The 242,890-nt window shown below is 37.8% G+C and overlaps 1 protein-coding gene across 1 annotated transcript; it reads left to right on the forward strand.

The window, feature by feature from the left end:
• Positions 1-1,197: 1,197 nt before the first annotated feature.
• LOC126373586 (transcription factor hamlet-like) lies at positions 1,198-137,584 on the forward strand. Its single transcript, XM_050019769.1, has 3 exons — positions 1,198-1,547; positions 47,606-47,678; positions 134,923-137,584. Exon 3 carries the CDS (start codon positions 134,943-134,945, stop codon positions 135,717-135,719), a length of 777 nt encoding a protein of 258 aa, XP_049875726.1. The 5' UTR covers positions 1,198-1,547; positions 47,606-47,678; positions 134,923-134,942; the 3' UTR covers positions 135,720-137,584.
• The last annotated feature ends 105,306 nt before the right edge of the window (positions 137,585-242,890 follow it).

The following is a 242,890-nucleotide window of genomic DNA, read 5'->3' on the forward strand; positions in this document are numbered from 1 at the left end:
ATTATATAAATACATGTGAATGAATTTAAGATACAAATTTAACACGGCCATGATGGTAACATTATTTCTTACATAAAACATACACATTCAAAAACAAATATAAAAGTTAGCTACCACAAGTAAGAATCACTCGCCGAAAGCACGAAATTACAATAATATAGACTAAAGCGTTTTTTTCACCTATACCATAAACCATAAATATCAAACAACCAAAAAAGAAATAACCATAAATTGCATTATCTTGTATATATACTTAACGTAAGCTCACGACTATATCGTAATTAGGCTAGTCAGAGATACATCCATCACAAGATGAACTAAGTACCCACGCCTCACCGAGCTTACTGTTAGACCAACGTGATAGGTGGTGAGCCGTGTCGCCGTCTGTAATAGAGGAACTGTTTTAGTAAAAACTGCACTTCACTTATAAATAATACTTAAGTACCTATTTAAAATGTTTAGGTTAATACACAAATTTCTAATGCCATGTCTCTATGAAATATTCATGAGTATATACAAAAGACATCAACGAGTTACTGATACAAATTGTCAAAAAATAATTGTGACTTAATTAACTACTTATTACTTCAAATTTATGTCCTTGTTACAGTATAATTTATTTTAATATAAGAACATCTTTTAAAATAGACTTTACTAAGTTTTTATTTACTTATTAGTTCAAAATTAACTCGAAATTAAACATTATAATATTATGATAATTATCAAAGTTCCTTTTCCTTGATTATTAAGTAGGAATGTTATCATTAATCAATGATCATTGACATAATTTTCTTTACTTGACTTTTAAAATCATACAAAAGAACAATAAAAGTCCTTTAAATAACACCTATCGTTCAAGACAATCTCGGGTCATACTACGAAACAGGCGAACAGTATGAATCGCCAGTCAAAAGTTACGATCACTCGATCTCATTCACGTAAAAATGGCGGGAAAGCCTCATGAGCACAACTTCGACAAGCGCTTGCGCACGGGGCGGCGTCGCACTCGCGACTGCGCTATCAAGCCACGCGCGGTACCGTTAGACAGAGAGAGAGAAGCGAGCGACATGCGAATGCCGCGCGGAAGAGCGAGACAGATAGAGAGGCCATCCGGAAGCCCCGCTGAAACTGGACCGTTTTCTTTTCTTGTTATTATTGAGAGCTCTCAAGTTCTGTTGTTGTCGCGCGCCACTCGCGCTGATAACGCGATGCCAGGTCGGCCTGCGCACGCGCTCCTCTCCGCACAGCTTTAAGCTCGCGCGCACTTAAAAAAACACCCTCATGGAATGGATAGTACCGAAAACTATTAAAAAGCAAAGTGTAGTGCTCCTGACTTATATAATAAATTAAATTAAAATATTTTTGACTTGACAATAAATTGTGTGTTTAAGTGTAAGAAAAGTGAAAATACACTGTGTAATTATATAGAGCAGTTGCGTTAAGTTGCAAGGATTTTTTTTTTATTTGGACTCTGTTTTGTTGGTGCTAAAATTGGAGCTGAAATATCGATCGGAAGATCGGCTGAAGTTTTTCTTCTGTCAATCAAGGTAGGTGACATTTTATATAATTTTTGGTTATTTTCTGACGATTTTTATAAGAGAAGTCTGTGAAGTAAAAATACTTTGAATATTTTTTAACAATGAATAGTTTCTCCTTTATAGTAGGAACCTATTATATTTTACTGATATATAATTTTATTACACCGAATTGAATTACTCTGATTCTTTTATTTAGCAATCTTAATCAATGCAAAATAAAAATAGACATCTAAGTAACCTAAATAAATAACCTACTTTCATTACAAAAACTTTATGTCCAAATAATTTAAATTATATTTATTAAATCAATACGATATAGGTACATTAACCACGTATTTATTTTAATACTTCCAATAATAAGATTTGCTATCTAAATTGTTTATATGTTTAAAATTACGAAAATTTAAATGAATAAAATATACTTTCATTTATTGGTACTAACAAGTCCAAAAAATAATAAATGAAAAATATAAGAATTACATCCAATTGACATTATTGAATTCAATTTTAGAATTTCAAATTATAAATTACTTATAGTAAAATAATCTTTATTTTTTGTTAATCATGCAATAGAACTTTTTTGATATAAAAGCGAACTTTTAAATACTTAAAAAAATAAGAAATAGAATTCATATTCTGTTCTATTTACGAAATTTAAAGATACGAATATCACCGTCAGACTCAGTCCATAAAAGTTTTCTCACCCTTACGCACAATTGGTAACGTCAAATCGAAAGTGAACGGCTTAATGGTGTAGTTTCACCAATATTTTCACTGTTTGCGACAGTAAATTAAATAAAAAAAATGAAATAAACCACATTATTCGACCTAGTAAACCAGAAATGTTACGCTGCGCAAGCGTCGCCTTCACGTGCCGACGGCAAACGTTTTTTGCTCTTTTTGTACCATCTAGATAGAGGCTCGAACTTCGCTATAATATTTGTCAAATATAAAAGAAACTCGCGAGTACCTATGAACTAAGTTATATTGTAAATAAAATGTAGTACAGAAAGCTTTGTGCCGTTTTCTGAGTCTTTGATGTTGATTTGAATTTTAATTAGCGAAAAAGTGATACTAAATCCTTTAAAAATATATGATCATAAGAAGAAAAAACAATTAGAAATTACAATTATATAAAAAAAAGAAACAACTAAATCAACTTCCATTATAACACAATTATGTCAAACGGAATTACATTGATACAAAACGATTTAATAAAAAAGTGATAAGACAAGTGAAAACAAAAAGTATAGCTTCAATCACACATATAAATCTTGACGTCGCAATGGCGCCTAAAATCTGCCAACTTTCTTCTCAATTTTGCGCTTAAGGACGTCAAAGTACAACATATTACAAGGAAAAGATATCAGAAACCGGCCTGTGTTCCCGCTGTCAGTTCATACTGAGCGACTGCCCATAAAAACTGTTTCACACATGTATCACCTCCCTAAAAGACATACACATGCTACCGCAAAAATAAAAGATATAAAAACAACCAAAAATAAAAGAGAAATAAAAATTAAGGCAGCCGCATTCGCGAAATTGAGCTTATCTCAACTTATATCGCGGAATAAAGGATGAAATAAAAATAAGTGTTTATTCAGGTATGCAAAACTTGAAGATTTCGCTGAATGTTTACTTACTTTTTAGTTTAAGTTATGCTAAGTAGGCGAAATTGTTTTAAGTCACTTCTTTCACATACAATAAAGACTTTTTTAACTGTTTAACAGAACATTCTTCAACTGGCATAAATTCAAAAAAAGGTGTTGCTACGGCAGGTGTAGTATTATTATGCAAAGATATCACATAAAAAAGAAGACAAAAGATTTACACATATCTGAACAGATCACATAAGTAATAATTATTACCAAATACGTAAGTTAAAAAAGGTTTACTTTATGTGCAATATATTATAATTCTTGTATTATTTGTTTTAAACTTCTTATCCGAAGAGAAGAAAGTGAACCGCTAAACTTGTCCAAAGCGCTCTTATCAGCCATCTGGCTCCTAAACTCGTTACATTGTCAATTTATTCTACATTACTTTTTTTATTCCCATACAGTTATTTAACCGAACGCACAGTGCAGTTCGTTCGAAAGTCAATCACTTTCTTGTTATTCAATCTTTCACACTGACCACAGATTGCATTCTTCGAGATAAAAACTCAATTGCTGTGTCATCTCTGTTGTGAAAAAAGGAAACAAAAAATAATTAGACATTTCGCTTTCACTGGTATTACGATAAGTGCGTAGGGGCGGGGTAGACCGAGAGGCTGTGATAAAAACGTCAACTAATTTTTAAGTGGAGTAGGTAGCGATTCGATACATTGTGTTAAGGTTCTATACACATTTCTGTGTAACATCAGAGTAACTTACAATACGATACATGTCTGAACCCAGATGAAATTGATTGATTAAATTAAATACCTTATTTTAATGAAAAAAGGTATTTTTTTCTATCTTGTGTATTAGATTTTCGTTTTGTGTTCGTCTCTACTTATAACGGCCGCGCCTAACAAACGATAAAATCATCTTAAAACTGATAAAATTTTTATGGGCCCCTAGCGGTCTCGAGAGAACTTAAGACTCGAATTTGCTAAACTTCAATTCACTTGTTTTAGGGAATGTCTTAGAGACTACTTATTTTACTTTAAATTATACCTGTCATTTTCTTATCCTCCGAAAAGGAAAGGGACGGATGATTGCTCTTAATTTTAGGAAGAATGAGCGGAAAATTCAATGAATATCCCGGGTGAATCAAAAAGGTATCTAATAATAATAATAATAAAAAAGTTTATCTCGCTGGTATGCAAATCGTTTGACGTGTGCTGTCAACATAATTCTGTCGGATATTGGCAATGTAAAATTTTTAAACGGTTGTTTTAGATTTGTGCTTAAAATTGACGTGTGTTCCATAAATTTTATGCTTGTCGATTATCAGTCCCTTTCCACACAGAATTTAAAATATAATTTAAAATTGATATAATTTAAAAATTGACAGATATAACTTGAAATAAAATTAGATGGTGTTTACAGGAATTAGCACCAATAATGTATTAAAAAAATAAAGGTACCTACTTTGTTACAATTACCAGCACTCGGCCTACAATAGTCAGGTAACGGCTGTGTCTTGTCTAGTATATATACGTCAGGTGCCAAGCGACAACGATCCGGTTCTTATCTGCCTATATCTTTTATACATTTTGTTAGAGGACCAACTGACGTTTTGGGTTCAACAGACGTGCAACTTCCGCTCAACTAGATTAATGAATAGTTAAAAGCGAGTGCTAACTATCTCGCATTCTTCGGTAATATAGGGTGCGGTAAAATAAGCGGAGACAGATGAAATTGCCACGGTTCAAAGGGTTTAAATTATATCGTTAGGACGGTGAAGTTGTCGATAAGAATGCCATATTAGACAGTTAATTTCATTATAAAACACAATTAGCTTGCTTTTGGCAATTTATAAGATCTTCATTTCTTTAGTTATTGTCTACGAATAAAGTAAATGTTTTTCAATTTATTAGGAAACAAAATATTCGGACAAGGATATTTAATTATACATCGCTTAACGCGTATGTCTTTGTTTTTCATAGCTACAGTTATTTTAATTGGTGCTCAGGCTATGTACCACCAAAAAGTGATAATTAAGGAAGTAGCTCCATGCTTTACTATACTGATGTTTCGGTGCTGTCGCGTGACTGTTGTTGCCCTTACTAAACTTATAATTGTGCTGTCACACATTAAAGGCCCTATCGCACTAAGACACCACGGTGGCGCCACCAGCGAGATTTTTTTCAGGATTCCGTTGCCAGCACAAAATTGGTTACGGAACCAGGTATATAACCTATATATATATATATATATAGCCGACAACCGCGTCCTCAGTCTCTCCTCTCGTGCTCTCGAATGTGGTTGGCAAAGCCAAACTTTGTTTTGATCACCCAGTCACATTGGAGGCGGAATAGCTGTCCAACCGAGTTAAAAGTGTAGCTATAGATGGGCTTGAGACGATCCTTGCGTGTTTGGCGTTTTTCGTCGACCTCTTTCAGACGATTTTGCTTGAAGCTACCCCTGTTTTGATACAGTGACGCCACTCAGGTCGCCAGGCAGTAAGATCCTTCCAGCGTTCAGTGGAACTAGCGAGTGGAAAATGTAAACGCAGGGACAGTATCTGTGGTACAAGGACGTCTTGAAACGTATCCTGACCGCATACATTTCGTTGTTGGCACAACCGTGGTAGCCTACCAAGGTGTCCTGAGATAAGGTCCTTAAGCGTACAAATCTACATAATGTAGAGATGTAAAAATAATCTAACTCACGAGACATTCGACATGCGTAATTGGCGTGATTGTGTCACGAAATTAGTGAGGGTAGGTGTGACAATGGTGTGACAGCGGTTACAAAACGAACCCACTTGCACAGCTGCATTTGCATATAATCGCCTCTCATAGCTCATTAGCAAGGCGCACGCATCAACGGTTAATGCCCTTCCTGGTGATTCTGTCACAAGTTTGATGGGGTGGTGTTGTGGGTGATAGTTCACAGAGTGTATCGCTGATATGTAGTCACTAGAATGTTCGGTCCGGCCAGGATTTCAGTCCTCGCTAGAGAAAGAATTTGGACATGGTCTGGTGCTAGTATTGTTTCTGGAACCGAAGATTAATCTTCGCCATAACAGATATAATGTTTCAGAACCAATAACTGTGGAGAAAGATAAAAGTACTTTTCAAATATGACACAGTCAGCGTGTTAAAAGCGTTAAGACGTCATACTCATTTAAGTCAAGAAAATGTATAAGAATAGCAGTAAGTTTTGACATTGGACAGGTATAGAACACATAATTACATATGTGAAGCGTCGCAACTACCATTATATATGGTTGACCTCAGCCATCGACTGCACATTATGATAATAGGTCTGAATCTGAAAATTATGCGACGTGTCTATATCGCCGTCTGTGCATTTTTTACAATCTGAATTTCATCTCGGGTGATGTACTTGAATGCAGACTGTTTCAAATTTCCTTGAATTTTGATCAGCGATCTCTGTCTATGTCTTAGAATGCTCTTTGAAACTATTTTAGTGTCTAAACCCGCTGGGAATCATGCGAAAATCGCCCGTTTCTGTTCAGTTTAGGAGCGGAAATCGTAAAACGGCCTTTATGCTGTAGTTTCGCAAATTCACCCCTTAAAAAGTCGAATTTATTTATCGTCTGCATCGTGAATACCGTGATTCATGAGTCTGCTGCACTAGACGAATAAAATTTTCTATCACATCGACAAAGATATTTCCAAATTGACGGTCCATTTTTTCTCCGAATTGCAACTGCTATGACTTCATCGATAGAATTTTAATACTTTATCCGGTCTTTGATATATTACAGATTCTTATTCAGGATTCTAAAATTCAGTCACTAAGTACCAACATACGTATCGTATCGTCATATCGGGGCATCTGTTACCGGGTGAAGATAGGATTATTCGTGACGTGATCCTCTTGAGACTTGATCAGCTACATTAGGTATTACATCATCATCATCAATTTAAGAGCCATGCTCTTGTCGGTGCAGCATTTTCCATGCTACTTTTTTGGGGAAATATAGGGCAGTGATTTCCCTCTTGCCTTCCGCCCCGCAGTACTCTGTCTGACGCAAATGGGATGGCGCCCAGAGTAGTCAAAGCCATACTAGGATTCCTGTCCTCCGCCTCTGAATAGTACTGACAGTTACTGCTGCCCTCTGTCAGGTTCCAGTCCCTGTGACTTGCCCCTTCCGTCCTGCATTGCCGTATCGATGGCTCCCATCTTCGCCACTGCAACCGTTGAGGTCTTCACCCGTATCCCATACATTCATAAATAGGCTCCTGATGATGATTCTTATCGAAGCAGCAGAAAACTGACAGCCACTTTTGTCATTAGTTTTTACACGTAGAAAATATCAATGACCATTAGTGTAGCTTTTAAGTTTATAAGTCTCCCTGACGTCTAAAAGACAATCCACATTTTAATTTAATTTAATCAGTTCAAGTGCTTCAAAGAATGCAATGCAATCATTTTATGTGTTCAATAAAGATTTATATATTTTAATTAAAACCGTCATGAGATTAAAGTAGCAGTTGAGAACTCTTTTATATCTTCCTAGACCTCAACAATAAAACTACCTACTGTAAAATGTAAATAAGAGGACAAGAAAAAGCTACTTATTACTTAGATTATAATTCTGTTGCAATAATTAACACAAGCACTGTTGTACTAATATAATAATATAAAACAATATTAGGTATTTGCCTTTCTCTATCTTTAAGCGGACATCCGTTACAATTAGAGATAGTCTGGGATGTCATCGCCTTAAGGCCTATAGAGATTAATGCCTGTACACAGTTAAGGCGAAGCGGTATCGTAAATACAGGCTTAACGAGCCTGGCTGCTGAACTAAAAGTGAAATCTAATAAGTGTATAGAATCGCCCACGTAAAGCTGACCGCACGATGTTGGTGAAACTTTGAAAATTTTACACTCTTCTTTTTATCTATTAAACAAAAATAAATAGTTTTCTCTGTCTTAGACACTCTTTCAGTAACTGAAGGAACTTGTAAAGTTTGCTTCATATTAGTATTTTGATGGCATCCATTTTGAAATTAAAGGTTTCAAAATGTCCAAGAGTTGAAGATAAACTAAATCATATTTTCTTACAACTGCTCATCTAACGTTCATAGTCGAAATATTTTCCTAATGTGTTTATAAAAATTCATTCTTAACATATTGAGACATTATCCTTAACCATTGCGTGCAGTATCCATAGCAACAAGAAAACTTTTTACCACAGTCACGAAACAAATACCGATAAAATCGTACAATCCAATAATCATCTCGACTTTACCTACAGACCTAATTACGCACCCATATTGTTCTCTCACGTCTGCGTACAAAAAGATCACTTTCAGTATCTGTGGCATACGTCTTCTAGTTGCGTAAGCGACGCAAGTTTACTGCGATGGCAATCACTTGCCTGGGAAGCCAATTGTTCTTAAGAATTCACACACATGAATGCTAACATTAGCTCTACATTAGTAGGCCTTATGATCACTCAATTCGACACACTGGGTAATCGAGTTGTGGAAAATTGAGGCAAAAAGTGCTCTGAGACACTCCCACAGTGCAATGCGAGGTGTCACTTTGATTTGTCGCAGCAAAAATGTGGACAAGACCATTGGAATGTCTTGGAGGGTTCGGAAAGCTAAGGGAATGATACGACATATCCAATCTCAGGTAACATGATAAAATATAAAAAATAGAAAAAGCTATATACATTCGTATTACCATTCCTTTAAAACGCTTATTATCATAGGCTGACCACAGAAAAACTTCGCTCGTAAATTGAAAAGTAAAAATCGTCTTATACAACAATCTTTATCAGTTAAAAATGAGAGCATTCCGATGATGGAACAAAAGAGTTGATTAGTCCATCACTTACGATTTCATCGAACGCAGAAATTGGACCGTTCGATAGGCATTGTCGTGATCTTTAACAATAAAGCTCCCATTGGCGTAAGAAACGAGAAATGATTACGTCATCTATGGATCTAATTGGTGTAACAGATTATTATAAAGGCGATCGTTTACGGGCAATTTTGAAATAAACTGCGTTACATTTCGATTTATTACACAGCTGGTTTCAGGCACGCATTCAGGGGTCTGAAGGCAATAAAGTACATGCTTTTTTTTACAGATATTAAATTAATATATATATAATACTTTTGTATTTTATATTACTTATTTACAATCACAAAAACGATTGAAATACTTATTTCTATCTTTTCGTGTAGATTTTATGTAAGGTCAATTACCGACCTCACCAAAACACTTGTGTCGGCCATAATTTTAAAGCCATAACAACCACATACTTTACTTTAATAAGTAGTAGCCAAGAGAAACGGCTTAGCATCCCTATCCGAAGCACGGAATTACTGTTTGGTTAATCATTTACTTAATCATTATAGCCTTTGAAAGTATTTACTTAAATTGAAAAATAAAGTTGGTAAGTAAATTGCAATGTACAATAGGCTTTTTGATACCGGCTGGCTTTGCCTAGTATTATGATTCTGTGCTGTTACATAGACTTATTCCTGAAAGACGATTTATTTTCTTCTCGGCTTTTATTTCTTGCATACCTACTTTTAAATATAAGACTAATAAATTGATTTTCTATGATTGATTTAAGCACTTGTACATTTATTTATTATTATTTATATTTATTAACAAAGAGGTATTAATGTTTACAGACATAAAAGGAAACTCCCGTAGAGAAAAAAGGATCTTAGAATATTTATATCTTTTAATTTTTTGAGAGTGATTCCCTTATCACAAAATAAGTAGGAAAGTGATTTTTCCAACGTAACCGAAATCACTCTGAATGCGTGTCTGTATCCGGTAATTCTGCTAATCATCGATGTACTCAAGCGCAAAAATGAGAACGAATTTTTGACCGAACTCTTTACATTGTAGTACGAGTTTTTAGAATAATTTCTTAGTAAAAGAATTTGATGAAATTCTCAGATTGTACCAAGTAACTTATTACTTACTTGAAGATTATAGATTTTTGTTAAAGTTATATTCACTGCTTCTAATTCTGTCAATGATTGTTTTTTTGCTGCTGTAACCAATTCTATTTTGAAAATCGAAAGGCGCAGTTTTTGGTCATCGCAGTGGGATATCGACCGACAACTTTTTGTGCGACAAATGCAATAAGTTTCTTAGCATTATCCATCCTCTTTCTATACTTTTTTAACAACAACATAACATCACGCCTATATCCTCGAAAGGGTAGGCATATATAGTTTATACACTCACTTTTGAGTACCGGACATGTATTCTGGAAACTGCGTGACATTAATTATACAGGGTGTTAGTGACATCGTAACGAAAACTTTGAGGAATGATTCAGGCCATGATTCTGAATTGATGTCAAGTGGAATTTTCCGTCGCAAAAGTATGGGACGGAAAATTATTAAAAAAAAAACATAAAAAACTTCATAAATTTTCCGACAGGAAGTTCCACTTAATATCAACCCAGAATCATGGTCTGAATCATCCCGCCCAGTATTCGTTACGGTGTCACTAACACCCGTACCTACTTGTATGGCTACCTGTATGTACTGGTAAGGGGCGTAAGTGACATCGTAACGAATACTGAGGGGGCTGATTTAGTTCAATATTTTGAGTTAATATCAAGTGGAATTTTCGATAGCAAAAGTATAGAATTAAAAATAATTAAAAAAAACCATGAATTTTGCGACGGAAAATTCCACTTGATATTAACTCAGAATCATGGTCTCAATCATCCCCCTCATTATTCGTTACGATGTCACTAACACCCTGTATATGATTAAAAACATGAGTTCTAACTCATAAAGTCGAATTCAGCAGGGATTTGAACCCGTAGTAGGTACTGCGAGGTGAGTCACCCACTCGTTCACGGATTCAGGATGACGCCAACAGAATATTTACCTGAGTAGCTAAAAAGTATACCTACGCATCTGTATAATATACTCTATTCTATTGTCTCTACATTGTCCCATTGCCTGGCTATTGCGTTCCTTTATCTCTCCACTTTTTGAAATTCTCACTGCACTTATCTACATATTCTTAATGGAGTAGGTTGAACAAAAGTCGTTAAAACAACAACATACAGCGATATAATTATATGATATTTGTATCTCGAGATAAATCACTACATAGTATAAAACAAAGTCGCTTTTTCTGTCCCTATATCCCTATGTAAGTACGCTTAAATCTTTAAAACTACGCAACGGATTTTAATGCGGTTTTTTTAATGGATAAAATGATTCAACAGGAAGGTTTATAAGTATGATAACATCCATTAAATAGTGGAGAAATACTGTTATTTTTGAAGTTTTTAATGTGATGTCGTAAATATTTTTTTTATTTTTTCCTCAGCATTGCACCCGAGCGTAGCTGGGGCGGGTCGCTTGTAATATATAATATACCTCTATGAGGAAGAAATAAATGTATTTATGTATATAAAATTATTACTACAACAGAAATCTCGTATGGCTCCAAATCTTGCCATTGGTCACACGCAAATAAACAAGTCCCTTAGTTACATAGTTCAGCCAACCACTGATTTACATTTATAAAATCTAAGGCTACGCCCATTAGGTACACATTATTAAACCAACACTATTAATATTCAACATCGAGATAATTCTTCGCCAGTTAACATTCATTTATGCATAGTATACTTGATTATATGGAACATCCAGTATGCGCGAGAATCTGCGCAGATGACCAAAATTTACATACAACCTTCGAATCGGGAGCAACACGAGACGCGTAGTAATAGCGCTGTACGTCAGTGTCAGGATTATGCACCTAATTGGGGTAGTCAGAAGTACTTCTACCGCAAGATTAACTAAGTACCCGCACCTCACCGAGATTTCTGTTAGACCGACGTGATAGGTGGTGAGCAGTATCGCCGTCTATATTCAAATTCAATTCAAATTCAAAAAATATCTTTATTCAATAGGTACCATAGTTACACTTCGAATCGTCAATTTTTCAAAATGGTCGAGCCAACTGTGTTAGTGAAACTAACATAACTAACTAACTTAGCTAACAGTTGCAGCAAAGGATAAAAAATAATACAACGTATAAAACGGTAACTCTCCGCTCCGCACCGTAATAATAAATAAATTAATAATTATTATTATATTAATAATTAATAAATTAATAACTTATTGGTGCAAATCCGCTACCGGGGTTCCAGCCGAGAAGCAAGCCAGTGACTACATTGACTAATAATAGTGACCTAAGTCTGCTTCTAGTAAAACCGTAGCCATCTAAACGACTAGGAAGATTCCACCTTCTGTCACAGACAAAAAACAACAGCTAATGCACGGTGTAGTTTATCTAAACACATTACAATTAAGTAACAGAAGGAGTATCTATCTAATTAGCCACAGCCTTACCCGCTGAGGCTATTTGTTCAAAGGGACCTTTATAAAACGTAGTTTTAAGTTTTATTTTTCTTTAAACTGAGCTCCTAAGGAAACGAGAATGATCGATAATACACTTTATTGCACGTACATTTAGAAGACATTTACAGGGAAAACTTATTCTAAGATGGGTATAGGCACTATCGCTTAGATTACATGTAGACGAAACTAAACTGCGCTCGCAGTTGTTTCTTCCAAAAAAAATTCATTCCAAAGCCTGTTAGTGCTACTCAAATACAAAGATAACGCACAAACAAAACAACTATATCGCACTAGTAGAATCGAATAGTACGGCTGTCCTGTGGAATGCGCTATCAAAACCATAACAATGGCCGCGCAAAAAATATCCCACGGCACATAATAATGAATAGCTAACGACGAAAACTAGGTGAATCTTTGTGCAATCGCCTGGTGTCTTTTAAAAGAAATATGATCATTTTCAATTTCATAACGGTTCCCACACATGATTGTATGAATGGACGGCCAAGTCAGGGATAGAACTGACAAATTAGTGTAATCTAAAACAGATTTTGCGCCGACGCGTGCCGGTTGCGTGTGCGCAGGAAATTATACGGTTAATATTACTTTAATGAAAGCATTGAGGAGATATGATGGACGCGAAAGTGACGAAAAATTATTGTGCAAATTTTTTAGTTTTATTTGTCAACCACCCAAAGTAAATTAAGATTTAATTAGTTAACTTCCTTATGAAAACGACTAGGTACAATATATTTTGATATTGTAGATTAAAGTTAGATAAGTTAGTTAATGATTAATAAAATTAGATACAACATAAATTAATGGATTAATTAATGCTACAAGTCCGGACACCAAAACATATGAAATAAGTGGCCATTTTTATACAACTTAATTACTTCATATTTTGCATCAAAGTCATTCCCAATCTAAGCATTAATTATAACCTAAAAATAGTCCACAATTAAACGCTTAAACGCTAAAAACAATGGACCATAAAATATTCCAGTCAAAAATAATCATACCGAAATACCTACTGTATCCAAAACAATAGAAGGACCTTCGTGAAAAACGCACGCTACACGTTCAATTCAAATTGACCGAATGTCAAACTTAGATTGAGAGTATAATAGTGTTACCCAATGTGCATCTTGACATTTCTTTTTGTTCGTCATTCTCGCGTCTGTTGTTCGTGTGAACGGTTCCCATAAGATGGTATCGTGTTGCTTACCCGGCCGGCTAAACAGAGATAACAGGCCGATTAGTGCATCCGACAGGGTTACTAAGTGATGCTATTTGTAATAGATCGATCTCTAAACCAAAGATGTAAGAATACTAATGTACTTAAAAATAAACTGCCTTTATACGTCCCACTGCTGGGCACAGGCCTCCCCTCAATCAACCGGAGGGGGTATGGAGCATACTCCACCACGCTGCTCCACTGCGGGTTGGTGGAGGTGTTTTTACGGCTAATAGCCGGGACCAACGGCTTAACGTGCCCTCCGAAGCACGGAATCATCTTACTTTTTCAGACAATCAGGTGGTTCAAGCCTGAAAAGTCCTTACCAAACAAAGGACAGTCTCACAAAGTGATTTCGACAATGTCCCCATCGGGAATCGAACCCGGACCTCCAGTCTACTAGACCACGGTGTTGCACTGATGTACTTACGAAATATTATTATCAAGATAAACCGCGACCTTTGTGAAAGGGTTTTTTATATGGTAAAAAATAAGTTATGAATTAATTAACATTATAAAGCTTATAGGGATTAAATGACTATAGGTATAATAGATTTGTTCCGTGTTATGACAGTCGTGTACACTTACACAAAAAGTTTAATCTACAGTTTTGACATACTACAGAAGCCACTGTGGACTTGTGGTTCACCGGCTTGCTTCTCAACCCGGGAGCGCCGGTTCGAACCGCGGTGCTAGTAATAAGTTATTCATCATCATCATCATCAGCCCATTAACATCCCCACTGCTGGAGCACGGGCCTTCCCTATGGATGGATAGGGAGATCGGACCTTCAACAATCACGCGGGCCCAGTGCGGATTGATGGTTATTAACGACTGCTAATGCAGCCGGGACCAACGGCTTAACGTGCCTTCCGAAGCACGGAGGAACTCGAGATGAAAACTTTTTTTGTGGTCACCCATCCTATGACCTTTGCGAAAGTTATTAATTTATCTTAAGTGCAGTTTTCACTAACACAGTTGGCTTGACAATTATAGACGGTGATACGGCTCACCAACTATCACTGTGGTCTAACAGAAAGCTCGGTGAATTGTGGGTACTTAGTTCATCTTACGATGGATGTACTTCTGACTACCCCAATTGAGATATAGTCGTGAGCTTATGCTTATGTTATTTGCCAATATATATCCCTTCTTAGCGCCGTGACCAGTCGCCATTGAGCAAAATAATACTTATCGTTGATATTCGTAAAAGATGCGCCATAAATCTTTTACATGTTTTATGATGAGCGTATAAACTTGCGAAATCGTTTCGGGCTATTTCACATGACTAGAGTCCGATTAACGATGGTCTGTTTCCGTCTTTAGATGTGCCGTGATACTCGCGTCCTCGGGAGTTCCTGTCTGCGATTTATTAACCCGATACAGGATGCCAACTACGCATCAAATCCAATCAAGGATTAAGAAGACAAGTGACATTTAAACCACTTTGTTCGTTATTGCCATTTTTATTACCCGCGGCGCTTACCAAACTCTAATTACACTGTCATTAATTTGGGAATCATCCGATTAACAATTACAAAGCAGCGTTGTAGCGTGTTCATTTGAATTGTAAAATGTTTATTATATTGGGCAACTACGCCCATCGCCTTATTATTTCTAATGAGAAACGCATGCGCAGGCAGGAATCGAAGTAGATTTATGAGTGGTTACGAAAAGCAATCAGGGGAGGCGTGACCAATAGTAATTATTTCTTAACACCATCTTCCAACCGTCGCTACCGAACAGTCTCCATTAGACACTTCCTTTGCTCTAATGGTTTTGATTGAGATGGTTAACTGCTCAAGGGTTAATAGATCGTTCGAATTAACGGACCGCCGTAATAGTCGGCTCGGACTTTAATCTAGGCTTTTATGACGCTGAATGTTAATGAAATAGGAAATCCGGCGAGATGGCATGTCTCCGCGAATAACACGGCTTATTATGGTCATTAGACTACTCCGTAATTTGGTCGGTTGTGTCTTAGAAATCACAGAGCAAATCATTACTGGCACCATGAAGATCGCTTTAATAATTATTATGCACATCTTCTTTATTAAAAAGAAAAAAAAGGGTATGAGTATGTTGCCAGTGCGAGGTACTAGGTACTAACCTTTAAATAAATATTGTATAAATTAATTCCAAATAGTACATAAACTTTATATTTGATGAAAGTACTTTAAAGGAAATATGCTATATAACCCTTATTCATAAATGTCAATTTTAGAAGAAAACACATCTACCCAATTGGTTTTCGTAATCCAGCTAACAGCTCCTATAAATCCAAAACTATTTCTCTAACATAATGTTAATAAACCTCATTCACTTTAGTACCTGCGAAGCGTCTTAATAGGCCCCAATAGGCCTATAAGAGATTTATTATTGCCCATGAATGAGCCAAGCCGTTGATGTTTATTGTAAAGGTCGATAAATCAAATCAACTAGCAACACTGAATGCACCTGTGTCATAGGAAAAAATATTCAGTAGGTGCACTCCATATAAAAATCGTCTTTGTAGCGTAGACGCGTAGACACACGAACATTATTATCCGACAGTTATTCAAATCAAATCAAATCAAATATACTTTATTGCACAGAACTAAATTTCAACAATCAGATATAACAAATGAATACAATACAATTTGGGCGGCCTTATTGCTCTAGAGCAATTTCTTCCAGGCAACCACCAAAAGGAAACAAACATTTACAAACAACTTGGATGCGGGACGGGTCACTTTTTCTTTACCTCTAAGCAAAGATGATCAAAATCAATGTGCTAATAATGTTAAACAATATTTACATCTAGCTTTTTAAAAGACCTTAAGTAAATAAAAGACTTAAAAAAATATTTACATCAAATCTCCCTCTCTTTTAGGAGTGGGTGTGTATACTATACACTTCAGCCTACCCCTATGGGGATACAGGCGGAATATTATGTTGTAACAAATCTGTAAAAAACTTTTTTTTTTCACCATGACAGAGCAACCATTTTACGACTTGACATTTAATGGTTTCTGAATCCTTGAAGATTAGATGTGATTAAAAAAAAACTATCTAATGTTTTTTGGTTTGAGATTGGCTAGCTGGGCATGTGTTGAAAAATATATTATAATTTTCATATGAATTTTTTTAATAAAATATACATCCCGGTATTTCCGCTCTCGTTTTTCTCCGAAGACACTTCTGATTTTGTTTTGTCACCATAAAATAATAGTTCGACGCACAAGGATTTCTTTAACAAGCGCCATTTGGGTGCTGGAGTATCCTCTGTTATCATTTAGCTATGACCGTATGTTGTAACGATACACGGTAACACGCCATTGAATTGAATACCCAACTTTTTCTTCAGACATCTGTTTGATGTATTCAACAGGTTGTTATGAGTCCTTATTGCTGGTTGGTAGTTAGGTCATCTTATATGTGGTTGATTGAGGCTTTGAAAATCAACCTTTGAGGTAGATAAGTAGTTATGATTGATGTGATGGTCTATTTGAACTGCACACAATAATTTATAGTTGCTGTATTTGGTTTATAGTTCGACGTGCCTAATTATCACCTTGATATGATGAACTACTAAAAAGGGTAGGATGGGCTGTTTATATGGAATAAAATATGACGCTAACAAATTACCAGACCATCACTTATTCAAGTAGTTCATAATATTAGCACACACTAGTACACAATATCATATTTAAACTAATTTGGAACTTATCATAGAATATTTGCATCACTCTACATTGCTTTTGCAATTCAACATCTCCCCAGCGTTATACCGTTTTTCACGAGGTCCGCTTTCCTTACCTGATGAGTGACAGGTTCGATTTCTTACAGAAGCGACTGCCTTTCTGACCTTCCAACCCGCCAAGGAAAGACCAGCCCAATACAGATTAGGTCATCTACCTCCGAAACGAATTTCTCGAAAATGTGGATTTCCTCACAATATTTTCTTTCACCATTGACCACGTGATAATCATTTATGATCCAAACAAGAATTCGAAAATCATTGGTTTAGGCCCTACCTGGGATTAAAACTTGTAACCCCACAATGAGAGTGAAGCGTTCTTCCAACTGGACTTGCAAAGCTCTTAGTACTTATAAAAATCATCCTTCAAATTCAACTTTGCGAAATTAACAAAAGTTAATGTTACTCGGGCAGCCTGTCAGTCAAAACAGAAATAACATTTAGATGACATCGAAAGATGGCGCCTGATTTAATTTATACCTCAGTCGGTTCCGTTGCACCTTTGGAAAGTGTTCTGACTTTATCAGAAACAAAAAAAAACATTGATTGCTTCCTGCGTTAGAAAGTGTTATTAAAATAGCGATCGACCGACAAGGGATGTGAGCTATTCGGTTCCAGAGCTACGTAATTGAATTTGCAAATCAAATTGTTCTTTTATCACGATAAAGGTATGTTTTCATATATAAGCTGCTGGAAGCCGTTGTTAAAATAGCAAAAACGGATAGCGAAATCTATAGGTACGCTTTTGATTTAGGTTTATAAAGCTCAGTTCCATCTATCGCTCAGTGCTCTCAACTATGCGCAACGCTGACAAAACGTAGCTACCAACTAAAACATTTGACTATTTATGATTATCAATGAGATCTATGTTCAACTAAAGACATACGTACATGACATGATACATGTTTGACATTCAACTTTTACCGCCCGCTATCATCATCGCGGAGTCATTCAACAATCAACCTTTCAAACTAGTCATCGTCTCAGAGATTGGGAGCATCAGACGTTCAACCTCCGTTGACACGCAGATCCTGTCATTGACACGTCAAAGGCAGTCCACTGTCAACTGTCAAACTGACAGCGGCATTGACAGCCCCGGACCCGCGTGATGAGGAGATCAGAAAGATTAGCAGACTTAAGTTTTGTAAGCTGTTACCCTTGGGTGCTTCTAAGCTTGAATTTAAAACGACAAAGCGGGGTCTTAGTGCATTCAATAGAGTATTAAAATATAAATAAACAAATGACGATCAGCATTCGAATGGCATTGTTTCAGGTCTGTATTCGTTACAAATGGAAACATAAAATACCTCTTCGTTATTTAAAAATTATAAGCTTCTGAATCGTGTTTTGAATTTCGAATTTTCAAATCGGATAGGGTCTTATTATGCAATTTTTTCCCATCGTTTCTATTGTGCCCAACACTAACATAATTACACTGAAATCCAATCCGAACGACAACCTGATTCAGATTCCCATTCGCGTCGTCTACGAGTTATTTGGGGCAAATTAAAAGACAATATAAATCCATCTAGTGTGTCGTTTCAAAATCAAAATTGCTCGTCATTAGCAAGGCTAAAATGTCATAGAACAGAACAATGCAGGGTAGAAACTGTCACAGGCAGTCGAAGGCTGCACGTGATTACATTTCCATCGATATTACTACGAAAATACTAGTGCAATAACAAATATAATACGTTCAGTAAATGTTTCGCTAATATTGGAATGTGGTAAACCTGTGCGTGCAACAATCACGACCTATTTTGAAAACCTACGCGGATTTATTGTTCAGTTCAGTACAATAACAGACGTAAAATGATAGATATTCGTGACGTCACAATGGATCTACCTACTTTTTAACAAATAAGATGATTTATTTATTATATTACTTACATTTGTTTTTTCGTAAATTCAAATTAATTTTTGAATATTTATATTCAATAATTCGAATTTCGAATATTTTTTGAATATTTATATTCAATAATTCGAATTTCGAATATTTTTTGAATACTTATATTCAATAATTCGAATTTCGAATATTTTTTGAATACATAATTTATATTCAATAATTCGAAATTCGAATTAGTTCATTTTTATGCACGGGAGCTTTTCGAGTACATAATATATTATTAATTTTTACATTATACACTATAATTTTTACATTATAATTCACCTACTTACAACTTTTGACACATACAAAAATGTCGATAGTGCTAATGTTATGATTTAGATAACTTTTAATTTGATTTCATCATAATAATTTATTTAGTTCAAGAAGCAATCACTCTGTCACTTACTTCATTGACAATCTATTTTTAAAATAATATGATAAAAATCTTGACTTTTCGTCACTCGTTTGTAATATCTGAATGAAATCTATTGAAAGACGTTATTCTAACCTGTTGAAAGAACTTTGTAATTTATAAAAAAAAAATACGGACAATGGACAGTGGGTAACCGTCGAAAACTTAATTCAATCGCTCTTCGGTCGTGTTTTGTTTGGAAGCAATCCTAATAGAGCTAGACACCAGTTACAAAACGATGAGTGTTCGCTTTCGAAGGGTCATAACTTTGGCTGGTTCATTTGATGTTTAGAAGAAATACAAGCGCAGACAGATGACAAATCAGTAATTATGACATACTTTTTTTAACGTGAGTGCTGAAGAATCTGACCCGATATAAATATTAAGGCAACCAGCTTAAAATATCCAAGTTATCCAAAAATAAATGACAATCTTACTACGTAGGTACCTACTGAATCGTTGTCAATTCAAAGACTACTATAAACGAGTCATTACATATAGGTCGGGTTGTCGGTATAATGTCAGAAATCAAATACCAAATGATTCAGTTTTTTTTTTTATCATAACTTTATGCCGCAAATGGCTTTAACTACTTAGCCGGACAAATGAGGAGCACTGAGGGCTCTCATCCGGTGATTAAAAATGTGCCACTTATATCGTCGATAAGCATAATAGAAGTTACTATTAGTTTAAAAAGACACCTTAAAGAACAAACTGAAGCGCCGCGTGCGACTTTCGCCCAGCCAATCAGCGTCTAGGCAGCACGCGTCTGCGCAGCGCAGGTCAGAGGTCGGCTCGCCTCGGGGAGCGACTCGGGAGCATGTTCGTCTATTGTTAACGGACCTGATGAAATCGGCCTTCTTATAAAATACACTTTAATACAGCAGTTTGTTTGTGGAATGTCGTGCTTCTGACGCCCGGTTTTGTCTTTTAGGTTAATATAAAAAACTTAAATTCAGGTTTTTTTCAGTAACATGAAATTTTCATTGTTCTCTTTAAAATCTATGGAGTAGTTTTCACTCACAGCCATCGAAGTTGTTTTGAATAAAAGAAAATAAATTAAAATATAGAACAAAACACATAACATAATAATATAGTACATAAAACAGCCTACACGTCCCACTGCTGGGCAAAGGGGCTTCCCCTCAATCAACCGGAGGGGGTATGGAGCATGCTGCTCCACTGCGGGTTGGTGGAGGTGTTTGGGCTAGTAGCCCGAGACCAACGGCTTAGCGTGGCTTACGAAGCACGGAATCATCTTACTTTTTCGGACAATCAGGTGATTCAAGCCTGCAATGTCCTTACCAAACAATGGACATTCTCACAAAGTGATTTCGACAATGTCCCCATCGGGAATCGAACCCGGATCTCCAGATCGTGAGCCTCTCGCTTTAACCACTAGACCACGGAGGCTGTTAAACACACATTATATTAGAAATGTCATTTTAACATCCAAATTCCATTGGTAACTATTGTGCCTGGAAATCTCGGGCGCAAGAGGTTTAATCGACCTTACAGCCTTTCAAAACCCGACAACACTCAACACCTACTTAACACTTAATTTAATAATTCAATAATTTCATTTAAATATGACAGTTTTGCAACCTCAAAGTCATTATTGCTATCGTATCGTCGATAAATCCTGTACAGAACATGATACTGCCGAGTCATTTCTAAAATACCAAAGTGTTATAACGCGACACATTCGAGACGGCCGCTAAAGGCGTATCTATTGCTTTTGGCGAGTGTCTTTGACACATACCAGCGTTATCTTAGTCTGCAAGGCTTTAATTCAATCAGACAAGTTCCGGAGATAGCTTATATCTAGCCTGTGTCAATAAGGGATTGGCCATGTATTAGGTTGCGTAGGAGTGGCCAGAGAATGGAGATAATGCCTCTATGGTACATGGGAAGTAGTTATTTATGACATGTTTGACATTCGAGATTTGGATTACATTGAAATAAAAAATGAATAATACATAACACAGCGTCGCGGTTGTATCCCCTAAGGGGTAGGCAGCGGAGTAATATATACACCTACTCTTCGCCAGCTATGTTTAAGTCCCATCATTGAATAAGAAGTAATACTAAGTTTTTCATCTCAAGCTCCTCCTCCGTTGGTCCCGGCTGCATTAGCAGTCGTTAATAACCATCAATCATCATCAAATTAAGGCCCGATCTCCCTATCCATCCATACGGAAGGCCCGTACCCCAGCAGTGGGGACGTTAATGGGCCGATGATGTGACTACGTGCCCGTGTATCAGGGGCGAGCTTATTGCGCTATTAACGAGACAAAAATACTGGAAACCTCGTGATATCAATAATCATAGAGTCGAATCTAATAAAAAAAAACTAAATATTAAAACGTCGTGCATAAAAAGATGTTTAGCTAGCAATATTTGTCAAAAAAATGTACATTACATTTTTAATTTAATTTATCTTTTTTCATTTCAGGTACTTTATCAACTGGTGATTATTTTACATACCAACGCAACGAAAGGATAAAGGAAAGTGGAACACCTGTTTGGGTTTTATAATTATTTATTTTTTTGTGTGAGAAATCAAGACCTGCGTTTTAAACTGCCAATTTCGAACGAACTAAGCAACTGACCTAAAGCCGTAGTTCACAACAGACCCGCAATCAACAGAGATAGCTTATACCACCCGTGTCACTGGAGGGGCGCAACGACCAATAAATCGGCGCAGGCGCACCGTGAAAGATGAAGTGCCGCTTAACATACAATGAGTTTGCGCTGTCGCAACGGAGCTTAGGCTTAGGACAGTGCGAGAGAGTGTGTTCACGCATGGTTTAGTACTTGAGCGAGTAAGTGTCACGATCTGATGAAAAAATAATTCAGACACGCTTTGTACAATATTGGTAAAAGTTGGGAAACTTGCAAAAAAACACAAAATTTAAAGTCTAGTTTATACTGCTGTAAGAGAAAAACTTCTAGAAACCAACTCTATAATTATAACCAAGACATGTTTTTTAACAAACCAATAATTAAAATTAACACAGTTTTCTCAACCCGTTACTTTACTCTATGTTTACATCTTAACCAACATCTAATTAGCAACTAATAAATAATTTGTCCTTAAAAATCAAGTTAATTCCCCTTCAAAGCTCACGAGTGGTGTCTATCCAAAAAAGGTTGTCATAAAGTAGCAAAAATTTAATATCAATCTTGAGTACGCCATTTACATCGTTTGAACGAGGCATAAAGTTAGACGGTAACGAGTCTGGGTGTGGCCTCTGAACCAAATAACGCTGCCAATAATTGTAGGTGCAGTTAGGTGCAATATAATGGGCCCAAGATGTATACAAGTAGAGTCATTGAGGATAATTGAAGAATATTACTCGTAATTATTAAGTTCAGATCATCTGGACACGATAAAATCCATAGTATTATGACAAGATCTCTTTATGTAAGTCCACCTACGTAGCGTATCCAGTTTTATACGGCTAGTGTGTGTAGTGGCTATTTGTTTATGTAATATAATAGATAAGTTTAATGTGTACTGGTCAGTTTGTTTAGGCAATTGAAAACGTTTGTGCTGGTAATAAATTTAAATTACAGTTTGTTTTTTTTTAAATGATAGACATCTAGACTGGGCAAAAAAGAATGTGTTACGTAACATGGTAGGCAATAGCTACTATTATTTCGGTAATACGCGTGTCAAAGAAAAAGACGTCATTGATCGAATATATACTTTTGCTAGAGATTAGCTACAATGGTGCAGGGGCCTGTAAATTACAACAAAATTTGGTGTTCATTACTTAGTTAATATGAAAAAGCAAAATATTTGTGATCACACACTCCGAAATGTACATCAAATTGTCTTTGCAATTTACAATTGTAAGTTTTATGAAACAGACCCCAGTTCACACCATCTAATTTTATTTTTTCTTATCCACCGAAAAGGAAAGGGACAGGTAATCGACAGGCATAAAACATATTGAACAAACATATTATAATAAATTATAATAACCGTCGAAGCTCTTTCAAGCCTCAAAAATTAAAAAATAAACATCGTCTCACCAAACCATCATCACCTTGAAAGTTGAAATAAAGAAGACAACGACCAACTTAGTTACAATAATGGTTCTATTGTTGCCTGTACACCACCTCATCTGATCGAGCGATAACGGACGCATGCGAAAAACGAAAAATATTATACCTTTGAATTGATTACTTGTTTGTTGCGCAAGTGTTTTTGTCCTCAGTTTTTCGTAATTTTGGAGCAGGTGCATAATTTGATGGCATTGTGTTTATTTAGGACTCAAACGAACTTACATGTTAAGTGATGTTTGATTCCAATTATGCGAGGATGTCAACCTAAGACGATTACATATTATTATATACTTGCAGCAGTACATGAGCATGTGCTATCTTCAGCACACATTTAGAGTTTATACTCTGAGTTTAGACTAGGCTTATGCTTAGAAATAAAACTATGATCTTCTATCTCACTCCCGCCTCGCCTAGCGGCCCATATGCGATCCCGATCATTACATGATTGTGTGTCATCAAGTTCACATATAAAGTTCATATCGGTCGAGCCCTACACGCTACTAACAGAAAACTCGGTGAGGTGTGATTACTTAGTTCATTTTGCGATGGATGTACCTCTGACTACCCCAATTGGGATATAGTCGTGAGCTTATATTATGTTGTCTATTTGTATTTCGTATGACGATGATCGATTGTAGTCCCAAAATAATCAGGTGTGTAGTATGAAGGAAGTCGATTGGCACAATTGTTGTACTCTTTCTCGATTTCAAAGTCTAACTTAATCTAATCTAGCCTACAAGATCCCATTGTTGGGCAAAGGCCTCCCCTTCCTCTTTCCATTTTTCGCGGTCCTGTGCGGACTCCAGCCAGTTCCTCCGGCAAGCGTCCAAGTTGTGACGCCATCTCTTTCGAGGTCTACCACGACGCCTGATTTCAAAGTATATTACGTAAATCGATGGGTAACCATTTATCTTTTTCAACGTCAGAATAATACAGTCATACCTCAACACAGATTTAATGTAAAACACATTGTGAGAGGTAAGGGAGAACCACAAACGTCAAAGCAAAGATGTTCGTTTGAATTAATTATTGCATAAGCGTGGCTGCTGCATTCATAATATGTCTCGTGTTTGATGGGCGGTGATTTGTCACAGCAGATGTAAGCATAGAGACATAGATGGCTGTAGGCGCATAGTTTTGAGTGAGCTTCTTTCTTGTTTCAAAGGTCATGAGTTTGCTCCTCGATCTGCTTATAAGTAGCTAACTTTATATGTCACTGTACATCAGAGTAAAAGCAATAGTCGTAGAAATCTACTAAAACATTTTCAATGTGTTTTTAAGGTTGTATCGTTATACAGGCTGTTAGTGACATCGTAACGAATACTGAGGGGGATGACTCAGACAGTTCTGAGTAGATAGCAAGTGAAAATTTTAGTGTTCTTTAAAATTATTTTCCGTTCCATACTTTTGCGACGGAAAGTTCCACTGGATATCAACTCAGAATCATGGCCTGAATCATCCCTCAAAATATTATGAAAATCGACTGAAAAGTAGTCAGCTTACAAAGCATCAAATTATATTTAATCTGTCCTAGAACCTTTAGCAAAGTATTTTCGTAATATTTATATCTTTGTCGTTCATAGTAGGTAGTACGTATCTTCTTCTTTGCGAGTCGTTGGCGATCGATACTAAATTTTTGCTAACCAATATTTGGCCACGCTTACGGCATTGTCAGTGGCTTCGTGAAGGTCTTTAATAGTGCAGGTGTTAGGGCACTTAGGACAGCACAAAAGGTGAGCCATAGTTTGTGGTGATACTCCACACTCGCAACATTGTACGTATTCTGCGCATGTCTTTAAAATAGTAACATAAATATCATTGGCACACGCATATTAAATTGATGAGTAAACTTGCGGCAGGAATGCGGTATCGCAATAGACATTTGGTTATGTAAAACAATACGTAAAAACCACATAGAGACATTAAATTTGTGGCGAACGTCGAGTGATTCTCTAGATGTATTACTATAACATATGACGACCTCCGTGGTCCAGTTGTTAAGCGTTAGGCTCACAATCCGAAGGTCCCGGGTTCGAATCCTGGTCTTACTACAAAATATACTTTGTGATCCCTAGTTTGGTTAGGACATTACAGGCTGATCACCTGATTATCCGAAAGTAAGATGATCTGTGCTCCGGAAGGCAGCCGTTGGTCCCGGTTACTTATATGAGCCATATCAGGGGCCTTTTGCGGCTAATAACCCTGATACCAAGGTTTATGAGGTTGATAATCCACCTCACAACCCACACGATAGAAGAAGAGAAGAAGACTATAACATAAAGTGTAAGTATCAAGAAATTTTGCTCTAATTTCAGTGAGTACTTTGAACTTATGTTTCTTTTTCCAAATACAAAAGTAATGGAATGTTTTCCTCGAGGGGCATAATTGCATGTCTACCTCCACACAATAAAAAGAAACGACAACAGGATGCAAAGATAAACCGCGGAATAATATACCGGATGATGATATGTGATCAAAATCAACAAAAACTGCGATGTTCAATTTATGTCCCGTTACGAAGAAGATGAGTTGTTATAAACGAATCAATTTGCCTTTATTGCTCTCATAACTTTCAAAATTATATCTCTATCAGCCACACGGATACGAAGAACAAAATACGAGATCAGAATTATAATTTGAATACCGAGTAGCCAAAATAATGGGTATGCTTCGGCGATGGCATCCGATAGGTAAGTGGTTTTCGTAACGCCCCCGAGCGCCGCGATACCATCGCGGTATGCGCGTGCACACCGCACATCCCAGCTTTTTCAACACGAGAACAAACACTCGCAGCTGAACATCTGGCCGATCAACCGAGATTACCAACCAGTTTTATGCATCTCCTATACATCATTTTTTACTAACGACATAGATGAATTGCGCAAATGAATCTTTCGGGATATATCGTCCTAATGGATCGATACAATCGACGTCGATCTATATCGATTGCATCGAGAGGACTGCCATTAACCTCAATCCCTAAAGGACATAATTGACCTTCAAACGACAAGTGATACAATCAACATTTTTGACGTACGCATAATACATCGATTGGATCGATTGCGCCGAATTGACAAGTACATTTGAAAGCGAGGTTGTCTTTGATATTAATTGTATTTTTACTGCTACGTTTACGAGTATTATAGTATTATATAATTATGAAAAAAGGCGTAATTATCGAGATCAGTTAGGCTTGGAGTGAGTCATTGCAAAAACTGCGTCGTAGGACAATTTAATTTCAGTCATATTCAATGGCGATCAATCGTTATCTTGTGATCGGCTTGTCGAAAGCAAGGTTGCAGGGAGCGGTCAAGGGATTCGCCGCCTTCACCTCGGAGCCTTGATGAGTCAGCCATCGGCTTTGTTCCGATAGCGATCCTAACGACACGGGTTGCAACATCCACTAATTATAACTTTATATTGCTTAACGTGTCACGTGGACAGGAGCGATCGGATTCGCTTTCGGATAACTGTCTTATCTGATCATAGGTACAACTGTGTTGTAACTGCTACACGCGCATCGAGCTGATGAAGAATTCTCCGCTTATGTAGCCTTGTGTGTGATATTTGTATTATTTGTTTTATTTTAGTAAGCTCCTGCAACTCTGTAAGTACATTTTTGAATGAAGTACAGCTTAAATTTTTTGTAGTTGCAATTCAGTCTTCAAAAACTTTCATATCTGTCTTTGGTTAGAGGAAACATTTGCAAGAAGACATCTGCTGCTTATATATTCAGCGCTAAATATAAAGCTTCTACGTTTCTACCTAACTCAGTAAGTCATAAAGACAGAATTTTCCGGCCTCAATAGTTAAGCAATGGGGCTTGGATTAGAAAAGAACATTCAGTCGCCTCGCGGCCAGTAAACATCTGTGTCTGGGCACGCTTCAAATTTTCTCTCTTCCCTTCGTTCTTTCTCCCTGTCTTCTCGGCCAGCTCCGACACATTTTAAACTGAGCTTCTGGTGATCTTACTTACCTGTCTACCCCGAAAAGGCAGAATGATATATTATTATTACATTGTCTTATCTGATCGTAACTAAATAGCTATGTTGTAATATTGCTGCGCACGCATCTCGTTGATCGAAAATTCTTTACTATCGGCCTTGCTTGATGTATTTCTATTATTTGTTCTACATTACAGAACACCTGATAAGTAACTAAGTTTAATTATCTAACTAGTGTATCGCTATATTTCTTCATTGCATTATAATTAATAATTTAAAATAAAATATCAAGCAACATTATTGACGGGGATACGGCTTAGCACCTATCACGTTAGTTTAAAGGTGGGTACTGACCGGTGTTACGAGGCGTATTGTACCATTCGCAGCGAGCATGATATGTTACGTCATGTGTTTGAAATCAGTGTTGATGCTCGCTACGAGCGCCTTATTACCCTGTACTGACAGCACGAACGCTCGCTGTGTACACATAACATTACGCCTCGTAAAACCAGTCAGTACCCACCTTAACAGAAAACTCTCAAAAGCATTGTGGTGCTGCATCCGAACCAATCTCTCAAGGTCTCAAGTGAGGAGTGCCGCCTCCGGCCGACACTTCTTTTTCCCGAGATCATCCCCTGTATGATGAGCTGGAGTAGCTTGTACTTGTTATTTCTGATGACGTGGCCGAAATGCGAAAATTTTACTGATTATCGAGTTCCACATTTGCATTCAAACTTCACAATAAAAACTCTTTAGCACAAACACACAAGAAAAATAAAAATCACAAAAAAGACAAAAGAAGTACAATATTTCTTATTTCTTTCAGGAAAACTTACACATACACTCTAGAACTTCATATACACACATTCAACTATTACCTAGATAATTTGCATCTTGACCTTAAGCTACCTAACGAACATGAACCATAGTCGAACATTTGAATATGTATTTAAATTAACAAGTTGGGTTGTCCATTTGTTAGGCAGATAGCAAGATGGCGTACGAACAATGGCGTTGTTTGAGAGGCAATGATTTGTTTGAAGTAGTGTTGACGGACCGGTCATAAATCTTCTTACCAAGCACGTGGTCTCTAGTAAGTATATTATGATTACAATACACAACCGTACATTAATTTTGTGCTATTGTAAATTTTATGCTGTATTGTTTATTGAAAGAGATTCTTGTTGATTTTTCGTGTTTAGCTGCTTTCGAACTGTTTTATTTTTGCAGATTTTAATGCCTTCGTTTCATTCGTAACCGTTTTTTAACATTAAACAAACAACACACACACATACATACATGTAAGTATATAATAGGTATTTTTATTTTTTATACACAGATGTATATTTGAGATGCATGAAAATATTAAGACACACGTCTCTGTATTTATAATGTTCGTACAACATATTTTATAGAGTTCCAAATTCAACTAATTAGATTTGATTCGGAATTGAATTCAAAATTCAATCAAGTAATTTTTTTTTTAATTTTCGCTCTCCATTTTCCCACAGATGAAAAATTTTCTCGTAATATTTCCGTTGAAACTATGTCGGTATTAGACCAAACACTGTATAAGGTAGTTAGAGAAAAGTGGTCAAGAGTTACTATAGTTTTTGTAGTAATAATAAATATCATACGTGGATGACCATAACTGGAGGGCGTTAGATGGCTTTCTTGCTTCAGTAATTGTGAGGTTATACCGCATATAGACTTATAAGTGAAACCTGGAGATAATACATCATATCTGTCAGTTTTACTACGATTTACCATGATCGCTTTATTGCCACTGATCTGTATACACGGGAACATGAACTTATATAATTCGTCGGGCCAAAAATAGTCCTATATTGTACGTGCTAATATTACATGAACATTCCGTTCATTATTAAGTTCTAACTCCATTAGTGTTATTACAAAACGAAGACTAAAAGGCAAACTAGCTTTAAAATACATATATTCCGTGTCACAAAAGACGTCCTGCGGCCGCCGCGTTACTGTCGCAGATTCTGCATAGAATTATTCTCCATGAATTCCGTCGACTTCTTTCGTGGCGCGGATTATTATTTTAAACCTTCTTCTTCTTAGAGTCTTCATTTTGTAAAAAGGCAATATAATGCCAAAATATAGGTCAGTAAAATGGTTTTAGAAAAGTTCGCTTTAACCGCGAGTGAGCCACAGATGAATCTTAATTCATCTATGTTAGCGATTATAATTCCATACAAAACTTAGATAAGGAAGGATTTTTCTACTTTCAGTATTTAAAGCATCATAATCTTCATAATTATAATTGTGCGGTAGCTTAGTGTAGAAAAGTATGATAGCCAAAAAAAACGCATTTAAAATAAGCAAATCGAAAGTAAACAATTAGAAATGTGTTAATGGCGTCAAAGATACTTTACTTCCCAACATTAGTAGTACCCATCAATTAAACCCATTTATTATTCAATCAACTGTTTCGCTAATCTGTTTTCATCTAAACACATTTTTCCGCTTCCTATATTATCTTCCTAAAGATGTTATCTGATATTAATAGCCGGTACAAGTGTAGAGATAAATAATAAAAAAGACGGAGTTTTTTACAAGAAGCCATTTGTGTAAGGCGATATACGAAGCACGGGTGGTCTTAGTCAAGGCTTTTAGATTAACGAACGGTCATTATGCATGTAAGACAGTTCCGGCGTTCTACTTGAAGCCTTAGAAATAAAGGCAAGCTGTTTTTTGAGGAATAAACGGAGAATGAAGACTGGCAGTCTCATGTGAAAACATATAAGATGACATCCGCTATTCCAGCTAAGACCAAAACTTTCATATTATTCCCATTGTTTTAAATGACGGACTTTTTTTATTTCCCCAAATAAATATACATGGCGCTGTTCAGATTTAACGTGAAAATTACGTAATTTCTCATTGCTCGGAGTACCTACATAATTAATCAAAAATATAATGTAATGGCAGAGGAATATATAAAAATAATTGTTGCGTGATTTTGCATCAAATACGTTTAGAATTATGTTGCTAGCTATAATAATAATAATAATATCGTTTATTTCAGATCTAAAAATCCATACATTAAACAATTAAAATAGTATAAAAATCAAATACAAATTCAAATAAAACAATTTAAAATATTAGCTATATTGCTTTTCTTTATTTTGATCAAAATAATAATGGGTGGAAGATGTCTTAAGTCGGCGTAATAACTAGAGTCATGAACTCATCATTTATACCCAAAAACAAAAAGAAAAGATGCATACTAATATGTCTATTATCCATGAAATTCGAAGGTTAAACGAAGGCAAATCTTTACAGCACCCTCTATATTTCTTCTGGGGAACGTAGCCTGGAAAGTCCTTCATTACGTATAATTGTTTTAATTTTCGAAGGAATAAAATAATTTACTTACTTGATTTATTTTAAGTAGTTACCACGTGGCCGGATAACTTACCTGAAAACAAAAAAAATTGCATTAATAATCTTGATGATAGAATGTCTTGAATTTATTCATTTGTTTTGTAAAAAAACTTTTTTAAAAACCGAACTGCTTCAGCATTTGCCACGATCACGAAACAATGACAACTTTAAGAGCTTAAAATTAATGTGCATAATTGCATATTTATATAAAGGCAAACAATAAACTCTTCACTTCTGCATTCCAAGGAAGCACTTGTAGAATCAGACCATATCACCGTATAGCAGATAACTAAAGCCATTGTGGTTACCCTGACAGTTAGAAGAGAGGTATGTTGTTACCGTTATCATTCTGCTAGGGTTATATTCAATTAGGTCGCATTACATTCATGTAGAAGGGAAATGCAGAACCTTCTAACGGAGCCCGGATGGTATAAATATTATTCTTTCCTGATCCGAGATCTGTCTTCGATTGTAAATTATGCCTTCCTTTTACTGTCAGTGATAGGTGGAAGGCTGTTGCAGACCGTTTGGAAGAACATTATACCGTCTCCCTCCTATGCAGGATTGGCTGGAAGAGATCTCTTTTATTAAGCCCACCTATTGTAACGGTTTCATTATGTTATCAATAAAGAATACATAAACCATGTCTTCAATCAGTAATATAAGGTGGGTAGAACAGATGAGATGACAAATTGCAGCCCACAGTTGGTATTGGCGTCTTAAGACAAATTATGATATTATTTTTAAATAAGTATTTATAATTAAAATTCTTACCGCGTTCAAAATAGGGATATGAGACTCCCGATATTTCGACACTGTTGCAAGTATCATATCCCTATTTTGAACGCGGTAAGAACCCGTTATTATGCGTTTTAATTATGATAATAACCGCGTAAACTTAAAATGATGTAAGTATTTATAGTCAAAGTATAACCAAAGAAGCACATATCAATAAAAAACACATTTATCTACTACAATCGGTATTGTTCACGTAGATAAATAAACCATACATTAAAACATATTATTAATAATTAAATTTGAAGAAACTACGACATCTAAACTGTTGCTAATCGTTCCAGTACGTTATTTCATCAATTCAAAAGCGTGAAAAATTGTATTCGGAAGCTACAAAATGTCAAATTAAATTCAAATTCAAAGGATGAATAAATAACTAACTAATGTTGTCTAATGAATGCTCTTCGTTTACATTCCCACATTGATGTCAAAGATTATCGCGTGAAGGTCATTACACTACGAAATTAATTCCCAGAGAGCATTAAGATGCTCTGATCTTCGAGATGAGACACGTTATTTGACAAATATATATTTTCCGTCGACAAACTGAGCTTTCAAACATCGCCAAGACCAATCGGATTGGAATTGTCGGCAAATATAAAGTTGTTTCAATACTACGTCTGCTAAGTTAAGTGTGCGGCTTGAAAACTGGATTCTCAATGGGTTTTTAAGGAGTGTGCTTGGTTTATAAGTGTAAATATAAGGTGGTAATGAAAGGTATCTGGACGGATCGAATCAGCTGTCAGTTCGCACGGGGATTTGGATCGTAGTACGAATGTCGCCGTCTTGTCTTCACACGGCACGTTTCAATGTTCTATTCTGTATTTGAATTTGAAATTAATTAGAACACGTAAATTTAATTCAAGAACAAGATTTCGTTTTTCGTATTTATTTAAAAGTCAATCAATAGGTTCAATAATTATTTAGAGAGTTGTATCTCTGTTGGCCTTCAAAAAGCAATAATTGCACATTCATTCTTGGAAAAGTCCTCCATAATAATAAAATATTCATTTGTAAAAGTTTAAACATATAATGAAGAAGACGCCAGTCATGCTCTTTTCTTGGAAACACTTTAAAAACCATAAAGAGTTTATTAATTAATTTATCACAACAACATATTACATAAAATACAGAGATAAAGTTTTAAAAATATTTCATTCACATAATTACTGTGACCTTAACAGATCTTCACTTAATCGGCCCTTAAGCCCACTCGGACAAGAGGATACACCTACAAAAATTGCTCTCTTACATCCTTAAGCCTCTCCTTATAGAACAATGTAGTTCTCAAAAGTACCAAGTTTAAGTATTCCCTTACCTAGAAGGCAAAATTTTATAGTTTTAAAAGTTCTTTATAGTACAAAAGCCACCCACGTAGTTTGAATTTCGAATGCATTTCAAGAAAACAAAATGGCTGGCAAATAACTTTTATTCTTTTAGAGACAATTTCTTTTTACTTTTTTACAATGAATGAGGGCACGTAAGCATTTTTCGGTGTAGGCGGAGTATTTTAATTAAAAGAAGCATCTGAGATGGAAGAAATTGTTATGAATTCCTGCTTCCATGTTTGAACACGATGTTATTTCATATTGTGATACCATTTCTGAGTGCGAGCTGCCAAATTACGCTCAAAAAGGGAACAAATATATATACTTAAAGATCTTTTAAATAAATCGATATGGAGCTGACAAATAGTGTTTTAGTTTATCTAAGTACTTATAATGAAACTAAAATGAAAAGCAATTTCGTAACACACCAATAATAACGCACATTTATACCACTTCTGTTTGGTAGTATAATTCACAAACGTAGGTGCAAAATAAACACAAACATATCTCGTAACTTTACTACTCCGAGTAGGATGACAATACACATTTTATCGATGCAATAGTAACGTCGATATCTTGGTATCGATCGCCTGAATGAATTGACAGCTTATTGCGTTGTATTGCTCAATAAAATCTCGTTCAATCTCGTAAACACACCTCGCACTCAAATATTCAACGTCAAAATAAGATAAACTTTAAAAAACTTATATACATAAGTACACGTACATAAGATCACACCTATTTTATTTTTTAGTTATAATAATGAGAGAGTTATTTTTTGTGAATAAAAAAATTTTGCACTAATTTATTCTTTTTTGCAGGTTTACTTTATGTAGCAATTCACTAATCGGTCGGACAAAAATTACTTGATCCTAATGCTTAAGCTAATCAAATAAGGTAAGAAATGTCTGAAAATGGCATTCTATGCACTGCAGACAGCGATGTGATACGAAAAGGGATATGACAAGAAAAAATAAATATATAAACATAAACAATTAACGCGAACAATTTTGATGAGGCATCAGATAACTTTACATTACTTTTTGGTCGCGTTACTTTTCACACGTAATTGGTCAAAATGGCCGAATGCAACGAAACCTTATTCGGCGCGGCACATCAAAGCGTTTGTATAGTCTGTGGGCAGGTTTTACCTTACAACAGATTAGAGTGGACATCGCTGGAAAAGATTATTTTAATGGTCAGATTGATGAATACCATGTGTGAAGATGTAAGGGTAATGGGCACGAGTGAGGCTTTCTCTCCATCTGCATGATTCATTATTATGTCAACAGATGTATAATGTAAAAAATACTTTTAAAATATTAAAAAAAAACCACGGTTCCATCATTTTTCGATAGTTGAAAAAACTCAACTAAAATATTCGCTTCCAATTACATTTTTAACAGTCTACCTAACACAGGATAACACAAAAAATATCGAAACGTTAGACTACATTAGAACACAAAAAACCAGAATATCCACCACCGGCCACGATTCACTGCACACATTTATGTTCTATTTATAATTATTGCATATTTTGGCGGCAATGTCATTGTTAAGCGGCTGTAATTACATATTCGATCGCGATCTCCACTGTCCATCACTTCTATGCAAGGTCTTGGGAGCGTCCATTGTCTTAGCCTTTCATACACCGGCAGATCAGAAAAGTATACATCAATGCAACATGTAGATGGCAATCGTACATTCAACATACCGACTTTCATACACTTTAAATTAAAACTTGTTTTATTCATCACATTATCTGTTTATTTAAACTAGAATGTGTAATTCTATTAGGTACTTTATATGTGTATGTAATTTATTAAAAGAGAAAGTGAAATAACTTGAGCTATTGCATATAAATAAAGATGAGTTTTTCTATAAATCTGTCGTTACAGTTTTAGTTATGGATGAATGTTATCAGGAAGCTAAATGCAGATTAAAATCATATAACAAAGTAGTCTTGTATTATGAAGTACAACATTTTTCTTCATTTCATAGCTTATATTGCTTTAAGAAAAGTATTTGAGCTAAATGTGTTACCTTATTCAGTTAATTGTTTAAAATATAATGAAATAAAAAATAAAAATGGCTTTAAAACTTTACTGCATTTGTTTAATTAACAAATTTAAGCTAAGATTCAAAATGGTGTGCCAACTAGAGAATCTTAAATTTAAGAATCATTCAAAGATTCTCAATCCAATCCTATGAAATGCCAAGTATAAAAATAGATCATAACTTAACATTGTCTGGCAGTGTACCGCCAGTTTCATCACAACTTGCGCCACTAATATCTCATTCACGCATGCGTCACTCCACAATCTTCAATATCAGTTTTCGATCACGGTTGATCTCTATGACCCTTGATTTGAGCTACTGTAAGCACGATTTAAAAACTACTGCATTTAAAACTAGCTTTAAGTTGTACAACTTAAAGTATATTTTTATTCGTAGCAAAATAAACGGCGGCTCTTTTGAATAATCTTGTGTTAACATTCATATATTAGCATGTTAGGTAGTTACGGAATGATTGAGGTTTTATGATTAACAAATTAAATGCTATGTGTTAATGTCTTTATTATATAAAATATTTAAGTTATTAGAGTCTTTTACATACTTTGAAACGTTAAATTTATTATTCTGTTTGAAATTAAGTATTACTATATTGTAAACTTAACAGAAATGAGGAGATCCGCAGGAGAACTAAAGTCACCGACATAGCTCGGAGAATTGCAAAGCTGAAGTGGCAGTGGGCAGGACACATAGCGAGGAGAACCGATGGCCGCTGGAGCGGAAGGGTTCTGGAGTGGCGACCACGTGTCGGACGACGCTCAGTGGGTAGGCCCGCTACAAGGTGGACCGACGATCTGGTGAAGGTCGCGGGAAGCCGCTGGATGCGGGCAGCGCAGGACCGATCGTCGTGGAGATCCTTGGGGGACGCCTATGCCCAGCAGTGGGCGTCGTACGGCTGATGATGAATGAAACTTAATTTACATAGTATTAGCATTTCTTGTAGTAGGTATCTATTATATTACGTTATAAAAATGTTTTTCTATAAAAATATAATTACTCTAATTCAATAGTTTATAGCATTCCATTGCATTCCAAGTTGTACAATACAATGGGGTTACATAGACACAAAGGGGGTTAAAATGACCTGAATGAATTGCTTCGATGTGGCCATTTTAACCCCCAAGAACTAAAATATAGACTCTGAACATAGAAGTGAACATGAGAAGTGTGTATTAAAACTTGTAATTTAAAAATTGGGTATGTAAGGTATTTTTGATGGTATTTTTTTTTATTATATGCCATAATACTTTTAAACCTGTAGTGATTACTCCTAAACACCCTCTCTTCGAATCGGACTATCATCAACAAAATTTTTTTGCTCACTTATTCATATTGAGATTCGAATTTCGCAATAATATTCGCGGGTGCCATTAAAGTAATGAATGAACGTGGAGCAACATCCTCTGAGGAAGTGGACCGGTCGCTGACTAATGGCGGATGAGATGGACATGTATCACCTTGAGATTGAGAATACTAGTCGCTTGATGCAGCGTGATTTTGCCACATTGTTTCGAAACTCAATCTCAAAATCGTTCATTCCAAACTCAAAATGAAATAAAATACCAACTACATCTACTCAGAACAATGAGGGATCTTCCAGGCTACGTTCACCAAAAACAATATAGATGGCGCTGTTCAGTTTAAACGTGATAATAACCTATTTTCTCATTACTCGGGTACATACATAAACAGCCTATATACGTCCCACTGCTGGGCACAGGCCTCCTCTCAATCAACCGGAGGGGGTATGGAGCATACTCCACCACGCTGCTCCAATGCGGGTTGGTGGAGGTGTTTTTACGGCTAATAGCCGAGACCAACGGCTTAACGTGCACTCCGAAGCACGGAATCATCTTACTTTTTCGGACAATCAGGTGATTCAAGCCTGAAAAGTCCTTACCAAACAAAGAACAGTCTCACAAAGTGATTTCGACAGTGTCCCCATCGGGAATCGAACCCGGACCTCCAGATCGTGAGCCTAACGCTCTAACCACTAGACCACGGAGGCTGTTACTCGGGTACATAATTATTCCAAAACACAATGTAATGGAAAAAGCATATGTAAAAATAATTGTTACTTAATATTTGGATCATATTATGTATAGAATTATGTCGCTACCTATATCGCTTTTCTTTATTTTGATCAGAATAATAATGGGTGGAAGATGTAATTGTGCCTGGGTGTAATAAAAAGGTTCCTTATAATGACGTAAGTGCTCACTAAACCGGGATTTTACAAAATTCAGCCCCTTAGGGGGTCTTCTTCTTCTTATCGTGTGGGTTGTGAGGTAGAATACCAACCCCATCAACCCCTAAGGGGATAAAACGGGGTGGCAAAGTTTGTATGAAACTTCTACAGTTTTAATACTAAAGTTTTATGCGGGCAAAGTAGCAGGTAACAGTGCTTTATAAAAGCGCTTGATTTACTAACTTGCTTTAGTCAAGCAGATGTTCTGCCACATTTCACCGCTTGCCTCCATTAAAACTTCCGAAACGTTGTCGCGTCGTAAAGTGCAAGGACGACTTTAATGCATTCGCGCACTTAGTGTGGCCAGATGTAAATAAGCTTAAACTGCAATATTTATAGCTACTACCGTTGCGAGTTTCAGTTAGCTGTTATTTACTGTGTTACACTGATGAGTATTTGAAGTTAATGTCGTCCCTTTATAGTCAAAACTAAGTAAGCGACTTTTTGCAAAATCACATTTTGCATGTGTTTTTCTTCAAGAAAACCCCGATTTGTATGTATTAATTTCATTTCGAGTTGAGACCAAAAAAGTAAAAGTGTCTATTGTGAGGTTTAGTTTACAAAAATAACACCTGAATGTCATTTTTCAAAAAGGCTCTGACGTGATTTACTATAAGGTGACAATACGCCCTCTTGATGGAATTGTCTGCAAATTTCTTTAACAAAAAATGTTTTAAATTGTATTACCTAGTTCAACCAAGTTTATGGGTAATACTTGATAGTGGTTGCCTGGTTTTGCTTTAGAATTTATACTGTTGCTAAATGTTTTAAAATATTGGTTTGTTTTGAATGTGCGCAATAAAGTATATTTGATTTGGTTTGATTTATAAAAGTAAACATTACCTATAGATGCATGACACTTGAGGGTTAATAAATTAATGTAAACTGTAAATAAATTAATTATACAAAATTAATTATTTTTAATTTTTGCGTCGCTCTCGTTGATGTCTTTTGTATGGAATTAGTGGTTCATATTACATAAAGCATAGGTAAAGAAGTATAAATGTCAGATTTGGTTTTTCAATTGTCCTTACTTTTTTTTTATTATATTGCAAAATTTATATACATGTTTACACGTCACGTGACACGCTTGAGAAAATTATTTGCGGGTAAAACTTCACAATACATTTAGCAAGTTGTTTCACTCTACGGTTGCCTGGAAGAAATTAATATTTAGCAATAAGGCCGCCGATTGTGCTTTCCTTGTCAATTTGTAATTGTTTTTAATGCTGTGTTTATATGTGCAATAAACTCCGTGGTCTAGTGGTTAGAGCGTTACGCTCAGGTCTGGAGGTCCGGGTTCGATTCCCGATGGGGACATTGTCGAAATGACCATGTGAGACCAAGAACTTTTCAGGCTTGAATCATCTGATTGTTTGAAAATGTGAGATGATTACACGGCACGGCACTTTTATGCCGTTAGTCCCAGCTATTAGCCGTAAAAACAGCTCCACCAACGCGCAGTGGAGCAGCGTGGTGGAGTATGCTGCATACACCCTCCGGTTGATTGAGGGAAGGCCTGTGCTCAGCAGTGGGACGTGTAGAGGCTATTTATGTATATGTGCAATAAAGCGTTTTTCCGTCGCCACCCCTACAATATCGGCACGTATTAAATCATACACATTATGATATCGTGAATTCCACGTGGGTGCTTTATCATATATAAATGTGTAATAAGATCGGATTATTCATGCGCATAGTAAGGAGGTACAATCGTGAGGGCAAGATGCAACGTCCTTAATGTTTACTTACAGATTAAGATATTGATTATGAATTCGCGATCCGATATAGTTCCTACTTTCTTTTCGCATTCTAATGGAATATAAATCTAAACATGCGAGTTATTGATAAAGTGTCTTTCGAAGCGGACCACTATTAAACAAGTCACTATAAAGAAGTTCCTGTCTATGATAAACAGCGATTAGCCTAATTATTATTTACGTATAATATACGTATAAGGTGACGGATATTGTAAGTAAAATTAAATCGTATGGTAAGGCGTTTTAAAAAACCATGAAATTAAATAAATGTATTCGCTCTAGAGTGGTACAAAAGATCTAAAATAATATATTGTGTTCAACAAAAGTCAACTATATAGCGCGTGCATATTATTTGCACGACAGCTCCAACACCATCCTGCGCACGCTGGCGGACCGGTGGGACTCACGGTTTCTGGCCCGATGGATACGAAAGTTTATTTCGGACTTATTTTTTATAAGTCCCAAATAAACTTTTATTATTTTTATTATTATATTAAATAATTTATAATTAAAGGAACATGCTTTAATAAATCTATCTTAAAATCAACAACAATAGATTAATAGACAATTGCGCATATCGTCATTGCTACACTAATACCAGAACACTATAGTTATATATTCATCTTTACTAAATGGTTTATAAGAACATCAAATAAAATAATCATATTATTATTCAAAATAATGTAACACCTTTTACCAATCCGACTGATTGAGGGAGGCATGTACTCTGCTATGGGAGGTATGTCTGTTTATATTTTATTTTTAATAAGTACCTATAATCAAAACTGAACGCTCGATGAAGTGTGGATACATAGTTCATCTTGCTATGGATGTACCTCTGACTACCCCAATTGGGATATAGTCGCGAATTTATGTCTGTATATTCAAAACTCTTCCAGCGCGGTTTTCCCAGAAATACAAAATGTAGAGTGACATTGTAACATTGTTCATTTAAACGTATTTTATCTTGGACCTTGGCAATTTATTATGCAGTTACCATAAGGAATTCCACAGTTCCTTAGAGGAAAACTGTTTCGCTTGGAAAATTTCCTTATTGTATGTCTTTTTTTTTAAATAGTGTAAGTACTTAATTTTTTAAATCACTGTGTTCTTGCGTATCACTAGCTTCTTGACCGGGGAACGCTGAATCGAAAAAGTTCCCAGAACCACGCTTTATCAGAAAAAAATATCGCCACATTGGATGTTAACGTCTCGATAGTAAAGGTTGGAAGAAGTGCGCCGAAATGAGACCTGAACAGAGCCACAATGGCGCCATGATATTAAAGTCGGGACTTCAACACATGACGATGACTGGCTGGAAAAACTGAAGCAAAAAAAAAGTCTTCGTCGTGCTTTACCACCTCCTGAGGAGTCGCGTATTGTGTGCGAACGATGTGGCAAGAAATACCGCGCTGCTTTAGGGCTTTGTAGCCATCGGCGACGCTGCGGGAACCCGTAGACTCACAAGTGCTGCAAGAATCATCTACGATAGACGCCGTGGCCAATGATGACCCTAGACTATAATAGGACAGAGAGGTCACTAAGTTAAGTGATCTAAGCCCAGTGACCTTTTATGACATTACACTATTCGAAACATAAACAAAACACTTTCAGTTCTCAGATTGTTGACGTCATCGCTTCCTTATAAAAAGCCTTACGGAAATACTCCTCAACTGCTCTGACTAACATAGCTTCCATGAAATTGTTGAAGTGTACAATTTAAAGGACAACATAGTACGTGCCAGGGGAATGACTTTTTTACTAAATCTGTAAAATTCCTCGATGCGTCAGAGTGGTTTTATTGTGATTCATCTTCGTTTATGATAGAGTAATTAATCTATAAATAGTAGAAGTCTTGCGGTTACGGGAAATACGTCTTTATTTATATTCAGATAGTAGTAAATACCTTTAAAAATCTGGACATGGACTCTTATAAGTATAACGCTTTGGTTGTGTAATGTACTGATATTTGATTGATGAGAAGAGGCCCATGCGCAACAGGATAATGTTTTAGAAAATGTATGTTATGTCATGTACTTAATTATAGAATTATTAGTATATTTTTTAGTCCACAAACCGAATCATCATCGCCCCCCCCCCCCCCCCAACGTTATCCTGTCACAGGGTCCGCCTAACCTGAAGATTTGACAGGTCCGGTTTTTTACAGAAGCGACTGCCTGTCTGACCTTCCCGCGGGAAAAACCCAATACAGGTTAGGTCACATATGTCCGAAAACGCATTTCTTGGAAATGAATGCATAAGTTCATGCACACCTCATTGTTTGTGAAAAATTTCGGCCTTATAGGTGACGTCTTCATTAAAAATCTACGTAAAATTTTCACAAGTCATTATCGATTTTGCACGGTAGGTACATTATTTTAAGAAGTTTATGACAACGAAATTTCCAACATCCGTTCGTTGAGTGACACACGGGTTCCCACGATCCACTCCAATAAAATCGTATTTGGATTAACTCATTATATCCAAAAATATTCCGTCCAAAAAACTAAATATTATGAAAGTTCAAGCAAGAAAGATAGCCGTAACTGACTTAAGGCATACCAATTCTTTACTTAATGCAATTTACTTAAATCTTTTACGAAATCAATATTTTATTACACAATTTTAAGCTAATAGAAGTTTCCTTTATTGTGTGTCAGGATAGTAGTAAGTGGAATTCCGATATCTGCCTACCCCAATAGGAAATAGGCGTATTCTTATGTATGTATGTACTCACTTATTCCATTTTTATTTCCATGATGAAATTTATAATCAAATACTTTAATTACAGTTACTTACTTTAATTCAAGTTTCGCATTTTAATGAAGTCAATCGGAAACAGTTATTTAAAAAGTTTACCCATGCCTTCTTTAATATCAAACCATCCTTCACATATTAATTTTGAACTCAAAAACCTCAATAAAACAAAGCAAGTCCTGCCATTAAAAAGTTCCTCGTAAATATCTCGACATCATTACATAACAAAGATCACTTTCCAAAAAAGTAAGGAGCTGGCCAAATTGGCATCATTTGGTCCCTTCACTTTTGGCCATCATTCTGTACCAGTACCTGTTTCGCCAATATAATATTATCTTTTATTCGTTAAATTTGTTGCAATAAAAATATATAGCTTTATTTAGCTTACTACTGGAATTTCACTTCAGTATTTTATTTAGTTTGAATTTCAAGACGATTCTTATTTCTTTGCAAAAACTTCTTTAAATATTTTGAGTTAGCACTGTGAAATACTGCAATTATTTAATCAAACGACTAGTTATCAGCTCTAACAATTACAAAAAAAGGACGTAACATACATAATAGAAGCTCACGACTATAATCATCAGATCATATAGTCCAACTAATAAATAGATACCCACACCTCACCGAACTTTCTGTGTTTAAAAGAATATCCGCATAAAACCATGTATTCCATCGACCTCCGTGGTCCAGTGGTTGAGCGTTTGGGCTCACGATCCAGAGGACCCGGTTTCGAATCCCGGTAGGGACATATCACAAATATCACTTTGTGATCCCTAGTTTGGTTAGGGCCTTACAGGCTGATCACCTGATTGTCCAAAAAGTAAGATGATCCGTGCTTCGGAAGGCACGTTAAGCCGTTGGTCCCGGTTACTACTTACTGATGTAAGTAATATAAGTAGTAGTAATAAGTAGTCGTTACATGAGCCATGTCAGGGGCCTTTGGCGGCTCAATAATAACCCTGACACCAGGGTTAATGAGGTTGGTAATTCACCTCACTACCCACACCATAGAAGAAGACCATGTATTGTTTACTTAGTTCAAAAACGTATACCTGTACCAAAATAAGTCTTTTTAGCAGCATAAAAGTATCGTCCAGCCATTTACAGAACTCTTTAACTAATAAAAACTACAATGAACGCAATTTCGAACAAAACAAACTATGACGGAATCTTCGCCGAGGCGGCTGTATCGGTCTAATTATTGTTATTTCAACTCAACCACTGTAAGTACGGTGTAATTTGGGCCTGCATCATTTATAATCTGAATGTAACCGCTGTGTTTTCTTTAAACAAGCTCTTTGGTAGCCTGTTGTGTGATTTTGTTACGTCTGACGTCTTAACAGCTTGGCATTACGTCAAGTGAGTTTTTGAGTTGTTAATTAGAAGACCCAGTTTTTGAGGCCTTTTAAGTATTTGGTTCGTTTATCGGTTGAATAGATACTAACTCAAGTGTATTCAGACGTTTTAGATACTTGTAGTTCACTTAAATACAGTTACAATTATGCGGTAATGATTAACATTTAATTGTACGGAACGTCTCTCTCTTCGCAACGAAGTTACTTTTAATATGATGTTTTACCAACATGAAATAGTCACAGTTAAATACTAGATAGAGCCAATAACATATAAGATTTTTTGTACTTTTTTATAACTTCCATGTAAGCAGTTACTATGTAAATCTAACCCACAATGGTACTCATTAAGAATTCTACGCAGAAACTAATTTGTAACATGAGAACAGACAATCGTTGCAACAGATTGACAAACTTACTCCAATTCTATAGCTACTGTATCATCTTTTATTAAACCTTCGGCCTTACCCGTCTCATATGTTTTGAATCGTGACATAATTGTGTGATTCTTCACACAACTTCACACAATTACTCGTAATTGCCCAAATAGTTAGCTCACGTGTTAGTTAACCCATTGTATTAGTTATTGAATAAGTTTGCCTCACACAGACCTTAACCTAAATACCCGCTAAGACTGTCATATCAATCTTCAGTGACGAATAATGAGGCTCCCATCGTTTTGTGAATCGGAATCATCGGCTATTGTATTTGATATGTAACTTTTGATACACACTGCTTATGCGAGCGTCTAACTCTCGAAGCGTAAATCAACCCAAACCAGCTTAGGTCACACACCTCCGATACGCATTTCTCGAGAATGTGGGTTTCGTCACGATGTTTCCCTTCAGAAGTGGTAAACCACTTCTTCTTCTGTCGTGTGGGTTGTGAGGTGGATTACCAACCCCATCAACCCCAGTGTCAGGGTTACTATTGAGTCGCTAAAGGCCCCGACATGGCTCATGTGACGACTACTAACTTACACCAGTAGTAACCGGGACCAACGGCTTAACGTGCCTTCTGAAGCACGGATCATCTTACTTTCGGACAATCAGGTGATCAGCCTGTAATGTCCTAATCAAACTAGGGATCACAAAATGATTTGTTATGTCCCCACCGGTATTTGAACCCGGGACCTCCGGATCGTGAGCTCAACGCTCAAACCATTGGACCACGGAGGTTTTTTCCTTCACCAATAATCATTTAAGTATCATCCAAACATGAATTCAAAAAAATATTAAGTAGTTAAGTTCCGTGCTAGATTCGCACCTGTGAGGTCATAGTAAGAGTCGCGATATTTTTCTACACCAGTATATTTTTTCTAAGACACGTGCCATACAGACCTAGCGCAGCGCACGCGTCGACCGTATGACTCAAATCACCTTTAGTTTTTCAATAGACCATCTCTAATGGCCTCAGCAGATTGTTTATGGCTTTGTTTCGGTAACACTTCATATGAATGAGTGCGCGTGCGATGCGATATGAAAATATCCATCTTGTTAAGCAATGGATCGCCATTATGAAACTCAGTCGGCAGATGTGGAGTTGCTTTAGTTGTATATGTGTGGATTGTAGATAAAGAAGGTTGGATGTTTAGAAGGCTCAATATAAAATAATATAACAAATACTTTATTGCACAAACAGGAAAAAACAAAATACACAACAATAGAGAAATAGAAATAAAAAAAATAAAGAACAATAAAACAAAAAATAAAAGAAATAATGAATAGAGCTCAAGCTCAGTTTAATAATGAAGTATTCTTAAGTAGACCATCAATTGTTGACAAATAAGTAGTTAGGCCTTTATAATAGTTATTATTATCTGCTATGTTAACGATGTATAGTAACTTTTGAACGGTTATGAAATTCAGAATTTGAGCTATAAAATATTGATTCCTTATTCACTTTAAGGTAAAGATTACTTCCGATTTTACTTTCGTAAAGTGTACACGCATTATACTTGCCACAAAACGCACATCAGATGCTATAAATACATAATATTCTGAATATTTATGTTGTTTTACTCAATATACAGTGTAACATTAGCACACGCCAATAACGCGGCGCGTGCGCTGCAACCGATGCGGCTAATCGATTTCGAGCCATAAAGAAATTATTTTCCGCCTCCGAGCCATATAACCCGCTTTATACATGCAAATAATTTATACTAGAAACTTTCACTTATAAGTAAATTGTTTGCAGTAAAATTGTAAATAGGTAATTAATGTGTAAATGTTTTAAACGCATACCATAAAGTCAGCTTTAAATCCAATGTTTTAGAGAAGAATTTTACTTATTTTATTTTTTAATAGTAATATTAGTTGGTGGCAGGGCTGGCAGAGAGGAGCAGGATGTACAATGACCAGATTGGAGATGTTCTTAGAAAAGTTTCAGTACGATCTACTCTGAATCGGCGTGCGTGAATGAAACGATTGATGAATGTGGAGGAAGCAAGAGAAGTGTGTCAGGATCGAAGGAAATGGAATTCCATAGTCTCTGCTTACTCGGTAAATAGACGTGAATTAAAATATGCATTATGTATATAATAGTAAAAATAATGTAAATTAATTGCCAAGAAATATGCTGAGGCATGTAATTACTTATAGATATTATTCAAATCATATGGCCTTCAAGAAGCGTTAACAAATCAAATACATAGTTGATAATTACGTAGATAGATCTCATCATCATCAGCCCATTAACGTCCCCACTGCTGGGGCACGGGCCTTCCCTATGGATGGATAGGGAGATCCGGCCTTAAACCATCACGCGGGCCCAGTGCGGATTGATGGTTATTAACGACTGCTAATGCAGCCGGGACCAACGGCTTAACGTGCCTTCCGAAGCACGGAGGAGCTCGAGATGTAAACTTTTTTTTTGTGGTCACCCATCCTATGACCGGCCTTTGCGAAAGTTGCTTAACTTCTACAATCGCGGACCGAGCGCGTTTACCGCTGCGCCACCGAGCTCCTCGTAGATAGATCTACTTACATGAAATCTATTTGAAACTTTAGTAACCATATCCATAAAAGTATAAATCTCTAGAAAGACCTAAGAAATCAATTTCTACTAAGATAAGGAAACACAGTTGCGCAGATGAATAGTGGATCTAAATCACGGCTTAATTACAATACACTGTCGGACCCAACCACAGGGCCGAACATTTGGCAACGGATCAAAGATCACGCAATTAATTGTCCATTGTCGTTCTATAGAAACAAATACCCGGGACCCTGTCACGATGCCACAAATTTACCGCTGATTTTGCAATTATTATCGTGAAATAAATACTGTTTCGACGGAGAAAACTTTGGGGAGCGCAGCAGTTGCGACACTTGGCCAATGAAATTTTACATCGCGCAATGCCAGCTTATTATTCGTTAACAACCGTTATTACTTATTTCGTCAATCACTGTGATTATGAGGCCAAACAAGCTTCATTTGCCATCAAAGCAGCCATGATTATTGTTGTCATATTATGTCAGAGCAGTTGCCGGACGTAGAGCGATCGCCGTACTTATATTCGTAACGGTACATTTATATCATCCTCAATAGCATATGGAGTTATTGCAATTTGTTCTAACTGTTTTATGGCTGTCTCGAGTAACTGCCTCTTTAGGTCTCACTGCAGACCGCCGCAGGAAGGAGGCTGTGTTACTGGGAAAATTATAGCTGAATTAATATGTCTTCAGGAGCTTAACGATTGCCAATATTATCCCTGAATCGTGGAGGTAGCTAAAAGTTGAATAATGCTCAGCAGCGTACTGTACTTTTCACATTTCTTCGTTAAAAAAAAATAACATAAAAATGAAAAATGTTTATTTCAGTAACTGACACAGTAATCTAGGCTAGGGCTAAGACCTACCTAGTAGGTATGCAAGATACCAGTGTCAGGTGGCCTTGCACTTCTATGTCTATTAACAATATAAAGTGCGTGTGTGTACATTGTATATATGTGTGTGTGTGTGTGTGTGTGTGTGTCGTCTTATATGTTTTCAAATAAAACATAAATTTTGACATCTAAAAGCCTTCAGTATTGTTTTCTTTTTCGTTTCAGTGTTAACTCACCGCCGCCAAGCTGTCTACCGCAAATGAGATCATTTCCAACTATCACGTCCAAGCGTTAATAGGTAAGTCAGATTACAGATCGTAAAAAACACAATACTTATTATGAATACATTTACAAGATTCATACTTTCAATCACTACAGGGGCTTTACCAAGTTGCAACGATTTTGGTGATCCTTGGGGGTTAAAATGGCCACATCGAAGCAATTCATCTACGAAAGCGCTCTAATTTGCGCATATAAAAGTAAGTGCGCAATACAAACAAATTTCAAATAGCAATATTGCATTCTTAGATGAATTGAATATTGCTTTCTAAGATGAATTGAATTGTTTGCATTGTGCACTTACTTTTATACGAATTGCTTCGATGTGGCCATTTTTATCACTATCACTGTCGATTGTCATAATCGTTTGCAACTTGGCTAACCCTTCTTTGTCTACATACTAGAAACAAAACATAAACAAAACTCCGACCATCCGATAATCTGACTCGCCGCCCTATTCCATTACAAAATTAATATAACAGAGTACATAAAACGGAGCTAATAGGAATCCGGTATAAAGGGTCGGGTTCTGATGGTCTTTATAATGTTGTGGGGTTATTAAAATAAGCGTGGTGGTCGGGGCACACGCGCGACCCTGGTGCGATTAGTTGCTACCAGCACAGCCCGTGTAATACCTCGTAACATGGCATCCGTGTATATATACAGGGTGTTAGTGCCAACGAAACGAAAACCCTTAAAGTTTTCGTTTTACACAAGTTTGTACAGGTAGCCATACTTTTGTGTAAGGGTGTTAGTGACATCGTAACAAATACTGAGGGAGATGATTCAACCACGGTTCTGAGTCGATATCAAGTGGAATATTCCGTCGCAAATGTATGGACCGGAAAATAATTTAAAATATCACTAATCATAATCATAATCATTTATTTGGGAAATATGTGTAACATAACAATGATCTTACAATTTATATTTTGAGTTTCAACATGTCCAGCCTGATCGGCATACAAATATTTAACACAAAAATGTCTATTTAGATGCTTATAAAAAATATTAATAATAATAAAATACATTAAAATAAATCGGAAACACATTTATAAAATATTAATATTAAACAAAGCAACGTCAACAAAGTAGTAATAATTCAATAACAATAATGTCAAATATTAGAATAACAATAGTAAAAAAATATTCAATTCCCAATTCAGTATCTGTCATTTAAATATGAATTAATGCTATAATAACATTTATTTACCAAATGTTCATACAATTTCCGTTTGAAAAGTATTATATTATCAATTTTATGTATACTTAAAGGCAGATGATTATAAATCTTAGCACACATATTTAATATACTTTTACTGAATAGAGCACTTTTGCTAAGATGTGAAATATGGATTTTACCTTCACTAAAGTATTCATTCATTTTCCGACAGGAACACAGGTCTGAATCATTCCCCTCAGTATTATTTATATTGTCACTAACACCCTGTGCATAAATTCTGGATATGACGGAAAACTTGAATTCCGTTGCTATTTTAATTATTATCTTGGTCCATGGTCATTATTATCTTATTTGAATCCATGTTTGTTTTATAAATGATTATCACGTTTACATCGGTGAAGAAAAACATTGTGAAGAAACCCACATTTCCGAGACCTGTATTGAACTGGTTTTCCGTTCGCGGGTTGGAGGGTCAGACAGGCAGTTGCTTCTGAAAAAACTCGGACCTGTCAAATCTTCATTTTAGGTTAGCTGACCTCGTGAGAAACGGAAAACGCTAAGGAGATGATGACGCAGTTTTTTAAAAGGCTAATACAGATAGGAAAGAATTATAGAGATAGAAGAGCTTTCTACTGGACTGAGAACGAATAAAAAACACTTTTTTAGAACACGTTTTGCTTTTTTGTTTGTCTTCCCGGTAATGTCATAATTGTTTAAATTCTCATCTAAATATTGACCCAGTTAGTAAACCTTATGCCTAGTAATGTAATGTATAAGTACATTTTATTGCACGAAGTATGACCGCTAGGGAAATTTGCACGGAATGTCCCTCGTAGCAGATTCCAGTGAAAATTGAAGCAATTTCACAAATTACATTCACTTTACTCGCGACGTCATGTGATCTTGAATTAAATCATAGACCATTTACGTACTTCAACTCTTCGTGACTAATCTCTATCAAGGTAGGCAGAGGTTCATGAACTTGCAGACACATTTGGTATTAAAGTCATTATCAATAGCCTACGCTGTCCACAACTGGGACATATGCCTCTCCTATGGCACGCCACTGAGGGCAGTCTTCGGATTTTCTCCTCCAGCCGCTGCCAGCTACCTTACGGATGTCGTTATTCTATCAGCATCCTGCACTACCTTTCCCTTTTGTGCTTCGGAAGGCACGTTAAGCCGTTGGTCTCGGTTACTACTTACTGATGCAAGTTAGTAGTCGTCACATGAGCCATGTTAGGAGCCTTTGGCGGCTCAATAGTAACCCTGACGCCAGGGTTGATGGGATTGGTAATCCACCTCACAACCCACACGTTACAAGAAGAACTACCTTTCCCAAGACGCGGTCTCTACTCGAGAACCCTTCCCCACTGGCTGTCGATTTTTTAGCATATGTGACAAACCAATTAGTAACGGATCACCTCATTTCAGATACGGTTCTTCAGAGAGACCTCACAATCCACACTGTGAGCATTAGTCTCGACGGATTTGTTCCTTTCGTTTCCTATTAAGCAGAAGTTTTTGTTTTATAAAATGAAGTTATTTATAAATATGCAATCTCCAACTCAGTACGCAAATTATCACAACAGAAACATTAATAAGTAATAACAAAGTGGCAGAAAGACGAGTTTTAAAGTGGCGTAGATTTAATACTTCTCATCTCCTGAGGTCAGACAATAATTTTGACACACGCTACTTAATGAAACTTAGTCACGCGATCATAGACATTTATAAGACTGAATTACATTTTTTTATTTTAATAGTAAGAAAGAAAATTAAAAAACAAAATTTAGTGCTTTTCTTTTCTTCATTCATTATCCTCTTTATTTATTTTTTTTAAATAATAATATAGTTGTGTTAAGTTTTATTTTTGTAGTTAACATCTAGTTAGGTATGTAAATAGCCATTTGAAATTGAATCCATAATTACATCCACTTTAATTACGAAATTGTGAACATGAATCATGAAGTTACACTAACTGTCGCGGCAATTGAAATAACGACAATCATTTGAATAAAAATAATTAGCTCTGTTTACTCTACGAACTTTAATAGTTACCATATTACTTTTCAAAATCATATCTAATTTAGTCCTTTTTGACTACAATCCAAAACAATTCTTTTTTTTTAATTAAAACTTTTTGCCTATCCAGTGTACACCATCTCGTTGTGCAAGTGTGCGGTGGTTACGTTACAGCTGATCTGCCGTCCATAATGACACCCCACAGACTGTCATTAGTGCTTAGAAAATAACCAGTAACTGCGTACTTTGGTCTACAAATCTTATTTTATTGTCCGCACGTTTGACAGTACTTGGACAACCGTGAAGACTTTTAGTTGACCAGTTTCAGAAAGAATTCAAATTGAAATATGTTTTATTGCGCCAAAATAAAAGTTTTTTTTTACAAAAGAGAGTCAACCAGACACACGGCAAAGAATGTAGGCGCTGTTGATTTGCTATTGATATTTTAAAGGTGTTTAAATGTATACTGGAGCAAATGCTCAAAACGCTTTCCGCCCCGAACCAATTCGTATTGGGCGGCGAGCTATTCCTCTTCGCGTCTCTCCGTCTGCGTCTTACTTTTTTATCGTTTAGTCTTAAATAGAATTATCGATCGATTCAATATATTTTGTCCAAATCGATAAGTTTGTTTTTTCTCATAACACGCGTGTCACGTGATTTTGTTCATACTTTGACAGAACGACATGACTTATTTGGGTTGACATATTGGCACCAATCGACAAAACGACATAATTATATCGATAAAATGACCGTGACAAAATGTTATCACGAGTAAGGGGGAGCGCGTGCGAACTCTCTGTCTCCCTCGCACTTACGTGTATGGAGTTTCCGGGGTGTGGCACAGGCGTAACTATCTACAATCTTTTACAAACGATATAATACTTACATAGATTGAGTCTTGAGGACCATTCATCAATATTCCGTACCGTATATCAAATCAGTCAATCTGTCTTAACAACGAATTAACTATCAATTTCCATAAACGCTTCAAAATGAACTATTTAAATGACCAATCATGATCGATCATAATTTTCATAATTCGTTGTAAGGGCAAACCGGATTGGTTTATTGAAAACTGTTGAAGGTTTCGTGTTTAGCAAAATCTATCATTATAAACGACAGCCATAAATAATTTGATTTACACAACAAATTACTTGATTCGATTCAACGGTATGCGGTGAATTTATGATTAATTAATAAGTACGAACTAAACTATGAGCAGAAAAAATAATTTAGATAACTACTAGTTTGAAACAAATGCCTCTCGATGTTCACGCATTGACAGATCATGTGTTGATTTTATTAAAAAAAAAATTATCTATCAACAAAGCCAGTATGCAATTACAACTACAAGTACTTCCACCCACACAATTTGTCAAAACAGAACCCTACAATAATTTCTAATAACATAATTTGTATTATCCCAAACAAGTTGCGCAGGTAATTATTTCAATAGAAACAAAAGAAGCTCGCCCGGGGCCTGTGGCTAATAGAATATAAATTACAGAGAGTTTGAACGTTGTATTTTATTAGCATCGATGGAGAAACCGCAGATTTCACTGTTGTTCTATACAGCGATAAGAATGTTATCTATTTTATCTAAAGACTCTGCTTAGAGCGAAGCAGGGAATTGTTTTAGTGAGAAAGTGGCTGAAGGTTCTGTTTGCTATCCTGGATATGTATTTGCAATTATCGATAGTGGATAACTATATATCTCTACCTAAATTAGTATAATAACGTTTACGTTTAAGTTCTTTAGAACTTGAATAGCCTATGCCTGATTCAACCAGTAAGTACATATTATTATATTTTAAATAAAAACGGATATGTTAAGTGACAATATCAATCCGTTTTGACTGATCGTATATTCTATAAAATAGAATACAATAGAATATAGAGCAAATACGAGTAGCTCCAAACAGGGTGAATAAAAAATCAGTTATGTAAAAGTATAATACTCGTTTCGCCAAAGTTACATACACATCAATGTCGGCATGCAAACTAATATAATTAATAGTAACATAAAGTATTGTAAAATATTCTTAGCCAATTGTACAATTTTAGTTGTTGAATTTTCCGTCCTATCAAGTTGGTCTAACAGAAAGCTCGGTGGGTACTTGTTCATCTTACGATGGATATAACCTACCCCAACTGGGATGTAATCGTAAGATTATGTTATGTTGTGTTATTTTCCCTCTGCCTACCCATTTGGGGACACAGTAAGTACATCAGTAAGTAGTAACCGAGACCAGCGGCTTAACGTGCCTTGCAAAGCACGGATCGTCTTACTTTCCGAAAATCAGGTGATCAGCCTGTAATGTCCTAACCAAACTAGGGATCACAAAGTGATTTTTGTGATATGTTCGAAACCAAGACCTCCGGCACGTGAGCCCAACGCTCAACCACTGGGCCACGAAGGCCAGAATCTCATCACTAAATCACTAATCTCTACTGTCACTCCAAGGCACGAGCTTCGTCCACACAAAGGCAGACTAATCTACAATTTCCAATGGAACCTGCGAAGGTAATTTAGTAACAAAGTGAGAAGGCATGTGTATCACTATTCATCTGAGGTAGAAGTTATCAAACAACGCCGCAAATCTAGCCTACTTTCTGCGCCGGCGCCGATACCCGCGAAAGCAACGGATTCGCACCATTTGCGGTCATCCACAATTGAATATTTCGCGGTTTTCGTCTGCTACTCTTGTAACTCACTCTGCAAACGTATCTTCATAAAATACTTGTACTTTCTGTATTTAGTAATATTTTTTTCTATTTAACTTATTTACGAAAAATGTAATTATGTCGTCATTTTGTCACGTTTTTCTATGACGCCACAGGTTGCTTTTTCATACGAATTCCACAGTAATTTCCTGTTTTGACTTTTATTAAAAAGTAACTGATTTGACTAGTTGGAAACTACCATCTTCTGCTTATTCTGATACTCTTAGTAAGATTCTAATACCGCTTCACACAAGCCCCCTATGTCGCAAATAAGTGAGAATGAGACGAGTATCAATGATAGTGCTTCTTATCTATGATAGTATCACCGCATCAACCCACACTTACCACATACCGTATAAAATTGAGATACCGTATAAATTAGAGATATCTGAACACAGGACTGGATTCAATTTGATATAAGATATCGAGAACTGATGAGACTTTAGTAGATAGGCAATACAGTTTTGTGACTTTTTTCATCGTGAGGAAACCCACATTCCCGAGAAATGCATTTTCGAAGGTATGTGACCAAACTTGTATTGGGCTGGTCAACAGGCAATCGATTCTGTAAAAACAGGACCTGTCAAATCTCCAGGTTAGGTAAGCGGACCCTGTGAAAAACGGGATAATGCTAGGGAGATGATGATGACTTTTGTCAAGCATACTCAAATATCATCACAGCAAACTCATGTCATGCATGCATTTAAGAGCCTACTCTTGTCGGTGTAGCATTCTCTATTCTTGTCTATCAAAGGCCAATTCTTTCACTTTCTTATAAGACACGACGTTCGCCTTCTCTTTAATCTCATAGGAGGAAGCTACAAAGAAAGAGAGGAAGGGGAAGACCAAGAAAAGCGCACATGGAATGATTACCTAAATAATAAAAAGACCGAGTTTTAAATATTTAAAACTCGGTCTTTTATTATTTAGATAACAAGTTATCTATACACACATTTTAAAGATACAGTTTCTTGTATTTCTTCTCAGCCAAACATACTGTAAAATTACGTAGATTAAGAAAATACATGATGTTCTAGATGAAATCTTTGTCTGTCGGTTTTAACGACTAGTACAGCTAGACTTTTAGATAAACACATTCAATACTGATACAAGTAACTATAATCTATATTCAAAGTACCCTGGTTACCATATCTTGTTACAGTTTAAATATGAAACAGTGGACTAACTAACCAGTAAGTATAATCATGCAACTGACGGCGAATAATTGCCAATTTTGTTAGAAACAACCTAATCAAGTAATACTAATCTCCTGTTTATTCAAAGCTTTATTACTGGATCTTAACACGTTGTAAAAATGTTGTAAATTCATAAAATAAGATGCACAACGGCTGTTTGAGCACTTATGAGCTATCAATCTTAGCCGTTGCAAAATTTATTACGTTCTAATAAACATCAGTTGTATCAAAGTTAAGTATTGAATGTCTAAACAATTAATATTACTATAATTAAATATTCTAAGGGGCAACAAATGACTAGTACCTAGTAGACACAACAAATGTAGGTATAAATAAATATTTCTACGTTGTTTATTTATTACTTATCACGTTGAAGCTCATTGTGACATGGGTGCTTAGTTTAACTTGCGATGGATGTACCTCTGACTACCCTAATTCGGATATCAGAAATCAAAATCATTTATTCAACGTATAAACAAACTTGTCGAACTTGAATAAAATTGTTGAAGGTCAATTTAACATTTTTGAATCTACGTCATTTCGCAAGGTGTTATGGCTGAGGAGAAGAAATGACAAGAAACTGCAACAGCAACACATCTTTTAAATCAATGTAGGCATACATCTCAAGTTATATAATAACTAGAGGAACACATTTAATACCAGGATTTCTTATCATTTAAGTAATCATTAATCTTATACTTAATAAGCTTTTTTACATAAAGTAAGCATCATATTGAGCTTTATATTGTTTTCTGATAATTTCCAAATATTATTTGGTATTTTATTGTAAAATATTATAACCCTCAAAAAGCTGATTTTGATTTACTTAATCTATAATTTTGAATAGCAATTTTATTTTTATTTATTGTATAGTATGTACGCCTTTCACAGTTTCCCAGAAGGAAAGATTCATTTTTATAAATATATTTATGAAAATATTTTGTTTTATGACTTGCGACAGTCAGTACATAGTCGTGAGCTTATATTATGTTGCTTTAGTTACGATTATGAACCTTCTAATAAAGTCAGATCCACTTCATAAAGCCGTTAATCCACATACTTCGCAGAGGCTTTGAAAATCCCATCAAAATGTTACATCTATAATAATTACAGAGTACTACACAAAGTTAACCACTTATAAGCCAACGAATTACGACGTAAGCAATCCTGATTGGTCATCCTAATACCTTTGAATATGTAAATAGCTACTGCTATGCAATAGAATTTGCGTACAAATGTACTTTTATGGAGAGTCTAAGGTACTTGTACCACTGCGCGCAAATGGCGAGAAACAGTAAGCAAACATGTATATTTAATAATCAGCCGGAAGAGGTATGGAGCATACTCCACCATGCTGCTCCGGTGATTGGTTGACATACACATACAAAGACAATTATTATACACATTTAGATTCTCACCTAGACTAAGGGTGGTATTAATATACTAATCTCAGCTTCGAGACTGCCCTCAAGATCATGTCAATGTGACAGTTCTTATAAAAAAACATGGTCTTGACGGCAGTCTCAGCTGAGATAAGTTTATTAATACCACCCTAAGAACATTGTGCAATTCCAACAATGTTACATGCATACATACGAGCCAAATTGATAACCTCCTTCTATTTTTAAGTCGGTTAAAAATAAAAAGTTCTTTAAAATATAGGCAAGCATAGGAATTTTTAAATTCCACTCAAAAATATTAAAAGAACACGTACGTGCGAGCGAGATGCAGTGCGCGCGTTCTGCGCCATACTCCTTAACGGGTTACGGCCATTAAGACAGGGGGGGTGAGGTCAGCGCCCGATACGAATTGGTGCGGGCGGGGAGTTACCGTTCTTTACGTAGTATTATTTTGTTATTCTATGGCAATACTACAATTTTCTCAACGCTCTAAGGCTGCGTTTCCATTGACGCGGAGCTGGGCGGAGAGGAGCGGAGATGTGCAGGAATCGACCAATCACCGCGAGGGAGAGAGTGACAGAACGTCTTCGTTTTTCGCTCTCTCGAACGCTGTGATTGGTCAAATCCGCACGTCTCCGCTTTTTTCCGCTCATCTCCGCGTCAGTGGAAACCCGGCCTGACGCTAGCAGTTACACACACCTCAAATAGAGATATCATGTGGATTGAACGGGGTACGATATCCACCGATACGCGATTACACCATTCCAATAGTCATAGACCAGATGGAAACGAGCCTGTAGTTAGGCCCCTGATGAGTACCTATTCTATTTTACTGTTAACTAGACTACTCTAGAACCGAGTCGTTTTCTTATAAAGCCTATTCTGTGCTTATAGAGCGATTTGCAAGGGTACTGGTGAACGCACAAGTATTCTTGCGGAGAACTACTATGTCTTTAGACGGCACGTAATTGGGTAGTTTCCTAGGTAAAAGGTAAATAATGATGTAATTCTGGTTACTAAATAAAGACAGATCTAAAGGTGACAAAATATTTTTTTTTCTATTTCATTTATTTATTAATTTTAATAAAGAAAAATGTAATAATGCGCCATTTTGTCACGTATTCTATGATTCCCCAGGTTACTTTTAAATACAAATTCCATAGTAATTTCGTGTTTTGACGTTTAATAAAAAGTGACTGATTTTTGACTAGTGTGAAACTAGTTTTTGACTATTGTGAATATTTGTTTTAGTGAATGTATTAATAAGCACATGTTGAAGTGTCTTTAAACTGATAAGTACATAAAGTGAAAATTACTCCGATATTTCTATCAAACTAATGTAAAAATAATCTCGATTTATATTTTTTTAAGTAAATAAAACGAATAATTTAGATTTTGAGATTAAAGGGTTTTTTTATTAATATTCTTAATGCTGTTACTCTAAATCACATCAATAAAAGCTCACTGAAAGACATACAGGTTTTATGATGGCGTAAATCAAAACATAAAATGGAGAATATTTCGAAGAGACACTAAATAATATTTCCTCGAACCGACTAGATGATATTAAAGCAAGTACTTTTCCGAGAGAAAATATGTGGAGCGGATGCGTTTTCCATTACAGGGCGGAAGTGTGACTGCAATTCTAGTTCACCTTACAAGAATTATAATCTAGAACTGCCGATATATATTATGTGATTTATTAACCTTTTTGCATATCGTAGCTTTAAAGAGAAAACCACATAAGCGCTTTAATGAAAAGTCACATTTACTTATGTGTGATTTTCGTCAACAAAACTCCGATTCTTCCGAGTCTTTCACGGCAAAACGGAGGAATTGATATTAAAACTAAATAGATTTTTCGATTCCGATTCGAAACTTCGATTTCTTCCAATTAATTTCAATCCGGGTAAAAATTTAAACCACATTTTTCTGCTTTTTGCTTAGGCTTACACTCACAAAAAAAAATTATTGAAAAAAATATATATTTTAAGATTTTTTTTTATTCCAACAATACATTTTGCTTTTTATGATAATATGTATTTTAAGTAATATTAGTACTCAATAGTCTAGATAGATGGCTTGATGACGATATATAGATCGAAAGAATTTCGCATGAACAGGAGGACCCGGTGGTGTAATGGTTAACACGCTTGTCCCTGCTTGCCAAGAGCTGCGTGTTTTTTTTTTCTTTTTTATAAAAGAAACTAGTCAAGAACTTTACTTATAATTTCGATTGATAACAACAAAATTGCTATTTACGTAACTATCACATTGAAACAAATCGTACAGTTATTTTAAAAGGGCTTTTATTAAAACTCGTTTCTGATGCATTATGGCAACCAGTCGAAAATCGTCATTATTACTTTTAAAGTTGGACTATTTGCGACCAGTCACGAAGCTAGCATCTTCACGATTCACTCACGCGTAAAGAGGCTTAAAAAGCGAAAAAAGTGGCTTATAAAACGGAAAGTGGCTTATCGATTTGTTTAATAGGCACAATTTATTGCAATCACTCGCTACTTTCACCACCACTTACTGAAATGTCTATATTCGATTATCCTACCGTTTAGTGGGAGCTTACAGTATAGTGTCTAAAATTTGGCACTTCAATGTAGAGAAATTTTAAAGTAATTCAAGAAATAAAAAAAGCAAATGGAATTCCACAGTCTCTGCTTACTCCAATGGGAAATAAGCGTGAGTTTATATATATATATGTAATTCGAGAGATAAATATGACACGAATGCTAAAAATTTCACCAACTTAGATGTCTTCCTCTGCATACTCTAATTTCAAGTCTATGCAAGCTCCTAGATCATTACTAAACATAAAAGGAAACTCGAAGTGTCACTGAGGCAAACACAGTCATTCTGTTAAATAAGTGTTCTACATGAATATATTTCTTTATGGAAGATGTTGCGAGACGCCGTTACAATGTTACATGGAAATTGTATTACTAGTTTGCACATAAGCTTACGTTTGTGATCTGACTGTGATAGACTTCGTTCAACTCTTTAGAAACAACTTTAACCATTCTCGCTATTTGCTTTTTGTATGACACACAAACATCGCACCGCCGCTTGGTGGCCCCGCCACAAAACCCGCGTCATGTGCGAATCGCCTTAAACTTGTATGATGACTCTGTATAGTTGGTTCATAATAAAACGTAGCATAAGGGCTCACAACTCAAAATTTACTACTTCTTACCAAGCAAATGCTACTGGAAGTAGCAAGTAGCATCTGTAACTAACTGTATTAGAATTATAAAGTGTTGTATTAAGACATATTGTTTGTTGTTAACTGCATCAGTACTTTAATAAGTTGTTACGTCATCATCCCCTATGTATAATGCTGACTACACCCCAACGCTGCACACGGCACTAATATATGACGCCATTGATGGCCTAGATTGTTTCGCAATAGAAACTGGAAACTGCTGAAGCAGCGGCGCATCGGAAGCGCGTGTGACCTCGAAGACGAGCCCTGGGAACCACTTTGACACACGCATCGGTCGGGTCGAGTTGTGGATTAGTATTAAGTTAATTAAGTAAAACAGTGTATTTTTTCTATCTTGAAGAAATTCCAATAAATTAATTTGTAGAAATTTCGGTTTTTTTTACATCCTTCGACTGTCGCTTTCGTAATTGGCGCAGTCGGTAGGATACTCGCGGGCTGGTTCGTGAACTACGCATTCTTCCGGACATCGAAGACACATCGCTACATCCGCGGACCACCTGGAGGCTTTCAAGTCCAGTTCGAGTATCCTGAACCTACGGGAGCTGCACAGCCAGGAGGAGTATCCAGAAATTGATACTGCAGAGAAACCGAGATGTATATGTGAGTTACTGAATATATTTCTTATTCGTGTTGCTCTGTTAGTTCCTAGTTCCTTTCCAAAATTTTTCGTAACGTAAAATCAACGCCGAGCGACTCTGCAATCAGGCAGGCTCGCAGGCAACGTAACGTAGATTTAGGTAGAATTATAGATAGCCCTGATTTAGGTAATATTTTAGAGGATATTTTTGAAACGAAAGTAAATATGTCTCACGACCCTGATGTAATTTATAAGGCACTTCGCCCTGTCCCCGAATTTGACGGGAACCCTAACGTTCTCGTTAGATTTATAAAATTATGTGACGCACTGGTAGTAAGTTGCATGTCAACTGCTCAGGGCAGTGAATTAGGAAACTTATGTCTAATTAACGGCATCTTGAATAAGATAACTGGACCTGCTGCGACGATTATAAATTCAAATGGTGTACCAGACAACTGGCAAGGTATCCGTGATGCTTTAATCAACAACTTTGCTGACCAAAGGGACGAGACAGCTCTTTACAATGATCTGTCACTCGCTATGCAAGGCTCTAAATCTCCTCAAGAATTCTATAACCATTGCCAGACTTTATATAGCACCATAATGACATATGTGACATTGAATGAAACCTTATCCACCACTATCGAGGCTAAACGTCAGCTTTACAAGAAGCTTACGTTACAGGCTTTTGTGCGAGGACTAAAAGACCCTCTAGGGTCTAGGATCAGGTGCATGAGACCTCCTACTATTGAGAAGGCCTTGGAATTCGTACAAGAGGAACTAAACGCCCTCTATCTCCAACAGCGTAACGATTCGCTACCTAAAGCTCAATTACAGGGTAAACCAACCCCTACCTTTTTACCACCGGTACCTGTACCAGTACATAAACCATTTAATATGCCACCGCAGCCATTCAAATTTTACTCTCCCCCTCAGCAGCATATGAGATTCAACCCACAGCCTCAGAATCCCTTACCTGGACCTTCACGCACGCAGCAAATGTTCCGTGCGTTGCCACCCAACTATAACCCACGCAGTAACGTATTCCGTTTACCGCAAAGGAATCCAGTTCCCACGCCTATGAGTGGTGTCCAACATTTTACACCAAGAAACCTACCTTTGACAGGACATGACTGGAGGAGACACGGGAATCCACCCCCAACAAACTACTTCAAGACTCGTGAAGTAAATGTTAATGAGTGTGCGACCGACTATGATAACTACTACTACTATCCAGATTACTATAGTGACATGACTTACCAGCCGACTTATGACAATGACTATTATAATAGCTATCAAAATTACACTCAGTATGACGATAACTATAACTTACCGTGTCTGTACGAAGAGACATCCCCAGCTGACGTTACTGTACTTACCGATGAGAAAGACGAAACAACCACCCCCTCTGTAGGTGAAAATTTTCAGGAAACCCCGAATACAAAAAGACTAAAATAGAGGTTAATTTGCAAACACAGCGTCAATTACCCTTTATACAGATTTCAAATCCACCTTTGAAACTGTTAATTGACACCGGGGCTAATCAATCATTCATAAGCCCGGAAGCTGTAAAAAAATACTATCCCCACTTGCCACTTAACCATGACCCCTTTGAAGTGACTAATGTGCATGCGACATCTAGAAATAATTACTCAATAACTATACCTTGCTTTCCAGAGTTAAACGACAAAAATGAAATTAAACTGTTCATATATCATTTTCATAATTTTTTCGACGGTCTAATCGGGCTTGACCTATTAACGGATTGGGAAGCTAAGATCGATTTAAAATCACTATCCTTAGCAACTAAACATGCCGTAAATCCAATCAATGTACATAATTCGCGCAATACAAATTTGTATGAAAACATTATACCGGCACAAAGTACAAAATTAATAAAAATACCTATCCATACCTCGGATGGCGATGCATACATTCCGAGACAGATCATATGTAGTTGTATTATTCATGAATGCTTGACAACAGTAAGTAACAATCGTGGAATATTAGAAGTCGAGAATCCGACACCTAATGACGTTATCTTTTCCCTAGACAGGCCCGCACAGGCAGAGTTATACAATATCGAGTGCACGCGTACTGACCGCGCCCATAATGATCGCGCGAAACGTGTATTAGAACGATTACGTACGGATCATATGAACGCAGAGGCAAAAGCGAACCTGGAATCTTTATGTTCGCAGTATGCAGACGTGTTTTATCTGGAAGGTGAACCCCTTACATTCACTAACCAAATTAAGCACAGTATAAAAACCACCGATGAAGTTCCTATCTATACAAAAACTTATAGATATCCGTATGTACACAGGCAAGAAGTTAGGGAACAAATAGACAAAATGTTGGAACAGGGTATCATTAGACCTTCCCGCTCCGCGTGGAGCTCACCAATCTGGATTGTGCCGAAGAAAGCTGACGCCTCTGGTAAAACTAAATGGCGACTCGTTATAGACTTCCGTAAGTTAAACGAGAAAACCCTGGATGACAAGTATCCCATACCCAACATAACAGACGTGTTGGACAAGCTGGGACGATGTCAATATTTCACCACCTTGGACTTAGCCAGTGGGTTTTATCAGGTTGAGATGGAAACATCAGATGGATCCATCCCAAAAACAGCTTTCAATGTCGAAAACGGACATTACGAATTTTTACGCATGCCAATGGGACTCAAAAATAGTCCATCAACGTTTCAACGTGTCATGGACAATGTTCTCAAAGAATTGCAAAATACTGTATGTCTCGTTTACCTCGACGATATTATAGTCTTCAGCGCTTCACTACAGGAGCACATGGTAAATCTGGGTAAAGTCTTTCAAAAACTTCGTGAATCTAATTTTAAGATTCAGATGGACAAGTCTGAATTTCTTAAATTAGAAACACCATATCTCGGGCATATTATCAGTGGAGAAGGCATCAAGCCTAACCCAGATAAAATAGCCGCCATACAAAAATACCCTATTCCGAAGACAACCAAAGAAATTAAAAGTTTTCTAGGGTTGTTAGGATATTATCGCCGTTTTATTCCGGACTTGTCTAAAATCACCAAACCTATGACATCTATGCTCAAAAAGGGTGTAAAAATAAAACTTACCCCTGAATACGTTCAGAGTTTTGAGCACTGCAAAACACTGTTAACTAACGATCCGATTTTACAATACCCGGATTTCTCTAAGGAGTTTATCCTGACCACTGACGCATCGAACATCGCGTTAGGAGCTGTTTTATCACAAGGTACGATAGGCGCGGACAAACCAGTAGCCTACGCGTCGAGAACTTTGAACGATAGTGAAATAAATTATTCCACTATCGAAAAAGAACTCTTAGCTATCGTTTGGGCTACTAAATACTTCAGGCCGTACCTATTTGGCCGAAAGTTTAAAATAGTAACGGATCATAAACCGTTACAATGGCTCGTTAATATTAAAGAACCCAATTCACGGTTAACGAGATGGCGTCTAAAACTGTCGGAATACGACTACACCGTGGTGTATAAGAAAGGGAAACATAATGTAAATGCAGATGCTTTATCCCGCGTCGAATTACACAACGAAGAGACTAGTTCCATGGACGTGAACCCTTCTGAGAGGCCGCCCTCTCCATCTGGCTCTCGAACACTCACTGCCCATACGTCTCAGGAGAACCCAATCCTCGAGGTTCCTATTAGTGAAGATCCTTTAAATAAATTTCAACGACAACTAGTGTTGTCAGTAGTCGATGACGTCAAGCGTCGCCCAGCCGTTTCAAAACCTTTTGAAACACATACGCGTACCGTGGTCCAAATTTCACATACAGATTTAGAAAATGACGTTGTTAACGCCATTAAGGAATACATCAACCCAAAAGTAAAAACTGGCCTATTGATAACACCTCCCCTAGCAATGTACTCTATAATTCCCATTATCCAAAATAAATTCCGTAGTTCCGCCATGAATTTAGTGTTGAGTAAATCAGAATTAGAAAATGTAAAGGAGTACTTTAGGCAGCAGGAAATAATTAGGAATTACCACGACGGCAAGACGAACCACCGCGGAATAAACGAAACTTATTTGGCATTATCAAAACGTTATTACTGGCCTAAAATGAAGGACCAAATTTCAAAATTTATTAACGATTGTACGGTGTGTGGTCAAGGTAAGTATGATCGCAACCCCATCAAGCAAAGGTTTAATATCGTTCCTCCAGCCACCAAGCCATTTGAAATTGTACATGTGGACCTTCTCACTATCGAAAGTGAGAAATATCTAACTATCGTAGATGTGTTTTCCAAATACGGCCAAGCGTACCATCTACGTGATGGCACAGCCCTAAGTGTAATACAAGGGTTACTCCACTATGGTACTCACCATGGGTTACCTCTCAATATTGTTAGTGATAACGGCCCTGAATTCACGAATCAGATGTTCATCGAATTTTTAAAAGTACATAACATAGATCACCATAAAACACTTCCCCACTGTCCAAATGATAACGGAATCGTCGAACGCTTTCACTCCACCCTACTGGAACATCTAAGGTTGTTACGTCTAAAACAGAAAAATGAACCCGTCGTAAACTTAATGCCTTACGCAGTTATAGCATACAATGGATCTATACATAGTTTTACTAAATGTAGACCTTGTGACCTTATACGCGGCCATCTCGATCCTCGAGATCCCGTAAGCATAAATTTAACAAATCATTTACTTCAACAGTATATAGAATCGCACAGAAATCAGATGAAAGAGGTTTATAACATAATAAATGAGTCTTCTCTTCATGATCGTACAAATCTTATAGAGAACAGGAATAAGGACCGTGAGGACGAGGAGCAGTACCACCCTGATCAGCAAGTCTTCATTAAGAACCCGGTAGCAAGTCGCCAAAAACTAGCGCCTCGTTACACACAGGATAAAGTCTTGGCCGACTTACCAATTCATATTTACACCTCCAAAAAAAGAGGTCCTGTTGCTAAGTCGCGCCTAAAACGCGCCCCTAAATCTAGTAAATTGTTACAGGTTTCTGGTGATGATAGCTGTCCAGTGGGTTCGAGCGACAAAGGACATAAGACTTGAAAATCTAGATGACGGACCGGGACTCTTACCTTTTAAACTAGGACCGACAAGACTTATTTCCCATTACCACACATTTGTGCAATATGTACAAATCAACGACATTAAAGACAAAATTGACATGATAAAACTACAAATACGCGACTTTGAGACTAAACTACCGAATGACACGTATACCCTTTACGAACTACAGATAAATTATCTCTCAGAAAAACTGGATAATGTTATAGAACATTTGAGAAGTCTAGAACCCAACCGCGTTAAAAGAGGATTAATCGATGGCTTAGGCTCAGTTATAAAAAGCATTACAGGTAACCTTGATTATTCCGATGCCGTAAGATATAATGAATTAATTAAAGTTTTACAAGCAAATGAAAACAAAATCATAACTGAACTCGATAATCATGTTAGTTTGTCTAAGGAATGGATGTCGCAACATTATGAGGTAATGTCGCAACTAGCAGAGAATCAAAAACAAATTAATTCTACACTTGAGCTTTTACTAAATTCCGAATCATATAGAGAAAGCAGCTTAATTAAATATGCTAAGTTTTATCAATTACTTACTATAATTAGCGCAAACACTGAACATTTAGTTAAGGAATTATCTAGGATAGAAAACATGTTAGCATTTATACAAGCATCTAGTACTCATCATTCTATGTTAAGTACAGTTGTCTTAAAAAATATGATTAATAAGCTTAGGTTATTATACGGACGAGATAGGATATTAAACTTAGAGATTAGAAATTATTATAATATAATAAAACCAGGGTCGTATTACGTAGGAAATCAATTAGTTATACTTTTCAAAATTCCTATATTAGATATAAATACTTACAATCTATATAAATTAGCGTTAGCACCCAATAGAAATCATCAAGTCATCATACCTCCCTACCCTTACATAGCAACCGAAGGGAAATTATTCATGTACATAGAGGCTGAATGCCCGAAGGTTGAGGAGTTATACCTCTGTACAGAAAATCTCAATCATCAAATCAGAAAGCACGATGACTGTGTCCATACTTTAATCACCAACCAGTCTATTAGCAGCTTTTGCGAACCGACCACTATCGAGCTGAAGAGAGAAGCCATGGAACAGCTGGATGACAGAAGCTACATCGTGTCCTTCCCAAACCTCACAAGAACCCAACTTACCTGTGACGGCGACGACTACGATCAACTTCAAGGGAGCTACTTAGTGACGATGCCGCTACACTGTATTCTACGTACTGAAGAATTCACCATTGTTAATGAAAACGATCAAATTGCTGGCCAACCGCTGAAGCTCAAGAAAATATCCTTCACTGAAAGCCAAAAATCTACTACATCTCCACGGTTCCAGATGAACTCTATAAACCTGAAAGCTCTACATGACATTCAAAAGAAAATTACTTTACAAGCACCCATCGAAGTAGATAGTGTGGTACCACACTCACTGTATCACACAACCATCCCATTTTATGCACTTGTATTAGGTGCACTTGCACTGAGTATCATCATTTTAATACTAAAACGCCAGAAGAAATTCAACAAAATTAAAAATCATTCTACCTCTACAAAAAGCGAAACGAAATATGAAGACATAGGAGAACCAGGCAAGAGGAATCATCCCGCAATATTTTCTATAAAAACATAGAAAATAGTTGCTGTTCTTCGGGAGGGAGATGTTACGTCATCATCCCCTATGTATAATGCTGACTACACCCCAACGCTGCACACGGCACTAATATATGACGCCATTGATGGCCTAGATTGTTTCGCAATAGAAACTGGAAACTGCTGAAGCAGCGGCGCATCGGAAGCGCGTGTGACCTCGAAGACGAGCCCTGGGAACCACTTTGACACACGCATCGGTCGGGTCGAGTTGTGGATTAGTATTAAGTTAATTAAGTAAAACAGTGTATTTTTTCTATCTTGAAGAAATTCCAATAAATTAATTTGTAGAAATTTCGGTTTTTTTTACATCCTTCGACTGTCGCTTTCGTAATTAAGTAGTAAATACACTGTAACGCTATTATGATTACTGTATTTATTAAAAAAGCAAGTTAACAAATTACCTTCCTAGTCACAAAGTACGGATTAAACTTACAATAAGTAAGTGGAACCTACTTCGTTTCACAAATAAAATAGTTGCACGATGCAATAACAGCAGTTCAACAATGTAGTTCGAAGCTTGTAGTTTTCTTTTATATTGCAGTAGATTACCGAGCTGTCACGAGAGAGAAGCGAGACGAATATTTATCTATTAGAGGTAATGGTATCGCGTGGTCTGCGCTCGCGCCGGTATAACGGGCGGCGGGCGCACGCGCCGAGAGAGCATCAATTACCCGCTCGTGATCGCTCCCGCACTACAACCAATATAAATAAAAGTGGCCACACGCTACCAACCACCACCAACCGGTGCAATTTCACAGTGGCGCAATTGTAAAATGCTAGATCGAAAAGGTCTCGGGTTCAAACTCCTTATCTTTACGTCAGAAACACTCCACATAGAAGTTTAGCGTTGCAGCTCTGATGGATACTCGCTATTATGAGCACGTGCCTCATGAACTGTTAAATTGCTTCGAAACTTACGCTCTTAAGCGTGAACGGCTCGCTCGTTAGCCAATTAGCAGCAGGTAAAAAAGTGGGAATGGACTGAAAAGTGTAAGCTATGCGATGACCAAGTGATGACTAGGACGACACGAGTGTCGTACGACACGGTTCGGGCGACGCGTATCTAAAACCATTGAAGCGAAGCGTGTCGCCGAGGGTCTTCCATTTTTCGTGGCGCGTCTGTCCTATTTTCGCTTTCTTAACAATGGTCTCGGTCACGCACAGTATTGATAAAAGGAGCAATTGATTCGCTTTCGCTTCCTCAGTGTCGCAGTCGCGGTGACGACACGTTCGGCCCTTGCGGTCTGACGGCGGCGGCGCGGGCGCAGGCACTGTGAAATCAACCTTAAAACTCTTTGTTTTGGAACCTAATGAACCCACCAACAATTGAAAGTTTCATTGGTGAAAACTTGCGCAATTTTATGATACCAATTGCATCACCGCATACAACTCTCTTTATTGTCTTGCCATTATAATATTATGTTTTATTATTAATACCTTAATAAATAATAATTAATTTCATTTATTTTATCGGTGGCGACATAAAAAAATTAACACAGAGAAAAATTACGGGGGACCATTGCAAAAACACCTTTTGAAATATTTATTGCAAATATTGTGCCGGTACTCTTTATCGGTGTGATTAAACGTCGGCGAAATGTCAAACAGTTTGTTAATGTGTTTGCTTCAGTCGTAAATAGCGGTAAAATTAAAGTAGCGTTGTGCTACCGTAAAATTCCGTTTCAGGTAAAAAAGTCGGGCCGATGTTATCTCGCTGAACGAAGTTGCGTAAATCTCTCTTCGGTAAATTCAATTCAATTGAACTTGTAACTTAAACTTCACCTTTAAAACACAAAGGAGAAGTGTAATCAACAATGAAGCTCATCTATCTCACCTTCGATGGGTTATTAGTTTGTAGGTGCGGCTTGCGGCAACAATCGGTCAGCGTAGCCGTGGGGCTGTCTTGCATTATCGTGGCTCCACTCGGAACAAACAAATTCAATTAGGATTAAGAAATTAAACTTCTGCTCAAAGAAGCCGACAAACACTTCCTGGAACTACACTCCATTGCGGTCGTTGACGTTCGCACAGAATCATCAGCAACCGTTTTAATACATCCCCACTTATTTAATCGTAATAAATAATAAATTATTTTTTCAAACGTTTTGATAGTAAATACTGCAATAAATTACAAGTATAACGTTTCACGACGCTTACAAATTGGTTTTATTTTATAATGTGGCAAAGATGCGAGCGAACTACTTATGTCGCCTTAGGCAGTGACTTCGTAAATTACATTTTTGACTACCTATTTGCTCTGTTTAGAAATTAAGCAAAACAGACACGTAAGAAGTACAGTTTTTATGGCGTGTGATGAAAAAATATACGGCAATTTTAGTGTAGATTTCAGTGGTTTTGTACGTGGTAAACGTGCGAAGTGTGATGACCACGATGTGTAAACATTCTGGGAAAGATGTGGGAATAATGGTGTATAGAACTACTTGTAACCTCTGACATGGATAGTGGAAATGGTCATTTTGTGTCGTAGTAAGATAATTAAGGCGGCACTTCTCGTAAAATAGTGCCGTGTCGGACGAGATGCACTCAATTGTGACTCACTTCACACCATTAAAACTGTAGTTTTAACTTTATACTCGTCGACACGTCTGTGGTGTGTCTGATGGGCTTTATGACTCATCTATAGTACGCATAATGTATACACGTACATTTGAAATATACCTAAAATGCTAGAGAATTTCTAATTCACGCAATAATAACGAGTGTAAAACTCAAAACATCATCAGTTTTAAAGTTATGCATGCAAACTAATAAAGCATTGTTCATTGTCATTTCCTTGTCTGCTGTCAATCGATATTGTAAAATATAATATTTAAATTCTAATAAACTCGTGTTTCTATCGCCCTCATAGTCCACACCTCTTAATCGCCAATATTTTGTTATACTTAATTCTAAACTCAACAAACATTTAATTTCCAAACACTTCTCGCGTTCCCACGTACCTTCTCAAAAAACCTGCAATAGCCTTAGCGTAAAACTCTGTCAGATGACCATCCCATAAGACTTGTTCGAGTAACCATTAACATTTATCGGCATGGAACACGCCATGACGTAAATAGCAAGCATCATCTAAACAAGGGTGGTCTGTCTACTTTCCTGCAGTCGAGTTTCCACCAAGTGGTCACATCACTTACCGGAAACTGTCGTTTTCGATCTAAGCACGCTTGGCTACGAGATAGGCTATGGGAGAAAGCGTTTGTGATTTGTTGCTTGATAAGAATTCATGGAATCTAGTGCGGGTATTAAATACCACAGTTGATTTAGAAATCTTATAATCGAAGAGTTTAATAAAGAGTGATGTTGGCAAAATGCGTTGCGTATGCGTGAATAGTCGTCTACCACGATTGAGTGACCGTCATAAACTGATCGTAACTTTTAAGTATCTACTTTTATAAACTAGAGGATTAATGGCCTCCGTGGTCCAGTGGTTGAGCGTTGTGCTCACGATCCGGAGGTCCCGGGTTCGAAACCCGAAGGGGACAAATTACAAAAATCACTTTGTGATCCCTAATTTGGTTAGGACATTACAGGCTGATCACCTGATTGTCCAAAAGTAAGATGGTCCGTGCTTCGGAAAGCACGTTAAGCCGTTGGTCCCGGTTAAAAAAAGAAGAAATTATTATACATGTGATTATAAAAATATACCGGCACTATGTGAGTTCCTTAACCTCTATTTCATCTCCGCAAGAACCGGAGCGATGATTCCTTATCAAATTACAGGTGTTGGTCAGTGAAAATTTTCCCACATTTTCTCGTGGGGCATGGCCACAGATGATATAAATCAGGGTAAATTGTTGGTCTATGCCACCGCTGCGGGCCGTAATGGCGGGTTATTTGTAAGTTTTCACTGGAGCGACATGCACCACCGGACAGTATGACGTCTCCGATGGCTGACCAGCCACTCGGAGTCATTATCACTTTCAATTGCTGTTAGATTTTGAACTGGATGTTTTTTTTATTACGTTGTGTTCCAAAATTAAATTACTTCTCAAATCGTAATCTCCAATTACAAACACAGTTGGCTATCGAATATTACAGACGGCGATATGGCTCACCGCTTGTCACTTTGGTCTAATGAAGCTCAGTGAAACGCGGCTACTTAGTTCATCTTATAGTGGCTGTAATCACATCTGATTACCCCGAATGGAAATATAGCCGTGTGTGAGCATTATTATTGCCTTGGCCTGGAAGACATTGCTGTCTTTTGTACGTTTGTTTAATTTATATTTCTGTGTTACATGTTCCTTTTGTGCGATATAAAAATATATATCGTATTATAATTTATAGAGGGTGAGCTAATGTGAGCCGACTACTATTTATTATGTATTAATTGTAATGTGTACGTAACCTAAATATTTCACATTTCTTTTTCTAACTAAGGAAATGCCCCAGAAGTGACTAAAAGATAAAGCAAGTTGACGAAAACTAAGCAACATTAAAACAGTAACATAGCAATAAATGTCAGCTATAAGTAACTAAAATGTCAGTGTCAGTTCTAAAATTGTTTTTACTGTTACGCAAATAAATATACATATACAGGGTGTTAGTGACATCGTAAGGAAAACTTTAAGGGATGATACAGACAATGATTCTGATTCGGAAAATTCCACTAGATATTACCTCAAAATCATGGTCACGTCACAATCATCCCCCTCAGTGCTCGTTACGATGTCACGAGTGGGAAAATTCAGTTTTGAAGACATTTATTTCCTAAAAGTGGAGCATGCCTCTGATGTAACATATCCCCACAGTTGTCTGTGTAGCATTCTCTATTCTGACCTGTCAAGGGGAGATAGAAGGAAAGAGAAGAAGGGGAAGACCAAGAAGAGCTTTCATGGAACAAATTAAAGGGAAGGCGAACGTCTTATAAGGAAGTCAATGTATAGTATAGGAACCTAGCTTAAATGTAACCACTGAAACACCACAAACCATGGCAAAGCATGTCCTATTTTTCTATAATTTATTATATAAAGCCCATATCTCACTACAACATTACGTCACCCATAAAATATATGCAGTTAACGCCTTGTGTCTTGCGTGAGGTAGTGTTTATACAACTGCATACATTTTGTTGCGCTACCATGGTGTCCTAGCGAGATAGAGTAATAAGCCAATAAAGAGCCATTAGAGTGAGATTCATACCGTTTTCCCTTTCATCTTGACGACTCACTTATTAAGTATAAAGCTCCAAGCAAGTGCTCCAAATCGAATCAAAATTTCATAATTCTCAACAGGTGATCAAACATCACTTGATTCTTGATTAAAAACTGTGTGACTATAGCTAGCGGCGTGAATGACTCTGTAATTAAAAGTGATATAGATCTATTATGGAACTTTCGGTTGCGAGTTCGGTTCCCTGCTGGGTACTGTTCGTGCGTGTCGTGGAATCGAAATTGTATCGCAATAGGTATTGAATATGTCTCGCGTTTCGCAACTCGATTCAAGACTTCATCCGTTTTTGCAATTGTGGACGTGCTTCTTCCTATCACGCCCGATTGGTAATTGCATTGTTTTTTGAAAGGGAATTGTTTATGGTTTTATCAAGTAAAACTGTGGTACCAGCGTCTTTTGTAATTCAACTCTGTGCATACCAATGTATGACATAAACTAACTAAAACTCATACTTGTTTATACTCTGAAATGAAAAAGAGATCCACCGTGATGATTTTTCATCTATGAAAGGTAATTGCAGCTTATCATTGATGATGTAAGTATCTATATCTAAAAAATGCTTAGTTTCCATAACTTTCCGCGCATATAAAAATATTAAATTACTACTGCGAGTATACCGTGTAAACAGACCACACCCATTTCAATCATGTTCGCCGTAGCCAGCGGAGCGGAACGGCTGAACCTATTATAAGAGGGCACGACCGCCGCCGGCCGCGGGCGGCGAGCGACTGAGCCGGTGACGCGCGTCCCGTGCGCACACGCAACCTTGCGGCAGGGGTGCTGAAACTAGGAAAAAAAATAGAGCCACGCGGTGTAACGAAAGCGAAAGTCTAGTAAGTAGGTCGGTCGGGACGTGTATCCAAGAACAAAACGACACAATAACAACACTGTGAAAAAAGTTGTTTATGATTTTTCGTTTCTAAGATTTAGTAATTTTAGTAAAGTACGTGCACGTAAGTCATTTCTTTACGGTGATGTTACGTCACTTTAACTATAAAATCTTACAACGATAATTATTCAATTGAAATTTGAAAAAGGAACATGCTCGGTTCTCTTAACAAAAAAATATGGCTTCAGCTGGCATCCTTGATATTTCCTACATACCCAAGAAACTAAACAAACCATCTACTGACTATAGGTTTTCCGAACACGCATCGCCGTAGGCCACAGAACCACAGAGTTATATTTGCACAAAGACGCCGCAACGCCCAGAGCCATCTCGTGTCATTCCACAGATTAACATTAGTCTTACAATGACAACCCGGGAATTTGAGACGGTTACAGCAAGTGAATTCGAAATGAAATGTTGTAAGTACGTGATTTTTGTACGTGAATGCGAAATTTGCCTCAAGTATTCCTGGACAAAGCAGTTGTCATCTTATCATTCATTTAAGAGCCACGTTTTTATCAATGCAGCATTCTCCATTCTTGTTTATAAAAGGCCAATTCTTTGACTTCTTTATATAACACGACGTTCGCCTTCTCTTCAATTTGTTCCATGTAAGCTCTACTAAGTCTTCTCCTTCTTCTCTTCCCTCCTATCTTGGCCCAATTGCAACAAGTCTTTCTCAACTTGACAATGTAGGTAATATCAAAGACTGAAATATGCTCCATCGGTGTACAGTCCATATTAGTTATAAGTAGCAATCTAATATTTATAATAAAAATCCCTTCATTTCTCACCTAGCAGCAAGACGTTTACCTACATCGAAAAACCGGTTGGAATTGCATCAAAATACCATAGATAACAATCTGAGATATAATCTGAATTGGACAATCTATGGCACCTAGTTTTCAATTACGCCGCCAAGCACTTGTTAACGAATATTTTATTCGAAAGTGTTTATGGTTATCTACTTAGAAACTAAAAGTTATATGCTTCCATTCCAAACCTATTACCAGAAGTAACAGCTAAAATAAGCCTTTGTATAGTTAAGCATAGTTTTATGTTGATGAGGTATATTCATCATCATCAACAGCTTTGCAGTTGAGGTATATTGGAAGTACAAATAAAAATTATTTGTTAAACTTTGCAGAAGTAAAAGAGGCTTACTAAGAATACAAATAAATTGACAGCCTTATCACTTAGAGCGTTTTCTTCCAGGCAACCATAGGGTGAGAAAAAGAAGAAGCAATATAAAAGATTTCTAAGCGCAAGCTAAGCTTCAAAATAACTAAGCCTATGCTAAGTTCTGAGGAACTAAGCCCAATGAGCCAGAATTTGGTCTCACTTGCTTCTCGGCTTCTCTGTTAAACTGCATTTCCATCTAACGAAGCCATCGCTACTTACGTACAAGTATTTTATTCAATCGCATTAATGTTTACATAAGTCGGTATTGAAACTAATCGTAATAAGGTATCGTTTCGATTCAACAGAGAGACATTTATCAAGATGATCTCTTATGTTGAATATGTAATGGAGCCATGCGGATTGAATTGACATCGAATTAGACGTGTTAGGTATTTGATACTGTACTTAAACGCAGCTAAAGGTTATTTTATTTGCCAGTAATTTTCTAGAGAATTGCTATTGAGCAGTAGTAAGCTTCACGTAAAATATAGGTAGATTGTTGGTTACAAACACGACTTGTAGTCATAGACACACTCAGTTTTGTATCAGCCTTCGTTAGTTCCAGTGTGGTTTTAAAAATGTACCGTTTTCTTCTTACTATATTCTGCTGCCAATTTTCTATTGTTAGATTCAAAATGCGTATTACGATTGTAAGAAAAAAATAATGTATCATAAGCTCACGACAGTACCCCAATTGGGGTAGTCAAAAGTATCCATCGAAAGATGACCTCAAAACGTGATAGGTGGAGATAAAGCGAAAAAAATATCGGTTCATATAGGTACTTTACATCGCTAAGTCGTTTCGGATGTCATAAATTTGCTCTTTCATTATACCTAATTACCCCATCACACCCACGCAAGCGCCCCTTGAATCCATCCTGAAACTTCGCATTATAAAGTCTAGTTTGCATGCACAACCCATTAGAGCCCTAACGTCCTCTACTCGTAACTTGCAATGCAAAATGCGGTGCGCAAATGCTGCGCGTGGGCAGAACGTCCACATTTCTATGATGAATCGGTCGCCGGCGCCGTCGAGTTACGAAAATTCGCCTCAATTTGCATACGGATACAATGCTTGTGACATATAATGCGAACTATCGACGGGCAAACTATTGTATTTGTGGTACTAACTTTATTTATGACGGTGCCAATGGTCGAAAGTGTTATGTAAATAAGTATGCAGTGTAATAAAGTTCGCAATAGTACAATGTACTTAGGAGGTCATAAAGTTCAGCCATGAAGGTGGGTGCACGTAAATTTTGAGTAGAATACTGGCTTGAGGGTTATTCAGGACTATATAATACTGCTGCTTTAAAACAATGACTAATAAGAGAATTCATTGCCTTGTTTCGCTTGAAGTTATTTGAACTAGTAGCATTCGTGTTGCAATTTTTAATGTTAGATTTTACTGTTCAGTCGGTACGTTGGTACTAAAGAATAATTGAAGTTTGATTCTTAAAAATGATATCTTCTATTAACTATAACTTCGTTGATGAGGTTGGTCATCCACCTCACAACCCACGCGATAAGGAGAAAATGCATAAAAAAAAATCGTTTATTACCTCCACAACATAATAGTAATAAGTTACATTTTGACTTATTTAACATATGTTTGTGGAGGCTGGAGCGTAACATGTGCATACATGCACATGAGCCATGTCAGGAGCCTTTGGCGTCTCAATAATAACCCTGACACTGAAGTTGCTGAGTTCGGTAAACGACCTAGCCATCCACACGATAGAAGAAGAAGATTCTTGCTATTATAATTTTTAAATAAACTCCGTAGCAATATCATAACGTCTAACCTTAAGTATTCGTGTTGTGTTCAAAGAGTCATTATACAAAATTAATACCACATTTTTCCTCGTCAGCTATGTTTAAGTCCCATGTAATGGGGGGGAGGCTATTGGCATTAAGCGGACACAAATCCAGCCATCCACGTGTTATCAATTATTTACGATCCATACACGAATTCATTCAAACGCATAAAGTCGAATTGAATTACAGCAGTCACAATTCTTTACAAGTAATCCAATAGTGAACTTCTAGCTAGTGTGCACGCTGTCTGCCCTACTACGACCATCTTCTCAACCTCTCAATTCTACATATTGCCCATATATACTCACTCACTGACAGTAATTTAATACTATCATCACTCATTCTCTATCATACATTATCCTATCAAGTCAAGCCCCAATCACGACCCCATTTGGCCCAGACAAAGATAGCCAAAGACAAAGGACGGTCAGATCTAACCTCCTTGCAAAACATCAGCATTAGAATGTCACGCGGTAACGAACGCGCATGATTGATGTGGCGCATGCGCGTAGGCGGTGCGCGAGCGCTGAAAACGCGCACCAAATTATAACCTGTGGTTTTTGTTGCGGTGATTAAGATGGGTCTTGGTGTGTTTTAGCAATTATTTTTGAGCATCTAGTGTAATTAAATGTGAAGAATATAATATTTGACAAAAGAATATTTTCTACAATCTGTAGGTAAGTAAGTTTTCTTCTCCTATTTTATTTAAGAATGCACCTCTACGTAAATTATAACATCATGATAGCTACCAATTTATAACCTTGGTAAAAAACATCAATTCATCAATACAAATAATTGTAAAAAAACATACTTTCTTTAGGTAAACAAGTAATGCCAACATTGCCGTAATAAACAAGAAAACGCGATCACAAACAACCAGTAACCTTTAAATCACTATCCTTCAAGTTAAAACAAGTAACATTTAATAAAATAAGCTGCACAGTGGTCTGTGTGTAAATAGTGTTTCAAATTTAATAGCGCATCGTCGCACGCGCACCGCACGCGCCACTAATGATCCACTGGGTGATTCTGATACCTAGTAAATACTTTGTACCATGAGTAGTAACGAGCCAATAGTGACCATATTGTTGTAAACTTGTAGTCAATAAATTAACGTGTTAATGTTGTAAAACTGTTGTTACTTAGTAAGCGCCTGTATTACTTAGTTTTATTATGCTTTTTAATAATATATTTTTTTTCTATCACAAATATTTGTACTACCTGGGGGTTAAAAAGGCCATATCGAAGCAATTTATCAAAAAAACAATATTGCTATTTGACATTTGTTTGCATTGCGCACTTACTATATGCGCAAATGTCAAATTGCAATATTGATTTTTTAGTTGAATCGTCTCCTCGCCTAAAGTGTTTTTTTTTTAATAATGAAGTAGTAGTAGTAATTTAGTAGTATCATAAAAGTAATTGTTATGCTTTGTTTGCAACTCGTTACCTAATCGTACTTTATTTTATAGTGATAATTGGACAATATATATACCTATAATGGCTTTACGACGCAATCTCTAGTTTTATAAACCTATTTTCATTATAATGAATATTGTAGAGACTATTATGGTAAAATAACAATAATATATATTTTTTGAAATTTCAAAAATCATTTGAAACAAGTAAATTGCATTCTAATTAACAGTTTTAAAATTGACTTACAGTAATTAATTCTATACGCTTAACTATTTAATTGTATTTCGTTGCAAAATTTAAAAGTGATTGCAGAATAACGCTTCTCTTGTGTCTAATGACTTTTCAATGTTGCACGGTCATCCATCCATCAGTTGGTTTTTATTAACTACTAGCTTTTGCCGGTGGCTTCGCTCGCGTTAAATTCAAAGTAACACGGTTCAACTTTCCTAATGTGCCAATTTTCAACTTCCTACCTACAAAAGTCCCATATAAAATTTCACCCCCTCTTTGACGGGTTTACAAAAAAAAATAATGCACGATATTTTTGTCAATCACAATTAATCTCTAGCTTTCTACCTTAAAAATTGCGGAATGCTTCATACACACTTCCACCCCCCATCTTAGGGTAGTGGGGGGTTACGAAAAGATAGAAAGTAGTCTATATCACTCTCCATCTTTTCAACTATCTCCACTTGAAAAATCACGTCATTTCGTCGCTCCGTATTGCCGTGAAAGACAGACAAACAAACAGTCAGATACATGATACTTTCCCATTTATAATATTAGTATGGATTCATAGTATTCAAAGGTGAGTTCGTGATTTAAGAACAACATAGTGAGAAATAGACGTTTAATATGCTCTGATGATTTTGATACTTATAACTTCGAATGTTATTGATGTCGGACGAAATCAAAGTACGCTTTTTTAATACTATTTATATAAGAAACATTATATAAAGTTAAAATATTTGGTGGCGTAATAGCGATCAGAGTTTACTCAGGATTTTGATAAGTTGCTTTTTAGAATTCAGTATCAAACTATTACAAACCTTAATCGATTGCGTCTGCATAAAAAGATTCCTAGAGGCGCTGTAAAATAAACCGTGCATTAAACATCCGGTGCGTCAGGGTGTTATATATACTAGTATCAACGAGGCGTCTACTGAATTCAATTCAGAAAAGCCTTTCTACTATTGTTAACGTACTGAACGTAACGTACTCTGTATAATAATGACTTAATACCATCGCCATACCGTTCAAATTAAGTTTAAGTACCTACTTCATTTTATTTCTTTTTTCAAAATCAAATTTTACAACACCGAACTGTCATTTTACATTTCAACAAACAATCTAGAACCAACATCATAATTCCATATTCAAAACAAAACTGATGACTTCGACACACCGAATAGAAAGGTCATTAACATCAAAAACCAAATAGAGGAGAAGCCATAATGAAAAATAATTCAAAGCTAATATATGCTTTTTGTTATTAAAATTTCATTACGAAAACAAATGTCTAACATAATGAGGTATTTGGTATCATAAATCACAAGCTGCCTAATATACGCTCGCTCGGGGGTATGAAATGAATCCATACCGTTGTAACTTCTTTATTTCACTGACTTAAATTATCTGCTAATGATTTCGATGATCATTCATTATAGCACACTTTTGCCATATTGACTGTCGATGACGAAAGTGGTTTTAGACTTTATTGATGATCTGTGATTTTGTTGAGTAACATAATAACGTTGATACTTGAAGTTTTACGAGTAGAGGTTTTAGTGTTGTAGTAGACATTTGTCAATGCAAACGATTGATAACATTAAGCAACCTATCCCTTTGTGAATTATCGCTTTTGACACGCTTTTATTCATTCCCACTCAAAAGGTGATTTATTCCATTCTAATACTAAATACTAATACCACTTGGTATTAGTTTATTTCCGAATTTATATTCCATTCCGAATGAGTACCACATTTTAAAACCAATACCAAAACAAGTTTGAAGGAATTAGGTACAGTCAGGTTCAGTAAAATTAAAATGCTTTGACTTGTGATTTCAAGTAATGTTTAATCAATATTAGGGTTTGATATACACCTACATATACTTACATCATATATTTTCTTCTTCTAATTCGACATATTTAGAGATTAAGAGATATCAGATAATTAACTGTTACCATTCCAAGTCCTACAAAATTATAATATTACCTACTTACAAACAATTAAATTGTAGTAGGTACTTATTAACTGTGATGATTCATTTTAACTATTTGTATGTAAAGTCACTCTAAATATCATGGAGCGAAGTTTATTTGAAAGTTTTAAGACTTTTAGTAATACCTATCAATTACGATATTATCTTAGAAAATAAAATATAACTTTGTGAAGCTGAGTGTACAAACACTAACGTTTTGGTATTCGTTAGTAAAAGATTTTTTATTGTAAAAAACGTGGTACTCGTTGGGAATGGAGAATAAATTCGGAAATAAACTAATACCAAGTGGTATTAGTTTTTGGTATTAGAAAGGAATAAATCCAAAAGGTTACCTAATGCTATAGACAGATGTTCTGTTAACAGAACTACTGGGTCTTTTTTGTCTTAGTGCTTGGTGCTTTTGAATTGGTGCTGATTCCAGTACACACCATCTAATTTTATTTTAAGCTATACCTGTCATTTTCTTCGCCACTGAAAAAGAAACGGACGGGTAATCGACAGGAATAAAATTTATGGAACACACGTCAATTTTAGGCACAAATTTATAAACCCCTCCCAAAATTGTATATTGGCCAATAACCCGATAAAATTAAGAAGACAGCACACGTCACGGGTTGCATATGAGAGAGTTGCCTATTTTATTCGCCCGGGTTATTCAAAATTAACAGTTGTCAATCATCTGTCGATCTGAAAATTTTCGGCAGATAAGAAAATGTCAGGTATAACTTAAAATAAAATTAGGATGTGTCTGCAGGAATCAAGGCCATTATATCTTTAAATGTAGTCATAAATTACTAGCACATCGACTAAAAGCGGAAAACTAAACAAAATTCCTCGGCATCTTACGCTGCGTCAGAATTTTCAGTCTTATCAATATAAATAAATAAATCTTTACAAGGAACCTTAGCCAAGTTGCAAAGGATTATGCCAGTTACATAATTGACATGTCATCTTAAGTTGATGGTTTTTATATGTTAATTTTAAAAAAATGACGTCATGAGAAGAATTCAACGCGTTGATAATTAAAACTTCTGTCAGCGCGTACGTTGCGGAAGAATTATGTTCTATCTGCTTTTCACAAGTGATTTCTTTATTCTCAGCTTTTTTATCGTCTGACTATACAATAACTTATCTACCCCAAAAACCTAAACATGCGGGATTAATTACAAATAAAAACCTAAAACACTGCTATTTATTGGGTATCATAGACAAGAACGCGGGTAAGCCCAGCCTTTCCGGCTAATAGGACAAAGTTTACGGTAAATACTCAGTCCATTTATCTTCCCTCATTACCAATACTATTACCGTTGATTACCATTGCATACGGCCCATCAATTAAGGTCAATAAATCCGAAAACGATTGCGCTCCATCAGGGTCCGACGTTCGCTATTTTATTAGGGTGCATATGTCACTGACTAGGACGTTATCTGGGTAATAACTGTACGTATTAATCAGGACTCGACGTGTCCTGTCTCGTCCTGTGGTCTTATGTTTGTATGTATATACTTCGACGTAATAAGAAAATGTAAAATATGTACCCGTGCCCAGTGCTCAGGGTCGTGAGTCAAACTTCTTCCATTTTATTTTCTCTTTATTTAATAAATTATTTAAATAAATATTATATTAATATAATAAAATATCATAATAATTACTATTATTTATACAATTATTATTGTTATATTAGTATGTATAATTGTAAATGTTTAGGAAAAAGTAAACTAATAAAATTAACTAGTTAAATCATATTTAGAAAATGATTTCGAATAGTTTAGTTACTTACTATATTTTTTATCGTAGAGACATTATGATTAATAACTATCAAAACAAAAGAAATTTGTAATGCATATACAATTTGTTAGCTTCATTGATTACTCATTAGAATCATTTTATAACAACAAGCTCACATCATCTATCTACACTACCTACTACGTAATTGTTCATACTCGTACATTCGTGGAAAACAAAAGTCAATCTATATCAACATGACACACATAAGTACATGCGCGTACGCAATGCCCCAGAGACCAACAAAACTCCGGCGCAGACCACCAAGCCGCACGGGGCAGAGGCATCAGTTTCAGACACACCGCAAGTGAGTTCCGTAATTCATGTGGCTAAGTATGACGCAAGTTTGGGCTTAAAATAGGTGTGAAGAAGTATAGTGGGTTTGAAGTTAAAATAACATCTCAAGACTATATATATGTACTTCTACACCGATTTAAATATTCAAATCGGTATAATTTATCGCAAGATAAACTTAAGTGTTAGTGAAAACTGCACTTAAATTAATACCTGACTCAATGGTGCAAGTGTGGTACCGGGGTTTGAGCAGGTACCTACTCCCCTTTTGAGAAGTGAGTGTGTCAGAAGTCAAACATACGCAATCAAATAAGAAGTTTTAAGTTACGGCCAGACCAAAAATACTCTAAAATGGCAATTATTATGAAGATGATTTTAAAACCAATAGGATTCCAATCGGAATCAGGCGTGATCTCACGTGTAATTAGTAACGGATTTATCACAGTGACTCTACCCGCGGTTGGTACTTTAGACACCTTAAGCTATCATCATCATCAGCCCATTAACGTCCCCGCTGCTTGGGCACGGGCCTTCCCTATGGATGGATAGGGAGATCTGGCCTTAAACCATCACGCGGGCCCAGAGCGGATTGATGGTTATTAACGACTGCTAATGCAGCCGGGACCAACGGCTTAACGTGCCTTCCGAAGCACGGAGGAGCTCGAGATGAAAACTTTTTTTTTGTGGTCACCCATCCTATGACCGGCCTTTGCGAAAGTTGCTTAACTTCAACAATCGCAGACCGAGCGCGTTAACAGCTGCGCCACCGAGCTCCTCAACCTTAAGCTATAGCGTATACAAAACAATCAAGCCAACATTTCCAACAATCATAAGCTTCGCTTTCAATACATAGTCTATTACCCTACTTGGACCTTATTTATGTAAATACCCCCAATATTTCTTAACGGCGACCTTTATCGAAAGAACGCCCACAAAGCCAGGAAGATTTAGAGCGGGCGTGAATACGATCTGAGTCGTTTCTATGCGAATCTGTCGTCGAATAAGTGTTTGGTTACAAAAGACACAGACTGGCCGTGTCGGTTAGATTTTACGACCCTCATTGAAGAATTACGAGCGATGAATGGCAGTGAGTATTGATAGCGAAACGGCGTGGAATTTATTAATAAAGTTACGTTAAAGGGATTTAATACAATGCTTAGTATTTTAGCACAGTGCTCAATGTTGGCAAAGGTTTTTGTCTTTAGGACGAATAGAGTTCAAGACAACTTTAGGTGTAAGTATGTACCAGACCTAAGGTGTTGTTTATATCACCGACTTAAAATGAGGCTACACTGTGCGTTGAGGGTCTATTGAATCGTGTATTACTAAATAAAGACAGATCTAAAACTAATGAAAAACATTAATTTTAACTATTTAACTTGTTTATGAATTTTAATCAAGAAAACGTAACAATAAGTCCGACATTTTATTACGTTTTTCTATGACGTCATGATGTGGTTTTTCATACAAATTCCATAGTCATTTCGTGTTTTAACGTTGAGTAAAAGAGAGATTTGACTAGTTGGCGACTAGCCTATTGCTACTCTTGAGTGGTGACGCTCCGACGTCGACATATAAATCAAAACATGCCACACGATGCTTTACAACTTCCTGGCGTCCAGTACGGTCACGAGCATTAATATGTATACAATTTGGCACCATGTCACATTAACTTTTTTGACAAATTGAACTGTAAGTCTCACTAAATGTCAAATATGTTAGTGCGATAGAGTCCTAAAGTGGGTACATTATATTGCTCATGACTGTACTTTGAAATCGTAGCGTTGCAACGACGCAACGAATTGGTAGTGATGTATAGCCTCTCTTTATGTTGCAAATGTTCCCATTTCATAAAGATTTATATGTAATCACCCTTATATATTTTAAAATGAGATAAAACAACAGAAAAGCTCTTAAACTTAAGTAAACCGATACGAAAATCCGTTAAACATGTTTAATTTCAAGACGACATATAAAAGTGAAACTGCCAAAATACCTTAACCCAAAATTAAGAGTGAATTAAAGATACATTCGTAAACAGCCCTTTCACTTCGTATCTTCCTCTCCTTGGCATTTAGTACGAAAACCTTTTCAGTTCAGTCATCATAAGTGCATTTATCAATCGATTACGATGTCTACGTATACGGTTTTGTCTTCAAACCAAATGTGAAATAATTGCAGCTTTTAATTCAAGAGTCGAGGCAGGAAATAACCAGTAAACACTCGTAATATTAAGTGTACGTAATTATGTTTTATCTTAGCATACATTGCCTTTATGCTTGGAAGTGTAACCACTCCCCGGACACTTCATACAAAACACCTCGTTTTATACAGACAATACACATTGACATTATCGTACACTGTGTGTGTGGCGTTCGTAAATAGAATAGGTTTGAATAACCAGTACAATTATTTCTTTACTTTTATGTTAATAATAAAAAAACAGTACTAAACTGAGACCACATTACTGACACTACACATTGACGTTATCGTACACGCGTATCTGTGTGGGTGACGTGTGACGCCATACGATTGAAGACTAAAGTAAGACCGAGAGGGGTGAGGTAAACCCAGCTCAGCCGCTGGTGGGGAGCGGAGAGTTACCGTTGCATACTTTGTATTATTCCTTATTCCATGGCGTAAGTACGAAGTTAAATGTAGGCGAAGAAGGGAATTTTCGATAAAAAAAAACAGAAACATAACTGGTAGAGACGTTTTATGCAAGGTCTATAGAAAATCTATAATCAAATAAGAACTCTCAAAAAGATAAAAATATATTTAAAAAAGTATAATTTTTGTGCGCGCCTTTCTTTGGCGCAACCTTTTTTAATGTGACGTATTAAATATAGGGTTAAAGAGCCGGAAGAGCCAGCCTATTCTGTTTTTGAATTAAAATAATAAAAAACTTCTTTAGAAGGCACATTATGTATACATAAAAATAAACATGAAATATATTTTTCAAACACAAAGCACGCTCTTGAAAAACCCGCTATAACGAACACCATTGGAAACCTATGTTCAGCATTCGAATTCTGAATTTGTTTCTTTTCATTAATTCGTCCACGGTTGTCCTGTCAGGCTGTGAGTAATTGCAGAAGTCAGTAATGTCCAGTCTCTGAGGTGCGTAGGCGCCGATGGCTCGCGTGATGAGCTACAACTCAATTTGTTTCATTTTACTTCGCAGGGTTGACAGCAAAACTGTCGTAAGTTAAGTTTTCTTAACCATTTATAAAAAAGTGCTGATTCAGGCAGACCCAACTTATTTAATGCCGATATTTCAAAAAAATAGGTCTATCTCTATCTTGCACTTATTGTAAGAAAAGGATGGCACTAGATTTAGAGGTTTCAATTTAAAATTAATAATACCTAAATACTTGCAAGATAAATTGAATTGCGACAGTCAAATGCTCGTCTTAATTGTTAAATCAATTTTATGATCCATATAGAACTAATTTTCCATAGTTATTTAACAACTAAAAATACTTAACATTATTATGTAATAGTCAGAAATCCTTATAAATCGATTGTGAAATAGTCATCAAATCCTTAGTGCTACTTTAATTGAATTCGCCACAGTCATCAAAACGATTTACAGTCCTATAATCGATTCAGAATGGCTTTGCACATTTGAAAACAATAAGGCGGTTCTAAAACTGAAGGTAAGTGAGAGTGTGTCTAATATATTGCCTACTTGCTACTAAATTATACGACGTTCGAATATTTTCGTTGAAATAGCTCCAAAAATTGAAGAAAATTCATAAAATAGTATAAAGAAGGCTATGTAATTACCAAGTGGACAACACATATAAACGCAATTCTCCAGATATAAAGGAGCTATATACATCCCTGAAGAGATAATGAAAAGGCAGTCATTAATAAAAACCGTAATTTAGAGTAATGGCAGCCCTATAGAAGGATGCGCGATCAATATTCCGAAGATGCGGCGCGCCAAACTTTTTACCAACAATATTTCAACTAGACGTGGAATTTCTCGATGGTTGATTTATGTTCGTATTGAATGCGATGTCTTCATTGAGTAGCTGCAGGCAGGTCGTGAGTGGGAGTGTCCGAGATGACCCGAAACCAACCGAAAATAATTCAAAGGAGTCCCGATGAAGTAATAAATCAAATTTCTTTGTATGTACACGGGTTAATACGGTCATTGTGCATCGCTCCGACGCATTCATCATTCGCGCACGCCTGAGAATTTCGCGCATCAATATTCTGATGCCCAAAATTGAGTAATAACGTACTCAATGAGACTTTTTTGGTGTTTCGATTGCAATTCAGCGTTCTTCCATTATAAGAGCGTCATCGAAAACCAATAAGGGACTTGGCATAAAAAACTGGTCACTTCATTGATGCAAGAAAAGTTTTTTTATGACTAAACTTACTTATTTCCTGAATTGATTTCCCTTATTTCCTCCGCTTCTTCTTTCTTGGAAACAGTTGATTGAATTTGAGTACGACATAAACATTTGCCATAAGCGTCTGATAGCGCTATTGCCAGCTACAAGTTTATAGTATCATAGAATTGAGTAGAATTCCCTCATTAGCACGCGATAGCCCAAGCCCGTTTGTTTGGGCTCGCTTCACTGTAAACTTAGGCAAGTATTCAGACCACAACCTATCGAATTTCAACTAATGCCCATTGGGAAGAGAAATGTACTAGGCGTGGGCTATTTATTGCAATTGCTTTAATGTCGGTACAATACAAAGTCGACTGAGATGTCAATGTAGTTGTACTATCAATATTGGTATTGGTAAACCGGAGCGTATTGACAAGCAAGGGAATGTAACGATAAAGATCGCGGAAGATTAGCTGATTAATTTTATAATAGGTTATATTATAGAGTCCACAACGTCCACGAAGGCCCGCAACCGCAGCGCTAGTGTCGCAGATTCTGCATAGATTTATTATGACTTGACAATTAGTTCTATTAAAATCTGTAGACTTCTTGTGATTCGGACTTTTTTTTTAATTAAAGAGGGTTTGTTCTTGACCCCATTCTTCCACGAGATAAAGAAGGGGTCGACGGTGGAGCGAGCTTACCCAGAAGATGCCAATTCACCCGTGACTTAAAGGACTATAGTTTAAACCTAGTATTATTTATTATCTCTAGTCTTCGTTCGTAATTTAACTAGTTTAAAAGAGAACTTATCTGAACATGAGACTTATCTTAAAAACTTATCTTAATTAGTTTATAACATTAGAAACTTTATTAAGACGTTACAAGTAAAGTGCGAATATAGTTGTTATTTAATTAGCAATAAAACGCTAAGTTCTGTCAACTCAACGGGTGTAAAATCAACACATAACTAAACGATAATGAAGCTTTATAAGAATGTTCTTATTCACTTTATAATGTCATACTTTAAAAGTATAGCAATGATGCTGAAATGTAGCTACAAACTAAAAAATCCTACTTTTATTATAATTGAAACAAATGATACCGGATTTTTACCGTGTTAAAATCCCGTGATCACGGCACTTGCAACAGTGTTGAAACATCGGGAGTCTCATATCCCTGATTTTAACACGGTAAGAACCCGGTAATGTGCTTTAATTATGATACCGCGTAAACCTAAAACAATGTATATGTTTGTTATTTTTTTGTTTATTTATCATTATATTATCTTACATGTATCGAACTTTTGTTTCTATTCCTCGTAAACGATGAACACGAAAAACATTTTTCAAACTTTTTTTTTAATATTAATTTATTTGGACATTGCTTTGCACTTAATATACCTATCTAAAGTCACCCTTCAACTAATCATCTTCCCCCGACGAGCAAAGTGAGCGTTTTCACTAGAATCGCTACAAGTATTTTCTGTCCCGTATTAATTCAGAAAACAATGGCGGACAACTAGGAAGCGAGGGCAAGCTATCAAGTTATCGATAGGCGAGTGGACAGAGGGCAGTGTCGCATGCACCGTTGTGCCCCGCTTGCATACTTTCACCGGCGGTACCCGATGCATCGATAGCGCGTTTGCACCGCACTAGTAGTGCATAGTCTACACAAGTAACATAATTAAAACAAATAATAACGGGTTCTTACCGCGTTTAAAGCACCCTCCCTATCCCTGGTTTAAACGCGTAGGGAGTCTTATATCCCTGATTTAAACGCGGTAAGAACCCGTTATTATGTGTTTTAATTATGATAATAACCGCGTAAACATAAAACAATGTATACACAAGTAACAGTTACTGGCCAGTTGACAAAAAACTTGCTCACTTTTGACACTTGAAATAAATGGATATAGGTCTCAGATTGTTTGTTTAGACTAAACGTCCACTGTCCTACTGTTGATAATACTTATTCATTCAAACGAATGTGCTGTCTTGTAGGTGATTTAACTTGGTGGATTGTTAAGCGTAATTGACAGCAGCGATAGTAGAAGATCAACTTAAAAAAGGTTATATTAATTGTATAAAAACTACTATAGCTACTATAGGAGTAGCCTAAAAGACTCTTTGCGAGAAATCCTTGTTACTGGGTTTCTTGCGCTCTTTTTTTCCTACTAATTGATAGAAAATAGAAAATTTCAACATTGCTGCTTGTCTTCCCGGACATGTCGTAAAAATCGACAAAGGGATTGTGTCCTCTAACATGATGGACTAATGTTATGGGCAATAGGCTGATCCCTTATCACCATAAGGTTCATCATATCCAGCTTACGACATCGTATTAACAGTGGCTGCAAGTCGTCTTTGATTACTTGTGGCTCTGCCCACCCCATTAGGGTTTACGGGCGTGAGTTTATGTATGTATAAAATTTCAAATAAATCTACACTGTCAATAAGTGTTCTCTACAAATCCTGCAATAGCAACAAATTGTGTTTTCTTTTTAATTAGTCTTGTATGTGAAGTCGTATCCTATGTAAACGAGCCATTAGTTGCGAGTTGCGAGTAGCTGTCCTCCACCCACGCGTTAGTAATCTTTGGTGATTAGGCGGTTACGGCGCTTTGCGTGGACAAGCCGGCTTTTCTAAGTTTGTTTATGTGCTTCGTTGCACTAGACTAGGGGTTTTATGTTTAGTTTTATACTAGCTATAAACAGTAAAACTACTAAATCTACTCGAGTAAATTGATTTAAAACGGAACTTTTCAAAATCGAACAAGTGCTAATTTGAAAGACTTTAAAAGTTATTTTGTTAGAATTCTAACTTAATAAGATAGCAATTAAATTTAATGTTACGTACATATTATTTTTGTTCTTATGTTTCGATATTATTCCGATGGATTTGATCATGTGACAAAATAAAACTTACAACGATTCAACTTATTTAATATTTTCTACTAAACATCATAATGCCACAAGTTGATAGTGTAAACGCGCCATCAAAGCGTTTTCCGTTCGAGCGAACAATTGTTACACATTCTTACACAAAGCTCCACTGCAGGAAGTAGGTACTGTACACTCCTTATAGAAACTCTTTACTATTTACATATATATCTTGTTACTTAGCGGTATAGGTACATTATCTTTGCTTTAGATATGCCATCTTTCTGTATTTTTGTACTCTACTGAGAGTAAAGGAAAAGTATAGCTTATCATCCCGATCATGTCGTAAAAAAATACTTTGGAATTATGTTGGTTAAACCAATATATATTTCCGAATTAAGGTATAAATAACCCTATATAAATAATATCTGGTACAAAATTTAAGACATCAAGCCTGAGAGTGCCCAGATGGGAGGGAACGAGTCGCCTGAGAAGATTATACATAATATATCGACCCTAGTGGGCCGATAGCAATAAATGCTGGGTTGGTATCGAGGTCCTGAAGTCCAGTTAGTGTCTTTACCAACTGATTGATTACTTCTCTTTGTCTGTTATCTAAATGATCTCCAACACATTTCTCAAAACTCATTACTGTACAAACATTAAAACAATAATTATGACTTTCACTTTTGTTATTGTCCATCAAAGCGTTTACAACTTTACATTACTTTAAGGCATAAATAAATCAACTCGAGGGTTTCACCAATAAAAAAGCGATAACTTTATCCAAGGAGATTTTGAGGTAAAGTCAAATATATATCTGTTCTGCGTTTGCGCAATGCTCTGCAAGTGAAGAGAGCATTTCAACACGACACTAAAGTTCCAAAATAATTCCTCAGACTGCCTGTAAACTGGGTGCTTTACGGACCATTCGCTTTTTAGGGTCCCGTCTCTGAAATCGGTTAAGAGAAAACCCTTTAATCTAAAATCGTAAAGGGCATTAATTATGATGCTAAATAACAAAGGTAACGAAACTAGCGGTAACAACATACATACATACATGAAATATTAGGAAGTAAGTACTATAGTCGCACTTGACAGCTGAAACAATACCTATTGAAATACATACATACAATTCTATAGACTCTGCTTACCCCGGTGGGAAATAGGCGTGAGTTTATGTATGAGTTTATGAAATAAAAAAATCAAAACTGTTTAAAAAGACGTTTATTGGCCACTGTCTTTTCAGTTTGAGCATTGTGTTAATATTTTACAAGAAAAATCGTTTACAATGATCCCAATTATTAAGAATTACCTTAACTGTATCAACTCACACGATTTTATAATTTTACTGACATAACAAAAAACCATCATTTTATATAGGAGTCCACAGAATAAAGAGCAAATAGGTACGGAACCTAGGACCTACGACCCGACTGACACTTACTACCTTTCCAAGCCACTCTCCTTCACCAGCGGTCTCGAAACTTTACGATGCTATTAAAGCGCAAGCGACTTCTGCAATGTCACGAGCATTCTGCGCATGCGCCAATTTTCTGATTAAGTAACGCTCACTCGTATTAATGACGCCCAATTAACATCAAAAAGTGAAGAATTTTTGTATAGTTTTAGTGATTAAATATTTATGTAAAATTATAAAACCGTGTTGTTGAGGAGTTTGCTTCTTCTCCTCAGCCATTAAAGTTTTCTATTGTAAGAATATAATTTTAACTTTCAATAAGTATTCTTTGACGCATCAGTTTAGGCTGGAGCTTGATTGATTTATCCCCCCCCCCCCCCGGGCACATTAGTCAATTTAAACGGTCAGCCATATTAATGAGTAAGAAAGCGCGCGCGACAGTCTGTTTCGCTCGCACACACTGTGAAATGGGGTAAAGATAAATAACGAGATTTCTGTATGAAGTGTCCGGCCTGTGACGTGGTTGTTTCGAAGTTTGTTTTTTTAATAAATATTATGGATATGACAAGAAATTTCAAGTAGGATGGATTATTAAAACGCAAAATTGACCTTTTACTGATACTAGTAAAGCAAATAAGGGCAAAATTCTTCTAAATTCTTTACGACTCACAAAATTCGGTCTTCATCAGCTCGTAACCGTAACTCGATCGATAATTATCGAAAATCGAATAAAAAAATGTCCATAATTTAATTATAAACATTGCTTAACTTTCTTAACGTAATTGCCCCGACCTTTCGTACTGGGGCCCATTAACATTGACTATCGTTATTATGTTTATTTTCGAGTGATACTTTTAAAATTGACGTCAAAATGAACCCCAAATTTTTACATTAAAACTTGCAATGTTAATACCGATTTTGAACTGTAAATTAGGTTATTAAGGTGAAATTTCAATGTTTGGAATTTTGGTATGTCAATTGGCAGATGGTTTGCCAATATGTTGTTGTGTAAATAATCAAAATGGAGCTATTTCGCGGATTGCCAGGACGCCCTGTGAGCAAACGATTATGAAAAACGACAATGACTGGGATTTGACAGTGCATCAGGTATTGAAAGAGACATCCTTTTTAATAGTAAATAAGTGTCCTAAATCTAGCATGTAATATGAGAAATATACGTAAGTATATAAAGCTGTACTTACAAGTACAGCTAAATGAAAAATGTATTTCGGAGGTAGGTTATCTAACATTTAATTGGGTTAGGTTAGGTTAGGTTTCGCTTCCCCCCCAATGGGTTCTCGTCTTGTCGTGGCGGGGGGGCTCAGTAGCTGTGGAGGTGATTGGAAACGCCGCTTACTCCATATCACTTCCACAGTGAAGCTAAGAAGAACCCACCGCGAGGTGCGTAGCACAGGCTATGCGCCGCGCGACCCGTAACCCTTGGTGCTTTGTGGTGGGGCGCCAAAGGGCCGGGGGCCGCCTCCACACTGAGTGGAGGGGGCCGCGAGGAGACAACCTCTGTAAAAAACCGCCAGGAGGGGGCGTTATCGCCTGTGCGCGGCGGTCGTTTGTATTGCACAGCGGCCGTCGGGCCACCCGCAACCCTCGGTGTTCCGAGGAGTGGGGGCCGCTTCCACACATGTGGGGGGGGGGGCCGCGAGGAGTAAACCTCTTTAAAAATCCACCAGGAGGGGCGTTATCGCCCGTGCGCGGCGGTCGTTCGTATTGCACGGCGGCCGTCGGGCCACCCGCAACCCTCGGTGTTCCGAGGCGTGGGGGCCGCTCCCACATAAGTGGGGGGGGCCGCGAGGAGACAACCTCTTCAAAAATCCACCTGGGAGGAGGCGCGGGGCGCCGTCGGCAACGGGTTCGGCGGCCATGAATACATGCCCGTCGGACAGGCTTCGGTCACCGTCGCCAAACTTGTTATCCTGGTTAGGTGTCGTGGACATGTCTCGCGGCCTACCAGGACCAAGGGGCTTGCCTTGGTCGGCCGGCCCAAGAGGAGACAACCTCAATAAAAAACCCCCAAAGTCCCGGCGTTGAGGTGCCTTTGGGCCTTCGCGCGGCGTCGGGGCGCCGGAAGGTGGCGGAGGGGGTATTCTCCGCCAGCTAGCGACCAACCCTGGGGCACCTCCCGCACCCCAGTGGTATCAGGGTTATCCGGGTACAGGGGGCACTGCCCGGATGGACCACCCTTCCCCCATACTCGTGGGATTAAAAATGGAAGATTTTACAAATAAAGCCGATTTTTCGGAGCTGTCGGAGGAGAGGAAAGATGAAGGAAAGGGAGAAAAGAAGCGTGCTCAGGCACAGAAGTTTACTGGCCGTGAAGCGGACACCAAGTCCGCGGGGCTTACTGGGGCGCGACCGGGTTCCACCACCCCGGGAGCGTCGCAACGCCCTGGCCTTGGCGCTTGCGCCACTCGTCCCTGTGAAGGGACCGAAGAGGAGGGAGGCGACTCCGGGAAATCGACCCCAAGCGGCGGGGATCGGTTACCCGGAATCGAGAAGGAGCCGAGGCTGAGCGTCACCACGACGCCCGCTAGCCGGGAGGAGGAGTCAATGGACTCGGACTCCTCCTGCGTTAGCTTGGTGATGGTCACGTCGGGTAGCTCCGACCTTGGGAGGTTATTCCGAAAAAGGAACCGGCCAGATCCCGAGGTCGAAGAAGAGGATGCAGCTGGGTTACCCCTGAAAGGGGCGGCCCACAAGTCCAAGAGGGGGAGGGGTCGCCCGCCCACAACTGGTAAGTATGTCGGCCTGGCCGCAGCCAGGGCGGCATACAACCAAGAAATGGCGGAAAGTCTCCGGCTCATGGCTGAGGCGGAAGTCGCCAGCGCGGCACGGGGCGTGAGGGAGGCTAGGGCCTCCCTGCAGCCCAGCCCCACAATGGAGACCTTGTCCGAAGAGGAGGCGGAACAGACGAGTGCCGCTCTGGATGGCGTCGTCAAGGCCTCGTTGGATACCATCCTGATGGTAGCCACCAAGTCCTCCCACCTGAAGGGAACGTACGTCCGGGCTCTCAAAGATGCAGTTAAGGGCATCCAAAAGGCGGTGTCCCAAATGAGAGCTCGGACTGCGTCGGAGGAGGTCTTGCGGTTGGAGGCTGCCAACGCGCAACTGGCGAGGGAGGTCGCTGATCTGCGCCGCGACTTACAGGAGTTGCGACAGCGACCGGCCCAGTCCCAGGAGCCAAGCCTCCGTCAGTTGCTGGAGGAGACGGCCCGTGCCAGTGCCGAGATGTTTGGCAATATGCTAAACGCCAGGCTGGCCGGCATTGAGGACCGCCTCCTACCAGAGCCTCGTCGACGGCCCCCGCTTGCAGCGGATGGTAGAGCTACCAGGGCAAACCCTGCTCATATAGAGCCGTCAGAGGCCCCGGTTGCCTCTACCAGCAGTGGTAGCGCCTCCATGGCTAGGCCAAGCTCAACCCAGGCTAAAAACATTGCCAAGGTTAGCAGTGAGTGCCGGGCTTCTTCTAATCCGCCTGCGGGGAAGAAGGGGAAAAAGAAAAGCCTGGCCGCCATGGAGGCTGCGAAGATGCGGAGTCAGCCTGCTCCAGCGCCGGAAGAAGTGCCGTGGACAGCTGTAGTTGGCCGAAAGGCCAAGGCTAAGGCAACCAAGGCTGCAAAGGAGGCACAAAAGGCCCGACCCGCGGCACCGGGTCAGAGGAAGACCAACCTCCGGGTACCCAGCACTGCGGCGGTCACACTGACCCTGGTGCCCGGGGTAGAGGATAGGGGGGTGACGTACGCGTCGATCCTCTCCGATGCCAAGCAGCGCGTGTGCCTTGCGGACCTCGGCATTAGTGGCATGAGATTCCGCAGGGCAGCGACGGGTGCGCGCCTGCTGGAGATCGGAGGGGAGAATGCGGCGGCAAAGGCGGACTCATTGGCCCAAAAGCTGCGTGAGGTCTTCAGTCCCGACGCAGTAAGGGTCATTCGTCCGGTGAAGTGCGCGGAAATCCGCGTCACTGGGCTGGACGACTCGGCTGACGCTATCGAGGTGATGGACGCGGTGGCCAAGGAAGGAGCGTGCTCGGCCGACGAAATCAAATGCGGCAAAATTGTCGTTGGCCCAAGAGGAGACGGGTCGTTATGGGTCAGGTGCCCGGTAGCCGCTGCCAAAAAGGTAGCGGCCTCTGGCCAAATACAAGTCGGCTGGACGACGGCCAGAGTTAGGCTGTTGGTCTCCAGACCGGCGCGTTGCTTCCGTTGTCTGGAACCGGGGCACCTGGGAGCCAAGTGCTCTTGCGAGGTTGACCGCAGCAAGCTTTGCTTCCGCTGCGGTCAATCGGACCACAAGGCGCAGAGCTGTAGCGCTGAGCCCCATTGCCCCGTCTGTGCGGCGGCGGGTAAACCGGCGGCCCACTCTATCGGCGGTGGCGGATGTATTTCCGCTACCAAAAAGCCGACGGCCCCGAAGACGGGAAAGAGCGCGCCGTTGACAAAATCGCAACGGCGACGCAAGGCCAGGAAGGCCAAGAAGGAGCGGATGGATACCAATCCATAAATGTCATCCATCCGTTTCCTGCAGGCCAACATCAACCACTCCGCCAGGGCACAGGACCTGTTGGCCCAAACCATGGCGGAGTGGTTGATAAACATAGCGATTGTGTCCGAGCCATATGTGGTCCCAACCCGAACGGACTGGATCGGTGACCACAATAGCTCAGTGGCTATCTCCGCCCCTGCTGTTAGTGGCTCCCCTCCCTTTGACAAGGTAGCGAAGGGTAGGGGAAGCGTGCTGGCCGTTGTTGGTGGAGTCGCCGTCGTGGGGGTCTACTTTCCGCCGAGTTGGCATCTCGCCGATTTCGAGAGGGCCCTCACGGAGGTGAGCGCGCTAATCGCGCAGGTCTCCTCCCTCCCCGTGATCGTCGCGGGGGATTTCAATGCCAAATCCATGGCTTGGGGATCGCCCGCGACGGACGCGAGGGGAGAGGAGCTGGAGGACTGGGCGGCGACCTTGGGTCTGGTGGTCCTCAATAGGGGCTCCGAGGACACCTGCATTCGCCAACAGGGGGGGTCAATCGTGGACCTCACATTCGCGACCCCCTCCATGGCCCAAAGAGTCCAGAGGTGGAGCGTGAAGGTAGGCGTGGAGACATTGTCGGATCACCGATATATCCGGTTCGATGTCTCTGCGTCTGCTGCCACTACAGCGCACATTGTCCGCTCCTCTATGGAGGATGGCCCCCGATGGGTGCTTGGGCGGCTCGATCGCGAGCTAGCTGAGGAGGCGGCCATTGTGGAGAGCTGGGTGGTGGACACCAGCCCTCCTGATGATGTCGACGCGGGAGCGGGGCTGCTCGGCGCATCTCTGATGAACGTCTGTGATGCGTCGATGCCCAGAGCCAGACCGCTCCCCCCACGCCGGCAGGTATATTGGTGGCGAGACGAGTTGCGCCAACTGCGCAAGACCTGCGTCGTTGCACGCCGCAGCTACGCTCGGTGCCGGAGGCGTCGTACCCGCAATGTGGCATTGGAGGGCGCCTTATACTCAGAGTATAGGACCGCCTGCAGTGCCCTCCAGATTGCCATATCGAGAGCCAAGCAGGGGTCCTGGGAGGAGTGGCTTGCCACCCTAGACCGGGACCCCTGGGGCAGACCTTACCGGGCAGTGAGGCGGAAGCTCCGGCCCTGGGCTCCGCCACTCACCACGACTCTCGATCCCCAGTTGGTCGAGAGCGTGGTACAATCACTGTTCCCAAGTCGGGCGTGGTCTGCCCGGCCTGTGGCCGCCATGATAGAGGAGGATATTCGGCCAGTGTCCGAGGCGGAGCTGCGATACGCCGCGGCTAAACTCCGGCTCAAGAAGACCGCTCCGGGGCTGGACGGTGTGCCAGGGCGCGTACTTGCCCTGGCACTGTCGGAGCTGGGGAGCCAATTCCAGGCCCTGTTTACCGAGTGCCTGGTGCAGGGCCGCTTCCCCAGCTCCTGGAAGGAGGGGAAACTCGTCCTTCTTAGGAAGGACGGCCGTCCCGCGGACCAGCCGTCGGCCTACCGACCGATTGTGTTGCTCGGCGAGACGAGCAAGCTCTTTGAGCGTGTGCTCGTTCATCGTCTCGCCGGACACATAGTCCTGAATGACGCCCAGTTCGGGTTCCGCGTCGGCCGGTCGACGGTGGACGCCATCAACCGTGTCAGGGAGCAGGCGGAGGATGCGGTGGCCCGGGGTGACGTGTTGTTGGCGGTGTCGTTGGACATATCCAACGCTTTCAACACGCTACCCTGGGAGGCGGTCATGGCGGCGCTAAGCCATTTTGAGGTCCCCCATCACCTGCAAAGGCTAGTGCGAGATTATTTTGATGGGAGAGCCGTGGTGTACCCGACGCGGAACGGCTGGGCACGCCGAGTAATGTCGTGCGGTGTTCCACAGGGTTCGGTCCTGGGACCGTTCCTGTGGAACATCGGGTACGACTGGGTGCTGCGCGGGGCCACGTTGCGAGGGATCGGCGTTACCTGTTACGCCGACGATACCCTCGTGTCGGCCCGTGGCAGTACCCATCGGGAGGCCGGCATCCTCGCCACGGTGGGAGTGGCACAGGTGGTGCACCGCATCCGACATCTGGGGCTCGAGGTGGCCCTACAGAAATCGGAGGCCTTGGCCTTTCATGGGCCACGGAACGCGCCACCACCGAACGCCCACATTGTGGTTAGCGGAACCTCTATCGCCATCGGGTCGACGATGAAGTACCTGGGACTCGTCCTCGATGGCAGATGGAGCTTCCAAGAGCACTTCCGGCGCTTGGCCCCAAAATTGGTGGCTGCAGCCGGAGCGCTTGGGGGAATGCTCCCTAACCTGGGAGGACCAGGGGAATCATGCCGCCGCCTGTACGTCGGAGTCATCCGCTCCATGGCGCTCTACGGTGCGCCCATATGGGCGGAGTCTCTGAGTGCCCGAAACCGGATCCTACTGCGGCGTCCGCAGCGGGTCATGGCACTCAGGGTGGCCCGGGCGTACCGGACAGTGTCCTACACGGCGGCTTGCCTAATAGCGGGCAGTCCGCCGTGGGAGCTCGAGGCTCGAGTTCTCGCGGCGGTCTACAGGCGGCGCGCTGAAGCCAGTGCCAACGGCGATCTCCCACACCCTCGGGAGGTGGCACAGTGGAGGGAGGACGCCCGCACTATCCTCTTCCAGCAATGGGAGGAAGTGCTGGAGACCCCGGATGCTAGCCGGGAGTTGGTGGCGGCGATCCGGCCGGTCCTCCGGGACTGGACCGAGTGCCCCGGTGCTCCCACCTACCACCTCACGCAGGTCCTCACCGGGCACGGGTGCTTTGGTGAGTACCTGTTTAGGGTGGTCGGGAGGGAGCCAACCGCCGAATGTCATCATTGTGTGGGCGGAGTAGTGGACACGGCACGACACACGCGCGAGGAGTGCCCCGCTTGGGCGATCCCTCGCGCTGCCGTGTCCGCAGTAATAGGGGCGGACCTCTCGCTGCCGGCCATGGTTAGGGCCATGAGCGGCAGCGAGCAGGCCTGGAGAGCGGTCGCCACCTTCGCGAACATAGTCATGTCCGCGAAGGAAGCGGCGGAGAGGGAGCGGGAAGACTCTGTCGACTCGCTCCCGATTCGCCGCAGGCGACCGGGAAGGCGGCGACGGGCGTACTTGGTCGCAATCGATCGAGCGCCGCCTTGACGGGGACCTGTGGACGGTAGTCGGGGGACCGCTGTCCACAACATAGGTCCCGTGCTGTAGGGCTCCCCAAGTGTTCCGGGCAGCCCTCGGCGGAGGGGGAGGCGCTTGACGCGCTCCCATGGGCGCTGGGCCCCAAAGGGCATCCGCCGGCGGGGACGCGGTTGTGTGCAAATGCGTTCCCGTATCCCCGCCACACGGCGGCAAGGAGGAACACCGTTGGGTTTTAGTGGGTATACCGGGTGGCGACACCCGGAGAGTCCCACATAACCACGTTGCCCCCCCGGGCGGCGTGGTATGCGTAACGCATTTCCCAACGTTAAAAAAAAAAAAAAAAAAAAAAAAAAAAAAAAAAAGGTTAGGTTTCGCTTCGGGGTTGGAAGGTCAGACAGGCTTCTGTAAAAAAACCGGACCTGTCAAATCTTCAAGTTAGATAAACGGACTCGGGCTAAAACAGCAACTCTACGGTGATAAAATGAAATTGAGTGATGTGATAATAATTATAGGTTACACAAGTTTATTTATTTTTTCCCTCTTCAATATGGTTAACACTTTAAAGTGTTTAATAAAATATTATTTATTAACCTTCCAAGGTTGTTACTATAAAACACTCGTCTTGCACCCCGATTGTGTCTGTAGTAATGTCCACAATCACTCAATGTAAGATGTTCGTATGATACCGTGAAATCTCTCACCATATTACTCATTCCCTCGTCCACTTCGCATTAAGAACGAAAATAATTGAATATAATATTAAATTACTTTTAAAAATTGCCAATTGCACTCTTGGTTTTAAATTAAAACCAGTTAAGGGACAAGTAGGATATTTTAATTCTTTCATTTCAACTGAGTCTGCTGAGAATCTTTTTATGAATGATACTTTAAATTACTTACATTGAACAGTGATTATTAGTACAGGCTAGTTCAATATATATATATCAAACAATCGAGTACCAGATAACTAACGCCGAATAAATCAAAGTTACGCTTGCATTTTTAAATTTGAATTGAGAGGTGGAATTCAGTCGAGTCAACAGTCCAATCTGCAGCTTAATATCGAAAATAAATTTTAAAAATAATTACAGTCGACCTCGTAAATTACTGCACCAACGAGCAAGCTGCTCTTGTCAATTATTAATAATATTATGTCAATCATACTCGTAAGCGTTTACAATTTTATTCGTTGATTTTTATAATTGTTTCTTAGAACTAAATACAACATCCGGCGTCTGCCTCTGGGCTTAATAATCATTAGAGGAGATGATAACACTCAAATGAAGAAACTAAACTACACCTTTTTAGTGTTTTACGACTATTTACAATCGAGTTTATCGAGGTCTTCCTAATGGCAATAAAATCAGTTCGACAGACTCGTGTCGCGGAAGAATAATAAATTAAGTTTATCTTCTCAACATTTTCCTACGAAACTACTCAATCCGATTTTATTATTTGTCTTTGATTGACATATAAATATGTCCTAGTAGTTATTGGGCTAATTATGTTCTTTTTTTAATTGAGCTAAAGACATCTCTACTTAGTTTTATGACCGAAAACAGGAATGAGTAGCGTGGGAAAAGAAGACGAATGACGATCGTAAAAAAGCACTAAATACTTATTACATTCCTACAATTTTAATGGAAGTATTGACAACTTATTTTCAAATGCACAGGATCAATTTTAACCCATCAAAAGTTCCGCTGTTCTTTCAACATTGTCACCCGACCGCGCTGGAAGGAGAGTTATTTATTCATATCTTAAACAAAATATAACATTTATCCCAATTGGAGTATTCAGAGGCATATCAATCTCTAAATGAATTAAATATGCATACCTCACGGACCTTTCTGTCAGACCCACGAGATAGGTGGTGAGCCGTATCGCCGTCTATAATGGTCGATCCAACTGTGTATCATATTAAATTATCTACTCACATACACTTAAACAGCTCATAACATAACCGACCGGTCTGTCAAAACGAACTTAATAAAAATTGTCTAGTGGCTTGTGTTTATGTATCGGCTATTAAGATAGGAATGTAGCTACCGGCTCCTAATAGAAAAGTAATGAGGATACTTAAATTTTAAGTAGAATCTCATTAGACACTAATCTATATCGAAGAGAGCAAAATAAAGATGATTGGTGCGGCTAATGCGATGTATGTAGGTAATTTGTAATAAGGCTTTTTGTATATACTCATGTAGGTACCACCCATAGAATAAAGAATAATACTACGTGTAGAGCGGTAACTTTCCGCCCCGCTCCGCGTTCATATGGGACGCCGACCGCACCCCCTCTGAGTCTTACTTTAGTCTTAAATAATAAAATTTAAATGGTCAGCCGCTATCGAGTAAGCGAGAGAGCGCGCGAACTGTATCTCGCTCGCATTTGCGCAGGCGGCAAATATAATCATTTTTTTCATAGAGGGTACAGGTGTGACAATGCGTATGTTCCTCCATTGTCTGTTCGATTTCAAGAACGAAATCCATACGCAAGTAATTTTACTTTTGTAATCATTAACACTTTAGTTGTTTAACATTAAAACAAAAAGCCGCCGCCCGCGCAATTAATACATACCGAAAGCCTCAGTGTCACCGATATGACACCAACTTATTAAACCAACAAACATAAATTACTCTTTATTGGATTATTTATAATCTTTATTGTACCGCATTAAGGATCAGGTTTTTATTGCGAAACACAACCTTCTTTTTCTTGTTATAATATTTAAGTTTGCAATATTTAAATCCTTAAATAATATAATAAAATTATGATTAATAAAACTTTTATACTTATATATTTATCGTCATCATCTCCCTAGCATTATCCCGTTTTTCAAAGGGTCCTCTTACCTAACCTGAAGATTTGACAGGTCCGGTCAGTTATCTTCATATATTTATAAAAGTTAATATAAAAACTCTTCTTTCTTACATAGGTACTATTGTGATATATAGTTTCCATCCAAATTGCATATGTGATGCGATAAGTACACCGTATTTATCAAGCATTAAGTATCAATTTTGCTTCAAAATGTTTCCGTAACTTTACAAGACGTTATGATATTAATAAGAACGTATTATATTTTTACTGTTAGCTATTAGATTTATTGGTACTCTTAATATAATTAGGAAAATTATATTCGAGCAACAAAATGATTTATTGGCGCAATATTTTCATTACACTTATTATTTTAAGTAGCATTATAAATGATTATTGATAATTTTCTTCGCTACTTCATAATCGTTTTAAATTCATTTATCAATAAATTTGAAGCCGAGTGACTGATATTGTATTATTGAACACATTAACGTAATTATGTTCAAAGATATTGACTCTTTAACTTATCAATATTTTCTCTCGAGTATACTTAATTCTCATCCAATGATCGATCGACCGTTTTTATCATTATTTTGCGAGGCAAAACTTTGAGGTTTAAGAACATATTTTAATTCCGAACATGCTTTTAAATTTAATAAGTGATATTTTTTTACATAAAATAATCATCAATAGCCTATATATGCCCGACTGCTGGGCACAGGCCTTCCCTCTATAAACCGGAGGAGGCTGAAGCATACTCCCCCACGCATTTTTAATTTATTTTGTAGATACCTACTTTTTCAAAATCACAGTCTTAAAAATACCTTCACTGATACTAAAAGGAATATTCTGATTATTATGACTCTACTCTGAATTTACTCTCAGCAAGAAACCTCCAATTCCAGTTACATTAGAGAAAGATACTTCGGCATGTGAAATTACAGCTTAAGGGTAAGCTCACGACAAAAACTTAACCCCGAGTTCAACGCTGGCTCGTGAGTAACACGTCCAAGTGGTCGCAATAAAAATAACTCGTGCACGCACACTGTATTTCATTAGGCACGTAACTTCTTGTACCCAATGGTCACACTCATTAGCCCAGGCCGCGACGACGCGACGCAAACGTGTTGCGCAAATGTGTACCACAGTTTATTGGCTGCATGAAATATTATTAGTTTTCAATCGCGTCCGCTTGTCCAGCTGTCCGCTCGCTTGTCGCCGGATGCGTGTCTAACTATATTGATGGGACCAGTCCACTCCAACGCTATGCGAATTTCACTCCAACCCGTTTAATTGACCACCACATAACGCCCTTTTAAATCGCAGCTTTCTTAATCAATCTGATATGTCATTATAAAAGAGCAAAGAAAGTGCAATAAAGTTTACGCCGCCAATTAAATTAGAGCAAAAATTCGCCGTAATGAGGCAATCAATGTACGGGTATCTCGTCCGAGTTTCTTTTGTAACCTTTCCGGTAACAATGAGGACGTTTTAGCTCAAATTAAAGTTTCGTTAAAATACCGTTTCTTGAATATTCACGCGCGGCGATGAAGTTAATGGTACACATAAATTTGACGGAAGCCTGTTTTTGTAGCGGTGAGCGCGTCGCCTTAACGAGACGATTGGATCAAAGACAATGGGTGGCCGACGCTTAATTGATATGATACCATAAACCTTCCGTTTTCCGATAAACATGGACTTATTATAACTCTTACTATACCCAAACATATTCAATCATATCGCAGATATACTTACCGAATATGAGATAGCAACAGAGTTCGTTTTGATATGTCATTAATCGCTAACCCAAACCACCGATAGACTAACGAATATAATTGGTACATTTTTGTACTTATAAATATTACATTTATAACAATAATCGAGTTATGTCACGACTTTTAGGTCTGCCTACACCAAAAAAGTTTACAATCGTGAGTAAAATGTAATTATGTATTTATAGGAAGCTTCCGCATAGAAACACGTAGACATGAAATAAAACCTCTAATTACGCAAAAACGTAAATGAAGTCAATAAAATTTCCTCGTGATTACTCACCCAATACGTTTTCAGGTTTTTTTTTATATTATCTTTATTCAAGGACTGTCATTTTTTATGATTTTTAAGAGTCAACGTGTGTACCTTGTAATGATGTTTTAATGACGATAGCAGTTTGTATTGCCAGCACAACTTCTTGGTACTTACCTACATGAGAATAATGTCGAGCATAGTTAATGAACTATCAGGTTTTTTCCATAATTGTTCTCGATCAAGTTAATACAGTTTAAACGACGTCCCAGTAGCTGCTACCGTATGATTTTGTGAACAAATTAACATTTTTAAACAGAATTAAAGAGGTTTTTAATATCACTTTAATAATTCCTTATTAAATGGAAAATCAAAAAGTTGTTACTTTATAAAATGTCGATAAAACTTGGCCAATCAAATTGAACAACAAACGGCGTTCGATGTAAACGCTCGGCATATAAAATCAATAACCATAATCCAATAATGGGCACGCACATAATCCTAATGATATTTTAACAGGCACCATGGCCACCATAAAATGATATGTTAAACACGGTAATCTATAATGCATTAGCGCCGATATAAACATCTATCGCGCGCCCGGGCCGCGCCGCGTCGCCGTCGCCAAACCAATTATGTTGTTATCCACACTCCACGGTTTATATCTTATAAAAGACTAGTTAGAATACTTCCTTCAATAAATAAAACCCAATCTAATAACAGAGGAACTATCCCATTTTAAATACACACTACACTTCCCGTCTCTATATAACATTTCTTCGGGAAATTGTTACGTTTTCGTTTTAAGGGACAGACGCTAGACGGACAGGCTAGGAAAGTCACTTATGCTTTCATCACTTTTTTATCTATAGATATTTAAAAAATCCTATAATACTTTAGGGCATTTAGAAACTAATCTACTTAAGTTACTACTTAATAAGTAGTTGTACCTAATTAATGTTTGTTTTGAGTGCAATGAAGTATATTTTATTGTTTGTCGAATATTTTAGAAGTTACTGCATTGCTACATACCGTGGCTTACTTTTAACTGACGTATGTGTAATATTTGATAAACTGTTTTGTTTCTTATTGAAAATTGCAAAAGGTGAAAATCAGTTTCGCCAAAAAGTCAGGTAGTGACATCAACGTCGATATCTGGGTCTGAGCGCGAAAGCTTTCAGCTTGCACTATACGTAGAATATATGTAAGCTTCTCGTAATATGTAAATACAAACAATCTAGGTGAATAATTTATCGAGACACGGGTGCTGATTCCGGTACACACCATCTAAATTTATTTATACCTGTCATTTTCTTATCCACCGAAAAGGAAAGGGACGGGTAATCGACAGGCATAAAATTTATGAAACACACGTCAATTGTAGGCAAAAATTTAAAAATATATATTTTATAATAAGCCAATAACCCGACAGAATTATTCTTTCATTCTAAAATTAACAGTTAACAATCATTCGTCCCTTTCTTTTTTGGCGAATAATAAAATGACGGGCATAACTTAAAATAAAATTAGGAGTTGTCTGCAGGAATCGGGGCCACTAGGTGTAGGCCCATACAGGTAACTTAATTTATTGTGATCTTCCTAATCTTCTTCTTATCGTGTAGGTTGTGAGGTGGAATACCAGCCTCATCAACCCTGGTGTCAGGGTTACTATTGAGCCGCCAAAGGCCCCTGACATGGCTCATGTAACGACTACTTACTTACATCAGTAAGTAGTAACCGGGACCAACGGCTTAACGTGCCTTCCGAAGCACGGATCATCTTACTTACGGACAATCAGGTGATCAGCCTGTAATTTCTTAATCAAACTAGGGATCAGAAAGTGATTTTTGTGATATGTCCCTACCGGGATTCGAACCCGGGGCCTCCGGATCGTGAGTCCAACGCTCAACCACTGGACCACAGAGGCCGTTATTATATGGTATTATACGCTTTATTTATGCTGCTAGAACTAACTAAAGACTAAAATAACAACAACAGATAATTAACACATTAATAAGTAATTTTAAGTGTACAACATAAGGGGAACCAATTATAGATTCTTGCCGTACATATACCCTACAATAGCCATGTAGAGATAGTGATGCCAACCAGCTTTCATAACCAAGTTATAATAAGCCGTATGTACAAGTAAGGTAATAATATTATAAGCGTGTAAGTGTATATAAGTAGGCTGATCATCCATTGCGATACACGCTACGCACGGTAACTTCATAGTAAACATAAACATCACTTCGAGAGTTCCGCAAAGTAATAGCGTCACATCTGAAATCGTAGAATTACATCTTCGTTGCAAAATGTCACATGAATGTTGTTTAGCTAATGTCCTTTTTAGATACTTATAACGTACAAATTAATATTTCTTACTCCTACTTTTGTCTAAAATAAACGATTTTCTTATCTTTTTTACATTTTCATACAAAACAAATCTCAGTCAAAGTCGGCCTTAGGATCGCTTTCTACATTTTCTTACAAAGCAAAAATGAGTAAGTATCTGAATAGAGCACGTGTATTACTCAGTAGCTCCCTTGTGTAGAAAATGAAGGCATTACCCATTGAGATACCGCGGCCATGCTAAAGAGTGGCGTGAACATCCTTAGCGTAGTTCGGACATGATCAAAGCTTGGCTTTATTTGAAAATTATCCACTTCGATCATCGTTATCGATTGGCCCGAACATACATGGGACAGACTTCCTCGTATATGATGTATCAATGTAGGATACGGTACGTTGCCACGGTAAGTCCGTGTTGCATGGTGGGTGAGCGGCCTTATAGTGAGTGAAACCACGACACGCGTCGCGATGGTCCCTAACCAGAGCGAGTGTCCAGCCATATCTAAATTCCGCACGACGCGACGGAGAAATCATACGGGTTGCCAACATTTCATATTGGGATACATTATTATAAGTCTCTTCTATCGTGTGGGTTGTGAGGTGGAGTTGGAGACACAGACAGACTTCTTCTATCGAGTGTTGACCATGGTGTCAGGGTTATTATTGAGCCGCCGAAGTCCCCTGACATGGCTCATGTAACGACTACATACTTAAATCAGTAAGTAGTAACCGGGACCAACGAAGCATGGATCATCTTTCTTTCGGGCGATCAGCCTGTAATGTCCTAACCAAACTAGGGACTACAAAGTGATTTTCGTGATGTGCCCCAACCGGGATTTGAACATGGGACCTCCGGATCGTTAGCCCAACGGTCAAACCACTGGATCACGGAGGCCGTTTATTATTATAAGTGATTTTTTAAAATGCTCGTGAAGGCGTTGTTCACGATATTCATTTATCTAAATTCTTCCGCAATTGTATTCCCAAAAGGTACAAAATTACAAAACATTTTTTTTATCTGTGATCAATTGTGTGTGTGTGTCAATTTCAGTAACATTAATATACATTTATTTTTTTTGCAGGTAATATCGCAACTCCAAATACACTGTCTCTTCGTTATATTACTACACAGCAATGTCGAATAGGTAAGACATACAGATAGGATATATCAATCCATTTTATCTCAAAATTAGGCAATATCTTCTAAGTGAGAAAACGCATCAAAGGTACAAAAAATTACTTTTAACTTTATTTGTTCTTACTCTAAAGTAAGTAATTTTAATTTCTCTATAAATATTTGTTTAAGGTGTCTATTTTAAATTGTTTGACAAACCATATTTAATTTATATTATTTTATTTATAACCGCTCCAAATGTCTGCGCTCCCCTGCCCGGTTTCTCCGCAAGAACCAGTCCACGGTCGGTGCATCGATCCTCGCTAATCGTAATTAACGATACCCCGTGAAATCAAATTATATCGAGTTATACTGAGTTATGTCGAGTTATATAGAATTATGTCGACAAATCGTTTCGCAACTATCGGTCAAATCGAATGTGTATTTTATTGACGCTTCGCTCCGGGCGATTTGATACGGGATAGATTGAAAAATATGACCAGTTGAATATCTTAGTATATAGGTATGTGGAATGCTTGTTAGCTCCTGCCGCGAGACGTTCAAAGAAGAATATTTCTGTTATACAGTAGTATTCGCAACAAATCTATACAGATATTGCATGCTACCCGATACGCCAAAGTATCAAACTATTTGCAAAAACAATTTAAGTAAGTACTTAATGATACTGGATGCAGATGTTCCTCCCGGGGCAAAATATTGCCAATTTAAAAATCCTCACAAAGTATTAAAACCTTCACAAAAATCACCCGTTACAATTTCGTCTTCTTTAAAATAATGTCTGCGGTGTAAGTAAAAATTAACGTAATTACAAGTAACGCACGCTGGTAGGTCTCGAATTTGTCATACGAGGAGAGAAAGTTGAAATAATTATTCCAAGACCACAAGCGTCTGCAAATTGGAGTAGAAGCAAGCACTGAAATGAGATCGGACCATTTAAGATGACCCGCCACGCATCCCAACACTTCTTTATAATGACATAACAATTTCATGTACCCCATCTCTTCCCCGAGCTCTTTTTAGACTGGTCTTCAAGTAATGATACCCTGCGTGTGGTCTGAGGTTCTGAGTAAATTATCAAACTCAATATTTGGGATACAATTTATAATACAGCCCGTAAGAACAAATTTGCATACAAACGTTCTAATTTCCAATCAAAACGCCAATTAAGAAACAAACACTATAATCGTTCGCCAATTAAAATGGAATTTGGAATAGCGTTTATTTTTTTAGTACTTTCTAGATTTATTTTATTTTAACAAATTAATCCGAACTTCCTGACAGCGTGTGTACAGACGGATATGCGAAGATAAAATGTACTACATAGCCACTAAAATGATAGATCATTAAATCAGTAGGTACTCTAGAACCAGTAGGTACTTTAGCCTTATTTTCTCACTGCACAGTTTTATCCTTCCACTCTTCATGATTTTCAGCGAAATGCCACCAATCTATCCGGTGTCTGTCTTAATATACCTCAATATATCATAATATGCCTTTATGTCTTTTATATATTCGTAGAATTATTTATGTAATCTATACTTAAGAGTAGGTATAATAATATATATTCCACGTTTGAAATAAGTCCTTAAACACACTAAGTAACTACGCTAATTAAATAAGCTAACCTCGATAACAGCAGTAAAGTTTAGTTTAGTATGTGAATCCTATGATTCTATCTATATAGACTTCCACATTTATCCAGTTAAACTCTAAACCCCATTTGAAACACATTTACAATAAGTAGGTAAGGTAAAAAAACCAAGTACAGACTACGCAAGAACGATTTAGGCGTAACAAGTCTAAAAATATCAGATCAAAGATGATCAATACGAAGGGATACGATGTATATACACACTTATTCTCACGTCACCTCGATCAGATCACGACCTCATACATATTCCGTCGCATTCCATCGAACACATCTCGCTAATAATGTCCATAATGTTATATATTCACAAAAAATGTTCCTATTAGCCACTGCGATAAACGGTAAAGAATGTCCAATGCGTTACTACAGAATTTATTAAGGTATTCTAGGTCTATCGTAATACTACGATTGGAGATTGTGACTAAATAAAGAGCAGTACGACCGTTAATGTCTGCTGACATCTTCGCCACATCGTGTTTGGAGCGTACACTGGTTTTTTGAATAGGGATTCCAAGTTGAAGTGTCGATAGCGATGGATTTATCGAGAATTTATTGCCCTTTGACTAGTCCGTGCCGTGTAATGGTAAATGTAATACTAATAGTTTCGTAGGCTTTATGTTTAGTTGGCAGTATTATAACACTTCATCTTCATCATAATTTCAGGATTTCAGGATTTTTTTGGATTGATTGTCGAAGTCACTTTGTGAGACTGTCCTTTGTTTGGTAAGGACTTTTCAGGCGTGAATTACCTGATTGTCCTAAAAAGTAAGAGGATTCCGTGCTTCGGAGGGCACGTTAAGCCGTTAGTCCCGGCTATTAGCCGTTAAAACACCTCTACCAACCCGCATTGGAACAGCGTGGTGGAGTATGCTCCATATCCGGTTGATTGATGGGAGGCCTGTGCCCAGCAGTGGGACGTATATAGACTGTTTATGTTATGTGTATGTTTATGTAATTTCAGGATGATTTATGGCTCTCGCCCACCCATCAGAGATTTTGGAGATAAATAAATAGTGAAATAAACCCAGGAGTCGCCGCGGGGTCGCTGGTTCTCCGATTACCGGTTCTTTAGCATCATCACCATCTCCCTATCATTATCCCGTTTTTCACAGGGTCCGCTTACCTAACCTGAAGATTTGACAGGTCCCGTTTTTTACAGAAGCGACTGTCTGTATGACCTTTCAACCCGCGAAGGGAAAACCAGTTCAATACAGATTAGGTCACATACCTCCGAAAATGCATTTCTCGGGATTGTGGGTTTCCTCACGATGTTTTCCTTCACCGCTGTGCACGTGATAATCATTTATGATCCAAACATGAATTCGAAAACAAATTCGACAATCATTGGTTTATGCCTGTGCTGAAAACGAACCTGCGACCTCGCGATTTGAATCTGATCTGATCGTTGAGTAAAAACTTATCGACAACAATATCGATACATGCCCGTCTCTTGGAATTAGTGCACGCTCTCCGGATGGGCAAGATCAGTATGTAAAGCAGGTGCGACTTCGTCCGAGCCGTGTAAGGCATAATGGTAGACTCGAAGGCTTCCAGGACCGCTTCCTTTGCCTCGAGAAAGCCTTTCGGCGCTTCTCTTACCGTTTCTGTGACGTAAGCCAATTAAAAATAATTTCAGTTAGGGAATTCAGACGCGTCGACTGTATCGACATTTGAGGGTCCCGTTTATTCAGTCTTTTGTTTTTGTTATAAGAACTTTTTCGTTTTGGCTGTTCTTTTTACCCGACTACGCCGAAGTAAAAGGATAGTTATTGATGTTAATATTCATACTTTGTCGTTGTCTCTAAAAAGCTCACGTACTTACCTTATTATCGGATGATATTATTGTAAGTACCTAAACTAAGGGTGAAGTTATTACCTATACTTACTACATTGTTACCTAAATAATTGGATAGACAGCTTGTTTTTGACAGATTTTTATCACCTTTTATAAGCTCGCTGATGAATCTATGTGACAGTTACTTTCTTTTACGCTCCAAATTGCTCATAAATGTCCACGCAAAAGCATAATAATTAATGTTCAACTAGAAATTAGAGCAATAAAAGTGATTTCTTACGTGTGAGGGTATAAAATTGTATGTGACGGATGTTGCGATCACAACTTCTCTCTCGGTCGCCATAAAATCGCAACGAAAAAATTTTCTGATCCGGTTTGAACTAGTTCAATCAAAATTTTGCGATGTACGTACTGTTTATGACGTGTATATAAAAAAAATATTGCGTAACACAGGGTATTTATTAAAAATGAAATGTATTAACGAGATGCTGGCTTCTAGTCTTTATTTTTTAATTTAGCGGAGCAAGAATCAAGTTCTCGCTCGTATATTAATTAAACACCATTATCTTACGGTCCGCCATTGATGCCGTAATGCGCTTCACAAAATAAAACATGCTATCAATTAAGGGCACGTAAAAAGTGTATCGTCTTACCGAAATGGGATCACACAGGTCCCGCAACGTGTTTATGTTCTGTTATCTCCGTTTAAATCTTTATTGAGTGAGAAAAAGGCGAATATTTTCAACATTGTTTATTTCATGTTTATAAGTATTAAATGAGCCACCATTACCTGAATACGATACCAGAAAGGCCTGCCACTAACCGTTTGACACACGTTATCAAGTTAAAATCTCATAAATATTAAAAGGTAGGAAGCGTCGTAACTTAGCCAACAGCCGGTCGGGGTTCTAATGTATCCAGTAACTCCTACAGAGAGCTTAGATAAAATTCATGTTGTCTTACAGAAACATGAATTTATTCGAGCTTCTCCGCAGTTAGTAGCAAATCAATAGCGTTAGCTGCGCGAGCGCATCGGAAGCGCGCGGGAGCCGCCCCCGCGCTATTGTACGCGCGCGCCGCCATCTAGCGGCCAAACGTGGTATTTTACGACGCATCGTTTGCGGTAATGTTCCGTTGAATGGCCCCTTATTATTTTTAATAGCCTGTCTTTATAGGTTTTTAGGTTATGCCGGTGGGAGGTAGTGGTTACTACAATGTTCGATAGATTTGTTACAGAAGTTACTCAGGTCACAGAGATTCTCGAGACAACAGCGCGCCGCTTGCACGAACAATGAGCACCGAACTTAATTTAAACATGCCATTGCTCTCATTATTGTTTTAATTAATTAATTAAACTTGATTTTAATCGGGCGTCTTTTAATGATGCATTTTCGGTCGCTTATTAATTAAAACGCATCACTATTTAAACGTCACCACAGACCGTTTTTCCGTTTTTTGTTTTGCATTTAATGAAGTCCATACATGGAGAGGTTGGTACAGAATTTGCATTGATCTGCGTAATTGCATGTGTAGGAAATTGCCCTTTCAGAAAGCAATTTGGATCGCCGGTCTCTTCGGTTTGACAGGCCAGTTGTCAAGTAAAGAAGAATTGATTGGCTATTCATTGGAGAAATTGTTAGTTCATCAACTGTTGGGTCGGAGTTGTGAGGGTAATATTATGTACGTCGCTATTGTAAGATATCGTGACAAAATTAGAAATTGGCTCGATTTATTTTGTCCATTTATATGCCACTGTCTGTTTGTCTGTATGTGTAATACATACATAAACTCACGCCTATTTCCCACCGGGGTAAGCAGATACTATGAAATTCCATTTGCTCCGATCCTGACACACTTCTCTTGCTTCCTCCACATTAATCAATCGTTTCATACGCGCACGCCGGTTCAAAATAAAACGTATTGAACCTTTTCTAAGGACATCTCCAATATACCATTGTATGCCTAATATTGTTGATGTATAGATAAAGGTCGCCGATAAGTCATTACATATTCATTCCTAAAGGCAAAATTATAGTTCTTACATATTTTGAGAGCCTTCAATGTAGTGTAACCAGACATAACTACCTTCAAAACATACCTAACACTCGCAACAATAAATAATATGTCTGTAACAACTGGTTTGTTAGTTGCATAACAAGTCATACGTCCAACTATTACTCACCGGTATCGAATGTCGCGACTGAACATTAGCACTCGACGATCACTGCCATATCATCTCTGGGCATCTTCTACTGCAGGGATGGTGAACCTTTCGCAATTGGTTACCCATACATAAATATAGGTACGACCTCTGTGGTCCAGTGGTAGAGCGTTGGGTTCACTATCCAGAGGTCTGGTGATTTGAATTCTGGTAGTTTTAGTGTTTTTCACGGGGTCCGCTTACCTAACCTGAAGATTTAACAGATTTGAATCTCGATGAGAATATATCACAAAAATCAATTTCAGATCCCTAGTTGGGTTATGACATTGCAGTCTGATCACCCGATTGTCCAAAAGTATGATGATTTGTGCTTCGGAGGGCACTATCCGTGATATTTAACATAACATCTCACGACTATACCCCAATTGGGGTAGTCACCAAGCTTAGACCAACGTGATTTTATTATGGAGATTATCTAGCGAGGTTTTATGGAAATTTTGATGAGAAACTAGCGAAATTAGTCTGTTAGGATCGTAAAAAAAAAAATTCTGTCTAAAAAATTACTACACTACTACTAAAAAATTTATCCCAATGGGAAAAACATACATTAGGCTAGTTTCCAACTAGTCAAATCAGTTACTTTTTACTAAACGTCAAAACATGGAAATAACTACGGAATTTCTATGAAAAAGCACACTGTGACGTCATAGAAAAACGTGACAAAATGTCGCACTTATTATTACGTTTTTCTTGATTAAAATTCATAAATAAGTTAAATAGAAAAAAGAAAATGTTTTTCGTTAATTTTAGACGTGTCTTTATTTAGTAATCAGAATTTCATAATTTATCTTGAACCTTGTACACGACCCATTTCCATCTTTAAATTTTCTTCTAACATTGTATGGAACATAGTTGAAAATTATTTTTGCAAAAAGCCACATACATATTCATTGAAGGTTCACTATCCCTGCAGTAGACATTTAACTAATGCCAAGGTTTGTATGTGGGTATCTATTGTCACTCGCATTGTTAATTTGATATTGGAAATATTGGGCTGCTCTACACAATGAGATGGCTGATGATAATGAAATTGCCGCAACATATTGTTATGTGGATGTGTGCTTTGTAACTGTCGGCTCAAATGCCAACTGAAACCGAAGACGGTTTGTAACCTACGCAATTAGTGTTACTATAATCATAGAATAAGGATTAATACTAGAACGGCAACTCTCCGCTCCCCACCAGCTGAGCTAAGTTTACCTCACCCCTCTCGGTCTTACTTTAGTCTCTAATCGTTTGGGCGTCAGACGTCACACACACAGATAGGCGTGTAGTACGTCAGTAGTGTCTGTGTAAAATGAAGTGTTTTGTATGAAGTGTCCGGGGTGTAATATAATTCAAAAACCCAATTTGTTTCTTTTTTAACGAATTGAGTTAGAGCGAGACATTCCGAACAACAAACAATTGTTTTGTTTACTGAGATTGGTACATCAACCGTAATAATTGTATACTACGAGAAATAAATGAGAAATAATAAACTATTTTCATTTTCAAGATAACTTTCTGTAAACTAAAAAATATAATTAGACGAATATGGTGACCCATACAGAAAAGTTTATATAAATACTTAATCCCTCACGTAAGAAAGTACATTGTAACATATTCGTAATTACTAACCAATACAATGTCATTGCATTTTAGGTTTGTTTAAATATACGTACATAACCCTTTCACGCTCACAACTATATCGCTAATTGAGTTAGCCAGAGCTACATCTATCGCAGGATGAACTGAGAGAGCGAAATGTGTTAGAGAAAACTGAACTGAAGATAAATGATAAAAACAAGATATAAAAACTCAAAATGTCCAAAGACGAATCTCTAACTTAGATACTTAAGTATTACTCTTGGGTGGCATTCCAACGTAAGGCTTCTCACAAACCGCACACACTATACATCACAGTACGAAGATCTTGACCCGAAAGCCTACGATTATACCCCATACGCCATTATTGCAGCTCTAGTGCGGAATGGCGCGCGATAGGCCCTAATGACAGCCCGCTACACTCTACTATAGCGTTATCATTCAGAAGGTCGATTGCCGCTAATGCCCGATTAGCAGGTGAACCGTAAGCTAATTGTTCTTGGGTTGACCTCTACCTAGTTTTTATATAATGACTACAGTCTGCAACTGAGGTTGAAATTGAGCTCGTTTCTGAGTTACTTTCTTTTGCTTGTGGGTTTGTGTTCGTTGGTGCAAAAGACATCAACGAGTTACTTTCGATAATTTATTTTTTTAACTTTATGAAGAAAGATGTCTTAAATTATTCAGTACTTATTTAGTGAACATAGATAAGTAAGTAATCATATGTTTTATCTGAATATGTGACGTCATATGGGCAAAGAAGCCTTCTTTTATTGCATAACAATAAAGTTCCTTATAGACGTACGTTATATTAGACCTAAAAAGTGAAACTGTGTTCGAGTCATCAGTTTACCAGTGACAGCATGTCATAGTTTCGAATAGGCAGAAAATATGCGTAACATAGCATGCAGTTTTGAAGTCATTTATCATTTTACCTTCACGGTATCTCAATCAACATAGTCGACAACTTTCAGCCTGTCCACGTTCGAAGTTTGAATTGATTTATTCCACAACTCACGCAGATAGTAGCTATTATATCACACGGTTTAACCCATCGACGGTGCAACTAAATAGACGCCATATTTATTATTATTTTTTACAAAGGTACGGTCACGAGCACTAATATGTATACACTTTGATACCATGTCACATTAACTTTTTTGACAAGTTAAACCGTAAGTCTCATTAAATGTCAAATATGATAGTGCGACAGGGTTCTAAAGTGAGTACATGATATTGCTCATGACTGTACATAGAGAATCGGAGTGCAATGCAATGCGCTGTATGGCGAGAAAAGAATATTTAAACTAATGTAGAAAAAACAACGTATATTTGATGTTTCGCATTCAATTAATTATATCAAATTCTGGTAGCAGAGGTTTCCGCCCAAGTACTTAACGCCATCTGATGCAGACCTTATTATTTATAGTCACGACAAAAAAGTCGTAAATGAAGCGGAAAAGATGAAAGAAAAAAAGAAGCGGTCTCGATCGGTCGTTGTCGGGCGACCTCTTTATCTGACATATTTGTCAGATATGTCAAATGCCTTAGGAGTCTAGAGGTTGTACGGTCGATGGTTTAACCCAATGCCGTAGTAAATCAAACTGGATCGAAATTAAAATTGATTACGGTTTTTGTAGGCACAGATGTTCATATGCAATTATGATTGGATGACTTGTCATAACTATAGCGATGACAACAGCGCGGGGATTTCAAACCTTTTTAGTTAAAGTCATTGAATTTTTATATATTTTTATATTTTTTAATTAAAGACATTTGCCCGACATCGAAGCAAAAAGGACCCGCCAAAGGCCTTGCTGTTGCATCAGTAAGTAGTAACCGGGACCAACGGCTTAACATGCCTTCCGAAGCACGGATCATCTGACTTTTGGACAATCAGGTGATCAGCCTGTAATGTCTTGAAACCAAACTAGGAATCACAGGGTGATTTTTGTGATGTGTTCCCACCGGGATTTGAACCCGTGAGCCCAACGCTCTACCACTGGACCACGGAGGCCGTCATATTTTACTACTCAATACATTAATTGCATTTTATTGAGCGGATACCTCAATAAACGCAAATTAGTAAAGAACGTGTCGACATTTGCTGCGGAGATTTATTGCATCTTTTTACAAGGCTTTTATTGTAAATGCTACTCTAATTTAATTAGTAATAAGTTATTTAAGTAGGTAACTCAGTTGAAACTTAGAAGGAACCTCGACCGTAATTTTCAGATGTCATAAAACATATTTTCGCGCGTACTTAGGTATTTCGTAAGCCCATACAGATACTTAAACATATATACATAATAGCACCCAAGAGAGGAAAAATAGGGAAAAGTATTCTTGCAACTGCGAATTTTAGGTCGTTGTTGGGTTAGTACTCTGATCTGCGTCTGTGAAAACATCACAATGCTACTGAAAATATCTAAAATTTTCGCTTTTAAAGACTTTCATAATATCAGATGGCCAAATGGATGAAAAGACCAGGCCAAGAGTATTCTAAACCGGCAAGTATGCATAAAGTCTTTGATGAGAATGGAAAAGCGAAAGTGATATGTCAGGATCGTTGTAGGTGGAATTTCGTGGCCTCTGCCTACCCCATTAGGAAATAGGCGTGATCTTATGTATGTATGTATGTCTCAGATGTGATCAATAACTTTAGGAACAAGAAAAAGCGAGAAGTGAGTGAGTGTGTCAGGATCGAAGCAAATGGAATTCTATGGTCTCTGCTTACCCCGGTGGGAAATAGGCGTGAGTTTATGTATATAATGTATGTATCTAAAGAGTGAGAAACAGTTTTAACAGAATTATCGAAAAATTGAATGAAATAATTCAGTCAGTTCAATAGACTTGTCATTATCAACAAATAGCGATTAGAGTTTTGGCGCTCCATTCTCTTTGTCTACTCCCGAAGGAAGTTACCATGAAGGTACACTAACAGTCACTATTAATGTTATTTATAGTTAACGAGCACCTGTTAATCCAACGTGCAATGAAACTGCATAAATTATAATGATCAAACCGTTATTATACACACGCCATTTCGAAAACATATGCGTCATGAAAGTCATGATGGCTAAAACAATCATGATTGCATATGAGTACAGCCAATTACACAAGCGTAATTAGCATATTTTTGTAGTGTCTTCATAAAGGTGCAATTCTAGCGTTATTTTTGCTAGCATTCATGATTGCTTTTAAAATCTAACTATATGTTTAAATATATAATTGACTAATAGACTAAACGTTGCTGTTGCTAAAGTACGGGCTAATTAATCAAACAAAACAATATAATCCTCTGTTCGAGTTTTTCCAAAAGTCTAATAAAAGAAGATAATTGAAGATATCACATGGTTTCCAGTGTTTGCGCCCGGTTAATGGGAATAGACTCTCCCCCTATTAGTGTAGTTGATACCCCTGCCTACCCCTGTGAGGATAAAGGCGTGATGCTATGTCATTCTGTTGTTGTAACTGAGATGGTAAGCACTGCGCTTTTTCCGGCCAAGTAGTTAATGCCACCAGTAAGACACGTCAAAAAAAAAACTGCGCATTAATTTTCACCGCTGGCCAATACCTGAAACAAATGAAACATGCAGTAATCGCAAGGGCAATCGTACATACACACATAAGATACATAACTCATTCGAAGGCATGTCATAGATACTAGTAGGAACATTACCATTATGATGTACATATATTTTTATTGGCACACTTTACGGGACGAGTGTACGTTATAATGGATGTACTGCGTCAGGTGCTAGGGAGGAGCCGACCTTGCGATAGATAGACGTCTCGCCGATATGACGTGAGCTTATCGTTTATATATGTCGCTGCATATCTAGCTATATTTATGTTTGTCTATAAGTACACTGATGGGGTGTAATATTTAAGTTTCTCCAGTAGGTATTTCACTAGATCATATCGAGCGGATAAAAAACGTCGCAAACTATAAATATGCCCGCGATGACACAGCACAAATTTTCTCAGGCCTTGACTATAGATAAAACGTTTCTTATTACAAATTTTATACTTGTTTAAAACGGTTACCAGATAAGTAGCCATCTGTTGGTTATTATATCCGTATAATTATTCGATATAAATACTCTACTTAATTCTCATCGCCCTAAACCATGCGTCGAACGAGCGTAGTTACATGTAACAGGTAATAAAATCTTGCTACATATAGTTTGTTTACCACTCATAAGTAGTAGGCACATGACCATGGGTGACCGACATACAGCCAACGTAATATACTAGCGGCTCAGATCCACTCCGGATCCTCAACAATGCTAACTGCTTTATTAACATATGATAGACGATAACTAGAACACACTGAAGGCTACGGTGCCTATGTTTCTATAGGTTAGAAAAAATATTAAGGAAAAAGATTGCTTTATGTACTTAGAAAATATCAAAGAGTCAAAAGAGATTTTAAATATGTCACTGGCATTCGATTTGACACGTTCGGTTTAGATAGCCATAAAATTGTTTTAAAAATAAAAGTAAATTATTTTTATATTTTTAAAGGCGTTCCAAAAGTTTTTTCGTGAAATTATAACCAGGATCTCTTCATAACTTTTAAAATATCTACCAAAAAGATTGTCTTTCTAGACCTTATCAAAAATATTGCACGCTTTAAACAAAAGTGTTCGTAAATCTTCGTACAGAGGCACAGATTAAAGAAAATTACACGTCATCAGGTCAGAACCTCAACAATGCTAACTACTTTATTAACATATGATAGACGATAACTAGAACACATTGAAGGTCATGATGCATAATATGTTTCTATGGACAAGAAAAAATACGGGAAAATACTTGTCAAGCCATCTTGGCTCAAAACTTTGATGTAGACATCCGTTCATAACGTATAAGGAAAAACTTGTGCATTATAAAATCAATAAAAATGTGCAACACTGTTTCGTTGAAGATAATTTCATATGAAGTATTTGGCGTGCGCTCAAAATAACTAGAATCGAACTAAAATTATCCGTATGAATGCTGCTTTTGCATTCCTATTCTAGTAGTTTATCCGATAAAAAATCCATGTAATATGCATCTTCCGAAATTAAATTTAAATTATTTCAAATCGTTCCAAATTCGGGAAGGCATCAAACCAATCGCGTCTTTTACTTTTAATCCAAGAAAGGCCCGGTAACAAAAATCAATTAATCCCGTTTTAACAAAAAAGGCAACATTCAATCTGACAGGTGTTTTCGCTTTCACCCGTCAAGAATATATAATTACTGTGGGCGTTAATTCCATTGGGTGCGTTGTTATGTGATAATCCGTCGTTGCATCCGGCCTTAGCCTAGAGGCATCAATCGATTGACAGCTGATTACAGCATTGTGGTTAAATAGTGAAATATAGAGTAGGTTCTGGCTTATATTAAGAGATCATCAGAGAAATGAACGTAATTATTGTGCTTTTAGGTCAGTTTTCGCTTCATAATAAGTCAATTTTCGTATGTAGAGCGCCGAGTTTAGAGATTTTTCTTTTCTAATTTAAAAAAAAAACTCGGCAGTTTTGAGAAAAAAACTATTGTTGACGTTTCTGATGTACTATGTACAGTAAATACACTTCATGATATTGAAACAGTTTTTAGTTACTAGCTTCGACATATAAAATTTAGAGAGTGTTTTTTCCATAACTGATTGAGCACTGTCAGCTTGTATTTATCCGTTGCATACTTTTATTTTCATGTCTCATATAACATAGTTTCATAATCACATCTCCATACAAAATACCAGTTTATTACCAGTTTGTTCACAGTCAGATTTTAGTTTTATCAATTATCTCGATTGAAAGATAGTTTTATGTTTATGTTTTATTTTCATATTTACATATAAGATAACGAGTTTGCTAACACTTCATTTAATTTAAAAAAAATAACTTGTTAGTTTTTTCAACCGGCTCTGTATTTTTGTACAAGTACTGCTATATATAAATCAATAAAAACTGCTAACAAAAAGATAATAATTACGACACAAATATTCATTAACCCCCCTTTTTGCTTCGCCGCAGTTGGGTAAGAATGACAGTTTCTATGTAAAGTAAATAAAGTTATTTTTTTTAGAGCTTCGGGTTTTAGTCCCATCCGATTCATACTTTTTTTATTTAATTTTCTCTTTTTGAGTATCCCAAAGCACGAGTGCTGTGTAAACAAAATAGGTCCCTTACATTTTTGTCTCCTTTTTTGCAGATTTCAATCATAGTTTTGTTTTATTAGACTGGACAATTATTTATCGTCCTTTATAACTAATCGGAATTATCATCTCTCCCGCCCTCAGTCTTTCCTAGTTATAGTCACTTTTAAGACAGACACTTTATACATAGTCAATTAAACGTCGGGAAAAATAAAATTTATAAGGTTAAGCGTAAGAATAAGGTTAAGGTGTAAGGTTTTTTAGGCACCTTATTTAACATTGAATCACATATCACCACAATGTGATGTATTCGCTGATAGATGGTGGAGTGTATGGAAAGAGTGTTTGGCTTTTTGCGAGAAGATTTATTAATGATTTACTGTTTTGTTTTTTTCTATTATTATTTTTATTTTTGTGTGATAGTTTACTTTTTAATTTTGAAATTGTAATTTCCTTTAGTGTTTTTCATGTTATTTATAGTCTTATTTTTCTTTTTGTTTCTTTTTTTTTCATTCAATGTTTATTTTTGTTGTTTTAGTTTGTATATTGTTTTCTCGTCATACAACGCATTGGGCCATACTGTAATATTGTATGTACCTTAATAAATAAATAAATAATAAATAAATCAACCCTTTAAAAATAGTTTTCTGGTTCTGCTTCTAAATAATGTACAGGTAACCTAATATAAACTCTTTATCCCTTCGATTGACAGTACGGCAGTACAACTCGACTAGAATACTAAACATCAAAATATCTCTGTAGTCCGTGTACTAGGGATTTCCAAGACATTCGGTTATTTATGAGGGCTCTGTCCAATAAAATCTGCCAAGGCGCTGCTATTGTCCATGATAAAAGCATGGCCACCTACGTGTTGCTCGGTGTACTAGGTAACATTACTTTAGGACTTGTCCGATATAAGTACTAAGAGTTGGTGCCTTAGGAATTCCTTTAAGATTTGTAAATGTTGGAGTCAATCAGCGCTTATCGCTATCGATTCACTAAGGTCGATTAATTCTTTCAAATATTTTTCCTCTCAGACGACGCCCTGAGCCGAGGTTCGCGCCCAACTGGGCACCCTCAGGCCTATTGTCTTAAACATTGTACCGGGTGAGAGCCTTCAGCGCTCCCCATTTGTCCGGCCAAGTATTTAATGCCATCTGCGGCAAATCTACAATAAGTCATGTCAAAAAAAAGGAGAAATGGAAAATGTTATTAATTGATGTAATAAACAATCAATTTATAGTCCATCAAATAAGTTATTGATGTAAAATTCTCCGTTTTTGTCTATCAAAAGTCAAGTCTTAGACTTCCTTATAAGATACGACGTTAGCCTTAAAAAAAACAGAAGTATCAAAGTGCGAAGTCAAAATTATCGCGTGTATTTTTAATCAAAAATAGATTACTGACAATGAATTTCAAGAGATGTGTTTATCTATCCATATGGATAAAATAACAGTTTATTATTAAAAAAAAAACGGGTAGACCTAGGATAACATTTATGAAACAAATAAAAGAGTAGGTGCAGGTCGTGTCGTATCGGGAGGTGAAGGTTTTGGCGGGAAGAAGAGAGGAATGGCGGTTACTCCACCGACAAGAGCGCAGCTCTTAAATAGAGAGAGCGAGAGATAAAAAAAAACAATCTTATTATGACGGATGGATGTTAGGTAATCATTCTATAGGATACTGGCCAACTTCATCTATTTACAAGTTTTAAACTACGAATAACAAAAAAATTCTGCAGCAAAATTGACATGCAATTATATAAACCCATTTACATATTAAATTATGCGCAAATTCTTAATCTTGCGAATTAACATATTTTAGTTACGTGAAGGCTTTGACATCGAATATTCCATTAGGCTGTCGTAAACGTAACTCCGATGCCAGTTACTGTCGAACAAAACCAACAGCAGAACCACCGTACTTTATCCTTTGCGTGCCTGAGCCTCTTTCTCGTTTTGTAGACTGAAGAAAGTATTCGTTGGAGCGAGGATGTATTTCCATTTCTCACTTCTTTTAGTAAAATTATATTATAATCTCTACTTAAATAGGTAAGCGGAACTACCTATGTATATTACGCGTCTTAATGTAAGAACAATAAAAAGTTCAGGAGGGTCGTAGCAATACCTCTAAAAAAGCAATTTAGCATTTTGACATTTGCGCATATAAAAGTAAGAGCGCATTGCTTCAATGTGGCCTGGTATCAGTGTATATATATAAGTATTCGTGGCTGTACACGTATCATTCAAGAAAGTTATATAGGATCGCTAAAATGGCCACATCGAAGCAATTCATCTAACAAAGCAATATTGCTATTTGACATTTGTTTGAATTGCGCACTTACTTTTATATGCGCAAATGTCAAACTGCAACATTGTTTTCTTTAATGAATTGCTTCCATGTGGCCATTGTAACCCCCCAGCTAGATAACAATTAGCTAAACAGATTCGTAAATAACAAGTGAAACTACAGTTGTATATGTAAAGAATGAGATAATAATGCCTCCTACTGGGCTGGGCCGTACCTAGCTCAGCTCGCGTTCGCAATCAAACCGCGATGCATCATTTTAATACCGGCCGTGTCACCGCAAATCCGAATATCCAATGCAAATGAAAGTCCAAAGTACTCGTAATGGACCGGTATAAAGCTTAATGCAGACAGAGCCGACCGGTACCGACCGGGAGTATTGCAACGCGGGAAGCGCGAATTTTTAATCGTACTTTTGTATACATACTTAATCAATGTTCTTGTTGTTCCTGTTTGTCCAAAAAGTAAGATAATCCGTGCTTCGAAAGGCACGTTAAGCCGTTGGTCCCGATTACTACTTACTGATGTAAGTAAGAGTCGTTACATGAGCCATGTCAGGGATCTTTGGCGGCTCAGTAATAACCCTAACACTAGGGTTGATGAGGTTGGTAATTCACCTCACAACCCACACGAATAAAGAAGATCAATGTTGTATATGGCGAGGAGTACCGACTCCCAGGCAGAGGTGTTAGTAATATACACATATATACTAACAGAGGTTACTACTCCTTCAGGGATGAATATATGATGCTATGTTATGTTATGCAGATAATACAAAGTATAACACTAGAGTTATTAACGCGAGTACCACACACCGGACAGTCCATACAAAAATCTTATTTTTACCGCGTGCAGCCGACTGCCGACTAACGCGTAAGTGCGAGCGAGACACTCTCTTTCTCCTTAGTGGCTTAAAGCCATTTAAGTCTAAAGTAAGACCCAGAGGGGGTGAGGTCGATACCCGATACGAATTGGTGCGGGGCGGATAGTTACCGTTCTATACCTACATAGTCGTATTATGTTTTATTCTATGACGGGTGCCTACCGCTCCTGTATATATTGTGCTTAATGGACCAGTATAATTTATAAGACAGTCCCACTATCCGCAGTCGTAGAATTTTGTAGGCTACAAGCTGAATGCTTAATGGAGAAGTACGAGTATTGTTGGCTTGTGTTATTTGATACGCGTTTTAGCTTTGTAAGGATTTCATCGCTTGAACAAAGGTTTTGAGTTGAAGAGAATAAATTAGATAATGTTTTATTTTGCTTAAATGAAATGAAATAAAATTTATTGTTGTAAATGTGGTCATACAGTAAAAGTATATTTTGTCGAAGAGAGTACAAGAAATATTCTTGTTTGTCCATTAATATCCTACGTAGGTTATTTGTAACTTTATTAAAATGATAATTAAAGTTATTTTCAAAGAGAAAATTAATTTGTAACAGTCTCGAACGGACCACGACGAGGGCGGCGTCGAATTTTTAGATTTAATTTTCTCTTTATAAGGTTCTCTAAGTACACCCGACACCCGTGCTATAAAAAATAAAGCCTTTTAGTATATTTCTCATCGTAACAATTAATTAGATTATTTTCTTAACATGATTTATTAATCCGCCAGCTTTGATTCGTGTTGTAAAGGAAATTATGAGGATTTAAAATAAATTACTCAATCTTGCGTGTGTTGTAAGTTTACTACACGTAATTAGATCAATCGTGATCATAATTCACTATAGGTGCTTGTTATTCAAACAGCTTGTAGAGATTTCCCTTAATCAGCTGCAATAAAATCACCAGCTGCATTTAGCTGTATATTGGATTAATTAGGAGTGTATAGCGGCCTCTACGGATGTGGTCTGGTACATCGTAAAACTGAGAAATCGGACCACAGTTGGAAAATACGAGCTCACCTACCACCAAGCGAGATAATCCACCTAAACGTACCCAATCGGATATGTATTACATACATACATACATACATAAACTCACGCCCGTAATCCCTAATGGGGTGGGCAGAGCCACAAGTAATCAAAGACAACTTGCAGCCACTGTTGATACGATGTCGTAAGCTGGATATGATGAACCTTATGGTGATAAGGGATCAGCCTATCGCCCATAACATTAGCCCATCATGTTAAAGGACACAATCCCTCTGTCGGTTTTTACGACATGCCCGGGAAGACAAGCAGCTGAACGTATGATATGTATTGCTATATCTAAATACAGGTTGTAACTAACCTAAAATTCCTTAAAAAAATACTATATTTTTACCTCACTCGCTTTAGACTTACGAGAAATCCAATTATCAATCAGTTCGAACTAATTCTTCAGCACGTAATCAACATCAGCGTCGAATGGAATCGGTATCATTAAGCCATTGAAATCTTAAGCAGCCTGTACATTGATATCTGAGCAAGTTGCCAGAGAAAAAAAAGATTTCCGGCTGTTCTCACGCCAAAACGCCCCCATTCCCACAAGCATATTGACAACATTATCGTCATAAGTGCGTTAAGTGCGCATGCGCGGAAAGTCAATGCGCGATTGGTCAGATATTAACGCTCTAGGATAGGTACAACGAATGCCGAGAATGCCATGGCAATTGCTCTGTAAATTACTCGAATATTGATTCGACTTAGAAGACCAGACCTCAACAAACAGGAGGACCCGGTGGTGTAATGGTTAACACACTCGTCCTGGTTTGATGAGAGCCGCGGATTCAAGTTCCGTCAGTCAAATTTTTTTCGATTTAAATTTTATCTTTGTGAGTTTCCCTAAACACGGTTAAGTGCTATAAAACTAAAATCATTTACGTAATAGTTATACTCTTCTTTTTCTATCGTGTGTGTTGTGAGGTGAATTATCAACCTCATCAACCCTGGCGTCAGGGTTACTATTGAGCCGCTAAAGGCCCCTGACATGACTCATATAACGACTACGTACTTACATCAGTAAGTAGTAACCGGGACCAACGGCTTAACGTGCCTTCCGGACTTTCGGATAATCAGGTGGTCAGCCTGTAATGTCCTAACCAAACTAGGGACCACAAAGTAATTTTTTTGATATGTCCCCACCGGGAATCGAACCCAGGACCTCCGGATCGTGAGCCCAACGCTCAACCACAGTAAGACTTATGACCAATGTTGTGGCACCATTTTAATGTTATGCAACTTTTCTTTTTTCCATACTTTCTTTTCTTAACACAGAACACAAACAGGCTAATAGGAAGGAAAATAAGTATGGGCAAATTACAACAGAAAAAAAGGAATGATTTACTTTTTATTACAACACCTAAAACTGCTATCAGTGGTCTAATAACCAACATGGTCTAATATAAAATTGCCGCATTTTTTCCCTTAATAAGGCGAGCAATACGAAAATCAAAATCCGATAATATTAATAAGCAATAAAATAAAGCGAATAAAACAAATTACTTTAGATAGCCTAATACAAATACGGCGCGCCGGCTCAACAGGATGATTTAATACGATTTCCTAATAACAAGCCATAACATGTTCAATCGATCCATCTGAACAGTAAGTCGTTTGGTTCATACATTGGAAAATCATTTCATATCGTGCCATAAGGCGGGCTGCGCGGGTTTCCTAAAATAGTGATGTGAAATAAATCAATGATCGTTGTCGATATGGTTGTCTAAAAAACCGTTTGCGGCGTGTGAATCTGCTGGGAACGCGGTCGTATGAGAGAATACAGACTTGGAATGCCCGTGGTGTAACTCTACCGCGCTTATAGGACATTTTTATGACTGTAACTGCTTACTTTACAGGCGGGTAGGTAAGTGTTAGGGTTATACTGGGAACTTCGTACTGTTTCAGGATTTGCGCCCGGTTAATGGCAATAGGGTCGTCCCTATTCAATCTCAACGATGAGAAAAAAAATACGTTATGAAACTCTTCAAAATAATAGAGTGAAATGACACTGGTTCGAATTTTAAACATTACGTTGTTACGTAGAATAAGAAAAATATCTACTAGGGGCCTATCTAGTAAACATTACTGTGTATTGTAAAATACAATAAAATTTTCGTGTTCATTGCATTATATGGGACTTAAACAGTGGGCAAGGAGTATTTACACTACTTATCCCCCATAAGTACTCCTTAGTCCTTCGGAGATGCACTCGTGATGCTATGTTATTATTATAATTTAAAATTTGTAGTTTTTATAAAGATTTTATAAATGTCAATTTGTTTGCCGTAACGCAAATTTTCGTCGGATGGCATTGACAAAAAATATGACAGACAATAATTTATTTCCGTTTCAACAATATATACATACATCATCATCACTAATTTAAGAGCCATTCAAGTAGCATTCTCCATGCTACTTTTTAGGGAAAAATAGGGCAGTACAAAATCATGAATTTTACGACGGAAGATTCCCCTTGATTGACCTCAACTCAGAATCATGGCCTGAATCATCCCTGAAAGTTTTCGTTATGATGTCACTAACACCCTGTATACACGCAAACATCTAAAATTGAGAATAACGTTCCCCCATCACGCAGACTTCGTGCCGTATGCGAGTCTCCTCCCATATTGCACAACGCACAGTTAGCGCATCAATCACCGAGTGCGTAGATGCGTAAACCGGAACGCATCTTCATTGGTCGACGGTCTGTAGGTATTTGTATTGCAGTGTTTAATGTCTGGCATAACTTTGCATTGTTTACATTGGTTTAAGATTTTAGAAATGTTTTTTTTAATCATTGTTACTCGTTCGTCTTGCTAGGGATGTACCTCTGACTGGCCCAATGAGAAGTATTTATTGTAGATTTGCCGCAAATGGCATCAACTACTTGGCCGGACAAATGGGGAGCGCTGAGGTCTCCCATCTGGTACAAAATTGAGAATTTGGCTCAGTGCGTCTTCTGAGAGGATAAGTATTGTATGAGGTAGATCATCGACCACGTCGGCGGGGTCGGTAGCGGGTATCATTAGAGGACGTCAGTAGTACACAGAAAAAAGATAGCATGTGAAAACAAGCGTACAGTCATCTTCATTGAATGGAACTAGTGGCATATTACACCCACACGCTACGGTCTGGCAATCATGCGCATCGTTATAACATTGGTGATATATTATATACAAACAGCTGCCACTAAATAGTATTCACATCACTAACAACAACACAACGACAAACACAACACAAAGGGATCACAAAGTGATTTTTTGTGATATGTCCCCACCGGGATTCGAACCCAGGACGTCCGGATCGTGAGCCCAACGCTCAACACTAAACCACGGAGGCCGTGTTATGTATGTTATTCGATAAAATGACGTTACAAAGACAAATACCTAGATTAATAAATTTATTTTATTCTTATTCTTCTTAAATAGTTTACATCTGTCGCTGATCTATCAAAAATTCATGTTCTTTAAAACTAGGTAAGTGGGTATATAAATCAAACATTCAATACAGTAGCAAAAGCTTTTAACACCTAGAATAATTTATTTTTAATAAGTTTACTTGTCGTCATTGTAACTTGTTACGTTAAGTGTGATATAAAACTAGTATATTAAATGTTAATGTATTTTAAATCATACATATGTAAAGAAGACAATAAATTTAAATTCTATCGCTGATTTATTATTTAAGTGTTCGACCTAATTGATATATTTATTAACCATATGTTTCAATCAACTTCAATGTGAGCCGATAACATTTAGTGTAGATATATTCAAACCTTTTAACGATTTCAATCTGATTGCGAATTAACAAGAAGTTTCATAATCACTGATCGCATTGCATCCTAACTCGTTCATAAGAACGCACTTACTCGTAACTGCCCAACAACCGGGTAGGTAAAATTGCGATCAGAGATACAATTCGCACCTCGCACGGAAATAATATTGGCATTATTATTGGTTGATAAATAAAGCAATTTATCGATGGCATAGTTTATCGCGCCAACACTTAGATAAATACGCGGCGTAAACTAAAGCGAAACGCGTAATTTATTTGTGTATTTTTACATAACAGAGCAGTGGGACGAGTTAACGTTTCTATTCGGAATGCGTAAAAGCCCACAAAAGACGTTAGTGGCACGTTTAGAGTGGCTTCTAGCGAATGTATGGACGAATAAGCGATTCAAATGCTAATATATCACGAGGCGGCGTGGCGTGACGACGTTCATTGGCTCCGGTGTTTACATTAACATACATAGCCGCGCCGCCCCGCCCACCGCAACGTCACGCATCCGAACATCGTTAATTACGAGTAATTAGTGAATCGTGACCGGTAACGCGATGGGTGCGCGCGAATGTTCTAAATGTCTAAGCGGTAATCGTGCGCCGGCTCAAGTACTGGAACTTGTCACCAATTCACAGCGCGGACACTCTATACAAATATCTCGTTCTTACTGTGTGCTGCTTGACCACGTGCGTGCGTTCGAGATTGACTATTGCGCGCGCTCGCTTGCTCCTTAAAGTTTTACGGCTTAAAAAGACTAAAGTGGCTTCCATCTGGGTGGGTAAGGCAAATCATACTCGCTCCAATCTCGTATTGGTGCGGGGCAGAGAGTGTCCCTTCTATTCGTAGAAATATTATTCTATGTCCGATTTGCAAGTAGCGAGTGGTGTACAAATATGGCGCATGCGCCGCGTCGTGTTCGCTTCCTCGAGCGGTTAAGCGGCGCCTTTGATAGTTTTATCACTTACCGAACTATGCTTCCTATTGTAAAGGTTTCACCGCTGATCGAATTCTCCGTTATAGCACTTTCTCTTACATTTTCGTTGCATGTTTTATACATGAACTAGGCTACGTAAATAGACTGTAATTTTAGCACAAAAGCCTATTCTATTGAATAGATTAAGTGAAAAACTTATTTACATTATAGTTTAAAAGAAACATTCGTGACTCTAGTTTCTATAAGTAGTAACATAACACTCAAAATTCCACAAACACCGCAATCTAACTTGCAGGAACAAGCCTCAGTCCAGTAAAGGTGCCCGTCCACATAATTGCCGCTAAACCACGCCAACAAAGACCTGTGTCGGGCCAGAATCGGCACAATACGATGTTATTCGCTTACAAGCCTTACAAGACAGGTACAAGAGTGTGGCTAACAAATCATAAGTATGCACCGAAGTGCACGAGTCCACCCGATATGGTTCGAGCTGCTCGTTCCATAGATTTATGTGCCCGCTCGCTTTTGGCGGGAATTAGCCCCAGTGTCGAATGGAAGGCGTGACTGGACAAAGTAGATGCGCTTCTTTGTGATAATAAGGTGGACATAAAACATACATACATACAAAACCTCACGACTGTATCCCAATTAGTTAATGTACAAGGTTCAATATAAATTGTGAAATTCTGATTACTAAATAAAGACAGGTCTAAAACTAACGAAAAACATTTTCTTTTTTCTTTTTAACTTATTAAATTAATTTTAGACAAGAAAAACGTAATAAAAAGTGCGACATTTTATCACGTTTTCTATGACGTCATAGTGTGGTTTTTCCTTACCAATTCCATAGTAATTTCGTGTTTTGACGTTTAGTAAAAAGTAACTTATTTGACTAGTTGGAAACTAGCCTATTGCATTCCATCACAAGATGACGTAATAAGCTGGACAGTTGCCCTTATGCGTCGTAAGAAAGTAGAGAAGCATTGTTTAAATACTACGGTTCGCTTCTTAGTTATGCTAACGCAAATTTCCATCAAAAAAAGTAAGTTAAACTGTAAGTAACTGCTAATTAGTTCTAAATAAAAATAACAACAATTAATAGGTCGATTTTCCCAATGATATTACTTTTAATATATTTAATTAAATAAGTACTTTGTGAATGCGAATAGAAATGCAGAGCTTCCTGTTAATTACCTACCTACTATTAACCATAAATTACTTCTTACTTTAGTAGGCCGGAGTGTGATGGTGGCTGAGTTCGGATAGGGACCCAGACCTACGGGGTATAACGTAGAACCTTGCCCAGGAATAGGGATACGGGTGAAGACCTCAACGGTGGCAGAGGCGGAGATGGGAGCCATCGGTACCTCACTGCAAGACGGAAGGGGCAAATCACAGGGACCTGGTGTAACTTGGAACCTGACAGAAGGCAACAGTAACTGTCATGTACTATTCAGAGGCGGAGGACAGGTGTCCTAGTGCGGGTTTGAATTGAACTACTCTGACCATCCCACTCACGTCAGACAGAGTACTGCGGGGTGGTAGGCAAGAGGGCAACCACTGCTCTATTTTTCCCAAGAAAAGTAGCATGGAGAATTAAAAGAAATTAGCGATGATGAACCATAATCACATTTTAAGGATCTATTGCGACATTTCTCACCATGGAGCAAGAAACGAGGTATTAGTTTTGAACTGTGCAATCAAAAGACAGACGCCACGTAGAGCCATTAAACAAACAACAACTTTTTTTACGTTTTCACTACAACGAGCGCATTTTTTGCGAATGGAATTCCATAGTATCTGCTTACCACGGTGGGAAATAGACGTGAGTTTATGTATGTAGAGCACAATATCAGCAATTAGGTAGCTTTCAAAAAACTACGTAAGTACCTACAACCACAGCTCCTCAAGAAGCTTAAATACTTCATAAACACCTTCAACATAAAAACAAAAAAAGAAATATATATATATATATTTAATTTGTAAATGTATTATAATAATTTTAATAAATTTTGATAATTTATATACAATCTCCTAGTTTATAAGAATTTCTATATTATATTATTCCATATGTCTCGATTGTCTTTTGTTTTGTCTGCTATCAAATAACAACAGATTCCGTATAGGCGATCGTGACTGGTACTCCGAAGCCTACCAAAAAGGCATCATTCAAAGACCAATCCATCAAGTATAATGAGATGTAATGAAATCGTAATATAGTTAGCATATGCGACTATATCGATGCGCGCGCGTGACGAACGTGGGTGATGTGCGCCGATCAATCACATTATGACGCCGTTCAATTATTGTACAGACGACAGATAAGGTTAAAGTTTATATTTGGGTATACTGATCGATTGGATAGCCGCTGTTGTCCTCACTAAATATAAACTAAGTTTCTAACGGTGACCCACAGTGATTATATCGGGCAGAGTCTATCATTAATGCGCTTTACCAATCTTGATCCAAAAAAGCTAGGTCCAAATACAAATATACTTAAATGAAAGAAAATAGTTACAAAAGAGACTTAACTAGGTATATGTGAAATGGCGACAACCATAAGGCGAGGATATATGTAAGAATTTAAAGATTGCGGGTGCAAACTAAGAAATCAGAAATCAGAAATCAGAATCATTTATTCAACGTAATTATCATGGATAAACTTGTTGAAGGTCAATGTAACATTTTTGAATTTACGTCATTTCGCAAGGTGTTATGGCTGAGGAGAAGAAATGACAAGAAACTACAACAGCAACACATCTTTTAAAAACCAATGAGGATATACATTACAAGTTATTTAATAACTAGAGGAACACATTCAATACCAGACATTTTTATCATTTAGGTAGTCATTAATCTTATAATAAGCTTTTTTACATAAAGTAAGCTTTACGTGAGCTTTAAATTTATTTTCTGACAAATTTAAAATATTATCTGGTATTTTATTGTAAAAACGTATACATAACCCCAAAAAAGATGAATTTAATTTACTTAATCTAGAATTTTGAATAGCAATTTTATGTTTATTTCTTGTATTGTAAGTATGCCTTTCACAGTTTCTCGGAAGGAGAGATAAGTTTTTACGTACATACATAATGTTTTCATATATATATTGACTTGCGACCGTCAGTATATTTATTTCTTTAAACAGCTCCCTCAAAGAGTCCCGACAACGCAGCTTATAAATAGCGCGAACTGCTCTTTTTTGAATGATGAAAATAGTTTCTACATCAGCGGCTCGACCCCACAGCAAAATACCGTAAGACATTATGCTGTGGAAGTAGCTGAAGTAGACAAGTCTAGCAGTGGGTACATCTGTGAGTTGTCGGATCCTTCTGACGGCATATGCTGCTGAACTTAGCTTGCCCGCTAGTGATACAATATGTGGGCCCCATTGAAGTTTTGAATCTACAGTAATTCCTAAGAAAACTGTGTGTTCAACAAAATCTAGTTTCTCGTCGTTAATTTTAATGTTATTATTTACTTTCTTTACGTTTGGTAGAACAAATTTAATACACTTCGTTTTCTTAGCATTTAGAACTAGGTTATTTACTGTAAACCAACTTAGAACCTGCGACACAGCGCTGTTTGCTTCGTCAAATTCCTTTAACTTTCTGTCGACTTTAAATATAAGAGAAGTGTCATCCGCGAACAGCACAATGTCAGCTTGGTTCTGTACTACATAAGGTAAATCATTTATGTACACTAAAAAAAGAAACGGACCCAAAATGGATCCTTGAGGAACTCCCATTTGAACATGAGAGCCCGAAGAAGTTGTACTATTGATTTGTACCTTTTGTATCCTACCACCTAGATATGAATTTAACAAACTGAGAGCTCCATTATTTAGTCCATAGTGCCTCAATTTCAAAAGCATAAGTACAGCTTACCAATAAATACATGCACAATAATAAATAAATATATAATGGCCCCGATTTCTGCATACACTACCTAAGTTTATTTTAAATTATACTCTCTCATTCTTCTCTGTCAGTCGTCTTCTCCGTACTCACACCTTTTACACACATAATATTCTTCTTCACACAATCCATCCACTTTCTTGGGGCGCCCTCGACTTCCCGCTCCTCCATCCACATTCATTCATTAATTGTTATGTAGAATACGTACTATTATTTATAAATATTTAAAATCTAAGTGTAAGAATATCGCACGGCTATATTATTTACATTTTAGTCTAATGTTCTCGCTTTTCTTGAATAAATTTGGAAAAAAAAATATCCTGCGTGGATCATAATATCTAGCTTAAGCTCCCTCAACCAAGTCTCTGCCCCATCCGTCACACAAAGCAGCGTCACATAATTTGGAAAATCAGTGCCCACAAGTCAAGATGGTATGATACCTTTTCTTGCTTACTGTATTCCGATTATCGGCTATTATTTATATAATAACACTGTTGTAGTAGCGTGGGCAGTGAAAGGAAGACCCGAAACCCAATCCGTTCACGCTTCTAACGTCTTTTTTGGACTACAGAGAGCTTCTTGTTAAAGGTCTATCAAACATGATATTTAATCTACAACATTATCTGGTACATTTTAAGCAACAAAAAGGTAGAAAGGTAGACTTTCCTCATCATCATCATTATCAGCCGTACGACGCCCACTGCTGGGCATAGGCCTCCCCCAAGGATCTCCACGACGATCGGTCCTGCGCTGCCCGCATCCTGTGGCTTCCCGCGACCTTCACCAGATCGTCGGCCCACCTTGTAGCGGGCCTACCCACTGAGCGTCTTCCAACACGTAGTCGCCATTCGAGAACCCACTTCGAGAACCATTGGCCACTTTAGTCTGTTCATATTGAAGGATTTTTTTAACCTCTTGCGGCCGAGATATCCGGACAATAAAGTTAATAATAATAATAAAGTTAATAAGACAAGAGCTTGTCAACTGCAATATTATCTGAAACGAGCTATCATTAGAAATTAAACTTGATACGTACTTAATCTGAAACCGTAAACCCAACCACACCTTATCGATCCTTAAAACCAACCCATTGGTATATTTCAAGCTAATTTTAGAGCCCCGTAAACACACCTAAGCCTATACCTAGCAAACAAGGGTAGATATATACTATTAAAACAATAAAATAGGTTTACACTGCTTAACAAGTCAATGAAAATCTTACCGTAATAAATTGTTGATACTACGCACACTTCGGAACTCTCAGTGAGGACATAAAGTTGCGTTGTTACAAGTACATTTACCTAGTATTTATTTAGTACCTGCGATATACTAGACTTAAGGTAAATCTTACCAGTAATGCAGCTGTTCTTTTCTCGAAACGAGATCCAAATGACGTCATAGGATTATTCAACAATGTAGCGGTTAACTTGTATCATAATAAGCATACTAAGCTCTGCTAATGGTAACAATTTATGACTAGCTGGTCATAACTACTGGGAACATCATTACAATTATAAACAAAATAGGTATTGATAAGTGTTGTGTGTCACTTAATTTGACTTGCCAGTCGATAAAACTACATTTTATAGAAAAGGTTACCTCTAAAAGCTATTCACATTAATTTTATATTACAATAATTTATATCAGACTTTATGTCCCTCTATGTCCAAAAAACTCCACAAGAAAACTATGTAAGTCCAGTCCAATCGTAAACTGCCTATATACGTCCCACTGCTGGGCACAGGCCTCCCCTCAATCAACCGGAGGGGGTCCGGGGGGGAGGGGGGCCCGGGGGGGGCCAGTCCAATCAAATCCATTTAAAGTTTTAAATAGTTTAATGTATTTTTTATTTATAAATCTGCTGATTTTTCTTAAACTTAATGTTAATTTAATTTGACGTATTTTTAGAGTTCTCAAACTGAAGTAAGATTAAGTTTAGTCTGCCAGAATCAGCATCCAATCGATACCTCTTCCTATTTAAGTATGCAACACCTAAAATCTTCATTCAGTAGTGAGTGCTCTAGTTATCTGTGTCGCAACCCTGTGGGCGTAATACCAGCGTAGGAGCGGGCATCTATCACGCCCCACCAGGGCTCATTTCGCAACGGATTAGCATACCAGCTTAGGATGTTTGATGTAGGAAGCAAACTGGCCACTTGTCACCTCCAATATGCATGACTTCACTTCTAGGTTGAAGCTCACGCGACACGACTAACTTGTTTTAGATTGGGTAATAGTTTATTTTTAATTAATAGGTGGAAAGTTTTAGCTGATTAAAGTGGTTGATTATTTGGTTAATACACGCCTAGTTTTACTCTGTAAACGTACCTTGTACCTCAGTATTACAGCAATCGTACCTAATAATATTTTGTTAAAATCGCGTTCATTTTAGAGACCAATAGAAATGGGACTTTTTTTAAGGTACAAAGTTTTTGCTGCCATATTGTCATTTTGTAGGGTCTAAGTCTAAAAATAATCAAGATAATCAGGGTGTCTATTGTTACAGGTGGTTGGCGCGCGAGCCCGATGAGCGCGTGCGCGGCGGCCGCCATGCGCGAAAAGCACGCGGCGCCGCGCCGCCTCGCCTCCCCGCCGCCTTCGCCGCTTGAGCGCCCCAGCCCGCTCGGCTCGCCGCGAGCAGACGAACCCCTCGACCTCCGTGTCACGCACAAGCGCCCCCAACGACTAGAAGATGAGAACTGTAACCTCATCGCGCCATCACCGCCGCCGCACCCGACTCACCCGGCGCATCCCGCGCATCCAGCTCTCCTCCAGTTCTGCAGACGGCTCCCGCTGGCGCTGCCGGCGTCGTTTGGCCGCTACCCCTTCCTCCCCGCGGCGGCGGCCACCCTTCTGGCCCCCGGCGCCCCAAGAGCACCCCCAGTGCCTCCTAGCCCCGGCGCCCCCCGCGCTCGGGACCGCTACACCTGCTCGTACTGTGGAAAAGCTTTCCCTCGCAGCGCCAATCTCACGAGACATCTCCGAACGCACACGGGCGAGCAACCGTACCGCTGTAAATACTGCGAGCGCTCCTTCTCGATATCGTCCAATTTACAACGACACGTGAGGAATATCCATAACAAGGAGCGGCCGTTCCGGTGTCGTCACTGTGATCGCTGCTTCGGACAACAAACGAACCTGGACCGACATCTGAAGAAGCACGAAGCGGAGAATGGTGATGACGGTCGCCGGCGGTCTCCGGACGAGACGTACTTTGAGGAGATCAGGTCGTTCATGGGCCGCGTCGCCCCCGCCGCACGCCGCGCGGCCGCCGCCGCTGCCTCCGCCGCCGACCACACCTGATAGTGGCCTCAACCCTCGCACTTGCAATAATCTGGTCGATGCATCCAATGACTCTTATATTTAAAATTCTACAGGACTTAATTTTGAGTTTGAGAGTTGTTACCCGAACAGGCAACAGTATGGTGCGCCAAAACGAGACTCGTCGTTTTAAGTTATTCACTAGTTACAAAATTTTATAATTATATGTACAAAATTGCAGATTGTAATAAGCTTTTACTGTGAAACAATGACTATGGAAAGTACAAAATTGTACAAAAGGAAATACTGCTTTAAATGTGAATGCGCCAAGCGCAGGTTATGTACAGGTTCGTTACAGAAAATGGTCTGATATTACATTCCATGTTAAACATCTAAGCTCAGGAGCATTTGCCGCCCGTTGGCTATGGTATAAGAGTGAAGTGATAACGCATCTCATGTACTTATTGTAAATAGGTCTTTCGATCAAAGTACGTCATAGCTTAGTTAGCCGCATACCGAATTTTCACTACCGATAGAAATACAAAACTAGATGTAAAATAATATTCCTTGTCATAAAAGACATTAAATAAGTAGGTAAATCTATAATTAAGTGTTCAGAGTGTTCGATATATAATAGAGTTACAGTTTATTGATAATTGTATGAATGTACCTAGTTTCTTTTATAATTATTTTTTTGTAAATTTTGCTTTATTCGTTTGTAAAATAATTAGTATTATTAGTCTGAGAGGAAACGCCGGTTACCAATAAAAATATAACTTGTTGCTTATTGAAGATATTATAAATATTTTAATGAAATGTTAGAAAAGTTTGTTTAAAAAATGATCTAATCGCTCGAAAATTTTTCCCTATATCTTTGTGTTGCGTAAATTATTTTGTGTTGGCTCCTGCTACTGAAATAATGTAGCTTCGCCGACGCAATGGTTGTTAAGTTTCAAGATATTACGCATATTAGAAATATATTTTATCATATTTTGAGATTTTTAATTAGAAAATAAACAAACAATTGGAGATTAAACGAAAGTTGTAATTATGTCTTCCAAAATTTAACTAAAATAAGATATGAATCTGTGATTTTAATTTATTACTGGGCTGCAATTCGGACTTGAAATTCATTTGCCTACATTCACCATTAAAGTCTCTCAAAGAACTAATCTAAACGTTCCTTTAAGTAGGTATAGATAGATCTCTATAATTGTTACGAGTATAAAATGACGATGATTTACTTTATAATTCTCTTATTTACTTTCCAACCATCCTAATGTTATTTTATAAAATCTTGTATATATACCTAAGAGGCAGTAATATTTATAATTATACCTATTCATTCAATGTTACCTTTGTAAAAGGCTAATAAAGTTTTCCTTTGATTTTTAATGAATCGATCTTACAAACACGCTATTGAAGAAACAACGAGAAAATTAATTGTACAATCTTTCTAGGCACTGAGGGGTTAAAAAGGCCACATCGAAGCAATTCATCTAAAAAAGCAATATTGCAATTTGACATTTGCGCATATAAAAGTAAGTGCGCAATGCAAACAAATGTCAAATAGCAATATTGCTTTCTTAGATGAATTGCTTCGATGTGGGCTTTCTAAACACCCTGGTTTTCTATATATAATAAGAGCGAGGAGATTTTGTCCCCTCTAAACAATATCTGAATTTTATCGTGTTTCTATTAGTACCTCCTAAATTAGTAAAAAATATTGTTGACCCATAAATACTTCAGGGTTGCCTTACCTTACTGTTATACTCGTACCAAATCACGTTGGAATCAATAAGAGATGCTATTTAACTTATCACTAGGATGTCTAAGAAATAGAGATTATTACCTTACGTTTTCTACTTTTGATACCTATTGTCGTTCAAAGGTCACCGAACACCTTGAAATAAATAACATTAAAATTTTCTTGGATTTTTATTATTAACCTTCTTTGCAATCAGAGTTCTTGGGAGTACTAGAACATAGTTGGGTTAAGGGTAAATAATTGTGCTCTGTAACAAATGTGAAACCTAGATGCCTGTGGATCTGGCCACATCTGAAAATCCTTCTCGCCACTCCACATTTTATCGCTAAACAAACTGAAAATATAGAAGTACAAATACCTGACTCAAAAAGCCTGAATAACTCAGGGAGAGATTCATGCACAAAACGAAGTCCGAGCCTAATACAATTTAGATCGGCGCCATCTTGAAATCGAAGGGCGCCGCGGGCAGCGCTTGCGCAGTGCACGAGCGGCGTTTACGATATGATTATGCTTTATTGCCATTAATTTGCGACAAACAAAACCGCCCAGCACCACAGACCGCCATGTTAGCGAACCCAGATTTATCTGAGTAATTAGATAAATAGACTTCTAGCCTCGAGCGAGAGATGATTGGCAGATACCATTTGCATTGAATATGGATAGGTTGAAAATGCTTGACCCTAATTTCGGATTTTATATGATTAAGCTTAAGTACAAGCCGGCTTACACCATAATCAACACACTCCGAGACTCCTTCCTTAAAAGGATTGGAAAAAGTAAGTAGTCATACGTTAACAGGTCATCTGTTATTAAGTATAAGATAATCAAATATGAATCGTGTTGTAAACACCGTTATATGCTTTTAGTCGGTTTCTACATCGTAACCGGGACTAAACGCAGCGTAATCAGATTTTTTCTCTATCGCAGACGACAGATCTGTATTTTAGTCAATGAACAAACAATTCTCGTTTAGCTAGAGCTTCGAGCCAGCAACTTCCGTGTCGCCTAACTCAGTAGACTTGAATAACGATTCCAAACCATTTACATAATTACCTTTGAACAATTTGAAATAATGATTTACTTCAACTAAAGAGACGTTATCTCGATTCCGGATCTTATTTTCGGACTGTTGATATCGAAACACCTTCGCAATAGAAAGGTAAACCAATTTCAAGGACAGTGCATTGTAATCTTGTCGAGCAGTTTATCACTAACAATGGATACCGACAAAAAGTAAATCGCCTTTCTAAATTTATTTGTCGGCTTGTAGTATTGGCTGGAATATGTCTACAGGTAGGTATGTACCACGACGTGACGTTACGTGCAGAGATCTAGATTCAGTACCTATGTATAATATCATTCTAAACACAAGTCGAACAAGAACGGAATCACTAAGATTGTAGTACAAGCTATAAAGGTATGCCCATAAGCGGGATAAGCTATGACGCACATAAGGACTTAGACAAAATGGCGAGTTACATAATAACAGTGTTTCGATGTTTCCATTTAAATTGCATCTGGTTCAGAAAATAAGTTCTATGTAGCGCAGTTCAGCGCTTATCGCTACGAGACTCCCTCTCTTACAACACCATTGTAAGATATATGCCTATCTAAAAACCTTCAGCAATATTGAACTAAATACATAACAAAATTTAATAGACACCCTATTTATCAGGGTAAGTTCCGAATGCCGTCAGAAGCTAGGATCAAGTACTCAAATTATAGTCACTACCTACTCGATCGAATGCAGAGTAAAATTATTACATACAAGCTATGAGTTATGTTGACTCGTCCATTTTAGACGGCGATACGGCTGACCACCTATCACGTGGGTCTAACAGAAAGCTCGGTAAGGTGTGGGTACTTAGCTCATCTCGCAATGGAGGTACCTCTGACTACTTCCAATAGGTATGTAGGTGTGAGGTTATGTTTAGAAGCTAAAAATATAAACAGAAATGGAATTTGATAGAGCCAAAACGAATAGCTTAAAAATTATCAGTCGCCAGTCTCCGATGACTTGCACCGCAGCGGAATAGAAGTGCCAGGGCAGGGTGGGGCCGGCCGGTTGCACAACGATGGCACGGCGCGGGCGCGGGCCGCGCGGCTTGTTAGCGGCCGGCGCGTGCGCCGCCACCGTTGCGTTGCGTTACATTATTTATTGCTTATTGAAAAACTACCGATACCTTTGCAGAATTACAACTTTTGTGGTCGGTTCCGCTACCCGAATTCTGTGCAAAACACTTTTTCGTTCACCAAACGACTTTGGCAATGTGGTTGCGCAAAAAGCAACTATGTATAACAACGCAATTATGGATGTTATCGTTTTGTTTAGAAAGTCGAGGAAGTTGTAGTATCACGAAAGGCATAGTAATATTGGAGAGGTAGAAACGCAATCTTGGGCCGTGTAACTGGAGACATTTTCAAATGTCTATTGTAAAGTTGTGGACATCGGGCGTATAAAAAGCTTTTATTGAGATGACATTATTGCTTTTGAAACTATTTGCATGGAATAATTGGGCAAAAAATGCACATACTTTCAGTTTTTTTTTGCTTGATTGTGATTTGTCAACTTGCCACACTGGTGTGTAGTCGCGCTGACATACAGTGACGCAACGCTCCTTGAGACAGTTCTGCGTAATAATTATAAAGCATATTCAACGGAATATTGTTATGAAAGGTCGTCTAGTACACAGATAAGATGTAACCGTCGAAATCAACCTGCCTGTGGTCAGTTGCGAGATTTTCGAGAGCATACTTTGCGGTGACACGTGACAAAGATGTAAAGTTGATGGATATGACACCATGGAATATACAGTAGTATACTATGGCACGCTGCTCTGGTACCAAATATTTAATAATAATAATAATAATAATAATAACTTTATTGCACAAAATAGGAGAAATACAAAAATTGTTTACTTAAAACTAAAGGTGTGCTTATAATCTAATTAGTTTTCAGGAGTTGTACAGGGGTCCCCAAACTAGGCAATGCCTGAATCTTGGGGAACCAGATATTTTTTTTATATTTTATTAGCCTTAATTTTACTTACAATGTAAAATTATAACAAAAAAACAAAAGAAAACAAAGATAGGCATTACAAAATAAAGTGTAGTATATTTGTAAATTGAGGAAGAGGTATGTAGAAAATTTATTTTACGAGGTCTTCAGTAGTGGAATAGTCCAGGGTGAGTAACCAGTCTGTTAACACGGACTTTGCTAGCGGAATAGGGCAGTCTATAATACAGCAAGACTTAGCTACTGCATTGTAAGTGCGAGATCTCACAAACTCTCCAAATCTACCCGCGAAAGCCGTGTTAACAGTCGGCAAAGGTACGCTGAAAATGCGTTTTTTTAACAGTTCTTTATATGTGTCAGAATTTAATATGTGTTTTTGGGTGATAATGCATGTCTTTAGAATAAATAACTGTCGAATTGTTAGTACCTTGGCTTCCTTATACAAGGTGTCTGTGGGGTATCTGTAGGGTTTCTTCAGCATTACTTTTAGAACTGATCTTTGTGCTCTCTCTGCATCCTTGAGCTTAGTTTTTGCAGCACTACCCCAAACGGAGACACAATAGCTGGCAACCGACTGACATATAGCTATATAAACAGATCTTAAAAGAGTTTTATCAGCAGACGACCTTAATTTCTTAATTATTCCTATGGTCTTTCTAATACGTTTTGAAAGGCATTGAATATGAGCATCAAAATTTAAATGTTGATCTATCATCATGCTAAGATACTTGATATCCATTACACGCTGTATGGTACTACAGTTACATAGTTGTGGAGATGCCATATCACAAACATGAATTTTAATGTCATTTGTTACAGGTGGACTGGATGCGGCGGTTTTGTGGAAACATATGTATTTGGATTTTTTGTTGTTTAACGTTAAGAGATTATTCCTTAGCCAGTTATTAATGACTGACATACCATGCTCAGCAGATTGGAACGTATCTTTCCATTTTTTCCCTTCGAAAAGAACAACGGTGTCATCTGCGTAGCAGATAACTTCAGCATTTGGTAGAGTAAGATTGTGAATGTCGTTCATATAAATTATGAACAAGGTAGGTCCTAATATACTCCCTTGAGGAACCCCGAAATGTACTGGAGTAAGGTCACTTGTATGAGATCCTATTCTTACTAACTGCACCCGACTAGAGAGGTAACTAGTGAACCAGTTGAGGGCGAGTCCTCTAACACCAAGCTGTTTTAATTTACTAATTAAAATTTTGGAAGAGACGGTATCGAAGGCTTTAGCCAGGTCTAAGAAGATACCGATGCACTTGCTATTATTGTCAAGTTTATTAGAAATAAGCTCAGTTAAAAGTGTAGCCGCCTCTTCTGTAGATTTATTATGCCTGAAGCCGAATTGTCTGGATGAGAGAAGATTATTTGACTCTAAGTATTTCACCAACCGTTTATTTACTATTTTTTCAAGCACCTTGGATAATACGCTAAGCAGTGATATAGGTCTATAGTTCCCTGGAGATGTCTTAGATCCATCTTTATAGATGGGAGTGATAGAGGCCACTTTCCAGAGCTCCGGGAAACGACCTGTACTTAAACTTAAGTTGAATATGTGAACGAGAGGAGAACATAATATGTCCCTTATATACTTTAAAAGACTGGAGCTAATTTTGTCTAAGCCAGGGGCACTATCTGTCTTAAGTTGGTTTATAATGCATTGTACCTCTAGTTCGTCCGTGGGTTCCAAAAAGAAGGAGTCCATTGGTCCATTGGTATCAGGTACATTATTTGCCAGTTGGTCCTCAGTGACATCAATTTCTTGAATAATCCTCTTGGCCAAGTTTTCACCAACGGTAGAGAAGAATTTGTTACAAGTGTTAAGGGAATCTACGGTATTAGCACCTATTGTTGTAAGTTCAGCAGCTTGACAATTTTTTATTTTATTGGTGTTGCAAATTCTCTTAATGGTCTTCCAGAGTAGTTTTGGGTCGCCGTTATTGGACTGAAGTTCTTGTTTTTCATATTCAATTCTTAATTTTCGCAGTAACATATTATGGAAGTTTCTGTACCGCTTGTAAGTGATTTCAAGAATCTCGTCGTTTGGAAATTGTTTAAGTTTTGCATGCAGGCGATCCCGATGACGAGAGCATCTAAGCAGACCTGGAGTTATCCACGGCTGGATAACGTACTTTGATCGGCTGATTTTTATTTCTTTCGAATTATTTGCAATGGCCGTCTTTATTAATTCCATTAACACTTCCACAGCTTTATCGACGTTATCCAGTGCTGTAACCACACTCCAGTCTACCGACGCGAGTTCTTCACCTACACCGTCATAGTCAATTATCATACGCGATCTTTGTATGCTACGCTTTTCGTTTGTGGTAAGTCCTACAATGACTATTTTGTGGTCTGTAATATCAGAGTTGCAGACTATACCAATGGCAGGGAATTTGGACTTAACAAATCCGTGGTCCAGACATGATGTTAACCGAGTAGGCATAGTTATTGCTGGTATAAAACCATGTTCCGCAAGTAAGCAAAGATATTCGGTTGATTCAGATGATAAAGTATTGATATTTATATCCCCAGCTAATATGACACTTTTTTTATTTTTGTGTATTTCGAGGTTATCGTTTAATGCGGACAAGAAAATGCTGAAGTCTCTAAATGCAGGCGATCTGTATATGCCAAAAATGGTTACAACATTAGGTATATCTATTATTAGACAACATGCTTCATCAAAACTTGGTTCAGTCACTGTCGCACACCAGGAGGATTTAGTGTAAGCTACTACTCCTCCATTTTGATTGATATTATGCAGTGTGAAATGTGAGTCGTAGCCTGGTATACTATCGATAATTGTGGAGTCATTCAGTCTACATTCTGTAAGGATTAGTATGTCGAATTCTAAATTGGTTCTGTGTATGTATATTAGTAAAGTATCAAGATTCTTTTTAACACTACGAATATTCAAAGAGATTAGGCTCTTGCATATTTCCGGCGAATTTATTTCGTGACATTGTATATCAAGCATCGAGTCAATGTCAGTAGTTAGGTCTAAGTTACCCATATTTTAACAGAAGTAATTTCTATCAAGTTTAAAAAGTTAGATATGATGGCTTGAGGTGTGCAGAGTTTGCAAGAGCATAATATATGAAAATTAAGATGATTATAGAGTAAAAGTGGTTGTAAACTAGAGGTAATATATAAATTCAAAAAATGATAAAATGGTGATAACGTGAAGACCAAATATTGTTTTTTACAAGGATTTTTACCTACTTTTAAGTGTAGATTTTGGGTGTAAATTGTGCGTATAAACAAAGAAAAACTTAAAAAGTAATTAATAATCAAAAAGTAAAGCATAGAACTTAAAATAAACAAAACAATGAGATCTGCAATGGAAGTGAAGTTATTAAGGAACTTAATCTTAAACAGTACGTAGTGTACAATCAATAATTCAATTAGAGTAAAGATATTAGGAACAAGAAGTTAATTCCAGTCGACGCTCGGGCGAGGTGTTGTGTGTTTTAAGCTTTTCTAAGATAGCATCCGAAGTCACGTGTAAGACAGAGCTGGTTTCCGAACGTCGCATGAATATATTCCCGTTGGATGTCCAGGAATATTTGAAACCCAATTCAGAACCAAGCTTTCTTGCCTTACTAAAAAGAATTCTGTTTTCTTTAGTCAGGTGCTCGTTCAGGTATACTCGACGCGAATTTCCGGGAACGTTCAGCGAGTCCGTAGTGAGGTTGCGGCGCACCCGCGCAGCACGCAGCAGCTGGTCGCGCGGCGCGCGGCGCGTCATTGTCAGCACCACCGGGCGCGGCCGCTCCAAGCCCCCCGCGCCACCGCCGCGGAGGCCGACTCGCTTAACGTCATCTACGTCTCGTGGGTCCAGTTCTATACCCAGCTTGGTGGAGATCACAGTGACTATTTGTTGCAGATTTTCACTGTTGCTTTCGGTTAAACCGGTTATTTTAACATCTTTGCATAGGCGGCGTTGCTCTTTTGAAGAAATAGTGTGACGCAGCTCGGCTACTTCTGCACGAAGGCTGATGACCTCCGCTCTATATTTGTCCACTTCTTTTACTTGCGTTTTCATATCGGCCAGCTCTTGCCTAAACGTTGCTACATCTTCCGAAGTAGAGTTCAAAGATTTGGTGAATTCACGCATTTCCGTCTTCATGGAGATGAAGACATCCCGCAGTTCTTTTATGGCACTGGTGAACGATGTCACCACTTCGGCGGGCACTTCCATCTTGGCAAGACTTTCCGCAGATGACATAAAATTGTTTCCAGCTTCTTCCAGAGATGTATCTTGCTGTAGCTGGTGCAATGGAGCACTAAGGGACTTCTCGTTTTTAGAATTTCCTTTACAGGTTGGGCAGCAGAATTGCAGTTTGTTTGTTTTTATAGGCTTCAGGTCATCTCGAGTCATATGCAAGCATGCAGCGTGGTACTCCGCAGGGCATCTCGTACAAGTTATTAATGAGGCTCCACCCTCCAAGACGTTTTTACCTTTACAGGGTTTGTTACAGGTACCACACACCATATTTATAAAAAGGTAAAATTTTCAAAATATGTGCTCTGCTCTAAAGCGCCCTCTGTTTAAAACACAACGGAACTTTTGCCCAAGCTTCTAAATACTGAATCAATGATAAAAACGTGGAAAGGTTCCTGTAGGACTGTCGTAGTTACCGTGACGACCGATAGATGTCCGTAATTTACAACAAATTGTTGATAAACCAAATAGTCAGTTTTAGGTTATAACAGTAGTTGAGTGATGTAAAAGTTGTATTTATAAACAGTATCTTCATACACATCGAACACTATATGTTGTTTTTTAAATATAAATCGACCACACTCACATAATGACACTTTTGGTGTTGAATACAGTTGATACTCAAGCCGTAATACAATTTAAGTTTTACGCAAGATCAACAGAGATTTTTTGGAGAAAACACTAGTACTTGTTAGTAACGGATATTAAAGTCACTTACACTATCTCTTTTGTAAAATAAATAGGAATTTAATTAAGAAAGTAAATAAAATTTAGGTAACGGCTAATTCACTATGTTTACATTGGCAGCGCCCCCTGGCGAAAAAAAAAAGATGTACCAAATATTTAATTGTCTTATTTTTATTGCCTTTAAATCAGGTTCAAAATAATTTTGTATTAATAAATCAAAGTATTTAAATGGGACAATACTTTCCTTTTAGCGTTAACATGAGAGTTTTTGACAGGCTGTTGACATCAATTTCCTTATGTTCAGATTAAGCGGATACGCACTGATTTTTTTTTTCAACCTAAATGTTAACGTTTAAACAATTACTGGTGCTAATTCCTGTAAATACCATATAATTTTATTTTAAGTTATATCTGTCATTTTCTTATCCGCCGAAAAGGAAAAGGACGGGTAACCGACAAGCATAAAATTTATGGAACATACGTCAATTTCAAACACAAATCTAAACCAACCGTCTAAAAATTTTACATCAGTCAATAACCCGTCAAACGGATTGCATACCAGGGACGTACCTTTTTGATTCGCCCGGGTTATTCATTCATTTACTCATTCTTCCTAAAATTAAGAGCTGTGAATCATCCGTCCCTTTCCTTTTCGACGGATATGAAAATGACGGATATAACTTAAAATAAAATTAGGCGGTGTCTGCAGAAATCGGGGCCATTACTCACGTAAAATAATAGATTTTTCAAGACTATTCCATTATTTTTCACCTCAAGTAATTTCAATTATATTTCTGAACTGATGGACTAAAACACGATAAAATATAACATCAAAGTGTAAATCACGCAACCGCGTTTTATGTTATGTAAATGTAATCCAATGTCTCTTCCAGTAAATTTTTTAGACCGTCACAATGTAACAGGTGACCGATCCATCATAGTGCCCAGCGAGGTGGCTAATTAACGGAAAGCAAGGTCGTACGTGATGAAACAGGCCTAACACCCACTTGGCTGTCACAAAAACATGTCTTGCGAAACCCGATGCGTTTCTTTTACACTCATTACTTAATTACATAAGTTTCCTAGTTAACAATCTAATGAATTAGATCAATATCCATCCTTCGCGCTTTCACTCTTCTAAAAGTTCTTATTAACATAACATAAGCTCACGACTATATCCGAATTCAAGTAGCCAGAGATATCCATTGCAAGATAAACTATTTAAGTACCCACACCCCACCGAGCTTTCTGTTAGACTAACGTACCTACTAGGTGATGGCCGTATCGCCGTCTACAATGGTCGAACCAACTGTGTTAGTGAAAACTGCACTTAAAATAAATTAATAACTCATTGGAAACAAGACCGGAGTTCAGAAAATTGTCATCATAACAAATGAAAAGTCAAACCGGGCGACCAAATACGTAAGGTATTGTCGATTGGCGTAAAATGAATCCTTAAATCCAGGAAAGTATCTGACGGCTTAACCGAGACTTATCTTGCAGATTGTAATACAACCATCGGACGCTTATCCAGAGGATGAGCTATCAGACACTTAACAGCAAAAGGTAGAAACATACATACATAAACTCTCGCTATTTCCACCGGCAGGGTAACCTGAGACAATGGACTTCTATTTGCTTCCAACCTGACATACACAAATCTATTTTTCGTTTTATTATTGTCGAAGTAATTTACAAGCTTGTTTTTCCTAAACTAAACTGTAAACTTCACAACAGACATTCTAATTAGGTTGTCAAAGTCCGTTTCAACTAAACCTTAATCGTCAGTCCATTTAAGTTGTCCCTTTTGACAGCGACTTCCGAATCCTAATTCCAAACCTGTGGAACTAGACCATAGAATAAAGAATAATATTACTTACAGAACGGACACTCTACTGTAACAATTCTTATCGGTGCTGCGCTAGATTTACCTCACCCATCGCTTTGTCTCACTTTACAAGCTGCCAAATGTACTGAAGGATTTGCCGATAAGGAAATTCAAGGTTGTCTTATATAGATATTTGTGTGAACAATGTTTTTATAGCACGGAGGAGTTTTTGACATGTATAATTAGTATATTGACATGATTGTATTGTAAATTTGACTATGTATTTTATATTGTATCTTTTATTCTAAACTAACAATGTTATTTAAAAACTTTTGACACGGTCTTACGACTCTATGTTCGCATACCAACTGATTTGGTTAAATACACTTCTCATCAAAAAAATCGAAACACTTCCGTTTTCATTGTTTCTGTCCGAATTTAACACAAAAAAGAATTCATACGATGAAAAAAAAAACATAAATGTATAGCTGGCAGTTTGGCCATTACAGTAATAAGCGAAAATTCTAAATTCAAAATTAGAATTTCATTTGTTTATCTTATAAACGAAATGAATCACTGTTTTGAGACAAATGTGTGTTTAGGGTTGGAGTACATTTAGCGTTTAAAAACTAAAAATTGGCGCCTATCCTTAAACTTTTTGTTTTTTATTTCAATACTGTGACTTTGGGACGTCTGAAAAAAGGTTTTTTTTCTAAAACGTATGGATACTTCGCCCACAGAAGTCGCCCAAGTTGTGGCATTGCTGGATTCTGGCCTTAGTCAGCGTGTTGTGGCTGCAAGACTGCATCTAAGCCTGTCATCTGTTCATAGAGTCTATAAACGTTATCGGGAGACTGGTTTGTTCACGCGCCGTTCAGGATCTGGCAGGAATCGGGTCACTTCTGAGCGAGATGATCGATTTATTGTAACAACTTCTTTAAGAAATCGACGCCTTAACGCTTTTCAACTGCAGCAGCGGCTTCGTGTTGTACGAAGGGTGGCTGTAAGTGACTCTACAATTAAAAGAAGGTTGAAGGATCGTGGACTGGTACCGCATAAGCCAGCAAATGGGCCGAAATTAACTGCAGACCATCGAAGAGCGCGCCTTAACTTTGCACGTGAGCACCTAAATTGGTCATACCTACAGTGGAGCAAAGTTCTCTTTTCTGATGAGTGTAAAATTATGCTGTATGGTAACGACGGAAGGAACAAGGTCTACAGAAGAGACGGAGAACGCTATGCACAATGCTGCATTGAAGAAAAGGTCAGCTATGGTGGCGGTTCGTGGACGGTTTGGGGAGGAATCAGCGCCGACGGTAAGACAGAGCTTGCTTTCGTGTCTGGGCCACGTCTGCCTGCACTAAACTGTCATCGGTACGTCGAAGAGTGTCTCGAGCCTCATGTGATGCCCTATGCACATTTTATTGGCAACGGCTTCATATTCATGCACGACAATGCTAGGGCTCACACCGCGGGCGTCGTACGAGATTATCTTAACGAAGTCGATATCTCTATTATGGAATGGCCAGCAAGAAGCCCGGACATGAATCCCATTGAACATCTGTGGGATGAATTAAAGAGACGAATTCGAGCAAGAGATCCTGCCCCAGAAACACTTAGCCAGCTGCAAGATGCAATCCAAGAGGAATGGGACAATATACCACAGCATGTGATCGTGACTCTCATCCGATCGATGAAGAACCGTATGGAAGCAGTAATTAGAGCTCGGGGAGGGAATACAAGTTATTAAATAAACGTTTTTTAGCTTTTTTTTCATTTACGTGTGTTGTTTTATCCATTTCCTTTATACTCCATACGGAATAAAAATGACTCATTTAACAAAATACGAAACCTATGAAAAATTCATTTAAATTTAGGACATTAACATTAAGATTTGATAAGCTCATATTACTCACTATTAAACGACATTTAACATTTATTCCTAAATGTACACATTTTTCTGATAATCCTGACAAAACGTAAACTTGCAAGGTGTTTCGATTTTTTTGATGAGAAGTGTATATAATAATATTATGAATGACATTGACCACATTCAAAGAAAATAAAGATTTCATTTCATTTCATTTAGTCTAAATCCCTTAAGCCGCACAGACTGTTTGTCTCGCTTCCTATAGGCTACTTGACAACCTCGTCAAATGTGAAACTTTTTACAAAACGTCAAAACAAAATGTTCTTTGAAGTAGTCCAGTGGCGTCATCAATAAAAACGTTCAAATGTCGTTCTCATTGTTACTTAATTCATAAATAAAATTCGAAAATACGTCAAAAAATTAAATAAGATTGGCTTTTTATGATATTAGACTGGCTTCTATTTCTATGTTACCGTTTTATAATGTATCTTTGACCCAGTCAATTACCCTATTGCGCAGAGAAGGCAATATGCGGTAAGAACGAAATTTTTGTGTTAAGTGTCCGGGCTAGACTAGACCGTAGCTATAATATATACTAGATTAAATTAAATTACATTATAACAAGGTTCTTAATACGAGTTTATGAATAATAATCATTCTAAACACCCTAAGGTCTTAAAAAATAAACCTGTTTAGATTATTATTCGTCGAGTAATATTTAGTGCTTGCAAGCGATTTATACATATACATATTTTTAAATCAAATACAGATTTCAAATCACACCTATATGCAGTGATGTGCTGGGAATGATCCCAAAGTGGCTATAATCCCGTTGCAAAAAAACTTTAATAGTAAGGACACTGGCCGCTTTTCTTTTTCAATTTTTTCTTTCTTGTATTCTGATCTTGAAAGAACCATAATGAAGACTATAGAGAATCGGAGAGGAAATATGATTGGACACGATTCATTGATAACAAACATCATAGAAGGAAAAATTTAAGGGAAGAGACTAAAGGGTAGACCTAGGAGAACATTTATGAAACAAAGAAAAGGTGCAGGTCGTGTCGTATCAGGAGGTGAAGGATTTGGCGGGAAGAAGAGAGTAATGACGATTACTCCACCGACAAGAGCGCAGCTCTTAAATAGAGAGAGAGAGATCTGATCTTATTTGCCTAAAGGTTAGGTAAAATAACTCTAAAGAGTTATTAAGAGTTATTAGAGTTGCAAAAGTTTTACTGCCGGGAACGTTCCCAAAATGGGAATATTCCCGGGAGCTGCACATCACTGTCCATATGCAATGTAATGCAATATGTGGAAAATCAACGATGGGTCACATAAAAAAAGGAAATTTTGGGCCGCAAGAGAAGAAAAAAGCATTTTGTGCACTGATAGCGAAGAAGCAATATCTTCCAGCTAACTTTAACACAATTGTTAACACGCCCCGAACCCTCCCTGCCACTTATCTGCTACTACGAAGCATCGACCTTAACGCCAAACGTGACGAACTCGGGGGCATAGCACCCGCGGCAGACATTATAACTTCGTTGAGAACACTTCTATGCACAGATCATAGAAACAAGGCAGATATGGCACTGAATTACACGAGTCGGCATGTCGCGTGTTAACTCATGTTCGATCAGCTAATGAAACTGGTGGAATCCCCAAACTGTTTAATGTGCGGCAGAAGAAAAGACGTTTACCACGCTTTCGTGGAATGTACCCGTATTGGCACAGAAAGGAAAAAAATAGAATTGAAAGCAGGTTCGATGTGTTAATATGTTATTATCAGAACCAGAGTCGAAATTTTTGTATCAAATTATATAATCCTATAAATAAGCTCATAAAAATTAGAGAATAAAAGATTTGGCTGACATAGTCCCTCAGCGACGAAAGCCTTTTACTTCGAATAAAGATTTAAAAATAAAACTCATATCGGTGTGTGACGCGGCCGCGCCAGGACACTCAAATTTCTGGCTGGACTGCTACATCAATTTTCCCGCCGTTCATTGCGTAGTAACACTAGCTAGTGTTAAATAGTTAGATGTGGTTGCACGATACCAAAGAAGCAAAAATAATATGGAAAGTTTTATAATGTAATATGATCGTTTTGTGCATATTTCAGTCCCACCGGCTATGCTCCCGCGGCATCTCTATATAATAATAACTCTGTTCTTCTTTGCGTCTGCCAACACATCTACTGCAATATATGCTACTGTTGTTATGGATACTTTATACTAGCGACTAGCTTTTGCCCGCGACTTCGTCCGCGTGTCGTGTTATAAAAGAGAGATCTTTGGAAGTGCGTATCAAATTTCAAGCAACTAAATTATGCAGTTTAATTTTTTTCATACAATTTATTTATTTCCCGCTAACTCCCATTTTTCAAAATACAGCCATAACTAAACTTTATATTTACTAAGGTATGCATACATGCTAGATTGAAAACATCTATCTTACGCGGTTTCGATTTTTCATACAAATGTTTCTTCCCGCTAACTCCCGTTCCCGTGGGAATTTTGCAATATCCTGTTGCAACTAAGCTTTAAGTTAACTAAGGTACCTGCATGCCAAATTTCAAGCGTCTAACTTAAGCGGTTTAGATTTTTCATACAAAAGGATTTTCCCGCTAATTCTCGTTCCCGTGGGAATTCCGGGAACTCCTTTCTTAGTGCACCTCTACGGTACCTAAGCTACGTCCCTTCCAAATTTCAAGTGCCTTCGTTTAGCCGTTTAGGCTGTGCGTTGATATGTCAGTCAGTCGGTTTCTCCTTTTATATATTTAGATTGATGTACGAATGTGAATGATTCATTCAAATAGCCGGTTATACGAATAATTCGATGTAACAAATATTTGAATTTCTTGTATAAAAAATGAATAATCGAATTCGTACTCCCGGTTGATTATTCGATTTGAATTTGCTCGCAGTAGCTGTTTTAAATAATTATAATTAAACGCATAAAGGAAGCAGGCAATAAAATCCATACGTTACTACCGCTAGTTTTAATAACAGTTAGAACTTCCTTGATGCATGCAATTTCGAACACGAAAGCATTTTTATAACAATTGAGTATCCTAGGTCAAAGATAAATTATGAAATTCTGATTAAGTACTAAATAAACACAGATCTAAAACTAAAAACATGTATTTTTCTATTTACCTTACTAATGAATTTTAATCAAGAAACGTAATGATATATCCGACATTTTGTCACGCGTTTCTATGACGCCACGGTGTGCTTTTTCATAAAAAAAACCATAGTAGTTTCGTATTAGGTCGTTTAGTAAAAGGTAACTGATTTGACTAGTTGGAAACGACACTATTTTATGCGTATTGTTCATGGCAATTTTTAATATGACTAGTTATCGCAGAACGTGTGAAACTTTCGATATAAGTAGGCCATTGACTAGTTTTGATAGCAAACATTATTCGGAGGTCCCGACTCGAAGGTTTCATTTTGGTCCTAGGTATTCAGAGTAGAAGTGTATAGTATATACACCCACTCTTGGCCAGCTATGTTTAACTCCCAGACTCCATGGACTTTTCATGGCAGCACAGGCAACTTCTGGAACGGCGGATACTATTGCATATTCTGCAAGAGAGGTTTACGACCAGTGGAATATTGTCAGATTGGTGACGTTTCGTTACCTACTTACATCACTTTTATCCCCTCAGGGGATGTAATCCCGTCATAGTGAGCTCTTACGTCCTAAAAGGCAACACCAAGCAAAATTTGTGACTCTTAGCACTTATAGTTTCTGAGATTTCGTGATGAGTGAGTCGGTCATTCAGTGAGTGACCGTTCAGTTAAATTCAGGGTAACATGGTTCCTCTTTCCTATTGTGCCAATTTTTAAATTTCACCCCCTCTTTGAAGGTTTTAGGGGTAGATTTCCAAAAAAACATAATGCTCGATATTTTGTTAGTCACAAATAGTCCAATTTTTAGCTTTCTACCTTAAAAACTGCGGAATTCTCCATACAAACTACCACTCCCCATTTCAGGGAAGTGGGGGTTAGAAAGAGACAAAAAATAGCCTACGTCACTCTCTATCACTTCAACTATCTTCACTTAATAAAATACGTCAATTCGTTGCTCCGTTTTCCCGTGAAAGATGGACAATCAAACAGACACAAACACTTTCGCATTTAGAATATTAATATGGATAGTTATATTAACATACCAATCAATCAATATCATTGATGGTTTGAAACAAGACGTTGTCATCCATGACTCTTGCACTGCAGACGTCTAGGTATTGACGTAGGTAAATTACTAGTTGGCCTATATCGGACATCTTTGACTTGCAAACCGACAGCTAGAAACTAACCCAGCAGTTCATGAATACGCATAAGCTCAATGAAGAATTCTCCATACCCCTATTACGACGTATAAAGCCATTTCTGTATTCTACCGCCACAACATTTCTACAATTTCAGCATCTACTTAGCATTGTTAACACATACTATTGTATACTTGTACACCCAAAATAGGCAGCAAGCAGAACTAACGACGGTTTTCAATTAAACCTAGCAACGGGGCGGGCCAGGGTGGAATACCAATTAACCGACTTCACAAAGTACAGTGTCTTACATTACCCGTTTAGTACGAAACAAGCTACGTAAATTAAGTACATAAGGTTCACACATTTCGGTAAGTACGTATAAAGTACCGCACTCATCTTAACGGTACTTAACGCATGTTCCCAAGACGTTTTTGCCCTGAAATTAAAGTCGAGCAGTCGGTTTTTATTTAATATTGATTGAAAAGAATCGCGGAGAGAGCAGACAGGTTATTTCTTGTGGATCAAAGTGGAAAATGTTCCGCAGACGTAAGGGGAGGAGTACACGGGAACATTTTGATGCATAATTATTTAGCTGAACAAAAAGCATTGGAGAAAAATGAAGTTTCAATGAAATTCAACTATTAGCTTTGCGCTCATTAATGGCTTGTGGGCGCAAATCGTGAGAAATACCAGTATGCAATACGCTCCTGATTAAGAAACCAAGTAAGTAAACAAAACACGTCATCATCTATTCAGAAAATATGAATGAAGTTTGAAAAAAAATCTTAATAGATTAGATCTATTAGATAGAACAAGTCTTTAATAGATTACTGGAATCAAAATGTCCCTTAATATCAACTCACTCACTTAATTAATAATTGATTTCAATCATTTAAAGGCTGAAATCTCTAGTAAACAATAAAACTTGTCCCAATTCCTAACAGATAAATCTCAGAGCACCGGAAGTGTATTTTTTTTTTCAAAAATCCAGTTGGAATTTTTTTTTAACGTTGGAAGTTGGCGACATACATTTATGTATTACTTATTAATTAATAAAGTTCTAACTTGACATAAACGCGAATGATAGTCACTTTCGGTGTTCTAAGGTCCACCCAAATGTACTTCATAATAATTAATTACCTCTCGTTACACTTATGAAAGATTTCACCGCTGACAACATGACAAATATTCAACCTATATCAACAGCTATTGAACAACCGGAACAAACGCATAAATCTATCAATTTGAGAGTAGCTGCTACTGTACTACATGTAATATATTACGCTAAGTCAACGTCTCGCGTAAGCTTTTTGCGTTTCACAAGTGGACTTAAGTGTCAGGTTCGAACGTTTCAATTGTATGTACAAGTATCAAAAAATTTGAAACTTAGGTAAGTGTCAAGCTCGTAGGTTTCAATAGCCCAAGTACCAAATGTTTGAACTATACTTCTTTTGTTAATAATAGGGTAATTTAGTAAACCAAGTAGTCAAATCAGTTACTTAAACGTCACAACACGAAATTACTATGCAATTTGTATGAAAAAGCAACCTGTGACGTCATAGAAAAACGTGATTAAATGTCGCACTTATTATTACAAATTTCTCTATTCAAATTCATAAAAAAGTTAAATAGAAAAAATTAAATGTTTTTGTCACATTTAGATCTGTCTTTATTTAGTAATCAGAATTTCATAATTTATCTTTGACCTAGAAAACTACCCAATTAGGGATCCACGTACCAAAGCTCTCACAAAACTAGGTAGATAAAACCCAATAGAGATAGACCCAAAATAAAGTAGAGACACAGTTTGGGTGGTTCAAAGGTAGAAGATAGAACAAATACTGTGACACTGTATAAAAATACTGTGAGACTGTGTGAAACTGTATAAAAAGCGAGAAGAATAGAAGTTTTAACTTAGCAGTGGAACAATGTGTGTTGAAGAAAAACAATTTCAGAACGGATTATCTAGTATAATCTAGTCTACAAGATTCCACTGCTGGGCAAAGGCCTCCTGGCTCTTTCCATTTTTCTCGAACGGATTATAATCAACATTATTTCGAACAGTCAGATTCGGGTGGCAACATATTTATATCTTAGTTTTTGGCGCCGAAACGTAGCTACCTTAAGATATTTTTTACATTACTTATTGTAGATTGGTGGTACCAACGACCTAACGGCTCTGCGACGGCCTATTGGTCTAACGGCTTAACGTGCCTTCCGAAGCACGAAGGAGCTCGAGGTGAAAACTTTTTTTTTGTGGTCACCCGTCCTATGACCGGCCTTTGCGAAAGTTGTTTAACTTCAACAAAGGAGCATCCTCCCTAATAAATGTAACTGTGGTGCAACGATTGCGTAACCTGTCTTGGATATAACCAGGTGTTTGTGCGGATCCCAATGATGAATTGTGGCTCTGCTCATCTCAAAATTATATACAAACATAAATTGACGCCCGTAATCCATAAGGATTAAATTCAATTTGGTCTGAGCCACAAGTAATCAAAAACAACCTGCAGGCACTATTGATATGTAGTTCGAAAATACTAATAGAAATTGTACCCATATTACACATAAATATACTACATTAGCAGCGCCGTGGAGTATGCTCTTCACCCCCTCCGGTTGAGTCAAGGGAAGCTTGATCCCAGCAATGAGATGGTTATAGACTATCTATGTTATGTTAATACATATTTCTCTCGCAATCCAACGGGGTAACGCTGCGAGGGTTATGGGCACATTCGGTCGAGAGGTAGTAAAAGGGAGCATTTTTAATTGGGCCTGTAGTTATGTACTTTTGTTTCTTTTTGTAAAAAAATATGTTTATTAATATACTAAATTAATAGTGTAGCCGCCTAAAGCTTTCTTCTTCATAAAATGTATCCGTTGAAGTTCGTCGGTGTATCAAAACCTTAATACGACGGGTGACGAACGAATGTGTCAGTGCATCTAGATTACCTTCGCAGGGTTCCGTCGGATTGTCATCATATCTGTATGGATTTTAAAAACTTAATAACTGTAAACGCGAAATTATGCACGGTCACTCTTCGATACCCTTTTAAAGTAATGCTCTTCGGCTCTTAAGTCGGCTCTTTGTAGGTGTTCAACCGATGCTTTGAAAGCCGTTGAAATTCCATGTGTAGTCGCTTCATTTGTACTTTTTTATATCATGATGATGCCGTTGAAGGCCATAATGCGCGTAAAATAAAGTAACTTTAGTAAGTTTGGGAAGCAATACTCTTAAAAGGAAATCATGAATACAAATGCGTAACATGCTTCAAGGGTTGACACAGTAGTTTTAGGAATCAGAAGCAGGTTTGATTTTTTAAAAAGAGGATTTAATTACCTAAATGAAAATTAACAAAAATAGTTTAGACTCTAAATATTACAAATAACTATACACAGCAAATAAGTACACAGAGAGATTTAAATGAAGCAAACTCACGACCTCTTCGCACGACCGATGTTGACAGAGTGAGAGCGCGCCTCTGCTCGCCCCTACTTTTATAACGTCGGTCGCCCTACCACCTCCTTAACCCTAGGGAATACCTAACAGTCGTGTAACAAAGTATCTTGTGCCTCAAAGATCCCGCTCTATACGAGATACGCACAACTAATATACTGCAATAAAGTTATCTTATTATATATATAAATTAATTTATGCTACATAATAGTTATTCATACGGGTTTCCCAAATACATACCTATTTTATTTTTCATTAGGTAAAAACTATTAGGTGTAAGGTATTTCGTGTGTACTATTTATATAAGTAGGTATATATATTTGTATGTATGTTATATATTTATTTGCATGTATTTATTGGTAAGTTGTACTTATAGTTTAAATTTTTTACATTTTTCCTCACCTTATGGTTGTCTGGAAGAAATCGCATTAAGCGATAAGGCCACCATTTGACATATACTTAGTTAAGAGTCTTTTTGTAATTATTTCTTTTAATTTTGGTGCAATAAAGTGTATTTGTATTGTAACTATTTTTATTCTGCTCTGATTTTCGGCTTTAACAAAACTCAAGGGATCCCCAAAGGACCGGTCGTCACAACAAGGCGGTGGGTGCGCGTACGCACTCTATAATTTAGTAATACTGGACGACATTATGCACAATAGCGTCGACGCTTATCTTCCCGCTACCGTGCAATTATCCACTCTCGCGCATATTATCGATACGCCGTGCTACTTTATCGCGAACTTATCGATGTGTCGATTTGTTGTAACTGCATTAAAATGACGCATAACGACGTCCATCATGTAGAGGAACGTGGGTCGCTTCGGCTATTCCAGCTTATTAAGGGTTGAATGACGGAGATTCAAAATATGTATTGTAGAGCGATAAAAAGATCTGAGACTGTGAAAGGTCGATACATGGACATTTGTTATTCCAGTCCTATATCCGAGCAAGAGATAACAAGGCTGAAAGAGGAAGGAAAAATAAAGAAAGTTCTTTAAAATCTGCTGTAGATAATATAATAAGTACATTAATATATTGCCTCATAATGGAATATAAACGAAATATCCCACCTTATCGCCTTTAAGAAATCTATCATATTCTTCTTCTATCGTGTGGGTTGTGAGGTGGATTACCAAGCCCATCAACCCTGGTGTCAGGGTTAGTATTGAGCCGCCCAAAGGCCCCTGCCTGCCTTCGTGCCATCCGAAGCACAGACCATCTTACTTTCGGACAATCAGGTGATCAGCCTGTAATGTCCTAACCAAACTAGGGGTCACAAAGTGATTTTTATGATTTGTCCCCACCGGGATTCGAACCCGGGACCTCCGGATCGTGAGCACAACGCTCAATCACTGGAAGCCTTTATAGAACTATGCATGTGAACCGTTATGAGCAATATAATGTACCCACTTTAGGACTCTGTCGCACTAACATATTTGACATTTAGTGAGACTTGCAGTTCAATTTGTCAAAAAAGTTAATGTGACATGGTACCAAGGTGTATACATATTAATGCTCGTGACCGAACTTATTTCGTATGTACGATTCATCAGTGAAACACTGTCCTTCATGTCTTCTCCTCAATTTTGACGCGAACTTCAGTTCTCCGTGACGGAATTAATAGAAACCATAATAAGACCAGCCTTAGTAACTCGACGTTCGGTAGCACGTATGTATCGTAATGGAATTTGTTCGAGTTTATTTCGATAATTACACACAGCAGTCACCTCAGGCTACAGCGAGCTAATTTGTTCATTACAATTTATTCATTGAATGTAACGTTAAGAAATGGGAGGGGTTATCACATCTTTGAACTCCAAAGTTGCGCAACGGCAGGTGCGCGGATTTCTAAGGCCGTTTGAGACCCGCAGGCGAAATTCAGAAGAAAATGACGCCTATCTATAAATGTCTTGTCTATCTATCTGCATCTTTGATACTAATCATTATGCGTATTTCTGACAAAGTATATGTGTCAAGTAACAACAGGCATTTTCAGGCAGGGGTTTGAGATAGCGATAATTTGTCTTAAGTTCGAAAGACCTCACCGTTATGGACACCAAGGTAGCGTAACCTCTATATAACCACCACCTTACGATCACTCCAAAGAACATCCTCTATGCCTACGAGAAGTGCATCAACCATCTATGCTTTACCTATTACGTAGCTCGTCTGTCCTTTTGTTTCAAGACGTAAAAATGACTTGTAAACGTTTGAAATAAGAACTTTGCAAGTCAATGTTAGACAAACTCAGAGTTCCGAAGTCTCGTCGTGTCCAGTCGTGCGTTATACTCCATTATCCTACCAGCTGCACCATAAAAGCCGAGCTGCACCGAAATCGGTCGTCGTTACTGCACCCGCCACGATTGCAACCGGTCATTATCGACGCCCAAATAGAGGTGGGACTTTCTGGGTTGATCAACCGGAAAATATTAGATGTTTTAGGGTAGTATACAAGAAGAAATATTCACAGGGTTTATCTACGTATAAGCTATCTCAACTCAACCTAGTCATTGAACACAATTATTTAATAATTAGGGGAACTAAAGGAAACCAAAAAAATCATTAAATACGATCATAGTAAGTATAAATATTAATACCCATATTAAGTGCAATTTATTTTACGCTCTTGCGGCGGAGATTTCCAGACACAATAGTTAAGAATGGGTTTTGGATTTTAAAAGGGCATTCAGTCTTACGACTTTAAAATGATCACTTTACGTAATGATAGTTGTAAGTTTTTGATAAATATATAAATAAATAAATAAATGTTCAATCACCAATAACATATACAGCGCTGACATGTACATTGATAAGGAACATTGAACATGAATAAGGAGCTTCGTATGATTGGGCTCACCGGAGGGTTCCTTGCGAATCTCCCGGTGCTTTATCCTGCGATCACATCATGGAACCCCAAAACAGTCCTTTTCAGAACTCAACCACACAAACAGTCCTTGTCAGGGCTCCCCTACTAATATCTGTCCTAAGCTTTTTTTGCCATACGCAACAATAATAACTTACAGGTAAGTTCATTTAATATTTTATTTAGAATAAAATAGTCTTTATTTGCCAAACAGCAATTATTTAATTATTATTTATATATAATGTGATTTTATCGCGTCAACCACTTGTCAACCAACATCTACCTTTCCCATCACTATCATCTAGACCCGATATCGATAAGCAAGTTTGCAGGTTTATTAGCGTTCAACCCGTCGACTATATAATTAATTTATCGCGTCCTCATCAAAATATCTCCGGAGGCATGAGGTCCTGACCATATCGGGGCTCGCCGCTTTGGAAGATATAGCGGTCATTATGCTAGACTTGGATTTTCTTTGGCTTAGATTGAAAGTGCTTAAACTATAAAAATCGAAACATTATTTTGCCAAATACATTTAAGTACCTCCCTATGTATTTAATCATTTTTTAGCTTTTAATAATTGACATTGAGCTTGCAGTCTACAAGTTTTAATCAACAAAAATATAATATGCACTTATTACGTACTTAATCCCTTGGAATAGCAGGTTGAATAAATACTTATCTATTGATTTTGATTTATTTTATTACAGAGGATTTCCTAAGTAAGAGGATGTAACGCATAAGATATAAACTGTTTAAAAAAAATACATAAACACATAAACTGTTTAACTATATGAAACTTTGATCAATTTTCAGTGTACAGTGAAATATTTACCTACTTTGAAAGAAATTACCCAAAGTCCACGTGATAGCATGCAATTACATTTAAATCTCATTATCCATTGTTCAGATAACTGCAGGAGACAAGTGTGGCCTGAAGCCATGTTGTTTTAGACACATAAGGAAATATTTCCAAAACTCGTCCAGAATTTTCGTTAATTGGGCCGAATCCACTGCTTCACGTCGACTTGTTACACAAGACTAGGGTTGCCATACGTGCTTGCATACTGTACATACTGTCCCGGTTTATTAAACTTTGTCCCGGTGTCTTCAACAGTCATTTATCCCTAATATATTTATATCCTACTAGCTTTTGCTCGCGGCTTCCCTCGCATTTATTTCGGGGTAACACGGTTTCCCTCTCGTATAGTACCAATTTTTAACTACCTACCCTGAAAACTACGAAATGTGTCCCATATATAACTTCACCTCCTCTTTAAAGGGGTTGCGGGCAGACTTCCAAAAAAAAATATGCGCCTTTTTTTCTTAGTTACTAACAGTCTGCGTACCAATTTTTTAGCTTTCTACCTTAAAATTTGCGAAATGCTCCATACAAACTTCCGCCCCCCATTTTAGAGAAGTGGGAGGTGAGAAAAAGACAAAAAATAGCCTGTGTCACTCTCCATCACTTAAAAAAATACGTCAATTCGTCGCTCTGTTTTGCCGTTAAAGACAGACAAACAGAAAGACACACACATACACTAACGCACTTATAATTTTAGTATGGATTAGTAAAAATTTATATGGAAGAACACGAATTGTTACTTTTTGCTTATTACTTTTTATTCCTATATACTCTTTTATATTTTATATTTACTCTTTTAATCCTTATTGAATATACACACCGTTAGGAGACAACTTGCTGCTATTCTTACTATTGCGTCCTATGATAGACTCTTTAATAATTAACTATAGTAAAAACTAACAGATTACCAAACCATCACATTGCCGGTGAAATTTTCTGAAATCGTTTTTTTTATTGTTAAAGTAAGTAAATAACTTATTTCAAAAGTCCCGCTTAGCGTCATGTCGTTACAGTTTTGGCAACCCTATACAAGACGGCACTTTCTCAAGGGTTAAATACAGGGTCTGAATTGTAACTGACATTTAATGGATTGATACAGTTTAAATTTTTAAGGCTGTTTCCGAAATCGTATGCGTGGGACACAAAATTAACGTTGTATTTATAAAAAAGTAAGCTTTAACTGTTATGTCATGAGGCAATTTCATGATTTGTGTGGGTATTAAATGAATGAGATTATTTTTTCTAGTCTATTATACTTTATATACACACAACGGCCTCCATGGTCCAGTAGTTGAGCGTTGTGCTTACGATCTGGAGGTCCCGGGTTCGAAGAAGTTAAGCCGTTGGTCACGGTTATTACTTACTGATGTAAGTACGTAGTCGTTACATGAACATGTCAGGGGCCTATGGCGGCTCAGTAATAACCCTGACACCAGGGTTGATGGGGTTGGTAATTCACCTCACAATCCACACGATAGAAGAATAATACACACAAATAAGGTCTAATAAGGTTTAAAGTCATCAAACACTTTGATTAATTGAATATGATATAAAATAATCTCTTTGTGTTTTTGAACATCAAAAAACATAACATAAGCTCATAGGTACATCTATCGCAAGATGAATAAGTACCCGCACCTCACCGAGCTTTCTGTTAGACCAACGGGGTCTATCTATTAGGTGGTGAGCCGAATATCCGTCTATAATGATCGAACCAACTATCTTAGGAACTGCACATAAGATTAATTAATAACGCATTGGGGCAATTCTGGTACCGAGGTTCCATACGACCACAGTGACCTGCAGTACTTAACCAAAAAAATAAAATACCTTAGTACCTACGTAAGCTACGTACATGTTCAGTCAATCAGTTGCAGCAACCTTTAAAGGATTGACGGCTATTATATTAGAGGTTTTTCTTGCAGCTCCTTTTCCCCGGCTATACAGGTTGTGAGAAGCTGCAGTAGTTTTAGGCGGATGAGACGTTCGTTAAAAAAATGACGATTCAAAGTGTAACTATGTTACCTACTGAATAAAGATATTTTTGAATTTGAATTGAGAATTAAGAGTCAACGTGGTTTTTAGTGTTTTACAAGAAAACAATATAAAAAAAGCTAAATTATGTTAATCTGATTTTACGTGTTAATAATGTTAATTACCCTTAAAGTGTCGTTGTTAATCGTCAACATTTGTAACGCGTGATACTTGGCATTTTACGCGGAATTAAAATTTGATTTCGATTGATATGTTGAATTGCTTGTGTCAATTGTAAATTGCTATAAAGGGTAAATATAATTAAATACTTTGCAAGGTTTCGGTAACATAAGCTCACGGCTACATCCCAATTGGGGTAGCCAGAGGCACATTTATAGCAGGATGAACTAAGTACCCACACCTCACCGAGCTTTCTGTTAGACCAAACGTGATAGGTAGTTTTCATATATCTTTTAAGTTAGGTATATCTGTCATTTTCTTAGGTAATCGATAGGCATAAAATTAATGGAACACACGTCAATTTTAGGCAGAAATTTAAATAACCCTCTCATAATTTTACATTGGTCATTAACCCGACAAAATTAAGTTGACAGCACACGTCAAACGGATCAGCGAGATTCCCATTTGATTGGCCGGGTGTCTGCAGGAATCAGCGCCAATATCGCAGGCGCAACAAAAATCTAAGTCTAAGGGCCCATAACACTAAATAACGCACCTACTAACTGTTAAATCAATTGCGTCATTACGTGCTTACAGTCCAAAATCGATCTAAATACCCAAATTAACATCTCAAAAACACTTTCACTAGAAAAAAAAATGGTACAGCAAATAGTGATACGAGGTACTTACTATCGGATCACTTAAAACATTCCAATACAAACAAACGTAACAATCAGGTGAGACTAAATAACACGCTGTGATCGCCCGAGGTCGGACTGGCTTGATGCCTGTCTCGATAATGACGTATTGATACGTATAGCTTGGCTAAAGTAACTCTACTATGGTAAAGTAACTCTAGTTCGGTTTATCCAAATTGGAATAAACGAGGTGTACATTGAAAAAACATTTTGTGAAACTGTCCTTTGGCTAGGACATTGCGCACTGCGTGCTTCTAGTAACAGTATTCTGAAAGTAATCTATAAGGACGTAACAAGTCCGATTTTTAAATATTGGCTTTCTGTACAACGGAACGCAAACCGCAAATAAGACTGATAGTATTAACAATAATTATACTTCTATATATATAGTTAATTTTACGAGTATATTCTATTGACATATTATTTGTAATTGTATGGATGTTTTATGTATTTTTCGTAAACATCCGTACACTTTAAAAGTTTTTCTAAAATATAAAATATAATTGAGCGGTCTTTATATAGATCCTCAATAAGAACAAGAAGAATGAAATCATGAATAAGGTATTATTTTACCGCATATTCTATCGCTAAAAATATTTCATAATTTTATTACCATACTTTCATTTCCATTTGGTCTACTCAAGTGCAATTCATGTGTAATTAATGCTTATTTGTGAATTAAATAATAAATAAATAAAATGTCTTTATTAATTAAAACAGAGTTACAATTTTATTTTACATAATGATGACTCCTTTTAGAGTACAAAGTCTGTGTTACGCATCGCTCTTCACTCCCAGTTAGATCTAATCATCTGAGTGGCATAATTTTATTTTAAAATTCAAAGTGAATTGATTAGAAAACCCTCGTGTATCGCGATCAAGCTACATCACTATTATAACATGTTCGAGTCCAGCGTGTCCAATCTTTAGATATCTATATCTGTTACTATCTAAGCCTGTTACGTTTATAATCACTTCCTTGAAAATTACCAGAAAGAAAAAAAATATAAAAGAGCCGTTTCCACGTTTAGTATGAGTTTCCATATTCCATTCAAGTTACGAAAACACTGAACTTAATTTTCAAACTACTCGAAAACCAGTGGCTTGGCTTGACATTCACCGTTTAATAAAAGATATATACTTAAGTATTTAAAGTACAAGATACACGAAATTTCGGGTAGCCCAGACAAATACATAAAAATCGCAAAATGCGATGTACAATAAGCTGCAAAAGTCCAGTTTCTTGCAAAGTAATAAATAAAGTTGCACTTAAGACCTCCTGGTTATATGTAGTATTTCAAGTATTTGTAATAGACCAAAACCACCTATGACAATTATGACAACTAATGGTTCATAATTTCAACACTGTTTACAAATAATTCGCTGGTCTCAGTGACTGAAGTTTTGCTCTTTGATTGTACCTATTTAAAACTTAATTTTGGTTGTATGTTGTTTGGACTCCAGGGTAGAGTGAAACTAAATGGGACTTAAATAGGTCCAAACTAAAAACCAAAATATCATCCAGATTTATATCGCACTTTACTTAAAACGGTTTTGCGTTCCATAGTTTTTTGCCTACCCCGGTGAGTATTAATGACTGATGTAAGTATATGAGTACTACTGTCATATGTTGACCTATCTATGTGTATTGAATCTGTGAAAAATCAATCTTTCACTACGATTTCAAAGTAAGTTCAATGGAGAGAATCTATCTATGTCTTTGGTCCTATTAGGCTTTTTATACATTTTCGTTTCAACTATCTATACGAAACTACAAATATTATTAAAAGCAGTTATTGCGACTGATCCTAACTTCTCGGTTTTCACTTTCTATACTATCCCGCAAGGCTATTTTCTACTGTTACAGTTTTTCATTTGACCGCCATGACACGACTGGTTTTGCTGATCGTTCGCGAGAAATACTTAGAAAACTTAGAACGGATATAATATTTTATGACTACTGTTAAATCATTAGAAACAATTGTTTTTGCCCAATTGAAAAATCAAGTTGTAGTAGCTTTGCAGTTGCAAAAAATACAATCCGATTTTTAAAGATATAAATAAATAAAAAATAATTATTTTAAGGATTAAAAAATATACATACATACATTCGTATTAATTGCAAAAAAGATGTTTTCAGTAGTAAAATGTATTTGACGTGTGTTTGATTAAATACAGGGATATCAATTAGTTATAATATAACACAATATAACATTTATAAGATATTGATGAAAATATTTTTTTATTATAATTGGAATGTCTCGAATGACTCGACTTTCTCGCTACCCGATGAGTGCGTGTTTTTCTCCGAGCAAAAAACTTGTTAACGGAGCAAAAATAAAACGAGATCAACCTGCTTGGACTCTGGTAATATAGGGAATAGCGGTTTACTTTTTTTTAATTCGCCTGTATGAAATCGGAGCATGGGAATCGAATCCAGCCAGCATTTGGCCATCGCAATTACGATTTCAAACGCTCGCTCGTAAAAGAGTCTCGAAAAAAATTGTAACATCTCGAGGAATGTATTGGCAAGTATTTGTGTCGTGGATTGCTAGAGTGGACATACCTACTTGTGGATTTTCAATTGAAACGGGCTATAAATAAACAATTAATAACATTTGCACGTCCGTTACTAAATGCCGCGGTGTCGTGCCTGTTGGGAACTCCTGCTGTGTAGATATTAACACAAATTGTGTTCTAATTAATTCGCGCAGATTTCTGGAATACTATTTTATTATCCAATTGCAATATTGCGAATAATTTAGTGTAAATCGCATGTTTAACGTGTATTAAAAACGAGAGCTGTAAATAACTCGTTAGGATACAGTGTGCGTATTTTATCGGCTTTTAAGTACGCACTAGAGGTGCGTAGAGGCTGTTGTACATTCTTGATGCAAATATGTTACAAATATGTTGTAAACATGTATTTAGAATTTTGTTAGTTTGGAGACCATCAGCAGTAGCTATGGAATTTATTGCGAGTCTAAATGATTATGTTACATAGATAGTGATAATATAAATAATAACTAGTACCCATATAAGTAGGTACTGAGGGGCTTTCCAGGCTGCGTTCCCCAAAAAAACTACAGATAGCGCTGTAGTTTTTTTTTAATTTTTTTGTAATTTCATGGATAACAGACATATACATATTTTGTTTTTGCGTATAAATGTATAAAATGTATAAATCTTCCAATCATTATTAATCTGATCAAAATAAGGAAAAGCAATATAGGTAGCAACATAATTCTGTAAGTAACAACAGGCAACTATTATTTATATATTCCTCTGCCATTACATTATATTTAAAGCGACTTTGTGGTGAATTAATGTGTCTTTGCATTGTTGTAATTCTTTATTCTAGCCGAGAACTAACATTTGAACAAATCGGAGATATCCTGAGAAAAGGATTAATACGATCTACTCTGAACCGGCGTGCGTGTATGAAGCGATTGATGAATGTGGAGGAGGCAAGAGAAGTGTGTCAGGATCGAAGCAAATGGAATTCTATAGTCTCTGCTTACCCCGGTGGGAAATAGACGTGAGTTTATGTATGTATGAGTATGTAGAACTAATATTCCCTTTAGTTATACTTCGAACCTTGATGAGTATGTATCTGAGGCTATTTCTCTACTCATATCTGAGTATATATCTCAATAGCTGGAGGCGTAATATGGGTAAGTGTGATTCCAGAGCGGATTGCGGTTACAAAAGAAGTGATCGGCGCAACCACATCGATTGGTTTCTACTCGACACTAGTTACTGAACGCTACTTTGCTTGTAGTATTAGTATAAGCGGTTGAATATTATGACTCGTACACAGACAGAATTCTTCTATCGAGTGTTCACCCTGGTGTCAGGGTTATTATTGAGGCGCCAAAGGCCCATGTAACGACTACTTACTTAAATCAGTAAAAAGTAACCGAGACCAACGGCTTAACGTACCTTCCGAAGCACGAATCATCTTTACTTTTTAGACAATCAGATGATCAGCCTGTAATGTCCTAACCAAACTAGGGATCACAAAGTGATTTTTGTCATATGTCCCCACCGGGAATCGAACCCGGGACCTCCGAATTCCGACGGGGACATATCACAAAAATCACTATTTACTGATGTAAGTGTGTAATCGTTACATGAGCCATATCAGGGGCCTTTGGCGGCTAAATCATAACCCTGACACCAGGGTTGATGGGGTTGGTAATTCACCCACACGATAAGAAGAAGAAGAATCCCATACATTTTATTCGAGTCTACAGTCGTTTATAAACTTCATACATATATGTTGGTTGCGCGATGGTGGTTGCGCCACCACGTTATCTTAGTGAGGTATGACTCAAAAGGCTATTTTGCCTGAGAAGACAAACTGCAGCCACCCTTCGGCATTGGTTTCGTAAAGCTACTAACCTATAGGTTACTAACCTATCGCCAATTAGTCTTATTTTATATAGTATAATGTTATATTATGGTGTAAGAGGACAAACGTTAAGCCGTTGGTCCCGGTTATTACTTACTGATGTAAGTACGTAGTCGTTACATGAGTCATGTCAGGGGCCTATGGCGGCTCAGTAATAACCCTGACACCAGGGTTGATGGGGTTGGTAATTCACTTCACAATCCACACGATAGAAGAAGAAGCAAATAGGCCGACGAACCACATGATGCTAAGTGGTCACCGCAACCTATGGACACTTGCAATGTTGCCTTGAAAAGCTTTTTCAACCTTCTTTGGAGAACCTCATATCAAAGCGCAGTGAGAAAACCTCGGAAATCTCATCCTCATTCCACATTTTACACTTACGCAGCAAAAGCGCTCGCTTACGCGCGTGATTTTCGCAAAGTATTATTATTTTTTGGACAACAGTCATAATACAGCATTTGTATCTTAAAAAAGTAATAAGTGAAGACAAAGTATTGTAATATACTTGGACGCACTTTTAAACGTGCCCATTTCTTCATGTTCTGATGGATCATCTTGATCTCAGTTTTCATGGTTTAAATCTGTAGTTGCTTTTCTCTTAATATACATTATTCTAAGTCGAATGCAATATACATGTATTACAATAGACTGTCTAAAACCACAAGAGATGCAGAAAACTAGTGAATACTGTAACTAACAGACATTTTAACCATTTTATAATATAAATAACAAATACCTAGAGCAGATAAACCGCGGGTGTAGTCAGATGGGAAAGTTATTCGCTATAATAACAGTCGTCGCGTCGAACGCGACCAATGAACCAATATTCACTTTGCTCGATAGTTACTGTTATCAAGCTATATAGTGGACGCATTACTTGGAATTTTCTGCCTTCTTAAGTATAGTATTGTTTGTTAACACCTTTATTTTGAGTGGATTGTTATCAAAGGTTTAGTTATGTCGTGTAGTCACTAATACACGTGTTAGTGAAACATCGAGCATCTGGTTAAAATGTTGCCGATTAAAATGTGTACAAACAAAAAATAGTTTTCCGTTTAATCATAATTTCACGTGATGGTGATAAGTGACGATGTCATAATTAAAACACATAACAACGGGTTCTTACCGCGTTTAAAATAGGAATATGAGATTCCCAATATCCCTATTATTCATCATACTCATATCCCTATTTTAAACGCGGTAAGAAACCCGTTATTATGTGTTTTAATTATGATAATAACCGCGTTAACTTAAAACAAGTGACGATGTCGTTTAAAGTAAAGAAGAATTAACTAATAAATCTCTGGTAAAGATGGGGTGAACGCTAATCTCACTTTTCTAACGTAACGATTACAAAGTAAAACTAGAAAGAAGGTACTTAGATAAACCTAAGGACAAGGCCGCTGCACATTTGGGGGCAGCTACCTACGTACGTAAAAGAGAAAAGGTTGCGACTACTTAAAAAACTAAAATATTGTGGCATCCTACCTTCTAGCATATTGACGATTCTCGCGTCCATGGTTGGAGCTCACCACCAAGCCGGCGAGGTCCCGGGCACGTGCTCCAGCAAGAAACGAAACAGTTCCAAGGTTCCGCGTTTAAATATTGTCACTACATCACTCTTACATAATAATAATCTTCATTGTTTATCACTCCTACGGTTTTTTTACATACTTATTTCCAAAGAAATCGTTTTTTCCGGGCAGATCGCGTTGCCCCCAGAAAACCGGCGACGGTACTCGGCGACACCACCAGAGGCACCGCAATCGTTGCTCTGCACAGTAGCAAGCTAGCCTGTGATTGGACGGAACGTATGAGCGCGATGACAAACCCTCTGCTATTGGTTGAAATTCCCACAATAAGACATAAATAGAAAACCTACTTGAGGGAATCGCGCGAAAAGAAAGAAAAGAATTTTTGTTATAATAAATGGTAGTTTTGCAACTAGTCAAATCAGTTACATTTTACTATGGGATTTGTAAGAAAAAGAAACCTGTGACGGCATAGAAAGACGTGACAAAATGACGCATATTATTATTATAATTTTCCTTTATTGAAATTCATAAATAAGTTAAATAGAAAAAAAGAAAACTTTTGACACCTTTAAATCTGTCTTTATTTAGTAAGTAATCAGAATTTCGTAATTCATCTTTGACCTAGGAAACTACCTAATTACAACGTAAGAGGTCGTCATTATGATGAATGATCTGTCATAACATAATAATATCCTTTTACTTATAAATTATTTTAAATTCAAGTACCTTTTTTAATCTTTGGACTTCGTATCAACAGTGGCTGCAAGTTGTCTTTGATTACTTGTGGCTCTGCCCACCCCATTAGGGATTACGGGCGTGAGTTATGTATGTATGTATGTATGTTTTTTCAAAATACATAAAGTTATTTGAAATTTAATATACCTAGACATACCTAACCGCCAATTCATTCTGAAACCTCGATGAAATACACTGACAGATCTCTAAAAAAGCACGTAGGTACTTCATAATTTATATCGTTTTCAAGCGACCTGCTGCGATACAATTATTAAGAAGACATTCTAGCACAAGACCTGCATACATTAAAACCCTATCACTATTCACCAACTAGGTGCTAATACATTATATCCTATGTATTATTCATACAATTTCGATGTAGTAAGCCTCGACCGTTCAGTTTTTGCTCCTCCAAGCGATTTATTTGAGCGCGATAATATAAATGTATCATAAAAGTATGTATGGAAAAAAAATATCTCTGGAACGAAATAATTGGAGGCATAACGATATTCGAAAGTTATAAACTGACTACTCTAAAACATCTCGGTTAATTAATCAAGCAATCAAAATACATCACTTGTTGATTAGTCATCTTTAACACAGTTATAATTGATGTATCCAAGAGCATCGTTTGAAAATAGTGAGGAGAATTTTCGAATTCATGTTTGGATCACAAATGATTGATATCACGTGCTCAGCGGTGAAGGAAAACATCGTGAGGAAACCCATATTCCCGAGAAATGCTTTTTGGAGGTATGTGACCTAACCTGTACTGGGCTGGTTTTCCTTTCGCGGATTGGAAGGTCAGACAGGCAGTTGCTTCTGTAAAAAACCGGACCTGTCAAAATCTTCAGGGTAGGAAGCGGACCCTGTAAAAATGGGGTAATGCTAGGGAGATGAATATATATTTTTTAGTAGTCATAACCATCGTGGAACTTCTAAATCACCACCACCCATCAGAAGGCACAATATTGAATACCATTAAGCGGACATAGAGAACCATATTGAAGACTATAGAGAACCGGAGAGGAAATAATATGATTGGCCACCTGATACGACACTATTCATTTATAACAAACATCACAGAAGGAAAAATTAAAGGGAAGAGAAAGGGGTAGACCTAGGAGAACATTTATAAAACAAGTAAAAGAGAAGGTGCAGGTCGTGTCGTATCAAGAGGTGAAGGTTTTGGCGGGAAGAAGAGAGGAATGGCGATTACTCCACCGACAAGAGCGCAGCTCTTAAATAAAGAGAGAAGCGGACATGGGAACAAACGCAGTTCTTACACGACATCATAGTTAGGTAACAGTCGTAACATAAAGGTACGTTCAAACAGTAGCGATTGCAAGAGTCGGGCACGCGGCAGGGTCACGCGAGCGACACACATATCTTAATTTAATTGTTATCGCCCACGACTATCTTCATAATTATTCATTCCAAACTTACTCTTGTACAGGATGAGTATAATTGATGTTGTAGAAGAGATCGGTAAATGTTTTAATGCTCGGAAAATTTACACCGCTGCTGTAGACGCGTAAGACAACGAAAAATAATGTATCAATGTGAACAGAAAGTTATTTGTCACATATTACGGAATAGATGTCATCGCATTTTGAAATCAACTTTTATTACGTTCTGCTTAGTACGAGAACGCCGTATTCAGATGTACCTACTTACCTACCAAAATCATCTCAATTTCAAAACAGAAAGAGAACCAGTGCGTTAAGTACTAATTTAACAATAGCTTATTCCACCTAACCCCCCTCCTCCCCATCTTACGCTCATAACAAATATCCCGTCATAAAAACCTCAGCCTGTATCCTCGCACATCGGAGTGAGTTCTCGTGCATTGTGTCCATTACACGCACGTCTGCTCGTGACTGGTGTAATGCTTGGTAGGCGCAGGCGCATATTTATGCATTCAAACAGAACATCAATCATTCTAATGAGCCAGCCGGTAGGCAGAGCGAGGCCTCGCGAGGCCATCACGAGACAACGCTAGTTAGTAGATGCGTCGACATTTATCGAGCGGAGAAATGGAGTAAATCAGTGAAGGAATCAACAATCTGTTGATCAGGTATCTGTTGTTGTCGACTCTTACTCACTGTAATGACCTAAAAATTATTAAAGGACACAATTGGCTCAACTGTTATAGACGGCGATACGGCTCCACCGCCTATCACGTTGTCTAAAAGCTCGGTGAGGCGTGGGTACTTAGTTCATCTTACGACGGTTGTACCTCTGACTGGCCCAATTGGTATATATTAGAGAGCTTATTATATTATGTTATTATTTAAGGAAGTTGAAATTCAGTTCCAACGTACTCAAAAAATATTCGGTGAATCTGAACTTGCCTCTACGTATTTGTTTAATACTCTTTCTCCTTCTTAACAGTCGTTAAGGTCAGGTTTCGGTGAATGTTAACGACTTAACATTCAGGCTATAATCCAATCCTAAACAAAAGCACTTTTCTTAGACTGCACTTAACCAAACGAACTTTTCTTAGACTGCACCTAAACAAACGAACTTTTCTTAGACTACACCTAAACAACACACTTTTCTTTTGCAGACCGACGACGGTTACTCGAGTTTTAACAAGGTTTGTACAAGTTTCACATAGCACATACTTGCCTATTCACTTGAAAAACTCATAAAATCTTTCTAAATCTATTCCATCGACCTCGACAAACAGACCCCGAGTCCCTATTTAAAACAGCAGTGATATTCAACTAACAAGTTTAGCAATGGAGGAAAGAAAGCTGCCCGAAGCGTCCGGCGCTATTCACAAATTGGCACGAGCTAAGCACGCGTTGTTTTCACGACACAAAACGACCCATCTACCTCATAATACACACCCAAAACCTTCTCTAAGCCTTGCTGGATAAAGCACAGTTTAGATGAAGAGAGATCTAGTACATAACAAGAATGACTTGAATAGATCAGTTACAAAGATTGAATGGCACACTGCAATGATAGCAAGCGAACGCCGAGCCATTAGTAGGGGCAAAAAGGAAAGAATTATTTCGATTACTAGCGCCTATTTCCTTTAAATCACTGTATTGGTCAGTTTGATGAATTGTCTTTGACTATTTAACTGGATCATTTTAGCGAGATGTTGAAAACTTTGACAGACCGATCGACTGTTGAAAGTTTTGTATGGCATTGTTAGCGGCGCTATCTAACCAGTGTACCGTTTTCGGGAATGCTCTCCTTGTAAAAACTCTTTGATAGTGAGGACACTTGCTACTTGTCTTCTTCCAATTTTCCTTTCTTGCTCTCTGGTCGTATCTGCCTAAAGATTGGGTAACAAAGCTGTTTTTACGTAAGTTTTGTGGCTTTTTACCGCGGAACTACATCTCTGTACCTAAGTGAAACATCTCGATGACCAAAGCCTGATCTCTTCCCTTCTGTTTGTCAGGAAGAGACTTGTAACTAGTGGATAGTCCGACTGTCTATGTATAATCGTATCGAAACAAGATCATACGGCGAATTACAGCGTAGTTACAAAACAAAATATCCACAAGATTCCAACCTCGATCTTCTGTCTAATTAAAAAGTGATATATGATCATAATCAGTGACCATACAGAGCACTACACCTGTAATTAAACACTACTATTAATTACAGAACTATGAAAAACATTAAACGCTATTTATCCCCTATGCTTACCGGTGTTAATCACCTGTGTAATTACAACTGTTAAATGGTAATAAAAATGCGGGGTTTCTTGCAATCGTGTCGTTAACACACAGATCAATAGCAGAGTAGACGTTGACGAAAGAGATGGCACGGTATGCTCCGTATTTCTCTGAATTGTAAGGGACATTTTGTGCCCAGTAGCGGAACGTACGAAATAAACATATTTTTTTATGGTTTTGGAAACGTAAAGAAACGCCGAACCTGACTCATTCTAACTACTGAAATTGATTCTCGACACGAGGAGAGAAACTAAGTAATTTCCTTGAAAACAAAAATTAGGTATCTACTTAACTTAATACTCCTTAATAAATACACTTGCGATTTATGAAACTTCTTGAATGGGAGATTCAACAATAGTTTGAGTTTTTGGTCCACTACTAAAAGATATATTGTGATGAACGTAATCTTCAGCTTCACCAATTTCACATTTTCTTGATAATAATAAAAACATTGATTTCAGAGAATATACGCACACACAATGCATTCACTTACACAATAGGGTATTATAAAATTATTAAATGCTAATCTAGAAATAGAAGCCAGTCTAAGATGATCAAAAATCAATCTCATTTTACTTTTCGACTTATTTTCGAATTAAGTAACAACAAGTACGACGTTTGACCGCTTTTATTGATGATGTCACAGGACAGTATTTCCATACAAACTCCAAAGGAAATTTTCGTTTTTACATTGCGTAAAATCTCATTTGACTAGGTTGTCAAGTAGCCTATTAAACATTAGCTTCAAAATGGCGGGACCCACTGGTTAATGTTGAAATTGCAAATTGTTAGATATACTACCTATTCACTACTATTTGATACCTAAACTAAAAAATCTAATATCTTTCTCATTCAAAGATATAAAAGTTGACGTCAAGATGGCGGGAGCAAAGGAAATCATTATTAAACAGAATCAATTATTTCAGAATATGGCATTTGAAAAGTTTTTACATCACTCTTACAATACGTCTAGTAGCTACCTAGTCTGTGGGTAATCATCTCCGACATAACATGAAACTCTCGAGTGCTGACAAGCAATGGATCAGAACAATGAACGACATTCATGTTTCTCTGCAATTATCAGTCGGCTTTATTAACAATTAACACAATTATAACCAGCCTACTGACGATAGAATAAATACATCCAACTTGAGAAATATTTTGTGCATTCTAGGGGTTGCCGTTGCGTCGGTGTTTCCTGTATCTTATAACCTGGGGTCCTTTCAATCACGGGTGAATAGACACTTTCTGGGTAAGCTCGTTCCAACGTCGATCTCTTTTTCTCCTCGTGGAAGAACCAAGTCAAGAGAAAACCCATCTTAATTAAAAAAAAATGTGCATTTATCTAGATTACGCTCCATACCCCTGTGGCGGCCCTAGGGCGGTGCGAGGTGTGCCACCGCACTGGGTGCCCAAATGGGGGGGGATGTCGCCAAAATCAACCAAGACTGGTACACCCTGGCCGCAAGCTAACTTCATCGGTTTAGATTGCTCATACTGGGTGGCCGTAAACAATTTTTTTTTTATTTTAAGGGGCTGAGGGGTGCCACTTTAAGGTCTCGCACCACCTAAATATTTTGCTAGAGCCGCCAATACCCCCTCCGGTTGATTGAGAGGAGGCCTGTGCCCAGCAGTGGAACTGTTTATTTATAATTTTATTATCGACCTACGAAAGCGCTCCAAGAAGCAAGGCGGTGAACCACAGGACCACAGATTAGATATTTTTAGATGACTCTGGGCACCTACTTTACATGTTTTTGTTCTTGAAGGAGCTCGGTGGCGCAGCGGTTAAAGCGCTCGGTCTGCGATTGTTGAAGTTTAGCAACTTTCGCAAAGGCCGGTCATAGGATGGGTGACCACAAAAAAAAGTTTTCATCTCGAGCTCCTCCGTGCTTCGGAAGGCACGTTAAGCCGTTGGTCCCGGCTGCATTAGCAGTCGTTAATAACCACCAATCTGCACTGGGCCCGCGAAGTGGTTTAAGGCCCGATCTCCCCTATCCATCCATAGGGAAGGCCCGTGCCCCAGCAGTGGGGACGTTAATGGGCTGGTGATGTTCTAATCTAACTTTCCTTACACCGCTTAATCCACAAGAAACTGGACATCCAAGGTGCCTCTCAGTGTGACAAGAAAATTATCCGTATACATCTCTGCAGAACATTTCTGCTTGTGTTCTAGGCAATTATATTAAAAGCCCCCGTGCTTTACAAAGTGGATGTCATTATATTAACTGTATTATATACTCTAATCATATTCTTATTAGGTAGAAAGCTGGTATCAACGTGGATTATAGTAATCACACGAGTATTTTCTCCACGGTCGCGGTCTACTGTATGTGTATTAATTATCATGTAACGTCTTTTGCAACACAACCCTTTGTTTTTATTTGAATGTTGTTGAAAACATACAGTGTGTTACTGACATCTTAACTAATACTAAGGGGAACGATTCAGACCATCATTCTGAGTTAATATCAAGTGGAATTTTCCGTTGCAAAAATCGCGATTTTTATTTATATTATTTCAATTAATTTTAATTCTATACTTTTGCGATGGAAAAATCCACTTGATATTAACTCAGAATAATCAGCTGAATCACTTCTCTCAGTATTTGTTACAATGTCACTTATACCCCATACAAGTACATGTACTGTTAGTAACACCGTAACGAACACTGAAGGGGATGATTCAGACCATGATGCTGAGTCGATATCAAGTGAAGTTTCCTGTCAGAAGTCATGAAAATTTTCAAATCAAATATCAAATTCAAATCTTTTTTTTTTTTTGTTGAATTATACAAATTATTACATGTAATAAATATAATAAATCAGATACAGAATATTTCTCCAAAAAAGAAATCAATTTTCAAGATCGTCTGCAATTCATTATAACCAGCAGACCAACTGCGGAGACGCAGTCAAAACATGATCACTATGTAAATGTATAACGAATGGCTCTTCACAACTATCAAGTAGTGATCCCATCAATCTTATGTTTAAATGATACAAGCAAACGCTTTCAAGGTGCGCGCGCATATAATAGCGCGTAACATGTTGCTGTGGAAACTCGATCGCTACTGCACTACTTAGCTGGAGATTTAGATCAGATAAGAGGAGAAAGAGTAGTTTCACGACATCTTCTGTGGACCGAATGTATCCTGACGTGTAATCATTCCAACCAAACTAACCAGAGTATCTCGATACTCCAACCTTTTTCTCAACCTTTCTAATCTACAAGTCACGTCAAAAAAAAGTCAACCTTTAAATCGTCGCCTTATTGTGAAAACGAAAGAAAGGCGCTTACGGCCTCCGTAGTCCAGTGGTCAAGCGTAGTGCCGGAGGTCCCGGCTTCGAATCCCGGAGGGGACAAATCATAAAAATCACTTTGTGATCCCTAGTTTGGTTAGGACATTACAGGCTGATCACCTGATTGTCCTAAAGTAAGATGATCCGTGCTTCGGAAGGCACGTTAAGCCGTTGGTCCAAGTTACTACTTACTGATGTTAGTACGTAGTTGTTACATGTGTCATGTCACCAGGGTTGACGGGGTTGGTACGTAATCCACCTCACAATCCACACGATAGAAGACGGCCTTTTTGAAAAATCACATTGTCATTACGTAAGCAGCTTTTTGATAAATCACTTAATAACGTTGTCATATAAAAATGTAGTAAAAATAAACAACTCTATTATTTGGGGGATTAAAAACGCCATATTCATCTGAAAAAGCAATATTGCTATTAAGTAAATTAAGAGCAAATGTCAAATAGCAATATTGATTTTTAGATGAATTGCTTCAATTAGGCCTTTTTAAGATGTTGTTGTAAATGTATTAACTATAGACTGAATGATTGTATTCTTATATAACACAACTTCTATGTAGCAAGCTAAGTCACGAAGAAAACAGGAAAACAATAGGACACGAACCATTGCAGACCTATCTCCGGGCCATGATAATTTGTTCAATCACAGTCGAAATCATCCTCAATTTGTATGATGTTGTTGATTCTATCCGTACAGTTTTATATAATTCTTCCTCTACATACATACAGTCCAGCGCAGTGTGAAGCAGCATGGTGGAGTATGCTCCATACCCCGTCTACCCTGGTGGTACCTGTGTCCAGCTCTCCAGTACAGTAATGGATCGAAGCCTGATACCGGACTTGCACCAATGAGTTACTAATTAATCTTAAGTGTTATTATCACTAACATAGTTAGCTCGACCATATACCTAGACAACGATTCGACTCACCACCTATCACGTTGGTCTAACAGAAGGCTCGGTGAGGTGTGGGAGCTCAGTTAGAATAGAATAGAAAATAATAAAAAGTAAAAAAATAGTAGCGAATAGTAGTTAGTAGTAGTAGTGAGTAGTAGTAGTGAATAGTTCATCTTGCGACAGATGTACCTCTGATTTCGTGAGCTCATGGTATGTTACTACAGATGACCGTTAATTGTCACTGTCAAGAGAATGTATAACGTGTATGTACTTAATTATAATTTTAAACAAGGATTAACAGTAAATTACACGGTCAAAACGACAATGTCATTGCGCTTAATGTTTCACAGTTTCGTACCTTGCCTCTTTTGCGGTTTTACGACTGTAAAGGATAGACTCCACAAGAGAATCTTCATTTCATGGCACGTTCGTACTTTCTACACTCAAATATTGGATGAAAAAGTATATTTTATTATCTATAGCAAGGATATGCAAATCTATAAATAGAACAACCGATATTGCGCTGCGAAATCGCAGCGGGGACCTCATGTATGGAGCCGCCGCCTTATTTGCCTCTTCCGTAACGTCAAGGATTACCCTCGACTGGTTACAGAATTGCCTTAATGATGTCAAAAGGCTACATAATGCTGTCCTTATACAGCTCGTTGTGTCACCTCGTTACTGTCTCTCTGACGTCTCACTGGAAGAGGCAGGGCATTAAGGCCCAAGACGCCATTATGTAAAACTGTCGCGGAATAAAAAATGTGGTTCACTCGTTTTGAAATCAACATACAGGGTGCGATCCGGCCTTGATGATGTGATGATTGTTCAGGTTTCTATAAAAAATCCAAATTGAACCGGTAATAAAAAAAGTTTTCCAAGCAATAATTTAAAGGCTTCTCTGAATCGTCGGGTAATTGTGTTAAGTTGCCACATCCTGTATAATAAGGCGTCGTATCGGGCGCATGTTTTACAATATACAACTGAAGCCGCAATAAAACGTCAACGCGATTCGCTTGAATAAGTAAAACTTTTGGCATTATAAAAAGTTATGGCGTTACATACAATGAGAGCTCGGAAAAGGAAGGCTTGTTCATAATTCACTGTGTCCTCTCGCAATCGGGGCAATAAAAGATATTTTTATTGGTCTCGATGAGGACCGAGCGAGAGGCGACCTCGGGGCAACCTCCACACTTGAACAGAATTAATTTGGCTGCATTTAGAAACGCAATTGTACGTATTAACCGACCAGTAAAGAGTAAAGAGGGTGTGGTCAATAACCCTCGTCGCTATTACTATGCTTATTAGTTATTACATCGTTAAGTACAGTAGCGAAAATCAATCTTGTACGCCACTGTAAAATAATATTTCAACGTCACGATTTTTGGACGAGTTAAATTAAACTTTGTGGCATGCAATCTAAGGCATAAAGTAATGGTAACCTTAGAGAAAACATAAGTATGAGGTTGTGTTTTTTTGTTAGTTATAGGTATTATAATGATGGATGTACCTCTGAGATGTGAGCTTTTATTATGTTATATTGTAAATTGTACTTACGCCAATATTTAGACACGTCGCTCGCACGGTCAAAGATCGACGCGTCAAGCGATGTAACTTTTTTTGACGTGAATTATTGTAGATTTACCGACAATGGCATTAACTACTTGGCCGGACAAATGAGGAGCGCTGAGGGCTTTCACCCGGTACAAAATATTAATCAACCCTAGTGGGCTGATAGCGGTAAGCGCTGAATGGGGAAAATCGTCGACCATGCCGGCAACGGAATTCTGAAGTGTTTTTTTTCGCGATCTGATTGGCCTCCTCTTTAGCTAGAGAAATCGGGTCGTCGGGATCGTGTATTACGTCCTTTTTCGGTACCGTCCCTTAGCGAGATGTATTTGGAAGCCGCGACTACCAGGAGACAAGCGATGCACAGTATTTTGTTTTATTTTAGGAATAAATGGCAATGTGCTCGCTGGTAAATTAAAGCATCGTCGCCGATGAGTCGAGCCACGTGCATGGCGGAGTTTCCTACGCCTTGCTATTGTAAAAAAGCGGACCTGTCAAATCTTCAGGTAAGGTAAGCGGACCCCGTGGAAAACGGTATAATGATGATAGAGATCCCGCTTCGACTCCGCCGCGCCCGTGCCTCGATCTCCTGTGAGTGAGGCGCCTTAAAATATGTTTACAAAGTTATTTGTCTGATAACTTGTCAATCTGCTACTCTAACAGTATTTTAGGACTTGACCTGACATATGGGCTACATAGGAAATTTAAAAAAACTTAGCATGTCACCGTATCTGTATGATACATACATAAACAGCCTATATACGTCCCACTGCTGGGCACAGGCCTCCCCTCAATCAACCGGAGGGGGTATGGAGCATGGTCCACCACGCTGCTCCAATGCGGGTTGGTGGAGGTGTTTTTACGGCTAATAGCCGGGACCAACGGGTTAACGTGCCCTCCGAAGCACTGAATCATCTTACTTTTTCGGACAATCTGGTGATTCAAGCCTGAAAAGTCCTTACCAAACAAAGGACAGTCTCACAAAGTGATTTCGACAATGTCCCCATCGGGAATCGAACCCAGACCTCCAGATCACTCTAACCACTAGACCACGGAGGCTGTATGACAGGAATAACTTGTTCCGGTATTCCCAAAGACAGCGGATTAGACACGTTCAAATGACCTCCACTACTCTTTTCTACAAGCTTATGAAAATAATAATTGATTTGATTTATTTTTAGTTTGATATAGTCAATTGGTATCCTGCATTACTGCCAAACAACTTGTCAAAGAGTTTACTTTCAATTTTATAATAAGTATGTTTATTTTTATAGACATCATTGCCATGTGTCTAATCGCCCGAAAATATTTAATCTTTAATCTTATATGTCCCTTGAGACTGTGATAGTTTCTTCCTCCTCGATTAAATAATTAAATAGGTACTAAAATAAAGCACGATAGGTATTTAAAATCATCATTAAAGATTTCTGATAGCTCGGTGAGGTATGTGACAAAGTTCATTTTGCGATAAATGTACCTCTGACTACCCCAATTGGGAATATAATCATGAGCTTACGTTATTTGTTATGTTCTTCAAGATTTTTAACTATGCTTTTTGTTTAAAAAATTTGCAATAACATTATATAATATGTGTTATATGTTATTATTTATTTGTTATATGTTGTGTTTGTTGTTACCTGGAACCTGACAGGACAGCGGTAACTGTCAGTACTATTCAGAGGCGGAGAACAGGAGTCCTAGTATGGCTTTGTAATAGACTACTCTGGGCGCCATCCCACTTGCGTCAGACAGAGTACTGCGGGGCGGAAGGCAAGAGGGAAACTACTGCCCTATTTTTCCCTAAAAAAGTAGCATGGAATAGCTGCACTGACAAGAGCGTGGCTCTTAAATTAATGATGATGATGATGTTATTATTATAACCTGACCTGACCTGACCGGACCGGACCTGTCAAATCTTCAGGTTAGGTAAGCGGACCTTGTGAAAAATGGAATAATGCTAGGGAGATGATATTTTATTATTATAATTCCGTTGCTGTCACCATTGTACCCGTTGGTCCCAGCTATTAGCCGTAAAAACACCTCCACCAACCCGCAGTGAAGCAGCGTGGTGAAGTGTGCTCCGTACCCCCTCCGGTTGATTGTGGGAACGCCTGTGCCCTACACTGGGATATATATAGGTTGTTAACATTATGCACATATGTTATTATTATAATGATTATTGATAAGCTTCAATGCGATTTGACAACAGGTTATTACAAGTTCATATATGTATAAGTACTCGTACATATATGGAAATAAGTACATTTTACTAAAAAGATCGCGTTTTACGTTGAACGATTCAGTGACATAATAATCGTGCTTGTAACCTTAAATTTATATCTACAAGCACATTAATACGCATAATCATACTTAATTTTATCAACCTGATTGCAATATGCATCAGGAAATATAAAAGGTACAATTAATTAGTAAAATGTTTTCTCAGAATACAATTTTGATATAAGAAGTAAATATTAACATAATTATTTACTAAGAATATTAAATACTTAACCGATCGATTGGACCGATTGTCGTGGAGATCCTTGGGGGAGGCCAGGATCAATAGCTCAGGTTCGAAGTGGATAATATCGTAAGAATGATATAAAAGCTTCCGTTTCTAAAGTTATCTATGTTTTTATACTTGTCTTATTTGAGTAAGTAACAAAAATAACGCCCTAAGTATTATCAACATTGACATTTCTCTCTGAAATCTTTGAATGAAGTTATGAATTTTCGTTTACATTCATTCATTTATGTTAGGTAGAAGAGAATCGAACGACCTAATATCGACTGATACATCACTATGCTAATGAACGTCACAACACTAGCTTACGTACTTTGACAGATCTAATGCTTACCGCACATTGAGACGATTATAAAATGTTATTTTATTGAAATAGGTATATTCATTAATTGTACTGAACTGGAGGGTTAAAAAGGCCACATCGAAGCAATTCATCTAAAAAAAGCAATATTGCAATTTGACATTCGCGCATGTAAAAGTAAGTGCGCAATGCAAACAAATGTCAAAAAGCAATATTGCTTTGTTAGATGAACTGCTTCAATGTGGCCATTTTAACCCCCCTGGTCGTTCTGTTTAATAATATAAATTGAAGATTTGCCTAAAAGAACTCGTCTCCAAGCCACAAACACTTCAAAAAGAAATGAAGTGTGCAAGAATACAAATAAGACAACTTTAAATAAATCGATTAAAGTTTTATCTTTTCATCGCGGCATCGCTCCGGTTCTACAGACACCTTCGATTTCATCAAAGCACGGGTCAAGTCAAGTAGAACAGTTCGCAACTAGTGTTTTGTGGTGTTCGGATGAGCTGCCAAATCGTGACTCCAGTAATTGGTAATTGCATCGATAGCTTATGCCCCCTTTTATCTAGTGCATTCCATCTTTTTGTGTGAATATAGTGCAACATCGCCGACATAATGGTGCGGCTGGTAAACGGTAAGCTCTAATTTCTTTAAGAATTAGGTCGAGGATGCAGTTTTATGTTTTAGAAATAACTTAGTAAGTATGTACTATGTTAAAAGTGTTGGAGTTGTTCTTAGGAAGATTTTCAGAAAAAATATTTCAAATCAGTTTTTTACCATAACTGTACATCATCAACATCAAAACTCGCTCGACGTAGAGGGAAAATAAGGCCACTCGCCGTAAAGAGACTCGCCGTAACGAGGGTCGCCGTTGGGAGAGTCGCTGTCAACGCTACAATTCGTTTTTAGTTGCCGAAACTTAATATCAGCCTCCTAATAAATAGGTAATTGGACTTAATATTGGTTCCTGACCTAACGCCTAATCACTCTGTAAACGAACTTAGTTGACTAACGAAATCAAACACTTCAGCCACCCGGTAACCCCACTGGGGTTTTAAACGCTTATCGCATCGACATGCGAGCTGTCCCACGTCTCTTTATTTCGTAACCATTACTATTACATATTTAAAAAGCAATTCTTTATTCAAAGTTGTACATAAATGCAAAATACATGTAAAAATGTGAATGAACGTGGTGCGCAATTGATTCGAGCGCGCACGTCAGCCTACTACCGTGCCTTATAATTAGACGATATCAATTCAACGCGATAGCGCTCCTTGCGAAACCCGTCCAGCTTCTAAGGGACCATATCGATCCTACCTGGACCTCAGAACCACTTATATACAGCAGAGTTCAAGGAATACTGGTTGGTAGATAGAGGAAATGTAAGCATAGAGCGGCGTGTACTCCAGTTTGCCTTAAGACGTTTTGTTCCTAGTAATACTTCTCAACCATAGATGAAGTGACCGCGGAAAGTAGCAGTACCTAAACAAGTTGCTTTAGACTTTTTGCGGCAACATTTAAAGGCGAAAGTTGGTGGGGTAATGTAGTCGTATATAACATTTAAAGTGCCAGATGTAGCGCGCGTTAGAATCAGGATGCTGTAAGAGTCCGGACGCGGGTCTAATTACCACAGCCACTCAATATTGCAAAATGAACGAAGCCTATTCTCGGTACCCTTCGGCTATTGCCGGCCCATTGTTACACAAAACGCATTTAACCATTCAATGGCGTCTTGTACTGACCTGGGTGTGTTCCAGCTACCGAAGCAGCCGTATATAAAACAATAAACAACACTTATCTGATCGTTGCTGGCAACAATTTCTAATTAATCCCAAAGCACCCCAATTAATTGTGTTATGAAAGTTTAATTGCTTATATTACGAGGAGCAGCGAATGATAAATTTTATTATCGACAGCTGCCGATGAATAAATTAGTTGTTAGTAATTTCTATTCGTTATAACTCATTTAAGTAGGTACCTAGTATATTTAACTTGTTACTTAGATTTGCTATTGAACATTAGAATCTTTACATCTTATCTCAACTTCATGAACACATTACGAAACGAAAGAACGTGTTATGGAATGTGATATCCTTAGCGGTGCAACTTCCGGTTTGGTTTTAATGTTCAGAGGGGTTAAACAGGAAACATAGAATCAATTCATCTAAAAAAGCAATATTGCTATTTGACATTTGTTTGCATTGCGCACTTACTTTTATATGCGCAAATGTCAAATTACAATATTGCTTTTTTAGATGAATTGCTTCGATGTGGCTTTGTTAACCCCCCTAAGCTTACCAACTACTCTTTATGTATAGAATAGAATCAGCTGTTTTCTATCAGCATAAAACATCCGCACTATTAACCTTTAATATCAACAGTAGATTGTCCAGCTATCAAAAGTATGTTCGAAACATAATTAGTATCCCATTACATAAATTGATCACAAAAAACATAATTTAGATCGTTGATAAACGTGTGCAGATAACATCGGAACGCGTGCCAAATCTTTCCTGGGATTTATTATAGCTTTTGACATTGGGAAGTGTTCATGCGAAAAATTCATGTTCTGCAATCGTGATTATGTTTATATAAGTACCTGTATAAATTGCCATACCCATCTTTGCATACATCAAAATAAATCAGTTTCCAGTCTAAGATGTTATGTTATTTTTATTAATAAAGCATAAATTCAATATAAGTAACGGCCTTCGTCGTCCAATGGTTAAGAACTTCCGATCCTAAGGTCCTAAGTTCGATTTCAGATGGGAACATGAAAATCACTGTGTGACACTGCCCCTGGTTTATTCACCTGAAATCACCTGATTGTTAGAAAAATAAGATAATTCCGTGCTTCGGAGGCCACATGAAGCAGGTGGTCCCGGTTACTATTTATTTAAGTAAGTAGGTACTTCGTTACATGAACCATCTCAGGGGCATATGGCAGCTCAATAGTAACCCTGGCACCAGGGTTGATGTGGTCGATCATTGGTCTCACAACCCACACGAGACAAGAAGAATATAAGTAGACGAATAATATCTCACCGTATCTCGTCTTTCTTTGAGTTCTATAGAGTAGACCGGAAACCCAATAAAATCAAATGAGGATATTCAAATTTCGTACCTTTTACTTTTTTAAGCATTAATTCCGAGTATATTTATATAGTAATTTAAGTTTATATTTATGTGTCTAAGTTACAGCCTTGGAGATGTGCCTGTATGGTAACCTATAGTTTAAATTATTAGATAAATAAATACATTTTGTTTTCTTCTGAACTACTTAAAAAAAAAGTCTAACTTTCATTTTCAAATAAAGTAGCTTCGTAATTCCATATAACCTACCTAGTTCATTACTCTTTGATGAGTCACCGCCGTGAGTACTACAAGTAATATTTACCAATGTTACCCTACAAAATTCGCCTTCATCCTCACAAAGCGTGCCTCTCAGTCCAATAATTAACTATCGTAATATAACGCAATACGCCGCAGGCTAATAACCGATCTACAGATCTACATAGAGTAATGACAGGAAGCCATACTACGTATGGGTCACGCAAAATTGATATGGTAAAGCAAGTAAGGTCGAGTGAGTACCGACTTCCTCCGATGACTTGCATTGGATATATTCTCAATGCAACCGATGATTTAATACAGGTAGTAACAACCTGGCTATGTAATTCGGAGTATAAGATAGTATTTGTGTACGGTCGCGAGTAGATAGATAGAATCTTTACACACTAACAGAACTAATAGTAATACAGACACTAATACTAATACTACTAATACTAGACTATTAGTACTGAGTACTAATATTTATACACTTTGAAACCATGTCATATATTAACTTTTTTGACAAATTAAACCCCAAGTCTCATTAAATGTCTAATACGATAGTGCGACAGGGTTCTAAAGTGATATTGACATGATATTGCTCATGACTGTACGAAGAGAATTTATTTATATCAATAAGCCAAAGAATAGAATAGAAATAGTTTATTATAAAAGGACGCCACACACGAAAACAAGACAATAACATCATTTAACATTTTCACAAAACAATTACAAAAAACAAAAGCAAAACGGATGTTCGTCGAAATGATCGTAAGGAGTGGAATTCTCTGCCGTCTTCTGTATTTCCGAATGCATATAACCCGGGTGCTTTCAAGGCTAGAGTGAACAGGCACCTTCTGGGAGAGCTCGCCACATTTTAGGCCTCGTCAACCCATCAAAGGTAAAAAAGGTGGTGCTGAATGTCCTGAGATAAAAGAGCCTCACTCAGCACAAGTCGCGACGCTGGTATTACGTGGACCCTGAAGCACTTAAGTACATTTAGATAATTACATGTCAAAACAAAAACATAACATAGCATCTCGCCTGTCATCAACCATGCCCAAATCCAGGAAACCACGTGATATTAAATATCTATGATTCAAACATGACCTCAAACTCATAAAGTGGAATTCAGTGGTTTACAGTTGGGATTCAAACCTGTGATACTACGATGTACCTAAATTACGTATCCTCTAGAAAGGGCTATCACGAACATACATGAATATCACATATTCATTTATGTTCAACAAATTATGTTTTTAAAGAAATATCTTTGTTGTTAAAAAATCTTTAATCTATTTTGTTACGGAATTTACAATGCTCTACATACACAGAACAGAAGTAGGTTGTCTTGAATTATTTTTAGTTGCTAGGTACTTATAAAAAATACTTTTTATCATCATATACTTACTGACTCACTTATATACACTGTTAATGAATACATTAACCGTTCGTGTGTTGTAAAGACATCGATTCGGAAGATGCGAGGCCACGTAATGGCTGGCTGATTATGTTTTAATCTTGAACAATTTAAATTCGACATTTTCGTAAAAATTACATTAAATTATTCCAGCCGCGGTGTAATCTTCGGGTAATAAAAATGATGCTCGATATGATTTTCGAAGAAACTCACGTGCGGAGATATTTTATTGATGATCGGACGCGATCTGATCAGATCTTGATCGCGGTCAGACAATGCCCTCAGAAGGCTGTAAATTGCAATATTGTTTATCTCTTATAACTTTACACTCGGTTGTGTTCGACCTTTTACCGGGTGAGAGTCTTCAGCGGGGAGTGCTGTCCGGCCAAGTAGTTAATGCCATCTGCGACAAATCTACAATAACACGTCAAAAAAAAATGTATTCGACTATCGAACATACAGGGAGTTAGGGACACCGTAACAAAAACTTTGACGAATGTTTCAGACCATGATTCTGAGATCAAGTGGGTTTTTCCGTCGCAAAAGTATGGAACTGAAAATAGCAATCAACTGAAAATCATCCCCCAAAGTTTTCGTGACGGTATCACTAACACCCATACGAACCTGTACCCTGTACGTACAGTCATGAGTAATATCAGGTACCCACTTTAGAACCCTGTCACACTATCACATTTGACATTTAATGAGAGTTACGGTTTAATTTGTCAAAAAAGTTAATGTGACATGGTATCAAAGTGTATACATATTAGTGCTCGTGACCGTACTTGTACGGAGTGTAAGTGGCATCGTAACGAATACTGAGCTGATTCAGCTCATGATTCTGAATTAATATCAAGTGAAATATTCCATCGCAAAAATATAGAATTTAAAATAAGTAATTAAAAAAACACTAAAAATCATGAATTTCGCGACTGAAAATTTCACTTGATATTAACTCAGGATCATGAACAGAATTGTACGGTGCCACTAAAACAGCCAGTATACAAGAATCACAAAATTGCACACGGTTCCACACAATGACACATTTGGCATATGCGTTGTGACTGACGATTGTCACATACATAGGAATTTCACGTTTGCATTCAAACTCTAATTTCAGAAGTACAGTTACTTAGTTGTAAAAGGATTCATAAAATAAATATGGTCAGTTATAATATTTACGGACCTTAAAATTGAATGTCGTCGTTGGCCTGATTCATCTTGGCAGATGATTTGAACGGCTTGATATTTTATTTTTTCAATTATACGGTTCCGTAATAAAAATATTCTACAAATATTAAAATGTAACCCTAAATCTTCCAAAAAAATAAATTTAAATAAAATACTGCTTATTTTACGTATCTTGACTGTTGTATTATGTTTTAAGGACCTGTTACTGAAATTTATTTTTTCACTAGAGGTCCTAAAAAAGAAGCTGCTAATATAATATCATTCAAGTGTGCTTTTAAGTATATGTAGCTAAAGTGGTAGAACTATCAGGTTATCTCAAATAGGGATTTGTTTAACATTACACTGTACCTTAATTTTCACATTTCTTAGTAAATGTTGCAATTATTAATGTTTATATTTCTCAAGGAATATTACCTTATTTGTTACATTTATTTATTGGCAATTTTTACGCGTTTTATTTTAGTGTCTTCGGGCATCGTTAAAAAACCTTAAAAGCGCTTTATAACGTTAGTTAAAGTAAATCATGATGATATATTGTTATGCAGAATTTCGCAAACTTTTACACAACACAAAAGAAATTTCTACATCCGTTTTAGCTTTGGAGTTGGTAAGAAGAACAAGAGTAACTCTAAAATATCCATCATAGCTTATCATTCAAAAACTTCTTTTGAAGACGATTTGTGACATCTTACGGACTTTTAACTACTTAGTCGCGTTGCTGCAACGCTGCATTCGCGCTACGCACACGATCGTAAGATAAATCCATATACGTTGTACCGTGCGGCTACAGTGCGAGATAGTCCCGAAATTTAAGGCCATTGTATGGTATACTTTAGTCTAGAATTAATGAATTCTTTAAATACGACATATGGTGTAACCCTTCTTTCGACAAAAACTAAGTATGAGACTAAAATTCAGTCACATCACTTATTTATTGTACTTACTTACATATTTATCGTAAATCGAACAACAAAATTATCAGAGTATAACTACTATATTATTTTCTTAAATTCAGTGTAGCGGGGTTCAAGGCAGTGCACGCATCGTGACGTGAGACGAGGCGCGCGGCGCGGGCGCAGCGAAGCTCCAAAAACATAATTTATAACTACATTTAAGCGACGAGCCTGCCGGACGACCCGTCCAATATTAATATTGGCTACATCATTAAGGAATTCCTTTTATTGCGACTTTAAATAAGTCCGTTCGCCGATCGCCTTTATTAAAAGAGGCTACCTTTCTCCAAGGTTTTGCAAGCGCCCTTCTTTCGGAGCGGTTTTTAATGCAACGCAATTTACCCAGTTGACCAACAAAAGGAATTCTTATCAATTTTTGTGGTAATTTTTACACGCTTTTTCTGCTTAATAATCACTTAATCTGCGGTATTTTTGGTTATTTATTGGATGGGTCGGCCGTATCGAGCGCGGATGTGTGCGCCGGCGCATCGGTAAACATTGTTCCGTACTCGCCAATAATGAGCCGATATAAGCGTGCGGGTTTTAACCAAATTGCCGCCTTTGGCTATACCTGAATATTTTATAACCTTGCGTTCATTTTTTCCATAATTTTAATGTTTTATACTACAATCGCCCTCGTGATATTTTTTTTTAAACACTGCCCTCAGATATTGCACGACTTACAAAAATGGCTATTTCCTGGATTCGGTTCAATTCTAAGAAAAATATTGGAATTTACACCGCATTTAAAGTTAAAAAATTGTATTTTTTTTTTAAATATTTAAATGAGTTGTAAATTAGCTCTTAACCACCGCTACTGATGACAACAGTACCAACAAAGGACCACTTTTTGTTTCTTTTATTCAAAACAACTCGACACAAAGACGCATCCTTATAAATCAAGACATGCTTAAGCTTAAAACGTTAACAAATCATGGATACGCTATAGCGGTTGATTTCCTGTGTGATAAAATTACATTACCCCTCAATATAATAAGAAAACAATGTAAAGAATCAAAGCTCAATAATATATTTCTTTGCATTGCATTCAAATTATAATATTAGGTATTAAATGTATATTCTGTTTAAAGCGCTGTCAATTAAATGACAGATACACCACACACTACAGTAGTCTATAGACATTATAGAGTTAGTAGACTGATAAACATACTTAAATGTGTTAAGTATGAAAGTAGTAAAGAACGCTATGACGGACACCATATGCCCGGCGATGGACTTACCCCTGGGGCCACGCCAAAAATGTGAGAATTGTCCAAAAATCGTAGACTTTTATGTGAATATTGTCTGGAAATAACTAAATAATGCGATTTACTCATTATTTTCCGAGATGACATCTGTCCCGTAACTCACTCGGCTAGACCATGAATTTTAGTCTGGCGTTCAACGTCTTTTGTTTGTGGCGTTCAAGTATGTATAACTTGTAAGTTATACCCACAAAAATGTAACTCTACTGTTTGGTTGGTAAACTTTCGTTTTTCGTTGCATCTTGATTTATTTATATTAACACGTTGAACGCCAGACTAAAATTCATGGTCTAGCTGAGTGAGTTACGGGACAGATGTCAAATGGTAGACACTGGTGTTTGACATGATACAACAAACGGCTACGGTTACAAAACGGTTAAACGGGATACGGTTTGATACATCAAAGCACGTATTGTAAGAAAAAGTTTTCTATGAAACCATATCCATGTTAATCTTTCGCAGCCGCATCGCGTCCGCCCATACAGCGCACGTCAGTACTTCGTTAGCTGGTTGCTTCATAGGAGCCCAAACATGTAGCTACTGTAATTGTAACTTACACAAGCTTGCGTGTTTCTTTATTAACTAAACCACTTCTAGATAGAAGCTTCGTTAAGATTACACGACACAAAATAGTGATAATAAAGAATTATCACGCAGCGATGAAGTCCATGGCGCTTAGACTATAAATGAAGTCAAAAAATTACTCAAACCAATTAATTAAGTTCTTAATATCATAAACATAAACATACCACATACACTTTTAAAACACACAGCTTATACACATTAAACATCAAATTAGAAACCTCTCTCCCTATATCGGTGGAGTAATCGCCATTCCTCTCTTCTTCCCGCCAAAACCTTCAAGTCCCAACCTCCAAGTTAGAAATATAACACAAATGTCGCTTAAAATTACGAATAATTAAAACATTTGAAATTATAACACAAACTATGACTAGTGAGTCAGTCTAAAATACCGCCCCCTCTCGTACCCGGTTCAAAGGTGCCCATTATACTGGCCGCGTTACCGCGCACTATTGCCAAGGAAACCTGTTGAACCAGGAACGAGCTGGCGCGGGGGTCACTACCGCGGTCCCTCAAGCGCCTCCCCAAAACACGAATAAAATCCTTGGCCGCCGAGCACCACACACCCGAAGTCTCGACGGCAAAAGGGACAAAATCGTGGGTCCGCGTTAAGTCCCCGTATTTCGCCAGCTTTTGGCTAGCAGCCCACTCGGCAGCTGCCCCTGCGGTTCGAGTAGTACGAGGCAGGTGCGTTGCTGCAAACGTGCAAGCACAGGTGGCGTCCCACAATAAAGCGCGCCCCCTCTCCCAGGGTATGAGCGTGAGCCCATCAGGCCTCTTACCGTCTGTACGGCTTAGACCCGGCGGTTCCAACTTGCACGGCACGTCGATCGACGCCAGTGCACGGCGGATGACATCATTCAGCGCATGATGCCGGGGGTGTCTTCCCGCGCACTTTAGGCAAGCGAGGCCGTGCCGCCCATCAGAGCCAACCGGCTTACCACAGCGGCATGTATGTGGCTCACACATTCTACACCCCAGCCGAAGGGCAACTCCTATCCTCAGGGTGTTATCGTCCAAGAGCGTGCCCACGTGCGGCGAAGGCAGGGCGTGAAGCCAAGCTCCGGACTCGGGACAGAGGGCCGCACGCAATCTGGCCAAGTCCGCCCCTGACGACAACTCCATAAGGTCCGCAACAGCTGATTTGGCCCAAAGGTCGTCCCAGTTCCTCTGATACTGAGGCTTTTCGGGGGACGTGGTATTAGGGCAAAGCGCATTCCATGCTGATTGGGCTTCGTCCGCAAACGGGATCCTGAAACTGTCACCCTCGAAAAAGATAATATTAGTGACAAGTTCCAGTGAGCCGTTTGCCGAAGCCAAGAAAGCAGACACCCCGATATCCTGCACTCGCCTCACCCCTAAACCTCCATGACGAACCGGAAGACCAGCCTGCCTCCACTCCCGTTCCCCCAGGCTAATGTTAATAATATCTTCCAGAGAGCACCTGAGAACTTCGTCTATGTCGGCAACCTCTCGAGGAAATAACCAAGTAGGACTGGTTCTTATTAAGTAGGTGAGCTTTGGAAGAGAGAGGCTACCCCTGAGAAGAACCAGGGCAACGTGAGCTGACAGGTGCTTTAGCTCCGCGTGTCCCCTGAGCAGCAATTCTTTTTTTTCTCGGAGCGCGGCGGAAACCGCGTCGGGGAAGATTGGCGCTCCTAAAAGCATAAAATTGTCTTTAGTGACGACCCTTAGGCCAGGAATCAGGTCTTTAAAAGTTGCCAAACCAGCCATCGCCTCGGGCCCGCACGGGAAAATCTCGCATTTTGCGGTATTAACCTTGAGACCCATCTCCCCAAGAGCCGGAAACAGGCGATGAATGTCCCGCGCGACTACATCTTGCGGGCCGCCGATAGTACCATCGTCCAAATACCAAATGTTTAAAGGCGACTTCAGGGATTCAACAGCCTTATGAATCGCTAGGCTAAAAATAAGAGGTCCCAACGGGTCACCCTGCTGGGCACCAACCTGCGATTCGATGGAAGAGTCGTCGAAAAAAAGTTTGGACGCCTTTGCATAGCACTGGTACACAAACGGGTACACCGACGGGATCAGGTCTTTCACCTGTGCGAGAACGGTATCCCTCTCAACGCTGTTAAAGGCATTGCAAACATCTAACTTAACAATGACCTTTCCGGAGTTACCCACGTTCATCGCAAAGGCCCGAGTGGCGTGAATAGCCGCCTCACACCCCAGTGCTGTCCCGAAGCCCAATTGATGGGGCCGGAGGAGAGCAGCCATCCGGTCCTTCACTGCACGACAACCGAGTTTGGCTACTAAACGTCTAAAAGTGTTTCCCACAGCTATAGGTCGGATCCCACCATCCTTCTTATATTTCTCATCCTTTTTATAGTTAGAAATATAAGATTAAAAAATAAGGTACCTAATATCTATGCTAATACCAAGACGTTTCAAATTAAAAATAAAGAAATACCTACTTACTATATTACTTAAACGGTTATAGAGTTATGATCCGGTTTGGATACTAAGTCTCCTCAAAGTCCCAAAATAAAAAAAGTGCGCGGTTTTGAAGAAGTAGTTTGACGGCACTCGGCCTTGGACAGATTAAAGCAAAGTGACAACTTACAACATAACTTACACCTACAAAAATCTTCTTATCGGCACTCCATATCGACCATTATCATAGGGCTAGGTCAGACAATAGGAGTGCTTACTGGATGTTTATTGACTTAGTAACCAAGAGCCAGAGTTTCTTGCTTCATCAACAAAAAACATCAACAAAAACAACAAACAACAACTGTAAGAGGCGATAACAATAAAAAACTATTAATTTTCTTTTAAAATAATTACTTTATTTTGCAATTGTATAGCGATTGTGATAGAAAGAAAAAGATTTTGTGTATAAATGTTGTCTCAAAATTCAATCTTAAAAATTTGTGTAATGAGTCTGTTACACAAAAACCACATGGTTCTCAATCTGAATAAAACAACATGTCAGTCCAAAACTGACAAATAACCAACGTTATCAATAATGTGCGTAAGTAGGCTGAGAATGCTGAGAAATTTTTCCTTTTATGTTAACACCATTTTGGTACCGCTTAAACAAATGCTACTTACCAATATATTCACCTGATACTTTAAACTGACACCCAAAAATACCATCATCTTAATTGACAGTAAAATACTTGTGTTACTACAGACTTAAAGATACAACCAACCGCTCTAATGCACAGTCCTGCATAACAACCTCTCTTTCATCCATAATTATGGAATTATTAATAATCATGTCAATGAATTAATTAGACTCAACGATGTGTAAATTAATTTCACAGTTTTAGATGTATGAAATATTGCGTGGCTTGAAACCTGTATTGTTAATTTGTTACGTAAAATATAGGTACCAAACTGTATGGAAATTGGTCTCAATTTATTTCACTCTCGTCTCGAACAAGTGCACCAGACAGGTCTTTAAAGAGTTCGGAAGCGCATTGGTGTAACTTAAAATAATATTTTTTTACCAATATTTTTAGTATTCATTGTACATAAGTATATCTACTGCAGATATGCTAAGTGAGTAACAAATCTAATATAAAAATATAAGTTTAAAAAGTAAAACCTGTCTACGGAAAAATAACGCTCTAAAAGATATGAAACAAATCAATGGGCATATTTCGTTGAAATTCTTCCGAATAGTGATGTGTCAGATAGCCGTGGTTGTGGTAAGCGAACTCTTAGGACAAATAAAAAAAAACCCCTCGTTTTTGCTTCGCCACAGTCCGTTAAAAAACAAGTGTCTTTTAAATGAAAAAATATTTTACATTTACGAACAAGGTTACTATGATATTCCATGACTCATTATTTACAGCACCAAATCTAATGTTAGATGAAAACACTACCTATACTAATCACCTACGTACCAACAATCCGCAGTGAAAAATCACCGAGAATAATGCTCCAAAGTTCTGAGACTGCTCTAAACATTGATGTATAATAGGTTAAGATAGTACCTCATTGGTTATAAACCTATCAAATTAATAACAAGCAACCTGGGCTCCTATGTGTGTGTGTGTGTGATTTATCGATTGTTTATATAACGGTTAATAAAGATTTTGATGTGCCGATCTAAAATAAAATAAAACAAAAACGGGCGTTACAATTTCGTTCATCATTGTTGATATAATTGCTTCGGAACAAACTGGGGCCATTATGTAAGCGTGAAATACTTGGATTCAAGTTCAATAATTCTAAATATAGGATGCTCTTTTAAACTTACATGACATAACATTTATGAAACAAATACAAGAGAAGGTACTGGTCGTGTCGTATCAGGAGGTGAAGGATTTGGCGGGAAGAAGAGAGGAATGGCGATTACTCCACCGACAAGAGCGCAGCTCTTAAATAAAGAGAGAGAGACATAACATGCCTGTCGTGCCTTTCTCTATATGTTGTCCTTATCTCTGTATTTTGTGTCCAATAAAGTGTTTTATATTACTCCACCGACAAGAGCGCAGCTCTTAAATAAAGAGAGAGAGACATAACATGCCTGTCGTGCCTTTCTCTATATGTTGTCCTTATCTCTGTATTTTGTGTCCAATAAAGTGTTTTATCTATCTATCATAAGCTCATGACTATATCGCAATCGGGATAGTCAGAGGTACATCCATCGCAAGATGAACTACGTACCAACGTGATAAGTGGTGAGCCGTATCGCCGTCTATAATGGTCGAGTCAACTGTGTTAGAGGAAAGATAAATTAATAACTTCATTGGTGCAAGTCCGATACCAGGGTTCGAATCGGCGCTCCCCGATTGTGCAGCAAGCCATATTCATGACTAGCGTAATTATTCGAATTATGACCACCAATAAATACATAATTTTAAACTGATAAAAATTACCTTATGTTTTCTCAAGGTATCAAAAAACATCAATTTATTAACTCTAGAAACGGAAATTTATCTCGAAATGCATTTAAAATATACCTATATTTTTGAGCGACACATCCGTTTTTAAAATAAAACGAGTTTTTTATTAAAATAGCAGCCTGTATAATGTCGAAATGTATTCGATATAATTTGACCACGAAACTGTAACACATAATTTTACGTAAAAGTAAAACATTCTGTTAATGTCAACTGCGACAATTAATGAGGGCCGCAGTGGAAAAAAAAGGTATCCAAAAATAAATTCATGCATTATATTGCATAATATTCGAATTCTACATGTAAAACGAAGTTGGAGAAAGATCGTGAACAAGAATCTTTTGGTCTAAAAAGGCCACATTGAAGCAATTCATCTAAAAAGCAATATACAATTTATTATTTGTTGCATAAAAGTAAATGTTTTTTTTAAAATACCTATTTTTTGTAGATGAGTTTCTTCGATGTGGCATTTTTAGCCCCACTGATTCTCATTCACGTCGACCTTTCTCCAACAAACTAAATAATTTATGCCTAAAAACCCACCGAAATGCGAATAGTAGGATCTTCCCACGACACCGACTTGGATTCCGAAGAGATTGGAATGAACACGTGGAATCCAAAGCACGGCAGCATTTGGGTGGCAATCCGCACTGGATGATAGCATTGCTATTAAAATACTTAGCAATTTAAGCATCTTTAGAAATTTATCTGTCTCGAACCATCCACGGTGTTCAGTAAGTAACTATGTTTTGCCAGAATTAATGCAGTTTTTATAGTTTGAAAAGAAGATTTTTAGTGTAGTATTTGGCTTAAAACAACAGATGCATTCTTTTGGTTTCACTTGTATCTTGAGCATATTAGATTGTGTATTTTTTGGAATAAATCTTAGTGAGATAGGGCTCACTAGGACACCAAAGTTACGCCACCAGTGGGAAATGATTCGGGAATTCGGTTGCAGGCAACTTTGTTCCGGAACAAGGTGAAACGCTCTTTATACAACTGCATACATTTTCTTGGTGGCGCCACCTTGGTGGTTTAGAATTAGTGGCCCTGTTCCGAGGTTTTTCTTGCAGCTTCTTTTCCCCGGCTATACAGGTTGTGAGATCGCAGTAGTTTTAGGTGGATGAGACGTTTGTTATATAAAAAATGACGATTCAAAGTGTAACTATGTTGCCTAGTGAATAAAGACATTTTTTAGTTTGAATATTAGGTGGGGTGTTTTCAAAGAGACAAACAGGCCTATATTAGTACGTCACTCGTAAAGTTTTCTGTCCCGTAGCCTCCTATACGATGGTCAGTATACCCGAAATGAAAATTAAATCATTATCAAGTTTCGAATACGTCAAAAATCTCACCAATTACCTTCAATTATATACAGCCTTGCTCCATTTCTTTGCAGCCTTTTTTTATATTACTTATTGTAATAATATCACTTCGGAAACTTCCACACCTTTTAAAGAAGGACAACTAAAGTAGTAATTTTAAATAAAAATATATTTTATCAGGTTTATTAGTAACAAAAAAACGGTACAGTGGATTTTTTTGCGGCGTAAATTAAATATTTTTTTGTACAAATGAATGTGTTTCGCACTGATGTGACCTCTTCAGTTTGATGCTGGGCGAAACCAATACTTTACAATAAGATTAATCATTTGAGAATTGGGTAGATATAAAGATGACAAAACGTTTTTTTTTTGTATTTAACTTATTTATGAATTTTAATAAAGAAAAACGTAATAATAAGTTCGACATTTTGTCACGGTTTTCTATGACAACACAGGTTGCTTGTTCATACAAATTCCATTGTAATTTCGTGCTTTGTTGACATTTAGTAAAAAATAAAGATGATATAAATACCCGTTTAATTGACAAAGCAGCTCAATTAAATTTAGATTTATATGGATTTATACCGCCATTGGATACAAGAACATAAAAAGTTTCACCTTAAAAGGCTTCGACGTAAGAGCCAGCTGTCAATATTGGATATGACGGCGTCGATCGGGTGCTTGCGGTGAATTTATTTTTGTTTAACAGCATGTGTCCTGTCGGAAGGAGGGGCTGTCTGGTACAACACTGAAATGAAGTGGCGGCTGATAAGTGCAAGAGTTTGACAAGGAAGGTATTCTTAATAATAATATTATATTTATGTTGTAATTCATCGCATATGGTTCTTCTGTCTTTCTTTTACTACTTTTACGTTTTTCAAACTCTTGAAACACCTTACAAACATACATTCATAACGTCACCTTATAGTGATTCCCTTCAACAAAACCTCGACGTAAGCAGAGTATCGAATTCTAATTGCTTCGATCCTGACACACTTCTCTTGCTTCCTCCACATTCATCAATCGCTTCATACACGCACACCGGTTCAGAGTAGATCGTACTAAACCTTCTCTAAGGACATCTCGATTTCTTTCACTTATTTTCATTCCGGGTAAAAATGGAGACCACAATTTTTTGCCTTGATTAAAATTACCTTGTCGTGCTTTTGTTAACAGAAATACATACATACATAATTAAACTCACATTTGTTTGACAGGCCAGTTGTCAAGTAAAGAAGAATTGTTTGGCTATTCATTGGAAAAATTTATAGTTCATCAACTGTTGGGTCGGAGTTGTGAGGGTAATTGTATGTACGCCGCTATTGCAAGATATCGTGACAAAATTAGAAATTGGCTCGATTTATTTTTTTCATTTACTATATGCCACTGCCTGTTTGTCTGTATGCCTAATTTATACATAAACTCACACCTATTCCACACCGTGGTAAGCAGAGACTATGGAATTCCATTTGCTTCGATCCTGACACACTTCTCTTGCTTCCTCCACGTTCATCCATCGTTTCATACACGCACGCCGGTTCAGAGTAGATTGTATTGGACCTTTTCTAAAGACATCCACATACACAACAAAAATCATATCTGTATTGTTATTCTTAATAACAATGATTTTTGAATGATTTTTGTCGTGTTTGTGGATGTCTTTAAGAAAGGTCCTTATACGTCGCTTATAAAACGCTTATACGTCGTTTTTACTAAGGCTATGATAAATTAAATACCTAATGAGATGGACAGAACCACAAGTAATCAGAAGGAAAAATTGTAGCCGCTTTTGATACGAAGTCCTGAGACGATATTATGATGAACTGAAAGAACTGTTTTCAGGAGCGCTGAACAATTCTTTACGATGAATTATGATGAACTATACATACTGAAAGAAACTGAGAGCACTTAGTATAAATATGCGATATCAAAAAAAGAGACTTTTGAAAACTTCCGTACGCGGCAGGTCGTAAATAAAGGCCACTAAAAGGCAGATTAATTAATTAATCTTCTTAATTATTTGCGAGTGGGCAATCGATCATTATCTCTACAGACGATTATGCGACTTCATCGGAATCTCAATGTGAAGGCGGAAGGACTTTATCTAGATACTGAATGAATAAAAAAATAATGAATATAATAAATAATAATTATTATTATTATTCATTTATTATTTATTATCGCAGTGTCATGGGTTTGAATCCTGGCGCGAGCTCTAAACTACTGAATTTTACTTTATTTGATTTGTGCCCGGCTGTTACATGGGACTTAATATAGCTGGCGAGGAGTGAGTCTGTATGCTATACACCTCTGTCTACCCCTTTAGAGATACAGGCGTGATGCTATGTTATGTTATAATTGATATCACGTGGTTTCCACGATGTGTGGTATACACGAGTGATGTAATTAGGAAGAAATGAAAAAAAAACAGTGCTTACTCCTTTGTCTGGCCAGAAAACAATATTATAACTTGTTTTAAGTTTACGCGGTTATTATCATAATTAAAGCACATAATAACGGGTTCTAACCCGACCCGAACACGAACCCGAACCCAACCCAAACCCGGGTAAGAACCCGTTATTATGTGCTTTAATTATAATATTATATCTTATTTTTTTATTAAAAGATTTCAGTGCGTTTGACCATGATCTAGCCAGGTCTTAAGCAGGAATGTGGTCTAAGGTAAAGCACGCACTCAAATAATACTCTAATAAGACTCAAACAATACTCTTGCCTTAAAAATCCCCAAATAGGCTATTTGACAACTTAGTCAAATGAGATACTCTTTACGAAACCTCAAAACGAAAATGGTCTATGGAGTTTGTATGGAAATACTGTCCTGTGACGTCATTAATAAAAGCAGTCTAAAGTCGTACTTATTGTTACTTAGTACATAAATAAAATTCAAAAATAAGTAAAATTCGATAAATGGCATTGATTTTTGATTATGTTAGACTAGTTTCTATTTCTAGATTAGCATTTCATAATTTATCTTCGATCCAGTCAAATACCCTATTTGTATATCTCGGGGAACAATGACGCAAGAAGAGAGTTTCATTACCAGGCCTGATCAAAACCGACGATTTGTTTTAATTCTTCTTGAATATTTTATTTTTATCATATAATGTCCTCGTCATATTTAAAAAGCAAATAGTATTAAATAACACCGGTTGTTACTTAATTTAATGTAAGAACTTTCAGATTTCAACTGCAAAGATTCAGTGCCCTTAAGAACATGTTTGACACCTTTCACAATTTCAGTGACCTTTTATTCAAGTTACTTTCGTATAAATATAAATGAGATGAGAGATTTATTCATTTGGAGCCTAATTGTCATTTATCATTCGAACACATCTTACAGACCCCTAAAAAGCACAACAGGTTGGCAACCCGTTAATACCAAGTTAAGCCAGCTTATGCCTTCCGTTGACCAATTCGACGACGTCCTTAATTAAGGCAGAACCTCACAACGTTCGTTGCCCAAACGTCACGAGGATTAAAAGAACCGATTTGATTTTGATTGATAGTGCGGTGAAACCAACTTGCTCTCTCCATTTTAATCCCGTGTAAGAAGCTACGTCGAGATTATGAACGTACGCCATGTGGCAAAGGATTAAATTGAACAACCGTGAATGACTCCCAAAATATGAGTGATTGTAATGTCGATAACAAAGTGGTGTTGACAATAATTCTGGTTAACGAGTCGCTGATGCCTTTTATGGGATAAGGTGAAACAAAAGCTGCAAAAAAGTTAAAAAGGACTTTTATTGAGAAGAAGACCTCGCTTGCAACTGCTTAAATTAGGTACTTACATTATTTTTTTTAGTTGTGAATTGTTGTAAATGATTCTTTATCTAACCATTTGAATCATATTTATATTTTAACACTGTATTAGTGTTCAAATGCTTGGGTATAGTCAGGCAAGTTATCCAAAATCTATTTCGATTCAAAATTATTACCACGTACCTATTTTAACACTATAGTGTTACACTGTATAGTGTATAGTGTAATAGTGTATAGTGTCACACTGTATAGTGTATAGTGTCACACTGTATAGTGTATAGTGTAACACTGTATAGTGTTAAAATAGATACGTGGTATTAAATTTGATTTGGAAATAATAGCTTTAGGACAACTTTAGGAAATTTTGCATCGAATCTAAGCACCTAAGCATCACAAGTAAAAACTAAAAGCAATCCAAGAAAGATTAATCATCAAGATAGTAGTATAGTAGGACTTATTGCCAAACGGCCGCCATCGAAGATATGTGGCAATCTGGCACATTAGCTACGACCGCGGAAAGAATACTCTGTCAATTCATCTCGATTTGTCCCCGGGTCAGCGAGGTGCGCGCTCGTGACTGCGCACAACTCAGGGGATATGCGCAAGCGCAGAATACGCTGCAAAAACAGAAGAAACGGAAGTTTAAAGAAGGCGATATTTGTGACGTTTGGTAGAAAATAATGTAAGATGAAGCGGAATGTGAAAAATAATTCAATAATATCGACAAAATACTCAGTGTTATGAGATTAATTGGATTTGAATCAAATATATTCGGTTTAAACCTAATTTATCTACTCATATCAGACAACCTACTTCAATATTTACAACATCTCATAAACTACAAGTCATATCACGCCCAACAACAGTGGCAAAGTTGTAAAATTAATCTCAAAATTATTTATAGACTGCAAGTAATAAAACTAGAGGACTACCTCGCAAAATTGTTGCCATATTTCCATGATTAACCGTCTAAGAACACATATACTTTGACAAATAGGAACTTGCAACCCTATCTGTATGGATTAAGGTCCGTTGTAGTCGATAGAGGGGGCATAAAGAAAATAATCTAATGATTTACTAGCCCAGATCCGTCGGGCGTCGTCCTATTATGTGACTTGTGGACAAATAGGTTTACTGGCTACCGTAATCGTAAAGTTACAAGATTTATTAGAAGGAAGCCACATTCAATGACGGCATAGGTCCAGCCACAATATTGGGTGTCAGAGATTTTGTAGCGCGAAACGGTAACACAGTAACAAATTGTAATCTTTAAGTAGATAATAAAGGCGGGCGTGGGTGTCTTGCCGTTTACTTATAATTTTCCTTTAGATGCATATAATAACAATCTAAATAGCCTATATACGTCCCGATGCTGGGGCTCCCCTCAATTATTATTTTTATATATGCCTCTGTCATTGCGTTCATCATCATCATCAGCCCATTAACGTCCCCACTGCTGGGGCACGGGCCTTCCCTATGGATGGATAGGGAGATCGGGCCTTAAACCATCACGCGGGCCCAGTGCGGATTGATGGTTATTAACGACTGCTAATGCAGCCGGGACCAACGGCTTAACGTGCCTTCCGAAGCACGGAGGAGCTCAAGATGAAGAGTTCTTTTTTTGTGGTCACCCATCCTATGACCGGCCTTTGCGAAAGTTGCTTAACCTCAACAATCGCAGACCGAGCGCGTTTACCGCTGCGCCACCGAGCTCCTCCATTGCATTATATTTTTGAATAATTACGTACCCGAGCTGTGAGAAAATGGGTAATTATCGTGTTAAATCTGTACAACGCCATCTATATTTTTTGGGGAACGTAGCCTGGAAAGTCTCTCCTTGGTTTTGCATAATGTCTAGATTGTCTAGTTAGGATATAAGTGTATAGTATACCTACTTACATACAAAAAGTCCTTATCTATAATATCACGCGTAAAACAGCGGAAAGGAGTAAGAAAGAGTACGCGCGGACTAATTGTCTCGCTTGCACTTACGGGTAAGGCGAATCACGGTAAGAAAGTGATTTTATATTTTATTTCCGAGGCCTTGAGTGTAGATGACTCTTGAAGTCTGGCACACTTCAGGCACTTCATATAAAACACCTCGTTTTATACGGACACACGTTCTGCACAATGACGTTATCGTACACGCGCATCTGTGTGTGTGACGTCTGATGCTATACGATTGAAGACTAAAGTAAGACCGGGGTGAGGTACACGTAGCTCTGCCGCTGGTGGGGAGCGGAGACTTCCCGTTCTATACGTACTTAATATTATTCCTTATTCAAATCAAATCAAATCATATACTTGTTACGCACCCTTAACGTATGCACATCGCTGTATAAGCATCGTCCTCAATTTCAACATGCACAAGTAAACTGCTGACGCGTGGGAACGTGTCCCGTCAACGTGCCACATGACGACAGCAATCGCCACCTCGAATTTCATTCCTCGTGTTCTGACATTCTTGTACCTAATATCGGACAATTATCACGTCTATTGTATTGTAATTCTTTTATAATTAAATTTATTAAATAAAGTTTGCTTTTTTTTTAATCCTCCGTTGTGACCACGCATAATTGGCGCAGTCAGTAGGATATTCGGGATCGGTTCGCGCTTCTTAGAAGATTTCCGAACATCGAAACCTGTGCTGCGCGCGACCGTTCCTGTGGCTATCAAGTCGCCGAAGCGAATATCCTGAATCTACGCGTGGCTCCAGCTAAGGTGAATCCAGACATTGATTCGTCAGAAGAAAGAAACTTGAAGAATGCTGACTCTCCTGGTACTTCATCTACTTCTGCAGCCGGCGTTAATGCAGGAAATAATCCTTGAAAACCTTAGCAATGGTCCAGGTGTATTACCCTTCAATTTAGGCCCCACTAGAATCATTTCCCACTATCACTCTTTTGTGCAACATATAAACTTACAGGACCTTCAAAGTAAAATTTATGAAATAATTAACCAAATAGATAATTTCAGCCCCGAGCTTAATAATAGAACTTCATCCCTATTCGAACCCCACATAGCCTACCTAGAACTTAAACTCCATAAAGTACTTGAGCATTTACAAACTTTTGAATCGAATCGTATAAAAAGAGGTCTCGTGGATGGTCTAGGCTCGGTAATAAAGAGTATAACCGGCAATCTTGATTACGCGGATGCCTTACATTATGATATATTATTATGATAGAGCTATAAAATCGTTACAAAATAAAGAAAATGAGTTAATAACTGAATTCAACAGCCATGTTAGTTTAACTAAAAATTGGACCTCTCAGTATTCAAAAATAATCGATAGTGTTGTAGCCAATCAGAATCAAATTCAAACATTAATGAACAAAATTAGTCAAAGTATAGCAACCAAAGAAAATGATCTGGTAAAATACGCACATCTTGCACAAGCACTCGTTATTTTAGGTGATAATGTAGATTCTATATCATCAGAAATAACAAAATTACAAAACATATTAGCTTTTATTAAAACTTCAACCACTCACCATTCCGTTATAGGTATAAAAGAAATAAAGTCTATGATTAACAAGCTACATAACTTATACGGCAAACAAAGTATAATCGATCTAGATATCAGAGAGTATTACGATATTATGAAATTAGGCTCTTATTACTCAAAGGATGAGATTGTTATAATATATAAATTCCCGATTATTCTATCTCAAGTATATAATCTTTATAAATTATCTATCGTACCCAATAAAGACCATGAAATCCTTATACCCCGCTCTCCATTCCTTGCAATATACCTGAAAGATTTCAAGTACCTACAAGCGGAATGCCCGAGGACAAGCAAGGGATACCTGTGTGAAGAGGATAGGAAACTGCAACGCCGCACACCTCAGGACTGTATTCACCAACTCATCACTACCCAGCAAATAACTGTAACATGCCTACCGACCACAGTCTCACTAGAAAATTCAGCATTCGAGAAACTTGACGACAAACATTATACTGCCAACTTCCCTACCTCAACAAATGTGCACCTATCCTGCGGACAAGATTTACACAAGACACTTCAGGGCAGCTATCTCATCATCATCCCTCATCGATGTTACGTCGAGACAACAGAATTTGTGATTTCAAATACCAAGGGTCAAGCAATGCAAATTATGGACCTGCCTAAAGAAACCACGGGGACGCAACAAACCCCATCATTCAAGTTAAAATCAATCAACCTGGACCAATTACATAAAGTCAACTCCAAAATAACTCAGCAACCACTTGTGAAACCCTACAGGGACAACGGTTACACCCTTTATCACACTACTTTACCAATGTACGTTGTGATAATAAGTGCATGCGCACTCATTAGCTGCTTAGCATATCGCAAGTACCATCTGAAACAAGACAAAAGCAAGCAAGAAAACTTTGAAGAAATCGAACTGCAGCCGCAACCAATTTACGCCATCCCAAGGGTTGGCTCGGATCATCCCCCAGCTCAATTTACGACGAAAGTCTTCAATACTCGCTGTTCTACGGGGGGAGGTGTTACGCACCCTTAACGTATGCACATCGCTGTATAAGCATCGTCCTCAATTTCAACATGCACAAGTAAACTGCTGACGCGTGGGAACGTGTCCCGTCAACGTGCCACATGACGACAGCAATCGCCACCTCGAATTTCATTCCTCGTGTTCTGACATTCTTGTACCTAATATCGGACAATTATCACGTCTATTGTATTGTAATTCTTTTATAATTAAATTTATTAAATAAAGTTTGCTTTTTTTTGAATCCTCCGTTGTGACCACGCATAATTTACTTTATTTTATAGAACTAAAATTTAAACAATCAGATAAAACACATGAATACAGTACAATTTGGGCGGCCTTATTGCTCTAGAGCAATAAGACCTTATTGTTCTATAGTTCCGGCCATTTTTTTTAATGTGATTTATGTAGGTTTGCCGCAAATGGCATTAACTCCGGAGAAGTCCGGCCAAGTAGTTGACACCATCCAAGGCAAATAATCCACGTCAAAAAAAATTTTGACTCTGTAAAGGAGAGGGTCAGGAAACAAAGAACCCCTACAATCGATCAACTTATGCTTATAGCGCTTAGTCACTGTACAGTCGATGTCAAAAATAGCGGCGCGGGCGCCGAGTTGTGCAAGTCACATCATGGACGGGATCAGCCCCAAGGCCTGATCATTCGTGCGCGACGCTACGTGCGACAGCTAAACTAAAATTAAAATTCAATTTGTTTACATTACACCACTGGTCACGGCGATCAATAAGTTCATAATAACAGTTAGGTTTGGCAAAGGAAATCGAAAACATGTCTGTCAAGTGTCACTTTTTTGATCCAATGTTGATCGGTTTCAATTTTATTAATCTAGACCATAGGGTCTAGTGGTTAGAGCGTTGGGCTTACGATCTGGAGGTCCGAGTTCGATTCCCGATAAGGACATTGACGAAATCACCTTGTGAGACTGTCCTTTGTTTGGATTGGAGGCTTGAATCACCTGACTGTCCGAAAAAGTAGGATGATCCGTGCTTCGGTAGGCACGCTACACCGTTGGTCCAGGGTTATTAGCCCAAACACCTTCATCAACCCGCAGTGGAGCAGCGTGGTAAAGTATGCTCCATACCTTCTCTGGTTGATTGAGGGGAGTTTGTTTATATTTATATATTAGGTATGTATTTTTTAAATCTATTCATCAATTTTGCAAAAATTGCATTTTTTCGCGCTCTTTTTCATATTGGCACGTTAATCGCACTACGGAAAGTTAATACACATAATTTGACAGAGACTTTTGGAACTTTTTTTTTTTTTTTTGACGTGACTTATAGTAGATTTGCCGCAGATGGCATTAACTACTTGGCCGGACAAATGGGGAGCGCTGAAGACTCTCACCCGGTACAACGTTTAAGACAACAGGCCTGAGGGTGCCCAGTTGGGCGCGAACCTCGGCTCAGGGCGTCGTCTGAGAGGAAAAATATTTGAAAGAATTAATCGACCCTAGTGGGTCGATAGCGATAAGCGCTGAATGAGGGAAATTGTCGACCACGCCGGCGGGGTCGGTATCGGGGACCTGAAGTGTTTGGTGTCGCGAGCTGATTGGCTGCCTCTATGGCCTTTGGAACGTTTATGTCTTTTTTTGTATTAGTAGAGTGTGCCAGGATTGAAGCAAATCTGCTTACCCCGGGGGGAAATAGGCATAAGTATATATGTGTATGTAACTAATAGACCAATGCGTGAATCCTTGTAAAGCCTCACACAATACTCACTACTTTCCTACTATAATATATTGTCATTTATTCATTGTTATTACTCAACAGTTTAATTACCTAATTCAATCAAACTTTACACAGCAATAAATAATTAATTTGGAAGCATACAATCAAATGGCAATTTGTTGATTCATAAAATTTAAACACTATTATGCCTATCTGTTGCACACGCGCCTTCTCGAATACCTCCATTGAACGCTAGAGATAAAATCAAATTCCTTATGTTATGAAACTTGCACTAAAATTGTATTCATGGCCCACGAAATGAGTACAGCTAATTAATAGCCTAAAATCGATTACTGTTAATATAAAGTTACTATCGCGTTGGTATTTTTGAAATCGAAGTCATAAAATATGTAACAACTACTAGTTTATTACAAAGATAATTATAATTAGATGATAATTATTAATCAGGTGAGATTGTGGACAAATGGCTCGCGTTTATATTATTAAAAAAAATAAACGAAGAATCGTATATCATTTATGAAAAACGAATGACCCTCTATTTTCACCTTGTATAGGACGAGTCCGAATCCAAAAAATCTGAGATTAGCTCGAAGAACACGTCACTTCATCGTAGAGTCACGGTTTGAATCCCGGCCCGTGGTCCAGTGGTTGAGCGTTTTGCTTACGATCCGGAGGTCCCGGGTTCGAATCCCGATGGGGAAATATCATAAAAAATACTTTATGACCCCTAGTTTGTTTAAGACATTACAGATTGATCACCTGATTGACCGAAAGCAAGATGATCCCTGCTTCGGAAGGCACGTTAAGGCATTGGTCCCGGTTACTAAGTAAGTAGGTAGTCGTTACACGAGGCATGTCAACCCAAACACCAGGGTTGATGAGGTTGATAATCACAACCCTCACGATAGAAGAAGATCCGAGCCCGTGCTCTAAACCATTTGAATTCGACTTTATGAGTTTGAATTCGTTTTTGGATCACAGATAATTTATATCACGTGGTTGTCAGGATTTGGGACCGGTTAATGGCAACACTTTAATAACAAGTCGAGGACACCTCATCTGAAGGCATAAGATGGATATGATGACCCGCATGGAGACAGGACATCAGACGGCTCAAAAATAATAATGAAAATATATTGACCGGATGAGAGTCCTCAGCGCTCCCCATTTGTCCGTCCCAGTAGTTAATGCCATAAGCTGCAAAGAAGTCACGTCAAATAAAAATGAAAAAAATATCGCCAAGCGTAGAAGGCTTAAGTAACTATGCACTTTAAAAGCGTTGTAAACATTTAATGAGATGCAATCGCCATTTCGAATAACGTCCCTCTTTTTTGACGTGGTTAAAAAATCTCGCGATCGAATTACTAGAAAGCTGAAATTCTTGCACTACTTTTTATGGCGTATGGCGTGTGTAATCAGTGCAAAAAATTAAATACCTTTAAGAAAGTAAGTACGACAGGTATGTGCATTGGGTGCAAGGCCAAATGGTGGGCGCGGCCGTTTTTTCCCAACTAAATTAAAACAGTATCAAATTACGAATAAAAAATGTCAAGTAATCAAGTGGCCATTATTGGTTGCACTCAAAGTGACTTTTTCAGGGAGATAGATTGCAATATAGAGGGTTCTTTGTTGGGCAGTCGTATTCTTTGTGTAGTAGGGTGCATATTCAAAGTTTAATATATATAAATTAATTATTATAATAGACCATATTTATTAAAAAGTAATTCTCTACACTCTAAAGTACCTTGCCTTCATGTCATCTGTCCAGGTCCTGGATTTGAATCCCGGTGGCGACTTACCAGAAAAATCACTTTGTGATCTCTAATTTGGTTAGGTTAGGTTAGCACATTGCAGGCTAATCACCGGATTGTCCGGAAGAAGATGATCCATGTTTCGGAGGGCACGCTAAGCAGTTGGTTCTGACTACTACTTACTTAAGTAAGTATGCAGTCGTTACACGAGTCATATCAGGGGCCTTTGTCGCTATAGTAAGGAACTGGAACCATCTGCCGTCGTCTGTTTTTCCAACTCGTTATAATCTGGAAGTCTTCAAGCCTCGCGTGAATAGGCATTTGCTAGGTAAGCGTGATCCACCCTCGACCACATTGTCACTTTTATGAAAATATGTTTCTTTTTCTATTATAGAACGATGGATGTACCTCTGACTATTTCAATTGGGTTATATCGTCGTTTTCAATTTAAATGTGCAATCGGGTCAATTTTACAGAAATTAAAAAACTTCCGCCTGAAATTTTTTTGTATGACTGTGTGTTAAAATATTAAACGATAATTGATATTTACGTACATAAGAGTTTGTACTGAATGTTTTAGGAGCAAAATACAATTCGATCCTGACAAAAAAGAAATTAGGTGAGGGCGACATATATAAAAAAAAAGAAAAAAAAATGAAATAATCGTGAGCTTTATATATATATATATATATTTATATATATATATATATATATATTATCTTGTAGGTTTTTGCAGTTCGAACAAAGAAGAGGTATGGCGCCTAACAACTACCCACACTTACCAACTAGTCCAAAGGTCAGTTTATAGAAGTACTAGCCGCAATCTAATTTACTCTTGATTTCGGCGACAATTTTTTTGCCACATTTTTTGTTCGGCTGATAAGATTCTTCGAAGGCGATATGACCTTGAGGGACGCGGAAGACTGCGAAGATTGCTTTTAAAGACCCACTGTCGCTTATTGGACCTTATTCGAATGTATAGATGTCTTGTCCAGATCTTAGAATTGATTCATGATGTGCTCGATCATTTCACGAAATGGAAATATTTCATGAAATAAAATATCATTCGTTGGCCACATCATGATGTTAGTTTGGTCAGATCAGATCAATAAACACAAACATTTAACGATATGAGCAACTAAATGCATGAAAACTTCATGATATGGCCAAACGTTGGCAATCAAATCGTAAAATTAGTAACATTATCTACCGGTAATGGCGCTGGAGTCGACTATATTTAAAACTTGATTAATATTACAATCGATGAACCAATTACATTGATCAATTACAATTTTTCATATCGATAGTATCGATTAGGTAAATAATTTTTGAACCTAAGAAATTAATCGACTACTCGCATTTTTATTACACCACATAACATGGACACTGCCTACATTGATCATTAAACGTTGGCGTTTCAAAGATATGCTCTAACTTAAGTTGACTATTTCATGAAATATGACCATTTCATGAAATGGTCGAACACATCATGAAATGATCAATTTTAATATCTGGCCACGACATAGACACGAGGTTGCCATAATTGGTTGTTGATGATGACAACGACAGACCGCCCACTCGGAGATTGTGTTTTTGGATATCCTTACTGGTCGGATTCTGCTTAAATGTTTTAAACAAAATGCAAAAGCTACCTTACCTTATACATTTGAACACGAATTTATACACCAAGACAGGACTACTCTATGCATTATACTTAGTACATACTTACCGCATTACTGAACCATACATTAAGATTATATTATAAAGTAAGTTTAGCTTAGTTTAGAGTAGAAAACGATAGAAACATAAAAATCAAATTCAAACATTTTCGCAATTTTTTAACAAAGATAAACAAATGAACAAAAGAGACGAACCTAAAAAACTATCAATGCGAGGAATTCCACAAAAACTGTGGAATAAACCCGATGAATCAGGTATCAGGTTCGTCGGTGACACGACGTACCAAAGAGCAGACCATAGAACATGCGCGTATCATTAAAAAAAAAGGTCCAATTTCACGCAACACAAACTCCGTGATCAGTTTTTGCCTGTTATGATGACTATTTCCTACTCTATCTAATTGTCTAGGTCACAGGCGAAAGAAATCACTTTATTGCGTAGAGGACCGAGTATTATATTACTCCCTCAGAAAGAAGTACAGTAAAAATATTAGCCACATTATATATTAATTAGCTTGAAAAACGAATACTTACTTCATAATAGTACGTGTTGTGTCACTAAAGATCTTAAAAAATGCTAAAAGGGTATTCACAGACACAATGCAATTTAGGAAAATAAAATATACCTACTTCCGCTTCTGCAGATTTAGATACTCATTTAGATTCTCACAGTAGGTTAATCTATATTGAATACTCTAAGTTTTAGGCGATTTTGACACGCGGTTGGTATGGTCGCTTTGACATTTTGTATGTAATTTGACCCGAAAACCGCGCCGCCGCGCGATGCACTGCTACAAAATCGCGTTGTGTGAGTATCGCCTTAATTTGTTAATTCATCAGCAAAATACATTTTAAACCCGTTCCAAAAAGTTTTGTCCCTTAAGTGGTATTCCCTGCTCCAATAAGCCATTGTAGTGGTGCCAAGTGGGCTTACTCATCGATGTTTTTGCTTCTTGCATCGGCCCAGTCACCTTGCACTTTCGATTTTGCTGTCTCTACGCGGTGGCCAGATCGTGACGGTATCAGAACACCTCATTGTTGCTTCGACGAATTGAACTGTTCTGTGGTCGGGTCATGTCTCCTCGTTTTTTTGTAGAAATTCATTGAAAGTGATGGGTTGCCGGCAAAAAGTCAAAAAAGATTTTGGGATCGATAGTTTGACTGGAATAAGTTGGACAGAAAGGGTTACAAATGAGGAAGTGCTAGTAAAAGTAAGGGAAAAGAGACAAATACAGAGAATTATTGAGGACAGAAGAGACAAGATCATTGGACACCTAATAAGACACGACGAATTTATTAAAAACATCATAGAAGGAAAGCTAGAAGGAAAGAGAGGAAGGGGAAGACCAAGAAGAGCTTACATGGAACAGATTAAAGAAAAGGTTAACGTCTTATAGGGAAGTCAAGGAATTGGCCTTTGATAGACCGGAATGGAAAATGCTACACCGACAAGAGCGTGGCTCTTAAATTCATGATGATGATGGTTTGAGTGGTTGTAAGGCGATGGGTGACGACACGTTTTCCTCTAGGTGCCTACCTACATCTTGTGATCCCTTTTTTTCGCAAATACCTCTACTTACATAATTAAAAATCTATAGCACCTGTTGGCATTGGCCAAATTGGAGATGTCCTTAGAAACATCTCTTCTATTTTTGTAAATTTTACATTATAATGATTTTGATGTAGCTGTGTATTGTAATATTGTATTGTAGCTGTGGTGTCCTCTACAAATAAATATTTTATTTCTTTCTTTCAAAAGGTTTAGTACCATCTACTCTGAACCGGCGTACGTGCATTTTTTTTGCCGTGACTTATTACCGCATATGGCATTAACTACTTGGCCGGAAAAATGGGGAACGCTGAAGGCTCTCATCCGTTTAGGAAAACAGGTCTTTGGTGCCCAGTTGGGCGCGAACCTCGGCTCTGGGCGTCGTCTGAGAGGAAAAATATTTGGAAGAATTAATCGACCCTAGTGGGTCGATAGCGATAAGCGAGCGTGCGTGTATGAAACGATTGATGAATATGGAGGAAGGAAGAGAAGTGTCAGGATCAAAGCAAATATAATTCCGTAGTCTGCGCTGATCTCGGTCGGAAATAAGCGTGAATTTATGCATGTAATACCTGTTGGGATAGACAAAACAACGCGTCGTCAAAAAGATGTCAATTAATTACATAAAAATAAGGATTAGATTGCGCAAGATACGCAGCATTAAATCAGAATTCATGAAAAAGATCAATTAAGTACTTAAGTATATTAAAATGAAACTGCCCACAAAAAGATCCAAAAAGAAATCGTACAAGCTTGTGAAACCTTACGTCCTTTTAATGAAACCACAAAAATTTGCGCAGTAGCATTTTTTAAAATGGCTGGATATTTTATCCGCTTACTAAGTACTTGTCTTTAATAAAGAAGCCTTAAATAATGTCACCACTACTTCAGTATTACTGGAATATTATTATTTATATATTATTTATTAATTCTTTCAAATATTCTTGCTCTCAGACGACGCAACGCCCTGAGCCGAGGTTCGCACCCAACTGGGCACCCTCGAGCCTGTTGTCTTAAACGTTGTACCGGGTGAGAGCCTTGAGCGGTCCCCAATTGTCCGGCCAAGTAGTTAATGCCATCTGCGGCAAATCTACAATAAGTCACTGAAAAATGCAATGGAAAATGTTTTTTTGTGTCGAACATACTCCACCATGCTGCTCCACTGTGGATTGGTGAACTAAATCCTACAAAAACATAACATAAATAGCCTATATACGTCCCACTGCTGGGCACAGGCCTCCTCTCAATCAACCAGAGGGGGTATGGAGCCAAAAAGAAAAAAAAAAAGTAAAAGTAAATCCTACAAAATAAGAATATATTTGTTTCAAACACATCTTTATTTAGTAGGTCTTTAATTAAAAGCAATCACAAGACAAGAGCGTATTTATCAGTCCTTTCTCTCTGTACACGACAGTTACACAACTTTGCATCTATTTATATCGTTAATTAATTAGTGCACTCCGCTATTTAATTCATAATCAATATTAGAAGCGCAATATTAGAATATTATTAAACGTTGTAGAAGCCTGATATATACATAAAAGATTATAATTATACATAAAATTGATTCTCGCATAACACTCGATAAAAAATCTCCACGACACCAAAGGGCCGCCGCTGTACATCACATCGACAGGATTAATAATCACCGTTACATAGTAGAGCATTAATTTTGTCCCCGGATAGATAGTGTGAGTGCGAACCGAGGACAATGCGTTTCGACTGAATTATGGTGCTGATACTCCATTAGTCTTTCTAGAAGCTATAGAATAATGGTCAACTGCAGATAGAAATGTCTAGATGCGATACTGGGCGTACTTGAGACGGGAAAGTTTATGGCCAAAATCTCGGTGATAAAGTCAAACTGCTTACTGTACTTTTTGTCACACGCGAGCCTATTTTATTTAAAAAAAAAAAACAAAAAACTTTCAGAAGTCTCAAAATGACATCCAAAAAAAACCTAAAAATTAAAATGGTAATAGCTAAGTTTAAAGTACATCTTTTACATTTTGTGTTGTGTATACATACTACGAACTTTAGTATAACAACTATTTCTTTAGTTTAGCCTGGTTTATGCTGTCATGGCTAAATAAAGACTACTTTTCACGTTGGTCTAACAAAACCTGGGTGAGGCGTGGGTACTTTGTTCATCTTGCGATGGATGTACCCAATGTGGCAGAGAAGCTATATTCTTATTCTTCTTATCGTGTGGGTTGTGAGGTGGAATACCAGCCTCATTAACCCTAGTGTCAGTGTTATGATTGAGCCGCCAAAGGCCCCTGACATAGCTCATATAATGATTACTCACAACGATTAGCGATTAGCTATATTAAAAACTTCCAAGCTTTTTCTTCGGATTTTCAGCGTATACGTATATTTTTCTTTATAAACACACAAAACAAGTTTAACACTTTCAAGCACAGAACGTCTAATGACGTTCCGATTCCAAGATGTCATACTATCTATTATGAACCATCAATGTCCCATGGTCTCTGCCCGTGAAAGGGTTAATACAAGGAACGAAAGACAGCACATCGTCTGCCAATTTACATCAGCTTGACAGTTACTCTGGTGACCATCGAAACGACGAGCTCGTTTTTATGCCTCTTCCAGTAAATCCCTACACCGATGTCCAGGACCTAAGAAATAGCGGCGACGGTCGGTAATTCACTAAGCGATGCTATCGGTTGTCGATATGGCCTTTTTATGACCACCCCTCAGAAAAGAGTTCGCAAACCCACTCCAAAGCTGTTAGTGGACTTTATTGCCTAGTTCTGATTGTTCTACAGGCCGATATACACCAGATAAACGGTATTGGGCAAATATTTCATTCTAAATGTAAAGATAAACCCAACGGTTTCATTGTTTTGTAATAAGCAATCATTGTAATCAGATCGGTGTGCGATTGCTACCTGTTTATTAGCTGGTTATGTCACGATGTTGCACAATTAAAGAACTATACTTAAATCGTTGTCTGAACTCATATTCTAATTTATTTAAACTTAAAATCATAACTCAATTGAGGTAAGCACTTAGCGTCAAGTAGGCAACTTGTATTTATACCTTTTTGTATTTTTATGTGTCCTCGCAATTAAATTGATTTTGATTTGATTTGGATAGTGACAATGACCCCATCTCCTAATTTTATTTTAAGTTTTAAGAAAGTAATATGCAACCCGTATAAACTTAATTCTAAAAATTTGGAAGGGTTTTTTAAATTTCTGCCTAAAATTGACGTGTGTTCCATATTTTATGCCTGTCGATTTCCTGTCCCTTTCTCTTTCAGTGAATAAGAAAATGATGTGTATAACTTAAAATAGAATTAGATGGTGTGTACTGGAATCAACGCCATTTTCCATTATGTTGGACAAGAATGATACAAGCCCATAACGAATTTATATTAAGGACGAAAAGTACATAGCAGAACGAAGGAAAGTGACCACCCATGCACGTTTCCTTTTAACAAATACGCGCGATGAAGCCTGAGTGCGTAGCTTCCACTCTTGCGCACACGTAAATCGATCTTACATGAAAAATGGTCATCTTGAAACCAACTTTCGACTTCAATACATCACGGCGGGTTTAATTACAAGCCAAGTCAAAACCAACATTAGCTAGAGCATTTGCTTAACCGATGTCCATTAGAATAGCTGTTAGGAAGGCGAGCAAAGTGTAGTAGGAACATTTATCAGTGAGATAGTTTAGGTATAGAAAGGTAGTAGGGTACCAAACTAGTGCTAGGATAGGGTTGGCAAAAATCCAGATTAGAAACAAATGATTAGAATTTTCAAACGAATATGACTTTTTTTTGACGTGACTTATTGTAGATTTGCCACAGATGGCATTAACTACTTGGCCGGACAAATGGGGAGCGCTGAGGGCTCTCACCCGGTACAAAATTTAAGAAATATGACAATCGGCAGTGGGGACATATCACAAAAATCACTTTGTGATCCCTATTTTATTTAGGACATTGCAGACTGATCACTCGATTGTCCGAGAGTAAGATGACCCGTGTTTCGGAGGGAAATGAGTATTAAGTTGTGAGTAATGTCCGGGGCAAGGCCCTGGCAAAAGGGGCAAAGGTAGTGACCGCACTGTTTTAGGTTTACGCGGTTATTATCATAATTAAAACACATAATAACGGGCTCTTACTGCGTTCAAATCAGGGATATGATGTTCCTGTGTGTGTGTGTGTATGTGTTTTAATTAGTGACCGCACTTTTTTGTGGATTTGTATGTCTCAGCCTATCATATCAGACCAAAAAAGCAATAAGGTATATTTGATTTATCGATATGACGATATCGTTACTTGAGTATGTTTTTATAGTTGTAGATAAAGTATCCTAGTTTGTAAGGCAGCCCTGTACTGGGGTACCGTAGCTGACCAAACCTGCCTAGATGACCTATGATATACATTAAACGCGCAGTGGCAGGGCGTGGCAGAACGCGTGCGCAACTAGGCTCGGAGGGGAGGGGGGTATAAGGGACAGTATAGGACAGCGGCGGTCCACGATATAGGCGGCGAGCGAGTGAAAGGTGCCACTTTTCTTTTCATTTTTCTTTTTTTTATTTAGGAATAATTCCAATTAGAGTAGGTGAGGTTGGGATGGTGTTGTATAAGTAAATTCATATCCCAGTTTCCTTCGATTTATTAGCTAAATATTATATATAGATCCCGGGTTCGACCGGCACAATGTGATCCCTTGTTTGGTTAGGAGATTGCAGGGTTATATATGCTTTGGAGGATATGCTAAGCAGTCAATCCCGGCTGCTAATTTCTTCGTTATGCACCTGTGCATGTGTTTGTATGTGTAGCGTTGTGTGTGTATGTAGTACCTATGTAGTTACATGAGCCAGGGGTCTTTGGCTGCTCAATAATAGTAGTAGACTGGTTGATGCGGTCGGTCGTTGTCCTCACATCCCGCACAAGAGAAGAAGTAGAAGTTTAGTTAGTGTCGGTGATTCTTGTCGATATAAAGTATCAAATTGGTTCCTGGCTTTGACACCAAACTGACTGAGCCGATGTAGGACCAACCACAGTCGAACCAGTACCCACATAAATGGGATTTAAAGGAGTCACACACTGTGAATGCGGATACCCAGATCAAAGTTATCTCACATAGTGAACGAGCACCAGTTCAGGCGGCATAGCCGAGCATTGTGTGACGGATGCGGCAAGTCGTTGAGGGAGCTTAAGATATATGATCCACGCAGGATATTTTTTGCCATACAGAATAATAATAATTATCTACCAGGTAATTAACTACCAGTAATACCCGCTCCCGCTATCGCCTGTCCCCGCCGCTATCGACAGGAAGAGTGGTGCGGTCGTCGTGCAGCCGTCGCGGCCAGCTATTGATAAATCATCGACGGGCCACGCGCGCCCCCGGGTAGCCTGCGCAACTGAAATACAAGCGACCAGGGGTGCGCAATGGGCAACTACATAGCCCTATTTTATAAACACAGTGGCACCGGACCTGTCAAATCTTCAGGTTAGGCAAGCGGACCCTGTGAAAAACGGGATAATGCTAGGGAGATACAATACAAAAACGCTTTATTGCACATATTAACACAACACCTAAAAACAATTACAAATGTGACAGGAATGTGACAGGTGTGAGAGATGAGTGATCTTGTTAAATCATTGTTTTTGAGTGTAGTCTATAGTGCAGTCATTATTGTTCTATCGTGTGGGTTGTAAGGTGAATTACCAACCTCATCAACCCTGGTATCAGTAATGAGTGTAGTCATTAAAAATGGGCAATTCGGTGTAGATAAAAACATTCAAAACAGACATAGCATATTAAATTTCAATAACATTTCATTCAGCAGTGCTTTGCTCAGCAGTGGGATCATATAGGCTAATAATAATAATAATAATTTCATTCATAAAAACACAGAAAACATACAAACACAGGAAGCTCGGTGAGGTGTGAGTACTTAGTTCAACTTGCAATGGATAAGCCTCTGATTACCCCAATTGCGATATTGTCGCGCACTTATTACTTATAAGTACTTGTTTTTTTTTTAATTCGTCTCATGGTTTTATTGAATACAATACAAATATAAGTATTGCACCAATATAAAAGGAAATATTTGCAAAATACTCTTAATTAGGTACATGGCAGATGGCGGTCTTATCGCTTAAAGCGATTTCTTCCAGACAACCATATTCAATTAACTTTCAACAGCTCGATGACGATCCATTAAAGAGTACTTACTGTTTACATACATTCATATCTTGCCGGTTGATCAGCCTCATGAAAAGTCCTTATGTCCACATAAGATTGTTAAAATAAGATATTTATGATCTGAATTTCAACTTTCGCTTTAATTAAAATTATTGTAGATACTCAATTTTTTATGAGAGCAATCTTAAAACGTTGTTGTGTAACCGAATTAAAGGTCCTACATGTTTTATGGTTATAGTTGTATCGGTATTGCTAACGGCTTTCGCTACATTTCTTCTTATTACTAAAATAAAGATAAGATGCCTTTTAAAGTTTTGTTTTTATATTATCACCCATGCTTAGAGAAACAAACATCATCAACAATTTAAGAGCCACGCTCTTGTAGGTGTAGCATTTTCCATTCCAGTCTATCAAAGGACAATTCCTTGACTTCCCTATAAGACACGGCGTTAACCTTTTCTTTAATCTGTTCCATGTAAGCTCTTCTTTGTCTTCCCCTTCCTCTCTTTCCTTCTAGCTTTCCTTCTAAACTAGAGAAACTCACAAAAAGATCTGACTTGAAACCGCAGATCGAAAGAATTTCGCATGGACAGGAGGAGAATCCGGTGATGCACAGATATCTTTTATTAACAATATCGTTTTTAAATAAAAACTCTTAGAAAGGCTAGGAACGTGTATATTCTTTTTATAAGATAATTAAATCATTTTTTTGAAGGCGGTAACGAAAACTTCATGATCTGTAATATAACTAACTACATTACAAGTACAGCATGATTGGTGTTTAGCATAATAAATGACACCTCTAATAATGTCATCGTCAAAACTTTCAATAACGTAAAAATATTACACTAGGTGTTAGTGACATCGTAACGAATACTGAGGGAGATGATTCAGACCATGATTCTGAGTTGATACCAAGTGGATTTGCCTTTAGGAAAATTCATGAAAATTTTAGTGTGTTTTGAATTTATTTTCCGTTCCATACTTTTGCGACGGAAAATTCCACTTGATATTAACTCAAACTCATGGCCTGAATAATCCTTTAAAGTTTTCGTTACGATGTAACTAACACCCTGTATAAGTTTCAGGGACAGACAAACACTTTCAGGGTCATTTCTAATGGACATCATCACATCACTAATTTAAGAGTCACGCTCTCGTCGGTGTAGCATTCTCCATGATTTAGGGAAAAATAGGGCAGTGGTTTCCCTCTTGCCTTCCACCCCGCAGTACTCTGTCTGACGCGAGTGGGATGGGGCATCATCTGACATATATTTATATTTACAATACAAAGTTGCGAACCCCTGCCTTCGCATTCAGCCGGCGGCGGCGCGCTAGTCTCGGACAATATTTCCAGCAATTTAGAAAAGACATAACGAGCTAGCACATCTCCCGTGTGCTGATCTCTGTCTCCTGCAGGGTTTCGGACTATTGCCTTTATGCCTTCGCTTTGCCGCTCTTACAAACGGCCTCTGCGGTCCAGTGGTAGAGCGTTGGCCTCACGACCCGGAATCCCGGTGGGGACATATCACAAGGATCACTTTATGGCCCCTCCCTAGTTTGGTTAGGACATTGCAGGCTGATCACGTGATTGTCCAAAAGTAAGATGATCCGTGCACCACACACAAAATGTCTGCAGTTGTATCAAGGGTTGCGCAACCAATCCCGTATAATTTTCCGCTAGTCGCGCTTATGAGATAGCGCCCTTAGTATTAACGTCATAAAGTACGAGTAGATATGATAACAGATTACTAGCCTATCATCTATTAGTCCAATAAGCTAGCCAGAAGAATTCACTCAGTTATAATACAAAATTTCTAATGAACCAATCAATCAATAATACTTTATGGCAAAAAAACATAAACTCCGGACATGTACAACAAATAAAATAAGCACAATGGTACTGGTAGTGTGTGGTGGTGGCAGCCATATTGCTTAACAGCAATAAGGCCGCCTACTACTACTACACTAGAACACTTTTAGTTATTAAAGGAAGGACTCAGTAGTGCGATTTGTTCAGTGTGATTTGTGCCAATTTTGGCAGACACAAACATAACCTAATTTTAGTTTGACAGCTTTTGAACTAGTGCCGTCTTTCACTTACAATAAGTGCAAGAAAGAGATAGAACTCGTTTTACTCCCGAATTTTAAATTAAAGCGGTGGTTGTTCGAATCGCATCTGAATCTGCTGAATCGGTTGTAGAATACAATATTATGTTATATACCCATAAGGTAAGTAAGCATAGGTATGTTATGGGCGATAGGCTGATCCCTTATCACCATAAGGTTCATCATATCCATCTTTGGACTTCGTATCAACAGTGGCTGCAAGTTGTCTTTGATTACTTGTGGCTCTGCCCACCCCATTAGGGATTACGGGCGTGAGTTTATGTATGTATGTATGTATGTAAGTAAGCATAGCAACTAAATAAGCAACTATTCTGTAAGATTACACAAATATTACAAAATTACTCCAATTATTTGGAAGATTTATTGCGATCGGGCGTAGTTATGTTGTTACATCGACCACAGGAATGCATTTACCTGCGTAGGCGCCTTGCCCGCACGTCTTAATTAAAGTATTGTGCGTCTTGCTCCAGATTAATCGCAACAGTACTCCTCGTCACACGATTTGAGACATTCATTAACATCAACATCCATTGCCACTTCAATACATGCCACTGAAATATAACGCAATCGAAACCAAACAATGTATATCGATTGGACCAAAATTCCCAGCACATTTGCACCACAATGGGCTTGGTCAAGTTCCAAAGGTCAAAGGTATTTAGTACACAATAAAGGAATTTAAATTTGAATTAATTTAAAGTCGTGCACTAACTCCGTTGATGCCTGATTATCTTTATGAATTGTAACGCTAAATGTTAAGATTGTAACCGCTTCTAAGAAACGTTGCATAGTAACAAACGTTCCTATGAAATTCAATTATAAGGATCTAAAGAGAGTATATATTATGCCTACCCTAATAAATCTAAGTACCTCTTCATTAACTAGGGTCGGATGTCCTTCCACACTTGCGCCAGACAGCTAATAATCATAAAAAAATCAAAAGTAATCGTAATAAATCGTGTGTCACTTTTGGATATCAAGAAAGCCTACCTGCTTGTTGGGTAGCTTTAGGTGATGCAGAGTTCTAGTCTTCTGGGCACGGAACTGCCAAGTTTTTTTCCATAATAATTAATCGTTAATGTACAATTCAACCCCAAAAAGATTGTTTACTGTCACTACCATTATTATTTTTTCCTTTTTTGATCCTTTGGCGGTTTAATAGTAACCCTGACACCAAGGTTGATGAGTTCGGTCACCGACTTCTTTACCCACAAGAGAGAAAAAGAAGAATCATTATTTTTGAGACCTTAGTGTTGTAAAGTCAATATGCAAACTGTAAATTTCACAAGATTCTGGCTAGACAATGATCTCATTGGTGATGTAAAGAGATGCTAGGCGAGGAGTGGGCTCCAGGAGGCGTGTTGCAACGAGACCGCTCCGAGCTGCGTCCGCGCATAATCGATGACAACCGGTTACACAAACCCTAAACCGATAACGTGGAAGTTATTGTTATCGAAATCTGAAAACATGCAAAAGGTTTACCTGTGTACAATATTTTTTTGCCATAAGTACGTTGTTTTGTCACGTGTCCGGACAAGAGAGAACTCTTAGGACTCTGTCTTTCTAAATTTCTTTTACTTTTTTCATCTCTTTTACAGTTTTAATTTTTTTCTTCTTTCAGCTGTAATATAATCATTTGAGATTCAAATAAAACTGGTTTATTATTACTTAAGTATATATTATGTAGGTACCAGAGTTATCCGATCAGGACCGCCATTGTTAGTAAAATAACCACTTTATATTGGAATCATAATTTATAACTTTATAAGAACGAGTTTAAAATCGCAGATTAATATTTTTAAGCAGTACATACTTAAACTAACGCTCGATAATTGCTGTTTATTGAACGAATTTCGGCTTCAAACAAGCGAAGTACAGCAACCCACATTTAAGCTCATAAGTTTCTTATACTTAAAACGGATGGCGCATTACTCTATACTTAACGTCAAGGACCAACTATAATTTACTTAGTCATAATGCTGCATCGCAATTTTGGCCCGCGAATTTCGAGCGAGAAATAATTTTGGAAAATTTATGGCGTCAATAAAACCGCCTGATGGATTGATCGATATCTTGTTTTATCTGATGCTGTACTGTTGTTAAAGGAAGGTTACAGGAATGTGTCAGACGTTCCACGAATGGGCCATAACCATGGGCATATTATGTTCTTAACTATGTCATGAACGGTCGATAGGTGAGACGGGAAATTCTGGATATTCTGAAGTTTTAGCTACTGGTGTGCAACAGTTTAGGTTATTTCGTGGAAGTCCTAAATTCTAAGCCCAGAATTCTACGTTTTAAGCATTAAGTATTTTGATTCAAATTGCCTACTCTAGTTAGATCTTTTGAACATGAGTTTTATTCCTTTAGTGAGCTGTAATGTTGAGTTATAGCATTTAAATTCTAATAAAAAAATATTCTGATTATAGGTTTTATGTAGGTTTATATATTATGTTTTGATGGAGCTTTTAAAGCACAAAATCCTCACCTCAAATACTCACCTCAAAACAAAAACTTTCGAGTAAGTTCATGTGTGTCCGGTCTTAATATTTCCAAGTCTGTGCCCTTAATCTTGTCCAGTAAAATCCGCTCCTTCGTCTGTCTTTTTGTTCCCGCTACACGATATAATCTGTTTACTCATATTCTTATCATTCTTATTCATTTAACTTATCTGCCGACTGTCTCCGTCCGAATCAAGTGGATCGAAGAATTAAAAAACCAAATTAACTTAAATAATGTCTCCATTGAGCTCCATTATCGCTGCTTGCTTATGTTTACGGCTTCCATTAAGAGAAGTAATGCAATCGTACATCTAAATTACAACCAATAACCCAATTTCTGCGAAGGATTCCTTGAAATTAAAGATGTAATGACAGACCTTACTTTCGGCTCCGAATCATGACCAAACATTTGCCATTTCTCATGATAAGTATTTCCGAGCTCCATAATTCCAGGGCTATGGCACCCATAGGTGCTCATTAAGCGTTAAAGGGGGCGGTGGATATGACAATACACATTGGTAATAATGACTTCATTCCGATGGGAATTGTAAAAACTCGAAATTGTTCTTCATTAAAAGGCTCTTTTCCATTTCAGGGCATTATTCGAGCAATCATAAAATTCGATAACCTTCAGATTCTCAGATAAATACATTTCTTTTTTATTTGAGTGTATGTAGATAATTAATACAAAGAAAGAAACAAAAAACATCGGTCAATAGACGTAGAAATCCAAAGACTCGATGACTATTTGACCTGACAGAAACCTTGTATAAGTACCCTTACATATATCTTTACCCCTGTATCCTGACGCTGTATGTTATTTGAGTTACAATCCTAACATATCAATAAAGAACGTTTCCAAAAAATAATTATAAATCAAGGACGTAAAGGCGTTTTTCATTCAATTATCGATTTCCCTCATGTCTCATTAAAAGGATTTGCGCAACCCAAAAGCCCATTCTCTCATAACTGCATTGTCACGTTCACACAACGTACATTTAGTTTATTTCGTCGATTGATTCCATTCAACGGCAGCATAATCCAGTGTGAAATTACAAATCAGCAGTAGCGTATATAGGCCCCGTCGAACCGATTGTTTGACCACAAACTCATTTCGTACACACGAACTGTGAAATTTTGATTGCTGTTGATATAGAATTGATAAAGTAAGTCATCGGGAACGCAACTCTGACCTCTATTCCGTTGAATATGACCGAGTGGCTTTACGTTGGTGTTTCGATTTTTCGCCTATTTGATTCAAATTGGGTAGAGTTTCTCTTGTGAACCATTTTCAGCATTACCTTCATCTCTCTCCTCTATGTATGACGTCAAATCTCTAATAAGTACCTAGAACGTATTTACAAAAGTGACACTATGGAAGTTTTTCAAAGACAATATGTCTGCAGTAGTTTTTATCGGCCGGGTATTTCCATCTGAGGTCGGTCCTGGTAACTAAAATATTCTCATAAATGTTAGGAACTATTTCATATATACCCTTCGACAGATAACAATTTAAATCAATAGCTAGCTATTCCCTAAGGGTTATATTCCTAAGGGGTATGTAGGAACAGTGGCAGTAGAATTCAACAGGAGCCGGCGTCAGGTGTGGCCGGTGAGTCACCGCCGGCCGACTGCTCGAATTCCATAGATAAACCGACTCCTTTACGGCTGAAACACACTATAACTAACAACCGCAGCGGCTACGGCTGGTTGTAAACATGGCGAGAAACGTCCAGAAATTGTTAATAACTTGTTAGAAGAACTAGAAACAAATAAATTCGACGATTCACAATTAAAGTAAAATGTGTTTTATTGATACTATTTTCGTGATTATGCTATTGAACTAACCTGCCGGTGTCCTTGTCGAAAGGATAGTGCATTTCCATAAAGATATTGAATAAAATTGTGGGATGGGTCATGGAAACGATTTTATTTTCTTCACTAACTTGTTGTATTTAGTTTTGTAAAAGTTTTTAATTACTTACCTGTAACTTAGCAATCCTCTCTTCGCTTTCGCTCACTTTCAATGAGCTCTCCAGACAAACTTTAGATCCCGTCTGCTGCAATCTACTCAACATAAGATGCATTTTGACCATGGCGCTAGAAAATCAACCTAAACCAGCTGCGATTCTTAACCCTCGTGTGTACCAAGTCTGTTCCCCGCTATATCGAGCACTGCCATATTCTCTGTGCCCTTTCAACCGTTGATGTTGCTCGGAATAGTTCTACCGCGTTTTAATGGTCACTAGATACGAAACACAGATGATAGATAACAGATATTCTTGTAGATCGCCGCCATTTTGCAAATGTGTTATCGTGTCTATTTTGTAAGTATATAAATTTGTGCAGCGTTGTCTTCAACTTTGTAAAGGATATTAGAGTTGTTGTTGTTTGTTAAGAAGTTTCTAAGGTTTACAACTTTTGCACTTATTTTTTTAAAATAATATTTAGTTTTTTTCAGTTGAAGTTTTTTTTCTTCAAACTGAGCACAGCTAGGTATAACCAAAATAAGTCGTAATAGGTTTCGTAATATTTTATAACATAACATAAGCTATGACATAATATACAACTTTATCCCAATTGGGGTAGACAGAGGTATATCCATCGCAAGATAAACTAACGATAATACTTTATCTCCACAACAATTAATCACTTCTATCTCTAAAATAATATGATTTTGATACAATACATACATACATAAACTCACACCTATTTTCCACCGGGGTAAGCAGAGACAATTCCAATTGCTTCGATCCTAACACACTTTTCTTGCTTCCTCCACATTCATCAATCGCTTCATACACGCACGCCGGTTTAGAGTACACCGTACTAAACCACTAGTGCTCTCCTAATTAAAATTATTACCCAATCCTAAGCTTTTGGTAGTGATGAAAAATGCTAGTCTCTACAGTATTACACCAATCCTTGATATTATAAGTCCAGGAACAAAATGGCCGACATTTTCCTAGCTCAATATTTATCGATTTCGACGGAGGCCAACTATGAGCCATTGATTGAATGCCTGCAATGAAACCATAGGTCATATGTCAGCACCTGTTGCATTACATCAATTGGGCCAGGTAATGCAGTACAGATCGTCACGCTTTCTATCCAGGTCCAGCCCTCCCACAATTACTCATTTTCGCCTTTCTACTGTGTCCAGATTCATCGATAAGATTGGAGTAGATTGTAAAGGTCGCGTATTTTCTTGGGCTCTTAAACGATTTGGTTGGTTGGTGACTGGACAGTCTCTATCTAACTATAGGTATACCTAAACACAAGATTTGTATACTTAAAGATTATGTTGAAAATTGTAGTGTTTCTTGAATAATTGGTGTATTAAATCATCTTCTTCCGCTTAGCGTTATCACATTCTTTCATAGGGTCTGCTAACCTAACTTTTTTTTCTTTTTGACGTGTTTTATTGTAGATTTGCCGCAGATGGCATTAACTACTTGGCCGGACAAATGGGGAGCGCTGAGGGCTCTCACCCGGTACAAAATTTAAAACAACAGGCCTGAGAGTGCCCAGTTGGGCGCGAACCTCGACTCAGGGCATCGTCTGAGAGGAAGAATATTTAAGTTTGAAAGAAGCTTACCTAACCTGAAGATTTGTCAGGTCCGGTTTTTTACAGAAGCAATTGCCTGTCTGACCTTCCAATAGAAAAGCCAGAGTCGTGTGGGATTCTTCACGTATTCCTTCACCGTCTGACGTCACGAAATGACTTTGTCATGATAATTGGTAGTAGATAATTATTCGCGTACTATCGATGGGGCTTTTTCTTTTATAAACGTATTTTTTTTTAAATATTTCGGAGCCAATCAAAAATGTTTTGACATGGTACGACATTTTTTTTATTATTCAGACAAATTAATGTACAAATAGCTGTCTGGCGTCTTGTGGATCTACCCCAGTAACCCGGGTGATCTTACGTTTGTATATGAAGAATATTAAACCGTTACAAGAATCGTGATTTAAAAGTCGTAATTATCAATACGTATTTACCGATTATCGACGTGCCATTACTCTGTCAAATCCGGCAATTTTAAGATGCGCCGCACCCCAACCTCCTCGTTTCCATGATGGATGGTGGCAGTAGAATCTCTTAAGGACACCGCAGACGAACAATAATCGTCGGTTATACAAAAATCCTTGCTAGCTTTGTGAGACTGTCTTTTGTTTGGTCTTCTATCGTGTGGGTTGTGAGGCGGAGTACCAACCTTATCAACCCTGGTGTCAGGGTTACTATTGAGCCGCCAAAGGCCCCTGACATGTATCGACTATTTACTTACATCTGATGATGTACTGTTGTTTTACGGCTAATACCCAGGACCAACAGCTGAACGTGCCCTCCGACGCACGGAATCATCTTACGTTTTCGGACAATCAGGTGATTCAAGTCTGCAATGTCCTTACCAAACAAAGGACGACCTCAGTGGTCCAGTGGTTGAGCGTTTGGCTCACGATCCGGAGGTCCTGGGTTCGATTCCCGGTGGGGAAATATCACAAAAATTGCTTTGTGGTCCCTAGTTTGGTAAGGACATTCAGGCTGATCACCTGATTGTCCGAAAGTAATATGAACCGTACTTCGGAAGGCACGTTAAGTCGTTGGTCCCGGTTACTACTTACTGATGTAAGTTAGTAGTCGTTACATGAGCCATATCAGGGGCCTCTGGCGGCTCAATAGTAACCCTGACACCAGGGTTGATGGGGTTGGTAATCCACCTCACAACCCACACGATAGAAGAAGATAGGACTTAAATCGATGACCGGTTAAAAAGTCTAGTGTGCGTTAGGACTTACAGCGATTAATGTCGGGTAAAATCATGCGACCACTGATAGGGGTAATTTGACAACAGTAATTTGACATCACACGGACATTACTAAGTAACTGGCTAAAGGGAAGAGTTACACCGTCGCGTAACAAGAAAACGGGAAAATTGCAGGCGATAGCCGCATTCTTTGACAATTTAGAAGCGATAAACTTAGATTGCTATCGCGTTATGGTTATAAACTTACCGCTTCGTCGGCTTGGCATGTTTTTACTGTGAAACTGAAAAGTTGAACGGGTGTTTCTATGATGGAATTCAAAGCTTGTGCGATATAAGAGGTCAGCTGAAATTGAGAATACTTTTTCGAAATAACATCCTTGATAACAAAATTACATTATTTGTCTCTTTATAATTTAAACTTATCTTACACTTAAGAGTCCACGACTTCGAAAAAAAAGGAAGTAACACATTTAACACTTACTCTATTGTATAAAAATTCAACATAAAAGCTATTTTCTAGCCGCTCTTTGTGTATGTGCATTTACGTCTCAAAATGAAACCTATTTGACAAAATTTTCTACTTTAACCTTGTTGTCTTAAAGTCGACTGTATTAACATGATGTTCCTGATATTCCATTGTCCTAATATTACATAGTCTTGATTATTTATTGCCCTACATTATCAATTGCTGTAATACCTACTACTTATTGATGTTCCTAAACTTTTATTGTCCGAATATGAATTATCCTAAAACTCAATAATCAACCTATAAAGAACCTTTCCTTGTATTCAGTTTTTTCCCAGCATTATTTAGGAATACCGAGGGGGATAATTTAAAGCATGAATCTGAGTTGATATCATGTGGAATTTCCTGTCGGGAAATTCATAAAAAATTTAGTGGTTTTTTTTTAAATTGTTTTCAGTACCTCTTTTACAACGGAAAATTCGACTTGATATCGACTCAAAGTCATGGTCAGAATCATCCCTCCAAGTTTTTGTCACGATATCACTAACACCCTGTATGTACAATCGTCGACGGTGTGAAAGGCAGTCTCCTTAATTGGCGAATATTTACGAGAATCACAATTTAATACGTTCATCTTGGAATCCTCTGCGCATACATTATTTTAATAATAAATATTATAATGAACGAGACGTAGGTACCTCAGGACAGGATTCCCGCTGAGAAGTAATATTGGAAGCTACGAAAGTGACAAGGGTTTCAATGTATATATTGCGCATATGTAATTAAACATTCATGGAAATGGTGGGAGGAAAATGTATACAGTTTGATGCATGGCTTGGAACTAAAATACATGGGACTTAAACATACCTAGCGAGGAGGGGTTGTACTTATATACCTCTGCTTACACCTTTGGGGATATAAGCATGATGCTATGCGTGGTGTATCGTATACCTACACACCCACTCCTTGAAAGCTATGTCTAAGTTCCATGTAAAAGGGGGCGAGCCTATGGCCATTCTCTTCTTCTATCGTGTGGGTTGTAAGGTGGAGTACCAACCTCATCAACCCTGGTGTCAGGCTTACTATTGAGCCGCCAGAGGCCCCTGACATGGCTCATGTAACGACTACATACTTACATCAGCAAGTAGTAACCGGGACCAACGGCTTAACGTGCCTTCCGAAGCACGGATCATCTTACTTTTTGGACAATCAGGTGATCAGCCTGTAATGTACTAACCAAACTAGGGATCACAAAGTGGTTTTTGTGATATGTCCCCACCGGGATTCGGACCCGGGACCTCCAGATCGTGAGCCCAACGCTCAACCACTAGACCACGGAGGCCGTTCCTATGGCCATTAACCGGGCAGAAATCTTGGAAACAACGTGATATCAATATTATCAATTATCTATGATCCAAACATGAATTCAAAGTCAACCAACAATACAGTAGCTAAATATATGTATAACAGTCTACAACTTTACAGCTGCACTTCAAGACATAATAAACTACACAGATAAATTGATTAACACCACTTTTTCTGGTAAATCTTTACTCTTAACGGTAGCCGAAAACCTGTCGTATGCTAATGGAATAAGCTGTAGGTATGTTAATAAATCAAAAAGGCACATACTTTTCTTCAGAGAGGGAGCGGCACTTTGAACTAAACGGAATATACTCGGACATTACACTAACTCAGTCACTCGCCTTCGCTCGCGAGGATTTCGGTTACAAAGGAGATGGCTCTGAGTAAAATTAATCGTTGAAGTAGATAAGGCTTGTTTTTTTAACGTGACTTATTGTAGATTTACTTCAGATGGCCTTTACTACTTTTTTGGAGAAAGCGGAGCGCTGAGCTTTAGGGTGCTCAGGTGGGGTCACGAACCCCACCCTAAAGCTCAGCGGTTTCGAGACCTTTGCTCAGAGCGTCGTCTCAGAGAATTTCGTTTGAGAGAATCGACCCCGAGTGGGAATAAGGGTTGACATGACACTTTTTAACACTTTCAAGGACAGAACGTCTACGGACGTTGCGATTCCAAGGTGTCATACTACCTATTATGAACCACCAATGACCCATGGTCTCTGTCCGTGAAAGGGTTAAGATAGATATTTACACTTGTCATAATATTATCATAATATTAGCTTTTACTAGCTAGTAGGCTAGATTGTAATATTATGATGCATATATTTAAGTATTTGTAATGATTTATCAAAATATGATTAGACCACATGCTACTACAAGTTGTCTTGTAACGTCTCTACCCCGATAGAAATGACCGACGCGAAAGCTTATGTTGGACAGACTTATTTTTTTTTTTTTGTAATATATAACGTGTTATTTATTAAATATTCTCGCGACGCGTTTATCGCACGCGATACATCTCCACTAATTGGTTATCTTTTATTTATCGATCCACAGATAACACTCATCATTCCGTACAAACCGGATCCTGGAATCAGTTACTGTGTGCAATTGATTTCGGCGATTTAATTTCATTATTCTGATGTTTCACGTCCACAAACGTGCATTTATACGCAGTGGGTATATTATAAGCAGGAGATGGCGCGATGATGTCGACATCGTCCTGGACGTCCTAAAAAAGGACAGTACGTAGATAATATAGAGTCGTGGACGAAATAGGAGAAGCCTTTTGCCCAGCAGTAGGATATAACAGGCTATGTAAGATAACCTATACCTTAGTATTATACGAAGAATTTTAAATGTCTCTTTTTTTACTCCTCTCTTTTTTAATAGAGAAAAACAAAGACATCACAAATATCCTTGTTTCGTTCTTCGAGACAAATCAAACACAGATGCTATAGTTACAGAAAATATATTCATACAATCTTCTTACGCAACAATTTTTGTTAATAATAGTCTGTCAAAGACAAGACGCATTGTTAACTTACAGTGTTTGTTTAATTAAAATTAAAACAAGACATAAAAAGAACCTGAAAGTAGTTTGTTACAACTGAAATTAACCCGTAACTTGCTTAATAATATATTCCAAATTACTTCTCGGCCAAATGTTATTATAAATTCTTAATTAACCCTGTGTAAACCGAAGTGTTTATTGCAAAAGAAATTTATTAAAGTTGCACAGTCACCGTACTGCAATTTAAATCGGCTGCCTTTGGTTTGACGTGCTGATCCCTATCGCAGACGTAGCATAACACTTGACTGCTATATTTAACTTTATTATTATTTAAATTCAGTGCAGAATCTCGGTCCCGGTTACTACTTACTAATGCAAGTTAGTAGTCGTTACAGGAACCATGTCAGGGGCCTTTGGCGGTTCAATAACCCTGACACCAGAGTTGATGGGGTTGGTAATCCACCTCACAACCCACACGATAGAAGGAGAAGTGCAGAATGTAACATTGCGAATTATATGAAAAAGAACATTATGAAAACACATGTGTTCAATATAGCCCAGAGTGCTACTTAAGAAATACTATTGACACGTTAACTCTGGCGAATGAAGTGGCGCTGCCTGGTGGAGTATGCTTCGTGAAAAAATCTCTAGCTTTCCTGAAGGAAGTAATCGAAAAAACTTAAATTTAAACTGTATTCATTAACCCAACGTTTGAAAATAACTAATTCGTCGTAATATTTTAGAATCGAAGTTTAAAAAGTTTTGAAACCGAACTACTAAAAATTCAGTGCCAAAATATTACGACCAACAAATTTTTCAATTTAAAATCATTCTATCCTGAATACCTACTTGTATTATACTTTATGCAAGTTCATTATTATATCGCAATTTTCAACTGTAGCATTTTAATCAAGGCTTTAAGATGGCCTATTATCACACCGTTGCGTAACATAAACAGTGTCTCTTTGTTCGGCGACGAACAATCACAGCTTGGTATGCAAGAATCAATCAAAACTTTCACTTGCAAACTATATTACCGATCACTTTTCTTATTAACTGCAAACTAGTTAGAAGTGTGTCAGGATCGAAGCAAATGGAATTTCACGGCTTACCCCGGTGGGAAATGGGCGTGAGTTTTATGTAGTTATAGATATTATAAAACTGGGGTAATGCAGTAGGAAGGAATGCATGAAAGGGACGCAAGAAAGAAGCGCAGATGCTGCGCAGGCAGCAACAGCGTGCTCAAGGCGTTAGCCGACTGTGGGTGTTGTCCACTGAACGGGTCTTTCAAAAATGTACTAACGTACTTGTTACTAACGATTATAGATTCAAATTCAAAGAAATCTTTATTCAGTAGGTAACATTGTTACACTTTGAATCGTCATTTTTTTCCCTAAAACTAGTGCAGCTTCTCGCAACCTGTATAGCTGGGGAAAAGTAGCTGCAAGAAAAACCTCGGCACAGAGCCCTAGACGTTCTTTAAAAAACATAAAATATTGTTATACAATTTAGTAATTTGGCTGCCTAATATCAGTTCCCAGACAGTTAATCGCATGCATTCATATCTTCTAAATAATCACTAATCTTATAATACCTTTGTAATAATATAAAGGAAACCAAGATGCTGAACGAACTTGTTGTTTTATTTTATATAGACCACAGACTCAACACACCTTGCTTACTTACATTATAACCATAGATAATGATATATACTAGTGTTGTCCATAGAATAACAACTCAATAGTGTTGTGACTATTACTACCATATCACATCCTTCTCTCACAGTTATCCGAAAATAAATAAGTAATTTAAACGGGTCTTTACGCGATAAGATACTGCTATGCATAGACATGTTTAATAATCTAGTACCTATATAAAACCACCACCACACACCACTATAAATACCTACATTTGCCCTGTCAAACATAATAAACGGTCCACTGTGCCACGTTTACTTCTAACATCAATCAATACACATACAGATAAAATAGATAGGTATCTTCTTCACGTCTGTTCCTCGAATAAAAAAAACTGTTTTACCTATAAGTAACACATACAGGGTGTTAGTGACATCGTAACGAATACTCAGAGGGATGATTCAGACCATGATTCTGAGTTAATATCAAGTGGAATTTTCCGTCGCAAAATTCATGTTATTTTTTTAGTTTTTTTAAATTATTTTCAATTCTATACTTTTGCGATGGAAAATTCCACTTGATATTAACTCAGAATAATCAGCTGAATCATCCCTCTCAGTATTCGTTACGATGTCACTTACACCCCATACAAGTACATACAGTAGCCATACAAGTAGGTATGGGTGTTAGTGACACTGTAACGAATACTGAAGGGGATGATTCAGACCATGATTCTGAGTCGATATCAAGTGGAATTTCCTGTCGGAGAAGTCATGAAAATTTTAGAGCTTATTTAAATTATTTTCCGTTCCATACTTTTGCGACGGAAAATTCCACTTGATATCAACTCAGAATCATGGCCTGAATCATCCCTCAAAGTTTTCGTTACGATGTCACGAACACCCTGTATTAATGCTCTTAACACATATTCTAGCTCTAATTTAATTTTGTTGTGTCCACCTGTAAGTGGCGAGGCGCTTAGTATTTTTTTATATACGTATATATGTATTAACTGCAAACTGTAACCATGTATCAGTGTACTTGCCGTTGGTTGACCAAATAAATAAATACAGTAATGACTATAAGCTTTAAATTAATTAGGTATATTTTTTGCTATATTAAAACTGTATTAATCATATCATCCTTGAATGCAGCTCCGGTTGGGTAGATAAAAGATCAGCTGTAAAACAAAACTATTAGTAGTTCAATTACTCTGTGACACCCCGTTGTACAACATTTAAAAATAAACGCTATAAATGCATTGTTTGGCCGACAGGCATTCATGTTTCAAACACAATAATGTTAATCGCGTTTTGAATCAATCTAAAGTTGCTGATTCTGGTCACGGAAACGAAAAAAATATAATTAAAATGCGCAGTCACTACCAAGGTAAGTACAATGTTGTAACACTTATAAAAAAAAACTAGTAGTAAATTCTCTATTTTATAATTAACCTACAATTACTTTAAATTTCATCTGTTCCCCGTTAATCGTAATATGGTCGCCCCCTATATACGGTCACGAGCATTAATATGTATACACTTTGGTACCATGTCACATTAACTTTTTTGACAAATTGAACTGTAAGTCTCACTAAATGTCAAATATGTTAGTGCGACAGAGTCCTAAAGTGGCTGCAATGTCGTAACCAAACTAGGGATTACAATGTGATTTTTGAGATATATCCACTCGGATCCAAACCCCGGACCTCCGGATCATCAACCCACCACTTCACCACTGGACCACAGAGGCCGTGAAACCCCAAATGTAATCCGCAATGTTACTACTACCGTATTATTACTGACCATAAAAAAATCCACACAATGCCCAGAGGACGTGACGCCGTCAACTTATAAGACTTGCCCGGGATAGCAATATGAGACATCTTATATCAATATTTGATATAAAAACCTAAATAAAAACGCATTTAAAAGACGTATGTCGTTTAGTAGATAACTTAATTTAAAGGAGACTGGTTACGGCCCATACAAAATTAACCCAGGCCCGGCGCGAATGAAACTTATCTCATAATTTTTGTAAAATTAGGTAAAGTAAATCTAAAAAGTCCGCGTCGCTGAAATATTTGGCGAAAAATTTGCCTAGTATTTAGTTTTTTCGTTTATTTTTTTGTGATATCCCCACTGACATACTATAAACAAATGCTCACATTCGCGAAGGATTTTGAATTTGTCAGAAAATAAATTTAAAGCTCATGTAACAAAGATAATAATATTTACCCATTAAACATTTACCAATGTAAAAAATCAGTAGCTGAATGGTTAGAGAATTTTAATTATGACGAAACAGAGAATCTTTTAGACATAATTAAATAGAAGTGAGGCGCACACACGCACGCATACACGCACACACACACACACGCACATACACACACACGCACACACGCACGCACACACACATACACATACAAGCATTTATAAATTTGATATTTTCTTTTTAAGAAATATTTTATGATTTAGTCTAACAATTTAAAAAAAAAACTTAACTTAATTTTTCTTAATTTTTTTTATATTTTGTTATTTTTTCTTGACCATGACTTTTTGGGGGTGGAGGCCTGGAGTCCTAAAACACAGGGTATCCTAGTTTAGGCTCCAGCCTCTACAAATATTGTATTTTTGTATGTAATTATGTATCCATGTGTTTTATAATTTGTAGAGGAAATAAAGATTTTACTTACTTACTTACTTACTTACTATGTGAAGCTTACTTTGTTTAAAAAAGCTTATTATAAGATTAAAATGGTATTAAATGTGTTTCTCTAGTTATTAAATAACTTGTAATTTATACCTATGTTGATTTAAAAATGTGTTGCTGTTGCACTTTCTTGTCATTTCTTCTCCTCGGCCATAACACCTTGCGAAATGACGTAGATTCTAAAATGTTAAATTGACTTTCAGCAAGTTTATCTATGATAATTACGTTGAATAAATAATTCTGATTCTGGAGTTTTTCTTAATAAAATAGCGTCCAAACCATTTTGTAAATACGTATACATTAAATTATGTAGATAATATAAGTTCGTTCCCTCAAATTAAGATGTTATGGATGTTCAAATAAAGTGCAATATCGGTAGTACAGTATCCTTACACGCCGTCCGTAGTGACAAGATACGCCGCGGACACTTTTTTATAAATATTGGTTGTCTATTTCTTATACGAGGTTAATGGATATCCCATAAAAGATAATAGGGGCTGGCTAATACACTCAAATAACACAGGCAATAGATAATAAGTCAATCTCGAATAAAAATGCCCATCATCCTTGACACTAGAACAGACTCGAGCCTCAACCAAGCAACCAAGCACGTCCCGAGTGACCGTCAGGTAACCAAGCCAATTTTCGGCAAGCTCAATCGCCCCATTGAATTTTATAATAAGTGTACGTGCTACTAGTGTACGCCACTGACACACTTGCCCTGACCTTTTGGGAGATTTGAACTGATAAATACTGGTGCAAGGGCAGATAATTGTGATCTGTATACTTTATAATTAACTTTTGTAATTTCCAACCGCTTTAAAGTAATCCAATTTTAGTTTAAAATCGTTATTGAGTTGCTCTACCAGTACGAGGCCCCGCCTCCGAGTTAAAATGGTTCGGTAAGCATAATTAATATTCTGCTTAATTTATACGGCTCTATAACCAAGCTCTAAGGGCTTAGAAACCATAGAGCAAGTACCTTAGACAGAGAACACACGACCATAATCCCACTCTGTTTTCTTCTACCATATTAAGTACATGAAGAACTTACACTACATTGTTATAAAACTCGATAAAAAGAAAATATACGTACTTACACCATATTACATTCTTTTATGACACATTTAACACGAGTTTCGATTAAAATTGAAGACAATAAAGCGTGTCGGCTGTCCAGATCGACACTCAAACCGCGTATTACCAAAACCTCCCTGAATTTCCCCGTAAACAATAACGAGTGCCATAATAGGACCTCTTTCCACAGCCCATAAACCAAACCGATGACCCATCACCACGTATCCAATATTACAATATTTTCTCCCAACAAGCCTTAACGATTCTTTAAACGTCCCCGCAACCAATTTTCGCGCCTTCATTTCTTATTTGCCCGCTCCCCGAATTCAATTTAACACTCATCGATTTTTATGTGTTAAATTTTTAAAAGTAAATTATGTAAATAACGAGCAGGCCATAGGCGGTCGGCTGATAATTTTACAAAAATTACAGAAACGAGAAAAAACGGTGCGGCACGATCGAATAATTGCTGTTATAAATTTTTCAATGAACGCTCTCCACTCTATATAGGGTATTACGGAACTTATAAAGTACCTACGCGTTTCCAAAATAGTCTTGTCTGATTTTTAGTAAGTACCTTGAAAAAGTTTTTTCTGATTAACTTTGTTGTATCAGCTTGTGCTCATCTATTGCTGATAAATTACAACCAACGCAGTGCTTTAAGACAAGCATGGCTTTATTTCCTGTAGCTAACATTTTTTTTAAATCATATGAATTAAATCACCTAATTTTATGTAACTTTGCTTTTTCATATTTCCTTCTTCTTTTATGTTTCCTTTCATATTATACCTACTTACTTATCAAGACCGCAATCCAGTCATCCATCAATCCTTTCGATTCGTTATACACTTGATGAACAATAAATTCAAGGACTTTTATTGACAGGTTCAAAGATATGGAGGTCACCACAACTCACCGCAGATTTTAGGTTACCTAAAGTGGTTGCGCAAGAGCGTAGCACCGGCGATTTCTTTGATCAACTCGGCCGTTGTCACGCAATACCTGCGCCCGCGCCTCCGATTCATTCAATGATACAGTTTGGAAACTTTTTTATTACGGCATTGCGCCCGATTGGTTTCAGACACGAAGTCTGAAGCACGAAGTCCTTTTGCAACGCTGTTTCATGCAAGCTTATTGGACTTTTGTCTTTTACGGTCTAGAAATTAAAATTTAGAATCTGTTTAAAACTACGTTATTATCTACTAATTTGGTTACGTAATTTGGGCAGACATCCCTTTATACTCCAGTACCTAAACAAAACAGCTTTATCGCGCTATGAAAGCACCAGACGAGTGGAAAGAAGAGATAAATTAAAATAACGGCACAACATCGTGAGGGCAGCGCGGCGCGCGGCCTCCGACGTGCGCAGGAGTATCTCACGCGATCGCGTCCTTCCGCTCGATGCTATCGGAGAGTAAGCCAGAATAAGCCACTGTGCCGGACATTTCGCATTCCAACAACGTGCCAGTCAAGATCTAATTTTGAATTTGAAGTTGGAATACTGGCCAATAATTTTTGAATTTGGAAATGAGATAACGAAGAGGAATTTTGGAACGTATAAAGAACACATCTAATTTATAGAGAGACACTGATTTTCAAATCCGGGGCAATGTGACTACGTATAGTACTAGTCGACTATGTATGATAGCTGTTATCTCACGAAAAACAAATCCTAGCAGAGAAAGACGTGAGGACCCGAACATAAACGACACGACATCCGCACCAGATAAGCGAGTCCATATAAATCAATTGACAAATCAGACATGAGACAGTAATAAATCTTTAAATATAGAATGAAAATAATCGCTGAGAGGATTAATTAACGGCGGCGCGGCAGAAACAAACAAATTAAAACCACCGCGAGTCGGGCCGACCACCGCTAATCAAAGGACGGTAGCTCAATCAAATGGCGGCTATAAATCTCCAAAAACCAGAAGATTCAATTACACGGCTACCGGAAGACCAGAAGAGTGGCAATAACAAATTGTCCAAGATAAATAAAACCTCTTTAAACTACGGTAGAGGTCCCGGACCCGTTCCTCTTATCGACGCGTCGCGTTTTTCAAGAAATTTATCGAGCGCTTAATGTTTCGGTCAAGAATTAATTGGTCCTCTTGAGTGAAAGCCTCGCCGCTCTCAAATTATAACGCTCAAAAACACTTAACCTGAAGATCGGTCGATAAACCATCTACATGGTACATGCGTCCATCCGCATAATCTGATCCCCCAGTAGATAATTATCTAACATATAAATAAAAATTTGATCGCTATCTACACAAATTTAAAACAAATTCGTAACCAGAACAGAGTTCCATTAATGAATATCGAAATTAATTTATTTTAAGAAAAAATATTTCTTTAAATGAATCTGCAAACATAAAATGCATAACAATTCAATGCAGGAAAGAGACGTTAAAATGTATAAGTAAGTAAGTACCATAAACGCAAAGGCTATTGTTCTATTAGTATTCACTGTTGAAGTAGCCGCATCCTAGAGTGCATGAAGATGTGCTTTTATAGTAGAGTCACATAGAATCAGACCTAAATCTAGATCCTATGTTTAAGCACTAAACATAAAACTTCAACACTGTGTTTTATGGTTTAAAATTTAAGATATGCATATTAAAAAAAAACATGGCGGCAAGAGTGCAGTAAATAGCACAGTGTCGTTAAATTTATTGTGCAAATTGTTTATAAGTATATTGTATTTTTCATTTTGTTTATTAATTAAAGGAATAATGTACTATTCAAAAAAATTCAAAGGGCTTTCGTTTTTATAGTAGGTACTCACCCTTGGGGGAGGCCTATGCCCAGCAGTGGGCGTCGTACGGCTGATGATGATGACTCACCCTTGCTTAGGGAAACTCGAAAAAACAAAATTAAACAAAATAAGAACAACAAGAACAAGAAATGTGGGTAAAGTCCTGTCCGAGTCTGATTATTTCCGATTTATTTTTGTTCTCTTTGAAAATTAACTCACTTTGAGTGCATTTTACTAGGTACTTAAGTAAGTGTTTAGAGTGAATTTAGATCAATTGAGAACTGTACTGCAGTTTGGCGACATATTTAACTTTAAGTAAGTTTTTTTTTGCAATTTTTACTCTGAATAAAAAATAAAGATCTGTGAGTACGTCTCGTCTCTGATTGGAACGCTAGACAAAAAAAAATGCTCTAATAATATTATTTTCCAAATATAGAGTTTAAAAGTCGAACCGCGTATCAGCTACTGTTCTGATTACTGGCCGTTTGCGCAACTCTCCGTAGGGCAGTACAGTACCTGCAGCATCATCTGGGGATCTAAACGTAGCTTATCTATCGAAGACATCCGCGCCAGCGCATACCGACACGACTGCAAACGTGAATCTCGGCCACTATTTTGCACCACTTATATGGATTTTAATACGGTAAAGGTAGAATGTTTTCTTTAGGGTTAAGGTAACCAGTCCAGTACATACATACATAAACTCACGCCTATTTCCCACCGGGGTAAGCAGAGACTATAGAATCCACCAGTCCAGTCCAGTACAATACGTGATTATACATTGTTTGAGGTTCACAAGGTTTCTATTATAAATAAAACACTTACTTACCGGGTGCTTACCGCGTTAAAATTAGGTATATGAGACTCCCGATATTTCAACACTGTTGCAAGTGCCGTGATCACGGGATGACACATTCAAGTGTTGAAATACCGAGTGTCTCATATCCCTAATTTTAACGCGGTAAGAACCCGGTGTTATGTGTTTTAATAAGTGATTATATTTCAATAAGATACTTACTGCACATTGAGACATTTACAATAGTCTCAATGTGCAGTAAGTATTAGATCTAAGTACCTACGTAAGCTAGTGTTGTGACGTCCATTAGCGTAGTGATGTGTCAGTCGAGATTAGGTCGATGGATTCTATCTAATATTAGATAATATCTACCTATAGCCAAAAATATACAAACTATATCCCAATTGAGGTAGTCAGAGGTAAATCCATCGCAAGATGAACTAAGTACCCACGCGTCTCCGAGCTTTCCGTTAGACCAACGTGAGCCGTATCGCCGTCTGTAATGGTCGAGTTAACTGTTAGTTTTGTGTTAATTATTTTTTTTATTTAGACCTAGGTTAGGTCTGGGCCGGTATGCCCTTCGCGGGCTGGAAGGTCAGACAGGCAGTCGCTTCTGTAAAAAACCGGACCAATCAAATCTGCAGGTTAGGTTAGCGGACCCCGTAAAAAACGGGATAACGGTAGAGAGATGATGATTTTTATCTTATAATACAAACCAAAACAACTCAAAAAGTTTATCTAAAGGGACTCAAGTATGCGCTACACAATTACAGTCACGGTATTACGCATCAAACCAAAAAGATCGAAGCTTCTGCTAGGGTTATTCAAATTCAAAAATATCTTTATTCAGTAAGTAACATAGTTACGCTTTGAATCGTAATTTTTTTACATAACGTCTCATCCGCCTAAAACTACTGCAGCTTCTCACAACCTGTATAGCCGGGGAAAAGAAGCTGCAAGAAAAACCTCGGCACAGGGCCTTAGACGTTCTTTTAAAAGAGAAAATGTGGTCTCAGTATAAAACTGTGTATATTATTGACGTAAAAGCAAAGGAAAACATTACACTGGTCATGTAAACCTACTTTATTTACAATAATTCTTACATTAAATTAAATGCAAAATAGAGTCGGCAGGCAATTTACTTGATCGACTCGTTTTCATAGTAATTAATTTTTGTCAACGAACACGGATTGAATAGCTATTTTATTAGTTAACTAGCTGTCTCCGCCATCTTTACTCGGCAGAATAAAGTTTTTTTTTTAATTACAAAGGGTTATTCAGCCACATTGTTCACTTACGTACTCGGGCTTTCGCTTCGTGAACATAATCTCAGCAATTGCCTTATTATTACTTTTTACCATACCCATACTCACATACATACATAAACTCACGCGTATTTCCCACCGGGGTAAGCAGAAACTATGGAATTCTATTTGCTTCGATCCTGACATATTTCTCTTGCTTCCTCCACAAATTTTACCATAAATGCTGTAATATTTTACCCTATCTAATCTATAATTAATTATTGTATATTATCAAGTCCTGCCTGTATAACGTCGCCTCATCTGCAAGCCTCATAAGCGCTTAATTAACACATTCTTATTTTGAAAACCTGAGACTACAATTAAAAAAAAAAAGTTTTACTACTTAGTTTTGCAGGCTAGTGCAGACAATGTGGTCATGAAGAATAACGAAGAAGCAACTGAAATTCTATGAATATGAATCGAATATTTTTTTCACAACATGAATATCACGTTTAATAGCCTTTAAAGAAAACTCCTGCTAGAAATAAAGGAAAATGTTCTCTGCATCCGTTTTTCGGTGGACACGAAGCAGTTGATCCCGGCCGTAAAACACCTCTACTAACCCGCAGTGGTTGGTTGAAGGGAGGCCTGTGCCCAGCACTGGGACGTATAGGCTGTTTATGCATGTTATGTTCTCTACCACTTGATTTTTAACTACAAAGCGGCCGACTGTCGATACTGTAGACAAACAGACATACGCGGTCAACGTAACATTACGTTTTAGCGTTTTATTACAAGTCTGTAAAGGAACGTTGGTCTGTCGGTGTCTTTGATGATAAAATCCGCGTGTTATGGCGGTGGTCGACGAAAAATACGACCTTTCGAAACTTACGAATTAATTGGACGAGCCGAGGGCTGTTTGTCATCACCCACGCAGGATCATTAGTCGATACCAATTAAAATCCTTTATTAAATTGAGATAAGCAATTCAATCTCAAATCTCAAGCTGTGCAAGTCCCCGAGAACGACACGTCCGATAGAGCGAAGTAGAAGAGAAGTACGAAGAAGGCAGACCCCACCATCAGATGGGAATAATAAATGCCAAGGAGATACATAGAGAATAGGTCAGATTGTTTTGTCAGGGTCATGACCCTTATGACCCCATGACCTTTATGACCCCCCCCCCCCCCCCTAACCTTACCGAATTCTCTACGGAGATAGGTTGTCTGCGACCTGCAGGGCTAACATGCACGTCATGGTCATTTTATCTATTATAATTATATCGTTTTGTCGATTGGCGCTAATATGTGAACCCAAATAAGTCATGTCGTCCCGTCAAAATACAAACAAAATCACGTGACACGCATGATAGGGAAAAAACAAAGTTATCGATTTCGA

This window comes from Pectinophora gossypiella, chromosome 16 (assembly GCF_024362695.1).
Source record: "Pectinophora gossypiella chromosome 16, ilPecGoss1.1, whole genome shotgun sequence".
NCBI classification, from domain to species: Eukaryota; Metazoa; Arthropoda; class Insecta; order Lepidoptera; family Gelechiidae; genus Pectinophora; species Pectinophora gossypiella.

Excerpts from the sequence above, each read along its gene's own strand:
- LOC126373586 (XM_050019769.1), top strand. The coding sequence starts at position 134,943 with ATGAGCGCGTGCGCGGCGGCCGCCATGCGCGAAAAGCACGCGGCGCCG.